The sequence below is a fragment of the Schistocerca piceifrons genome, chromosome 11, assembly GCF_021461385.2.
Source record: "Schistocerca piceifrons isolate TAMUIC-IGC-003096 chromosome 11, iqSchPice1.1, whole genome shotgun sequence".
NCBI classification, from domain to species: Eukaryota; Metazoa; Arthropoda; class Insecta; order Orthoptera; family Acrididae; genus Schistocerca; species Schistocerca piceifrons.
The window spans coordinates 169,081,452-169,369,809 of record NC_060148.1 but is presented as its reverse complement, the minus strand read 5'-3'; the positions used below and the strand labels follow the sequence as shown (position 1 = coordinate 169,369,809).

General features: G+C 42.7%; 2 protein-coding genes across 6 annotated transcripts in view; one reads left to right on the top strand and one right to left on the bottom strand.

The window, feature by feature from the left end:
- Nucleotides 1-52,080, top strand: part of LOC124719867 — a 146,159-nt gene extending 94,079 nt beyond the window's left edge. Inside the window, exons 8-10 of the mRNA XM_047245050.1 lie at nucleotides 4,630-4,796; nucleotides 22,761-22,948; nucleotides 49,272-52,080. Of these exons, the coding sequence (XP_047101006.1) occupies nucleotides 4,630-4,796; nucleotides 22,761-22,920 (327 nt within the window). The 3' untranslated portion in view covers nucleotides 22,921-22,948; nucleotides 49,272-52,080. The remainder of the gene's footprint in view (nucleotides 1-4,629; nucleotides 4,797-22,760; nucleotides 22,949-49,271) is intronic.
- A 27,377-nt stretch (nucleotides 52,081-79,457) lies between these two features.
- LOC124720049 lies at nucleotides 79,458-237,489 on the bottom strand. Of its 5 annotated transcripts, XM_047245308.1 has the most exons (13): nucleotides 236,774-236,788; nucleotides 236,589-236,693; nucleotides 228,002-228,090; nucleotides 227,824-227,916; nucleotides 203,546-203,695; nucleotides 188,698-188,802; nucleotides 170,743-170,820; nucleotides 163,812-163,889; nucleotides 146,755-146,808; nucleotides 134,549-134,641; nucleotides 109,917-110,018; nucleotides 99,501-99,541; nucleotides 79,458-84,082 (listed from the first exon to the last, which is right to left on the bottom strand). In XM_047245308.1, exons 4-13 carry the CDS (start codon nucleotides 227,848-227,850, stop codon nucleotides 80,527-80,529), a joined length of 4,284 nt encoding a protein of 1,427 aa, XP_047101264.1. In that variant the 5' UTR covers nucleotides 227,851-227,916; nucleotides 228,002-228,090; nucleotides 236,589-236,693; nucleotides 236,774-236,788; the 3' UTR covers nucleotides 79,458-80,526. The 5 variants fall into 5 exon arrangements, with proteins under 5 accessions (XP_047101264.1, XP_047101263.1, XP_047101266.1 ...); XM_047245307.1 differs by lacking the exons at nucleotides 228,002-228,090; nucleotides 236,589-236,693; nucleotides 236,774-236,788 and adding an exon at nucleotides 237,128-237,489; XM_047245310.1 differs by lacking the exons at nucleotides 228,002-228,090; nucleotides 236,589-236,693; nucleotides 236,774-236,788 and adding an exon at nucleotides 237,128-237,489 and having other exon boundaries at nucleotides 134,549-134,638.
- Nucleotides 237,490-288,358: the final 50,869 nt, after the last annotated feature.

Here is a 288,358-nt window from a genome sequence, read left to right as displayed (position 1 = left end):
AAACCCACATCCTTTCGTTTTTCCCTCTCCTTCCCTCTTTCCTGATGAGGCAACAGTTTGTTGTGAAAGCTTGAATTTTGTGTGTATGTTTGTGTTTGTTTGTGTGTCTGTCGACCTGCCAGCACTTTCATTTGGTAAGTCACATCATCTTTGTTTTTAGATATATATTTCCTACGTGGAATGTTTCCCTCTATTATAACCATATCTTTCTGTAGTTTGATACAGTTGGCCAGTGACAATACTTTTCTGTACAGAAATGCGTCGTAAGCGAACATCGTTACAGTACTGTTGATCCTAAGTGATAACTCAGTTAGGTGTACTGAGAACATTACCAATCCTGCAACTCTTCCGTGAAGCATATTGGCTTTTACTTTTGTTTCTGTGAAATGTTCACTGTCCACTACAGTCCACTGGGTTTCACGAGTCAAATATTGCTCAGTCCAGTCACATATTTGCAGAGATGCCCCATTACTGGGATAGGAGAGAGGAGGGGGCTCTCCAAATAATTCTCTTCTGTATTAACCATTTGAAGAGATATGCATTCAGGAAACATTTGTCTGAGAGTTCCAAGAAACGATCGTGTGTATGGGCCATTACACTACCTTTTACAAGCCAAAAATTTTTGGCACCAGGTTAATAGAAAATGAAATTTGGTTGGAGAAACTCTTGTAACATCACGCAGCAGCAGTTTCTATAGAACCCAGCAATGATGTAGTAACAACAGACATGAACTGTTTTTGGCCTAAAATTTGTTAGAATACTTAGTACTTAAAAGCTGAATAAAAGCACCTTCTGACTAGACCACGTAGGTGACAATGAAATGATGCCATATTAGCTGTGGTAATTCAAGATGATGACTCTCAAATTTGATCAGGATGTTCTGGCCTCCTTCAAAAAAAGATACAGACATTATACACTAAACCTTAATTCCATGCATCCCACTGTCACATTGGGGCAACAAACTGAACACCGGTGAATTTCCTAGGGGCTGTCGTCAGACGAATATCGTAAATTTATTTTGTCGGCTGTCGAGTTGGAAATGTGAATTTTTAAAAGGTAGGAAAAAATTATAATTGTGTGGTGAATATTCTGAAGAATGTCTCGAGAAAAGACATTTCCAGAATGCATTTCGCCTCACCACCAACTGTACCTCATACCTTATGTTCTACATTGGCTTGCTGTTTCTATGTTGCACAGTCTTTATATTCCCGTGTTCGTGCTATTCTCTGTTCCCCAGAAGCCACTTTTCTTCAGCTAAAGACCACAAATGGCGGGAGGGAGAAGATGTGAGGCTACGTTACCAGCGTGGTGGCCACTTTGGAAGCTGACATTTTAGATGCAGCTCTTAATTTTCAAACAAAAAAGGGGTCTTGTGACATATGAAACAAAAAGAGAATTACATTGAAAATCAGTGACACCTTTCATTGAAGCATAGCTTTTGTGATTGTCGAGTTATGACTGAAGTTTCTTCCAAATAGGTGATGTGAAAGCTAATGGCATTAACACAACTCGAGCATATTGAGATCATTCTGCTTTCACGAGGGAGGAGGACCTGTGTCAGCGGAGATGGTGGCAACTGACACCACCCAGAACAACCACCCATTGCACACAGTGTTGACGTTGAAACTTGTGAAGTTCTGTGAAGCTGGCTCTGTTGCAGACAAACCAAAAATGGGACAAGAGCCATGGATGAAGCAACATGAACCACTTTTCTGAGACATATTCTGGTGGACTGTCCCGCTTAGACCGGCCAGCGACGGAATCTTGGGTCACCGGACTCGTTGGCGCTGATTTTATCTGACAGAACCTCGTCAGCTGATTTAGTTTTATGCTTTATTCGTGAGGGTGGGTTTTATCATTTGATCTGAATTTTAGTGCATGTCATTTGTCCCTTTGTGTCCTCCACCCTAGTGCTTCTAGGGTAGTGGTTTTAAGGTGTTGCAGAGTGGCTGGCTTCTCCTGTTTATGCCCATGGTCAGCCAGCAGTGGTAATCTGTTTTGTCGTTACAATCTCTTCTACCTGTTTCTTGCGTTTCTGTGGTTTTCTTCTCCCCTTTTTTCCATTTAAGTGTTTGTTGCCCTTCTGTTGTTCTTGTGGTTTTTCCTTTCTCTCCATTTTGTGTTTTCAGTCTTGCTCGTTTTATTCTCACCTTTGTGACATTGTTTTATTCAGAACAAGGGACCACTGACCTAGCTGTTTGGTCCCTTTCCCCCCCCCCCCCCCCTCTCCCCCCCTCCCCTCTTATAAACCAATTGACCACTTTTCTGACATGTTTAGTAAGGGTCCAAGGAGCAGAGGTCAGTACTCACTGCAGCTGGCATAAAACTGGGTTTAGCCGTACATCTGTATGGAGATTTCGGCCACACGTAAATGGCACCTTTACAAAATGCAAATGTTACAGCATTGTTTCAGGAATGGTCCAGATTGTTGGGTCGGGTCGAATTTGCAGAATGGGAAGCTGGAGGAAAACCATCGTTTCCCCTACGACGCACTGTATACGGATGAAGGTAACATTGTGTGAACGAGAGGTAAATATACGGAATCACAAATACTGGTCAGATGTCAGTCCTCACTTCGTGGATCCATCGGGAGGTAGCCCACATATTGAAAGTGGCAGTTTGGTGTGGAATATGTGGTTCTCGTATTGTCGGGCCTTTTGTCGTTCAGCTGTTGTGAAATGAAAATATGCTGCCGTCACAGTTATCTGGAGATGAAATGTTTCCAACTTTCTTTCAACATTATGCTGCCCTTCCTTATTACAGAATAGATATATGGGCAGACCAGGATATCCAGTTTTCACAGAGAATGCGTGCACATTCCCTAGGTTTAAGTCTGTTAGATTTATATATGCAGGTTAGGGTTGTATGTTTAGGCGATTGCACAGATAGTGGAGATCAGAAACCTTGCACACAGATAGAGGAGATCAGAAACCTTGCACAGCTCAGGGGATGGATTGTTGACAGTTGCTCTCACATTCTGGTATGTGGTTAATGTCCACGAGAACTGGGTGAGAGAGACCACCCGCCTCACAATGTGCTTTACAACAGGTTGATGGCACATTTTGCAGCCATTGTGTGTTACGAGCAGCACTTACCTTGTTCACTACGAGACGGGACATAACTTGAGAATGAGTAAAGCTAAGGACTCATACGGAGCACTGCAAGAACAGTCGGTGCACTTTATCTGTAGCTGTTTTTAATTGTCCAGCTTTCACATTGTCTGCTAGAGAGCCAGTTCGAGAGAATTTCGCAACAAGTTTCACCGTCACACTGTGGGTAATGGGTGGTTTGTGGAGGTGCTGTCCATTGAAGGCATCTGTAATAACATGAATGCTGTGTCACGATATCAGGACAATCGCAATGCACTCTGCTTGTGTTGACGGCATCAGCTTTCATTTCGTGGCTCCTGTAAGAAAGAAACATCGGTCATAACTAGAGAATTAATAAAGCTATGCTTAAAGGAAAAGCAACCTTTTTTTCTGTATGTAATTCTCTGTTTCATATGTCACATGACACCCTTTCTATTTGACTGTTAAGAGTTATATTCAAGATTGCAGTTTCCAAAATGGTCACCATATTGGTCACATAGAATCATGGAATTTCTCCCCATCTTATCCCTTAGTGCTTGACTCTAAAATTCTGTTAATCCCCCTGGTTATGTGTTAGAAGAGTGGTGCAACACCTGTGGACTTCCCTGTACATTAGCATGCTGTTTCTGTATTGCATAGTCCTTTCCCTTGTGCTGTAATTCCTATCTTTTTTGCTGTTCTTTGTTCCTCAGTAGCCATTTCCTTTTGATAGAGGCTAATGACTCTGGAGAGCTTCTACTTGCCCAACACTAAATGTTAAATGTCGTTTACTATTACAGGGTGTTCCAAAAAGAATGCTGGGATTTTGAACAAATGTTACAGAAAAACTGTTCAAGATAATGAAGTGATTTGAATGTCAAAGTGGAGAGAGGGTGAGGGGGGGATCAAAGTTTTTTTTTCCGAACCTTAATGAGTTTCAAGTTAGCTCCATATGTTGCTCTGCATACATCAAAATAACACTCAATTTCACACCATGTGTTTTGTAATATCTGTAGTGTTACAGTTGTGTGCTAAAACTGTTTGTTTCCTTAAACTGCAGAAATTGAACAAAAACACCATGTCATTTTCATGCAGGCCATCATCATCATCTCGAAGTGTGTAACACACTAAACGATATATTTCCAAGTGGTTGGATAGGTAGGGATGTGCCTATTCCCCCCTCCCCCAACACTCCCACCCACCCAAGCTCAATCTTACCCCTTTCTTTTACTGGGGCTACGTTTAAAAGTACGGCCTGCGCAGAAAAAACTCTAAATCTGGGGCATCTGCAGAAGTGAATTTTGACAGCTATTTTGAGTGTAAAACCAGAGATGCTGTAAAGCACAAGGTGTGAAATAGAGTACCGTTTTGATGTCTGCAGAGAAATAAATGGAGCTCACGTTGAAAGTTGTTAAGTATGGAAAAAGAGACTGACCCCTCCCCCACATTTGACATTCAGATTGTTTCATTATTTGAAGTTTTTCTGTAGCATTTGTTCAAAATTTTGGCATTTCCTTTGGATCACCCTGTACTACTGTTATTGTTACTGTTACTGCTACAGTTGCACCGTTTCACTCGACAGCGTGCCCTGGACGAGAGCAGATCGAGCAGCCTTTCTGGGAGCCGTGAGAGCCTGCACGGGCCTGTGAGCAGGGCACCCCTCACGACGGCCCTGAGATACCGGTCGCCCGCCTATTCTCCACCCACGCCGTCTGTCTCATCTCGCGGGTGAGTCCCGGCAACTGCTGTCAGCTTCTGCACCCAGAAGTTGCATATCTTCTTTTTCTCTACTGTACGTAGTTTTGGGACTTTTAAGTAGTAAAAAGTTTCATTTCACACTGGCAGAATGGAAAGCGCTAGATCGTGATGAACTTAACGTAACCGTATCCAGACGGTGCTGTGCTCCAGTATTTCCACGCCTGCGGCATATGTTGCGTAAAATTTTGTTCGCATGTGAGCTGATTTTTCATTACGGAAATTATCGTCCAAACGGATTGAGGGTCGTGTGAGTACGTAGTGGCTTTCAGATGTGTCTAACTTTAGTGGAATTTTTTCAGGTGGAGATTGCGACACGACGTGCACGTGCAGATTATCACTGTGATTTGGACTCTGAAGAATGGCAAATTGTCGGCACAAGGGACGCGGGAGCATTGCACAGGCAGGGGGCTGTAGTGCAGCGACTACAGGATGACTGGTGTAAAACAGGGTGGCGAGGGGACTGCGCGCGGGCAGAGGTTACAGTTGGTGTATTGCCACAAGAAATCAGAAACACGTTACTGGAAGCCGGGTGGAGATCTCGTGTTTCTGTGCACCGTTAACCACTGGCACCGTACTGCAGACAACGGACTTGCACTGTGTAGAGTCAGTCCAACTGGCCCACCGAGTGGTATTCTGCCGTGTTCGGTGAGGAGTCTCGCTTCGGCATGTGGCTGCCAGATCGATGCCGAGATGTCCGAAGGTGACTCGGTGAGAGCTTGCAGGAAGCGGCAATTCTCGAGACTTGTAGCTCACCGACTCCTGAAGGTGTGACGTGGGGAGCTGTCGAATTATGACAAAAGAACTGATTTGGTAATTGTTGAAGGTAGGCGGAATGCTTGCCAGTGTGTGGCGAGGATGGTAAACCCTGTTGTACTACCTTTCGTGACTGGTACCGAATGACATATTCAGCAGGATAACCTGAGACCTCATACTGCAGTCCGTACCAGAAAGGATTTGGAGATATGCACAGACTCTTGACTGGCCCGATTTGTGAGCCACAGGGCACGTCTGGGATACGACGGGGAGATGTAGCGCGTACTGTCGTACCGACCTCCGGACAGCTTGTTTGTGAATTGACACAGTATATGTTTCGAGCGTACCGACAGACAACTCGAGATGTTATTTGGAGACAACAGAGACGAGAGTGTGTTTGTGTCAGTGGGAAACACGTACCTCATACTGACGTTGAGAACATGTGTTAGGTCCAAATGAAAATCATTTAATGCTTGCTTTGTGAACATCTCCGTAAAGTTTGATGAATATCATACTGGTGCTTCACTGTGTATTGCTTTCAATTCACTGTCAGTGAATTCACATTGTTTTCTTTATAGGTGGATTGTTGTACCATGAATATTAGACGAGCTCTTTGTGGCAGCATTCATCTTCCCACTAAAAAGAAATTAGCACTGCCCTTATGCCTCATATAGTTTGTGTGTGTCTGGCTGCAAACCAATTTTTCAACAGTCTTTAGCTCGTGGGATGTCGCTATGTTCAGTCACCTTTGTAAAAGAAGTGAAAGTAAACCCACATTTTCGGTGCAGTCTAGTTGAGTGCACTGTGCGTCCAGTCGTGAATGGGACAGTGCGGCTTCTGTGCCCTTCCCAGTTTGTCAACATCCCTCAGACAGTAATTTTAGGCTCAGACATGGTGTACAGGTAATGAAAAACAAAGGTTAAAAAGTCCACAACTGCTATATCACTTTTTCCAGTGGATCTGAAACAGCCATTGTCAGTACCTAATAACATGGACGTATACATATTTTACTTATACAAGTACTTTAGGGTCATATGTGAAGAAATACAAAATGATGCCCGCCAAGGAAAAGTAGCTCAACCGAGCAGTGCTCATAAAGAAATGCTAGTTTCGTGGATGTCTGCTGCCTTGTTATTGACAACTTCCTTTAAAGATACACATCAAGTTCGTAGCTGTATCTAGATGTTTCTAAACGTGCTTTCGTAAGCTTTACATAAGGTGTCGAACCTATGCTAGTGCCGTGTACAGTTCCCTGTGTTTCAATTTTTGCACAATAGAGGTCGTAAGTTTATATTTGACTTGGACATCTCATTCACTGGAACTTGTTATAAATTTTTATTCATTCTAAATAAATTACTTTCAACTTGTTATTGGGATAGCATGCAAATTGGTACTTTGAACACATCAAAACGCAACTCTCCTTAAATCTAAGACATACCAATACTTTTGATGTATTGAATTGTACAGTTTTTAACATCATGACATGCTCATTTTTCTCAGAATAGTTTCTAAAATGTGCAGTAACAGTTTAATAACATCACATAACTATTTAAAACCACCTCAGTTTTACTTTCTTACATTTGAAGTTGCTTCTTTGCAGCACAGTGTAAGTTATATATTCTTTCTGTACTTATACTGTACATACGATGTCTGTTCAAAAAGTTCTACTTCCGGAAGCAGTCACGGTATGTCCCTTGCTGGATCATATCTGTGAATTTTCCTTTATCTCATCTATTGTTCCAAATCTTCATCCTTTCAATGGGCTTCAACTCTTGAAATAAAAAAAACCTTAGGGGCCAGGTCTGGAGAGTACAGAAGATGAGGCAGTGCAGTAATTTAGTTTTTGTGTAATAGCCACACACAAACAGGGATGAATGTGCAGGTACGCAAGAGCCTTGAATTATCTCACCACATTTCGGGCCGTTTCCTTCTCACATTTTCTCACATGCATTGCAGCACGTCCCGATACTACCATCGATTAACAGTTTGTCCCTGTGGCACAAATTAATGATGAACTAATCGTTCAAAGTTAATGACCTGACAAGGTTTTTTTGGTCTCAGAGAACTTTACGTCTCTTTCTCATTTGCGCCATCCAAACGCTCTTCACAGATTGTGAAACGAATGTCTTTCTGGTCTCGACTCGTGAACCGTGGGAGGAACTTTACAGCAACACGATGCATTCCAAGATGCTGTGTCAGGAGTTCGTAACATAATCCAACTGAAATGTTACAACAGTGAGTCTTTGATTGGCACGCACAATTTCATTGATGTTCCTGTTGTGATAGTCGTTAGTCGTTGGGAGACTTCAAAGGGCAATCTGAAAGTGGGTCATCTCGAACTTCTGTCTGGGCATTTTTAAACTGTACAAACCATTCATAACACTTAGTATGTCTTAAGCACTCGTCACCAAAAGCTTCCTGCGTCATTTGGTGTGTGTCTGTATGGATTTTCTCGAGTTTCGTGCAAAATTTAATGCAGTCGCGTTGATTTTGCAACTGTGGCATCTCGAAATTCGTAGACTGTGACACAGTGTTCTACTCAGTACAGCAGTGAACAATAACTGGCAGACATAGAATGAAATTTCCGACAGTCACACACTAAACACAGGCGTGGTCAGGGATGCAAACTGCATTTTGTCCAACACACCATTGGTGCAAAATTACGAATGTTCCAGAATTTTTTAACAGACCTCGAATCTAGACCTTTTCACCCTCTGCTTTGTAAAATATCTATATATACATCTTATTATATATTAATAAGGACAGTTTCATATCCACTCGAAAATGGCCTTGTAGAAAGGCTTAAACTGGTTATGGATTTAATAAACTTGCAACTGAAGTGGCTTTTCATTAATTGAACATACAGTTGTGAATTCGGTGCCATCCTAATACTGAGAAACTAGTAGAAGCTGTGCAATCGTCACTTCGTGCGAGAAGATTTGTCGGCTCCGTAGGTCGAGCATGAAATTGTAGTACAGTGGAGCGAGAGCATTCGACTACTATCGAGAGTCTCAAAATGTCACTTATCTTGCTGGTGAAGGTCTCCTGCAGTCGGCGACAGTCTTTTTGTAGGCAATTGCGAGGGCTGTATTGACGCACAGTACACAGCTCTCTCAGTTTGGCCTCTAGGCATCCGTTACAAACAGCAGTACAACCCGTATCCCCCAGGGAGCAGTTCGGCAGGCTTACTTCCCAGAACTGAATCGGGACCGGTGACATCGGGTTCTCTCCACTGTCCAGTACACAATTTTTGTGATATTTGGCACACAGTCCCACACATTCGGCAGAGAAGTGGGGCAGCCGTTTTGTGGTCTGGTGCCACGTACGGACACAGGACACCTCCCGTTGCCGCCGTGGATAACTAGACGGCCGAGAAGTATCGGAACGGGATCCTCCCACGTATTGTCCGGCCCTACCGCCCCACACATCATCCGTGCCTGCAATCGACATTTCGGCAAAGGGTCCGTCGTCTCACACGGCAGTGAACTAGCACACTGTGCACTACTCGTGGCGCCTTTCGTCTCAGAAGTGGGAGTCGACTGAACGTAGGAGTGGTTTCCTGACCACTTGTGGAGGGGAAGCTGTGGAGGCTCTGGCATGTTATGATGTATGGAGTGGAGCAACACAGTGCTGAATCGTGATTCGTGGCTCTTCTTGGGAAACTGTGTGTGTGTGTGTGTGTGTGTGTGTGTGTGTGTGTGTGCGCGCGCGCGCGCGCGCATTTTTTTCAGAGAGAGAGAGAGAGAGGGGGGGGGGGGGGCACCTGTTTGTCATTAGTTGGTAAGAATGCAATAAGTAAGCCCGAGTATTCTCACATCTAATAAAATAGACCACATGCAGTTGCAGGGCACAAACGCGTGAGGGGAAGGACAGTTTCTCCCCTCCCCTCCACGCCTCGCTCCACACGGATATTCTTGTAAAGCGTGGTCTATAGTGGAGTAAACGAGCATTCGCAGACAATTCGCCTGCATTCCCAACTGTTCTCTTGTATCTCCGAACAAGTGTTTACACTAGAGGGAATGGAAGAGAATGAGCGTAGCCTATGAACCACACACTATTGTTTGTGGCGCTAATAATAGGCTCACGGGATAGAACATACGTACTTGGGCAGCGTGTGCGCCGTGTACAATACGGATACGTATACGGGACGACGACGATCTGTAGCTCGGTATCAGTTTTCGTCAGGAGTCAGCAGCAGTGCCAGTGTTCTCTCGAAGATGGCAAACATTTGGATTGCCAAAATATTGAATCTAAAACATCCATAGTTTGGAACATAGCGCAAAATTTCGATGTTCGGAGAGTATTATTTTGTGTGGCAAGTGCACAGTTTTTTTACAAAGCAAGCAAAATGGAGTGGGAAAGGAAGAATTTAGGTGTGTCAGGTTGTACGTAAATGTGAAATGTGCAGAGGGAGGGCACTTAACACTGCACTATAGCTTTCCTTTGTTAACTTTATTCCAAAACTTGACACATATGTCAGTTGATGCTTTTCACTCTTCTCTTTATGAATGAGAAGGAAGCTTAAAAGTAGAACACTAATTACCAATGGCCAATCTAACCTGAAGATAGGCTAGCATTTACACTCTGGTTATTAGTAACTGGAGATATTTGGATTCACAGTTCAATAGCTGCTATATCTTAGTTTCTCATGTATGCAGTGACGCATGTGAAGTACTTAAAGGATGTTATTAAAGTGTACTTAAGGAAGGCAATGCCAATAAAATATGCTTAATGAAATGTGGAGTACACATTCTGACCTGTCATGTAGGCTATTTGATAAAATCAGGTAAATGAGTGTCAGTCAAATGAAAATGAGAGAGAGGGTGTAACTGTTAATAAATTTGCCCCACCATGCGATACGGCAGTCAGTGTTTTTGTGGAAAAAATTTTGCAGTTGCCTACGGAACCACGATTGTACCTAGGCGTGCGCATATTTGTCCGAAACAAATCGACAGCCACAGGTGTGTTTCTTCAGTGCCCACACGCTGCTAGTGTCATGCAAGGCTGGAAGTCGGAAATTCCTGGAAGGTTTGGAGAGGGTGATTTTGAGGAAGAGGAGGTGGGTCCCACTGCGACGGAGGACGGAACTGTTCCAGGCAGGGTTCAATTCGGATAGTGTCTTGGGGAGTTGGATCATTAGGAGTAGGATTAGGATCATTTTTCTTCGTGGCAAAGTGATATTTCCAGCAGAGAGTACGAGTGTAGGACAGTAAATCTTTGACGAGGGCTGTTTGGTTGAATCTCGGAGTGGGGCTGAAGGTGAGGCCTTTGGATAGGACAGAGATTTCGGATTGGGAGAGAGGTTTGGAGGAAAGGTTAACTACTGAATTAGGGTGTTGTGGTTCCGTGTTGATTGGAATTTTGAGGTTTTGGAGGGAGTGGAGCTGGAAGTGGGAGGTTGAGTAGATGGGAGAGACTGGGTTTGTGTGCAATGAGAGGAGGTTGAGGTTTGCTGGAAAGGTTGTGGAGGGTGAGTGAGTTGCCTTTCTGGAGGTGGGAAACCAGGAGATTGGATAGTTTTTTGAGGTGGAGGGTGGCATGCTGTTCTAATTTGCGGTTGGCCTGTAGGAGGATGCTCTGAACAGCCGGTGTGGATGTGGAAGAGGAAAGATTAAGGACTTTTATTAAGGATAGGAGTTGACGGGTGTGTTCATTGGTTGAGTTGATGTGTAGGTGAAGGATTAGGTGGGTGAGGACAATGGATTGTTCAGTTTGGAACTGGTATAGGGACTGATGGAAAGAAGGGTTGCAGCCAGAGATGGGAACTTTAAGTGTGAGGCCTTTGGGGGTAATGCCAAACGTCAGACAAGCCTTAGAAAATAGAATATGGGAGCGTAATCTGGCTAGGGTGAAGGCATGTTTGCGGAGGGAATGTAAATAAAACCTAATGGGGTCGTTGTGGGGATGACATGGTATTAGAAGGTGGAAAGTGTAACATGAGGCTGAAATGAAAATGAAAATAAAAATAAAGGTGAACTGGAAAGTAACTTAGGCCCCCAGCAAAACCTTTCACCTGACTCCATCAACCTCCTGACCCCACCGACACCCCTCACCCCTACCTTCTTCCTAAAATTCACAAACCCAATCATCCCGGCCGCCCCATTGTAGCTGGTTACCAAGCCCCCACAGAACGTATGTCTGCCTACGTAGATCGACACCTTCAACCCATTACATGCAGTCTCCCATCCTTCATCAAAGGCACCAACCACTTTCTCGGACTCCTGGAATCCTTACCCAATCTGTTACCCCCGGGAACCATCCTTGTAACCATTGATGCCACTTGCTTATACACAAATATTCTGCACGTCCAGGGCCTCGCTGCGATGGAGCATTTCCTTTCACGCCAATCACCTGCCACCCTACCTAAAACCTCTTTCCTCATTACCTTAGCCAGCTTCATCCTGACCCACAACTTCTTCACTCTTGAAGGCCAGACATACCAACAATTAAAGGGAACAGCCACGGGTACCAGGATGGCCCCCTCGTACGCCAACCTATTCATGGGTCGCTTAGAGGAAGCCTTCTTGGTTACCCAGGCCTGCCAACCCAAAGTTTGGTACAGATTTATTGATGACATCTTCATGATCTGGACTCACAGTGAAGAACAACTCCAGAATTTCCTCTCCAACCTCAACTCCTTTGGTTCCATCAGATTCACCTGGTCCTACTCCAAATCCCACGCCACTTTCCTTGACGTTGACCTCCATCTGTCCAATGGCCAGCTACACACGTCCATCCACATCAAACCCACCAACAAGCAACTGTACCTCCATTATGACAGCTGCCACCCATTCCACATCAAACGGTCCCTTCCCTACAGCCTAGGTCTTCGTGGCAAACGAATCTGCTCCAGTCCGGAATCCCTGAACCATTACACCAACAACCTGACAACAGCTTTTACATGCCGCAACTACCCTCCCGACCTGGTACAGAAGCAAATAACCAGAGCCACTTCCTCATCCCCGCAAACCCAGAACCTCCCACAGAAGAACCACAAAAGTGCCCCACTTGTGACAGGATATTTTCCGGGACTGGATCAGACTCTGAATGTGGCTCTCCAGCAGGGATACGACTTCCTCAAATCCTGCCCTGAAATGAGATCCATCCTTCATGAAATCCTCCCCACTCCACCAAGAGTATCTTTCCGCCGTCCACCTTACCTTCGTAACCTGTTAGTTCATCCCTATGAAATCCCCAAACCACCTTCCCTACCCTCTGGCTCCTACCCTTGTAACCGCCCCCGCTGTAAAACCTGTCCCATGCACCCCCCCACCACCACCTACTCCAGTCCTGTAACCCGGAAGGTGTACACGATCAAAGGCAGAACCACGTGTGAAAGCACCCACGTGATTTACCAACTGACCTGCCTACACTGTGAAGCTTTCTATGTGGGAATGACCAGCAACAAACTGTCCATTCGCATGAATGGACACAGGCAGACAGTGTTTGTTGGTAATGAGGATCACCCTGTGGCTAAACATGCCTTGGTGCACAGCCAGCACATCTTGGCACAGTGTTACACCGTCCGGATTATCTGGATACTTCCCACTAACACAAACGTGTCAGAACTCCGGAGATGGGAACTTTCCCTTCAGTATATCCTCTCTTCTCGTTACCCACCGCGCCTCAACCTCCGCTAATTTCAAATTTCTGCCGCTCATACCTCACTTGTCATTCAACAACATCTTTGCCTCTGTACTTCCGCCTCGACTGACATCTCTGCCCAAACTCTTTGCCTTTACAAATGTCTGCTTGTGGCTGTGTATGTGCGGATGGATGTGTGTGTGTGTGTGTGTGTGTGTGTGTGTGTGTGTGTGTGTGTGTGTGTGCGCGCGCGCGAGAGTGTGTATACCTGTCCTTTTTTCCCTCTGAGGTAAGTCTTTCCGCTCCCGGGATTGGAATGACTCCTTACCCTCTCCCTTAAAACCCACATTCTTTCGTCTTTCCCTCTTTCCTGACGAAGCAGCCGTTGGTTGCGATAGCTTGAATTTTGTGTGTATATGCATCCAGTGATCCAAATAAGAGATGGAAAACTACCACTTTGCAGAACTCTGAGGAGTGTGAAGGTGGTTACAGGAAGAGTATAATTTGGAATACATCCAGCAAATAACTGAGGGTGTATGTTGCCAGTGCTGCTCTGAGATGAAGATGTTGGCACTGAAAAGGAATTTGTGGCGGGCCGCATCAAACCAGTCAGAATACTGGTGACTAAAAAAAGAAAACCATATAATCTGAAGCGGTAAATTCTTTTGTGGTTTACCTTATATTCTGGCTCTTTGGAAGTACAGTCAAAATTTGTATTTTGTCACACATACTGTGTGAATTGTGAAACTTATCTTTCAGTCGTGGGTTGTTGTTGTTGTTTTGTAAATTTTCTCGCACGGAAGCACTGTTTTCATGACAGGAGATTCACCTAAATACTGAAGGTTTGTATTTAAAGAATCCAGTGCTAGGTCAAGTGTTATTTCATCTTCATTTACATCTTCTCTGGAAGTAGCTCATATTGGATGCAACACCTGTAGGAGCTGATGGTTTTGTGATATTTGCTTTCTATATTTGCTGCAAGTTTTTCTTTACAACATTTGTTTTACCACCCACTCCTGAACATTCCTCAAATTCTTCTGTACTGTTGCATGACCGCCTCCTTTAAATAGATTGCAACAATACAATTTTGACTTGAAATCATTTTATGATAATGATGTAGGCTGAAGTGCAAATTTTAATTCATTGCTTCAGCCTACATCATTATTACGGAAAAAGATGAGACTCACTCATGTCTCAGGAACAGCAACTGCATATGCCTGAAATCAGTTTGTTACAAACTACTATTTCACCACACATGTACTCTGCTGTTTGAGTAAACAAGCCACATCCATGAAACAACTTAGTAATGATTGGTTGAAATAAATCTGTCTGATTGGCCTTTCACAGCAAGAAATGTTCACCAGTTGATCAGAAGGCTAGTGACTGCTGTTGGGTGCTGTTTTGAAGGCATCTGGACACACAACTGCTTACACCATTTTGTTGGTATAGTGATGCTGCCTAAATAAATTTTTGGATGTTTTTCCTTTGATGTGCCATCTTGATATTTGCCATGATTATAGTAACATACTGGAGCAATAAAATAGGTATATTTTTAGGATGAAAGTAGTGTGTTTTAAGCTATTAAAGGGCAAAGATCAAGATCAATGACATCACATGTGAAAACTTATAGAAATTCATATGTTTCATATCAGTGGAAAGCTCTAATTATTAGCTGTTAAATGGTATAGGTTTTATTGTTGTACCTGAATTAGAACCAGAATTACTCATTTGTGTCGAGACAGGTGCGTTTAAATTTCACACAGTATCCAAACATTGCAGGCCTGTAAATTGCTTCACAGTTGTCTATACCTCAGGCAGACTGGTAGTTTTCCACCACTTATTTGAAACGTGGAATGCACCAAATCTGAAAGATTGTGGGTGGGTTGGGTTGAGTGATATTAAATAAAGTGAAAGGCTGTTGCTACAGTGTTCATTCATTCCTCGGTGTACAAACATTATTTCAGAAAGTAACAGTGCACACACTATCGGACCATAGCCAAAATGTGTGGTTTCCATTTTGTGTAATTGCAGAATTTCCATTTGCTAGTCTGAAAAAATTGGATCAATGTCCTTACAGCATGAATGTGTTGTAGAGCTCAGAAAAAAGATGAAGTGTTAGTATTCTGTGTTGGAAAACGTTGGAAGTAGGTATTCCCAAACAGAAAAAAGGAAAAGAGAACATAGTGCGAAAGTTACATGAAATGACAGCTGTGTTTCATTATTATTATTATTATTATTGCTGTTGTGCCCTTGGCCCAAAGTTTGGATACTGTACAAAATTGAAACACACCTGTCTCAACATTAATGAATAATTCTGGTTCTAATTCAGTTACAACAATAAAATCTATGTCATTTAACAGCTAATGATTAGAGCTTTACACTGATATGCAACATATGAATGCAGAGGTAGCATGATTATTTACGGTTTTAGCACTGTTTGGCCCGATACCCTTCGTGCTGCCACCCCGTTACACCTCCCCCCTCCAGGACAGGATATGTGTACCCCAACTGTCTGCGTGTAGTGAAATTCACATGAAAGTGGCTGAAAGGCTTTACAACTGTTTTTGAATCTTGTAACTGAGACAGGACTCGGTACCGGCGTGGTATCCACCTAGTGGGATGTGGGAAGCTGTCTAAAAACCATGTCCAGGCTGGCTGCACATCTATCCTTGTTGTTAATCTGCGGGACGGATTCGGTTTAAGGTTATTGGACCTCCCTGTCCCAGATGTCGTGTTTCAACACGCACATCTATCTGGGTGGATTGTTGTTGTTATCGTGTTACATTTTTACCAAAACCCTACTCTGTGGTATCTAGGTAATCCTTTGCTGTGTATAATGTATTGCTTAAGGTAACTTGCTTGTGTACACCTGGAAAAATTCTAACAATTTTCATAAAGTTTACATGACTCTAACTAAAAAAATGTGAACTCTTCATAGGGTGAAAATTGTAGGACAATGGCAGTTGTTCTTCTTGAACATTTTGATGTACAATTAATCACATTAGGTCACACATTGACTTCATTACATTTCTGTTTGTGAGGATCTATGCACTGTCTATCTTAATTAGATGCTTGAAACTTTAAGTACACATTAACAACTTGTCTGTCTAAAAAGTAGACTACATTCATAACATTTCAGCCACAAGTTTTTATTCTAGAAATATGTAATCTGATAGGCAAAATTAAGGTTCCCTTTTCTTTCTTTCTTTCTTTCTTTCTTTTCTTTTCTTTTCTTTTCTTTTTTTTTTTTTTTAAATATAACTACTTAGTGTGTATTTTTCTTTTTGTTGATAGTATGTTAGTGTCTGTAGTGTACTTTCCTGCAGATAGTATCCTGAGACATCCCAAAAAATATCAGACCTCTAGTTCAGATAGATTTTTTTGTGTGTAAAGTAAACATGGCAGAAAATTTAATTCTTGGGAAATTCAGTTCAGTGTTATATTTAATTGATCTCTCTTGCTGCTGATACTCGAGTTGTATAGTTTTCTCAGTTTACATGTTCCTCATCTTCTCTCTTTCTTTTCTTGTTTCTCCTCGATATTGTGGCACATCTCGTTGCCTCGAGGACCCATTTTTCAGCTTTGGCCACCTTTATGGAATCAATTACCTACAGTCATTGTCTCATGTGAAATCCAGCATATTATTCTTAGCAACTCTATAACTTCACACCTGTTAACCGCCCCACATTAAAACATAGCTTAACTCCATTTTCAAATGTTCCTCTCCAAAAGAAAACCCAGGAGAATTTCTTCAGTTTAATCCTCACACTGCTGAAATGATGAATGAACTTAGTCTTAGTGTCAGAGTTGTTGAAAAACGGCTGAAGTCATTAAAACTGAACAATGCTCCAGGGCTCAGTTGAATCCCTGTCAGATTCTATACTGAATTTGTGGCTGAGTTAGCCACTCTTCTAACTATAATCTATTGTAGATCCCCCGAACAAAAATATTTGCCCAGTTCTTGCAAACAAGCACAGGTCACACCCATCTACAAGAAGGGTAGTAGAACTACCGTCCAGTATCTGCGACCTCGATTTGTTGGAGAATCTTAAAAGATATTCTAAGCTCAAACAGAATAACTTCCTACGTGCCAACCGACGTGGATTCCGGAAACATCGACCGTGTGAAACACTAGTCGCACTTTTTTCATGTGATGTACTGAAAGCTTTGGATCAAGGCAGCTAGGTAGATGCAGTATTTCTCAATTTCCAAAGAGTATTTGACTCAGTACCACACCTGCACTGATTGTGAAAGGTACGGTCATATGGCGTGCCAAGTGAAATTTGTGACCGGATTGAGAACATTTTTGATACGGAGGGTACAGCATATTATCTCGGGTGGAGAGTCATTGTCTGATGTAGAACTAACTTCGAGTGTGCCCAAGTAAGTGTGTTGGGACCATTGCTGTTCATATTGTACATTAATGACCTAGAAGACAATATTAATAGTAACCTCAGATTTCTTGCAGATGATGATGTTATCTATAGTGAAGTACTGTCTGAAAGAAGCTGCATAAATATTCAGTCAGACCATGATAAGATTTCTAAGTGGCAGCTTGCTTTAAACGTTCAGAACAGTAAAATTTTGGCACTTTGCAAAACAACAAAACATAGAACACTATGACTATAATATCAGTGAGTCACTGTTAGAACAGATATTTGAGTGTAACACTTTGTAGGTATATGAAATGAAACGATCACGTAGGCTCGATCGTGGGTAGAACAGGTGGTAGACTTAGGTTTATTGGTAGAATGCTGAGGAAGTGCAGTCAGTCTGCAAAGGCGTTTTCTTACAAATCACTTGTGCGACCCTGCTTATTCTTTCTTGGTAAATGTAAGTTCAGTAATGTTAGATCAGCATATATGTTCCATGGTCATGAACAGAGCTGTTTGTACAGTAAGTATCAGTGCATTTTCTGTGCTTAGGTGAGTGTTAAATGTACTCACATGGTGTAATTAAGATCCTCAGTGTTCTGATGCGATCTTTACAACGAGTTCTTTTACTATTTGAGATTATAATTCGTGTGACTCTTTTCTGTAGTTTGAAAACTGTGCTTATGTTATGTCCATTTGTTTCCCAGGAAAGATTTCCATGGTTTAATTGGACCACTTCAAACAAATTCTGAAAGGTTAGTGTCTTTCGGATGAGCTTCATTCCTCAATTTCTTTCTCCATATGAGCCTTTTTTTGATCAGTAGGAGTTTCAGCTCTCAGTATTGTGTCTTCATCTTTAGAAAGTGACAACACGTATTTCTTCATTTCGTTCAGAAAAATCCCCTAACCTCTCGATTTTGTACTGTTCACGAACGAGCTGCTGAATGAATGCCAAGTACTGTGGTCAGTTATGCATTACAGAAAATTTGAAAAATTAACGGACGTAGATTGACGTTTATGGATTAAGTATTTGGTGACAACACGGAGCAGCGAGTTGAAGTATGCCATGCTGTGTCGGCAAAGTTTACTAGTGCCGTGTCTGTCTCGAAAGTGTTATTTGTTGACAAACGTGTGACGTATTGCTGTTCGCATGGGAGGAATGTGGTTTTCTGGTGTAACGAGGGGAGGGCACAGAATAGGGCTCACCACTTCGACTCAAACTGTGTAAGTGGAAGCAGGTAGGTGCAAAACAGTTTCAAAAGATTCTAGAGTAGAGCGTGAGCAACAGTGATCAAGCACACCGATGGCAGTTCCACACTTCAGGTTATATTCCCGCTGTTACAGGGTTTTTACAAATTATTATTTGTGATGTCCATGAATATTGACCATTTCTCCTACGACATCCTGTGTATATTCACTTTAGTTATGATTAATTAATTAATTTATTTAAAAAAGAAGTTGTTTTAAATGCTATGTTTCTGATGGTTTGTGATTTCAACTGTCCTTCATTAGCAATGCTCTGTTGTCATGTCCTCACTCTATCCTTTTTCTTTCTGTCATGTGTTCCCAGCATGTGGCTCTGGCAGCTGTTTCAAATCCCCTGTAGTCAGCCCTTATTATATATACCTGTTTTCTGATATTTCGTAGTGGCCTCTACAGTTGTGAACAGCATGAGGCCATGTGTCTGTAGTGATTTTCCATAGAAACTTACCATTTCATAGGAAAATCTAAATGAAACAAGAGCAAGAACTTTTTACCAGTGAAGTGGGTGGTGAAAACATCAAAACGACTGAAAAAAATCTCACCAGTGCCCTTCATTATACTTGTCAATTTTTAAAGACAAGGCATTGATCATCATCAATTCCCTTGTGTCTGTGGGCCCTGTAGCAATAGCTGTGGATCAAGCAATTACAAAACAGGTTATTGAAATTATGAATGATAATTTCATAGTAAATTATATTTATGAAGAGGTGTGTGGACTCCCCCCCCCCCCCCCCCCCCCCCCCCTTCTATTTGATTTCACACACCATTACTGTATGCAGCCCTATTTGATTTGTGGCAGGTTCCGTCTTCAAGCACAGAAGTGAACAATGATGATTACGATCCAAATAAATATTCCCGACACATTTTTGTGTCCTAGGCTGAGAAACGGAAAGTTGTCGACTTTGCTGATGCTCAATCAAAATGGAAGTTCCCATCATTAAAATCACGATTCCGAATTTCGAACCGAGCAAGGTCGGGCAGTGGTTAGCAAACTAGACTCTCACCAAGGACGACGACGGTTCAAACCTGCACCCGGCCATCCAGATATAGGTTTTCTGTGATTTCCTTAAATCGTTCAAGTCAAATGGTGGGTTTGGTTCCTTTGAAAGGGCACAGCCAATTTCCTTCCCTATCCTTGACATCTTCCGAGCTTATTCTCCACTCTACTCGAATATATTTGGATAATGTTTTACCTTTTCCTACGGCTCACTCGGGCAAGATATTCTAGGAACTTGAAAGGGATGTCTACGTGCTTCTACTCACACAGTTTGGGCCAAATAGTGAGCCGCATCCTCCCTTCTGAAGAAACTCCCCTTTACATGCAGTAGTTGGAAAGGAACCGTCCTCACATTACTGTTTGAGCCAGGATGTTACCACAATACCTTTGCAGACTTTTCTTTTTAAAGATACATGATGGAAATTCTTGTTTAGAAATGTTGCAAATTTTGTTAATATTTCAGCTCAGACACAAGGGAAACACAGATGTGAGATTACAGTGGAGCGGGACTCTGGGATGCTCGGCTTTTTGGGTATGTGAGTTCCTTGAGGAATAATTCTGAGATTGCTAAGCCCAGACCTTATTGTGCCAGGCAACCCATTAGGGGGAATAATAGTATCCCATGTGGCTCATTGTCAGTTGAAGACTAATATGGAAGCCCAATAAAATGTTGAACCCTTTCCAGTCATAGCTCCAGGAATTCTCTGCAAAATGTCAAGAATTACACAGATATACAGAAATCTCTGTGTGCAGGTCCGACAGCCGTATCGTTTGGTTTTTATATGTATCTACTCCAGTGTTCAACATACTTTTTTGACATAGAAGTATGGTGATTTCTCAGGCACAGTGTAAAGTCTCGGGATGTGCTGTGTCTGTGCCCTCGAAGTGCGGTCTTAGAAAGCATCGCTCGTGCAAAACTCGGTAAACTGTGGATTAAGACCAACAAATAGACTCCATATTTCTAGATTTCTGAAACTCGGTGCCCCACTGCAGATTGTTAATGAAGGTATGTGCATATGGAATAGGTTCCCAGATATGTGAAGGGCTCAAAGACTTCCTAATAGAACACAGCACGTTGTCCTTGACGACGAGTGTTCGTCAGAGACGAGTATGTCATTAGGAGTGCCCCAGGGAAGTGTAACTGCTGTTGCTTTGTATATTCAGAAATGATCTGGTGGTCAGGGTGGGCAGCAATCTGTAGTTGTTTGCTGCTGCTGTGGTGAATGGGAAGGTGTTGAAGTTGAGTGACTATAGGAGGACACAAAACAACTTGCACAAAATTTCTAGTTGCTGCGATGAATGGCAGTTAGCGAAAGACGTAGAAAAATGTAAGTTAATGTGTAGTTAAAAAAGAACCCTTAGTGTTCAAATACAGCATTAGTAGTGCTCTGCTTGACACAGTCGTGTCGTTTAAATACCCGAGTGTAAAGTTGCAAAGCAATGTGAAATGGAACAAGCAAGTGAGGATTGTGGTTTATTGGGAGAATTTTAGGAATGTGAGGTTCATCTGTAAAGTGCCTATAGGACATTAATGCGACATATCCTGGAGTACTGCTCTAGTGTTTGGGACGACATCAGGTTGGATTGAAGGAAAACATCGAATCAATTCAGAGGTGGGCTGCTAGGTTTGTTACCAGTAGGTTCAAACAACACACCAGATGCTTTGGGATCTCAAATGGGAATATCTAGAGGGTAGGCAGTGTTCTTTTTGAAGAACTCCATTGAGAAAATTTAGAGAGTCAGCAATCGAAGTTGACTTCAGAACAGTTCTACTGGCTCCTAGACACATTTCTCATAACCACCATGATAATAAGATACGAAAATTTAGAGCTCGTGCAAAGGCGTATAGATAGTCATTTTTTCCCTCGCTCTGTTTGCGACGGGAACAGGAAAGGATACGACTAAAAAGGTACATTCCGCCACACATTGTACAGTGGCTTGCAGCTTATTTATGTAGGTGCCGGTGTTGTTTAAATTTTGCGCGCTTCTGCTACACACACACACACATACACCTGCCTTCTATTTGTGGGTGGAGTAAATGCACTGTGAAATAGTATAAACATGTTAATATGGGTTCCAGAACTGACACATGGATAAATCATTTAACCAGTGGTGGTCCACCTGGGATGTCCAATACACTGTTCGTTGTATTTCCTTTGCATATAGTTTAGGCTGGTAGCTACTTTCAAGCAGTAGCTGAATATAAAAAAAAGTGACACACTGTGTGGGGATAATGTAAAAGCAATAACATTGTTGCCAAAAGGTGTATACCCCACAAAACCACATGTAGCTATTACAAAAGCAAATGTCATATATCGTGTAACAATGCTTGCCAGCCAGTGCTAGTGTGATACAGACCAGGGACACCGAATATCTTAAAAAGTAGGACACCTAACACACGGGGTACACAACTGTATGTAACTGAGAACTGTTTACTGTATTGATGTTTGTCTGCAACAAAGCACTACCCAAACAAATTTCACATTCCAAAATGTACTTTATGGCGTGTGTGAGGTCTGTCGTGTCAAACTAACAATTCTGTATGTGACAGGTTGAAATAAGCAACTTCTCTGAATAATATCAGTCACACACAAAACACAGGGAATAACATGTTGGTATTTAACGAGTACAGAAGATAGCCACAAAATAAAGTGCACTTACATTACAGCAAAATGTCGTAGAAAATGATAGAGGAGAGTGGTCAAAAATTTTAACTCAGTGTCGTATTCAGTGTGAAGACTGGTTCGGTGCAGCTCTCTGAGCTACTGTATTCTGTGTGAGTCGCTTCATCTCTCTGTAGCAGCTGCCTCGGAATGTCCTATCGACTGATCCTCAATTTAGTACATAGTGAAAACAAAAAGCAGTAATATTTCCAACTTCTGTACTCCTGTCGTCCTCAGTCGCATATAGTATTAAGTAATAAAATGCGAAGAGCAGCCCGTGACTGTATTTCCCTCCCGACAGGGGGACTCCCAGCAGTGGGAGCCGGCGGACGTGTGCAGCGGTGACGAGGACGGGCCTGCCGTGCCGTAACCCTGCTGGCGCTCTCTCGCCCTACTGCCACCGGCACGCCGAATCTGACGGTGTGTCTGTGGTCGACAGCCCATTCGCCAGGAGTCGGTAGCCCGGGGAGTGTGTGCCATCATTCCCAGGTATGTTTTGTCCCACAAGCAGAACACGGTGATTGCCGTCACCCAATTTCCCAGGAACTTCCCTCAGTGGAAGGAGAGATAAAATGAATGAACATGGGTCTTCTCAGATACTATCTAGTATTCCATGCCAAGTGGTCTAATATCGAGAAATGTTCCCACATGACCATCGTGGATTTTGATGAAATTTTGTATGAACATTCACACATGTTCTCAGTGAACACTGGTAAAGCTTCAGTTTCAGAAATTCTATACTTGCAGAGATATAGTCACTTGTTTGAAACTATAGCACAGCTTCCAATAGTGCATCCTTGAATTTTCAGCAGCTTTGAGATGAGATATCTCTGTAAGTATTTGCATGAAAGAAACAAAACTTGGCCATCTTATACAACTTTTAGAGCTCTTTAAAGTAAAATATTAAGAAAAGGATTTCTGAGCAATTTTCACATATATAATTTGAAGCAAAAAGGCGAACTTTAGTTTTTTATATCTCCAAAAGTAATTGTGGGATGTACATGAAACGGTGCACACCATAACTCACCAACACAAGGTCTTAGAATATAAAATTTCATTCTCCTATTGCTTTCCATTATTTCACAAATCTAGGGTGAAGTTGCCGATTTTTCAAAAAGTGCTAAAAATGGGTATTTTTAATCAAATTTTTCAAAAAGTGTTTTGTCCAAACTCTTCTAAAGTATGGTCATTAGAAAGAGCATATTCTAAACTATTTGGTTTTGCAATGCAAGTATATAAGGCCCTAAAAAGTAGCATCATCAAAGAGGCACACTAGAAGTTTGAACACATTTTTCTGGCACTCAAATTATACCTGAAACCTTTTATTAGGGAAACATGTGAAATTGGTTGGTTAAACATCTAAGAGTTTTAATTTTGTACTTAATCACACTTAAATTTAGCCTAATACCTTGGTAAATACATAACCACTAGTTTCACAGAGAAAATTCACAAGATTCACTGTTTATAGAAAATGTAATGGCAACAATTACTTTAACAATCAGATTGTTTCATTATTGTGAGCCTTGTTTGAACAATCAGTATTTCAGTGGTGTGTTTGCAGCATAGTGAGTGGGTTCTCTTGACTGAGTGTGGCTTCTTAAGTGCTTGTTAAGTAATCTAATTTACAAAAAATTGTTTTGATTGTGTCTTTTATAGCATATATCTCTTATTAGATTTTTTCATTGGTACTATACATTGTGTATAATTTCATTCAGTAGCAATGGATACATACCGATCGGGCCACACTGGACACGAAGCAGATGGTAGTGGATGAATTTATTGAAGATGTAAAAAATAAAATATGGAGTCTGTCATGCTATCATTACATTGCCAAGCATCAAAGCTTGCATCTTAAAGGCCTTAAATGTCATCTGAAAGACGAAGAGCTTGTTGTCCTAATGGATTTTGCAGAAAATTATTCTTTTATCATTCAGGATGCTGTGCAAGGCTTCCACTGGGAAAATAGTCAAACAACAATTCATCCATTTGTTATCTACTTTCGTCAAAATTAGAAAGTAGAATCTTTAAGCTTTTGCATTATCAGTGAACGTTTGCGACGTGATGCTATTACAGGTCACGTTTTTATCAAGCAGCTCATCAAATATATAAAAGCACGGTTTGCACAGATATCCCACATTCATTATTTCAGTGATGGCTCCAGTGCTCAATATAAAAATTTCAAGAATTTCCTAAATTTGTGCTATCATAAGAGTGATTTTGGAATGACAGCCGAATGGAATTTTTTTGCTACTAGTCACGGGAAATCACCTTGTGATGGGATTGGAGGTACAACAAAGCGGTTAGCAGCAAGAGCAAGCTTGCAACGGCCACTTAATTGACAAATTCTTACTCCCCTATATCTGTTTCATTTCTGCTCTGAAAACATTAATGGAATTAAATTTGTTTTCGTCAGTAAAGATGAAATTGAAAAAAATATTGTCACAAGAAGAGAGGTTTAGACTTGGACAAACTGTAGCAGGCACTAGAGAAAATCATCACTTTTTACCTATTGATGAAACAACAATTCAGGTCAGCAGAGTTTCAAATGATTGTTCATCTTTTCTAGCTAAAATGGGTCACAGTAATGAAGGAGGCATATCAATGTCTACTCTCCAACCAGGACAATATGTTGCATGTATCTATGAAAACGTGTGGTGGATTGGGAACATCTGTGAGACCTCCACAGAGCAAAGGAATGCATTAATAAACTTTATGCACCCACATGGTCCAGCAAATTCATTTTATTGGCCACCAAGAAGTGACAAGTGCTGGGTTCCGGAACACCACATTATTGCGGTTATTCCCGCTCCATCAATAAATTCATCTGGCCGGCAATACACCATTCCTCTTGATATTCATCAGAAAATTAATGTAGCATATCAAAAATTGAAATAGGCTAGAGGAAACAATCTAAGGGACCCAAGAGTGCCTTCTAATTTTACACAGGGCACTTAAATAATTTTACTATGAGGCTTGGGAACCTGTGTAAAGAAACCCTTATCAGGCTTGGGATCCTGTGGTAAAGAAACCCACCCGTGGCTGTTGTTGCTAAGCTATCAGGCGTGGCCCCTATGGCAGTGGGAATGCTGGTTTTCTCAGGTGAAATGAAACTAGCAGTGGTTAAGCCACCATGGACCTTTGCAACTCATTTATACACTTCTTTTCCATCAGTAAGCTGGTGTTGTTCATTAAACAGGTAACTAATAGTTAGATGATTATGCAAATAAATTTTACGATTTGCATTCATTCTTAATAATAATTGTGTGTGTGTGTGTGTGTGTGTGTGTGTGTGTGTGTGAGAGAGAGAGAGAGAGAGAGAGTGGAGGGGGGGGTGACAATTAAGAAATAACATTGTTTCTATTTTTATTCTTTTGCTATTCGGACTTGAGCTAGGTACTATTCATCAGGACTTCTTATTTCACTTATCCCAGACATTAATAAACATGTATAAGGCAAAATAAAAGATTTCAGGTATAATTTGAGTGCCAGAAAAATGTGTTCAAACTTCCAGTGCACCTCTTTGATGATGCTACTTTTTAGGGCCTTATATGCTTGCATTGCAAAACCAAATACACTTTCCTAGATAGTTTAGAATATGCTCTTTCTAATGACCATAGTTTAGAAGAGTTTGGAGAAAACACTTTTTTGAAAAATTTGATTAAAAATACCCATTTTTAGTACTTTTTGAAAAATCGTCAACTTCACCCTAGATTTGTGAAATAATGGAAAGCAATAGAACGAAATTATATATTCTAAGACCTTGTGTTGGTGAGTTATGGTGTGCACAGTTTCATGTACATCCCACAATTACTTTTGGAGACATAAAAAACTAAAGTTCGCATTTTTTTTTTTTAAAAACAGCTACTTTTTCGCCAAACTTTGCTTATCTTTATGAAAATTGCTCAGAAATCCTTTTCTTAATATTTTACTTTAAAGAGCTGTAAAAGTTGTATAAGATGGCCAAGTTTTGTTTCTTTCATGCAAATACTTACAGAGATATCTCATCTCAAAGTTGCTGAAAATTCAAGGATGCTCTATAGAAAGCTGTGTTATGGTCTTCAACAAGTGACTGTATCTCTGAAAGTATTGAATTTCTGAAACTGAAGCTTTACCAGTGTTCATTGAGAACATGTGTGAATGTTCATACAAAATTTCATCAAAATCCATGAGGGTCACTTGGCAGACCACTTGGCATGTGTCATATTTAATCCATAAATGCATACATTTGAAAGTACATGATACTAGAAGCAAGAAAGCATCAGTCAGGGTGTATACGACCAGGGAGATCCGGGAAAAACCCGGGAATTATTTCATCCGGTAGAAAACCATGAGAAAACTGGGAATTTTTTAGAATTCCGGGAATTTTTCGTTGTTTTAGTTTTCAGTTTAATTTTTGTAATTTTGACTGGTAAGAATCGATATTCTAACAAAGGATATTTCTGTATCCTGCTACTGCAGAATAATACTGCAACAATAGAACGAGAAAAAAAATATGAAAATAAAACATAAAGTGCATAGGAAATGCGCCATATACAACAACTAAACACAGTGCTCATACAAGCTGTTTGCCAACAGCAGTGTCAAAGGCTTTAGGAAGACTATGCAATGCTTCATTAACAACAAATTGCCCCGGTTCGGAATATCGTAGATCCGGGGCTGATGTGCAGAGCAGTTATAGTGGGGAAGTGTGTAGTCTCCACATGACCCATGTTTGCATTTAGTGAATTTGCTGTTTCCTCTTCGTTTACTGCTCTTACGTCAAATGAAAACAAAACGGATTTCTGTGGCCGGGAGCTATCAAGTGAATTAAAATACATTCACATAATTACGGAAGGCTAATATATGTTATTAGTTTCAGATTTTATTTTATTTCCACTTTTCTGACAGTCATGCATTAATCGCCTTGTAGAACAAGGGAGTCAATGTGTTTGAAACAAAGTGTTTAGTTCCATACTATTGTCTAATTTCAACTTCTCGCTGCATTTCTAGTGCACGTTTTCATCTTCTAGCACATAAGGCATTATGCCATAATAAAGAATCAGAAGTGAGTCAATACAGTACTGGTACTCCAAGAAAATTTACATCCCGAAACCCACACTGAAAAGCTCAATATCAGGTCGAGGCCTACTTCGTTGCGAATCTGGATATACGAATGTGCTCTTTAAGTATGCACTTTAAATGTACCATTTTAGTATGGTTCACCAAATTCCGATGCTCTTGAAGTATCCTCTGATGTCTTGTTTCTTTTGCGACATAATGTAAGATCTTTTAGTGTTTTACACATACGAACATACAGACTTCCTGCGTCATAGTAGCTGCCAAAGCGCGGTGGCATCTGTTATCTGGCGCTCTGTGACAACTACTGAAACGGACAGGTCGCGGAAAAATATTGATAGTGCTACGGGAAGCTCTCTCTCGTCTGCGGTAGCTAATGTATTTGTGGAAAACTTTGAGGACAAGTCACTGGACTTGGCTAAAAATTTTCCTGGTACATTTGTGTGATCTATCTTAAAGTGTAACACGCACAAAAAATATCAACATTATATGTGAAAGCTTAGCTTCTCTTGCAGCTGATTAACCTTAGAGACCAATATTACATGTGAAAGCTTTGGTTTTCTTGTAGCAACACTATGTACTTTAATTTAAAAAATCAACTCTTCCTGTTTGTATATCCGCACTACTTAACAGTGATGTTGCTATTAGGTGACTACATCACCTTTCCTGGAGTCTGAATATCCGCTCTCATTGGCTGGCGAGATCACGTCACATGAGATATGACTGGTTTATAAAAGCGCATCACAATGTCGATTACAATGGGTCGGAAAGTAACATGCGGTGTTTGGTGGAATTCGAATTTATAATTTCGTAATACGAAAATGTGCAGCATACATGTTGCTGCACATCAGAAATCTTTCCTAAAGGGGTTTTCTTCCCTGAGTTTCGTTTACTAAAGTGCCGGGAAATTCTACGCCCGTATATAAAAACATAACCATTCAAAAGGATTGATAAGTTTTACAGTTCCGAGGGAAAATATACTGTCACTTAATAACGCGAAAAAAGTATGTTTTCATCTGGGAGAAAGTGTATTTTTAACCGGGAAATCCGGGAATTTTTTTTCCTTGCCCACATATACACCCTGCTCAGTATACATAGGGTCGAAAATGCATACCTTAACAGCTACAAACAATTTTTCATCTTCTGTACTGTGAAGCAAATCTCTTCTATTGAAAGCTCTTACCTTTCCATATTTTAGGAAATGGTAATGAGGACCAAACCAAGAAAAAAAAGTCCAGTAAACATGTGCTCTGAAATGCATATCCTAAGAGCTTTGCGCATTGCTCATCTTCGCTACTTGAAAACACGACTCTTCTAATGAACAATTGCTCATAACTTTTAAGGTATGCATTTTAAAGCAAATGTTTAGTGGACATTTTTTCTTGTTTTGGTCCATACTACTACTTCCCAAATTGCAGTAGAAGAGATTTGCTTCACAGAATCGAAGATGAAAAATTGCTCGTAACTCTTAAGGTATGCATTTTCAACCCTATGTTTACTGAGACTTTTTTGCTTCTAGTACCATGTAATTTCAACTGTATGCTTTTACGCCATTAATTGTGATACACCATGTATTTGTTATTATTATTATGTAGTATTCTGCCTAGTAGCAGGTCTTTGTATGGAGAATCTCTGACAAAATTTGAATTCTTCCTCGTCCTACCGTTCTTTTAATTTTCCCTTCAATGACTTTGTGTATGAACCCTCAGTGTCTAACAGTAAGTATGTGTCCAATCTAGTTGGCTTTCCTCTGAAGAGTTGTATTCAGAATGTCACTCTTCTCTTCTCAGTACATCGTTATTCATCACCTGAAGGTCCACTTAATCCTCTCCATTCTCCTCCAGACCACATTTCAAAACTCTCAAGGGTCTCCCCCCCCCCCCCCCCCCTTTCCCTCCCTCTCATGGTCCATGTGTCTGCTCCGTACAGTGCAATGCTCCAGATATAGCACTTCACCAGTTTTTTCCTTAATTCCAAGTTTAACTTCCTGGTCAGCAGATTCCTCTTTTTATTGACTGCAGTTTTGGCCATAGCAATTCTTGTTCAAATTTTGACTGTGGGCATTCTTTGTCATCAAATTTTCCAAGTACTTGAACTTTTCACGCACTCCAGTTCTCAATTACCGATGGTTACCCTCAAAGGTTTCTTCCTTTTTGATATATGCATAATTTTTGATTTTTCTATATTGATTTCCATGCCGTATTTCGTTCCAGTTTCCACCAACTGGTTCACCGTGTGTTGCAGTTGTCTTCGATTTTTAGCAAGCACCACCGTGTCATCTGCATACTTGATGGTTTTGATGAGGTGTCCTCTGACACAATTAGCTTCAGGACTGTCAGGCAATTTCCTCCTGCTGTAGGATTATGTCAGGGATCTGCTGTCTTACCTCTGCTCCTCATTACAGTTGTGGATACAACCAGAAAGATCTGCAGAAAATTGCATCCTGGACATTACTGTATGCTGAAGATACGCTATTGGCCTTTGAAGATGAGACTGACCTGCAAAGTCAACCCCAAGCCTGAAAGAACCGCCTTGCGAAAATAAAGGGTGTGCCAAAAATAGCCGACACATTTCAAGGCTAAATAAATTTCAGAAAAAGTATGTGACAAGTTTTGTTTCATTCTCATTTGAAAATACATGAAATGCCATTTTAGTTGCAGTAATTGCTTCTTTTTAAAAATATATCTATTAAGTGAATACCATTGTTGTGTACACACTGATGAAGGCATTAACAAAAGCGATCCATCACTAGGCTGATCATTTCTTGTGGAATGGTGTCCACATCATGTCGAATAGTGTGTTTCAGTTGGTCATAGTGTTAGGACAATAATTGTATACCTTCGATCCGAGATAGCCGCAAAGTGAAAAATCTCGACGGTTTAAGTCAGGTGGCCAGGCGGTCCGACTGATGTCACAGCGTAAGGAAGTTAAACGACCGGGGAATACCTCCCTCCCCACTGTCCAGCGAGCAGTGTGGGCTGTTAACCCATGCTGTTGATGTCATACATTGCCCCTATTGTCAATTTCATCCAGTTTGGGCCTTAAGATCTCTTAACATCTCACAATATCGCTCTTTGAGTTCGCAGTCATCGTAACATTGTCTCATTCAAAGTAATGACGGGCCCCAAAAGCCAAAATCTGAAATTGCACACAACACAGTCACTTTAGGGCTACATAAATGTTGTTTGTGTAACTACCGAGGATTGTTCTCCGCCCAGTTTCTGAAATTTTTATTGTTAACAGTGCCACATGTGGGATATGTAGTTGATTGACCAGACACACTGCTGTGTGATTTTCCCAGTCCCAGTCTCTGTCCCTCAGTTCCTGTGCCAGCATCATTTTGCAAGGATCAATTGCAGTTGGAGAATTCTTCATACACTGTGGTCTGAAAGCCCAATTGCAGCAGCACGTTTGCGCGCTGAACAGTTCGGAGGTTGACGAGCGGATGCTATTAACGCTGCTTCTCATTCAGGAGTTCTTGCGGTCTGAGGTCACTCAGATTGTTTTCATTTCAGTGTGAACAGGTACCGTGTTTTGTCGACAGAGTCAAAAAGCTCTGAGTAGTGGTCACCAACTAATTGTTTTAGATGCAACAATGAAAATGCACTACTTGCCAGTCCAGTTTTTTATGGCAACTGAAAGTGGCCCATTATTTTCTCTCCGATGCTCCCTCGCTGCCTTTTTTGCTCCCCACCACCATACTGCATCTACTCACCGAGCCATTACATTCGAAAGTGTTGTGAATGTCGTCATCAGGATGTACGCAAAAATGGCACTCACATAGCTGACATCATGTTTACAAAGAAGTAATACTGTAACTGCAATATCATATACTTTCAGATGTGAAAGAAATAAAACTTATTTTATACTACACTATGTGATTCCTGGCTTAAAAGTTCGTGGCGCCTTCCATCTGTAATCCTAGAATTCCATATGGTGTTGGCCCACCCTTAGCCTTGATGACAGCTTCCACTCTCACAGGCATACATTCAATCAGGTGCTGGAAGGTTCTTGGGGAACGGCAGCCCATTCTTCACAGAGTGCTGCACTGAGGAGAGGTATTGTTGTCAGCCAGTGAGACCTGACACGAAGTTGGCGTTCCAAAACATTCCAAAGGTGTTATGAAGGATTCAAGTCAGGACTCTGCGCAGGCCAGTCCATTACAGGGATGTTATTGCAGTGTAACAACTCCGCCGCAGGCCGTGCATTATGAACAGGTGCTCAATCGTGTTGAAAGATGCAGTCACCATCCACAAATTGCTCTTCAACGGTGGGAAGCAAGAAGGTGCTTGAAACATCAATGTAGGCCTGTGCTGTGATAGTGCCACGCAAAACAACAAGGTGTCAAGCTCCCTCCATAAAAAACATGACCACACCATAACACCACCACCTCCGATTTTACTGTTGGCACTACACACGCTGGCAGATGACGATCACTGGGAATTCGCCATACTCGCACCCTGCCATCGGATTTCCACGTTGTGTACCGTGATTTGTCACTCCACGCAACGTTTCTCCAATGTTAACACTCCTTACACCAAGCAAGGTGCCATTGCGAACCTATCAGCGTGATGTGTGGCTTACGAGCAGCCACTCGACCCTGAAATCCAAGTTTTCTCATCTCCCCCCTAACTGTCACAGTACTTGCGGAACTTTATGCAGTTTGCTATTCCTGTGTCACGGTCCGGATAGATGTCTGCGTTTTACGCATTACGACCCTCTTCAACTGTCGGCAGTCTTTCTAAGTCAACAGATGAGGCTGACCTGTACGCTTTTGTGCCGTACGTGTTCCTTCACGTTTCCACTTGACTGTGACGTCGGAGGGAGTGGACCTAGGGATGTTTAGGAGTGTCGAAATCTTACGTACAGACCTGTGACACAAGTGACGCGCAATCACCTGACCACGTTACCACGTTCGAAGTTCACGAGTTCCGCGTAGCGAAACCTCCACTTCTTTAAAGAATGCAACTCCTGTGTATGAAGCAGCTTGAAACATCTGGTTGCATTGTAAATGAACTACAGTGTTAAATATTTGACATCAAACATGTAAGTGGGGGAAAAACTGTGACTAATTTATAAAACAATTGCATGCTCAATAACATTTAGTGATCAAGTAAGAAATAATTTATTCCATACTAAATCTGATCGAACTACTGCACCTATTAACAGTCTACTGCCTACTGATCCGCATCGGAGATGAGGAGTCACTCGAACAAACGTTAGAAAGGGGCTAGTGTGATTGAGTGAGGAGTCGGATCGTCCGAGGTCGCATTAGCGAGGTTCTACTGTATATTTATTAATAAATCGTGATTCAATTTTTAAAATAACATTTCTATTTATTACGAAACACGGAATTAAAAAGAAAAGAAATTGTCGCTTCTAGAGAGATTCGAACCGACAACTGTCCGATTACCAGATTCTTCCGCTACACTCTCGGCAACCAATGGTTGTGTTAATACGATAACAGCACTAGCAAATAAAGCTTTAAAAAAGGGCCTTGTATTGGCTCAAAAAATTGGTGTCTGAGCTCTGAGCTGCAAATTCTGTAACTATATGTGTGACAAATGTTTGGAGAGGGCAGAGCAATTGGTAATCTCCCTCGTTAACGTCCTCTCGAGACTCCTCGGCCGTCGCGGTGCCTTACGTGAGCTCTGTTGGATGCACGGATGCCCACGTGAATGACCCCCAGAGCACAGTGGAACTGCCCCCAGCTCGTCTCCGTCCCACAATACAGGTGTCGAGGCGCCGTTCCTCTGGCAGGTGACGGATTCTTCACACCCTCCCACTGACATCGTGGCAGGTATCGGGACTGTGCGACACTCTGCCACTGCGCCAATGTCCAGTGCTGACGGTCACGTGCCCATTTCGCTCATATGTGCCGTTGCCGTGGTATCAACATTGCCACGTGCACGGGTTGTCGGCGGCGGAGATCCGTTGCTAGGAGTGTTTGCACTGTGTGTTCGGACGCCCTTGTACTCTGTCCGTCATTAAAGTCTGATGTTAGTTCTGCCACAGTTTGCCTGTCCTGTTTTACCGGTATGCCCAGCCTACAGTGTCTGACATCTGTAATGACAGTTGGCCACCTGACTCCACGACATCTGGTTACAGTTTCACCTCAGTTTTGCTACGTGTTGAAGACATGACAAGTTGTGCAGTTTCCAGAATGCTCATGCGAGCCTCCTGGCCCTCACAATCTGCTCTCGATCACACTCAGATTGCACTCCTCCCCCAATATACAAACGGACAGCAGGCTAGCTGACACTAAATGCAAAATGCGTATGTCCGACTGTGTCATTCCCCGCAAAGTGATGCTGCTATTCTGGACGGATTTATATAGTTCGGTGATCGTAATGTTCTGGCTGACCTGTGTGCAGCCTAGATGGACAGTAAAATACCGGGTGATCAAAAAGTCAGCATAAATTTGAAAACTGAATAAATCACGGAATAATGTGGATAGAGAGGTACAAATTGACACACGTGCTTGGAATGACATGGGGTTTTATTAGAACCAAAAAACTACAAAAGTTCAAAAAGTGTCCGACAGAGGGCGCTTCATCTGGCTTCATCTGATCAGAATAGCAATAATTAGCATAACAAAGTAAGACAGAGCAAAGATGATGTTCTTTACAGGAAATGCTCAATATGTCCACCATCATTCCTCAACAATAGCTGTAGATGAGGAATTACGTTGTGAACAGCACAGTAAAGCATGTCCGGAGTTATGGTGAGGCATTGGCATCGGATGTTGTCTTTCAGCATCCCTAGAGATGTCGGTCGATCACGATACACTTGCGACTTCAGGTAACCCCAAAGCCTATAATCGCACGGACTGAGGTCTGGGGACCTGGGAGGCCAAGCGTGACAAAAGTGGCGGCTGAACACACGATCATCACCAAACGATACGCATCTGTCGGACATTTTGTCAATTTTTACCTCTCTATCTACATTATTCCGTGGTTTATTAAGTTTTCAAGTTTATACTGACTTTTTGATCACACGGGATGTCTGGCAGTTTAGTTTGCATTAAGAAACAGAAGGTGGCAAAGTATTTGCATTTCATTCAAACTTCCAAGTTTCATGTCCCTTTGTTAATCACAAAAAGCATTACAGGGGGTACGGAGTGGCCAACAGTGATCTGTTCGCTTGTTTCCACTTAGCATTTCGATCTTTCTTCACGGGTCAGTCTTTCTCGGCTTGCGATGACATATGTGGTTGGTGCAAACTTCTCTGTCGTCACTCGTACAGTATACTTCTGATTATTCGGGTTGATGGCTGGGAGAAGATGGGTGAATAATCAATATTTTTCCAACGTGTATTCTTTGTCAGAAAGATTATCCAAATTGTGTGCATAAGTACTGCATGCCGAAGCATAAGTACTGCATGCCGAAGTTGACATTTTTTCACGTGGCATTTTGAATTTTTCTTGCAGCAGTAATGTCATTGTACTGAAGCTCCATCTGGCCTATATAGTCTAGAAGAATATCAACACATTACAATGGATGATTAGGACACTGTCTTCATCCCTGTTTTCACATTCACTGTCCTTTTGTTTGTTTTGTCGTGAAGCTGTGGTCACAATTTCCGTGTCACTCATGTGAAAGCCGGGTTCACATGTGTGGATCTTCAACCGCTCATTCAACTTTTCTTCATTGAAATAGTCAAAACTATTTACCCCCATTGCCAGATTCATTAGCTGCGCAGTTGTTATTTCTTCGTCACGGGAACCTTGAAAATCACTTTTTTCTATAGCTCAAAGAATTTTCCGTGATCAAACTAGTTTTGTGTGTGTGTGTGTGTGTGTGTGTGTGTGTGTGTGTGTGTGTCTTGACTTTCTGCCAGGCATCATCATCATACATCCAACGTATGGCATCTGGAATTCTCAGCTTCTTCCAGAACTCCACCAAATCATCCTCATGAACTAGCAGTCTCAGTAGACCAACATGGTAGCAGCATTGTACCAATGCTGTTGCGGCTTGGTCCATTGTGCGATAAAAACTTAGTTTCTATGAGACCATCATCAGATATGAGATTTCTTTCATTGTGATGTGAAGGGAGTTTTACCAAGCAATAAAACAGCCTTCTGTGGCAATCCTTTCTCTCATAGAATTCATTAAAGTTGGTGGAAACAGCTTTTGAAAATTTCTCTATCTATCTATCTATCTATGCTCCTTTTTGGTTGTAATAATGCACAGAGAGATCGTTAGCTGTGATATCCTTGAATGCTCTTTCACTTTGTGGCTTCCAGAAGCACAAGCGGTGGACAAAATTGTAATGGAGTTCTTTAGACAACTTACATCCAGGAGCAGAGCACCCATGGTCTAGGGGTAGTGTCTTTGTTTAGTAATCAAAACGTCCTTGGTCCCAGGTTCAAATCACACCACTGCTTAAATTTTGATTAATAATCAGTATTGGCAGACGAAGACTTCTGGCATTAGAAGTCACCCTCATTCTGCAGCAAAGACATGCAACTTGTATCCACAGGACATGCCTGTAATTGAAAAAGTGTCGTGATGATCTCTCCATTGGCAAAAGATTCCGGAATAGTCCCTCATTTGGATCTCTGGGAGGGGACTGCCAAGGGGGAAGTGACCGTGAGAAAAAGACTGAATAATCAACGAAAAGATAACGTTCTACGAGTCGGGACGTGGGATGTCAGATGCTTGAACATGGTAGGAAACTAGAAAAACTGAAAAGGGAAATGCTAAGGCTCAATCTAGATACAGTAGGGGTCAGTGAAGTGAAATGGAAAGATGACAAGGATTTCTGGTCAGATGAGTATAGGGTAATATCAACAGCAGCAGAAAATGGCGGAACTGGAGTAGGATTCGTTATGAACAGCAAGGTAGGGCAGAGTGTGAACAGTTCAGTGATAGGGTAACCCTTTCAGAATCGATAGCAAACCAACACCAACAACAATAGTTCAGGTGTACATGGTGAAGTTGCAAGCTGAAGATGAAGAGATGAGAAAGTATATGAGAATATTGAAAGGGTAACACAGTATGTGAAGGGAGCTGAAAATCTAATAGTTATGGGGGACTGAAATGCAGTTTTAGGGGAAGGAGTAGAAGAAAAGGTTACAGGAGAATATGGGCTTTGGACAAGAAATGAGAGAGGAGAAAGACTACTTGAGTTCTTTAATAAATTTCAGCTAGTAATAGCAAATATTCTGTTCAAGAACCCCAAGAGGTGGTATACTTGGAAAAAGCAGGGTGATGCGAGAAGATTTCAATTAAATCACAGTGAGACAGAGATCCTGAAAGCAGATACTGGATTGTAAGGCTTACCCAGGAGCAGATATAGACTAAGATCACAAAGAAGTGTTGATGAGGAGTAGGCTGAAGTTCAAGACATTAATCAGGAAGAATTAATATGCAAAGAAGTGGGATACGGAAGTACTAAGGAATGTTGGGATACGCTTGAAGTTCTCTAAGGCCATAGATACAGCAATAAGGAATAGCTCAGTAGGCAGTACCGTTGAAGAAGAATGGACATCCCTAAAAAGGGCCATCACAAAACTTGGAAAGGAAAACGTAGGCATAAAGAAGGTAATTATGAAGAAACCATGGGTAACAGAAGAAATACTTCAGTTGATCGATGAAAGGAGGAAGTACAAAGATGTTCTGGGAAACTCAGGAATACAGAAATACAAATTGCTAAAAAATGAAATAAATAGGAATTGCAGGGAAGCTAAGGTGGAATGGCTCCCTGAAAAATGTGAAGAAATCGAAAAAGAAATGATTGTCGAAAGGACAGACTCACAATACAGGAAAATCAAAACAACCTTCGGTGACATTAAAAGCAAGGGTGGTAACATTAAGAGTGCAAAGGGAATTCCAATGTTAAATGCAGAGCAGAGATCAGATAGGTGGAAAGAATACATTGAAAGCCTATATGAGGCTTTGTCTGATGAGATAGAAGAAGAAACAGGAGTTGATTTAGAAGCGATATGGGATCCAGTATTAGAATCAGAATTTAAAAGAGCTTTTGAAGACTTAAGCTCAAATAAGGCAGAAGGGATAAATAACATTCCATCAGAATTTCTAAAATAATTGGTGGAAGTGGCAACAAAATGACTATTCATGTTGGTGTGTAAAATGTATGAGTCTGGCAGCATACCATCTGACTTTCAGAAAAATATCATCCACACAATTCCGAAGACTGCGAGACTGACAAGTGCGAGAATTATTGCACAATCATCTTAACAGCTCATGCATTCAAGTTGATGACAAGAATAATGTACAGAACAATGGGAAAGAAAATTGAGGATGCACTAGATGACGTTCAGTTTGGCTTTAGAAAAGGTAAAGGCACCAGAGAGGCAATTCTGACGTTGTGTTCGATAATGGAAGCAAGACTAAAGAAAAATTAAGACACATTCACAGGATTAGTGGACCTGGAAAAACTGTTCGACAATGTAAAATGGTGCAAGATGTTCGAAATTCTGAGAAAAATACGAGTGAGCTATGGGGAGAGATGGGTAATATAAAATATGTACAGGAGCCAAGACGGAATAATAAGAGTGGATGACCAAGAACGAAGTGCTCGGACTAAAAAGGTTGTAAGACAGGGATATAGCCTTTTACCCCTACTAGTCAATCTGTACATTGAAGAAGCAATGATGGAAACAAAAGAAAGGTTTGGGAGTGGAATTAGAATTCAAGGTGAAAGTATATCAGTGATATGATTTGCTGACGACAATGCTTTCCTGAGAGAAAGTGAAGAAGAATTATATGATCTGCTGAATGGAATGAACAATCTAATGAGTACAGAATGTGGGTTGAGAGTAAATCAAAGAAAGATGAAAGTAATGAGAAGTAGCAGAAATGAGAAAAGAGAGAAACTTAACATCATGTTTGATAGTCACGATGCAGATGTTGTTGTTGTTGTTGTTGTTGTTGTACTAGGCTGGGCTACAAGTTGATATTGTTGTTGTTGTGGTCTTCAGTCCTGAGGCTGGTTCGATGCAGCTCTCCATGCTGCTTACTCTATCCTGTGCAAGCTTCTTCATCTCCCAGTACCTACTGCAACCTACATCCTTCTGAATCTGCCTGGTGTATTCATCTCTTGGTCTCCCTCTACGATTTTTACCCTCCACGCTTCCCTCCAATGCTAAATTGGTGATCCCTTGATGCCTCGGAACATGTCCTACCAATCGATCCCTTCTTCTAGTCAAGTCGTGCCACAAACTTCTCTTCTCCCCAATCCTCCTCAATACCTCCTCATTAGTTATGTGATCTACCCATCTAATCTTCAGCATTCTTCTGTAGCACCACATTTCGGAAGCTTCTATTCTCTTCTTGTCCAAACTATTTATCGCCCATGTTTCACTTCCATACATGGCTACACTCCATACAAATACTTTCAGAAACGACTTCCTGACACTTAAATCTACATCTATACTCTGCAAGCCACCTGACGGTGTGTGGCCGAGGGTACCCTGAGTACCTCTATCGGTTCTCCCTTCTATTCCAGTCTCGTATGTTAACAAATTTCTCTTCTTCAGAAATGCTTTCCTTGCCATTACCACTCTACATTTTATATCCTCTCTACTTCAACCATCATCAGTTATTTTGCTCCCCAAATAGCAAAACTCCTTTACTACTTTAAGTGTCTCATTTCCTAATCTAATACCCTCAGCATCTCCTGACTTAATTCGACTACATTCCATTATCCTCGTTTTGCTTTTGTTGATGTTCATCTTATATCCCCCTTTCAAGACGCTATCCATTCTGTTCAACTGCTCTTCCAAGTCCTTTGCTGTCTCTGAAAGAATTACAATGTCATCGGCGAACCAAAAAGTTTTTATTTCTTCTCCATGGATTTTAATACCTACTCCGAATTTTTCTTTCGTTTTCTTCAATGCTTGCTCAATATACAGATTGAATAACATCGGGGAGAGGCTACAACCCTGTCTCACTCCTTTCCCAACCACTGCTTCCCTTTCATGCCCCTCAACTCTTATAACTGCCATTTGGTTTTTGTACAATTTATAAATAGCTATTCGTTCCCTGTATTTTACCCCTGCCACCTTCACAATCTGAAAGAGAGTATTCCAGTCAACATTGTCAAAAGCTTTCTCTAAGTCTACAAATGCTAGAAACGTAGGTTTGCCTTTCCTTAATCTAGCTTCTGAAATAAGTCATAAGGTCAGTATTGCGTCACGTGTTCCAACATTTCTATGGAATCCAAACTAATCTTCCCCGAGGTCGGCTTCTACTAGTTTTTCCATTCGTCTGTAAAGAATTCATGTTAGTATTTTGCAGCCATGACTTTTTAAACTGATGGTTCGGTAATTTTCACATCTGTCAACACCTGCTTTCTTTGGGATTGGAATTATTATATTCTTCTCGAAGTCTGAGGGTATTTCGCCTGTCTCATACATCTTGCTCACCCCCACCCCACCCCCACCCCCCTCCCCACCTCCGCCTCTTTCCTTCCCTTTCTCCCCGTCTGGGAGTATGTTTTGTGCCTATGTCTGGAGACGGACACTCGAAAATGTAACACATTCTTTGCTTTCTCTCTTTGCAAGCCTTCGTCCTTCTCTTTTCCTTACCTCTTCTCTTTGCCCTTTTCTCCGCTGCGGCGTTTGAGACCTCTCTTCTTTCCTTTCCCTTTGTTTTTCCCCTTACTCTTTTTTCCTCCCTGTGCGTGTCTGAAGGCCGATCCACGCATTTCCATGTGTAGCCGGTGACGGGGTAACGCGTAATTCCCCGCCACGGGTAGACAGGTAGGACACGTACGTACCCCCTGGTAACGGCCAGCCCCAGGGAGGGGTGATTACCCGAGCTTGATACCTTCCGAAAGTGCCGATTGGTCCCTCCGTCCGTTTCTCGGGAGGTGTGACCTGAGGTGTGAACAATCACCTAAGGCGGGAGTGCCCTCAGAGAGGGCCCCCACATGGAAGGAGCGCCATCAGAGACGCCGGTAATCGTGGGGATACTTTCGCAATGGTTTCCTCATCTTCTACTATGTCTGCTCACAAGCGTAAGTTTAATGAGTCTCAGCCACAGACAGTCCTTCCATCGTTGCCACAGTTCCTTGTTGTTTCTCGGTCTGACGAAGGTCACGACTTCTCCACCGTCAACCCTTTCATTATTCAGAAAGGTGTCGACGCAATTGCAGGTCCTGTAAAGTCTTGTTCCAGATTACGGAATGGCACCCTGTTGTTAGAAACAGTCAGTGCCCTCCAGGCACAAAAATTGCTGCGAACTTCACTGCTACACACCTTCCCTGGCCGGGTTGACGCACACCACACTTTAAATTCCTCACGTGGGGTCGTTTATACACACTCCCTCGACGGATTGTCCGACGAGGAAATTGAACACTAACTGTCTGACCAGGGCGTAACGGCTGTTCATAAGAGTCGTGAAAAGGGTTGACACGAACATCATTCCAACCCGCACTGTCTTCTTGACATTTGACAAAGTTCAACTCCCATCGAAAATCAAAGCAGGCTATGAGATAATTTCCGTTCGCCCTTACGTCCCAAACCCTACGCGTTGCTATCGGTGTCAGCGGTTCAATCACACCAGCCAGTCCTGTTCCAATCTGGCCAAATGTGTTACGTGTGGCAAGGATGCCCATGAGGGTGCTTGTCCACCTCCATCCCCTCGTTGCATCAACTGTATGGGTGACCATGCTGCTTCCTCTAGAGATTGCCCCATTTTTAAGGACGAAAAGCTCATTCAGGAAGTCAGAGTGAAGGAAAAGGTGCCGACCTTTGCTGCTTGAAAATTATTCGCCAGTTGAAAGCCCACTGTGCCTCAGACAGGAAACTACAGTACTGTCCTTGCCTCTCCTCAGACTACAAAGGAGTCGGCCACGCAGACTTGTGACCTCACCTTTAGTGCCACGGTCGTCAGATCGGCCAGTGCAAAGATCGCCCATTCAACCTCCCCACTTTCGCCTGCTCACTCTATGGCCCACCCTTCATCGGGTTCTGCTAAATCTCGAGCCCAAAAGTCAGACACCAAGATTTCCAAAAAAGAGCATACTCGTGACAATTTTTTTACATACCCCAACTTCACAACCATTGGTTCCTCCTTCATCTAAACATCATGTTTCCAAGAAGGCTAATAAGAAACCCAGTTCTTCTCCTTCTCCGCCAAGGCGTGTCTCATCTACAACACCACCTGGTGGTAACCACCTTCGGCTGTCTTCTGTGTCGCCGAGGCGCACTGCTGGCGGCCGATCATCTGGCCGATCGCTGGTGGCAGGAGCTGCTCCAGAACAACCTATGGATCAGGATCTTCTGCCTTCGGCTGAATGCGGTTCCATGCTGTCGGTCACAAGCTCTGAGCAGTCATTGAGTTGACGGCAGCCTTGGTTACATTCCTCCATTTTGTGTTCACTCTATGTCCATTATCCACTGGAATATCTGCGGCATTCGAGCCAATCGAGATGAATTGTCGATCCTCTTTCGATCCTACTCGCCGGTCATCTTCTGTCTTCAGGAAACAAAGCTGTGTCCCCACGACCGCTTTGTTCTCCCCCATTTTCAGTCTGTCCGATTTGATCTCCCCTCTGTTGAAGGCACTCCAGCACATGGAGGACTCATCATTCTTCTCCATGATACTCTCCATTATCACCCAATTCCCTTAAACACTTCCTTCCAAGCTGTCGCTGTCCGTCTTTCCCTTTCTGGATACACCTTCTCTCTTTGTACTGTATACATTCCATTGTCCACACCAATGGCACGAGCTGATCTCCTTCATCTTCTTGGTGAGCTTCCACCCCCCTATTTGCTGGTTGTGGACTTCAATGCCTGCCACCCGCTTTGGGGATCTCCACATCCTTCTCCGCATGGCTCACGTTTGCTAGACGTCTTCCACCAAGCGGATCTTGTTTGCCTCAACACTGGGGACCCTACTTTTTTGTCTGCCTCCACGACAAATTTTTCTCATTTGGACCTTTCGGTCGGTACTGTTCCACTAGCGCGGCACTTCGAATGGTTCGCCCTTGATGATACACACTCGAGTGACCACTTTCCATGTGTCCTTAGACTGCAGCCTCAACTGCTATATATGCACCCGCGACGCTGGAAGTTTGCCCAAGCCGATTGGACACTTCTTTCTTCTCTAGTGACATTCGATGACCGTCACTTTCCTAGCGTCGACGATGAGGTCACACATATTACAGACGTTATTCTTACAGCTGCGGAACGTTCAATACCACGCACCTCCGAATTGCCCCGGCGCCCCCCAGTTCCTTGGTGGAACGAGGCGTGCCGTGACGCAATACGTGAGCGGCGACATGCTCTTCGCGTTTTCCGCCACCATCCTACTTTGGCGAACTGTATCCACTATAAGCAGTTCCGTGCACGATGCCGTCACGTCCTCCGCGATAGCAAGAAGGCAAGTTGGAAATTCTTTATTAGGTCATTTAACACCTTCACTCCCTCCTCGGAAGTTTGGAGTCGGCTTCGACGGTTATCAGGCGCGCCTAATTTCTCCCCGGTCTCTGGGCTCACTGTCGCGCATGATACGTTAGTGGACCCCGTCGCAATTTCTAACTCATTGGGTCAACACTTTGCTGAAATTTCGAGCTCTTCAAATTACCCGCCAGCCTTTCTGCCGAAGAAACGTGCAGCGGAAGTGCAACCTCTTGCTTTCTCCTCTCAAAATCGCAAAAGCTATAATACTGTTTTCTCCATGCGGGAACTCCAACATGCACTCTCTCCTTCTCGCTCCTCCGCCCCAGGACCGGATGGTATCCACATCCAAATGTTGCTGCATTTATCAACCCATAGTCTGCGTTACCTTCTTCGCCTTTATAATCGAATTTGGACCGACAGTACTTTTCGCAGACGATGGCGGAAAGCTATCGTCGTTCCTGTTCCGAAACCTGGAAAGGACAAACATCTCCCCTCTAGCTATAGCCCCTATTTCTCTCACGAGTAGTGTATGTAAGGTTTTGGAGCGTATGGTGAATTGTCGTTTAGCTTGATGGCTGGAGTCCCGCAGTCTTTTTAACACCTGCCCAATGCGGTTTTCGAAAGCATTGTTCTGCAGTTGACCATCATGTTGCTCTCTCCACTTATATCATGAACAATTTTCTCCAGAAACGCCAAACAGTAGCAATATTTTTTGATCTGGAGAGAGCATACGATACCTGTTGGAGGACAGGCATCCTCCGCACACTGTTCTCTTGGGGCTTTCGAGTTCGGCTGCCCCTTTTTCTTCGCAAATTTATGGCAGAGCGCACATTTATGCGCACATTTAGAGTGCGGGTGAACACTACTCTCTCCCGTACTCTCTCCCAAGAAAATGGGGTATCCCAGGGCTCCGTGCTAAGTGTTGTACTGTTTGCCATTGCCATAAATCCAATTATGGACTTTCTCCTTCCCAATGTCTTGGGCTCCCTCTTTGTGGACGATTTTGCGATCTACTACAGCTCAACGGACCAGCCTTCTTAAACGAAGTCTTCAAGGATGTCTCGATCGCCTCCACTCTTGGAGCACCGTAACAGGCTTCCGCTTTTCTCCCAGTAAGACCGTTTGTGTTAATTTTTGGTGTCGTACGGAGTTTCTTCCACCTTCCTTACATCTAGGGCCTGTCAACCTTCCGTTTTCAGACGTCGCTAAATTCTTGGGTCTTATGTTTGACAGAAAACTGTGCTGGTCCTCCCACGTTTCCAATCTTTCGGCTCGCTGTCTGCGATCCCTCAACACCCTCCGTGTCCTGAATGGTACCTCCTGGGGAGCGGACCGAGTGGTCCTTCTCTGCCTCCATCACGCCTTAGTGCGCTCGAAATTGGACTATGGAAGCATAGTTTTCTCCTCTGCTCGGCTGTCTATTCTTCGGCGTCTCGACTATCCACCACCGTGGATTACGTTCAGTGTCTCTTTTTACACCAGCCCTGTGGAAAGCCTTTATGCTGAGACTGCTGAACCTCCGCTGTCCAATCGGCGAGCAGTCCTTCTGAGTCGTTATGCTAGCCATCTGTCTTCCATGCCTGCTAATCCGGCCCGTGACATTTTTTTCGATGCCTCCTTGGATTTAGGGTATGCAGGCTGCCTTTCCTCCCTACTACCACCAGGAGTCCGCTTCCGTCGACTGCTCCATTCTCTTTCCTTCTGCTTTCCTAAAACCTTCTTGACAACCTGGGGTACAGCTCTGCCTTGGCTCCGTCCCCGGACCTGCCTGCTCCGTGACCTTTGTCAGTTTCCCAAGGATGGTACCCCTTCACTTGTTTATCGTCGGGCATTTGCTGCTCTACGTGCACAAATGAAGGAAGCCACATTTATTTACACTGATGGCTCGAAAACATCGTTAGGTGTAGGGAGTGCCTATATTGTTGGCGACACCCCAAATCGATTTCGGCTTCCCGACCAGTGTTCGGTTGATACTGTGGAGCTTTACACTGTTCTCCAGGCTGTCCAATACATCCGCACCATTACGGATACAGTATGTTATCTGTTCAGATTCTCTCAGCTCTCTCCTCAAGTCTCCAAGCTCTCTACCCTGTCCACCCTCTGGTCCACCGGATTCAGGACTGCCTACGCTTGCTCCACTTGGGGGGCGTCTGTGTGGCATTCCTCTGGATCCCAGGACACGTTGGTATCTGTGGAAATGAGGCGGCCGATATAGTGGCCAAGGCTGCAGTCTCTCCAGCTATTCGCACGATTCCCTTCGCCGATCTACGGAGTGTTTTATGTCGTCGTGTTACTCTCTTATGGCACGCACATTGGTCGACACTTTCCAATAATAAATTGCGGGACGTGAAAGCTCTTCCCTGTGCTTGGACCTCTTCCTCCCACACGCGGCTTCGGGAGGAGGTAATTTGAACTAGACTCCGGTCAGGGCACTGTTTTTTTAGCCATCGACATCTTTTAAGTGGTGATCCTCCCCCACTCTGTCCCCACTGCTCTCAGCTGTGAACGGTAAGACACCTTTTACTTGAGTGCCCCTATTTTACTCCGTTACCCGTCCATCTACAGCTGTCGCCTGATATATCTTCCATTTTAGCAGATGACATGCACTCAGCCGATCGCGTTCTCGAGTTTATTACTGCCATTGAGATGACGTCAGTCATTTGAAACTCTTTTTGGGGACAACCAACCCCCCTTCTATAGTGGTTTTTTAAGCTTTCCTTCTATTTTTAGTTTCTCCAGTTTTTTGAGTTTCGTTCCCATTTCTGCCTTTTCCTAAGTCACAGACTGGGCGCTAATGACCGTAGCAGTTTCGGGCCCTAAAACCATCACACACACACAAAAATAATAATAATAATAATAATAATCTTGCTCACCAGATGGTAGAGTTTTGTCATGACTGGCTCTCCCAAAGCTGTCAGTAGTTCTAATGGAATGTCATCTACTCCCGGGGCCTTGTTTCGACTCAGGTCTTTCAGTGCTCTGTCAAACTCTTCATGCTGTATCGTATCTCCTATTTCATCTTCGTCTACATTTCCATAATATAGCCCTCAAGTACATCGCCCTTGTATAGACCCTCTATATACTCCTTCCATCTTTCTGCTTTCCCTTCTTTGCTTAGAACTGGGTTTCCATCTGAGCTCTCGATATTCATGCAAGTGGTTCTGTTTTCTCCAAAGGTCTCTTTAATTTTCCTGTAGGCAGTATCTATCTTACCCCTAGTGAGATAAGCCTCTACATCCTTACATTTGTCCTCTAGCCATCCCTGCTTAGCCATTTTGCACTTCCTGTCGATCTCATTTTTGAGACGTTTGTATTCATTTACTGCATTTTTATATTTTCTCCTTTCATCAGTTAAATGCAATATTTCTTCTGTTACCCAAGGATTTCTACTAGCCCTCATCTTTTTACCTACTTGATCCTCTGCTGCCTTCACTGCTTCATCCCTCAAAGCTACCCATCCTTCTTCTACTGTATTTCTTTCCCCCATTACTGTCAATTGTTCCCTTATGCTCTCCCTGAAACTCTGTAAAACCTCTGGTTTAGTCAGTTTATCCAGGTCCCATCTTAAATTCCCACCTTTTTGCATTTTCTTCAGTTTTAATCTACAGTTCATAACCAATAGATTGTGGTCAGAGTCCACATCTGCCCCTGGAAATGTCTTACAATTTAAAACCTAGTTCCTAAATCTCTGTATCACCATTATATAATCTATCTGAAGCCTGTCAGTATCTCCCGGCTTCTTCCATGTATACAACCTTCTTTCATGAAAGATGTAGATGAAGTTAAGGAATTCTGATACGTAGCAGTAAAATAACCAGTGACGGACGGAATAAGGAGGACATCAAAAGCAGACTAGCAATTGCAAAAAGGGCATTCCTGGCCAAGAGAAGTCTATCACATATCGGCCTTAATTTGAGGAAGAAATTTCTGATAATGTACGTCTGGAGTACAGCATTGTATGGCAGTGAAACATGGGCTATGGGTAAACCGGAACAGAAGAGCATGGAAGCATTTGAGATGTAGTGCTACAGACGAATGTGGAAAATTAGGTGGACTGATAAAGTAAGGAATGAGGAGGTTCTGCGCATAATCAGAGAGGAAAGGCACATGTGGAAAACACTTATAAGGAGGAGGGAAAGAATGGAAGGACATCTGTTAAGACATCATGGAGTGACTTCCATGGTACTAGAGGGAGCTGTAGAAGGCAAAAACTGTAGAGGAAGACAGAGATTGGAATATATCCAGCAAATAATTGAAGATGTAGGTTGCAAGTGCTACTCTGAGATGGAGAGGTTGGCACAGGAGAGGAATTCATGGTGGGCCACATCAAACCAGTCAGAAGACCGATGACAACAACAAAAAATCCAGGAGTATAAACTTCGCTCTTAAAAGCAAGAATTCTGGTTTGTAGGCATTTCCAATACAGATCAGTTTTGTCTGTACTGTAAATTGTCTTCCTCTACAAATTCCTGAACCTCTTGCCAGGAGTAGTCAGGTGGCGCAACATTTGAACTAATCCACTCTCCTTGTCCAAAAGTTATATGAAACTGATTAGCCATCCAAATGAGACATTAAGTTCTCTGTCAAAGCCTAGTACGCTATGGAAAAATTTAACTTTTTCGACATTTATTGTGCCCAAAAGCAAAGATACCTTTTCCTCATTTTTGGTTAAACCACTGCAAAAGAGCAGCACCTAATTTATCAAATGTAGGTCTCATTGTACATTTTCTTGCAGATGGTCAACAACTAGAATCACACTTCCTACAAAATCTTATATTTTTTTCCTTATTCTTTTTAATGACCCAGTACCATAGTCAGCACCGAGTTTTCTGACAATTTCCCCCTTCTCACGTCTTTCAATTAATTCTAATTTTTTTTCCAATGTCAACACATTTATATAGCTTCTCAGTCATCTCTTTAGTATGTTTTGTTGACATACACCGACTAACATAACAAAACTGAGTGTTTTCAATTTCCACGGAACAGCCTGGCTAACAGCAATAGAAACAGTATTCTGTTGTCACACACCAGTTGGTTAAAGTAAACAATCGAAAAGGCACTTATGGTCACATGGGAGGTTTTTTGTTGCTGTTTGCTGGATAAAAATATTGCTACTTTTTTGCAGGGATAAGCTGCACATGAATAATTGGAAATCTCTATACGTCTTTTCTCAGATGTTCCAGAGGAGCAAAAAGATGACTTCCTAGATATAACAGTGGATTCTTGTCCAAATTTTCATAGCCAAATGAAGAGTGAGAAATGGAGAAATAGAGTATCTAATTGACAAGTGTGTGGTCTAGCTAGCCAAAAAACTATTTAATTGCTTGAAAGTAATCTGGATAATTAAGAAAAACTTAGTGATTGGAGGAAAAGTCAAAATGTTTCACTAACAGGCGCTGCTAGCTATGTGATTGAAGTGTCAAAAAATATGAAAGCACGGCATAAATTCTCTTGATCTGTATACTCTCAGGAGTTGTTATAGTAGTAGTAATACTAATAATAATAATAACATACCAAACAATATTTAAATATATTATATTTCATGCTTTTTGAACAAAACTTCAAAATAAAAATAAAAATTCTGTCTTAAAGCAAGAAATAAAATAGGCTACAGAAACATTTGATGCGCCTTTGTACGATGCTCAAAATTGTGTATAGCAAATGAGAATCCTAGAATTTTAATGAGTACTAGAGGATATTCACCTGGTGTATTTTCACTCATTGGTGTTCTTATATCAAAAATTTATTAGCATCATGGCTTCTGTACATTATTCTAAGTCATGTCTAATATTTCTCTAGTCTATTTTACTTAGTATGTTTGCCAAATCATTTCAGGAAGCATTTGAACATTTTTACCAACTTTTTTTTAATTCCGTTACTAATTAACCTTGAATTTGAGTACCTCCAATTTTCCATGCAAGTTTCTGCCTCGTCTTTTCTCTTCTTCCTTAAAGCCTCTAACTTGATCGTTACCAATAATTCAATGTTACTCCAACTCTTTCCTTTCACTGTTCTTCAAACCTTTGGTCAAATTACACACTGTGTTTCCTTTTAGGAAAGGACTGTTTCATGTATCCTACCATCCTTTCCTCCTGATGAAGCAATGTTTGTTTCAATCCTGGCGAGTTTGTGATGATTTTTAACTACTAATCCATCACATTTTGTGTAACTGTCAACATAGTTACAGTTTCCTGTTTGCTGCTTTTGTTTTTGACATAAATGTTTAATTATTGTAGGCACAGCAGTTTCCCAAATTGTGAACATGCTACTTCTGTGTTGCTACTGTTGGGGAGCTGCACAATTGATGTACTCCTCCGAACAGTTGCACATCTCAGGTGCTCCTTTGCCAAGGACTATAAATTTAGAACTGATATTTTGTTACAGGGAGCGATACTTCAGTAGTTGAGTGGAAGAGCGAGGCAGCTAACAATGAAGTATTTCTCAACTGGAGGACCCTAGAAATTGGAGCAGTTACATATTCCGCAAAGGGAAATTGCGGGCGTTGATTTATTAACAGTTTCTGGTGCTGGTAATAGCTTTGTGTCTGCTACCTGTGTGCATTTCCTAACGTGCTCCGCAATAAAATGCCTTGTAACCCCTTAGCTAAAAAAATATCTCTCTCTCTCTCTCTCTCTCTCACACACACACACACACACACACACACACACACACACACACACACACACACACACAGCTGTAGAAATGACCATCAAACTTGATAACTGGTGCTGATTAATTAAAACCAAATGACATTTTGTGTCTGGGCATTTACATCGAGTTGACAGTGGATTTGTGTCAATGTTCTAATGTGCATGCTCCTATTCCATTCTTTACAGTCAGTCTTCAACATTTGCTGACCATGAAACAATGTATGTCAGGATTTTTGAAGAGGAATGTAGGCGGGATGTAACATTTAACCTACATGCGTACAGATGGGATTATGTAGGCCATTAAGCGAATTTTGAAATAAGTTTTGAGGCCGGTGGTTTTAACATTGAGTGCCAGTATCGTCACCTTAGCGTTTGATACAAAACTTGCTGTGCATGCGTGATACTTGGTTTAATATACTACCAGTGGTCATTTTTCGTTCTCAAAATTAAAACACACTATCCTGAAGCCTTGTAAGAACATTACTGTTTCCAACTATTGCTGTGACAGAGGTAGAAAATGCTTTAACAGGGCATTTGGAATCTTAATTTTATAATATTTATACTATCACTGGTGTTGGGAAAGAGTAAAGATTATCTTCTGTCTCGATCTCTCTAATTTTCTTTGATCCCAAATGTAACCATCCAGTGACTATAAAATTTGAATAAATGCTTCAGAGTTTCTCGCTGCATCAGATTTATCAGGCTCGAGCTTTTGACGACTTAGCTGTCGCCATCAGGAGATATTTACGTGGGCCGCAGGTACTTCAGTTGGCCAATTTGTCACGGAGATACATCACAGAACTCCCCTTTGCTAAAAGATATTACATCAAAGTCTGTGACTGAAGAGCAATGGTAATTTCATTAGATAGTGGATGACTCACTTACCCCTCTGTTATATCCGTGATATAATTTGGCCAACTTAAATACCTAATGGCCTACTGAAATATTTCCTGTCAGTGACAATGGAGAAAGTCACCAAAAGCTTGAGACTTATAATTCTGACACTACAAGTACTCTGTAAAACACTAATTCAAGAATTTTACTATGAAAAACTACATTTAGCTATAAAACTTCTGCATGCAGTCTGATAGCCATTGAAAATTAATGCCAGCAGGGAAGATGTCCCACTGTTAAAAAAAAGAGAAGATAATTATTGGTCAGTTGCAACAAGAGGTTTTGGAGACAGTATGATAAGAACTTTCCTGACCAAGATTTGTGCTGTAGTCCATGTATTTTGCTTCTTGGCAGTTTAGTTTTCTTATTACTCTCCCAAAAATACTTGTGGCATAGCTGAAAATACTGGCACTGCTGGTGCTTGTGAAAATCTCATTTTACTGAAGTAGTTTGTCTTTTTATAGCTTTTCAAATGCACAGCATATGGTGGGGGCTAGTACAGAAATTGCTTGGAAAAGTTTAAAGTATTAGTTTTTTTTTTCACATGTACATTTATTTCACATTTGGATTCATTTGTTAATTTTCCTATATTTGAAACCTCGATGGTTCCTCTTATTCCCTACGACACAATGAATTTTAGATTTACTGAGTTGAAACACATCAGAGAAGCATCTGGGTTCTCTATCATATCTGTATGATTACTTGACCACTCTCTTGGAAACCTACGTACACTAAAGCCGCACTTTTTGGAAATTTCTTCGAGTGAAGTGAGTAAAATAGATATTAAACCTATGAATATCGTGTTGTTACTTAATGCAGAAATGAAGCCCTGTTTGTTAAAATTTGTTGGGAAACTCATTTGTAATTCTAGAAACATTAAATTTAATTTAATTTGATGACAAGGTTCTGAGCAGGCATAAAGTTTACAGTTTGTCTGTGTGTGCCTTTCTCACACTTAAATTGGTTCAATTTAACAGCAGCATGCTTCCTTGTATATTAAGTGCTGTATAAAAATGAAAGATATTGGTATTTTAATAAAAGCTACTAGCAGAAGCTAGATAAAGTTTTCATATAGTCATCGCTCTCTATTTTGTGTAACATTCTTTGCTCAAAATCAAATTTCAGTACACTAATATTGAACTATTCGCTAAATGTGAAGTGGTTGTGTTACCATCAGGAAGACACTACATAACATTTTGTAATTGCGATCTTTTTGTACTTATATACATGCTCTAAGCATTATTTAATTTACCATCTCTTACATATATTCTATGTTTGCAAACATTTTAAAAACTTTCAACATTGTCCTTATTAAAAAATTGTTGGAAAAGACAGTGTGCCAATTTCCGTTTCTGTAGTGTTTTATCATGTGCATTTTGCAAAATTTACCCTTAGTAATTCTGTTTGTAAATGATCTTAGTTTTAACAGTAGCAGTTGTTGCTGTAGAAGCTTCTCTTGAATTACTGTGATTTAATTCATATACTGGAGCAATAACTAATTGAACTTGTGAGACTGTGATATGTTTATATGTACTTTTGTGAAGCTCAGAATGTGTGTGATAAAATTTGAAAATTGAAGAGGGCTTTTGCTCCTATTTTTTGCCTGATGTACAATTAAAGACAAATACATTTAAATTAGTTTCTGTAAATCCTGTCCTTTTTTCCCCTTTTTTCAAACTTTCATAAACTGTTGGAGCAGAAAAAGACTGCAACATCAGGAAAGGTGTCACAGACTATGTACACGGAATGCAAAAATGGTTAAAACTGTACACATGGACTCAAGAATAGCTTCAGTGAAAAGGATTACATCACCTGAGAGTTTTTGGAAATCAAATATGTGATTTCGATCCATTGCGGGTATCCGTGAGAAGGAAAGCCCTCGCTAACTGGAATAGTGACTGACTTCGGAGTGTGTCGGTTCATTTTTTCTTACTTTGTTGATAAAATGTTAGTTGATGCTGTTTTTATAACAAAATACATTTCATTGTGATAAAGGAGAAAAAGTGATCAGTTTATATGCATACGAACACTGATGGCACATGTTTGATAGTTGGAACAGATTGTAAAATGCAATAGTCTGCACTGAGAATTAAACAAGTGTTGTCAAAATTCGTAGGCATACACACAGATTACTTTTGTTCCATGTTTTTAGGGAAACTTAATTTTACTTTAAAGAACAAGATGTCCGTTTCGCAGCGGTTTTCATTAATTGTGAGCAGTGCAATTTGAACTGAATGCACTCAGCCACTGTCCCAGTCAGAAAGTGTTATGTTGCTATAGTATATCTACAATGGATCAAAATTTTTGCAAGGGGTCTCGCACTCTGCCGGATACAGATGGAAAATCCAAGTGACTTAGCAGCAGCATTGCACATAGCTACATATTTGCAGGAAGTGGATAGCGCCACTAGAAGTCGCAATGACAGGAAAATTTTTTGTCTTCCAGAGTGTGTTACCATTGTGGAAAGCAAGGTCATTTTAAGGGACAATGTCGGGAACCGCAGTGTTTTAACCGTCAGTAAACAGAGCATAAGGCACGGCAGTGTAATGCCAAGAAACGGGTTAATGATACAGCAGGTGAAAAACTGTTAAACAAAAAAGGGAGTGTTCCTGCCGTCGGGAGGCATTCCCAGTAAAAAGAGGTACTCAGAGAGTGCACAAAGAGGCGGATTATAGTTTGATGGTTTGGATAAAAGATAAGTGGCGAAGAGTTTTGGTGGATACTGGAGTGCATGTATCAGTTCTCAGTGTGGACCTCGTGGGCAAGAAAGGATTGGAAGCTACGAGATACAGATTGCGTGCAGCAGGTGATAGAAAATTAGATGCACTAGGGACAGCACAGCTAAAGTTTAAGTAAGGGAATGTGTGGTTCCGGGAGCAAATGGAGGTGTTGTCAACTGTGAGACAGGGATTTTCAGCGATACTTGGGTTGGACTTTCTGATTAAACATCACGCCAAAATTGACCTTTCGCAACATATGCTGGAACTCGATGGGAACTTGTTCTCAATGGGTACTGCCGTTGCAAATGTTTGTGTCGCAAGGTGCACCGATAGCTAAGGTGATGCCAACTAAACTGCATACAAGTGCATTAAAGGTGACTTTGTTTGACTAAGTACGAACAGGTACAGGGAAGTTGATCTAGGTACCGATGGATGTCGATGTGCCACAGCAGGGGTTATTCTTGGTAGGGCCACTACCGAGTAATCGGGTTTTAGATGAAAAGCATTGTTTTATTCGTAGGAGAGTATCACAGGTAACGGACATAAATAGGCAGTTCATGGTTCCGGTGAGTTTAGATAACTTCGGGCGGGATGATGTTGATCTGCCAAAGGGATTAATAATGGCCACAGTAGAGTTAATGGATGAAGAGGACATCGATAGTTCAGGGCTAGACTGTGATGTAAAGCAAACCGTCAGCACGTCTGCACTTCGTGACAAGGAAAATCATTTGAGAGGAAATGATCATTCGGGTATGGAAGCATTATTATTAAAGTATAAAGCATTGTTTGAAGCACAGGGTACATTACCTGCTACACCAATAACACTGCATTTTATTTTGGCAGGGAATCATGCTCCGATGTATTGTAAGCCGTACAGGCTACCGAAACAATTACAACCAGTAGTAGAGCAATTAATAGAGCAACAACTGGAAGATGGGATAATCCAGCACAGTAATAGTCCTTGGTCTAGTAGCGTGGTCCTAGTTCCGAAGAAGACACCGGACGGGTCAAAAAAATTTTGCTTTTGTTGCGATTACAGACATTCGAATGAACGGACAGTGGCAGACGTATATCTGATTCTGAATATCATAGAAGACAACTTAGGGCACTGTAAATTTTTGTCCACTGTGGATTTGCAAAGCGGTTATCACCAGATTGAAGTATGTCCGGAGGACAGGCCAAAAACAGCATTTACGACGCATTGTGGTCACTTCGAGTATAAAATAATGCCGTTTGGACTAAAAAATGCTCCAGCAACATTTCAGAGGTTGTTGGATGGAGTCCTTCACGAGTTGAAACCGAAAAAATGCATGGTGTATCTGGATGACATAGTTTTTTCAAGAGATATAGAGCAACATGTAGAACAGTTAGAGGTGGTGTATAAAAGATTAGAGGCAGCACAGCTAACATTAAGTTTGGACAAATGCCATTTTGTGCAAGCACAAGTAAATTATCAGTCAGGACGGGGTACGGGCAGATCCTCACCTCACTTCACTTTTGCAGTACGAGATTTTCCGGTTCCGCAAACGGTTAAACAACTGCAATCATATATTGATCTTGCGAGCTATTATCGAAAATTCGTACAGGGGTTTGCAGAAATAGCGAGGCCACTTACTAAGTTGCTAAGAAAAGGTGTTACCTTCCAGTGGATGTCAGAGTGCGAGAAAGCATTTCAAGAGTTGAAACGGATACTCACATCAGATCCAGTTTTGAAGTTTCCAGACTTTTTGAAGGAGTTTATACTACAATGTGACGCATCTAATCACGCTCTTGGGGTTGTACTTGGGCAAGAAATTGATGGCGAAGAACATCCGATTGCATTCGCGTCTCGTCAATTTAACAAGGCGGAACAAAATTACTCCACGACGGAGAAGGAATTGTTAGCGGTAATATACAGGATTTCGTACTTTCGATGTTATCTGTACGGTAGAAGGTTTAAGGTTGTGACGGATCATTCAGCTCTGAAACGGTTATTAGGTCTGAAAGACCCAGCGAGTAGGCTAGTGAGATGGGCGCTGAAACTCAGTGGGTTCGATTATGAGGTAACACACAAGCCAGCATTGAGCAGGAAAGTGGCAGTATTACAAGTAACAGGGGTGACTGAAGACGAGGAAAAGGGCACAAGCCATGGATAGTGATTGCCAATTGTTCAGAAAGCAACCGCAGTTCCTAGTACAGAACAGGTTACTTTGCAGGTCGACGAAATGCGGCCCGCGCGTCTTCGTACCAGCAGTGTTAAGATCTGAAGTTTTGCAACAGGCGCATGACCATTTTCTTTCAGGACATGGCGGGAGAAGAGCTACGGATAGGCGGATAGCGGAGAAGTTTTGGTGGAGGACACAATGTCAAGGCGTGGACGGGTATGTCAGGAATTGTGTGCCATGCGCACACAGCCTGTGGACTTGAGCCATCAGAAGATTCAGCTTCAAAGATTACCAAAGGCAGACAGACCTTTCCAACAAATTGTAATTGATGTATTAGGCCCATTTAATAGGAGTGCAGCAGAGAATAAGTATGTGTTAACAGTGATTGACCACTTTTCTAGGTATTTAGTCATGGTCGCATTATCAGATCAGAAAGCAAGCACGGTGGCACAAGCTTTAGTTAATTGGTTACTCAGGTATGGGATACCTTAGTCCTTAATCTCGGATCAAGGTACTAATTTCACATCTGATCTGATGAAGAAACTGTGTAAGTTACTGAATGTAAAGAAACTACAGACTAGTCCGTTCCATCCGCAAGCAAACGGACGAACAGAGAGAGTGCATAGCACGATCGCTAATATGAGTCATTATGTAAATAGTCAACACACCGACTGGGATGTGTACTTGCAATTCGTAACCAGTGTGTATAATAGTAAGGTACATACGTCGGCAGGATTGTCCGTACGAAGTGGTGTATGGGCGTAAGATACCATCACCTTTTGACATGCTTCGTCCAAGGCTGGGAGCGGCATTACAGAAGTATGGCAGAGTGTTAGACGAACGAACACAAAAGAGTTGGAATGAAAATAACGGATGGGAGGTACAACGAGGAAGTTGCTGCAGTGCAGAGCAGGCCAATGGTTGCTACTAGCTAATCCGTATGTTCAAAAGGGAGAACCAAGAAGTTCACAACCAAGTTCCAGGGACCGTACCAGGTAGTGGAAATGACATTACCTGCCAATGTAAAATTACAATTGCCTACCAAGACAACGGTAGTTCACGTTAGTAGAGTTAAGCCGTTCCAGGGGATAGTAGAAATGTGTATATGTAAGTCTCCTGCTGGCAGAAAGTGAGTAGTAGTAGTGCCAGAAGCAGATAGTAAACCGAGTATTAAGCATAAGTTGCGTTCCAGGGATGTGTAGTTAGCAGTAATTTTCATGTGTGTATTATTTTTGTGCACGGACTAGGGTTATTTTATTGGTATTAAGGGGTAGTGATGGGAGTTTTTTCCTACTCTCTCCATTCTGTAGGTGACGCAGGATGGGGTACAAGTGGATAGCATGGGGCGTAGTCCTCTGGCAGCTGACACAAGCTGGCGAGCTACAGGATATGCCGTTGCGAAGTGGGGTGTTGTTCGGAAAACAACTGGATGTGGTCCTCACGAGTCACGAGTGGACACTTCGGCTGGCACTCAACATGCTTCAGCTACAGGAGGTGGTATCGAGTGTGGAAACGGTTGCATCTGAGAACGGAATATTACGGGATGTGCACGAAGAGTACGAGGCTTTGGATAGGTCATGTAAGGAAATAAGGGAACAACTGTGTCAAGTCGTGAGCACGATTCCAGGGAGGAGAATGAGAGTAAAGAGGGGTTGGTTGAATGCAGGTGGGAAGTTGCTGAAAACAATTTTTGGAACAGCGGACAGAGACGATATTGAGGGTTTGAACAATTCTTGAACAGTTATTTGCGACAGGGAGGAAAGCATAGGGAAGTTAGTGGATATACACACAACAGAGATACAGGGATTAGGTACAGAGTTGTTGAATGTGACGTGTGGTGCATGGGATGGCTACAGGGTTATGACCATATATAGAACAAACACAGAAATTATTGAATACGGATCTGAAACAGGTACAAACGCGATTGGATATAGTGGAAAGGAAGCTGGAAATGGCTAAATTGCTGTGGGAACTGGTTAACAGCATTGGTGATGCACGAGTGAGGACGGATGAATTGCAAGAGGCAGTACATCACGCGAGTTGAGTAGATGTCTAATAGAGTCAGTTTCCATTTGTCCATCACGGGTTGTTTTCATGGGCAAGGGGTCGCGTGAGATCCAGTTCTTTGGCACAAGCAGAAGCTTCGCAGTGTCAGAGAATAACAGTGAAGCCTATGCCACATTTTCAGCAAGTTCGGAGGCATTGGTTGTATTCAGTATTCGCTACGGAGAGGATATCAGCCAAGTGTTATGACAATGGGAATTGGACAGCAACCACGGAGATGGAATTACAGGACAGTGGTTTGCTGATCAACGGGACAAATTGTGAAATAGTAGGGGATCATTTCAGCTTACCGGTGACAGTCACGGGAGTCACCAAGGTTACTGATACTCATCTGACGTACTGGCCAGATGCGTCATTCAGCATCACACCAGGAGAAAATTTCACTTATATTAACACCACCTTGGATAATACATTATTGCAAACAATAGATAAACTAGTAGATTCAGAGAAAGGTCAAATTTCAATGCAGCAATTATTAAGGCATGTGGAGAAGTACGATACCAGGCGGAAATGTAGCATAGTGACCATTGGTATTTCAACTGGTACTATTACCGTGTCGATTGTAATTATCGATGTGGTATATGTCTTATTAAAACGGAGGATTCGGCATGTTAATGCGAGACCGCTCCATGAGATTCCTGTAGAATGGATTACCAGTAGGGCACGACTCAAGGCAACCTGGATGTATATACAGAAGAAGTAGAATATAGGACAGAACTAGAGTTAACTTATAGGGTAAATTCGGGGACGAATTAAATTTTTAGGAAGAGGCAGTGTTGGGACCACATGCAGTAAGCGTCGCTTCACGCAGTGGAGAATGGCAAAACAGACACACGCCGGCGACCGAGACGTTGCGAAGTAAGCACGCACAGATAGCCTGGCTGACAGCAGCAGTCTACCGACAGGCTGACGCAAGAACGCACACAGAATGAGCGCCGAGCGAAGCCTGGAGAGTGCCGAGTAAGGGGAAGGAGGCCAGCAGTATACTGCGGGATTAATAACAAAAAGCCACCACCGAGGGTAAGAAACGTCCTGCCGGATATAAATAGTGGAGCGCAGTCGGCAACAGACAGAAGCCATTAGGAAGCAGTCGGGATCTGAGGACGGACGTGGTCCGTGTCAGAATGTTCGATCTTCGTAGGTGTCGATTCCGGAAGTCTGCTCCAGCTTGCAGAAGTCATCCGTTCGCTGCCAGATGTCAACTTCAGCTCCGGAGGTCAGCCCAAGTTCGGTCGGCACCACGGCTGACTGACTACGGTGAGAACTTCCGGCAGGACCGGCCGCAGCGCGGTCTCTGTCACAGGCACCACCGGGGACTGACGCCCGGACTTCACGGCAACTCGGCCCCACGGCACGTGGTCTGTCCGTGACGGGACATCGTGACTGACAGCTTCCCAGCCACCGGTGCAGCAGGCGTCGGCAGCTGACCTCACGGCGACACGGCTCCATGGGTGTGCCCGTACTGGGGCGCCGAGTTCATCTCGACTACAGGGCATCCTGGCTTCAGCGGAGCACTGGTGGCCCGAGGCTCCCCAGTGCGATCGGCGGCACGCGATGCACGCATTGTCGGAGAATCTACACGGCAGCAGCCAGGCGGAGGGATCCGCAGGGCTGGTCAGTGATGATGAGGGAGAAATTGTAAAGAAAGTTCAATAAATAATTGTAAAACTCCACGCCGTTTCAGTCTTTGGTGCAGCCACTGTGTCTGCTGCTAACAAGTGGTGCAGAAGTCGTAATAAATGTTTTGGCCACAGTTGCAGCAGCCTTCTTCTGGGTCTACAGTTTTATACATTTAGAAACAAGCAGTGAGGGCAGAAATGCGCAGAGCTAGATACCACACTTCCTGGCATGGAGAAGTTAGCCAGATACTTCACCAGAGAGAAACATTACATTCCTACTCCACAAGGACCAGATGGCCCTGTATACTCTGCGAAGGAGAAGGCAGACCTTATGGCCAAAACATTTGCAGCGTCCTTCCTGCCAATTTGGCTCCTCCAATCTGGCTCCTTCTCCTCACAACTGAAACAGGTCACACTACTTGTAAGGAGAAAATATAAAAAGTCAATAAATGAAGCAGGCAAAAAGGAATACAAACGTCTCAAAAATGAGATCGACAGGAAGTGCAAAATGGCTAAGCAGGCATGGCTAGAGGACAAATGTAAGGATGTAGAGGCTTATCTCACTAGGGGTAAGATAGATACAGTCTACAGGAAAATTAAAGAGACCTTTGGAGAAAAGAGAGCCACTTGTATGAATATCAAGAGCTCAGATGGAAACCCAGTTCTAAGCAAAGAAGGGAAAGCAGAAAGGTGGAAGGAGTATATAGAGGGTCTATACAATGGCGACGATATTCTGGAAATAGAAGAGAATGTAGATGAACGAAATGTGAGATAGGATACTGCGTGAAAAGTTTGACAGAGCACTGAAAGACCCGAGTCGGAACAAGGCCCCGGGAGTAGACAACATTCCATTAGAACTACTGACGGCCTTGGGAGAGCCACTCCTGACAAAACTCTACCATCTGGTGAGCTCGATGTATGAGACAGGCGAAATACCCTCAGACTTCAAGAAGCATATAATAATTCCAATCCCAAAGAAAGCAGGTGTTGACAGATGTGAAAATTACCGAACAATCAGTTTACTAAGCCACAGCTGCAAAATAGTAACGCGAATTCTTTACAGACGAATGGAAAAACTAGTAGAACCCGACCTTGGGGAAGATCAGTTTGGATTCCGTAGAAATATTGGAGCACGTGAGGCAATACTGAACTTACGACTTATCTTAGAAGAAAGATTAAGGAAAAGCAAACCTACATTTCTAGCATTTGTAGACTTAGAGAAAGCTTTTGACAGTGTTGACTGGAATACTCTCTTTCAAATTCTAAAGATGGCAGGGGTAAAATACAGGGAGCGAAAGGCTACTTGCAATTTGTACAGAAAACGGATAGCAGTTATAACAGTCGAGGGGTATGAAAGGGAAGCAGTGGTTGGGAAGGGAGTGAGACAGGGTTGTAGCCTCTCCCCGATGTTATTCAATCTGTATATTGAGCAAGCAGTGAAGGAAACAAAAGAAAAATTCGGAGTAGGTATTAAGATCCATGGAAAAGAAATAAAAACTTTGAGGTTCGCTGATGACATTGTAATTCTGTCAGAGACAGCAAAGGACTTGGAAGAGCAGTTGAACGGAATGGACAGTTTTTTGAAAGGAGCATATAAGATGAACATCAACAAAAGCAAAACGAGGATAATGGAACGTAGTCGAATTAAGTCGGGTGATGCTGAGGGAATTAGATTAGGAAATGAGACACTTAAAGTAGTAAAGGAGTTTTGCTATTTGAGGAGCAAAATAACTGATGATGGTCGAAGTAGAGAGGATATAAAATGTAGACTGGCAATGGCAAGGAAAGCTTTCTGAAGAAGAGAAATTTGTTAACATCGAGTATAGATTTAAGAGTCAGGAAGTCGTTTCTGAAAGTATTTGTATGGAAGTGAAACATGGATGATAAATAGTTTGGACAAGAAGAGAATAGAAACTTTCAAAATGTGGTGCTACAGAAGAATGCCCAAGATTAGATGGGTAGATCACATAAATAATGAGGAGGTATTGAATAGAATTGGGGAGGAGTTTGTGGCGCAACTTGACAAGAAGAAAGGACCGGTTGGTAGGGCATGTTCTGAGGCATCAAGGGATCACAAATTTAGCATTGGAGGGCAGTGTGGAGGGTAAAAATCGTAGAGGGAGACCAAGAGATGAATACACTAAGCAGATTCAGAAGGATGTAGGTTGCAGTAGGTACTGGGAGATGAAGAAGCTTGCACAGGATAGAGTAGCATGGAAAGCTGCTTCAAACCAGTCTCAGGACTGAAGACCACAACAACAACAATAACAACTTGTAGCCCAGCCTAGTACAAATGAAATTACTTGGGCTATCAAGCATACCAATGCTAAGAAAGCCCCTGGTCCCAACGGCCCTCAAAAGTGTGTCCTCCGGAGCTCACGAATTGAGCAGCAGAATACCTTACACACATAATGAATGCCATCTTAAAACACCAACACTTCCCTGACTTTTGGAAGGTGGCCAAAGTTCTGATGTTTAGGAAGCCAAGGAAAGACCACACCCTCCCACAAAATTACTGACTCATCAGTCTGCTGTGCTCGCCGAGCAAGATTGTTGAGAAGGTGATAGTAAAATGCATCACTAGCCACTAATGAAACCCTAAGACCAGTGCAACTCCGCTTTAGGAATCACCACTCAACAACATAACAACTCCTCTGTGTAGGCAATGATTTTCCAGCAATACAAAACACGACGTTAGCCGTCAACGCGGAGGACTGGAAACCGTCGAACATAAACTCACAATTACAGATGGCAGCCGAGCCTCGGTTGGAACGATCGAGGTCCATACGAGTGACGCTAATCAGACCTCTGATGACATATGCAGCTCCCATCTGGGGTATGCAGCTCCTACACGTCTGAACCACCTGCAGATAATACAGAACAAAGTGCTACACATCATTAGCAATGCTCCACACTACACCCGCACTGCGGATCTTCGCAATGATTACTGCCTCGAAACCTTCAAGGAAGTAGTTAAAAAAAGTCGCCACACAACTATACAGCAACTCAAAACGCTTGAACAATCCTTTCAGCCTTACTCTGGTAAACTATGACCACAAGCATAGGTGGAAGCACAAGCGTCCAAAGACACTGCTAGCTAGGGCATAACCACCTATGGCAAGCTAACGTACACCCACAAGTGACAACATCGGCAAGCTCCTGCACGTCAGAAACACTGACTGTGCCAACTGCTATCGCAGGCGGCCACCAGACCGACAAGCACACACACTAACGCACAAACTAACTGCCAACACTATCCTACACTGTGAGTCCGATAGATCGGCTATTGGACACTAACCGATGATGAACCCAACTGTTATAGGTGTGCCGACGCTGTAGGAGAAGCCAGCTGCCGAGTAACATCACTCCAAAACGTCGGAGGTATCCGCCTGCATGTTACCCACTACTAACAAAACCCACTCTTGCACGACCTGTCGCAGGCACCGAGAAACCTGCTACTACTCTTACAGCCTGACCCAACTACTGCAGAGGTTTTTATTCCCTTGGCTCTTGCCTTAGCATTTTTATTTTCCTCTGCCCTTCCAACCACTACCCTTCATTCAACTTTCAACCCACTCTACCCCCAGAGGAGCATGTATACAAACAGAACACAGTTCTATGCATCATTAGCAATGCTCCATGCTACACCCATACTGTGGATCTTGACAATGAATACTGCCTTGAAACCCTCAAAGTAGTATTCAAACAAACTCACCATACAGCTAAACAGGAATGGCAACCAGAAATACGCAAACATCACAGTACCCACATCCTACGAGACCTCACTTAGTGAAAACTAACCAATATGCACAGATGGCAGTAGATCTGTTGTATTGGCCATCATGCTGGTGTGGTCGTGCTTGGGAGGGGGAAGGGGGGGGCGACTCCACCCCCCTATATATGAATAAAAAAAATAAAATATTCGACGAGCAGCCTCAGTTAGTATCTGATGAAGAAGACAGTCAGTCTCGCCTTCGAATTATTGTGTGTGGACGGCCCCTCGGGAGCACCTGACACCCCGAGATGTTCGATTTTTTTACTGCCCATCTGGATTGTAAGAATGGTGTTCTCATTAAGAAAAATCATTAATTCAGAGCAGGTGTACATGTGTTATTCAAATGTTACAAATGTATCACGCTCCAACTGTTGGCAATCGCCTTGTGCACTGTATTAATTGTGTGGATTAAAACAAAGCATTGTTTTATCCTGTGATGTAGCTTGTAAATTTTACTGATAGACTGACGGGTTTCTCTTGTAAGCAATGCAATCGGGTACATTGAGGCTCATATTTGATGAAGGTGTGGTAAAACAACATTATGAATTTCATTAAGTATTACTTCAGTGATTCTTTTACTGTTGTCTACAGATCGTGCTGAACCGAAACCTGACACTTTAAAAAATTAATGCAGTCAATATGGGCAATAAAAAATCTATTTTATCCAAGCTGACTGTCGACAAAACGCAGTATGGGCTAAAAAATCTGTTTTATTCACACTGACTGTCGACAGAACAGGGAGAACATAAACAACACAGGGTTATGCACTACTGCCACCATGTCGTCCCATCAGCTCTAACCAAGCGACCAATGAAAAATCATAACTGGAAGGCCAATGGGAAAGTGCTATGTTTCTCCCACATATGTGTAAATTGAGTTAGCTTCCAAAATGGAAACAGCTGATTTAAGTTGACCATCTAAAGTACCCCCTCTTCTTCGAAAATTTGCCCACTTACGTGTGAAAATTATTCTAACGGTTTCTTTGGTATTGCTACACTATGTGATCAAAAGTATTCAGACACCTGGCTGAAAATGACTTACAAGTTTGTGGAGCCCTACCCTTGATGACATCTTCCACTCTCACAGGAATGCGTTCAATCAGGTGCTGGAGGGTTCTTGGGGAATGGCAGCCCCATTCTTCATGGAGTGCTGCACTTAGGATAGGCATCAATGACGGTCGGCGAGACCTGGCACGAAGTCGGCATTCGAAAACCGCCCCAAAGGTGTTCTATAGGATTTAGATCAGGACTCTGTGCAGGCCAGTCCATTACAGGGATGTTACTGTCGTGTAACCACTCCGCCACAGGCCGTGCATTATGAACAGGTGCTCGATCGTGTTGAAAGATGCAATTGTCATCACCCAATTGCTCTTCGACAGCGAGACATCGTTGCATTTACCAGCGTGATGTGTGGCTTATGAGCAGCTGCACGCCGCGCGGGGTTAGCCCGAGTGGTCTACGGCGCTGCAGTCATGGACTGTGCGGCTGGTCCCTGCGGAGGTTCGAGTCCTCCTTCGGGCATGGGTGTGTGTGTTTGTCCTTAGGATAATTTAGGTTAAGTAGTGTGTAAGCTTAGGGACTAACTGTCGTAGTACTTGCATTGAATCCTGATGCAGTTTGGAATTCCTGTGTGATGGTCTGGATAGACGTCTGCCTATTACACATTATGACCCCCTTCAACTGTCGGTGATCTCTGTCAGTCAACAGACGAGGTCGGCCTGTACGCTTTTGTGCTGTACGTCTCCCTTCAAGTTTCCAATTCACTATCACATCGGAAACAGTGGGTCTCGGGATGTTTAGGAGTGTGGAAATCTCGCGTACAGGTGTATGACACAAGTGACACCCAATCGTCGAGGTGTGTGAGTTCCGCGGAGTGCCCCATCCTGCTCTCTCACGATGTCTCTTGACTACTGAGGTCGCAGATATGGAGTGCCTGGCAGCTCAATGCTCCTAATATGAGAAATGTATGTTTTTTGGGGTGTACGGATACTTTTGATCACATAGTGTATTTTATACAGTGAAATCGGATAAACTATGACTGTACGAGGTGAAATATGCAGCTTTTAGAGTAGTTTCTACCACAATAGTTGGTGTACTTTGCAGTTGAATGATTGTTAGTGCAGTGATAAAAACGAGACCTGTATCGTGAATGCTGGGTGCTACATAAATTACTTGAAGTGCAGTTATTTACACAAAGTGTAAGCGCGTACCATTGTACGAAAAACTGATATTTGTCATAGTAATGTCTGCTACAGTATTCACACACAGCGTATCTGTTTTACTTTCATAATTTGTATCAAATACCTTAACATTTTGATTTAAATGTTTGGTTAAAAATTATACATTTTGATTTAAATGTTTGGTTAAAAAATTATTGTTACAAAATGTAAGTTTTAGTTACATAAACTGGACCCCTCACATTTTACATTTAATGTCTTTCCGTATTAGCATGCACACTTATTCTCTTGCAGATTCCACGAGGGTAATTGAGGGAACAGGACTGATCAAAGACAATGGTGTCTGTCTAAAATGACTAAAGGTATTGATGTAGTTCAATAACAGATGAGCTGGAAGAAGATCAGTGGACAGTTAAATGTTCCAAAAGCAACTGTTATGAGGGTGTCCAACAAGAAGTACACTATGCTTGATTAAGTAGCAAAAACAAAAAGAGGCAGATATTGAAGAAAACTGGTTTAGTGTTACGCTAAAGAGGCTTGCTTCCTCAAGTTTAACCAGCAATGAGTTGTGAAGAGTGGCAATACAATTGGCAAAGAGAAATCACATCTAACACGGAGTCCAATTCTGGCAGCTATTTTTGAAACTCGCTAAGTGTAAAGTTTTTTGAAATATTTTTTCATAATAACTTTGATCTTGTAGTGTTACTCACTTGGGAATGTTAACTGGACAAGTAAATTCCCGAGTTTTTGTTACTCTACATTATATTTGGTGTTGTGATTTTTTTTTTCCATCAATGTGTACGGGATATTATTTCAGTTTATTTACAGTGTAACTAATGTAAAAATTGTAACAATATCAGGAAAAGGAGAGATGCTAGTACTCACTGCACAGCGGAGACGCTGAGTCGCAGATAGGCACTACAAAAAACTGTCACAATATAAGCTTTTGGGCAACAAGGCCTTTGTCGAAAATAGACGACACACACACAACTGCAGCTGAAGCCATATTGCGAGCAACAGCAGCAGTGCACGATGGGAGCAACAAATGGGTGGGGGTGAGGAGGAGGAGGCTGGGGAGGGGAGGGGAGGGAGAGGGCTAGCAGGGTGGGGCGGGAACAGCGAAGTGCTGCAAGGACGAGGTGGAGAGAGGATAGGGGAGCTAGGTGCAGTCGGGAGAGGTGAGGGGAAGGGAGTGGAAAAGGAGAGAAGTAAAAGGACTGCACTGTAATGGGAACAGGGAAGGGGCTGGAAGGGTGAGGACAATGACTAACGAAGGTTGAGGCCAGGAGGGTTACGGGAACGTAGGATTCGGAAAAGTTGGTGGGAAGGATCCACGTGGCACAGACTGTGAAGCAGTCATTGAAATGAAGGATGTCCTGTCGGTCAGCGTGCTAAGCAGTTTCACGAGGTCGGGAGGATAATGACAGTCTGTGAAGCCTTCAGTGAGACCCTCGGTATATTTCGAGAGGTACTGCTCGCCACTGCGTACGTGATAACCACGGGTGACTAGGCTGTATGGAAGCGACTTCTCGGTACGGAACAGGTGGCAGCTGTCGAGGTGGAGGTATTGCAAGTGGTTAGTAGGTCTGATATGGGCAGAGGTACTGATGTATCCATCTTTGAGGTGGAGGAAGGTGGCCTGTTGGGTTGAGTAGGATCAGGTGAAGCAAACGGAGGAGAAGCTGTTAATGTTCTGTAGGAATGTGGATACAGTGTCCCCACCCTCGATTTGGATCGCAAAGATGTCGTCAATGGATCGGAACCAGATGAGGGGTTTAGAATTCTGGGTGTTTAGGAAGGATTCCTCCAGATGGCCCACGAATAGGTTGGCAGAGGATGGTGCCATGTGGGTGCCCATAGCTGTACCTCGGATTTGTTTGTAAATAATGCCTTCAAAGGAGAAGTAAGTGTGGGTGAGGATATAGTAGGTCACGGTGACTAGGAAGGAAGTCGTCGGTTTGAACTCTGTCAGGCATTGGGAAAGGTAATGTTCCACAGCAGTAAGGCTGTGGGAATTAGTGATGTTAGTGTAAAGGGAGGTGGCATAAACATGATGAGCAGAGCACTGTGTGGTAAAGGGACAGGAGAGTCGGTGGAGGAAATGGTTTGTATCTTTTATATAGGAGGGTAGGTCCAGGGAAATAGTCTGAAGGTGTTGGTCAATGAGAGCAGAGATTCTCTCAGTGGATGGAAAATTACCAGCCACAATAGGGCGACCTGTGTGGTTGGGTTTATGGACTTTAGGAAGCTCGCGGAAGATAGGAGTGTGGGTAGTGGTAGGGGTGAGCAAAGAGATGGACTCTGAGGAGAGGTTCTGGGATGGGCCTATGGATTTGAGGAGAGACTGGAGACCCTGGCTGGATTTCTGGAATGGGGTCACTGTGGCAAGGTTTATAAGTGGATGTATCTGACAGCTGCTGGAGTCCTTCGTCCAGGTAATCCTTGCAGTTCAGAACAACATTGGTGGAGCTTTTGTCTGCAGGTAGGATCATAATGTCAAGATCAGCTTTTCGATGGTGTGGTGCAGTTCTTTCTGTGGATGTAAGGTTGTTTGCATGTTGAGGGATTTGGGGAATGACGGTGACACACAGTTCGAGGTTAAGAAATTCTGGAAAGTTAACAGGGGGTGATTTGGGGGGCAGTGGGAGTGGATCACAGTTGGATGGAGGAGTGAACTAAGTCACACAGGGTTCAACATTGGCCTCTGGTCGAGTCTGATTGGTAGTGTTGGTGGAGAAAATGTGTTTCCATTGTAGGGACTGGGAGAAGGTCCTTGACAAGCACTGCGTGTACGAATTTGCGAGTGGAGCAAAAGGTTGGGCCTTTTTGAAAGGACTGATATTTATGTGAGACTAAGGCTTACGGAGGAAAGGTTCACAAGTGTGTTTCTGGTCTGTGTGGTGGTGGGAGGGAGTTTTGGACGGTGGGGTAAATGTAATAGGTCCTTGAGACAAGGTTTGTCAGCTATGAGGGGATGTGGGGGAGGTTTGGAGGTAGTCGTAGACAGTGGTACTCCAAAGTGGGAGTAGGAAGTGAGCAGGATGAAGAGTTTTTTGAGGTGGCACTGTGCATGTTGCCCTAGTTCCTGGAGGTCAAGTTGCAGTGTGTGTTACGGATTCCAGGAATTTGGGATTGCATAGCAAGAGAATTTTACGAATGGAGAGAAGGTATTGTAAGGATACGGCTCAGTTGAAACGGTTTTGCAGGACTACGATACAGTTTTGCAGGACTACGTTGGTGAGAGCTAAGGGTTGATGGAATCTGAACAGATGGAGGTCATTGTGGAAGGAAGGGTGGCAGCCAGAGATGGGTAATTTGATAGTAAGATCATTTGGGGGAATTCCACGAGCCAAGCAACAACGCAGGAACAGTATGTGGGACTGGGTTCTGGCTAGGGATAAGGAAACTTTTTGGTATTGATGCATATGGAAGGAGCAAGAATATATGGTAGTAGGAAAAATTATGTGAATAACGTAGAATTACGTCTGAAAAAATCCGCAAAAATACACCCAAAAATGTCGGAAAAATCACGAGAAGGAAGAAGCGGATGAAAAAGTGGAAAAACAAGATGAAATCTGAGGGAGTCGACGATAGCGAAAGGCAAACACTCACTAAAATTGGCGTGAAGTAACAATGAGATCAAAGAAAAGACATACATAATAAAAAATATATCTTACTGTGGGTAGCAGCAGGTCTGAGGGTAGATAAGTGTGAAGAAGGGAGGATGACAGATGTGACTGGACGAGGTGAAATTGTGGGAGCGATCTGGGATAGAGTGGAGAAGAGTGAGAGGTGTTGGTAGGATGAGATACAGGGCAGTGTCGCACTGGAAAGGTCGGTGTGGGAACCCTCACCCAGCGGTGAACAGCGCCCTCCTGCACTCGAATCTGTCCAAAATGTTCATTCGGTAACTGCTTGAAACAAAGAATACTAACCTTTCCAGAACAATTCTTTTTTTCTCTCTGAAGAGCAGCTTTCAACCAAAAACTGCAAATGTTTACAGCCACAGCAGTTCCACATTTAACGGTCTGCTTTTGATCAGATAACTAATTTCAAGCACCGAGTTGCATTTCATTTCAAAAATTGCAGCTAAGTTGTGTATCAGTGGGCTGGAGGCACAGTTGCCTGTAAGTGACCTGTGTGAACACGAGGCTAGAGGCAGTGTGAGAAATTACCTGTGAAGTTATTTTTATACTGTGTTAGTATAATTCAAACATGTTACAAAAAGGAAGGAAGGTAGCAGTTTAGCATCTCACTGACAAGATGGAACACAAGCTCTGGAAAGGGAATTTGCAGTGTTGTTTTCAATGGAGCCACAACAGCATCATAAAATAAACTTCCCAAAAAATATTGCTTCCCACACTATAGCTCAAAAAATTTTAATAATCAGAAGCCTCTTTCTCAACACTCTTGTGAACACAAGAGATCACTCCGTACAACCACCTGTGTAACTAAATAGACGTACATCTATGTAGTCAGTAGAGCTTACTGTGTCTCGTCTCAAACTGGACAGTGCGGCTCGTGTAAAGTTTGACCTGTCGACGGGCCTACGAGGGTAATTTCAAACTGAGTTGTGCACACATTGTCCGTGCTAAAATATATTTTCTCTCTGCAGCAGAGGAGTAGGTGCTCATTTAGAACTTCCTGACAGATTAATACTGTGCACCGCACTGAGGCTCGAGCCCGACACCTTCGCCTATCCTACACAAAGCCGTGTCTCAGTAGTGCCCTCCCTTCACAGAGTGCTAGTCCTGTGGGAACCCTTCTGTGAAGTTTGGAAGGTTAGAGATAAGGTACTGGTGGAAGTAAAGCCGTGAGGGAGGGTCTCGAGTTGTGTCCAGACAGAGCAGTCAGTAGAGCACTTGCCTGCGAAAGACATGAGGTCTCGGGTCAGAGTCCTGCCCGGCACGCAGTTTTAATCTGCCAGTAACTTCCACATTGTCCTTTTACGGCAAGAAGAGTTGTCAGCAATGGGAAGTTGCCCACCAAATTGGCGCAATTCACAGCGACACCGTTCTGACATTCGATCACTACAGTGAAACGCAAAAGATCAAACGCCACCCTCATAACGGTCGTCTGTGGACGACGACACCGGCTGTGGATTGTCACCTACGCGCTACGGCTCGTAGGTCCCCCGAGGAGAATGCGACAGAACTGCACACTGCCTTCTGGACCGGTTGTGTCGACTCGTCTGTGTCAGCATCTAGGACACAACTGTTTCGATAGGTAAGTGTCCGTTAAGAGCGACAGCACTGTGACGGGCGAGGGAACACTCCGAACGGGATCGATGGTGACCGGTTCTCTTCACTGACGACTGCAGGATTTGTCCGGTTCCTCGATATCGTTACAGAAGAACGTGCAGGTGGCCGAGAAGGCAATCCCACAGCTTTGGTGAGGACGTGGATCGGTCAAATTTTGGGTCAGTATCGCTTAGTGATGTCGGATGCCTATCAAAGTACTGAAGGTAATTTGAGACCAGTGCCTGTCGTAACAAAATTTGATGGTATGGGTGTATTGTATTTTATTATACTATTTGACTGCAGTACCTATCCTGTACGTGACATGTTACAAATTGAAATGTGGTGCACTTGTACATTCATTCACTGATCACCAACTAGAGCGTGATAGTTTATGTCAGTCATTCACTCACCTTCTGATACACGGAAAACTATATATGTAATGTAACGTTATGTTCACTGTCCACACTGTACCTGAAGGTATTAGCTATGTAGGTAGCAACATGACTCCAATAACGTGCCACAAGCTTGAAAATATTCACACGTATATTATGATAAGCCTTTAGTGAAACAACCAATTACACTCTAAATTGTATAACAGTTAATCACACATGTGACCAGGATTGGAAGTCTTGATTGTTCCTTATTTAGCAATTAAGTTCAGAATATTTTGCAACTTAGTAATGTAATAAAGTTTATAAGTACTATGTCATACTGTCAGGAAACACATTTGCACACAAGAAACACTGTTCAGGTTAGTAATGTTGCTGAAGTTTCTCAGTGACAGAGTTACACATACCCAATAACTTATGCTCACATATATGCAAACACGATGAGCAACAACACTTTTGCATTTGTCAGCAAATACAGTACACTTCTATAAAAATACTTTTAATCTGATTCTTCACAATATTCAAGCCACATCACACTGAAGCATTTGTAAAAACGTTATCACATTCTGCATCACGTGACTTACCTCTCGATGTGGCACTGTCTAGTTGCCCACACAGTTTCCGACACGTGTGAACCCATCTCGTCTGTGCTGGTGATTATGACTCAAATGAAGTTAAAAGTGCCAGTGCGCTACTAAAATGTTCAAAGACTGTGTAAGGTGGAATGACGGTACACTCACACAGCATCGAGACATATTCTTCCACCTAACGTCGCATGCTGAAACCATTTTGAATGTCTACTGCATGCTGAAGTCACTTTTTCATAGATTAACTTTACTACACGACATACATACTGCATTTGAAAAGGGTCACATTTTACCCTGGCCAGTTCACCTTCATAAAAAATTCCGATAGGCTATGATGGAATTTAAAAATAGTTTTAGCATTCCTTCATCTAGGAAGCAAGAATCAACTGAATGGAATGCCCCACAGTATCTGTCCACATAGACCTAACTGCAGAGGCTCGAGACCAGTTAATTCTTGTAGGACCCTCCTTACACGTAGGATAACAAAATCGAGAGGCCCTGCGTCAAAGAGTGGGATGCGCTCGAGCGGTAACGTCTGAACTGCCTCGTCGAGGGCATTCTGAGTGTTATGGGGCATGTGTGGTGTGAACGTTAGCTAGCAGCAGGTTTTGTTGTCACAGAAGTGCCCTTACAAAAGCAAAAAATTTGGTTTCATAATGCTTATTCTTTCATTACCATTACAGTATATTTAATCCAAGCCTATATGTGTTTTCAAGGTTGCAGGTTCTACAGAACTGGTTTGAGCTGTTTATACCTTCCCAAAAGTAAATACAGATATCACCTAAAGATTTAACTTAGTGTTTCCTATATATTTTGGCCCAATACATGAAATGGTACCGTCACAGATGCGGATCTTTTATCAAACGTGGTTTCCAGGTAACAACCAGTTTTGCCACCGACGTATGCAGTGCCAGAGCTCAGTTCAGAGATCAAACTTCTGAGTGTATAGTGAAATGTGCACTTCAGAATAAAAATGGGCAAACACTGTAGGTAGGCCAACTATTTAGTCTGCAACACTGCGTTGTTATCAAATCACGTTTACCAGCAGATGTTACTGGTCGGAAACAAATAGTGATTGCACAGGCAGTAACTTTGTGCCCCAACTCAGATCTCCCAACAAGACAACCCTACTTCAAACTGAAAATAGTCCTATTTGCCTTAATATTCTAAAATGTTGTGTAATTAGTGACATTCAGCAAAAAATATCTTATGTTGGTGTAAAACTTACCACATCCACATCTTGTTGATTACTCTGCTATTCGCAATAAAGTGCCTGGCAGAAGGGTCAATGAACCACTTTCAAGTGTCTCTCTGCCATTCCACACTTAAATGGCACGCGGGAAACACGAGCACGTAACTTTTTGTGTGCGAGCCCCGATTTCTCTTATTTTATCGTGACAATCATTTCTCCCTATGTAGGTGGGTGCCAACAGAATGTTTTCGGAATCGGAGGAGAAAACTGGTGATTAAAATTTCATGAGAAGGTCCCTTCTCACTGAAAAATTCCTTTGTTTTAATGATTGCCACTCCAATTCACGTACCATGTCCGTGGCACTATCTCCCCTATTTCTTGATAGTACAAAACGAGCCACCTTTCATTGAACTTTTTCGACGTCATCCGTCAGTCCTACCTGATGCAAATCCCACGCCATACAACAACACTCCAGAACAGGGCGGACAAGAGTGGTGTACGTAAGCAGTCTCTTTAGTAGACCTGTTGCACCTTCTAATTGTTCTGCCAATGAATCGCAGTCTCTGGTTTGCTCTACGTGCTAGATTTCGAACTTCTGCAAGACTTTGCCAATCTTGAGGATTTTGCATTCTTTTAAATTCGGCATTCTTTTTTCGTTGCTTCTGCAACAGCGACCTGACCCATTTCGTGTACCATTGGGGATCAGTACCACCAGTTATTAATTTATGTGGTACGTATCTCTCAACTGCCGTCGATACTATCTCTTTGAAATCATTCCACATCTTTTCTATGCTTATGTGATCAGATCGGAAGGAGTGGATATTGTCTCTTAAAAAGGTGTTCAAAGCATTTTCATCGGCTTTTTTAAATAGATGTCCGTCGTGTTTCTTGTTGACGGTTGTAGGTGTTACAGTATTCAGCGTAGCAGCAACTGCCTTGTGTTCGCTAATCCCCGTATCTGCCACAATATTCCCTATTTGTCCAGGATTATTTGTTGCTACGAGGTCAAGTACGCTTTCGCAATCATTTACGCTTTGAGTGGTCTCGTGAACTAATCGTTCAAAATAATTTTCTGAGAAAGCATTCGGTACAATTTTGGATGACGTTTTATGCCCGTCACCAGCTTTAAACGTATAATTTCTCCAGCATATCGAGGGTAGAATGAAGTCGCCACTGATTATAATTGTATGAGTGAGGTACCTATTTGAAATGAGACTCAAGATTTCTTTGAACTGTTCATCAAGTATATCTTCCGAGTCAGAGAGTCGGTAAAACGATCCAATTAACAGTTTAGTCCGACTGCAAGTATAACCTTTTGCTAACGCTAAAATTTCTGTACCGAGGATGTGGTCCATATACTATGCTCAATAATATTTTCGTTCAGTTTCACAGATCGAATTAGGCTCTCCGTCGTGCGAACCTGTACTGAGACGTCACACAGTCCAGTCACATTAATGCGACTAACGCGAATGTTTCATGCCGACCTGCAATAACCACTCACAGACGTCAGGTAGCTGCACCGGCAGTGGAGAGTATACAAAGTGTGCCGGGGGGCACAACGGATGACGTTGCACTTGTCATAATGCAGAAACGGAGTGATTTGTCTGACACGCAAAAGGGCACGATCACTGCTTTTGGGTCAGATGTGGAAGCATTTCCAAAAAGGCTAAGTCTGTAAAAAGTTCACGAACCACCACAGTTAAAAGTACGCCCCGTATGGCAAAACGGTTCTACCTAAACCGGTGCCAAAGCAACCGTGTGCCCTAGACGATAGGGGCGAATGACGGCTGCAGAGGCGTGTACGGGCCAATAGACGTGCAACTGTCTGCTCCGAGGAACAGAGCGACAGTATCGACTGTGTCTCGTAGACGACTGTTCGGCGAACGTTGCTGCGCACGGGCCTCCACAGCGGGCACCGGGTTCTCGGACCTGTGCCTGTGGCGAGAAAGTCTGGAATTTGCGTGCCAGTACCGCAACTGAGTGGTGACAGGTGGACTTCTCTGATGAATCACATACACTATGTGATCAAAAGTATCAGACACCTGGCTGAAGGCTGAAAATGGCTTACAAGCTTTTGGCACCCTCCATCGGTAATGCTGGAATTCGATACAGTGTCGAGCCACCCTCAGTCTCGATGACAAAGTCCGCTCACACAAGCATACGTTACGTCGGGTGCCAGACGGTTTCTCGGGGATTGGCAGCCCGTTCTTCACGGAGTGCTGCACTCGGGATTGGTACCGACGTCGGTCGGCGAGACCTGGCACGGAGTCGGCATTCGAAAACCGTCCCGAAGGTGTTCTGTAGGATTCGGGTCGGGACTCTGTGCGGGCCGGGGCTGTTACTGTCGTGTAACCACTCCGCAACAGGCCGTGCATTACGAACAGGTGCTCGATCGTGATGAAAGGTGTGATTGCCGTCCCCAAATTGCTCTTCGATAGTGTGAAGCGAGAAGGTGCTCGGAACATTAGTGTAGGCCTGTGCTGCGATTGTACCACACAAAACAACGAGGGGTGCGAGCCCCCTCCGCGAAAAACACGACCACACTGTAACACCGCTGCCTCCGAATTTTACTGTCGGTACTACATATAATGTTCACTGGGCGTTCGCCTTACCCACACCCTGCCATCGGATCGCCACATCGTGTACCGTGATTCGTCACTCCACACAATGTTTTCCACTGTTCGATCGTCCAATGTTTACGCAGTGGATCCTGATGCAGCTTGGAATTCCTGTGTGACAGTTTGGACAGATGTCCCTATTACGCATTACGACTCTCTTTAACTGTCGGCAGTCTCCGTCATTCGACAGACGAGGTCGGCCTGTACACTTCTGTGCTGGATGTGTCTCTTCACGTTTCCAGTTCACTATCACATTGGAAACAGTGGACCTAGGGATGTTTAGGAGTGTGGAAATCTCGCGTACAGACGTGTGACACAAGTGTCACCCAATCACCTGACCACGTTCAAAGTCCGTGCGTTACACGGAGCGACCCATTCTGCTCTCTCACGGTGTCTAATGACTACTGAGGTCGCCGATTTGGAGTACCTGGCAGTAGGTGGCAGCAGAGTGCACCTAATATGAAAAAGGTATGTTTTGGGGATGTCCAGATACTTTTGATCACACAGTGCATCAGTAACCGACACAAAGGCCTCATAACAGAGACTTGCCACACTACGCTCATCTGTTACCACCGTATTGTCGACTATCTGCTCCCGTTCCTTTCTATTGGGTGGTTGCAATTAACGTGCAGCTACTGACGGAGGTCCAGAGTGGGTTGTAATTATCGTACGGCACGAAACTGGGTAGAAAATGAGCAACCAATTTTTTACGGACAAATATTAGTTCCAATTTTGGCCGTCAGGTGTAATCTAGTACACTGTTTGTATGACAGTACGACATTCACACTGCCATTTGACGAGCCACAGCACGAGTGAACGGTACTGCTGTCCAGAAGAGGGAGCGTGCACTGTCAGTGAAACTGTTTTACGTACACAGCAGTAGTTACAGTGCTGCACTGAAAGAGTACTGCTGACCGAAAGGTCCGAGGAGAAGCCCGATGTCGTTAAATAGTCTAAAGAAGTTCAAAAACGGGAGTGAGCTGGATGTGGCACCTGGTGGAAGTCATTGACGAGGTTGCCATTGCTGTAACTGACCTCGCAGCACTGCAAGTGCTCGTGCAGTGTCACAAGAATGGTTCATTCTGGGTTCGACACTATCAGAAAGTTTTGTTGTCTATTTTACACTGGCACACGATCCAGACACTGCAGTGACTGAAACCTCAAGATCCACAACAACAATGTCAATTTGCTTTCGGTTTTGGCGCAGATCGAAGGTGATAACGAGTGGCCGAGCGACGAGGCGCATTTTGTAGTACAGGGTGCAATAGATACACAGACATGCCAAATTTGGGGTACTGCTAACCCACAAATTGTACAGAAAGAGCCACGCACTTGCAGTTTGTGATCATTCGGTGCGGATTCGACGAGCACCTTTATTCTCGGTACACACTTCTGGAAGGACAAAATACCCAGGGGGATCGGTCAGGCGTACCATAACATCTGGACGTTGCCGAGACCTCGTCGTACGCCACGTGATTCAGACTTCGGAAGGGCGCAACTTTGCGGAAACCACTGTTTTAATGCGACGTGGGGCAACACCTTATATTGCTCGGCCCAGTGAAGGACGGATTAATATGACATTCCGCGAATGTGTTACCTCCGAAGACCGGCGATATCACCCGATCCGAATTGACGTGACTTTTGCCTCTGGGGATATCTAAAAGGATACATTTACCGGGGACACGTTCGGTCTCTACCTACTCTGAAGGTCAGTACACAGGAACACTTTGCTCAGATTCCACCGGAACTGCTACGAGCGACTGTCGGTCGAGTAATTTTACAGATGCAGCATCTCGTCTGTGTCTCGGGTACTAATGATGAACAAGTTGTGTGAGTAGCAGTTAATAATAAAATCGAAATTATGTACTTCTCACTTGCTCTGACCTTTTCCTCCACATCCCATTCCTAATCCATTACATCTGGAAACATTTCTATGCATCTTTCTTGCACTGACAACACCAGATTTGCAGATGGTGGCCAAAATTGGAACTAATTATCTTTTAATATCTACCAAGTTTCACTGCTATACAATAATTACATCCCACACTGGACCTCTGAGAGTAACTGCATTTTAATTACAACCACCCAGTAGTTAGTCTTTTTTTCTCTACAACACGTACTGTTTCTATTTGTTCCGTTATATAGTTACGTTCTTCACACGGTGCATTTGCTCAGATATCTCGATTATTTTCCTTAATATTCTGTAGTATTCCTCGTAAAGGTTCAAGTCGTTAACATCGGAGCTGTCACTGGCTGCCGCGGTTTCCCACTCGTCGTACGAGAGAACTATATTCCTCGTTGTACACTTCTATTTTCCTTGAATTAATTTTGGAGGAAGGAAGTTTTCATTTGAGGTAATGACTTTATTAATTAGTGTGTTAAACAGTGATCAGCCAGAACATTCCGACCACCGACCTACTGTCCATACAAACCTGTCCGGACGATACCAGCGTCACCTGCCGAGGAATGACTGCTTGTCAGACACGGGCACAGTGTACGTATTCATCAGCGAGTGTGCTACCCGTGTGAAGAGTGGGGAAGGCGTACGATCCGTCTGGGTTCGGCCGAGGACAGATTGAGACGCCCGGAGGCTCGGCACGAACATTGGAAAACTGTACGACTCGTGCGCTGTTCGAGGAGTGTCGCGGTAAGGGTCTTCGACACGTGGCGAAACGAGGTCAAACTGTGTCCGGATGTCGTGGCATATGGCAGCCGCCCCTCGCTACCGATGTCGGATGCCGTAGATCGGGCGGACTGTTAAAACGGTACAGGCGGTGTATTGTGGCAGAACTAATGTGAGACTTTAATGCTGGCCAGAGTACAAGTGTGTCCGGACACAGAGTGCACCGAACACTCCTAACGACGGTCCTCCGCAGCTGACGATCCGTGCACGTACCGACGTTAACACCGCGCTGTCGACAACTTCGGAGGCACACGACCGTCGGCAACGGACACCGGTGCAGTGGCAGAGCATTACACGGTCTGACAAATCCCGATATCTTCTTCACCGAGCCAATGGGAAAGGTGCGAATCTGTCATCTTCCAGGGGGACAGCTCCTCGACACCTGTACTGCCGGACGGAGGAAAGTCGGTGGTGGCTCCGTTACGCTCCACGGGTGCAGTGGTGCTCGCGAGAGACACCGTGACGGCCGAGGAGTATCGTGCACCGGTTGCAGACAGTCGCGTTTCCCAATGGCTGCAGCAATTTGCGACAAGATAATATGCCGTGTCACTAGACCAGGAGTGTGACGGAGTGGTTCGAGGAACTAAGTGGCCAGTTACAGTCGATGTGTCGGCCCCCAACTCGTCAGATCTGAACTCGACCGAACTCATCTGGGATGTGTGGGAGCTCATCGCCCCCCCCCCCCCTCCCCCTCGCACTGGATTTTACAATAATTAGATGACCTGTGTGGACAACGCCCCCCACTGACCTACCGACGCCTCACTGCTTCCGTGCCTTGATGTGTCACCACTGTTGGATGTACCAGCTATTGGATACGTGACCATAATGTGCTGACTGATCAGTGTATTTTTCATTAATGTCACAAGCTAACAAGCTCTGTAAGCTCTCTCCAATTCATATCTTTGAGCATTTTCCTAAAATACTCAGTCTTTGGCAGATTAATTAGTCACCTACACTCAAATTTTGTGTACTTCAACCTGCACAGTATTTACACTTAGAACAAGAGTCGTATGTTATGGCCTGAAAGGCTGTCAATTAATGGTTTTGTGGCACAATTTTGTTCCTTTAACCCTTTTAGTGCCAAATACGATCTGATCGTGATCCAGATTTTCGGCGAAAAATGCCAGTAACGATCTGATCGTGATGCCTTTCTCATTCATTTTTTCCGCGCTTGAAGGCAAAGTTGTTAGTATTTCCTAGCGAATGAGAAAGGCATCACAATCAGATCGTTACTGGCATTTTTCGCCGAAAATCTGGATCACGATCAGATCGTATTTGGCACTAAAAGGGTTAATTTGTCTGTAAAGGATTTATCAATGGCTATCTTTACTATTCTAGTTGGAAAGTTGACTGTAGGAGGACTGAAAGAAAATGTTACTGTCAAACTTCTACTGGAAGAGTTTTGAAGAAGAGCTAGGTTAAAATCACCAGCAACCACATTTTTTTAAATTCTTAAATAGGATAGTAAGGCTTCTAGATGATTTACGAATATGTTATTTCCAGCATATACAATGTACAGTATTGTTTGTATGTCACACGACACACAGACAATATTTCTGTTTCAATGTTTGACACAAATGTCATACCCGGCCATATCTATCGTAAACTTACAAACGGCAGTAAATATACAACACAAGTCCTAGTCTTTCCTGAAAGTGCAAAAAATGTCAGGCTTTGCAAATAACATATTGGGAGTGTGAGGCGCAGAGGCAGTAATTTAAAATATTTTGGGCTGAACAAGAGGAGAAATTACAACAGTCCCTTGCACAAATAATAATCTAGGAGTAATTCAGTTTTTTTTATAAAAAAAGGATTTCTTTAATATATTTTCTTTGAAAAGGTCATTATTTCTTCAGTCTCTCGAATTAGGACACGGTTGCTTCAGATATACAGATGACCGAGATGGATGTCATAAACACATTATAAGATTCCTATTCTATATCATGTTTTGATTAAATACAACATATCATTACAAGAACAATACAAAAGAGTGTTTCAAAATATATCATTTACACCATACAAAATAACTAGATCACAGTAACACAGTGAAAATTGTTTCTGCGGCAGGTTCTACGTGTACGCATTATAAATAATTAGCAGGCACTTTACATTACAGAAGATAAAAATTAGGGCATATGCACAAGTTATGTGGAGTACAAAATGTTTCAGGAAGATCAGTATCTGGCTTAGTTACACCTGCTTTCCTCACGATCCAACTCTGGTCTCTTCCAATACAGTACATCAGCTATCACAAAAGAAAAAAAAAACACCCCTCTGTGACATTAATTTCTTTGCAGCACCACGGCTCAGAGAGGATGTTTGTATCACATATAATTTTGCTAATTATTACTTATTTTGAAAGAGAAGAGTACAGCCATTTAAGACAGAACTGTTTTGTACACTTAATTACAATTTAAATTTGTTTTGTTTCAAAGCTCACCAGCCTTGTCCAGTTTATCATAACCCTAATATTTCTTTAAAACTGTAACTCACACATTATAAGTGAGTGTAAGGAACATCATTTGTATGAACTTTTCGGTCTTTCATAAAAGACTCAAGGAAACAGATGCATATATTTCCAGCTCGACTGGTAATTTCTATTCAATGGTGTGGGAACTGCTTTAGATGAGAACATTTTAAAAGCAACACAATGCTGGCAGTGTCGATCCGTACGGACAAAGAGCGAAATCACAGAGATCAGAAATAGTAGCATTTCTTCAGAATTTTCTTCACGTATCACCATCACTCGTATTCACATTCGGTCAGTTTACAGGAACATCGACATTCACCCCGTGGCGGGAAGGTTCTCGTACAGTATCTCTGTGTGCGCAAGTGTATTTTGTCAGAGCCCTAGAACTTCAGAACACACCGTTACATATTTTACATACTTACGAGGACTCCGGCATATGTTTACGTTTGTGATCCCTGAGGTGACATGCCCAGCCAAAAGCTTTACCACAGACATTACATTTGTACGGCAGGCCTCCCGTATGGGTATACTTGTGCACTCTCAGATTGTCTGAACGAGCAAAAGACTTGCCACAGAAATCACACACATAGTTGCGCTCCCCCGTATGTCTGACCAGGTGTCTCTTTAAGCCCGAAAGAGAACAAAATAATTGCTGACAAAAATGGCAGGGCCATTTCTCTGTCTCTCCCGCTTTTTTATTGGATTTCTTATCACCAGGCTCTCCCAACAGAACATCAGGTACGCCATCACTTACGGTTCCCGGCGACATTTCCGGTACACTATCCCGAGGCTCTCGCAGTGGCTTTTCGGTCATTTTATCTCGAGGTTTTCCCGACGTAGTTTTAGCGTCTGTATCGGGAGGCTCTCTCGGTGTAGTTTGGGATTTTCTACACCGAGGTTTTCCCGGATTTTTGTTTTTACTTCCAGGAGGTCTTCCTCGTTTTCTTTTGGGTATGCCGTCGATAAAATTTCCCGGTGTTATTTCGGGTTTGCTGTCGAGAGGCTCTCGTGGTGCCATTTCAGACTGTCTACGGTAAAGCTCTCCCGGTGCCATTTCGGGTAGTACAGGGAAAGATTCTTCCGGTGCCATTTCGAATAATGTTTGGAAGGGATCTGCTGATGCCATTTCAAATATTGTATGGAAAGGCTCTACTGGTACCATTTCAGATAGCCTGTGGAGAGGATCTCCAGATGCAATTTTGGATGGCCTGTGGAGCGTTTCTTCCAGAGCCATTTCGGATGGCCTACGAAGGGTCTCTCCCGGTGCTATTTTGGAAAGTCTGTGGAGAGGCTCTCCCGGTCCAATTTCGGGCAGTCCGTGGAAAAGCTCCCCCGGTGACAGTTTACGAAGAGCCTCTCCCGGTGGCGTTTCGGAGGATCTACCCGGGGTCTCTCCCGATGCCATTTCGGGGGATCTGCGGAATGTCTCTCCCCGTGTCATTTCGGAAGGTCTACGGAGGATCTCTCCCGGTGTCATTTCACACGGACTACGGACGGTCTCGTCCGGTCCCTTTTCGGACAGTCTACGGAGAATTTCTCCCGGTGCCATTTCGGTCAGTCTACGGTGGGTCTCTGTTGCTGTCACATCTGATAGTCTCTGGAGAGGCTTCCCTGGTGTCATTTCAGTTAGTGTACCGAAAGGCTCTCCTGATGATATTTTGGGTATTGGATCCAGAGGCAATTCCTGACACTTAGATTCGAGGTCTGTGTAGACAATCTCTACTGGAGTAATTTCGTGTAGCCTAGACAGGGGCTCTGCTATTGCCATTTTAGGTATTCTATCCAGAGGAGATTCTGGTGCACTTTCGTGCTTCCTATAGAGGATCTCTACTGGTGACATTTCACTAAGTCTGTGTACAGACTCTACTGTCGTCATTTCGTGCAATCTGTACAGTGACTCTCCCTGCGTCGTATCGTGCACTTTATCGGGAGACTCTCGTGGTGACGCACCGAAGTTACTGTCGAGAGGCGTTCCCGGTGCCATTTCGGGCAATCTGTAGTGATGATCTTGCGGTGCCATTTCGTAAAGTCTGTACAGGTGTTCTCCCAGTGTCATTTCGTGCAGTCTATCTGGGAGCTCTCCCGGTCTCAGATCGAACAGTCGATCGAGAAATTCTTCGGATCTCATTTCGTACTGTCCGTCCGAGAGTGCTCCCGAACTCATTTCGTCCGGAGGTGCTCCCCACGTCATTTCTAATAATCGATCTACACACTCTCCCGGTCTCATTTCTCGTAGTCCGTGGACAGTTTTACCTCGTGTCATTCCAGGTGTTTTGTCGAGAAGCTCTTCCGGTACCATTTTGGGTTTTTTACCGCGAGGTTTGCCCGGTATTTTGTTTTTACTTCCAGGAGGCCTTCCTCGTTTTCTTTTGGGTTTGCTACCGGTAAGACAATCTGGCACCGTACCGGGTCGACTACCGAAAGGTTCTCCTGGCATTATTCCCGATTTATTTTTGAGGGGCTCCGGTGTTGTTTCGTATTTACTGAGAGTTACTCTCGGTGACAATTCAGACAATCTACCTACAGGTTCTTCCTGTGCCATTTCCAGTATTCGACCGAGAGCCTCTCCAGGTGCACTTTCCGATATTCTACTGAGAGTCTCTCCGTGTGCAGTTCTCGGCATTCTACCGAGAGGCTCTCCGTGTGCGTTTTGTAATATTCTGTCGAGATTCTCTCCGCGTGCAGTTTCTGGTACACTATCGCGAGTATCTCCACACGCAGTTTCTGACTTTCTGTCGTGAATCTCCCCACGTGCAGTTTCCGGTATTCTATTGAGAGGCTCTCTCGGTACCACTTCATTTATTCTATCGACAGACTCCCCTGACGGAAGTTTGGATTTTTTATTGAGAATCCGTCCTAATGGAATTTGAGGTGTTCTTCTGACAGTATCTCCCTTTGTAATTTCTAGTACTCCGTCAGCAGCAAATCCAGATCGAATTTCCGACTTCCTATCGAGAGGTTCTGCCAGTTTCATTTCAGGTATTCTTTCGACATATTCTTCCGGCATTACCGGTGGTAAGCTATTGCTGGGCTCTGCTGGAGTTATTGTGGGTTTCCTAACACGAGGTCTTCCCGGTTTTCTTCTGGGCATTTCACCAGAATTTGATTCAGATTTTCTCTCGAAAGGTTCTCCTGAGAGTACGTCAGATTTTCGGTCCACGAGCCCTCCGACCGTAACTTCGGACTCCCCTACAATTATATCTGCATTCGAACGGAGGGCATCTCCCGACTGTATTTTTGGAGGTCTTCCCAGTTTTCTTTTGGCATCGTTACGGGAAGTCTCCTGTAAAAGTTTTCTAGGTCTGCCCGGCTTTCTCTTAACGTCGGTACCAGAAGATTTTTGCCGCAATATCCCCAGAGGTCTTTCCCGCTTTCTTTCGTATTTACTACTGTGGCAATTTGCCAGATTATTGTCGATACGTACCTGAGGAATGTCACCGAATTTTGTCACCGGTACGGGCAGTCCCGTGCGGGCCACGACGACGACCCCGACGTGACACTCTGCCTCGTGAACTGCCAGTCGGCGTTTAGTTTCGAACGTCTGCTCGCAAGTGGTACAGAACCACACCTTCTCGAGAGTTCCCGCACGCTTTTCCACTCGCACGAATGCGTAACACTGCGCTCTAGTACTCGTCTGGTGAGCTGCTACTTCTTCGTCACTAGCAAACACCTCTCCACACATGACACAGATGTGCAGAGGAGGTTCTACACCTTCGACATGAACGAACACGTGCCGGATCAGCTCGTACCTCGACGAAAACAGCTTCAGACACGAGCTGCAAGTGAGCTGGTACAGTGGCTTCCCCGCAGCCAGTTTCCGCCACCTCCCGCGAGAAGTGCCGTCCGACTGCCGCCGCCCGCAGGGCGCCGACTGCTGCGACGGTCTACTGACGGCGCTCCCCGTCACCTGTCCTCTGCGGGCACTCGCGTCCTCCGAGAGATCGGACGGTTCGGTGGCGCAGTCCTCAGACAATCTGTAGAATAAATAAAATACGTACAAAGAAACGTAGAAAAACTTAAAACACCAAAATAAATTGCCGACAGCCACTCGAGATTTCCCCGACGGAGCAAATATTTCTGAGGCACTCCGACGTCTCTCCTGTGGCGTCGCAGAAACTTCACAGTGTTTCGACAGGGTATCCACTCGTCACATTTGGTGCCATCACCGACTGTCGGCGACGGTATGATTAGTGTTCTGCGCGGACTGCCTGTACCCCCGCCTGTCTCCTCTCCACTCTCTGTCACCGAACTGAGACGAAAAGCTACGGTTCTATCAGATTATTACACAGCTTTTGATACACTGTCCAAAACTGTCCGAGAGCCTCACAAAAATCAATTTGAGCCAGCAAGCTCCTGCCTATCCAGGTTAATGCAGACCACAAGACTGCACGAACATATTATTGGAAATACACACGTAATTAACAGAAACTGCTTTTTTTTGTGTGTTTGCAAACTGTGCAACTTCTAAAATCTGTATTACTTTTCCACTACTCGCTGGAAACTGACAACCTATTTTGTAATATAACATTTAAATCACATTGTAATTCGTATCACTTGCATCCAGTTCACTTTTGAGAAATAACAGTCCAATTTTATCAGTTTCTGTTTCACACGGACTTTTTTCCTGACGGTAGTTCTCATTTTTCAGAGAACCGAAACACCTGTACAAACAAATGAATTTTGTTACGCTTATTCGAACAATAACTCAATACACTTCAGTGTAGCGATTTACGTGATAACGGGTTCCCCAATTGCCTCGTCTTCGCTTTCTATCTCTCTCACACTCTGCTCAGTGCACTCGGATCATTGTATTGTGCGACCTACCTACTCAGAATCTGGGATTCCAATCTGTAGGCATCTCGTTTAACCACTTGCAGTATCTGGTCATCTACATCTCCACAATCACAAATTGTAATTCCAAACGAAAATGTCTGTTTGAATTATGTGGGAATACTTCAAGTTTCAATTTTTATTTATTTATTTATTTATTTATTATCTTTTTTTTTCCAAAAACTGCCAAACAATTGCACTGATTATCTGCACCCAGACAGAGTTTGCTTTACCTGTAAGCACTGCATTATACAAGCATTATTCTTTGGAATGTTTACGAGAATGTAAACAGGAACACCATAGTCAACTGCTATTTGAGATTACAGGGCACACATTGTCAGGACAGCCTAGTTGCAAATGGCATTCAATAAGTTGGTACACTCAGCACACTGTGTAGAACATACGCTACTACTCGAAGAACTGGACTTCTATGGTGTTAGAGGTAATAGCCTTAAACTATTAAGATCATTTTTACAGAACCGTAAGCAAGCTGTCTGTGTTGGCAAAGAACAAGTTAAGGCAGGTGTCCCACAGGGATCTGTACTGGGCCCTGTCCTGTTCCTGATAAAGATTAACAACCTTCCGGCATGTATTAAATCAAAAACTGTACTACATGCAGATGATACAACTTTTCTGAACAGCATTCATGACCTCAATAGCTTTAAAACTTGTGTTACAGAGGCAATTGCTCAAGCATGATGCTGGTTTAAAGCAAATGGATTTTTGCTTAATGAAAATAAAACTCAGCAGATAGTATTTAGTCTAAGACAAGCTAACATCTGATGATGTTAGGGGTATATTTGGATGACAAATTATCTTGGGGTCAACATGTCAAGTATCTTAATGGTATGTTGTCTAGGGTGTTCTATCTGTTAAGACGACTAATGGATTTTGTACCTAAAAATTATGTTAGAATATTCTATCTCTCATTCTTCCAAAGCATAATAACCTACGGTATAATTTTATGGGGAACTCCAGTTGTGTGCGTGACATCCTTCTACTGCAGAAGAAAGCTATTAGGGTAATTACAGGCCCATGATATAAGACACAATGTAAACTTTTGTTTTCTGAGCAAAAAATTATGACGGTAGTATGTCTTAATTTATACGAAAAAGAAGCTACCTGAAGCTAAACGCAGAGAAAATATACACCGCTACAACACTAGGCTGAATAGATGTATTTATATTCCATTCCACAGACACTCAAAATCACTAAACAGTTATGAACTAATGGGGCGCAAATTATTTAATAAACTTCCACTAGCTATAAACGATTTACCAGAGCAACCATTCAATCAAGCACTGTACGACTGGTTAGTTGCCCACCCCATTCTACGACAAAGGATTTCATCAGTTGTAATATTATACTGTAATAACAAACCGGTTACTCTATTGCAACAGGAATTACGTAGTAATATAAGTATGACATTGTAGGATTTCACCAATCGTAACATTACACTGTAATAACAAACCTATTGTTCTTTTGCAACATGAATTATATTGTATTATATGCATGACCTTGTCAACTGTAATATTATGCTGTAATAACAAACCTATTGCTCTTTTGCAACAGGAATTATATTGTTTTATAAGTATGACTTTGTAATTTCATCAATTGTAATATTACGCTGTAATAACAAACCTATTGTTCTATTGCAACATGAATTATATTATATTATATGTATGACTTTGTCTATTGCCTTAATGGCCTAGCGGCAATAAAATTATTCTATTCTATTCTTGCAGGGCAGGGTGGCTACTTAAACTCTAAAAAAGAAAGACAGACAGAAAGAATGAAACAAAATCTGCGAGAATTCCCGATGTGAGGAGGAAGACTGTGTCAAGGAGTCCTGATAAATTAATGGTGAGTGGGGAGAATGAGGGCAGCATACCCCCATAATGACTTTTCTTTCCTCTCAGCTGATCTATATATCAGACATAAGGAGAAGTTTAACTGCAGTTTTTAAACATCGATAATTTATGCGGAATAATATTTGTTTAATTAACACACTTTGACATATTAAATATTTTAAAATTTGTCATTTATAAGACTCAATAAAATCCAATTGCAATGGTAGGTTAAAAAGGAGTATACCCAGAGATTTTATGAAATTTTCCCAGGTTTTTCAGAATAATTGCCACCCTGCCTCGTATCTGAAGTTATGCTGACAATTTTCACGACAAGCTTAGAAGAACATTTCTGTCGACACCTATTTCCAATTGTCTGATAACCTGCTCTCAATAGCAGAAAGGTAACACTGGAACACACTACAGGATGCTATTCAGTGTTACTAATATAAAATGTGACTACAATCAATGCTCGATGGTTAGTCTGAAACAGAAATGAGAACTGTGATACCTTTATTTATATTTAAAGTTAATTTCCACTAACCCCAATACATTTTTGGCAAAGGGTAAAAAGCTGCTGTAAACTTTCGGCATTGGCTTCCCGTGGCCTGAAACTCTGTTACACATCTTCGGGCGTACAGTTCATCTGCAGAACGTGGCAGTTTCCTCGCCCCCATAGGAATCCTAGAAGACACTAGTCCGAAGGCTCCAGAATAGGCGGTTCAACGAATGCTGCGCTCAGCTGAGAAGCTGCGCACGGGGACTCTAGTTGGGCGGTGTGCGTCATCGTGCGGGCTCCATTTTCGCAACCTGCAAAGCTCGACACATAGCAGTGAGTATTTGTCTCTTGTAATATTCAGGATTTATCATTCGACTTTTAGGGACAAACTCCCAGTGATACATGCTGTCACTACCAATAAACGTGACCGACAGTGTCCCATCTTCCCGTGCCACTTCTGGTCGCCCAGTCTCTAGGGCTTCCACAGCAACCGCTGAAGTACTACAGTTAACGGTGCGCCTTCATCGAGTGTGTTTTGTGCCGGTTTCTTTGTCTGTAATTTGTAATGTGTTGTGTACTTCACTACCAAATTATTTTTTTATAGTCACGTGAACTGTGGTGTCACCGCCAGACACCACACTTGCTAGGTGGTAGTTTAAATCGGCCGCGGTCCATGTAGTACATGTCGGACCCGCGTGTCGCCACTGTGATCGCAGACCTAGCGCCACCACCAAGGCAGGTCTCGTGATACGAGAGTGGACTCGCCCAGTTGTACGAGAACCAAGCTACCGCCCAGTTGTACGCGAACCTAGCTATCGCCCAGTTGTACGAAGCCTTTCTCTCTCATTAGCCGAGAGACATAATAGCCATCAGCTAAGTACTGGCTACGAACTAGCAAGGAGCCATTTGTATCAGTGCCTATAGCTTCGAGTATTCAAGAGAGATGTATTCCAAGGAATCAATAAAAGTTAAGTAAAAAGCATCTACATACTTTTCTTCTTATTCATTCATAAGTTCTCATGTTCCAGACTTCACGCCCGTCTGCTTATTGCCGTTCGTGCACTATCGGCCACAGCATTAGTCTAGCGTGCCTTTCTTTTGGCTACTACCGTGTGGCGTAACAGTCTTGTTACGTCACTACATGAACTCTATTCATTCAGCGAGTAATGCGAGTCGATGTGGGTCGTACTGTCATTAAGGCCAATAACTCTGAATGTTGAATTGAGGACACACTTTACAGTCACCTTCTAAAAGACTCGGAGATCTGACAGAAATGGTTACCTGGTACTAACGAGAAGACAAAATTAATGTCAATTAACACAAAGATTTGTTCTCAACACACCTGACCATTTATTGCAAACAGGGTTCCTACACTGACTTTTGGGTTAACTTACTACCAGTAATACATTTTAACTAGAGGTAAAGAAACTGAAGAAAGCATAAGCCGTCGCAAAGAATAAAATTGCTTAGTGGCAGAAATTACCGTTTCTATCAAAGAGTCAAAACACAGATGATACATTTCAAAACAAAAAATGTTGCACAAAAACATGAAACAACTCCCTGTTTAAATTAGAACTCACTTATCGTATGAAGAGTGAAGGAGACTCTCGATTATGACACCAGTGGTTTGACTCGCGTCAGTAAGACACGACTCACGAGCCTTAATATACCTAGCGAGATACGTTCCATTCACGTGCGTAATCACCGAAAGTTCTTTGGGAGAGACGACAGTAAAATGTCTCACTTTGTAAAATTCCCAGCTAAATGAGACTCGACATAATATATCCTTCCCGTGACCATTTGTCGACAACTTTGAAATTACCTTTGCTTTTCCTTTGGAGCAAATATTTCCCACTGTAAAAATGTCATGAAGACTTTAGCTCAGCACCTCTGACAATTTAACATTTTCCTAAACACACACCAAACAGACACCACCGAGTTACATTTAATAGTAACATCTACTTAAATAAAATAGTTGAATGGAATTTCCTCTGTGCTGACGAACTCTATATCTGAGTGAAATTTCGTTATTACCGTAGTAAATTAAATCATTCTCGTCGTATATACAGAATACGATGGCAAAAAGATACACGACAAACTAAAATATTGATAGCAGTTAAGTCCTTAACCGTAAGAATGGACAGCAAATATTGACAACTAGCTAGGTTTTCGCAGCTATTAGTGCTTAACGTTTTTCTTTCATTTATTTCGTGTGTCAGTTCTTTAAAGTAAATTTGGACCCTATTAGTCTAAACCTTCAATTCTCGACTGGCATACCACGACACAATGGCGCATCACGAATACGTGTCAGGTATGTCGCAAGATTTTTAACGTCACCTAATCTTCCACAGATAAAATATCTAGAATACAAAATATTTATTGCCACATAGTTTCCTGGAGTAGCCCACTTTACAAGACATCATCCATCATTATACATAATTATACGCATTTAAACATGTATTGTATCATAATAATTATATATTTTTTGCATTCAACTGTAAAACGAGTGATCCCTCATTCCACAAATAATCTTCACCAACAAGGTCCCAGTCTTGTGGAGGGTGACATCTTTTGATTCTGTTTTGGTGCGACTACAGTTATCTGTGGCTCTTTTATCGGCTGTGTCAGTAAAAAACGAATACTAAGAGGGCCGACATCAACTTTTCAGTTGTTTTACTTTTTTTGTAACCAGATGTGTTTGTTAGTTGCCAATGCACTCTTTTCATCATGGACAAAGTTGTAATAATGAAAAAGAAAGCCAGCTCTTCTACATCTTAGAAGAATGAAGATGAATGGACTAATATTTGACAGAGAACACTAATTGCTGTACCTTCATCACCTACTAACCAGCAAAACATAAAACCACGATCGAGTAAGGTCCAGCGTAACTGTAACTACAAAGAAAAATATATAAATTTTGAATTAACGTGGACCGGTGAGGACAACAAGGGCATTTGGAATGAAACCATCACAGTTTCTCTCGAAAACTGCGAGAGTATTTTCGACATACGTAAAATTCCCCTCGAGAATCTTCTGTGATGGTGGGTAAAACAAATAAAATTCTCAGATTAAGCCCTTCTGGCACATATGTAGTTTGTCAGTGTATTGTGGACTGTCAACTAACATTCACAGTAATGTTATAGAAAGCTCAACAAAAATGCAGTTTCCTCTACAGTTAGATGAAGCAGCTGACAATATCAGAAAAGTTCATTTATTATCTTTTGTGATATTTGTTTAGGGCTCATAAAGAGTGTGTGTGTGTTTTATGGATTTTACGGGTGCCCAATGGCGAGGTCATCAGCGCCCTTACACTTATTAAAACAAACAAATGTGGAGATGAACTGAGATTATTGTATACTCGTGCACTCGAAATGACTACACAGGCACTCTGTGTCACGTGCACTAAAACCAATTAGGAGAGAAGATAGCTAATCGAGAAATTAAAACACAGAAGAGCTAAAAGAAGGGCACAGGGAAATGTGAGTGGGTGACTACTTTCAAAACACTTGGGTGAGCCAGTCTCCCTTTCGACACATTAAACACGTTTCCCTAAACTCTTCTTAAAAATGTTGGAGAATTCACAAAACTTTAAAACTCGAACCTCATTCATTTGAATATTGTTCGAAATAGGGGGCAAATCCGCTGCAGTCCGCTGGTCAGCAAATAAAATGCAGTCCAATAAAATGTCATGCACTATGACCCACACGTCACGAGCACCACATATTGGAGGCTCCTCTCGCCGGAGTAAAAATCCACACGTCACAGGATCGTGTCCTACACGAAGACGAGTAAGGACGACCTCGTCCCGTCGACGTGGCTGGGAGAATGTACTCTACGGCCAAGTCGTGGGCTTGAGCTTATCGTCAATCACTTCCACCCACTCGTCTTCTCATCGATACGCGACTCCGTATCTTGACAGCGAGGCGGTAGCACGCAGGGGGATGGCGTGCCGAAAGACCTCGGAATCGCGACACGCCTCCTCTGCTGCTCGATCCGCCCTTTCGTTTCCCACAGTTCCAATTTGCCCAGGTACCCGGCAGAAAGACGCTCCTTTCCCAGTCGCCGTAGTCGGAGGAGGGCGTCCTCGATATACTGGACGACTTTATATGCTGGGTACAAATGTTTCAGAGAAAGAAGGGCACTCAGAGATTCAGAACAGACAAAAAATTTAGCACTCGAAGAAAGTCTCATCTGCTTGGTGTCCGCAAGGTGGCATACAATTCTGCATCAGAGGACATGATCCGGAAATACTGCGACAGAGTCACAGTACTCAGATAAAATGTCAGAAAATATTGCGTGAGAAACCGCACCAAATCTAAAACCACTCTAGGCCTCTACAGTAACCGTGGCGGCAGACGGTTAAAATCCTGGATTTTGGGATTATTTCCACTCTGAGTGACTCCAGCACATGCTGCAAGCAGATCCCAAAAGGCACTGTGGCTCGTGGTCACTAGAAAAAATGTGCTCCGGAGATGGGCGAGCAACAGCACGGTGTGTGGGTGAAGCTGGGGCTGCGAAAATTTACTCGCCCGATGCACCACGAGGAGCCGGTTATGGACTGTAAGTGGCGGTCCCCCGCCTCGGCACGGAGGCCGGGTACGTGTAATGAACACTCTTTTACTCAATGATGATTTACCCCAGAATATGATGCCATAGGAAAGCAGAGAACGAAAATAGGCGTGGTAAGCTAATTTACTGAGATATATATCGCCAAAATTTGCAATGACCCTAATAGCGTAAGTAGCTGAACTCAAACGTTTCAGCAGATCTTCAGTGTGTTTTTTCCAGTTCAGTCCCTCATCAATGCATACACCTAGAAATTTTGAATATTCTACGTTAGCTACCGATTTCTGATCGAAGTCTATATTTATTAATGGTGTCATTCCATTTACTGTGTGGAACTGTATGTACTGTGTTTTGTGAAAGTTTAATAAGAGCCCATTTGCAGAGAACCACTTAATGATTTTCTGAAAAACATGGTTTACAATCTCACGAGTTAATTCTTGTCTGTTAGGTGTGATAGCTATACTCGTATCATCGGCAAAAAGTACCAACTTTGCATCTTCGTGAATACAGAGTGGCAAGCCATTAATATATATTAAGAACAGCAGAGGACCCCAGACCGAACCTTGCGGCACCCCATTCTCGATTGTTCCTCAGTTTGAGAAATCACAAGTTTTTTTGCATATTATGTGAACTGCTTATTTCAACTTTCTGCACTCTTCCAGTTAGATACAATTTAAACCATTTGAGTACTCTCCCATTCGTACCACAGTACTTGAGCTTATCTAGAAGTATTCCACGATTTACGCAATCAAAAGCCTTTGAGAGATCACAAGAAATCCCAACGGGTGACTTCTGGTTACTCAGAGCATTTAATATTTCATTAGTGAAAGTATATATAGCATTTTCCGCTTAAAAACCTTTATGGAAATCAAAATGACATTTTGTTAAAACTATTTTTACAAAGGTGTGAAGCTACTCTACAATACATTACTTTTTCAAGAATTTTGGATAAGGCAGTCAGAAGAGAGACTGGCCATAGTGTTGACATCTGACGTATCCCCTTTAACAATGGCATACTTCAGTCTGTCTGGGAAAATACCCTGCTTTAGAGAGCTATTACATATGCGGCTAAGAATCCCACTTATTTCTTGGGAACAAGCTGTTATTATGCTGCTGTAAATGCTATTAATTGGAAGTGAGCTTTTATTCTTGAGAGAGTTTATTATCTTCCTAATTTCAGAAGGAGAGGTGGGTGGAATTTCAATTGTATCAAATGGTGTGGGTAGGGCCTCTTCCATAAACTGCCTTGCTTCTTCTAATGAACATTTAGATCCTATTTTCTCTACAACATTTAAAAAATGATTATTCATAATGTTTTCGACTTCCGGCTTGTTGTTTGTCAAGTTTCCATTCGCTTTGATGGTGATGCTGTCTTCCTGTACTCTAGGTTGCCCTGCCTCCCTTGTAATAATATTCCAAATTGTTTTGATTTTGTTATCAGAGGTGCTTTAGGAACATTTCCGTAATCTTCAAATAGTGCAAAATCAACACACATACAAGGTGTCCACAGTCAGTTTCAAAATGCCGTCAAAAGAGAACCGCTGCCGAGGACGATATAAGTTGACACCGTAAGGGATCAGAATACGCACACCGACACGTGCGCGGCACACGGCTGTCTGTATTCGAGATGCCCAACGCTACTGTCTCCGTGAAGTGTCACACGAGGCTGGCAAAGTTCTTCAATGAGAACGGTCACTGCACCAGTAGCCTCGCAGACGTTTCGGATACTCGAGGATACGAAAAAAGGCACCAGTCCAATGTCTGCTAAGGGTCTGCAGAAAATGATCACAAAATTAAAAAAGACAGGTCATTTTGTAGTGTAATGAGGCAGAGGAGGGAAAGCAGTCGGCTTCCTGCCGATCTGCCAGCAAGACACACGTCCGCTCCGGAATTTCTCGCTCGCACGGAAGTGGAAAATGAGTAGCCGCGGAACATTTTGTGGACAGACAGAGCCCATTTCCATCTCCAAACTCGCACCAATACGCTGAATTGCAGGATAGGGCAACAAAATATCCACAGGCACACCATACGGTGCCACTTCATTCTGCAGAGGTGACGGAACGGTATGGGTCGACGGCACCGTTTATCGTAGCGCCGTATTTTTTCGAGGAGACGAGTCCCGGCGGTCCAGTTAACCGTACCGTCACCGGTAAGTGCCACGAGAGGCTTTCGCTCACTGACACCGATCCGACCCTCCGACAATGCGAGTGGGATCATTTTAACGGGAGGAGGTGCTCGTCCGCACACTGCACAGCCGACAGAGCAGCCACCACAGAGGCACTTCGAAAACGGTAGAATTATCGGCCGTCATTTTCCTACGGCGTGACCATCCGAATCACCTGATCTTAACCAGTGAGACTTCTGACTGCAGGATTATCTGGAAAGTAAGCAGTGCTCCAATTATGAACACAGCTGAAATGAAGGCACACAATGCGCAACACATTCTAAACGTGACCCCCTGCGACACTGCGATCTCTTGTGGAACGTGCCGGTTCTCTATTTTAACTCGTGACAGGAAACGGTGGACAGCATATCGAATGTGCCTCGCGTCAGTCTGACAGAAATGTACGACATCGCCTTCATCGCCCTTAATGTCTAATGACTAAGAGAGGTCATTTTGAATAGGGCTATCGGATATGTACCAAAATAGTGTAAAAAGAACCTAAAGCTAAACTAGCTTCTTAAAATCAGGTACTCGAGGTACTGAACCTTGGAGCTTAATCGAGTGAGGTCTGTGAACACATATAGCATACAGTTTGGCTTTAGGTTCTTTTTACACTATTTTGGTACATATCCGATAGCACTATTCAAAATGACCTCTCTTAGTCATTAGATATTAAGGGCGATGGTGGCGACGTTGCACATCCTTTCACGCAATTACATTAAGCCTGTCGTACTAATTTGACCCTTTTCCTGTCAATAGCACTTAGAATTTATTACAGTAACTTTATACGCTTATCCGAGCGTAGTCACCAAATACTCTCACCGATCCCAAGTAATTGAAAAATGGGTTATTCACCCCCACAGTTTTAGCCTGCTTCTAGATGACGGTATTTTGTCTGTCCTGCGTGCACGCGTTTTGACCGACCGTGTAATTTGCTATTCCACATATATAATTTTAGCCTATCCACGGTCTATAGTTCTATAAAATTGTGCTCGAGCTAGGACATTATACGTACACACTCATTAACTTCCTGCGCCTTCGACCCTGTCATCGGATCACTTTCGTAACACATTTTATGCCAATCACGTGGAAGAAGACGATTTCTCAATTTGCGCACGCGTGTTCCTTTCCGACATTCTCACTGCCTAGCTGCCGGCGCCACCTCAGTTTACCTGAGAGCCACCGAACATTGGCCGGGGTGAGGAAGCACGCTTCTGACGTCTGAGCTGAGTACAGCTATTGACACGGCACACACGTACCGTTTAGTTTACATTTCATGCGAGTCTTTTGCCCTTTTGGGCGTTCTGTATTAATGTTTGACCGTGCCTCTTTAGGCAGGTTGTAGTTTTAGTGTGTTCAGAAGAAGGCATGGTTATCTGCGCCGAAACATAGGTCGACATTCGGTTTCTATTTGCAGTCGAGGCAATAATCGTAAAAATTATTCACGATTGCTGACACGCTGCAATGTTAAAAGTTCTCAAAGTTCTCATTTTGTGCTAAGTTTTCCCTGATGGTTGTTTTCTATTGTCTGTCTTAACTTTGCCAGTGTTTCACAATATCTCTCTAAGGTAACTGTTGTGTCAAGTTCAAGGAAGATCAACAAGAATCACTCCCTTAGCGTCCCAAAACACAGTACCCACAATCTTTATTGCTAATGGCATTTGCGAACACTTCCTCAGTTTCTTGGGAGAATTTGTGTGTCCCCATTCCATCGACTGTCTCTCTGTTTCCCATATGACACACTTCACCCAGTCTCATTCTTCGTTATCATACTATCAATAACTTTGTTACCATTTTTCTTGTTATCTTTGAAGGAGGTCAGTGCTGCTGCTAGCCCTCTGTTTTTGTGGTCTTCCATTAGGATTTTGGAGCACGTCTTACACAAAATTTGTGGTAACCGAGCTTCTTCACCACAGTTTCACGCATCAAACTCCACGAAATTTGGGGAACATGTAGTGAATGTTCTGTAGTTGTGAAATTTGTTGCCAATTTTCATCACTGGTCCATTCAGTCACAAGACTAGATCTACCACTGCGGCTGCATCGTGAACATTGGTACGGACATTTTTAAAATCGACGCACCGTTGTCTCACTCGGCTTTCACTCATTATTGTTTTTCTGTACACATCAAAAAGGTCGCAATAAATTTAAATCGCTTTGCAGTTTTTTGCTAACAAAAACCTAATCGCAGAACGCATCTCACAAGTGGCGAGACTTTCTATCGCAGCACAAAGAGTAAAGCAGAAGAGACTCAAACGACTCACTACCACTGCCGTATGCATGTCGAGTGTAGGAATGTTACGACACTGAGACACCTGCCGTAGCCTCGCCTACTGCCGCTATAAATCAAAGTCTGGTACCTTCTGGATAGTCCTCGTATGTTAGTATGTTATACGGATGTGGGTCTGTAAACAATTTATTTCCACGTTAGCACAAAGGTTCTACAACGCTTCAACGCGTTAATAATCTACTCTGAAATGGAGCGTCATTTCTGAGCAATAAAATGAGGGCTGACAATGCTGAATACACCATTTGCAAAAGTGTACTCTTGCGGAAAAGTCAGTTGCCGATATGTGTGCACGTGGCAAACGTACAGAAGGTTCTCGTGTAGCACTCGCCAGATAAACGTGTGCGCAACATTACATGTTACACCTAATCGTCTTATACTGACACTAGCGTTGTCATCAACTTCTTGAAGAAATTTCTATTACAGCCAAAATGTCCTCATCTTTCTAAGCCTGCCCTATCGGTGAGTAGTAGGCTCAAAAGATGACGCTCAATTGTTTCAAACGACGTCCTGTCGGGCCACTGTCGTCCCGGAAATCTCTCCCGACATAAACACTGGGCACCGTGGTCATTACTGTCAGCTAATCCGTACACCAAATGGCCATCTGCCAACTCTGCGTTCAACTAAAAACTTCCAGTGCACTGTACCAGATCCCGCATCCGTGACCAACACTAAACAGCTGACGCAGTATCCTTTATACTGGTACAGCAATGAAGTTTGTCACATCTCAACCCGAGCAACGAAGACACATTTCAACATTACTTTCCTCCAATTGGAACAACAAACCCTGATGGTGGACCTAAGAATTAGAGCTTACTGTACAATTTAACTGAATAAAGCCACAATTTTATTTTAAACATACCACGTAATAGTGCTTCATTCTGTTCGTGTAATTATGAAGACGAGTAGAAAATGAGCTCTAACACGGAAATAAAGCATTTCTGGACCCGTTCCATATAATACGTATTATTTTTCTACGCATTCCTTATAACACATTTTATCTCTTTACACATGAGAAACATTTCCCGAAAGTTTGGCCACCCTTTTCGTTACACCCCGTACGTGGACAAAACTGCCAGCAAGCCGTCTGCCGGCACGAACGGCCACTGCCACGCCGTGGCCGAGAGACGGTCAGACCCTACAGTTGCCGAGCGAGCTGTGCACGCAATACGGGGCGCAGCCCGTGCTATCTTGATTTTCCCACGGGCACCAGTTTTTCACAATTGCACTGGGAGTGGGGGCAGAACCTTTTCTGCGACATATCCTTCCTTCTTTCCCCGCCTCTATCTTCGCTAGTCCCTATCCTCCACCTGCCCCTACCCCTTTCCTCGCTCACACTCCGGCCCTCCGCACGCCTGCTATCCTGCTATCCCACTCGAAACGTGCAGAGGAATAGGTGACTGACAGTGGGGACTCCTGAAACTATAGATAGAATTTGGACAGACATTACGTGAAGTCCTCACGAGTCGGTAAGGACGTTATCGCAGCAGACCGGTGTATATCTTGTATCTCCTGTCACCGTGTACTAGAAGATATGAAATTCCGAGACTACCGGGTGAGTGTGGTGCGAGAGTCGAAATTTGAGGAGCGGGAAAAAATAGTTCGTCACCGTAACTGGCTGTGAACACCTATTGCTAACAGTTACTGAGATCCCTCGCTTTACTTCACATCGGGTGAGGCTCAGTTCGATTTCTCAGGTTACGTTAACTCCCAGAACTGCAGATACTGGTCGCAGGACGGCCCCTGTACTGTGCACGGAGAACCTCTACACTCGGAGAAGGCAGGTGTTCCGTGTGCGTCGTCCGGCACGCGCGTCACTGGCCCCGTATTTTTCAGTTACACCTTAAACAGTGCCAGATATCTGGAAATCTTTTATTCTTTCTGTGCACAGTTGACAGATGCAAAAGTATGGTCTAATAACCGACATGTTCCCTGAAGACAGACAGATGCCTCTGGGCCACACTGTCCCCAAACGTTACGTGGTTTTTATTTACGGGGCACACTAAAAAGCTCAGTGTACGCTGACAACAACTGCACAATCGACAAACTTAAATGGAACTTCACTAGAGAAATTAATGACATCGAGCCTACAGAATTACGGCGCGTTGCCGGTAACGTCGTCACAGGAAGTATGCCGTGTCCGGAAGCCCGCAGCCACCACTTCCGGCATCTCTTATAAAAAGTAACCGCAAGTTTTTTAATGATACCATTATCTAGTCTTTTTCAGTTAGTTCATTGTTACTCACATCTTGTGTGTGAGGCACACCAGTTTTACATGGAACACCTGGTATATAGCATTCTTGCCTCGTGTGCCTGTTTGCCTCTCAATGCCTCCTCATGTGGTGAGTAGCAATCTGTCGTTTTCATACCATTGTTATAACAACCCACATTTTCATTGCTTAAATTTGTTTCAATAGGAACTGAAGCCACAATTGAAATTTTTCCTCTAAAAACATGTCACTCAACCGTTCTCCCTGAAAAGTAGGAGTCTCCCGGAGAAATACTGCCTCTTCAATCTCGACGGGATCAGTTACGGCAAGCCCTTTTCCAGTTTTTAAACAAATCGTAAAAATGACCCTTCAACTCTTCATTCGTAGTCGCAATTTTTCACTGTTTTTTCAACTTTAAGTGTGCCCCTTATTGATTCACAAGTTCAACTCTTTTCAGTTTTTCCCCAATTTTTGCAACGTCTTTTTTACAGTCACTAACAGTAACACATCCGACACCGTAAAGTGAAATCAGTTTTCGAAGAGTCTTCCTCCGATCGGTCTCTTCGATACACTCCGCCCGTCTTCCGTAGAAATGACTCGGCTTCCTTTTACTTGCCGTACTGACAGGAGACACAAAATACATCTGAGCAATACTATACCACAAAAATACATACAGGCGGAAGCTCCCGGATTATGCCTAAGAGGTGACAATAGAAGGTGTTGTCGTATCCCGAAGGTACGGTACAGTAGGGATTCCCACAGAAAGAGATGTCGGGCAATAAGAACTGCTAGACTGCTTAAAGTCACGTAACTCGCACTGTACTGTAGCTCGTTGACAGTAAAAAGGTTGATACACTGACAATGATACTGTTATTTTGTAATTTTCTATTAGTAGAACACTCATCTGATGCTTGTGGACCAATCAGAACTATTTATGGATACAGCAAAGCATTGACACTAATTTACTAAAAATGAAAGTGTCTCTCTTACCCTGGGCTACTACTGGATTCTCTGCAAACTGAAGCAGGCACCTGCAACAATTTCAGTGAACATTACTAACTACAGCAAACCCGATAAACTTATCAACAGCAAAAACCTCATTCAAAACTTTTTTAGCAGTAATTACCAGAGGATAATGACAGCTCATACAGCACAAATAGGATAAGGTGGCGTCTGAGCAGAAGACAAATTCGTACCCTCACTTCTGTAGGGGCAATATTCATTCTTCCTTTCATTCATTCATCAATCCCTAGATCCATCCAGTTCTGTAGATTCCAATAAGGATATCTTTCAGGGATTTGGTACAAGACGGTGTATGCATTAAGAAAAGAACAGAAAGAAACCCTAACAACTTAATCTGTATAGTGTATTAACAGCTATCCTCTGGGATGGAATAATGACAATATTATGAAAAGGATAGATTGCTGCTCACCATACAGCAGAAACGCCGAGTCGCAGACAGGCCTCGGCAACCGGAGACTGTGGACGCTCGTGTGTGGGTTGCATTTGCACGGGTACGTGTGCGTGTACATTGTCTAATTCCGATGAAGACCTTTTCGGCCGAAAGCTTACTTGTTTGACAGTCTTTACGTTGTGCCTATCTGTGACTCGGTATCTCCGCTGTTTGATGATTAGCAATCTATGCTTTTCATAAAATTATGATTCTGTTTGTGCTTATTACAGCTAAACTGAATCGTGTAAATTAGTAAGCAATCTGCTGATCTGATAAATCTGGTGACACCAAATTTTACTGTATAACAGCTGCTTATCTATTATTAGTAGCTTAATATTTACTTGATCAAAATGATATTTCTCAGAGGAGTATTTTTACACCTTTTAATACTGAGTCCTATTTATACTATATTATTACTTGTCATACAACTTCTTAACAAACACTGCTGTATGACTCAGAGTTGACAGAACTTTTCAATTTGTGACTCTAGGTGTGCAAATAATTTTTAGAAAGAGTGGCTAATGACATATGTTTTTAGTTTTTTTTTTTTTAATTCATAGGGATTCATAATTTCTTGATTTATATTTTATCGGAGCCTGTTGAATTTCTTCCCACCAGAGTGTACAGCTTCATCCTGGAGACAAGATAAAGTCTAAATGGAAATTATTCTTATGTCTTGTATTGTGATTGTGTTTATCACAGTGTAGCTGAAAACGGCTTTTCACTATCTGCAACATAAACCATTAAGGAAGTGAGTGTAAGAATTCCAGGATCCTTAGAAAGAATTCTGCAAGATGTACAGTTATTTACTTTACACAATATCCTTATTGCCGAATTCTGCTGAACACACATTTTAGGTGCACTGCCCAGAAGATAATTCTATCAGACAACGGAGAGTCGACAACATACTAAATAAGCCAACTCTCCCACCTTTAGGTCACCACAATGCCAGATGCTTCTAAGAAGGTATAACATGCAAGGCAAATTTTAAATCCAACCTGAAACCACTGCTTCTGGCCAACCCCTTCAACAACAACACTTAAGTGTACTTGCAGAAGCAGAACTTAAAAAACAATATGTTCATTAATGCTAACACTAATTATGTGCATATATCCAGTAATCTGACTCATTCAAATTATCTATGGAACAATTATCTAACTAACTAACTAGCTACCAAACAAAGTATCTCGATTAGTTAATCTACATGTCCACTGCATTTTAACTTGTTATTCAACTCAACCCCAATGTCTTTTACACACTTTGCTCTTAACACTTGAGCAGGTGCACCAAGGTATGAAGTGTGCCAACCACAAAGAAAATTGTCTTGTACCTTTCCACTATTGTTTTACAACTGTGACCCCATACCTATTTCTTCATTATTGTATCAGTTAACACAATGATAAACTGTGTTGTCATACGTTCAAGTAAACAGTAGTAACATAAAATAAACTGCGGGCGACGTGAGAAATAATTTACGATCCGTGCAAGAAAATGACCCAGATTAATAGCTAGCAGCACAGTCCCATAATGAGGCAGAGCACTTGTCTGCAAGATAATTAGAAATAAGTGGTCAGCTCAAATCTGAAGCTTAAAAATGGTTCAAAAATGGCTCTCAGCACTACGGGACTCGACATCTGAAGTCATCAGTCCCCTAGACTTAGACTACTTAAACCTAAGGACACCACACACATCCACGCCCGAGGCAGGATTCGAACCTGCGACCGTAGTAGCAGCGCTGTTCCGGACTGGAGCGCCTAGAACCGCTCGGCCACCACGGCCGGCTAAATCTGAAGCAAATGTGCCATTTAATGCTTCGAGTGGGTCGTTACTGTGGGGCAACACTTGCACACATCAAAAGAGTGATATAACGAAAGTTTATTCTGTTATTGTTTAAACAGCACTTTCGCCCATATAATGTAAATTTATTTAATCATTTTTGAATTAAACTAAGATTAAACTGTGATTTTGCTTATACACATTTACCTCGGTAACATAAAGAAAAATATTCTTTACACACATACAATGTGCGCCGCACACCGGCTCTTGTTACAAACACCGGTGCACCCTCTTGAGGGCTGATGTCTACTTTTGGTGCTAAAATGTTGTTAATTTTATACTGAAATTGCACTAATATGCGTACATAAACAATGGAAAACCTGGAACGGAATAACAACAATACGAATTAGGACAGATCATTTCTCACCACACAGAGAGGCGTCGAGTGGTAGACGAGCACATTTAGACGTACGCTCGAAAGCAGACTAAGCTATCGGCCCGTCTGCCACTCGACACTTCCTCCGAGTGGTAAGTATCAATCTATCCTCACTTGTACTGTCAATAATACAGGTGTCTGTGCGACTGAGGTTTAACCGCCTCACTCTGTTGAAGTACGTCCTTCGAGCACCGTCACCACTGCAGCCGCATCTGTCCCGTGCGGTACAGTGCCAGACTCACGAGGGAGAGGAGGTGCACAGTGAAAATTTAACACTCGTGCGTATGAAAATCTGTCTAATGTCATAGTTATGGTGGAAGAGACTCCGTCTGTTCAAATGGCACTTCTTCTATGACGTCACGAGCTGCCTGCTCGTGACGGATCACCTGTAGGTCCGTTTTTGCAGCTCGAACTCCACATTCTGATGCACATCCTCCAACTACACTAGAGCACTGATTATCCCAAACAACTGGGACCAAAGGTGTTCAAATAACTGATACTTCATGACAACTGAACATCTACCAAAAAATGTTGTACCAGTATTCACTGGAATACGAGACAGAGAAATAATAGATAGACCCAAAAAATTTGTATCGCACGTCTTACAAATGGCACAGAGAACTGACCACACAGTCTAGTTCAGAACATTCCAAACGGTCATCAAAGCAGGACTACAGACCGGTGGGTCGGCTGCCAATTCGTGTGCGTCCGAAAGACATTTTTTCGGAAAAGGAAATTTAAAGTTTTATCCGACTGTAAATTCCTAATTATCTACTTCCTGAGTGAATTATGGCATAGCAGTTAACTCGTAAATGTAAACTTTCAATTACAATGCATAATTCTACTGAAAACATTGTTTATCACACATGTAGCCTACATTATTAAACACTTTAGGTGGCACGAGTCTACCTGAATGATCCTTTTGCAATTCACCCCCAATTTCTGACCTTCTTGCAACACAGTGTCCCTCATACCTTCCAATCTTTTCGAACCGTGGAACTGTAACAGTCACATCCGTATTTCTACAATCTTTAACAAACACATCACATCGTTTTAATCTCAAACCAGCACAAACCCAATAGTACTAATGTTTCACGTGCGACAGAGCACAGAGCACACAAGTAATCTATGTTATCAGGTGGTGGTAGCAGGCCTGCCTGCCGCCAGTGCTCGGCTGTACACCACTCGATTTCCGAGGTGCTTAGCAGGTTAGTTCAGTGAAATAACATTCACTGCTCTGTGAGTGAACTACTGAACTAAGAACCACGCCACTTGTCGTATACAAAGATCTGCCAGCCTAGCAATGATAAGAAGCAGTGTCAGTCCAGATTTCAATTTTTGTGACTTAACCACTCGGTAGCAAACCCACCCGGTCAGTTGTCCAAAATACGGTTTTGCCCCCGAGCTTTTACTTGTTACTTTGCCGCAAAATCCCACAAACATTAAAGACGGCAAATATACAGCATCATACGGTTCGTACAGTCTGCATCTACATCTATACTCTGCAAACTTCCGTGAGGTGCACGGCACGGTAAACATCCCTCGTGTACGGAGTCAGGGAAGAATGACTGTTTGAATGACTCTGCAGCTGCAGTAATTATTCTAATAATCTTACCCTCACAACCCCTACATGAGTGATATGTAGGGGGTTGTAGTATATTTCTAGAGTCATCATTTAAAACTGATCCCTTAAACTTTGTTAATAGACTTTCTCGGGATAGTTTATGTTTATCTTCAACAGTCTCCCCATTTCAGTTCCTTCAGTATCTCTGTGACACAGTTCCACAGATCAAACACACCTCTGGCCATTTGAGCTGCCTTTCCCTGTACACGTTCAACATCCTCTGTTAGTCCTATCTGGTACAGGTCCCACACACTTGAGCAATATTCTAGAACCAGTCGCACAAGTGATTTATAAGCTGTGGTGTGCGTACTGTAAGACCTTCAGTACACACACCGTCAGATTATTTGACTTGTCGCTCTAACGAAGTAGGCGAGTGTCAGCAATATGTCTCGTGGGCTTATTGTGACGTGTTTATCTTCTGCCATTAGGTCAGATGATAGAAAAGCCACTTGCACGCTTAGAGTAGCAGATTGACGGTGACCAACTTTAAACAGAACTTGATTAATTTTCACACACATTTATTAAAATAATAAAAAGCATAGACATTACGTAACTTGATTCTGGATGCTGTTTACAATTGACAATCTGAAGTTCCTTTGATCTTGGTACATTAATCTTATTCTCACATATCTCTGATACTTGACAAAGTATCTATTCCTTTATCTTCATGGCTATGTTCAGGAATATCGAATCTTATAAGGCGCAGACTGAAACTTGACTATAGACTGGTACAGACTGCTGCAGACAAATGCAGACTGGTACAGACAAACGCAGACTGACTAATCAGAGGTCTGTACACTCCTTATAATACCTCGTGCGTTCAGGTATCACTTCACGAGTGTGATCCACGAGGAGAAAACGTTCTACGTTAGCAGCAATCTCATTGGCTGCGTTACATATTAATATGTGGATCGGCGGAAGCAGAATTTGGTCCGTCTCCAAGGCAGCGCCATCTCGTAGTGCGGAGACGGACGAGTGCTGCGCCTGTGCTGTTGTGCTTAGCGGGGCGCGCTCTAGTGGGAAAGTTGTCTACACGCTGACTACACGGAACTATGTACACAACATAAGCAATCTCCTTTGTAAACTGACGGCACTTCCCCAGTATTTTACTAGTAAAATGAAGTCTAGCACTTGCTTTACCCACAACTGAACGTATGCGATCAATCCATTTCGTATACCTACGAAGTGCTACACCCAACACAATAGGATACTACATTTTTTCATTTTGCAAACTGCAGTCCTGACCACTTTGCATCTTAAAGGAATGATTAGCTTCTTCACTGCACGGTTCTTTTTCATTATTGTCACCATCAGCAGACTCTTCCTCATTCTCGTGAGAATCTCTCTTCACGACGACACTGGCAACATTTTCATCGTTCATCAATATTTGACTTTCGGGACAGTCTAGAATATTTTCACAATTGCACTGAAGATTCTTTAATCGCCCATTCATTTCAGATACAAATACACTGTTTGGTGATAGGGAGCAACAGCTTATTCTGAACTTCACGCAGTACCTAAATCCTATTCATCGTCATGTTTAGCCTCGCACATTTTGTACTACATCACAAAATGGCACTTTCCAATTTTGGGTTCCCACTTGTCTCTACCGTTTGTAGCAAGTTCCTGATTTCTGAGATTAATGTGGACCTTAAATTGCACGGATAACCAAAAATCCAGTAATCCAAATTGGGCACAGTTTTACTGGAAACTGTCATTTACTGTATTCAGAGTACACATTTGAAAGTCCACTGCATTACTTTTACATTATTCGCAACGAACTGGCAACTTATTTAAAAGCTCACACTTAAAACACACCGTATTTTGTATTAAAGAATGGAAAATACAGGATGGAATGTAACAATTCTATTTTGTATTACTTGCTTTCATTTCACTTTAGAAAATAATCATCCATTTTTTTTTCTGTTTCGGCTTTCATTCACTTTTTCCCTGACGATAGTTCTCATTTCTCAGAGAAAATGAGTATATTCAAACGAGTGTTGTTTTACGTACTCTAACAACTGGTTGACACATTTCAGTACCTCAATGTGCGCAGCAAAAATTTCATAAATCAACTCATCTTCAGTTACCTCTACTGAACACACATTGCTCGGCATACCTGCATCACTTAGCTGATCTAATTCCTCTCCACTGTCATTATTATTTAATCACTCTGTGTTTCCACAACCACAAATTGGTTTCACAATATCAGTCAGACATGTAACAGCATTACATTCCTCGCTACTGTAGCTCCCAAAGGCACTTTCAGTAGAAGCTGCTGCAAAACAGTGGCAGATGTTGCAACAGAAAAATCTTTCAGTGATGTCCGAAAATAGGATTGGGGCCAGCTTTGTCTTCTAGCAACAAATCGTGAATCACATGTATGGTAGTGTATTCTAAATGAAAATATTTCCTCAAACTGTATTAAAATACTTCAGGCTTCATATGTCTTCTTTTTAATTCCCAAATTATGTATACATAATCTACAAACCAGATAATTGGAAGCTTGTTGTATAAATGATCTGCCATATTATCCGAAAGCTGGAATAGTTATCTTTGCTGATGATGATGCAAGTATTAAAATTTAGTTCAATGGAGAAACTTCAACAGTTTGAAAAATAAATAACATTTTCTTCTAAATTATTAACTGTTTCTCAGCATATGGCCCATTGCTTGTATAAAACACAATGCATAGAATTTCAAGGCCCCGGCAATACCATTATAAATAGTGCTGAGGGTAGATCAATAAATGACAGAGAATATTCCGAACTCTCTCGTGTTTATCCTGACACGAACCTAAACTAAAAGATAGATATCATCTGTAATATCTAAGCTCTGCAAAGTTTGTCGTAGCTGACTCTGAAAAAGTTATAAAGCTGGGGTTGTTGAGGACAAAAATGCTTGTTGCATAGAAGCAAGTAATAAGGATAATATGCTGTGTCTACATCGGAACCTCTTGCAGATAGTTTTTTAAACAGCAAAGCATGCCTTCTGTATAACCTAAAATCATTTCTCCAGGACAACCTCTTCCTACTCAATGGGCGAACTTCTATTTAAAAACTGATAGTGGATAGACATTGTTTTTAAGTGTAGTTGCCCAAGTAGGACTAATAAATAAAGCATTTTTAAATCACAAATGATGTCTACATACCCTGTAAACTGATGCATTCTACATCATTTCGATAAAATACGTGCTCAAACGTCGAGCAACAAGTTACTAATTAACTAACTATTGACATCAGCCTCACAGTACATTTATAGTCTCGCTTATGATGTTTGTCAACAATCAATCAGAGTCTGAAAATAACTGTAAAATTCATAAATATAATACTACAAGGTGAAATGACTTACACAATCTGTGTCTCAGCTTTAGTGTTGCACAGAAGAGAGTGAGGTATTCAGCCTTAAACCCTCTGGCCACTTACTTACCCAGGGATGTGCAAAATGTAATAGATAATAAAATTATCTGCAAATACAACTACTATTCCATAATATATTTTGTGTGTGTGTGTGTGTGTGTGAGTGTGTGTGTGTGTGTGTGTGTGTGTGTGTGTGTGTGTGTGTGGGGAGTTACTCGGCGTGGCTCTGGTCACAAAAACTGACACGAGTCAGGACAGTGGTGTGCTGAACACGTGCCTGTGCAATCTGCACCCAATGGCGCCTGTCGACTGAGGGTGACACGGCGGTCGACTGGTTCCGTTGGCATTCTGAGACCTCTTCGGACAGAATTTAGAAATACAGAAAAATGAGGGAATGTGTCTGATCCGATAAAATGAACAAAGAGGAAGTCTAAGGAAGAATGTAAAATTAGGCTTCGCTTACAGTCCAAATGGAACAGGTACGACAAACGAGTTATATCCTATGAGGCCGAAACTGAGCGTTATAATTCATTTATGAAACCGGAACAACTCTATGCTTTGGAGTGTCTTATCGCAAATAAGAAGGGATAGTTGGAAAAGCAAAGAAGGAAAAGCAAAAAGGTGCAAGGAGTATATAGAGGCTCTATACAAGGGCTATGTACTTGAAGGACAATATAATGGAAATGGGAGAGGACGTAGATGAAGATGAAATGGGAGATACGATACTGCGTGAAGAGTTTGACAGACCACTGAAAGACCTGGGTCGAAACGAGGCCCCGGGAGTAGACAACATTCCATTAGAACTACTGACAGCCTCGGGGGAGCCAACCACGACAAAACTCTACCGTCTGGTGAGAAAGATGTATAATATCAGTTTAAAAAGTCACGGCTGCAAAATACTAACACGAATTCTTTACAGACAAACGGAAAAACTGGTAGAGGCTGACCTCGGGGAAGATCAGTTTGGATTCCGTAGAAATATTGGAATACGTAAGGCAATACTGACTCTACAACTTATCTTAGAAAAGAGATTAAGGAGAGGCAAACTTGCATTTCTAGTATTTGTATACTTAGAGAAGGCTTTTCACAATGTTGACTGGAAAACTCTCTTTCAAATTCTGAAGGTGGTAGAGGTAAAATACAGGGCGTGAAAGGCTATTTACGATTTGTACAGAAACCAGATGGCAGTTATAAGAGTTGAGGGGCATGAAAGGGAAGCAGTGGTTGGGAAGGGAGCGAGACAGGGTTGTAGCCTCTCCCCGACGTTATTCAATCTCTATCTTGAGCAAGCAGTAAAGGAAACAAAAGAAAAATTTGGAATAGGAATTGAAGTCCATGGAGAAGAAATAAAAACTTTGAGATTCGCCAATGACATTGTAATTCTGTCAGAGACAGCAAAGGACCTGGAAGAGCAGCTGAACGGAATGGACAGTGTATTGAAAGGAGGATATAAGATGAACATCAACAGAAGCAAAACGAAGATAATGGAATGTAGTCAAATTAAATCGGGTGATGCTGAGGGAATTAGATTAGGAAATGAGACACTTAAAGTAGTAAAGGAGTTCTGCTGTTTGGGGAGCAAAATAACTGATGATGGTTGAAGCAGAGAGGATATGAAAAGTAGACTGGCAATGGCAAGGGAAGCGTTTCTGAAGAAGAGAAATTTGTTAACATCGATTATAGATTTAAGTGTCAGAAAGTCGTTTCTGAAAGTATTTGTATGGAGTATAGCCACGTATGGAAGTGAAATGCGGACAATAAATAGTTTAGACAAGAAGAGAATAGAAGCTCTCGAAATGTGGTGATACAGAAGAATGCTGAATTTTAGATGAGTAGATCACATAACTAATAAGGAGTTACTGAAGGGAATTGGAGAGAAATTTGTGGCAGAGCTTGACTAGAAGAAGGGATCAGTTGGTAGGGCATATTCTGAGGCCTCAAGGGATCACCAATTTAGTATTGGAGGGAAGCATGGAGGATAAAAATCATAGAGGGAGACCAAGAGATGAATACACCAAGCAGATTCAGAAGGATGTAGGTTGCAGTAAGTATTGGGAGATGAAGAAGCTTGCACAGGATAGAGTAGCATGGTGAGCTGCATCAAACCAGTCTCTGGACTGAAGACCACAACAACAACAACAACAAATAGTTGGGAAAATTTGGAAAGAGTTAAAAGAATACACTCAGGAAAACTCTGGCTCACCACAAAACTTGGAAGAATATAAAAAGCGAGGAGGTTCACAAGTACACTGTAAAGGTTGCAGAAACAATTTGAAAATAACTGTAAAAATTTTATGGACAACTATTGAGGAGGGACAAAAACTTAGTGAGCAAAAGATGTTCAATTGCATCACATTATTGCAGTCCAAGTGGGCAAAAGTAGTGAAAAGAGATGCACAAGAAACTGGCATTACACTACAGATGATTCAAAACAGAGAAAATTCAGGAGCAAAGTCAACAGCATAAAATCATTTGAAGAGAAGCAACTAAAAAGGAGGCCCACACATCACATTTCTGAGCAGGAGAAAAAGGAAAGAAGTGAAAGAACGAGAAGGTTCTGGGAAGAAAGGAAACCAGCGGTCAAAAAACTTACAGGTCCACACGGCCTGTAGTTGGCCGAGAAAAAAAGAAAAATAATAGGGCAGAAAGTCTCCGCCTTACAACTTGTAGGTCTTAGTGACTTGCCCTTTTTCTAGCCTTCCCCATTTTATCAATTTTTCCTTAGTATATGAGACTCTTAACCGATTACAATACGAACCTCTCTATTTGTCGTCGGTTCCAGAATCACGATGTCGCCCACTTCCTCTCTGTCTCTCTCCTCTGTCCTCACGACACAGGTAACGTCTGGGTGGTCAGCTCCCTGGAAAAAGACAGTAAAATGGCAGACAGAAGATAAGGCTCACGACTGACCTACATCTGATACCACCAAGGTTACAACTGTTAGCACGCTGACAATCACTACGAAGAAGTTTGCACAATACAGTCAAGAGGCAGTCCACATCATCGCGTGCAGTTTTTTCGTACTCTTACAGTTGCTCGACTGGTAGGGTTTCATTTAGCGTTTATGGCTGGCACTTAACTGATCTGTGTACTTGGTTTAAAATTATGAGCAAAAGTTGCTGATGTCAGTTACTTTCCAGAGATAATATTTCAGTATATCAAATACAGTGGTCAAAATAAATGTTGAACACTGGTGAAATTTTAATACTGGACACTGCGATCCACAAATACGCTACAATATCAGTACACCGGTTCCTCTGTAATGTAATTTTTGGCAGAAACCGTCCATACTTCTGCCAGGAGGGTCGATTACGTGCAGCCTTCGGCAACTTTGTCACCTGTAGACACTGCAGAACTCGTGCCGTCACTTCGACACGGCTCGGACGACAGTGACACGTGGCTCAGAGGCTCCGTATACCCACTCTAACGGAGCACGGACGAGACAGGTGGATGCCGCAGTGAATGCCACCGCAAATCAAAGTGACATCTCGAGAATCTGAAACGAGTTTCTAGCGACAGGATCGGTCGACGACTATCACGTAACGGGCAATGGAAGAAAAATGGCAGCCGTGTGGGACAGATATCTGCATACGGTGGCAAGCGGACGTTCTGTGCACTACGCTACACACACGTGTGGCAGTTCCGAACGATTACAGGAGTGCAGGTGTCGACACACATGGCACGAAATGGGCTCCGTGAGCAGGGCTTAGGTGCCGGAAGGCTTCTCCGAGCTCCTCCTCTAAATTAGGCTCAGAAAGTGGCTCGTGTCGGACGGAACACTCTCTGTGGACGAGACGGCAGTGGGACACGAAGCTCGTTTCCGATGAGACGCGTATCGCCGTCCTGAAAATACGGATATGCTTTATCGAATGGTGTTGCCACCATTTGACTGAAATAATTTTTATTTTACTGTTATATGACACAGATTTCAGCTTAGGGCATTTTCAAGTACAAAAACTTATTTACATGTCAAATGAGATCAGACTGGTATGAATTACGAATCCTCGTCAAAAAAGCGTACCTGATCGTATAGGCCAATTTGTCACTAGTAAAAGTTAAATGTGTCTAAAACATATAAATATATTGCAGACTTTCATTTCGAACACTATAGCACAACTGTTAAATGAAACCGCTAACCGATAAGACAGGTACGTGCCGTAATACTGTGTCTCGAGCGAGGATCAAACGGATCGCTGTGTCGAGAAGAGATATACAGATACCACTGACTGAAGGCTGCCCCTATTTTGATTGTACTGAAGCTGGAAGTCTTCCTACATGTTGGTCAGAGAGCATGAAGATGGTGTAATGTAACACAAACTGGTAGCACAAATAAAACAAAACTGGAAATTTACACAGCTGAAGGACTTTTGATTTGACACTTTTTACCGAGATGTTCCACTTCCCTGCTCTCCGTCAATTTACAAAAGATGTTCACAAGTTAGGGTATTTGGTAACTGGGAAGCACCCCACTTTGAGGGAGCATTTTACAGTCTGTGCGAATCGGAGTTGTACCGATCCCGTGCTACCGCTGAGGCAGGCTGCGAACGGACACTTCTGCCTTCCGGGTGGAGTCATCTGTTCTCAGGTGCTGCAGACGAAGGGCACGGAGAGAATGTGATCTCTGTGATTTCAAAGAAAATACTCGCCAGAAAACAAATAACATCAAAATATACAAGTATTTGTAACGAGTGTTACTGTGGTGACGGACTCTCGACAGATATGTATTCCCTCGCCGACTGGAATACGTGCAGATGTAGTCAATCTGGCACAGTCGAGAATTGTATATTATAGGCAATACATCAGTTCGAGCTATCTCAGTTTGTTATTCTAGTCGATACATCGAATGACGGAAATCTCTTTTGGCACATTTTGACGCAAAAGTAGTAGTAGTCCGCTACGAAGAGCTGATCCGCAGTTAGAGGGGCACCGATTAGCAGTATCCTTTTGGCACGAGAAATACGGTGGCCCGTAAATACATTGCGAGTACTTTGAAGAATTGACCTACAAAAATTCTACAGATCAACTAATGAATTATTTTACATATCAACACCTATTACCAAAATTGGAAATGTAGGAAGAAACGTTTTAGACAGAATGTTAACGTTGCCCGGTTTGTGGGTGTTCCCGAAAGACTGCGGAAAGGACTCGCCTCTACCAGGCTGCCACATCACGGTAATGAGCCTGGCCACACATCTCTGTGCATCTGTGAGTTTCTGGTGAAACATAATGTGGCAACGCCAATCCAGAGTCCCGACTTCGCTCCTGGCAACTTCTCGAGATCGAGAAAGTATTCGCAGGACACCTTTTAGACAGCAATGAGGCTGTCCGAACGGCTGTGATGCCAGCCTCGAAAGAGATCCACAAAACGAGGCTTTCGAGGGGGAGCGCCGGGGACGTGCGAGTCTGTGGAAAAAATGCGTAGATGCCCGTGGAGAGCACTTTGAAGAATGTTAATCATTTGTACACGGATTGTTCGTAATATTACGTTAAAATATATATTTATCGAATTTCGGGACTCACCTCACCGAGGCCCCAGGATGAGAGGGGAACTCCTGTAGCACCTGTAGTAAGGACGAGGAGACACCTACTGGAGAGAGCAAAGAAAAATAGAGCAGGGTGAACGGTTTCTGTAGACAGCCAAATTGGACACCAAAAGAATGTGCAGGAAACAACAGGCAAGCGTGCCATTAAATATACTGCCGAGAGCACCGGACACAAAATCGGATGGGAAGGAAATGGGAGTCAATCACTAAATAAGGAAAACGACACACTTTATGTTGGGGGCAACTGTAATAATGCAAACCTATGACAACAAGATAGAATAACAAATTAGTAGTTTAAGGCATTTGTACTTTAGTGGCATATACAGAGCACAACTTTCAAGAGCTGAATTCAGTGAAGTCGCAATTATTGTAAACAAACATATTGTAGGACTTCAGATCCAGTCACAGTGTGCCAAAACACGTCAATCGTACTCTAGTAGGGGGGAAATATTGTCAAATTCTTCCTCCGAGCTCTGTTTCTTCTTACGCAGAGAACTAGAAGACAGTAAGCTGCTTCACGTTTTACTTTAGCACGAAAGCTTACTTCAGCATTATTGCGTTCATAAACACATGTCCTGACACTGTAGATGGACGTATCAATTTTGAGTAAACCATTATTACCGTCTGTAGTTGTCGGATGTAATATTTTTTTCAGCAACACTTAAAGTTGTTCGACAATTTGCTGTTGCACGTATGTTAAGTTCTTTAATCTGATAATTGCAGCAATTCAAGTCTGACAGCTAGCTGTTTACTACCATTAAAAAAAATTAGCAAATTATTGACCAACTTTAGAGCGTTGCTGGAAAAAATATTACAGCCAACATCTACAGACAGCAGTAATAGTGTACTCAAAGTTGACATATGTCCATCTACAGTGCAAAATGGAGATGAAAAGATCCCCCCCCCCCCCCCCCCACAAAAAAAGGGTTGACAAATAAAGAAAAAAAGTTTCATCTTCCCTCTCATCTTGTGATCTGAAGGAACTGCCCTTCCTTCTAAATTTTCTCCACTGCAACCCTCTCTCCTCCCCAAAGAAGGAACTATTCGTTCCTAATTCTAGGATAGAGTTTACACACTACTGAGGCAGAACATTATAACCACTTGCACAATTGTGTAACACACCTTCGGAACGTAATACGGCAGCATTTCACGAATTTGACGAGTCCTCGGTATGCTGTCAGAGGAATGTGGCACCACACGTCTGTGGTTTTTGAGTGCGGACCTGGCACCCGATAATGTACCAGACGTAGTCCATCGTGCTCAAACGAGCCAAATTTAATGGCCGAAATATCTGTGTAAGTTTAGTAATCGTGCTCCTCAAACCACTGCAGCACAATTCTGGCTTTGTGAACTAGACAGTTATAGTGCTGGAATAGGGAAGACACCTAGCATGAAGGTATGCTGGTGGTCCACAATAATGTTCACTTATAAGGAGAAGTCCTCAGCAGTGGGATCAACTGAAACAAACTATATGCCGATGCATGTTAGTCCCACGTATCACGCCCTGCAGCCAATCACCCTGTGATTACTCTCAAATGAGACCTCCCCCCTTCTTGTATGCAAGTAATCAATGGAAAAAAATTTCATGATTTTGTTTGATGCTCTACAACAGGGGCGTTCAACCTTTTGGCTTAAATGGGTCACTTTCGAAGAAGATGAGTATTTTTGAGCCAGGTAATATACTTAACACTAACAATAACGGCTGGGAAAGGGGGGCAGGGAGGGAGGGAGGAAGAAAGAAAGAAAGAAAGAGAGAGAGAGAGAGAGAGATAGAGAGAGATGGAGAGGGGGGGGGGGGGGGAGAGAGAGAGAGAGAGAGAGAGAGAGAGAGAGAGAGAGAGAGAGAGAGATGGAGAGGGGAGGAGAAAAAGAGAGAGAGAGAGAGAGAGAGAGAGAGAGAGAGAGAGAGAGAGAGAGATGGAGAGGGGGGGAGAGAAAGAGAGAGAGAGAGAGAGAGAGAGAGAGAGAGAGAGAGATAATCTAATGTGAGCTTCATATGGCACAAGTTTACAATTGAAAATATTTGGTTTATTGTAACTTTACTTAAAGGAATTCTCTCTCTCTCTCTCCTTTTGTCCTTTCTTTTGTCATTCACATGATATATGCTCACTTCTTGGGCTGCATATGGGCCGTGGACTTGACAATGGACACCCCTACTCTACAGCTTTAAGGAAGGAACATTTAACAGGCTGGTTGCAAAGCATAACAGTTGAGGTACAGGCTTTCTATGCAAAAAGTTGTGGTTTTAAATCTCATCAGGTGCTTAGAAATTTTTTATTTTTAAATCTTTATCAAAATGAGTCTGGTCATTATTTTTTTGTCAATGAATTAGGTTAAGTGTAATATTTTTCTTATTTCTATTCCTGTGTCACATCATTTTTATCACTGTAATAACTTTTTCAATTGCTCTTAGTTTTTCTTCCTCTCATTTTTCCCCCTCACTTTGAATTTTTGCACTTGTGATAGTAATTTTTTTACCTATCATAACATTTAAACATTTGAGACTGCTAATGTATCCAGTACTTCCTGTCAGAAGCCTATTGCTGATGGCTGAAATGTTTCACTTCGATGGAAATGGTGGATTTTTTTTATCAATTCAGATGTGATGTGTTACAGATTTATTTATACTGCAGATGAGTGACACTATAACAGTAAAGGTGCATGAACTTGAAAATGCTGGAGCCCTAAAAAGAGAAGAACACTCTCGAAATTTATTAGTTCTGCCAGATGCAATATAATACAAAAAGTCGGTTGAGTGATGATTGTAAATAGGGGTTGCTGAGATACCAATGGAGAGAGGCAAGTTTGGAATTAGTAGGACAGATAGGAAAACCAAGAATAGTACATAACATAATAACATGCAGTTCGAGATGTATTTATTTATCTATTTATCCGTGTACTTCACCTCACAAGATTAGGGCGTTGTGAACTTCTCTTACATCTACCCACAGTGAGTCAACATTGCAATTCGTACAGTACATGAGTAACATAAAACAAAGATAATGTTGTTGTTCTTGTTCTTGTTGTTGTGGTCTTCAGTCCAAAGACTGGTTTGATGCAGCTCTCCATGCTACTCTATCCTGTACAAGCTTCTTCATCTCCCAGTACTTACTGCAACCTACTTCCTTCTGAATCTGTTTAGTGTATTCATCTCTTGGTCTCCCTCTACAATTTTTACTCTCCACGCTGCCCTCCAATACTAAATTGGTGATCCCTTGATGCCTCAGAATATGTCCTACCAACCAATCCCTTCTTCTAGTCAGCTGTGCCGCAAATTTCTCTTCTCCTCAATTATATTCAATACCTCCTCATTAGTTATGCGATCTACCAATCTAATCTTCAGCATTCTTCTGTAGCACCACATTTCGAAAGCTTCTATTCTCTTCTTGTCAAAACTATTTATCGTCCACATTTCAAATCCATGCATGGCTACACTCCATACAAACACTTTCAGAAACGACTTCCTGACACTTAAATCTATACTCAATGTTAACAAATTTCTCTTCTTCAGAAACACTTTCCTCGCCATTGCCAGTCTACATTTGATATCCTCTCTACTTCGAACATCATCAGTTATTTTGCTCCCCAAACAGCAAAACACATTTACTACTTTAATAGTCTCATTTCCTAATCTAATTCCTGCAGCATCATCCGATTTAACTCGACTACATTCCATTATCCTTGTTTTACTTTTGTTGATGTTCATCTTATATCCTCCTTTCAATACACTGTCCATTCTGTTTAGCTGCTCTTCCAGGTCCTTTGCTGTCTCTGACAGAAGATAATATTTCATTAATATATTATTATTATTATTATTATTATTATTATTATTATTATTATTACTGTAAGATAATGATAACAGTAATAATAATAATAATAATAATAATAATAATAATGAATATATGGACTTCACAATGTGTCAGTAATATCAATGTTGCATTATGGTATTTCCTCATAGCATACTTGCTGAATTTGAGTAATGACATCGAACACAAATGTGTGACAGCAGTTCAGAAGGAATTAATGTGAAGAAGAAGGTTACCGGTCAGAGAAAAAGTGAGAAATAATGGTGCAAGATTAGAAAATTATGTGGAAGGAAGACTACAGAAATAGAAAGGGCTTGGATAAAGATGGATAGTGCTGAGAGTGTGACAGAAATACTTGTTCCCTGTGAGACAGACCGAAAACCACTGTGATTATGGCCATAATGGGAATGTAACAGAGGTGGGCAGGACACGAAGTAAGTAAGGAGAATGGGTGAGAGACAGAGGGAGGGATTCTCTGCCAGGTGATGACAAGTGAGAAAACACCCAGACAACTACCAATGGGAGGTACATTGGTGATATCACAACACGTGTGGGAGTGATGCAGATGCACCGTGAAGCCTGCAGGGGGCTTTACCCGATACGTGTCGTCAGAAGCCAGTTGCTGATGGCTGAGATGTTTCACTTCAATGGAAATGGCAGGTTTTGTATCAATTCAGATTTGATGTGTTACATATTCATTTCTATTGCAGATGTGTGACACTTTGACAGCAAATATGTATTAACTTAAAATTCTGGAGCTCTAGAAACAAATTAATCGATGTTCTAATGACTTACTTTGAAGGACAGTCAAGGAAACACTGAAATGTCACACAGTCCACAATCATAATAGAATTTGTAAAATGTGCCTTTCAGGACACGAATAAAGGATTTAAGTTTTAACACGATGGCGTGTTCGCCACTGACTTACCTAGTTACAATAATAATTTCTACCATTGCAATTTTGACTTCTGTCATTTTCTACTGGTTAAGGTGCTGAAAACATAGCTATTGTAAACATTATTAATATAAGTAAAAAGGATGTGAGCTTATGTGGCTGATGTCAGCATTCGTCACATACAGAATAGGAATGTGACAGATGGAATTAAATCTCTTGAAACTGGGTTTGTGGTCTCTACCCATCATGAACATACACAGTGAATCAGCTTATAATTCTTCACACAATGGAGCAAGCATACATTATCGATATATACGGAAAAATATAAATTTATGTCCACTTGCAAAGGTTCAGGGAACAAGCAGTGCACACTATGAAACAGAAGTTTCCTGTATACGAGTATATGCTGTCCCTTAAAGGCATTCCAAAATTTTGTGGCTGTACTGAAATGTTAATAAATTTGTCCTTCTCTTGTCAGCACTCCACATGCCACATTAGTGGGCTCTACAGTTGCCTGTGTTCTAACTTTTGCCCACTCATGCACACTTGAAGCAGATGCACGGTCCACTGCAACTACAACAATTTTATTAAAACTAAACAATTACCTTTAGCATTTCATTGGAAAACCGTGCATTTTGAAAATTCGAAGAACACAATATAATTCCTTATAACACTAAAGCAAGCCAATGTAACATTAGATGGGAATGTCCAATATAGTCGGATCTACTTTGCGTTACACGAGTGTAGGGGAGTCGAAACAAGTAGTGAGCCAGGACGTCATATCAACTTGAGATTTTTTATATATGTAATTCATTTCTAAACTTTATTGATTATTTGCAGAGTAAATAATTTAATTATTTACATTTAATAGGTAACGAGTTTTAATGAGAGGGATATAAATATGTTTTGGCATAGAAAATCACCTTATTGCGTTATGCAAGAACGAAAACTTCTGTGTTGCTCGAGTGCGCGATCAAGTAGTCGTCGAATGCGGATCTTCTGTAACTTTCATGAATGGGCATAGAATTGTTAATTTACAACCCAGAGTTGATTTAAAAATTATTTAGGGAACCACGGCCCGACTTTGGAGCAAACAAATCGCGTGCAAACTCTCAAATATGGGCGTGGAGTTTAAGATACGCGACTGGATATCGGGCGTTATCGTCGCGTGTGAGATTCAGTAACATTAACCGCAATTTGCGGACATTAGATTGATAATAACTATCAAAGACTTACACGAGCGGCATAGTAATTGTGTGTGCGAGTGTATACCCGTCCTTTTTTTCCCCCTAAGGTAAGTCTTTCCGCTCCCGGGATTGGAATGACTCCTTACCCTCTCCCTTAAAACCCACTTCCTTTCGTCTTTCCCTCTCCTTCCCTCTTTCCTGACGAAGCAACCGTTTGTTGCGAAAGCTAGAATTTTGTGTGTACGTTTGTGTTTGTTTGTGTGTCTATCGACATGCCAGGGCTTTCGTTCGGTAAGTCACATCATCTTTGTTTTTAGATATAGTAATTGTCTTGATGCTCAAAGCAAGCGAGAAGCAATTTACTGTCTGGATACGACAAATATTAATCATTGCACAGCCAGCTCGTTCATACGTCGCTTAGCAACTCGTAAACAAACAGTGATAGAATTACTGAAACAATCTTCTAAGTATTGACCACCGCTACACACATATCAGAAACTAATTACTCTAACTGTGAGTGACTTCTGGATTGGACGAGTTATCTTTTATTTCAGTTAATTGATATTAATAAACTTCATTCGAGGTTGAAACTTCATCAATGGTGTCGTGCATGTTCAGTTTAGTAGAGCAATAGATAGTACTAGCTATGCTACTATTTATAGTTTTAAAAGAAAAGAGAACACATACCTGTTTTCCTTTTGTGAAATGTTCGTACTTCAGTCACCAGTATTTTCAAACCAGAGGCACGAGTGATGCTCCCTGACAACAGTACGATATCGTGAATCACCGCACATGTGTGCCCCTTTTTCACTACATTTCTGCATTGAAAATCTTGAGATAGAGCCACGGTACAAAGAAGGAAGAAAGAACAGGAAAGATCAGCGAAAGAAACGAGAGAAGAGGAGGTCACTCCGATACTTTCTATGTACGAAAAAGTACAGTATTTATAACCGTGATGTGGCCAATTACCCTACAATTTTATTGATCACATCACTATTAAATCTAACTGACCTTACTTTTGTTATCACCTGACTTTGCTTCAGCACATCACTATGTAAGCTACGTTTTTCTTCTTCTCCTTCTTCGTCTTTTCCTGTACTTTTGCTGTACATATTTAAACTTAAAAGTGTTCCACACTCAGAGCCTACATTCTTGTCCTGTAAATTATTTAAATATTCATAACACCACTATGTACGACTTCTGGTGATATTTTCATTGACACTTCCAGACTTCAATAGAGAATGGCTTCAGTAACAAGGCTGGTTTCAGAGTGGAGTAAAATAAAGCAACTGGAGCAGTTATTTATCGATTCCAAACAGCTCGTTTTTTTCAGTACAAACAGATTTTTCATTTGGTATTTTGTGTGCACTTTCGATACAGCAGTTACCAAATTAGTACTGTGCGATTTCTGATCCGGTGGTGTATGTTTATACTTTAGAGGGACAGCAGAAGAGGAAGGGAAACCAGTTCCCCTGCAGCACTGACAGACGACGCAGCACACTCGACAGTACGGCACCGGAGACGGGCCCGGTCAGTCGGGCGAGATGAGACAAGCAGCTGTTTACCGATCCGGTGGGTACTAGAGGACACTGTAGGACGTGCAGTTCAATTTAAAAGAACACGATCGATATCTGCACGTAGGTGATTAATAAAGTTGTGACAAGAAGTCTGTTGTTATTTCACGAGCCCAATGTAACAGTCTATCAAAGTGAAAACGGATTACCGACATATCGACGGCATCAGAAAGTGAAAGTCGAGGAAGTGACGTTACCCTGAAAAAGTAGACACCGATCGTTTATTCCTTCGCTCCCTGCTCACGTGGAGTACGACCGAATTCGATCGAAATAGTGTCAGACCTCTGACGGTACATAAATCGCTGTGTGGCCAGTACTAATAGTTACTTCATGAATGCACTTGCAGGGTGTCTATTTGTGCCGATGTGGAGTGGCCGTATCAGCTTTGGACACGGGCTTCTCTGTTCCCACTGCAGAAGCTATAGTGAAAGTTGGTCTGTACCGATCTGGCTAGTTTCTGTATCTACAGGGCTATTACAAATGATTGAAGCGATTTCATAAATTCACTGTAGCTCCATTCATTGACATATGGTCACGACACACTACAGATACGTAGAAAAACTCATAAAGTTTTGTTCGGCTGAAGCCGCACTTCAGGTTTCTGCCGCCAGAGCGCTCGAGAGCACAGTGAGACAAAATGGCGACAGGAGCCGAGAAAGCGTATGTCGTGCTTGAAATGCACTCACATCAGTCAGTCATAACAGTGCAACGACACTTCAGGACGAAGTTCAACAAAAATCCACCAACTGCTAACTCCATTCGGCGATGGTATGCGCAGTTTAAAGCTTCTGGATGCCTCTGTAAGGGGAAATCGACGGGTCGGCCTGCAGTGAGCGAAGAAACGGTTGAACGCGTGCGGGCAAGTTTCACGCGTAGCCTACGGAAGTCGACGAATAAAGCAAGCAGGGAGCTAAACGTACCACAGCCGACGGTTTGGAAAATCTTACGGAAAAGGCTAAAGCAGAAGCATTACCGTTTACAACTGCTACAAGCCCTGACACCCAATGACAAAGTCAGACGCTTTGAATTTTCGCCGCGGTTGCAACAGCTCATGGAAGAGGATGCGTTCAGTGTGAAACTTGTTTTCAGTGATGAAGCAACATTTTTTCTTAATGGTGAAGTGAACAGACACAATGTGCGAATCTGGGCGGCGGAGAATCCTCACGCATTCGTGCAGCAAATTCGCAATTCACCAAAAGTTAACATGTTTTGTGCAATCTCACGGTTTAAAGTTTACGGCCCCTTTTTCTTCTGCGAAAAAAACATTACAGGACACGTGTATCTGGACATGCTGGAAAATTGGCTTATGCCACAACTGGAGACCGACAGCGCCGACTTCACCTTTCAACAGGATGGTGCTCCACTGCATTTCCATCATGATGTTTGGCATTTCTTAAACAGCATATTGGAAAACCGATGGATCGGTCGTGGTGGAGATCATGATCAGCAATTCGTGTCATGGCCTCCACGCCCTCCCGACTTAAGCCCAGGCGATTTCTTTCTGTGGGGTTGTGTGAAAGATCCAGTGTTTAAACCTCCTCTACCAAGAAACGTGCCAGAACTGCGGGCTCGCATCAACGATGCTTTCAAACTCATTGATGGGGACATGCTGCGCCGAGTGTGGGAGGAAATTGATTATCGGCTTGATGTCTGCCGAATCACTAAAGGAGCACATATCGAACATTTGTGAATGCCTAAAAAAACTTTTTGAGTTTTTGTATGTGTGTGTAAAGCATTGTGAAAAGATCTCAAATAATAAAGTTATTGTAGAGCTGTGAAATCGCTTCAATCATTTGTAATAACCCTGTAAGTATATTTCATAAATGGTAAACTCGAGGTCATTCTGTAATGGCTGGACTCGAAGTGAAACAACCTTCTGCCGGCTGTCGAAATTATGTCAGTGGCAAAGCAGAACTGTGTGCGAGGGATGTGAAGTTGTACTGCACCGTTGAAAATGAGACTACTTAATGCACAAAATTTTCTATTTGTGGCTGTTACTTACTTTGTTAGATCCTTCCGACCACTAAGGAGTGCCATGTGATGCAGTTTGTGCTCTGTCAGTTTCATATTGAGGTAGCGTAGTCTAATATAAATTTGTGCCCATTAGAATATTTTAATTATCTCTAGTGGCACACAAAATGTCCTAATATCTTTAAAAAATATTGTTTTCCTTAGACAGTGTGTCAGTCCCGTTAATTTCACTGAACAGGAGCTGAAATTCTGAGATCTGTTGGTTGGTTTAAAAAGAAGGTGAGGAGGGGGTGGGGGGCAAGGTCCAAACTGCTAGGTCATCGGTCCCTAAGAGATCTGTTGCATTCACTTGTCAGATAGCACTTAAAACTTCCTCGTGATAGAAAATCCGGCCATCCGTATTCTGAGAGGGACACCAGTGTGGGGCAAAGCAATTCGTTCGACAATCCCCAGTCGGTTATCACATTTGGCAGCAAAATGTGCAATATAAGCTGCCAGATGCCCGAATCTTCGTGTAGAGCGTTCGACATCATCTATCACAGCACAGTGTGCAGCACCCTTGCGACCGAAACTTAAGTCACGTATCTCTGCTTCCCCATAAAGCGTGGCTGTTGCTTCGGACTGTGTCAGGCAAATTTCCGAAAAGCTAACTTCGTGAGGCAAACTGTTGCCAGTTGTCTTGAAGGCCCTCAGATGATGTGTTTCACACTAGAATGTCATGGACACCTCTTGGCCAGAAGAGACAAATGCTGGTGATGTTTAATTCTTTTCAGAGGCAGACGTCAATAAAAATGACAGATACCTCTAATCTGTGAAAACAAATTTTCGAGGCAATCCCGGTTCAGCCGTCCCATTAAAATATACTTAATGCCGAGTGACAGAAGGCCATAATGAGGGCCAAATAAAGAATTAATTGACATTAATAGTCAGTTCTGGAAGGGTAGTAGCTGCTCCCTGTTGCCAGTCTGTCTTTTCTCACAGCAAAAATACACTTTATCGTGGATCATTTTTTGAAGTTGCACACTAATGTTTCCTAGTTGACCATTTTACAATAATTCGGAATGGCAAATGAGTTACCGACAAGCCGAAAGAAGTCTGCAGTTAGTTCTTCTCCTGCCACCACCGCATTCAAAAAAAGTCACAGGGCTGGATACACACATTGGTGCTCTCTGCTGTTAACAGTGAGACGAAACCACAATACTTTATGGCACATTTTAATTTCAGCATTATCTAACAATAGCAGTTCCTCGATTGGCACTTTCGTCATTACTTGCCTATTGGAAAGCTTTATGTCACAGCCAAGAAAGTGGTTGTGAAATATGAAGATTATTTGGAAAGTAAGGTCTGGATCGCTGTAGCTAATCAAAAGTCATGTGAACATCAAAATGTTCACACATACCAACTCGCGGCAGGCACTGTTCGTCAAACAACACAATTTGCATTGGTACTGTAACAGTGTACTTTTTGCAATGTCAGTTCAAAATGTTTAAAACAATTGATAAACCTTTCAACTGTCAAATTCCATTGGTGACTCGGTTTTTGACAGCAAGGAACATTGCAGCAGTGGAAATGCCGAGACAGGTAAGTGGGGTGTACAGCTCCAATGAGACAGGTGAGAGCAAAGTGCATTAGTTGGTGAGAGATTTCGAGAATATGTAGATGGAAAAATGTCCACAATGAACTGCAATCAGTTTGACCGTCAGTGATAGAATATTTGGTCGTAGCTGTGGATGAAAAGATTTGTCAAGACTGAGCAATTTTCACTCGTTCAGCTACCTAAAGGAGTTTCTCAGCAGCGAGCACACTCCAATAGACGACACGGCGAAAGAAGCAGTTAAAGAGCAGTTATCCTCATAGGCGGCAGATTTCTATGACTTTGGGAAACTAAAGCTTGTAGAACATTATGACAAATGTTTAAACAAATATGGAAACCACATAGAAAATTAGAACAACATTTTAAGGAAATAAATGAAAACAGTCTTTTGAAAACATTGTGACGGTTTATGTTTGATAAGAAATTGGACCTTACTTTACAAATAATCCTTGTAATTTGTACAGGTGATGGGGGACATCTAAAAAACCCACACTCTTTTTTTTACATTCTGTGAATTCAGGAAACATGAACTGATATTATCAATAGGCAGTTCGTTCCAGGTACATCGACTGTCAGGCCCGTGTTCAGAAATGACTGCAACAACACTGTAATGAAACTTCCTGGCAGATTAAAACTGTGTGCCCGACCGAGACTCGAACTCGGGAACTTTGCCTTTCGCGGGCAAGTGCTCTACCTTACTTGCCCGCGAAAGGCAAAGTTCCCGAGTTCGAGTCTCGGTCGGGCACACAGTTTTAATCTGCCAGGAAGTTTCATATCAGCGCACACTCCGCTGCAGAGTGAAAATCTCATTCTGGAAACACTGTAATGTATCTTATGAAGCGACGAATCTATTAAGTTTAGCAATTTCACTGTCATCTGAAATGAAGTCCATGAACCATAACAACAGGCACTTTCTTGTGGGCCTACAATACAATCCACGATTTCATCAAATGTCACATTTCCACTGACATTCATTTCATCAAAACACACACACACACACACACACACACACACGTCAGAAAATGGCAGTCTCTTAGCTTTCGTCCAATTTAACACATCACTCAACATTCCAGTTCCACAATGGAACAAATGCGAGGACCATGTCTTTAAAATGGAAATTTCAGGGACTGGAAAATTAAATTTGTCTCTTAAAAAGGTATAGCACCAACTAGAGAGAGGGTGAATAGTCACTGCTTTGCATACGTCCTCTCTTTTCCACTCGCCTTTCTTCTTTCGAAAGAGTGAACATTTTATTTGAGTTCCAGAGGAAACCTTCTTCAAAACATCCTTCTCTTCATTAGATATATAAGGGGCGTTCAAGAAACAAGCCAGAGGCATAATTAGAGGCATAATTACAGAAACCAGTACCTGTATGTTAGAAGTATTGACCCTGGCTGTTGAGACACTTGTCCCACTGTGATACAAGGCAGTGAATGGCTGTATCATAAAATTTCCGGGGCTGCGATGTTAATCAGTTCCACACGTACAGCCGGACATCGTCGTCCGAGGTGAATCGTTTGCCCCTCAGAGCCTTTTGAGGGGACCTAAAATGGCGTAATCGCAGGGAGAGAGGTCCGGACTGTATGGAGGGGGGCCCAGAACCTCCCATTTGAAATTCTACGAGAGTGGCTGTGTTGGCCATATGAGGCTTTGCACTGTCGTGGAGCAGAATGACCCAACGGGTGAGATTGCCCGGTCGTTTTGCTTTGATCGCTTGACGGAGGGTGGTCGAGGGTTGCGAGTAACGCTGGGCACTCACTGTTGTCCCGTGCTGCAGGAAGTGAATCAGAAGGGGGCCATCTCGATCCCCTCAAAAAGGCTCTGACGGACAAACGATTCACCTCAGACAGCGTCATCCGGCTGTACTTGCAGAACTGGTTAACACCGCTGCCCCGGAATTTTACGAGACAGCCATTCGGCACCTCGTGTCACAGTGGGGCAAGTGTCTCAACAGCCAGGGTCAGTACTTCTCACATACAGGTACTGGTTTCTGTAATTATGCCTCCGGCTCGTTTCTTTTTGCACGCCCCTTATACATTATTTGTAGCCAATCGACTCTCCCTTTGTCTGTGATGAAAGACTTCCAGTTTCTCTCTCGTGTGTCTCTCTCTCTCAATTTCAAAACAATGCTCACAGTTTCAAGTTTTTTGTTCTTATCCTCTAATTCTTTCACTCGACCCCGAGTTGATGCAATTCTTCTTTTTCCGTGTTCGGGAAATCGGTTAACATGTACTGATTGACCTTCAGTTTCTTGGGTGTCAAGTTCTCAAATGTTTCAGGGTCCTTTACAGACTCACTATAGCCTGCCACCTGTCTTCCCTGCTTTCTTTTAATTGTATTTTAGCACGTGCACCAACATTGACACCAAATGGAAGATTCACACACAGTACAGCACCTGGTTTCAGAACTTTTCTGGCAGGTATATCGACAGCTCTGCTCACAAGTCCCAGACGCAATCATCTGACTGAAAATGCTGTTAACAAACAGTACCATTTGATACATTAATATGGTCTTTTTGGTAGCACTTTACTATTCACACTTGTTGAAATAATATGTCCCTGTGGAACTAATGGTAGATAATTTAATTTGTCTTCCTCTTTGTAAGACAAGCAACCGCTGACAACATACCCCAGTATTTTTGGTGTGAAACACGTGAAAAATGAAACAAAACAGACAGGATCTAAGCTTCCAAAATAGCAGTAGCTTCTGTATTACTACAGCCACTCGCTTCAGTGACGTCACTGCACAACGATTTTCTCACTCAATCTGAGCCTTTCATTCTCGCCCCAGGGCCCCAACACCCCCCCTGGGGCACACCAAAAGCTACTTCTAGGAAATACAGGCTGTTTCAAAATGAAGGCTTTGTAGCACATATTACATTCATCTTACAATTACGAATAATACAATAAAAGAAACAGAAACACAAACAGTTTTTCTTACAATTATTCAGTGTAAACACCGATCACACATCGAGTCGATAGGCGAAGTTGTTACGAAATCTTGAGCAATGTGTCAGGAGTAACTGTTACAAAAACACTGTTTCTGAAGTCGGACAGATCAGCTGATATCGGAGGCCCACACACACGATAGCGTCAGACGGTGTGCGAACGTCGAGGTCTCCTGTAAAATACTGTGTCGACCGGCCTCTCGCGCCCAATCCACTGGTCGGATACGACGTCGTTTGACCGGACGCGTACCGAGTTACGCCAGTGAGGCGGTGCACCACCTCGGTCCCAAATAAAGATGTGTCATTCAGCTTCTTCCCATTGAGAAACGGGCCATAGCTGTAGCACATCAGGATAAGAAACAACAGTTACAGTCGATTCACTGAAAAAGAAAGGCCCACAAACTTTCCACGGGGATATTTCTCAGGGCTAAGCGTGAAAGACTCGCACTGGTCCGACACGTTTCTCAGTCACTCTTTGTCACTCTGTACTCTTCCCATTGCACACGGGTATACAAAGTAAACTGTTCGAGCTGCTCTTTCATTTGGTGTATTATTTACAATTGTAAGTTGAACATAATAAATGCTACAATGCCTTAAAACCGGTACGTTCATTTTGAAACACCCTGTATAGTGCATCTACCTGACTGCCTCGATCCAAAGCTTTCAGTACATCGTATGAAAAATGTGTGAACTGGGTTTCAAGTGATCGACGTTTTTGCAATCCGTGCCGGTCGGCATTGAGGAGGTCGTTCTGTTCGAGATACCTCAGTATGTTTGAGTTCAGAATATGATTCAAGATTCTGCAACAAATCGATGTGAGGGATGTGGTAGTTTTGTGGATCACTTCTACTACCCTTATTGTAGACGGGTGTGACCTGTGCCTTTTTGCAAGAATTGGGCACGGCGTTTTATTCGAGGGATCTACAATAGGTTACAGTTAGAAGAGGGGCTAATTCGACTGCAAATTCAGTATAGAAGCTGACAGGAATTCCATCGAGCCCAGGAGTTTCATTCAATTTTAACGATTTAATCTTGTTTCTCAATACCACTGACACTGATACTGATTTCATTCATCTTTTCAGTGGTATGAGGATTAAATTCGGGCAATTCTCCTGGGTTTTCCTTTGTAAAGGAATGTTTGAAAAAGGAGTTAATAATTTCAGTTTTTGCTTAGCTACCTTCAACTTCAATTCCTGTCTGATTCGCTGGGAACTGATCACTAACTTTAGTACCACTAGCCAGAATTGCTTCGGGTCCCGTGAAAGATCACTCGACAATATTCTGGTACGTTAAGCCAATGAAGGCATCACATATTGCTCTCTTGACAGCCAAACACATCTCGCGCAGCATCTCTCCGTCTACGCTTTGTGTTACACCTATTATGCACCAATTTGTTTCTTTAGAAATTTCCTTCAGGGACTGTAAATCACAGAAGGTTCCTCCTCTTATCAACTTCTGTACAGGGTACATATCTATCCAGTGCGTGGTCAACTACTCTTTTAAACTTGAGCCACAGCTGCTCTACGTGCTCCTGCCCTGCGCTGAAAGTTTCTAGTTCCTCACTGAGATATGGCACTACTGATTTTTTATCTGGTTTACTCGACATTTATATCTTCGTGCTTGTTTTAGTTGTTGCCACAACTACATCACGGACACTGATACCATTTTCAATGCGGACATCCTCAAAGAGATCAGGTCTATTTGTTGCCATTAGGTCCAACATATTTTCATCGTGAGTGGTGTTCCTAACAATCTGTCCCAGGTAGTTTTCAGAGAAGGCATTTAGTAACATTCACAAGATGTCTTATCACACCCACCACTAACAAAACTAATTTTACAAATTAACTGTTGGATGATTGAAGTCTCCACCAATGATTACAGTACAATTGTGGAACTTGCACACATATGATTTGAGATTTTCTCTAAATTTTTTGTTACGTCAGAAGAAGAATCTGGTGGGCGATAGAAGGATCCAATTATCATTTTATGCTCACCCCTGATACTGAGTCTGGCCCAAACAATCTCACAAGGAGCTTCAATTTCTATCTCAATGGATTAGAGTTTTTTGTCTATTGTGACAAATACATCAGTTCTATTTCCCATTTGCCTATTTTTCAATATACACTCAACTTTTCCCCAAAAATCTCACTGCTATTGATTTCAGCTTTCAACCAGCTTTTTATACCCATTATTATGTGAGCTCTACTGCTTTTCAGGGACACTTCAAACTCTGTCACTTCTATCCCGCAAATACCTACTAGCAAAATTTCGAGAAATAGTATCGAATGAATTTAGGAACGTATAATATTAAATGATGAGTCTAGGAATATACTGTAGCTCTCTACATAGCACTCCCATAGTGATCGTGAAGATAAGATCTGACTAATAACAACACACACACAGAGGTGTTTAGGCAGCCCTCTTCCTACATTCCATGTGAGACTGGAATAGGTAACAGGGCTTATAACCGGTACAATGGGACATACCCTCTGCCATGTGCTTCACATTGGTTTGGAGGATACTGACGTGGATTAAAAATCAGCCCTTCAGTTTGTAAAGAGATAGAAAACAAAGACTGAACATTATTTACTGAGAATTTTATTCATACTTCACTGATCATTGAGATAAAAAGGAAAATCCTTTGGTAAGCTCCAGTCTCAGCCGTACATTATCAAAATCGAACAGGGTGACAGGGCAATGCACAAGTTACAATAAAAATGTGAGTTATTTTCCCAGGCTCTTGTCCACCTTAGCTAGCAGGCAACAGTGTGTTCAGTGCATCTATAAATTTGTAAACCGAACTATATTGCCACAGTAGAGTCTCGATAGTTCGAGGTGAACGGGACCGGAACCACCTTGAACTATCGAAAACTGGGACTATCAAAATTTAAATGGGAATAAGAAATATTATGATATTGTAAGCAATACAGGTCAAAATGTGAACTTTATTAAAATAAAAGTATTTACAATATAATAGAGGGAAACATTCCACGTGGGAAAAATTATATATAAAAACAAAGATGAGATGACTTACCGAACGAAAGCGCTGGCAGGTCGATAGACACACAAACAAACACAAACATACACACAAAATTCAAGCTTTTGCAACAAACTGTTGCCTCATCAGGAAAGAGGGAAGGAGAGGGAAAGCTGAAAGGATGTGGGTTTTAAGGGAGAGGGTAAGGGGTCATTCCAATCCTGGGAGCGGAAAGACTTATCTTAGGGGGAAAAAAGGGCAGGTATACACTCGCACACACACACATCCATCCACACATACAGACACAAGCAGACATATTTAAATATCAGGAAAGAGGGAAGGAGAGGGAAAGCTGAAAGGATGTGGGTTTTAAGGGAGAGGGTAAGGGGTCATTCCAATCCCGGGAGCGGAAAGACTTACCTTAGGGGGAAAAAAGGGCAGGTATACACTCGCACACACACACACACACATATCCATCCACACATACAGACACAAGCAGACATATTTAAATATTTAAATATGTCTGCTTGTGTCTGTATGTGTGGATGGATATGTGTGTGTGTGTGCGCGAGTGTATACCTGTCCTTTTTTCCCCCTAAGGTAAGTCTTTCCGCTCCCGGGATTGGAATGACCCCTTACCCTCTCCCTTAAAACCCACATCCTTTCAGCTTTCCCTCTCCTTCCCTCTTTCCTGATGAGGCAACAGTTTGTTGCAAAAGCTTGAATTTTGTGTGTATGTTTGTGTTTGTTTGTGTGTCTATTGACCTGCCAGCGCTTTCGTTCGGTAAGTCACCTCATCTTTGTTTTTATATAAAAGTATTTACACACGCATTTGCATTGGCAGAATTATTTATTTAGCCAAGTAATAGCGAAGTGTGTGCGACGTTTGCTCGCGGCAGTGTGACGCCACCGTTGTCGCCTCAGGCTGCTGTTCCACGTAGCATATGGCGGCCTCGAGGGCAGCGCAGCCATCCGTGTGACTCGTCACCGGTGCAGCCGCTGCCTCGTCACCCTCGCACTGCCGTGGAATGTCAGCCGTGTCAATTACAGAAGAGTCTGTCACTTCCAACTGTTGGTCCGGATTTAACCACTCGCCTCCTTCCACCTCTTCACACCCTGGCAATCCACTGATTAAATTACACAGTCGTTGATCGTCCTCATCTGCTGAATCTTCAGTTTCTGTGTCTGGCATACTTTCCTGTAGAATTTTCCTCCACGACTTAGAAATTGTGTCCGACTTTATTTCGCTCCAAGATCCGCTAATCCAGTACACGACGCCCTTCAAAGTCACTTTCTTCAAAGCTTCTACAATGCTTTCTTTGTCATAGGAATGCACGATTGACTGTAGCAATCGCCGTCGATACTTTTTTTTTTAGACATTTGGCAAACTTCCCAATCACAACTAGTTTTAGTTTGCGGTTTCCAGCTGCATTTGTGCTGCCATAACTGTGAGCCGCTCTTTGCTTTTTTTGTGCCCAGGAGCACTTTTTTCTTCACAAGATGCAGGTGTTCTTGCTGGTAACATTTTAAAATTTAGCCCAGTTTTGTCACCGATTTTTTAAACTCGACGATAAATTTTGAAACGGCCTGAGCGTCACCAGAGAGTTTTTCTCCACGTACCCGTCTAGTTGACGCACTCCGTACCTTTTCTTCCACTTGTCGGGCCAGCCCACACTAGCGGCGAAATTGTCATCTCCTTCCTGCAGCTGGTTTCTGAAAAACAAACCTTTTTCCTGCAAGATTGGGCCAGATATCGGAGCACCCTTCTGTCTCTGTCGGGTAAACCACATAAACAATGCCTCACTCATTTTTTCGAAGTCTGACTTCTTTATATGTACTTCTTCAACTGAGAGATTCGTCTGAGTATTTCTGTGAAGAAAACTGTTCCAATTTAAGTCGGTTTCTTCGCTAGCTACCAACAGTAACATCACCGACATCATATTCGAGAGCAAGGTTTTGTATTGTTTCTCCTTTCTCAAGTCGTCTTAGTGCTTCTAATTTCAGATGCAAAGGCACAGATTTCGTCTTTTTTGTTACAGCACTCATCTTTGTAAGGTGTACAACAGAACACACGGCCAACAAACAAAACGACGCACAGCACTGTACAGTACAGGTGCTGGAAACTACGGCGGCGTATGAACTCCCCAGTTTTGATCGGTTGCAGCAGGCAGCAGTCGGGGTATTTCGTGCCACACTGAGAACAGATGTTCGTGCAACAGGGCAGCGAGCTGATCGTTGGTGTTGATTGCATTGGAGGCTCGGATTATTGGAAACTAGAACTATCGAGTCTCTACTGTAGTTCCAAATAGTGGGAAGGAAGGAATAAAAATTAGAATTTAAAATCCTACCGACATTGAGGTCACCGGAGACGTAGCACGAGCTTCAATTGTTTCAAAGATGGGGGAGGAAATCAGGTGTGCCCTTCCAGAGCCACGGATCATTAAGAGTATTCGAGTCGTTACGATATCAATGCTTATTACTGAAAGTACAAACGTTTGGGGTATCAAACCGAATTTGTGATTAGACCGAGGATTTCTCGGTAGGGAAGAAGTGGCACGTTATCACAGACGGAGAGTCACCGACAGATGTTGAAGTAACTTCGAGTGTGATGTGGCAGGTCACTTCCTGCTCGTGTTTTATATTGGATTCCTTCCTGCTTATATGTTATATTAGTAGCCTTGCGAACAACACTAATAGCAAGCTGAGACTTTTCTCAGATGGTGAAGTACTGTCTGCAGAATACTGGGGAAATATTCGGTCGGATCTCGAATGACTTCAAAGTAGTGCAAACATTGGCAACTTGCTTTAAATGTCCAGGAATGTGAAATAGTGCACCTTGTAACACTCCGGTTTATTTTACTGACTTATCCCGCTCGACCGGGATCTGACAGCAGCCCAAATAGATAATAACTAATGTGACCGTGTACCTAATGGGGCTGGCAATCGGATTGGACTGCTACGGAGTTGTTACATTCCATTTTGTCCTTCTCGAATGCTGTAATAATGAAATGTCTGGTGGCAGGAAGAACAACAACACAGCTTCATTAATCAACGACCTATATTCTCACAAAAACACAAAGTAAGGAGACAGCCACTGCCTTCGTCGTACAGAATTAATAACGACTAATCTCAGCACAGATCCTTTCATTATTCATTATCGTCACACGCAATTTCAATCATTGTAATCCAACACTACAATCCAACACTGCAATCCAAATGATGCCGGCGCGGTAGACGCGTAATTACAAATATCGGCACAAAAATATCACTGAATCACACTAGTAATTATACTTTTTCACTTTCCCGAATATTTCTAACACAAAGGGGTTAAACCACGGCGATGGCCACTCCCTTTGTCGGTACGGTGTTGCATTCCAGCAACACACCTCCACCCGGCTCGGCCCGCAGCGCGTACCACACTCTACTGTCTCAACACTCGCTCTCGCTCTCGCCACCCGACGCACACTATCGATTGTTTGTCCTGTCGACCTGTGCTGTCGCAAAACTTATAGTAAGGGCCTACGGACCCCTTACAACCTCACAAAAAACACACACACACAGTATCCCACGACTACAGTATCGACAAGTCACAACTGTCACCAGTCAACTCGGCCAATTAACTGGGAGTGACACTTTATAGGAATACTAAATGGAATAATCGTGTAGGATCAGGTGTGGGTAAAGCAGGTGGTAAACTTTGGTTCGACGGTAGGATACCGGGAAAGTGCGATAGTCTACACAGAAACTGCTTACAACTGACTCGTGCAACCAATCCTAGAATACTGCTCAAGCGTGTGGGATCCGTACCAGATAGGATTGACAGGGGATATTGAACGTATACGGAGAAGGGCAAAACAAATGGTCACAGGTCTGTTTAGTTTCTGGGAGAGTATAACACAGACAATGAAGGAACTGAACTGGTAGATTCTTGAAGACAGACAAACCATCCCGAGAGAGTCTATTAACAAAGTTCCAAGACCCGAGTTCAATTCCCTACGTATCACTCGCATAGGGATCGTGAGGATAAGATTAGAATAATTACTGCAAGCACAGAGGCATTCAAATGATCACTGCTCCCACATTCCCATTCCATACGTTAACGGAATGTGAAGAAACCCTAATGACTAGTACAATGGGACACACCCTTTGCCGTGTAGTTCACGGTGGCCAGCACACTGTAGATCTACGTGTATCGTACTCTTTTTTATTTTAATGGGGGGTAATAAAGCAACGAGTACCTACCAAAGAACTGCAACTCCACGCTCGAGTATCGACAGTGTGAGGAAAAGATAGATTGCTACTTGCCACGAAGATGACACATTAAGTTGTCGGCAGGCACGACTAAAAGACACTTACACATTAGCTTTCAGATACATCCCGGAGGGTCCGAGCTACCAGAGGTGGCATTGACATGTGCGTGAGCTGTACTTTCTTGTGTGAATGAATGTGTGTACGTGTTTCTTTTCCTGATGAAGGCTGTGGCCCAACACTTAAGTGTAAGTGTGTTTTAGTTGCGCCTGTCTGCAACTTAACGTGTCATCTTTACGGTAAGCATCAATCTATCTTTTCCTTCCAGTGTTAAGAATCTACTGACTTTTTTAAGGTACACACACACACACACACACACACACACACACACACACACACACACACAGTGGGCTGCTACTGCATTGAGACAGGAAAAATCTACCTCCCATTCGGTACATATCTATTTCTAGTCTGTTTTCGCAAAATGTCTCACTGCGACGACTGATATGTGCCACGGAAGAGTACTGTAGTTACTGAACACCTGTGTCTGCGAGCACTGAGAGAGGAGCAAAATACTAGAGCCTCCATTTTCTTTAAAAACATGTGTGAACCAAACAAAAGAAGTGGTGCAGTAAATGTAGCTCAAACCTCTTTGTTGGAGAGCACCACCACGTCGTCGTCGTGCCGCCCTCCGTCGACAGCCCCGGCTCTCTGGAAGTCCGTCACTGGAACAGCAGTCTTCTGAAAATGAAAGGCCAGCAGGACAAGGCAGTACTGTCTCGGCCAAAATACTAACGACGGTACAGTTAAACACGGCGGTTTCGTCGGACAGACAGTAGGTACGGGCCCCTCTTCCTCGTACGTTCTCCTCCTGAGCATACGTGAAAGCGAGTGTGCACTGAGAAAGACGTGCAACTGTACTTTCCCTACACTGCAGTCTGACTAGGGTGAAGACACCCGTCTCAGATCGAAAGGTGGGGGAGAATGCAGAAGAGGAATAAGAGGAAACAAGCGATAGCCATAAAGAACCTTTACAAGTAAAGTTAGTTAATTAATTTTTTTTTTTTTTTGTTCACTCGTATGTGCCTGCAGTCCGTCAGTAAAGTGGAGTATCAGGTGGCAATTAGTTTTCAGTATCTGAAGGGGAAAGACATTGCATTAACCTACAGTGAGTTGCCGGAGGTGTACAGCATCATCATACGACACAGTGGTCAGGTGTCACAGTCACTTCCAGCGTAGTGAAACGAGTCCGAATGACGAACAACCGGGAATTCTAAGGGAAGTGGAACCCCGGCGTTTGGAAACCGGCGTACCTCGACAGAGGTGACAGTGGATACGATCGGTCGTAGATCAGTTTTTCACATCTCGCATAAGATTTGGATCACGCAGTCCGGGTTCTGTGACTGATTCACACATTGAAAAAAGTCTGTTTGTGCAGTTTGGGTCTATGCACAGATTTTTTGTGGAAATGTCAGCATAACATCATTACTGCGATCGTCAATCTCTTTCGTACAACAGTTACACCGAGCAGCACAATGGCTACAGAACACACGGATCACAGTCAGGACCGTCACTCGCCACTCTATGCCCGACGAACAGCTACGGGTTTACTCTGTACCATTTTTTCATTCCCTTTTCGAAGCTGCATTCACTCGCCACTATAATTCTAAGGCTTTACGGCTTCCTTCCGGAGCGAGCTTTCCTCTGGCTCGCCTTTCCTATAATTATGAGCAAATTTACGAGTTGTGCAAGATAGTGTCTTTCAGTATTTTATAATTTCCAATTTAATATCGATTTTGATTTACATTCCTTGTTCCTTTGAATATTTTTATTGTCTCCAATTTGGTCGTAGCAGAGCTCTGCAAGATCTTTACGATGACACCTAAATCCTGGCTAAACACATATCCACACAACACCAGTTCATAAATTTACACAAAGCTAATTCGTAACACGTTTTGTTTTTTTCAGGCAGCTGTCAACAGTATTGATATACAGGGTGTTTCAAAATGAATATACGAGTTTTAAAGCTTTGTAGCACGTATTACACTCACCTTACAATTACAAATAATACACCAAATGAAACAGAAACACAAATAGTTTTTCTTACAGTAATTCAGTGTGAACACCGATCACACATAAGGTCGATAGGCGAGTTGTTCCGCAACCTCGATCAATGTGTCAGGTAACTGTTGCAATAACACTGTTTCTAAAGTCGGATACAGCAGTTCAGCAGTTGGTATCGGAGACGCATACACACAATTGCGTCAGATCCTGGGTGAAAGTGAAGGTCGCGCATAAAATGCTGCGTCAATCGGCCCCTCGTGCCCAATCCGCCAGTCGGAGACGACGCCTTTTAACCAGATGCGTACTGAGTAATGCCACTGAGGTGGTGCACCATCTTGCTCCCAAATAAAGATGTGTCGTTCAGCTTCTGCCCATTGAGGCACAGGATATAATTGTAGCACATCGAGATAACAAACATCAATTACAGTCGATTCACTGAAAAAGAACGACCCGTAAACTTTCCACGGGGATATTTCTTAGGGCTAAGCACGAAACACTCACACTCGTTCGACACATTTTTCAGTCACTCTTTATGATTCCACACTCTTTCCATTGTGCGCAGGTATACAAACAAAACTGTTTGAGTTCCTCTTTCATTTGGTTTATTATTTACAACTGTAAGTTGAACATAATAAATGCTACAAAGCCTTAAAACTGGTATGTTCATTTTGAAACACCCTGTACTTGGAGAAACGTGTGACACACATTGTGCTGCCTTACAGTACATTTATTCATTACTGGTTTCGATCACTGGACCATCTACACAGTGGAAAAATATTTACTGTGACAATTTCACATTTCATACATGCTATTTAACCAGGAAAGTATACGCCATTGCTGACTTGAAAATATAAGGAAATTGGTACTTAATGCCTTTCACGGCAGTTGAAATGTATGACAAATGGTGGTACCCTTTAGGGAAATGTCAGCAAAGGGCAGCAGTGTGCACGTCTCGGGGCCTCGTTCGGCACGTAGAGGCTGTTCTGGCAGCCACTGAGGGAACGAGGTTCAACCCGGTGCAGACTGTGGCACACGTTGGAACACGTGTCATCTGGGCTCCGAGGTTATTCCTCTGCCATTCCAGCGAAAGGCAGGGAAAGTTGAGAAGACCGGCCTCACCCGTAGAGTTTCAATGGAGCTCACGATTTGCAGCGTTTTCCCCAGAACTGATCGTGGCCCTCTGGTTCGGAGTCGAGTGGAAGGACTGGACCGGGGACTCTGCGTCGCATAACGGACTGTCGTCATTATGCCAAAAAACAGTGACTGAGTTTTTGTCGTCTAAAAAGTAGGGATAAAATGTCCACTGTATTTTAGTAAGTTCGACAGCTTTTCTTTCATTGTTATGCACTGTTTAAACCTAATGTTTTCTTGTTAGGGTTTGGATTAGTGGGACTCTGCTGTACCAAATTTCTTATTTTTTCAAATCAGCAATGGTGTATACTTTCCCAGCTAAACAGCAACTATACCATTTGAAGTTGTCACAATAGATATTTTTCCACCGTGTAGATGGTCCACAATCGAAACAGGCAGTGAATAAATGTACTGTAAGACAGTAAAGAGGCCGTCGAGACAGAGTGTCGCAGGTAACTGTGCAGTGGGGTGTCGTTTGCTCCACGATGACACCGCAGTTCGTTCTGCACTCGACAGCCACAGCTGCTGTTTCTTTTAGCTGTCAAAGTTTCTCTCGACACATTCTTCCCCTTTCTTTGGACCGAGAGCGTTTTCAGAACGACTACCGAGTGACTTACAAGGTGGACAGTTTCTGAACTGCCGAAACGCAGACTTCTACAACCGACGTCTCTGCCGAGTGATCCATCGTCGATAAAAATTTAATTCACTGAAGCGTAAAGGTACGGTGAAGGTCTGACACCGTCACCGATCTCCACTGTCGTAGCTTGATCTTTCTCTCGTAAATTAGAACTTTACGACTACCCCTTAGGAGACAGCCCAGACTTCAAGAGAAATAACTCTCGGGTCAAACACGAAAACTGTTACTGTTCTACCATTATGTGCCGTACGAAGTACATTCAACACTGTAAGAGATGCATTCAATTTATAAAACCCCCATTTTTCTTTTTTTCAAACTAGCTGACACAACAGTGGAATGGCTATGAATCTGCAACTGCAAAAATTTCTAGGATCCAGTCTGGGTGAATAGAGAGAATGAGAAATCATTTAAAAGTTGTCGACATAAAGAAATTGTGGTGTCACATTTGGCAGAAGCGGTGGTGAGTTATCTCAATGAATGAGCACACAAGCAGCATTTTCCGGCTGTTTTACAAGCCATGCCAGAAGGAACTCACTCTTCAAAACATCTTAGTAGGACATACCTGTCACCGTAGTGCCCTTCGGAATTCACACTTGTCCCAGAATGTGTGGTCATCATCAATTTATCAGTACCGGTGCTTACTCAAAAATTTTTTTGTGGCAGTAAGTACACACACTTCTACTGAGCTGACTGCCACTCCTTTTTAGGATCAAAAAACAGCGTCAGTGTCTCGTAAACCGTCACAGTCGACAAAAAGAGAGACCAACTCGTGCCGTAATGATACCTCAACGCACACCGACGTGCCGAACACGCGGGCTCGAGATTGTCTGTCGGTATTTGTGGGAGCCGCCTGGAAGATACTTTTCACATTTTCGAGTCTCCGTACGGGATCGCGTGCACAGATCCCACGGAAATGCTGACGTTTGACGCGACGTGTTCCACACTCGTTCGGCGAGCCGGCAAAAATAACTTTCTCGACTCGCTCGATCGTGTCATCGGAGGGACAGGGGAGATCGTTTCGGTCTGTAGTTGCACAATGTTCTGCCTTTTTTAACTGCCGCACCTGCGAACACACGTGAGACACGTCCGTGATATAGTCACTACATCTCACTCGACTGGTGGCAAATTTCGATCAGTGTCACCGTACAAACGGAGAAAATGAATGATTGCACGCTGCCGTTTTAATGAAAAAGTCTTCATTTTTAGTAACAGAAATTGAGCTCACTCTGACCACTATTGCTCAAGATGCCTGTGCCGTGCAGCACTGCCATCTCTGCCACACACTCACAACAAGCGCTTACATATTTTAAAATGAACTGTATAGTTCTATCTGTTTCCAGACATGAGGAAAGAATTAGAGGTGTTATAACCCGAATGCACCTTGTACTTGTTCTGAGGGCGAGGAGAGAACTTCAGTTCTGTCAGTTCAAAAACATCACTGTGCAAGCTACGGATGAAGACAGTTAGGCAGATGCAATATTTTGTGACTTCCAAAATGCACTCAATGTAGTATCACATGAACATTTATTATGAAAGTACATTTACACGGTGTATCGAACTGAATTAGTGACTAGATGCTGGGTATCTTGGAAGTAAGGACACAGTATGTTATCTCGGATGGAGAGCCATTGACAAAAGTAGAAGTAACTTCGTGTGCATCGCAGGGAAGTGTGTTGGGACCCTAGCTATTAATGTTGGATATTAATGACCTTGCAGACAATATTAAGACTAACCTGAGACTGTTGCAGATGGTGCAGCTATCTACAGATTGTTTCACAATGTTTTGACGATTTCTAAGTTTAATAACGCGCGCTAAAAACAAGATACAGTGACGGTGGTGCTGTCTATTAGTAGTGCGGAGTGTCGCGTTTCATCCCACACACACAGGCCAGTAATCGCATTGTAGTGGTCAGAGCAACATCGTGCGTTCACGGTAGAAAGCTCTTTTCCCTATGGCGAATCTATTGTGGACGTGCAGTGTGCTTTTCACAATCATTCTGAGAGTTAGCTGAGATATCCAATTCCTGTTTATACTGAATGTGGCCACAAACTTCCATTCTCCGTAACACGTTTGGTAACTGCATAATTTCCGAAGGCACTCGTGTCAAACGGCCGCTTCGCTCGCGCCATTTATCCGTGCCAAACTTTCCCTTATGAGGTTATTTGAAGGTGAGAGTGTAGTCCGCCCAGCTGAGAAGGTTGCAACAGTTAAAAGATCAAATTCATTATGAAATTTCCAGAATTCCTCCAGCAGTTATGATATATGTTTCCAAAAACTGCATGAAATGCCTCAAGTATTGTGTAGATGCAAACGGTTGTCATTTGCCCAACATAGTATTTCGTGAGTAAACTTGAATAAATGTACCTAGCGTGAAGTGTTTAACTTTGTTTCGTTACTTTGTGTATTATTCAAATTTGAAATCGTCAAAATATTGTGAAATACTCGAAATATTGAAGTACTGTCTGAAAAAAATACACAAATATTTCATAGGATCTCGATAAAGATTTCAAAATAGTCCAAAGATTGACAACGTGCTTTGAATGTTCAGAAATGTAAAACTGTGTATTTAGAAAATGAAAAAAATGTGGTATCTTACGACTGCTGTCACAATTTGAATCAGCCAACTCATATAAATACATTGATGTGACGATTTCCAAACAAAGTTTATTACCAATTAATTGTTGTCAAAGTCAAAAACAGCAGAGGAAATGGCGGTAAGTCGAGGAAAGGGAATTTTTTCTCTCACTTTAGGAACTAATGCAAAATTGCCTCGACTGAAACCTCTCACAAACTGTTCTACCCGCACACCTCTTCCATTTGTACTTGTTGCCCCGTGAGGCATCTGCTCTATGTCAGAAGATCATAAGGCCTTTCCAGAAAAAGGAGTTGATGCATCATAAACTGTTTTTCAACTACAGATTATCAGCAGATAGGTGTTTTGTGGATCACGAATTTGGCAAGATCTCCAACCAGACTACAGAGGTGTGTCGAGTTTGTTGACATTATAATTACATTTTGTGCACCTCAGAACTATGCCAGGATTGTCTGACGAATGCAATATCGAGGACACACTGACGTATTCACGACAAGTATGTCTGTGCGCAGAACTAGAGGCGACACGAGCACAAAATTTGTCAGCGACCACTTTGCATACTATTTTTGTTCCACTCACAGATCAGTGGCTTGGCAAATCTGCTTTAAGGAGTAAAATTTAAGATGTTTGCCCTAATCAAAATACGAACGAGAGCTCGATTGCACACGTATACACAAATGTGAAGTAAAAAACAAAAGCATTCTCGTACTTTTTGAAACTATAAACTTTATTTCCTTCTTCCAATTCCGACATCCCCCCACCCGCCAAATGTCCCCTGTAAGTTCTACATTACTCAGTCTTTGTATTCCTGCTTTTATGGTCTGAGTAACAAATATCATTAACACATTTCACACAGGTATTTCTGTACCTCCAGAATTATCAGCTTACTGTTCACGAAATCAAAGTTGTACACCATAACTTAAAACTTCAGGTTGGGAGTAAGTGATGGACTGAACATCACATGAAAAACTACTCATGTGGACACTCACTAAGCCAGATAGAATTCCTGCAGATAAATACAGGTAGGCACGGAATTTTAGTGCAATATTTACAGTCTGCCATAGCGCGTCAGCACAGGATCACTGACTGACACAGAGTATACTGCACACACACACTAAGCAGAATTTAATTTTTTGCTATTCTAAGTGATGTCAGAATTTTACCGGCCAGCAGTGAACAGGTAGATTGCAATTCGTGGCTGCTACATCCGTGCATTATTTGTAAAAGTTCATGTCTTCTATCATTTATTTTTATACTACTAATACTGAAAATATGCAACATTTTCCCTCTGTCTGGGAGGGGTGAGCACAGTTCGAGGAGGGTTACAGAAAAAGGTCAGCTCACTCGGACGAAAGGGGCCCACGTACAGTTAGGACGAGATTAGACACAGTGTATTAGGTCAGTATACGACACTATCTGATAGAACGTATCGGGACTCCCCTACGTAATGCCGAACTGACAGATGTAAGGAGACAGGGAGTGTCTCACTGTCAGCAGAGAAGAGTACGGGCAGATCGAGTCAGTCGGGTGACCCCGACAGCTCCGAATCCAGACTACAGTCGTCGAACGTCACTGGCGTAACAATTCCGTAGGGAACATTTCAATGCTTCCAGAGGGGCCCGAATCGACAGTCGGCGGTGTGGCTGTGGAGTCGAAACGCGAAGGTACGATCCCAGCTAAACCGAGACGGAGAAGTCCTCACGTACCGACGGAAAGGAACCGTCGAACATTCCGGAGAGCGATTAGATAAAATCGCACAAAATTGGCAGAAGGAATCACTCGCGAGTTCCAAAGTGCTACCGCGCACAGAAAGTCGAACAGGACGGCGTATAACGGTCGGGCAGCTCCCCGTAAGCTACGCACTTCGATAGTCGACACTACGCACTGGCGGAGGCGGCGGCTGCGCAGAGAGCGACGCCACCGGCCGGTGGACGACCGGAAACGAGTGGCACGGAGTGCTGACCTGCACTACCACCGTGCCGGTCTGACGGAAGGAACTGGGTTTGGCAAATGCCTGGAGAACATTACCTACCACCGTGTGAAGTGCAGAGGAGGTGGATTACGGTACGGTGGCGTTCGTCGTGGTCGGGACGTGACCCCTTTCTCGTGCTCGAGGAAACACTAAATGTGGGAGGATATGAACACATTTTACGGTGTCGTGTACTGTGCACAGTAGAGCGGAGGCGGGCAAACGTTGCATGAGGCTCACGAGCGCACAGCGCTGCACGTGTGCTGCTTGCGTGCAATTGTCGACCGTGGCGGTGGCGACAGCCGGCAGGTTGCGGGTAGTACCGGGCTAAGCTGCGGACGTCGATGCGAAGCGCGACCACTACGTAGTGGACGTCGTATTTCGTCGTGTCTCTCGTCTAACTGATTTAACATTTTATGGAGCACTGTTTCCAATTTTTTAGGACGACAACAACGATAGCCCAGCGGTACTTGCAAGTTATAAGATTGCGCTTAATTAGCAAGAGCTGGAAAACCGTTTGCTGAAGGTGCGTTTATAAAGGAGTGCATCAATGATGTTGCTGATATACTTTTCCCACTGAATACAAATCATTTTCCAGCTACCACTCTTTCTCGGCAGACTCGTAAGTGCCGCGCCAGGTGATGTTCGCCGTCAGTTGAGGAGTACAGTGCAGGAGTTTATCGCATTTTCCATCGCACTTGACGAGTCTGTATATATTTTATAGACACCGCAGAATTAGTGATTTATGTGCGCGGCGTGGACACTGCTATGCATATAGCAGAGGATTTTTTAGATACGATATCTTTAAAAAGCACGACCACCAGCACGGACGTCCTGAAAGCCGTTGAAGAAGCTGTCGATTCAACTGGCTTAAACTGGGAACGTTTGACAACAGACGGAGCACCTGCACAGAAAGGGGAACAAATGGGATGTGTTGGATTACTAAGAGAAAAGCCTCAGCGTACAGAAGAGTCACTGTGCAGAATCCTCTGCATTTTGCACCAAGAAGTACTCTGTGTAAAAGCACCAAAACTGGGGGACGTCATGCTTGTGGTTATTCGAGCAGTTAATTATTTGAGATCCCACGGGATTACACATAGTTTCACACATATTTAGATGAAAATGGGGACGAGTATGGTGACTTGCAATACCACAGTGAAGGCCGCTGGCTTAGCCTCGGTAATGTACTCAAAAAAGTTTTTGAGCTGAGAATACCAATAAATCAGTTTTTAAAGGACAAAGGAAGGTACGATCTCAAGTTAGAAGGTCCAGAGTGGGTTGCCGGCCTTGCATTTTTAGTGGACATTACCAGACACATGAATGCATTGAAGACAAGTTTGCAGGTAGAAAATAAGCTAATTTGTGAAATGGCTGAAAAGGTGCAAGCTTTCACTAGCAAGCTCGAGCTACGGGAATGACAGCCCTCGTCAGGGAACGCACTGCATTTCCCTACTCTGTCTACTGTGCGAGAACAGAATTGCAAAGAATATGTTTCCGTACTTAGTGCAATAAAAGAGGAATTTCTCAGGCAGATCTACAGTGTAATTCTCGTCTGAGAGACAAGTTCCTTTTGGCAAGAAGTCTAATAGACTCTTATCAAGACTTTACACGGCAAGAGTTTCCTCGCCTTCATCGTGAAGCCGCGAAGATAATGTTAATTTTGGTTTGACATACGTTTGTGAGAGATTTTTTTCTGTTATGAAAATTAATAAGTCTCGGTTAAAAGCAAACATCGGTGATGAAAATTTACGTAACTGTTTGCGTTTGTCTGTATGTAGAAATTTTGTTCCAGACATTACACGTATTGAGAACTCCACCTGTGATAATTAAATAAAACGTATCATAGGTAATAGGTACTCTTTCATAGCACGATTTCTTTCAAGCACTCCTACCAACCTTATGCCTTCATTCAATAAAGCAAGCTAGGAAACAAACGCATTACAGAGGACGGAGTCGGAGACGGTACGGTGGGCAGGGGAGAGAAGTGGGTGGCCAGCTTGCCCCTGTGTGCACGCAGAACACCTGTTAACTGCACGCGTGCAAGTGCACCGCACACGTGCAGGATTCCTGCCCACCCCTGCAGTAGAGGAACAGTTCGGAAGCAACAACTGCCCGTATCGGCATAACAGTGCACTGTCATACAGCGGCACCTGTGAGATGACAGTTCGTGGACAGTAACATTCCCAAAATAGACTGGCCCGCCCAGAGTCCCGACAAGTGCCCGGCGGAACACTTCCGGGACGAGTCGGAATGCCGACTTCGCTCCGACCCGACATCCAACGTCACTACCTCCTCTCGAGGACGACCGGGCTATCTCCTCCACAGACACGCACACAGTTTACCGAAAGTGCCCCGGCACAGTCTGAGCCGTCAAAAGGTAGAGGTTCGACACACTCCACACTGGGCGACACACCCGTATTGGTGTCCACTAATAGGTGTTCACGTACTCTCGATCGGATACTGCGTATCCCTTACAGACTCGTGTCGGGTTTTAGTAATGTGATGCATTTTCGAGCTGCAGGGCATCCCTTGTACAAAACATTAATTTTTTATATTTGTTTTTCTCAATGCCGTAACCCGGTTTGACTACCGGTGATCTTCTACGCACTGTAAATATACAAAAAGAGGAGACAAAGAATTGTCACAAAATCCATAAACTCTGAAAATAACAATCTACCTAATAATAATAATAGTAATAATAAATACGAGGGCCGTTCAGAAAGTAACCTCTGGTTGATTTAAAAAAATACACCAAATTAAATAAAAATATTTTAATATATACATCTTACAACTACATCTTTGCACTATTTTTCTACATAGTCTCCATAGTGATTGAGGCACTTATCATATCTCTTCACAAGCTTTGAAATTCCTTCTGCATAAAAATCACCCGCTTGTGCCTGGAGCCAGCCTGTGACCGCATCTTTGAGCTCTTCGTCGTCATCAAACCGCTGTGACCCGAGCCATTTCTTCAAATGCATGAAGAGGTGATAATCACTTGGCGCCAGGTCTGGGCTGTAAGGTGGATGGTTGATAACGTCCCACTTGAAGGACTCAAGAAGGGCCGTTGTTCTGCGAGCAGAGTGAGGACGGGCGTTATCGTGCAAAAAAACGATACCGGAAGTCAGCATACCACGGCGTTTGTTCTGTATAGCCCGTCTTAACTTTTTTATTGTTTCACAGTACACGTCTTGATTAATGGTCATACCATGTTCCATGAATTCAACCAACAACACCCCTTTGGCATCCCAAAACACCGTTGCCATCAGTTTTCTGGCAGAAAAATCTTGCGAGGCTTTTCTTGGTTTGGTAGGCGAATTTGAATGTGCCCACATCTTTGATTGTTCTTTTGTCTCAGGGTTCACGTACTTAATCCAGGTTTCGTCACCGGTCACGATTCTGTTTAACAATGGTTCTCCTTCGGCCTCATAACGTGACAGAAAGTCTAATGCAGAGGCCATTCTTTGAGTTTTGTGGTGGTCGGTAAGAATTTTGGGCACCCATCGTGCACAGAACTTACGGTAACCCAATCTTGCTGTCACTATCTCGTACAAGAGAGTCTTAGAAATCTGTGGAAAACCAGTAGACAACTCCGACATTGAAAAACGTCGATTTTCACGAACTTTTGCATCAACTGTCTGAACGAGTTCGTCAGTCACCAATGATGGTCTACCACTCCTCTCTTCATCATGAACGTTTTCTCGTCCACTTTTAAATAAACGTACCCATTCACGGACAGCTCCTTCACTCATAACTCTTGGTCCATACACGGCACAAAGCTCAACATGAATAGCTGCTGCAGAATATCCTTTGGCTGTAAAAAACCTTATGACAGCACGCACTTCACATTTGGCGGGGTTTTCTATTGCAGCACACATTTCAAACTGCCACAAAAACTAAACTAGCGCAGGTACGACGTTCACTCGACCACGGCTTGATGCCGACTGACCTGTTGAGTGCGTGAACGCACAGATGGCGTCGCTACTCCCCCCACAACCCGCACTGTGACCATTCGGAGGTTACTTTCTGAACCGCCCTCGTAAATAAAATCATACCAAAGATAGAAGTAGAGTTTTGACAGGCAGAATGAACTCCGTCCACCTTCTCTCTCTGTCTCGTCCCCTTCCCTTTCTCTATCTGAAGATGACCACTGGCACATCAAACTGAATACATATTTGCAAAATGCTTATTTGACTGTGACATATAAAATGTAAAAAAAAAAAAAAAAAAAAAAAAAAGGTTAGGACGAATCGATAACTCTATTCCCACGTACGTCAACCTGTATAAAACACTGTCACTCGTTCCGGTACAGTTTTAAGTTCTAGTTCAAAACCGGCATCAAGCACATGTAGCGTCAGTTCTTTCCCGTTGTAGGAGCCACTGTAACCTTCTACATCAGATTCTTCCCCCTCAGTCTTATTTCTACAGAACAGTACAACTTTGCTGTAGCAGTACTCACCTCTTCCCCACTGTCATCTTCACTCGGCAGCTCGATCACCTCGGGCTGTTTCGTCTGTAACCAAACAGCAGCCGTCACACAGTGCACCACGAAGGTAACAGGCCATGTGTACTCTTTGGAATTAACATTTCGTAGTAGACAATATGTGATATTCAGGGACAGTAAACTGTAGGGTCAAAATATACGAGGGTAATCCCAAAAGTAAGGTCTCCTATTTTTTAATAAGTACATAGACCTGTTTATTTTTACAATCGTTTACATCCGTTTACAGCTCGAACATTTAGCTATTTTTCGATATAATCACCATTTCTGTCGACGCATTTTTGTAGACCTCGTGGCAGTTTTTGAATGCCCGTGTCATACCAGCTCGCCACCGTGCCGATCAGAAAGTTATGAACCTATTCTTTCACCTCGTCGTCGGAGCTGAATTGCTGGGACCACAATTAACGCCGACAGCTACTGTGAGACTTTGAAAAAACTCAAACGGGCAATTCAGAACCGGAGAAGAGGAATGTTGAGCAAGGACGTACACATTCTCCGTGGCAACACTCACTCAGCAAACCGTTGCTCTCCTGCAACAGTTTCAGTGGAACATAATCGCCCACTCACGCTATAGTCCTGACTTGGCACCTAGTGACTATCATCTGTTTCCTAGGTTAAAAGAAAATATGGCCGGAAAGCGATTCAGCTGGGATGACGAGGTGAAAGAAGAGGTTCATAACTTTCTGAACAGCATGGCGGCGAGCTTGTATGACACGGGCATACAAAAACTGCCACAGCGTCTACAAAAATGCATCGACAGAAATGGTGATTGTGTCGAAAAATAGCTAAATATTCAAGCTGTAAACTGATGTAAACGATTGTAGAACTAAATAGGTCTATGTACTTATAAAAAATAGGAGATCTTACTTTTGGGATTACCTTCATAGTCTAGTATAGTTGAAACAGGCTCTACGTGAGATCTAATGGGGCAAAATACGGTTATCAAAAGTGCAATGGAAAAAAACTCGAGTAGAATTAAAATCGGCTCACGTGGTTTAGTGTTTTACGACAGAGGGATGGAACAGGGATCAATTACAGCCGTAGGATTTGTTATAAAGAAGAAAATCAAAATGTTACAGAGCCTCGAGGAATCTCAAAACAGAAAATGAAGCCTTGTTTTAAAAAAAAATTTAAAAATCTGTTTATGTACCTATTTTTTTAAATAAATTAATGAACTTTGTGGACCAGCATGCTCCGATGTGGGTGAAACATCGGCTATGAAGATTGTGAGCACTCCTTATACACTGCTGTAATGGGTCGCTTAAGAAGAATAGATTCCTCATTGTTAAAAATAATTTTTGCCGCATCTGACATTTAGCCCATCCACAGAACATCTGCCAAATGAAATACAACATTCGAGAAACACAAGCATAATGTATAGTAAACATTATCAGTAAAAATATTAGAAGGTGTTTAAAAATAAAAATTACAAATGAGTCGTCATACCAAAGTATCTTCACACAAAGTACAGCACCACACTGTATATTCTTGACAGTCGTGCTCGACTGGTGGCAAGTCATCGTTACGTGACCTAACTGTGATATATATATGCCACCCGATGGAATAGTTACATTGGAATTACAAGAATGTAAGGAAAATAAATAAGACAGATTAATAACAAAATAATATTAGAAAAATGTAAAGATGAACAGAGCCTAACAGCTGTTAGGAAAACTGAAAGGAAATGAATAAAAGCCTACACAAACAAAATATATCATCAACAAATCACACAATTCTTTTGAGGGTGTATGGGAAAGGGGTGATGGGAGAGCAGGGAGGGGGCATACATCAGCAGAAAGATAAATACACGGTGTACATAAAGTCTGGGAACATTTTCCAAGAACCAAACATCGTACAGATATCATACATACGACATTTTGAAGAGAAACCCTGAGAGCCCCTCCCCCCCCCATGTATATTGCCACAGCATAGTTTGACAATTTGCCGATAGTCGCAAACGTGGCGAGTTCAGGTGCGGAGCGAGCTTTCCGTGTGTCGAGAGTTCGACAAAAACGAGGGCGCTACAGCTGTTCGACGGATGTTTAGAACCGAGTACGGTAAGAAGCCACACGGAAGGCCATTTACCACTGGCACAACAAATTTATTACGACGGGTTGCTTGTGCCCGGCAAAGAGAAGCGGATGTCCCAGTATGAGTGAAGTGAATGTGGAGTGCACACGAGAGACATTCGTAAGGAGTCCAAAGAAATAGGTGCGCCGTGCAGCCCGTGAACCCCAAATGGCTCCAATGGCAGTGTGGAAAGTCCTGGGACAAAAGCTGTCTACGAAACCATTCGAATTGGAGCTAGTGCAGAAGCTGCTGCATCGACGGATCGGCTGTGCTACAGAATGGGATAGCTGTTTCACGAAATAGCCTCCCTGATCACCACACCTCACTCCGTGTGGCTTTCTTCTGCGGGGACATATGAAGATCTGGTGTACGTACTGCCTCTACCGAGTGATGTAGCAGAGCTCCGGGAGAGAATACGGGAACCGACTACCACAGTCGACGATGCCACACTGGGATGGGTACGGCTAGACTTCTAATACCGTATTGACATCTGCAAGGTCACTCGTGGTTCGCATATCGAACATTTGTAAAAAAATCTATCAGTTTTTCTGTTCAAAATGCAATATGTATGACATCTATACGATGTTCAGTTCTTGTGTAATAAATAATTGAAAGTGTTCCCAGACTTTATGCACAACCTGTACAGATAAAGTATAAAAACATACAGCACTGTCAAATCCAAAATTAAAGAAGGCAGCATGACCTTAGTTTCTAAAAGAAATATACACAATCCGACTGGGTAGAGACAGGAGGGCAGGCATCCGGCACGGGAAGAAGCATCTTTGTTTGACATATAGTGCTCTTTTAGTAAAAGAATATTTTTTTAAACAATGAAATAGCTGAAATTTGTCGATACGGTAGATATATTTCAAGACGGGAGTCTACAGACTTCACAGTAGCTCTTCCAATGGCGTCCAGGTCTGCCGGACGTATAGAATTCTTGTAACTAGGTGTAGAGAGCCATGTGCCCAGAAATGTGTTCTTAGGGAGATACACTCATTCGAACGTCTCTGACGGTGTATTTTTCAAATGACTGAAAGCACGTATACTAGACAAGTGGGAACATTCTTGTCAGTACTCGTGTCTCAGCGGTACACCTGCAGCAAGCCGACGGAAGCGGTTAGGCCCCGGTGTGCGGCTCCAGATTATCGGTGACGGAATCGTGGGATCGGTCACACTTTAACGACACCTCACAGGGGAGGCGTATCTGACGCTGCCTCCCCAGCCGAAGATGAGCATTTAGCGGAACAAAGAGTAATGTGGTCACCGCACAACAGTGCTCCAGCTCACTCCTGCAATGCCGTGTGGACACTTCTCGAAAACATCTACCCTGACAACACATTTGGCTAAACTGGTGGTGGTGCTGGTGGTTCACTGCCAACGTATCACCAAACCATGAGTACTGACAGAAAATTCCCACATGTCTGGTGTATTCTTATCTGTGCTTGCAGCCACTGAAGCATCCACCGAGGTGACAAAACTCACAGGATAGTAGTACGCACGCCTAACGACGGCGATACTATCACGAACACGGGGTATAAAAGACACTGGTGTAGCTGTCATCTGTACTCAGGTGATTCACGTGAAAAAGGTTCTTACACAGATGGCTGCACAACGGGAACAAATAGACTTCGAACACAGAACGGTAGTCGGAGCTACACGCACGGACAGTCTATTTCGGAAATCGTTAGGGAATTCAATATTCCGAGATCTACAGTGGGAATTCAATATTCCGAGATCCACAGTGTCGACCGTGTGCAGAGAATAGCACATTTCGAGCATTACCACTCACCACAGACAACGCGAGAGCCTACGGACTTCACTTAACGGCTGATAGCGGCAGTGTTAGTGTAGAGTTGTCAGTGCTAACAGACGAGCAACAGTGCGAGAAAAACTGCAGAAATCAAAGTGGGACGTACAACTAACGTACCCTTTAGGACGGGCGGTGAAATTTGGCGTTACTGTGACAGGGCAGCAGGCGACCGACACGAGTGCCTCTGCCGACGTCACCTGCAGCTCCGCTACCGGGCTCACGACCGTATAGGTCGCAGCCTAGATGACAGGAAAACGGTGGCCCCGTCAGACGAGATACGATTTCCGTTAGTGAGACCTGGTGGTATCGAGTGCGGTACAGATCCCACGAAGCTGTAGATTCGAGTTATCGAGGAGGCACTTTGCACGCCGGTGGTGGCTCCGCAATGGTGCGGGGAGAGCATTTGCGGCCATTCGTGGGCATCACGTCTCCGAAGAACATTTCAATTCTCGAGGACGATTTGGCCGTCCGGATCGTCCGACACGAATCCCGTCAAAGATTTGTGGCCCGTAACGGAGAGGACAGTTTGCGCACATAATCCTGCACTGGCAATACTTTCGCAGTTACCGACAGCTACAGAGGCGCCAGGGCCAAAAGTTTCTGCAGGGGACTTCCGACGATATGTCGAGCCCTCGTCCTGTCGAGTTGCTGCACTACGGCGGGCGAAAGGAGGTCCCACACAATGTTAGGAGGTATCCCACGACTTCTGTCACCTCACAGTGTACAGTCAAAGACCTTCAAAAGTAGGTTTACCTCCCTCGAAACGCATTTCCGGCCGTACACCCGTACGACCTTTTTCGTCCCTTATCCTTTCGTGGACTGTTGTTCCAGTGTGCCCCCATTTAGCAAAATCCCCCTCCACACAATTTTTCTACAGAGAGTCCAGCACACACTACAGCCTTACGCCAGCCCTGCTTCGAGCACGTAAATCCCGTTAACGGAAGCTCTCGTCCTGTGCTCGTAGCCATGTTTTCGCTGCACGAGTTACGCTCTCATCTTCTTCAAAGTGTGTCCCACGTAGAGTACGATAAACTGGACAAAACAGATGGAAATTGGAGGGCACCAGGTCTGGGCTACACAGCAGCCAACCACGGCGCTCAGTTTCTGCATCACCTGAAGCCCGAGCATCCGACACCGAATAGTACTCCAATTAACTGCATCGTTACTATATACTGCACACAAATGTTTACAGAAGTCCGCTACAATTTCTTCTTCCACAACTGAGGGTTCAATCACAGCACGTCACATTAACAAGTGTCTCACGTACGAGGGCCATTTTTTTCTTTTCAACCTCCGATAGGCTATAAATATATATATAAACGTCGTGTGACTAGGGCCTCCTGTCAGGTAGGCCATTTGCCGGGTGCAAGTCTTTCGATTTGACTCCACTCTGGCAACTCGCACATCGATACGGACGAAATGGTGACGGTGAGGACGACACGACACCCAGCCCTTGAACGGAGAAAATCTCCGACCCTTCCGGGAATCGAACCCGGGCCCTTAGGATTGACATTCTGTCACGCTGACCACTCAGCTACTGGGGCGGACAGGCTATAAATAAAAGACAAGTTCATAGAAAACAATTATTTTATTACCAAAAGTTTTGTACACTTGGTTACTTTTCAACATAATCACCGAATAGATTGAGACATTTATCATGCCTGTGGACAAGCTTTGCAATACCCTCTTCAAAAAATATTGCTGCAAGGTATCAGATAGATTATATAATGGTAAGACAGAGATTTAGGAACCAGGTCTTAAATTGTAGGTCATTTCTAGGGGCAGATGTGGACTCTGACCACAATCTATTGGTTATGAACTGTAAATTAAAACTGAAGAAATTGCAAAAAGGTGGGAATTTAAGGAGATGGGACCTGGATAAACTGACTAAATCAGAGGTTGTACAGAGTTTCAGGGAGAGCATGAGGGAACAATTGACAGGAATGGGGGAAAGAAATACAGCAGAAGACGAATGGGTAGCTCTGAGGGATGAAGTAGAGAAGGTAGCAGAGGATCGTGTAGGTAAAAAGACGAGGGCTAGTAGAAATCCTTGGGTAACAAAAGAAATATTGAAATAATTGATGAAAGGAGAAAATATAAAAATGCAGTAAATGAAGCAGGCAAAAAGGAATACAAACGTCTCAAAAATGAGATCGACAGGAAGTGCAAAAGGGCTAAGCAGGCATGGCTAGAGGACAAATGCAAGGATGTGGAGGCTTATCTAACTAGGGGTAAGATAGATACAGTCTACAGGAAAACTAAAGAGACCTTTGAAGAAAAGGAGCCACTTGTATGAATATCAAGAGCTCACATGGAAACCCAGTTCTAAGCAAAGAGGGGAAAGCAGAGAGGTGGAAGGAGTATATAGAGGGTCTATACAAGGGCGATGTACTTGAGGACAATATTATGGAAATGGAAGAGGATGTAGATGAAGATGAAATGGGAGATACGATACTGCATGAAGAGTTTGACAGAGCACTGAAGGACCTGAGTCGAAACAAGGCCCCAGGTGTAGACAACATTCCATTAGAACTACTGACGGCCTTGGGCGAGCCAGTCCTGACAAAACTCTACCATCTGGTGAGCAAGATGTACGAGACAGGCGAAATTCCCTCAGACTTCAAGAAGAATATAATAATTCCAATCCCAAAGAAAGCAGGTGTTGACAGATGTGAAAATTACCGAACTATCAGTTTAATAAGTCACAGCTGCAAAATACTAACATGAATTATTTACAGATGAATGGAAAAACTGGTAGAAGCCGACCTTGGGGAAGATCAGTTTGGATTCCGTAGAAATATTGGAACACGTGAGGCACAACTGACCATACGACTTATCTTAGAAGCTAGATTAAGAAAAGGCAAACCTACGTTTATAGCATTTGTAGACTTAAAAAATGCTTTTGACAATGTTGACTGGAATACTCTCTTTCAAATTCTAAAGCTGGCAGGGGTAAAATACAGGGAGCGAAAGCCTATTTACAATTTGTACAGAAACCAGATGGCAGTTATAAGAGTCGAGGGGCATGAAAGGGAAGCAGTGATTGGGAAGGGAGTGAGACAGGGTTGTAGCCTCTCCCCAATGTTATTCAATCTGTATATTGAGCAAGCAGTGAAGGAAACAACAGAAAAATTCGGAGTAGGTATTAAAATCCAGGGATAAAAATAAAAACTTTGAGGTTCGCCGATGACATTTTAATTCTGTCAGAGACAGCAAAGGACTTGGAAGAGCAGTTGAACGGAATGGACAGTGTCTTGAAAGGAGGGTATAAGATGAACATCAACAAAAGCCAAATGAGGATAATGGAATGTAGTCGAATTAAGTCGGGTGATGCTGAGGGAATTAGATTAGGAAATGAGACACTTAAAGTAGTAAAGCAGTTTTGCTATTTGGGGAGCAAAATAACTGATGATGGTCGAAGTAGAGAGTATATAAAATGTAGACTAGCAATGGCAAGGAAAGCGTTTCTGAAGAAGAGAAATTTGTTAACATCGAGTATAGATTTAAGTATCAGGAAGTCGTTTCTGAAAGTATTTGTATGGAGTGTAGCCATGTATGGAACTGAAACGTGGACAATAAATAGTTTGGACAAGAAGAGGATAGAAGCTTTTGAAATGTGGTGCTACAGAAGAATGTTGAAGATTAGGTGGGTAGATCACGTAACTAATGAGGAGGTATTGAATAGGATTGGGGAGAAGAGAAGTTTGTGGCACAGCTTGACTAGAAGAAGGGACTGGTTGGTAGGACACGTTCTGAGGTATCAAGGGATCACCAATTTAGTATTGGAGAGCAGCGTGGAGGGTAAAAATCGTAGAGCGAGACCAAGAGATGAATACGCTAAGCAGATTCAGAAGAATGTAGGTTGCAGTAGGTACTGGGAGATGAAGGAGCTTGCACAGGACAGAGTAGCATGGAGAGCTGCATCAAACCAGTCTCAGGACTGAAGACAACAACAACAACAACAACAATTTCCAATGAGCACTGACATTGTTTTGCAGATCTTCGTCGGTTAGAAAGTGCTGCCCACCAAGCCATGTGAAAGCCGCTGGGTGCCAGATCAGGGTTGTACGGCGGATCATCAAAAATGTCGCACTGACATTGTTCGAGTAGCTGTCGGGTTGTGCCAGCAGTGTGTGGACGAGCGTTGTCACGGATCGACACGATTCCTGATGTAAGCATTCCTCTTCGTCTGTTTTGAATGACTCTCCACAAATGTCATAAAGTTTCACAATAAGCAGCTGCCTTGACAGTGGTTCTGGGCTGCATTAACTCTACAAGCAACACACCTTTTTGGTCCCAAAACACAGTAGCCATAACCTTTCTATTGTTGAATGTTTGAATTTTTTTGTTTTGTTTGGTGAATTTGGATGCACCCACTGTTGAGACTGTCGTTTCGTTTCCTGTGTGTCGCATCGGATCCAAGTTTCATCTCCAGTAACAATTGATTTCAAAAAGTTCTCTCCTTCATCGTGAAATAGGTCCGGGAAATTCAAAGTAGTGTCATTCAGTGATTTTTGTGGGCGTCTGTCAACATTTTTGGAACCCGACGAGCACAAAGTTTTTTGTAGACTAAATGTTCAGTAATGACAGAGCGTACGACAGATCTTGAAACTTCCGGAATTTCCACAGACAAAGCAGTTATAGTGAACCTACGATTTTCTCTAACCATTCTTTCAACTCGCTCAACAAGGTCGGCTGTAATGACAGACTTGTTTCTCAGCCCCCTTCACGGTCCACGACATTTTGGCCACATTTAAACTTTCAGCACCATTCACGGACCACACCGTCAGTCACGAAGTTATTAATGATGGCAACCATGTTTACATGGCTGTAGTGCAACGCAGACTGATTGATGCCTTGAGGTCGGCAATGGTGGAGTGTGTAGTGTGAGAGTTGCACATTAGCCTACAGCGCATGTTCACTTTCTGCCACTCACATTGCTTCATACCTTCTATACTAAGCGATCAGATGTTGGTGTGTGTGAGAGGGGGGATGGTGGCAGGGAGGGGGGGGGGGGTTGGGACCTCGTAGAACCCATGTGGACGGGTGGACGGTTCACTATGGCTCTTCCACTTGTCAGAATTCTTCAAAACTTCACTAGCAACTGCCAGTCTCACTAAATGCCACTCTGTCCTGACAAGCATTTCAGCCTTTGTTTTAATAACAGACCCTTCCCTTCAAACAATTCCATATTTGTTTGAAAGATATAGAAAGGACTACAATTTGCTACGTAAATTTCAATCAGAAAAACTCAAGAGATGCTCTGGATCCTACTGATTATTAAGTGGGGCCAGCTATTACGATATCCATATGCAAGTCTGGGAAAATATAAGAAAATTAAGACTAAAAAATGATGTGCTATTTGCTGTTCATGCAAAGATAGACTCTAAAACTGGAACTCGTCCCCAGCAAATTCCAGATCATAACACTGATTTGCAATTCTTTCCAGAAAGGTTTTGTTTTATTACTGCAAAAAAAAACTCTAAAAAGATAACTTTATGGCTTGTTTAAGAGCTGTAGTATTTTCAGATATGTAGATACACTACTGGCCATTAAAATTGCTACACTAAGAAGAAATGCAAATGATAAACGGGTATTCATTGGACAAATATATTATACTAGAACTGACATGTGATTACATTTTCACGAAATTTGGGTGCATAGATGCTGAGAAATCAGTACCCAGAACAACCACCTCTGGCCATAATAACGGCCTTGATACGCCTCAGCATTGAGTCCAACAGAGCTTGGATGGCGTGTACAGGTACAGCTGCCCATGCAGCTTCAACACAATACCACAGTTAATCAAGAGTAGTGACTGGCATATTGTGACGAGCCATTTGCTCGGCCACCATTGAACAGACGTTTTCAATTGGTGAGAGATCTGGAAAATGTGCTGGCCAGGGCAGCAGTCGAACATTTTCTTTATCCAGAAGGGCCCATACAGGACCTGAAACATGCGGTCGTGGATTATCCTCCTGAAATATAGGGTTTCGCAGGGATCGAATGTAGGGTAGAGCCACGGGTCGTAACACATCTGAAATGTAATGTCCACTGTTCAAAGTGCAGTCAATGCGAACAAGAGGTGACCAAGACGTGTAACCAGTGGCACCCCATACCATCACGCCGGGTGATACGCCAGTATGGTGATGATGAATACAGGCTTCCAATGTGCATTCACTGCGATGTCACCAAACACGGATGCGACCATCACGATGCTGTAAACAGAACCTGGATTCATATGAAAAAATGACATTTTGCCATTCATGCAGCCAGGTTCGTCATCGAGTACACCATCGCAGGCGCTCCCGTCCGTGATGCAGTGTCAAGGGTAACTGCAGCCATGGTCTCTGAGCTGATAGTCCATGCTACCGCAAATGTCGTCGAATTGTTGGTGCAGATGGTTGTTGTCTCGCAAACGTTTCCATCTGTTGACTCAGGGACTGAGACGTGGCTGCACGATCGGTTACAGCCATGCAGATAAGATGCTTGTCATCTCGACTGCTGGTGATACGAGGCCATTGAGATCCAACACGGTGTTCCGTATTACCCTCCTGAACCCACCGATTCCATATTCTCCTAACAGTCATCGTATCTCGACCGAAGCGAGCAGCAATGTCGCGATACGATAAACTGCAATCGCGATAGGCTACAATCCGACCTTTATCAAAGTCTGAAGCGTGACGGTACGCTTTTCTCCTCCTTACACGAGGCATCACAACAACGTTTCACCAGGCAACACCGGTCAACTGCTGTTTGTGTATGAGAAATCGGTTGGAAACTTTCCTCATGTCAGCACGTTGTAGGTGTCGCCACCGGCGCCAACCTTGTGTGAATGCTCTGAAAACTAATCATTTGCATATCACAGTATCTTCTTCGTGTCGGTTAAATTTCGCGTCTGTAGCATGTCATCTTCGTGGTGTAGCAATTTTAATGGCCAGTAGTGGATATGCAGTCTCTCTCTCTCTCTCTCCGTGTGTGTGTGTGTGTGTGTGTGTGTGTGTGTGTGTGTGTGTGTGTGTGTGTGTGTGTTTGCATGTGGAGGGTGGGAGGTGGGGGGAGGCGGTGTGTGCTTTTCGTAAGAGAGAGACAATTTTGTTGATCTCCACAAATATTTCTGACTCTGTGATGGAGAACTTTCTTCGTGATCAATTTGGCCCTATTTCCAAAAGTAATGTGACTTCCTCCTTTTCTGATGGTTGCTTAATGAATCTATGATAGCAAGTCTGTCATTGATGGAGCTTGGTCTGTTGTATATTCTGGAGACTACAGTTTCATTCTTTCACTTTCTTCTCTAACAATTTTTCGCTTTGATAAAACTATTTAAGTGGACAGATAAAAAATCTGCTCACCAAGCAGCGGCAGAACACACATATACAAAACTGTTGTGATTGGCGAGCTTTCGGAGTCGGTGGCTTCAGGCAGAAGGGTTGAAGGGGAAAGAAGAAGTGTGAAGGAAAAGGACTGGAGAGGTCTAAGAAAAGGGGTAGATTTTGGGAAAGTCATCCTGAACCACAGGTCAGGGGAGACTTACCGTACGGGATGAGAAGGAAAGACTGATTTCTGGTTTTCAGCCGGCCTTCGGTGAGGACGAGATCGACATCGAGGGAAGTGGCACAGGATTCGGAATAGGACAATGTAAAATTTAACTGGGAGAAGGTATTCAGAGATTCCAGGAATTTTAGAAGGTCAGCCTCACCATGAGTACATATGGTAACTATGTCATCAAAGTATCAAAACCAAACCAGGGACTGAAGACGTACAGATACCAGGAGAGCCCCGTCCGAGCGACCCACGGGAAGGTTGGCATAGGAAGCAGCCATCCAGGTTCCCACGGCCGTACCCACGATCTGCCTGTACGTCTGCCTCTCAGAGGTGAAGTAGTTGTCGGTAAGTATAAAGTTGATTAAGGTGAGTAGAAAGGATGTCACAGGTTTGGAATCAGATGGATGCTGACTAAGGAAGTGTTCAGCAGCAGATAGACCGTGTAGTGGGGATGTTGGTATAGAGGGAGGTGGCATCAATTGTGACAAGCAAGGTGTGTTGTGGGAGTGGGACAGGCACGGATTTCAGACGATCTAGGAAATGGTCGGTTTCTTTGATGTAGGAGAGGAGCGGGTTGCAGGTGTCGATCAACTAAGGCAGATATATGTTCGGTGGGTATAGGATGGCCAGGATGAGTGGGTTTGTGGATCTTAGGAAGAAGGTAAAAGGTGGGGGTGTGTTATTCGGGTGGGGAGAGAAGTTGTACGGATTGAGGTGTTAGTCTTTGTGAGGGGCCTGAGGTTTTAAGGAGGGACAGCAGGTCAGTCTGAATCACAGGGATGGGATCTGGATGGCAGATGCTGCAAGTAGAGGTGTCAGGCAGCTGGTGTAGACCTTTCGGTCAAGTACTACATTGGTAGAATAGTGATGGAGTCATCAGCTTTTAGGGGACGTAGAGCGTGGAGATCTGCAGAGGACAGGTTAGGGTCGTGTTGTAGAGACCTGAGGAAGGGATGTGAGGCAATGCTGGGTGTCAGGAATTTCTGGAAGGCGCGTAAGAAAAAAATGGTTCAAATGGCTCTGAGCACTATGGGACTCAGCTGCTGTGGTCATAAGTCCCCTAGAACTTAGAACTACTTAAACCTAACTAACCTAAGGAAATCACACACATCCATGCCCGAGGCAGGATTCGAACCTGCGACCGTAGCGGTCGTGCGGTTCCAGACTGTAGCGCCTTTAACCACTCGGCCACTCCGGCCGGCGAAGACTCGTAAGAGATGATTTTGAGGTAGTGGTGGCAGATTAAGTTGGGATCGCGGTCTGAACTGTTCGAGGCACAGTTCAATGCCAGGTTGGCTGTCGGAAAGGTTTCGGTGTTGGGTTGCAAAGTGATATTTCCTATGGATCTTACGTGTGGAGGAAAGGAGGTCCTTCACCAAAGCAGCACGGTCAAATACAGATTTAGGGCTGATAGTGAGGCCCGTAGATAATACAGATAATTGAGGGGGGGAGAGTGCTTCAGATGAGACGTTAAGGACACCGCACCGTTGTGACCGGTTCACGGGATTATGGGTTACTCTCAGTGTGGGAGGCAGTGGTGAAGGCTGTGGGATGTTCAGGAGGTTGGGCGAGGTCGGTTTCTAGGAGAGGAGTGGTGGCTGAAGGTGTGGCTGCTTAGGGAGCTGCAGAGGGACAGGGAGGGAAACACCACTGCTCAGGTAGTTTAGGAAAAGGTGGGACAGCTTTTGTCTGGTAGAGTGGAAATTTGCTGATGAGGCATGTAAGAGCAAGAGACTGCTGTATTTGAAACTGTGAAGAGCCTGGTGTAGGGTAGGACTGCATCCAGAAATGGGGACTTACGGAGTAGCTCCGAGGGACAAGCAGGTTTCAAAAAACAGAACGTGCGACCTCAGTTTCAATAGTGAAAAGGCACATTTTCGAAAGAACAGACGTAATACGAGACGGGATTCATCGAGGCGAGAGAGGACTTCACTTTGTACGTAGTTCTGTTTGCCGTTTCTGTCTTTACGAATGGAAAGGACAGGCATTTGCAATGTCTGTGATTCAAGTATTTCCCTTTTTATTAAATTTTGTATCTGTTGTCCATAACCTTTGTTTCAAACGAAACAATTATAAATACTGGACTGCGTACAGTGTACAAAAAATTAATAGCACCAGGGATGTCTTCTACCTGGAAGCAGTTTGAAATGTATATTTACGCCTTCGCTCATTTTTATTGCCTCCAGATAATCTGTAACCAGAGGTATTTCGACAAAGTTGTCTTTATTAGAAGGTTTACCACGCTGCGTAAATCGATACACCGACAAATACTATAGAACCTGTTCTGGCCAGCGCCGGCACAGAGGTGAAGAAAACGAGAGCAGAGTAGGCTGCGAGACGGCACCAGCCAATAGCACGCCGACTAGGACCGCACCACGACACGAGCGGCCTCTATCCGAAAAGGCTCAGACGGACAGTAGAGGACGGACACTAGTAGACCCAGATGAGAAGAGAGTGCTAGAAGAGCTGTTACTTGTGATCCGTACCCATTACTTGCAGACATTCTATGCAGTGAAAGATGCTGATTATTTGCACGTCGCCAATAGCTCGTGACAGGACATTGTAAACTAAAGTTAAGCATTGTCAATCTACATTTATTGTAACAAAAACCATTAATGTGATTTGCTCGAATTATCGTACAGCTATCCGAGAAAGTGGCATCCTTTAGGCATCCTATAAGAGACGAGTGGGCGGGACCCCACAGAACCCACTAAAAGCGTTAACTTCAACTCACGTTACCGACACACCTTGTACGTATTGAAAGTGCAGCTTCAAATTATTACACAGTGTGTGAGGTGTCGTGTGCTACCGATACTCTGCTCACCCCGCACATTCAGAAGTCGACAGCGAACGTGTGACCGTGCCGCCAATCGGCGGCCGGCCCCGTGGCGTACCCTCCTCGGCCCGTGCGGCTGGCACCGTCACGGAGCCGACTCGGAGGACGCCACACTGAACTCTAGGTCAGTCTGTTCGGCTCCGTCTGTCTAGTCTAAGTGTCGGCACTCGGCCTCTGTTCCTATCGTGGGTATCGGGCTCACCCCATCTCGAGGACTCGTTCCAAATACTGACCGGGCCTTGCAAATTAAGTAAAATAAGTTCATTAAACACTAGGTGTGCAACTTACTATTTTGCTCTCTGTCGTCCACTGACGAGACAACGAAAGAAAAGGTGACGAGGAAAAACTACGACCGATTGCTCCTCGCTTCTACCTCTTGCCGTACAGACAACTGGCGACGGCATTTATTGTGTGTATTTCTTGCAGAACTGTGGTCATTATACGTGCTCACGCACTGGACTGCTTCAGTGTCCTGTGTGTTTCAGAATGTTCGTCCTGCAACTGACTGTGGTTTTTGCACTTTTCATAGGCTGACACTTATAGTGACTTTCATTCATACATTCCTCCAGCATAGCTTAGTGATTGCACTCTACTTTTGTACAAGCCTTCTTTTGCATGTGTGCGTGCGTGTGTGTGTGTGTGTGTGTGTGTGTGTGTGTGTGTGTGTGTGTGTGTTTCATCGTGGCCACCCCCGATCCCCACCCCTCCGAGAACTAGTAACTCAGATTGTTGAGTTCAGGCACAGAGGCTACAACAGTTATTGGACACAATTCCCAGACTGCTCACCACACGAACAGACAAGGCGGCGCCGTACCTGGCACCCGTGACACTGCCGCAGCGAAATGTACCGCCATTCCTCGCATTCGATTCTCGACAAGACGAACGGTTCGAATACTGTGCAGAGCTCGACTCGCACTTCACAGCGTATCACACTGACAGTAGGATCCGGCAACCTCGTTTTCTTGTGACAGTTTGTGTGTCTGTACACCCGTTAGTCTGCAGACTTTTTCCCACCACCCACCCTGAAATTTTTTTTTACAAAGAACTAATTGCTGCACCAGACAAATACTATGACAAACAGATTAATGAGGTGTCAGATCCTCGCATACGTGAACAGATTTTTAAGTTACGTGTATGCGTGGTGTCCGGTCTCTCGGACAAGTCCAAAAGAACTGACACCACGTGGAATCCGCAGCTGTGATACGTATTACATAAACTGAAGGTGAAAGAAGGAGAAAAGAAAGGTCACGCAAGGAACTATCGACGTCAGCTGAATTGGGATTTTATGCGGAATTGGCAGTGACGAGTGAAAAAATGTGCCGAAAAGGGATGCAAACCCAGGATCTCCAGCTCGCTAGGCAGCTGTGTCAACCACTGCGGAGTTTAACGCAACTGCGCATACTACCTCGACACACCTTCCCCCCGACCTGCATTCCCACACAGCAGCACCTATCTGCAGTTCCCACCTGTGTCCTAAGTGCTCACTATTTTAGCATTCCGGCAGGAGGTCCGATATAACTGTGCATCCGCACCGAAGGTGGTGGATTCGTTGTCCACCAAAACAAATCTTTTGGACATCTCCGAAAGAACAGATCCCAAGCAGAAACTGCAGCTGTGCTACATATAGTGTAAATTGGAGGAAGAGGGGGGAGGGGGGGCAGAAAGCAAAGGAAAGGGAAGGGAAGGAACTGACGACGTCAGCTACACCGGGACTTTATGCAGAATCAGCGGTGACAAGTGAACAGGCACCACACATTCGTACAACCGATTTGCCTCGATGGGCAACGAATCCACCTACCTTCAGTGCAAGTACACAATTACGTTCGACCTCCTGGAGGAATCTCAGAGTAGCGAGCACAGAGGACACGGACAGAACTGTTAATACACTTGCCTAGTAAGCGGGAGATCCCAGTCCGGCATAATTTTCATTCGTCACCGCTGATTTCACATAAACTTCCGATGCAGTTGACGTAAACAGTTTCTTTTCTTTTCTTTCCTTTCTTGCCCCTTCACCTTAAATTTACATAATACATTCTTAAGTATCCCGACCCCACCTTGTAACGGGTTTTGGAATTAGTTGAGCATCGGGACTCGTGCGACAGTGTAGTGGTAGACTTTGATTCTGTTCCTATTTGCCAAAGGTGGAAATAAACATTTTATTGGAAAAAGTGAAAAGATTATGTCATCTGAAGAAGTTATATGTGATATATCCATTTTTTCTAATTTTAAATTTGTATGTCATCTGTATATACACTCTCCAAACCACTGCACAGTAATAGGGAGAGGGTACTTCCCAGCGTACAGTGTATTAGGATTTCTTCCTGTTTGAACTTCATATAGAGTGCGTGACAAATGACATCTCAAATTGCTTCACGTTCTCTGCGATTAGTCTAAACTCGCCTTCGTGGTCTCATCAATGGGACTGATACTTTGGGGGACTAGCATATTCTGAGATTTATACTTTGTATCGGTTCCCGAAATGCTGCGAGCGAGCTTTTGTGGGACATTTGGCACCTACCTTCAAAGCATCTTCCTTTTGGGTACTTCCACACTCTCTGTAGTGCTCTTCTGTGGATCAAAATAATCTCGGCTTGAGCCTAACAAACCACACACTAAAGTGCAATAAAAGATCACAATAAAAGATCAGTATCCGGTCCTGTTGGGTGCTCTAGAACTGTACCTTGAAAACAGAAATAAAATGGACAAGGAGGAAAATGAATAAAGTGACTGGGAATATGAGGACTTCCGTACCTGTGGAGGGTCCAGCTCTCCAGGTTGCACATCATCGTCACACGGTTTCTCTTTCTGCATCGTAACACACTCGGGTTCCTGTGACATAAAGTGCTACATTAAAAAATCGTCAACAAATTATATTATTTGCTCTGTAAGCAACATAGCAAGTAATAAACACCGGGAATGATAAAGACAAGCTCTCACATGTAAACAAGAATTCCAATTGCACAGTAGCTAACATCATCGAAGTTTTGTACAAATGATGTTTTACTGTCACCACATTGATAAATTATCAGTGAGGAAACTCATTTAACACACTTAGGACCAAAGACAGAGGGAAAACCTTTCACAGAATTATTTCATCCAGGGCCTTCAATCACTAATAGTGAGAAGCTAAACCTTCCAAAATATCTTCTTCCAAATGGCATCAGAGGAGTTAATTTGTTTCCTAGGAATGGAACAAGATGTCCAAACATTATGCAATGTATTTCAAATGGTGGCATTCAGATTGATCATCAACACAGGTTACTAGGGAAGGGTTTGTTTTTGGCACTGACACCACAAGAAAGACAGTGATGATGTCTGCTAACATCTGAAGACAGCTTATTCTTGCCACACTCATTTGCGTTACATTTTACACGAGGACTTGGATATCTTTTTTTCCTATTAGAGTTCTTCCACAGAAAAGGCCAAATATCTGAAACCTAAAAATGGTTTACGTTTTACATTACCTGGAAAATGAAAAAGCCTATGCTGTGAAGAACTTTGGAAAGAAATGAAAACATTTTCATTAAAGAGAGAGAGAGAGAGAGAGAGAGAGAGAGAGAGAGAGAGAGAGAGAGAGCTTTCATTAACACTGAAAAAGTTGGCTCTATTAAGGACATTAGGGGAGAAAAAACTACAGCAGATAAAGTAAAATGTTGTTATGTACCAATTTCTAAATCATGTTTGCTCCAGCTCTGTTACACAGTGAAATACCCCTAGCACAATTTGTGGCTTCTGTGCCATGTTTACCCTAGGGTAAAATGTCATACAGGTGTAGTGCCCTCTGACATCGAAATACTGACTCGAAACCTGGAAGGAGGACTATATTTTCACCGCCAACTGACGTCATTCGACAAAGTGTCCAAATGCGTCACATCCCGACGGACTTTTCCGATTTCAAACATCCCGGGGCACGGTTAAAACATTTCTCTGCATCGCGTATCAATAAAACCGACTGTTGTGGACAAAGGAGAACTGAAAGAATTTCCTAGGAATATGGCTGAATTGACTGAAAATGCTGTGCCAACTATCTTTCCACAGACACCATTCTCCTGTTCAAAATCCAACTTACATCATTTCCTAATTCACTACCAAAATTGTGATTTGTCACAGTGATAATACTCCTGATACACAGTCCAGTGACAGTAACGTGTTCACCGACTATATTCGATGCTGACATGCAATAACCACTCTCAGATGACAGGAGGCAACCCTAGTGCGGAAGGCAAATAAAGCATGTCAGGGACGGGGGGGGCGGTGACTGGAAATAGTGCATTCCTCGTCGTAATGTGAAAACAGAGTGATTTGTCTCCAGTCCAAAAGGCACCGTCACTGGTTTTTGGGCCAATGTGAAAGCATTTCTGAAACAGCTAAGTCTGTAAACTGTTTGTGTGTCGCCACGGTAAAAGTGTACTGCGCACGGGAAAATAGTGCTGCCCAAACACATTGCCGTGGCAACTGTGTTCCTCCGAGGGCCGCAGACGGTAGGGGCGAACGGCAGCGGCAGAGACGTCTACAGGCGAAGTTACGTCCGAATGTTGAGCAACTGACCGTCCAGCTGAACCGAGGCACTACTGACAGTGTCGCCCCGACAACCGTTCAGTGAACGTCGCAGGGCACGGGCCTCCGCGGCAGGTGCCCGATTTGTGCGCCGTGCCAACTGCCGTCCATCCGTGACGGAGGCCGGAATTCGCGAGTCAGTATCACAAATGGACGTGTACCACTGGCGCACACAGCGTAAAACGTCTTAAAGTGAAGGATCAGAGCAGAGGAGGGAGCTTTACAGTCTGGGGAATGTTTTCGTGGCATACCTCAGTGATCTCGTCACTCCGGAAGCGAGTACGCACCTATCCTCGGGGACCGAGTCCACCCCTAGGTGCCGCAGCTTTTCCCTCGGCACGACGTCATCTACTGGCAGGGCAGTGTGACGTGTTCGCAGCTCGCAGCGTACGTGTGTGGGTCGAGGAGCACCGGGACGAGTTTACCGTAACCCACGGCTACCAAACTCCCCAAGATTTAACACCAGTCTTTAATCTGCAGGACCACCTCGATCGGTCTTTTTGCGCCGCGGATCTTCGATCGAGAAATCTAGTGCGGCTGGCCACTGCACCAGAGTCGGCGTCGCTTCACATCCGTGTCGGTGCCTTCGGAACCTCGCCGACTATCTTCCCGCACGTATCGTAGCAGTCCCCACTACGAAAGGCGATTATTCGTGCTTTTGACAGTGTAGCCTATCCCCCGTGTTATTCAATATGTACACTGAACAACCAGTAAAGGAAACCAAAGGAAAATTTGGAGTAGGAATTGAAGTACAGGAAGAAAAAATCAAAACTTTGCAGTTTGCTTATGACACTGTAATCCTCTCGTAGATAGCAAACGACTTGGCACAGCAGTTGAACAGAATGGACAGTGTCATGAAAGGAGGATATAAGATGATGATCAACAAAAGCAAAATGATAATGAAATGTAATCAAATTAAATCGAGTGATGCTGAGGGAATTAGATTAGGAAATGAGACACTTAAAGTAGTAAAGGAGTTTTGCTATTTAGTCAACAAAATTACCGACGACGGATGAAGTAGAGAGGATATAAAATGTAGCCTGCCGACGGCAAGAAAAGCTTTTCTAAAGAAGATGCATTGTCTGGTACCGAGCGCCGCGGGTTTCGAATCCGCGCCGGACGGCACGGAACTCGACGACCGCTAGAGGTCTCTGCAGCAGTCGCGCCGTACACCGTGGCTGCGCGCGATCCCGGCCCCGAGTCTAACGTGAGGACGCCACTGTGGAGCACGCGGTCCCGGCAGCCGGTAGCGACGTACCCTGTTGGGTATGAAGTCGCCCGCCTCTCACTCGGCGAAGCAGTCCGGTATTCGCATCGAGTCTTTCGGTATTTCGCTTACAGACATCGTGTTTACGTCACGTGTGCCACTGTCGATCTCGGTGTCCAGCTCGGTCGTCCATCCTCGCGCCCGTCCTCCCATTCCCGTTCGTCCGTCTCGTCTGTTCGCGGGCCGCTCCCGTCCGGTCCCGCTGCGTTTTCGTTAGCGGCAACCCCGTGACCGTTCCTTTCACTGTTACGACACATTTGGTAACACTGAATTTAGATTTAAGTGTCAGAAGTGTTTTCTTCAGTTATTTGCCCGGAGTGTAACCACATACGGAAGTGAAAAATGGACGGTAAACAGTTTAGATAAAAAGAGAATAGAAGGTTGCGAAATGTGACGCTACACAAGAATGGCGAAGATTAGATGGGTCAATCGTGCAACTAATGGGGAAGTACTGAATAGGGTAGGCGAGAATTTTGTGACACAACTTGACCAAAAGAAGGGATCGGGATATGGCACGACACGTTCTGAGACGTCAAGGGATTGGAGGGAAGTGTGGGAAGGGAAAAATCATAGAGGGAGACGAAGAGACGAATACAGTAAGCCGATTCAGAAGGACGTACGTTGCTGTAGTAATTTGGAGATGAAGACGCTCACACAGGACAGAGTAGTAAGGAGAACTGCATCAAAACAGTCTTCTGACTGAAGATAACAACAACAAGAGTTAAAAATTATCGATAATATTGATCGACCTAATGATTTTGCTAAATAAGAACAAACTGCAAGAAAAGAGAATAAGGAGCAAACACGATCATACGATCGTACGGCCAGAGATGCATTACGAGGAAAGTACGCCCACTCGAATGTGGGGGTGTAAAATCTTTGAAAATGAACGTTTCAACGATTGGAAGGACACACGAGAAACATCAGGCAAACGGGGACATTGTGTGTGTACCGGTGTTCTAGTGGTACGACAGTGTGCGGCGACCGCCTCGTGTGACTGGGCACCCTTCCACGACAGACCCGTCTGCACTGCCTCCCCTGCTGGAGTATGCAGTACAGAGGGCAATTCGGCTCCTACACTGCAGTTCTCCAGTTCACTGCCTTCTCGAGTGTGGAGCTAAAACGGCGACAAGTGGTAAATCTCGGTCCTAATCCCGGTCTGCTGTTAAACCTGGGACGAAATAACAACAATACTGATAAGGGTAGATTGCTATTAACCACAAAGAGGTGACACTGAGCAGCAGACAGGTATATTTAAAAGTAGGCTAAACTATGAAATCGAGTCTTTCTTCCGTTAGTGCCTGGAGACGACAGTAGCCTCGTGTGTGTGAGTGAGTAGTGCTCCTATGTGTTTGTTTAGACACACGAAAAAAGATTTCAAGTGGAGAAAGAAGGATAGGAAGAAAAATGAAAGCAAATGAAGAAGTTGGTATTATGTTAAAAGTTGTGTGATGAAGGACTGACATTAAAAAATTACGTTTAAATCAATTATCTGAATAAAAATGACGATCAAAGTCATTTTGACAAAAATTTAAAAATAAATAAACTTACGGCACCTGACAAGTTTCGAATGTATAACTTCCTGCATGCGAAGCTGTTATCCTGTCCATTATACAACACAACCACACCACACAATGAGACTATTTTAGGGCTACCGAGTGTCGCGCAAAATATCGAATTTTTTTTCTTCAATTACTCGCAAACGAGGGCCCTGGTGGTAAATGGCTGCAGTGTATGATACCTGGGGATCTTAACCTACATCAAACGTACAGATAGTTTCAAAAAGTTGATTGCACTGCTAGAGACCTCTCCTTGTCAGACTACACTTACGGGCCTCTTACCCATCGTGTGTAAGTGTTACTCAGAGTTCCCACGAGCAGTCACGAGTCCCATCACAGGTTTACTCTGTCTCCATTCCGGTTCAGAATTATACAACTTCTGTTTGAAACACAGCTTCGGCATCGGTAGCGTGCCACGTTTTTGGACCGTACTCCAATATTCTACATACTGCCTCCTAGTACAATATTCTACATGCTGCCTCCTGATCTAGCTAAATAGTTCCGATTTTAAAATTGCCTTAGTGATGCTTAGGACATAGACTTGGCCAGTCTATGAGGGTGGTTTGATAAGCACGGTAAAAGAAGAATAAATGTTTGTTTTGTAAACAACTCACCTTACACCTACACACAGTCTCCTTTGAGGGGTATACACTCGTTCCAGCAATCCTCTGGCTTTTTCATCCCATCGAAAAAATTGGTTCCGTCAAACTCTGTAAAACACTTGTTAACTGCATTTATCACTTCCTCATTTTATGAAAATTTCTTCCTACAAAGTCAAAGTTCCAAGTTACAGAACACGAAGAAGTTAAACCTTGGTCTTTTTTCAGCCAACATAAGTTTCAAACAATCTAACAATGAGATACAATAGGATCCAGTTACAGTTCTACTTTTTCCAGGTAAACTATGAGGATCATTCATTTGGAATCCGAAAAAGCAGTTGCCGTCACCATACCGGCTGACGAAACGGTCTCTGCTTTCTTCGGTGCACTTTCACCGACCTTTGTCCATTGTTCTGACCGATGTTTTGACTCTGGTTTCAACGACAGCCACAAACCGGCATAAAAAGTCTTGCGGATTGAGATTCGACATCACCAGACATTGTGCCAAATCGCTGAGTCTGATTCACTTTCTGTCTACGGTATGCGCGCACCTCGCATACAGCTTCTTCACAGATAACCCTCCGTGCAGGATATTGTGCACTTGCTCAGTTGAGATGCCCACGGTCTCAGCACACACTCAATGTTTTTCAGCTGTCTCGCATTACCACTATTGTGGATTTTACGAACGGTTTCTTTTGCAGTGACCTCAATCTGATAGCCGGAGTGCACTCCGTCTTCGGTTCTTGTCCGATCCTGTTTAAATTTGTTAATCCGAATGTGAAAGATCTTCAACGACTGTGCAGAGTCCGAGTGAACTTTATCCAATTCTGTATTGAATTGTGAGGCAGTCCAATGCTTTGAATGAAAATTTTAATAACACCACAAAACTCTGTTTCCTGCACTTTCGATCAGAGTCGACACACTGATCGATTTGAACAGATCGGGCCAACTAATCACAAAGGCACATCAAAAATGTAAAATTCTTTCACGAAAATTTACCGGGCTTACGAAACCACCCAAGTATTAGTTTGTCATTGCCAGTAATTCTGGAATGAAACTAACCCTCACTGTCCTCCAAGCATTAGCTGTACTAATGAACAAAACAAGCTATATCCCATACCAAATATTTGATGAATGAATGTTTAATAAATAAACTAATTAATGATGCTTCTGCTCACAGACATACAAACTTGCCACTAAGCACTTCTACAAAGTGAAGTCACATGCATCTACCACTGTCCTTCACCAGACACGACAATACGAACGGTGCACTGGTCGACACACAGATTTTATTCTCAGCAGTCACGTGGTAGTTACGTTACTGATCGAGGTGGGCGATTACGATCTTCAATATCTTACCACGATACTCTGTGTACGGCGCTCGTCCCTGTTCGTTCTTCAGCATTACACTTTAATAAGGTATGCCATTTTACGTATTTCACTTTATTGGTGATTACATTTAGAGGCCTATGTTTATACAGTTTCAATTTTCTAGTCTCGTCTATAAAAAATGCCTGGCACCAGACATTGAGACACCAAGAAAAGGAATGTGTGCTTTAAAAACTCTCACATTAAATAAAAACTTGTATGCATCACTCTTAGAACTTCTGAAGGTTCCTTTGGTACAGGAAAGCAATTAAAAGAAGAGTAGGACGTACAAGTACCGGTGTGGAAACAAGACTATCGTGCAGTCGCCTTACCTTGGACATCAGGTCACCGACGAGCTCGTCTCCGCAGTCGTAAAATTCGGGCGACTTCATCGTGTCACTCCAGGTGACCTGCAGACAAAACAAACACACCCTGTAGCACAATGCTTTTAACGACGACAGCTGCTTAACTACTATGCACGACACAAAATTCCACTACATTATTTAACAATATACACATAAAGAAGTACAGTAGGGTCATTCCGTGCCAAGTGGAGCACGGGTCCCCGCTCGACCACCTCTGAATCCGATGAAACTTCTCAGGAATGTTCCCCTATGTCTCTGACAGATACGTACAAACTTTCAGCTCGATAACTCCTCCGGTTCCATTTCTACAGCCTATCGTAGTGAGATATACGAAGCCTACGCCTTCTACACGTGTGACGAAGTGCCGACTTCGGATAACTTCTGTGAAAATATTTGAGAAGGAAAGTTGCTACTCACCATATAGGGGAAATGCTGAGTTGCGATAGGCGCAACATGAAGATTCACACAATTATAGCTTTCGGCCTTTAAGGCCTATGTCAGCAATAGACATACATACACACACGCGCACTTGTGTGTGTGTGTGTGTGTGTGTGTGTGTGTGTGTGTGTGTGTGTGCGTGTGTCTATTGCTGACAAAGGCCTTAAAGGCCGAAAGCTATAATTGTGTGAATCTTCTTGTTGCGTCTATCGCAACTCAGCATTTCCCCTATATGGTGAGTAGCAACTTTCCTTCTCAAATATTGTTACATTCCATGCTGGATTTTACATTGTTTAACTTCTGTGAAAGGTACTTTTTTAACTTACAAGTCCCTGCTTTTGTACATTTAAACAAATTTCAGGGCGAGGAAAGCCGTTACCGAACCCTCGGGCCACAGATGTGTGGCTCCGAGTGCAGTCGGAGACGGCACGCTGACACGAGTTGACCGTGTACGAGCGTAAAAAACCCTCATTTGAGCACAGTCCAGCAGCGTCTACAGGGACGAGAGGGCCACGCCGGAGGACCGACTGGACACGGGGCGGCACGCGGCTTCTACGAGCCCGGGCTTCCACCGCCGTACCTCGCATTAGTCCCGAGTCCTCCTCTCGGGACTCTGTACTTCTCCATCGACGGTCTGCCTCCCGGCCCACTGTGGCGGTTCCGGAGGGCAGTGGAACGGGACCCGGGCAATACGGTGGCCCGCCCTCCCGTGACGGAGCGGACGCCCGGGTGTCGTACTCCGTTCCTAGACCTGTGAGTATAGTACCTTCTACGCAATGTCTTGCATAGCTTTAATTTGCAAACGGATAGGATTCAAAAGTTTCAGACTAGTATTCTAATCGTAAGCCAATAACTATCCACTTTCTTTTAAAACCGACTGCAGGGAAGAAAACAAAAATGACACGTAGATGAGTACACAATTTTTCTTTAAAATTATATATAAGGGAAAAGTAACAATATTATGAAAAGGAAAGTTGCTACACGCCTTATAGCAGAGATGCTGAGTTACAGATAGGCACGGCAAAAAGACTGTCACAAATTGTCTTTTTGTTGGGCCTATCTACGACTCGGCATCTCTGCTATACGGTGATGAACAACTTTTGTTTTTGTAATACTGTTACATTCCATTCTCAATTTTCCATTGTTATATAAGGGAAAAGAATATGCAGGATGTACGCAAAGTCCAGGAACACTTTCAATTATTTATTGCTCCAGAACAAAACATTGTACAGATACATATTGAAAAGAAACTCTGAAAGTCGTTTTTACAATCATTCGATACGCGAACCACGAGTGACCCGGCCGATGTCAATACGGTAACTGAATTCTTGCCGTACCCGTCCCAGCACGGCATCGTCGACTGTGGCAGTCGCTTCCCGAACTGTCTCCCGGAGCTCTTCCACATCACGTGCTAGAGGCGGCACACGCATCAGATCTTTAATGTGTCCCCACAAAAAAAGTCACACGGAGCGAGATCTGCAGCACGGCCGATCCGTCGATGCTGCAGCTCTGTGTTCAGGTACCCACAAACTTCGAGACAAAAATGGGGTGGAGCCCCATCCTGCTGAAAGATGAAGGGAGAGTCCGATTGTATTTCAGGTATCAGCCATTGCTGTAACATTTCCAAGTAGAAATATCCAGTGACAGTGCTCTCAGCGAAGAAGTTTTTGACGTGGCGAGGCACAAAAAACATTTACCTCTGGGGAATCACGCTCGAATTCAACGCATTCGTGTGGATGCTTTGTATCCCAGATTCGACAATTATACCTGTTCACTTTCCCATTAGTGTGAAAAGTGATTTCGTTGCTAAAAATTAAGAGATCAACAATGCCATCACTATCCTCATTCAATTGTTGCAACTGCGAACAAAACTCAAAATGCTTGTCTTTGTCATCATCACTGAGCTTCTGCACTAGCTCCAATTTGAATGGTTTCACTGACAGCTTCTGTCGCAGGACTTTGCACACTGTCATTGGAACCATTTCGAGTTCACGGGATGCACGACGCACCGATTTCTTTGGACTCCTTACGAATCTCTCTCGTACGTGCTCCACATTCACTTCACTCACACTGGGACGTCCACATCTCTTTGCCAGGCACAAGCGACCCTACATAACAAATTTGTTGTGCCAGTGGTAAATGACCTTCCTTATTGGTGACTTCTTACCGTACTTCGTTCTAAACATCCGTTGAACAGTTGTAGCACACTCGTTTTTGTCAAACTCCAACACACAGAAAGCTCGCTCCGCACCTGAACTCGCCATGTTTGCGACCACTGCTGACTGTCGGCAAATTACCAAACTATGCTGTGGCGGTATATATGAAGAAACTATCAGGGATTCTCTTCAAAACGACATATGTATGACATCTGTAAAATGTTTGGTTCTTGTGCAATAAATAATTGAAAGTGTTCCCGGACTTTATGTACACTCTGTATATGGGAACAACACTTTGTCTAATGGTTTTAATGCCCTGTAATTGCAACTAAAACTTGCTACAAGAAAGAAAATGAAACTGCACATAATTTTCTTTCTTGCAGCTGATTTTAACAGAAAACCTGTACAATGTGGGTTAAAAATTATATAGCCTATGTCCATCTAAATGTTTACATGAATACAATGTAAAAATTTGAAGTTAATTGGTCAAAACCTGTTAAGAAATTTGCTAACAACCTTTACCATTTTTATATTTGTTTATTAAAGTATAGCGTAAAAATCTGAAAATAACTAGTCAAGAACTCTTGGAGACCTTTTTATATGTTGTATATACATTTAGTTACAATGCGAATTTATAAAAATTTAGCCTATGTCCATCCAAATATTATTAGACTATTGTGCAAAAATTGTGAAATAAAGAATTTGAGAACTTTTCAAGATTTTTATTAAAAATACTTCCCCGTGATATGGTATATATATTTATATACCATATATTTTAAAGAAATATATGGTCGATGTCCAACTGAACATTTAGTAAGTATCTCAAATAAATCGTTGAATAATTTTTCAAGATATTGCTAACAATGTTTCCTCTTTATATCTTTTGCTTGTGCCTTTTTCCCACAGTGACGCAGGGTCAGCATGGTTAATCGGATTTGGCAAGGTTAATTTGAGGGGTGGCCGGATGCTCTGCCTGCCACCAGATGTTTCCCCTTTTTTAATATATATATATATATATATATATATATATATATATATATATATATATATATATATATACCCCTCAAATTAACCTTGCCAAATCCGATTAACCATGCTGACCCTGCGTCACTGCGGGAAAAAGGCACAAGCAAAAGATATAAAGAGGAAACATTGTTAGCAATATCTTGAAAAATTATTCAACGATTTATTTGAGATACTTACTAAATGTTCAGTTGGACATCGACCATATATTTCTTTAAAATATATGGTATATAAATATATATACCATATAAATATACCATATAAATATACCATATAAATATATATACCATATCACGGGGAAGTATTTTTAATAAAAATCTTGAAAAGTTCTCAAATTCTATATATATATATATATATATATATATATATATAAATACAAAGATGAGGTGACTTACCGAACAAAAACGCTGGCAGGTCGATAGACCACAAACAAACACAAACATACACACAAAATTCAAGCTTTCGCAACAAATTGTTGCCTCATCAGGAAAGAGGGAAGGAGAGGGGAAGACGAAAGGATATATATATATATATATATATATATATATATATATATATATATATATATATATAGAGACAGAAAATTATTTGGGCAAAAATTCATGACTGGGTAGTTGGTCAAGCTGAAAAACCAAAGAAAACTGGAACCACATGGTCTGATGAAAGGAAAAGAGCTCATTCCGAGAGAATGAAAACAATTTGGGCAGAGAGAAAGTCTAAAAGAAAATAACTGAATGCCCCGTGATTGTACTTCGCGTGGTCCAGTAGGGCCCAAAAGTGAATAATAATAATAATAATACAAAGATGATGTGACTTACCAAATGAAAGTGCTGGCAGATCGACCATATCATTAATTTTAACCATATATATATATATATAAAAACAAAGATGAGGTGACTTACCGAACAAAAGCGCTGGCAGGTCGATAGACACACAAACAAACACAAACACACACACAAAATTCAAGCTTTCGCAACAAACTGTTGCCTCATCAGGAAAGAGGGAAGGAGAGGGGAAGACGAAAGGAAGTGGGGTTCCCCTCTCCTTCCCTCTTTCCTGATGAGGCAACAGTTTGTTGCGAAAGCTTGAATTTTGTGTGTGTGTTTGTGTTTGTTTGTGTGTCTATCGACCTGCCAGCGCTTTTGTTCGGTAAGTCACCTCATCTTTGTTTTTATATATAATTTTTCCCACGTGGAATGTTTCCTTCCATTATATATATATATATATATATATATATATATATATATATATATATATATATATATATTTTCCACGTAGGAAAAATATATCTAAAAACAAAGATGATGTGACTTACCAAATGAAAGTGCTGCCAGGTCGACACACACACAAACAAACACAAACATACACACAAAATTCAAGCTTTCGCAACAAACTGTTGCCTCATCAGGAAAGAGGGAAGGAGAGGGAAAGACGAAAGGATGTGGGTTTTAAGGGAGGGGGTAAGGAGTCATTCCAATCCCGGGAGCGGAAAGACTTACCTTAGGGGGAAAAAAGGACGGGTATACACGCGCACACACACACACACATATCCATCCACACATATACAGACACAAGCAGACATATTTTAAATATGTCCTGATGAGGCAACAGTTTGTTGCGAAAGCTTGAATTTTGTGTGTATGTTTGTGTTTGTTTGTGTGTCTGTCGACCTGCCAGAACTTTCATTTCGTAAGTCACACAAGATGATGTGACTTACCAAATGAAAGTGCTGGCAGGTCGGAGCCAGAGGGTAGGATGGTGGTTTGGGGATTTCATAGGGATGAACTAACAGGTTACGAAGGTTAGGTGGACAGCGGAAAGACACTCTTGGTGAAATGAGATCCATCCTTCATGAAATCCTCCCTATGTTTGTGCAAACATTTATTACACTATCCTGTAAAAATTGAAGTAAACCAATAAAGAACTTATCGAGATTCTTGCAACAATGTTAAATGACAACTTGTCTTTATGTATTACTAAACATTATTGATGATAACAGTCCGCAGCTCGTGGTCTCGCAGTAGCGTTCTCGCTTCCTGAGCACAGGGTCCCGGGTTCGATTCCTGGCAGGGTCAAAGATTTTCACCTGCCTTGAGATGACTGGGTGTTTGTGTTGTCCTCATCACTCGACGCTGGTCACAGGAACAGCATTTGGCCACCCCACCAACTAATCCCACCAAATCCATTGATAACACAGTAGACCCCACAAGTCGGGATAAGAGAGAGAGAGAGAGAGTATACATTATAACACTGCTGCTACAAGCCACGTAATTAACAAAACATTTTTTCAATTCCTGAATCTGGATAATCAGATAGGTTGCAGAAGCAGTGACTAATGACGGGGATTCCCAATTTCTCGTTTTATGCTAGATGGCAGGTTAATGAGTACCCCTACTGCCACAATACTGAGCGATGGACAAGAAGTCAAAGTCAACATGAAAATTGTTGTTGTGTCTCGCATTACCACTGTATATCGTAGCTCATAGATACGGAGAAGGAAAGACGAAAGGATGTGGGTTTTAAGGGAGAGGGTAAGGAGTCATTCCAATCCCGGGAGCGGAAAGACTTACCTTAGGGGGAAAAAAGGACAGGTATACACTCGCACACACACACATATCCCCGGATATGAATCGTTCAATTCAAATTTTGTTACCTGTTTTTTGTGACCGTTGTGGCTTTGGATGTCTCTCGAACTTCTGCTCCACCTGTTATTGCATTGAAATTTATAATTGCTGCACCACATTTCTACAAAATAACTTGCAAAATTCCAGCTGAGTTAACAGCACATGTATTCACAAAACATACTTTATCCAGACTACATCCATAACTTCTCAGTTCAGTTCAATATACCAAATCGGAATGAATAACGAATATCACTTTAATGTTTATAGTGAACTAACTTATTTTGTTCACATACGTACGCCACAGGTGGCAACTGGTGGCCCACAGGCCGGATTCGGCCCGCAATCGCTTTCGATACTGCTCGCAGAAGAAACTCGTGGGATAAAGTGAGGCACTCACACTGTACTCTGCCCAGCACGCAGTTTCGCATATTTCCGCTGTCGCCTCAGGTTGGCGGCTCGTAATACAGACCGGTGAAAATTTGCTTACTCTACCGTCGGTGGATTTAAACGTTAAAGGAAGACACGTGACCAGTCTGACCGTGAAGTTATGTCCCGTGTGGGAACACCTCACTACGTCAGAGGGGTACAGGGAGAGTATTTTTGCCTCTGGATCAGTGCTGACAGTGCACTTACACACTTACTGCCTACTCTGTGCCACGTACTACTATATCACATACAACGAAAGGGGGTGACGACGACACGGAAATTATCGAGTACTCACAAAATGTGCCGGTTTGAACAATGGAAACAGGGGCCTTAACCTGGTGAACAAACTAGTTATCTTTGTTCCCAGTGGCATCAATTTTACTGTTTTTTGGGGGAACGTAAAGTGAATGTATTTTCAAAAATGTGTGTATTGAGGCATAATTTGTTAGTGTGGCTTTTCAGAAAAGGGATTCCATTTGATATCGGTTCATTAGCCTACTATTATTATTATTCTCGTGTCAGAAACATACAGGTACACGCATGTACTTTTGACCAAAACTTGGCCACTTCGAGTGCATTTTCTGTCGCTTGTTGACGATCGTCTTCTGTACACGAGACTGGGCACAATCGACACCAAAGTAAGTGCCAAACTGTCTGTTCTTCTCCACAGTCACACCGAATATCATCTGTATCAGTGTATCCCCATCTTGCCAAGTTAGTTATTCGTCTTCCAACTCTGGATCTCAGTCTATTCAGGGACTACCACGTCGTCCATTCCCCGTCATGGCCTGGAGATAAAGCTACAACAATTCTTTTCCAGCCAGGGGAAGGTGGGTCGTAGCCCTCCTTAGCTGTAAACTAGCTTTTTCAGCTGTGGTTCTAAGTTCCTCTGATGAACTTCCTCGACTTTAGTTGTTGCAGATGCGGTTCGTGCCCTTACAGAGGATGGGTAGTTTCCCGTTCCACTCCCTTTCTTTCCTTGTTCGCAGCTGTCTCTCTTCGAACAGGTGGTGGTGCTATTCCCGTGAGACGGTAAAGCCATTCGACTGGAGTGGATTTCGAGCAGCCTGTTATAATTCTGCAGGTTTCGTCTAGAGCTACATCCACGGGTTTGGCACGAGTTGAATTATACCAAACAGGACAGGTATACTCTGCCGTAGAATAGCATACTGCCACTGCAGATGGTCGGATTGTTTCAGATTGACTACCCCACTGTGATCTGGCCAGTTTCCGTAGGAGATTGATCCCGGTGGAAACTTTCAACTTCCATTTCATGCAGTGCTTTCTGAAAGTGAGACACGTGTCAAGTGTCAGTCCTACATATTTTGGAGTCCCGTAGTGTTCCAGTTCGACCCTGACCATACTATTTCCACCTTGCTAGTGCCCTCCTGGTTTCTCAAATGAAAAGAACACACTTTAGGGACTTGAGAGAATTTAACAAAAGCCCATAAAGCCCCACAGATGGTACATTTTTGACTTTATATTCTAGGAGTGTTACTATCACATGGTGAGGAGCCCCACAAACGTAATGAAGTACACGAATGAGGCCGGCGAGTCACCGGAGGTTGGCCGCGCTTCACCTATGCTTTGGAACACTGCACATTTCCGAGGTGCTGCCACCACTGTCATGCATAGTGACACACTCTGTTCCTCAATATAACTCTCTACATGCAAAACAAAAATAACACCCCGACACAATATCTACACCTTTACAGTTGACATCTTATTTTACAACTTTTAGCTACAAGTACCATCCATCAGTAAGTAGATGTGCAGTTACACATCCCTCCTCTGTAGTGGTACACCATGTCATCAAAGGAATCTGGACACCTGGCTGAACATGACTTACAAGTTCGTGGCACCCTCCATCCGTGAATCTGGGATTCAGTACGGTGTTGTCCCACCCTCAGCCTTGACGACAGCTTCCACTCTCGCAGGCATATGTTCCATCAGGGGCTGGAAGATTTCTTGGGGAATGGCAGCCCATTCTTGACGGAGTGCTGCACTGAGGAGAGGTATCGATGTCGGTCGGTGAGGCCTGGCACGAAGTTGGCATTCCAAAACATCTCAAAGGTGTTCTATAGGATTCAGGTCAGGACTCTGTGCAGGCCAGTCCATTACAAGGACGTTATTTAGAAGGAGAGACAGCATTGGTCGTATTTTTTGTTTTATTAACCACAAAATCGATTTTCGGTCACTTAGTGACCATCCTCAGTGCTGTAATATATAATATAAATTGGTAGGCACTGGTGTCAACAAGCTTAGCAACAAGCTTAGTTCTCAGTTTATGTGATCGCTCTAAGCTTGTTGACACCAGTGCCTACCAATTTATATTATATATTACAGCACTGAGGATGGTCACTAAGTGACCGAAAATCGATTTTGTGGTTAATAAAACAAAAAATACGACCAATGCTGTCTCTCCTTCTAAGTATATCCATTATCTGGTCGTGGTGCACAGGACACTCCATGGAGTCGCCAATCAATAAGGACGTTATTGTCGTGTAACCACTCCGCCACAGGCTGTGAATTACGAACAGGTGCTCGATCGTGTTCAAAGATGCAATCGCCATTCCTGAATTGCTCTTCAACAGTGGGAAGCGAGAAGGTGCTTAAAACATCAATGTAGGTCTGTGTGGTGATAGTACCATGCAAAACAACATGGGGTGCAAGCCACCTCCATGAAAAACCCGACCACACCATCACCACTGCCTCCGAATTTTACTGTCGGCACTATGCACACTGGCAGATGACGTTCACCGGGCATTTGCCATACCCGCACCCTGCCATCGGATCGCCACATTGTGTACTGTGATTCGTCACTCCGCACATCATTTTTCCACTGTTCAATCGCCCAATGCTTATGCTCCTTACACCGAGCGAGGAATCATTTGGCATTTACTGTCGTGATATGTGGCTATGAACAGGTGGTTGACAATGAAATCGAAGTTTTCTCACCTGCCACCTTACTGTCATCGTACTTGTAGGGGATCCTGATGTAGTTTGGTATTCCTGTTTGATGGTTTGGACAGATGTCTGCCTATGACACATTATGACCATCTTCAACTGTCGGTGGCCTCTGTCAGTCAACAGACGAGATTGACCTGTACACTTTTGTGTTGTAGTGACCCTTCACATTTCCACTTCACTATCACATCGGAAACAGTGGAGCTAGGGATGTTTAGGAGTGTGGAAATCTCACGTACAGACATATAACACAAGTGACACCCAGTCACCTGACTACGTTCGAAGTCCGTGAGTTCTGTGGAGCGCCCCATTCTGCTCTCTCACGATATCTGATGACTGCTGAGGTCGCTGATCTGGAGTACCTGGCAGTAGGTGGCAGCACAATGCACCTAATATGAAAAACGTATGTTTTTGGGGGTGTCCGGATACTTTTGATCACATAGTGTACGTACCACCACAGGCCTCTGTTTTACTTAGCTGCTATTTGTTTCTACTACTGCATACTAAGCAGTCTATGACTTAACTGATTTCAAAGACCACTGTAGGATGCCTATATACTGAGAAAGTTAAAAATAAGTGATAAACAAAATTCTCATAAACTTTTAGAAAGAGCCACTAATGAGGCACTTTTTTTCTGTCTGGTGTTGTTCTGGTTCCCTGCTCGATGTCTAGCAGCGATTTGTTAAAAAGAATTTTTGCACCAGCATATGAAACTCCATTCTGAGCTATACAAAGGGATTTACAGCCCATATGGAAAATATTTTTACTTCTCATAGTGTAGGAGTCTGTCCTAGATTCACTGTTTTCATTAGCTGTAAATACCATCTGTGCAAAATCTTCATGTGGATGTTGCTGAACAGTTTGATTTTTGTTGTACAGCTAGTTCTAATACAAGCACGAGCAAATTTCAGAGCAGGAAAAAGACTGTACATCTCAAGTCCTCAACATCATTCAGTTACTGGGGATTGCTTCGAAATCCAGCTTTTATCAACCTGACAGCTGCTTAGGACACTGTCAGTCACCGTGTATTGTCACAGTAGATCTACGACATAATGAAAGATTACGAATTCGCCAAACTCGTCGTAAGTTTGCTCCAAAACAGGAGATATAATGCGGACTTCCAGCATACTCAATGGATATGTCAACGACATGGTTTCCCATAAAGAAATGGTCTTTCACGACTGTTATTTAACATCTGTACTAAAGATAAATCACTTCTGGCGAGAAGTTTCCTTTATACCGACAATCTGGTCTTAGAGAGTCAAAGAAATTTTTTTGAATATTTGATGCCCACCTGACTGACCCACTGAGAATGTTGAATGTCTATTACTCCAGAAAACAACTTCGTCCAAAACCCGGCAGAAATCCAACTTCATGACCGTCATCTTATGCACAAGCAGGTACATCCAAACTCATCATACAGCATGAGGTACAATAAGTACATATAAGCAGCACTGTGGAGGTGGAAGCCAGGAACCAGATCACTGGTAGCACTTGCGGCTCTCGACCAGAAACTGATGACACTGTCGACGTGTAACAGTGTTGCAGAATAAGCCTGGCCAGTCCGGTACAAATCAACCCACAAAAACATACAACATTCAAAGAAAGTTTACGAATGGGAGTAAATTTTGTTAAATTCACTTGTGTCCCTAAAGTAAAAGCATTTCAGTTATTGTTTTGCATGATATCAAATACCACAGCTCTAGCTCTAATATTTTTGGATATTTACCTTTTATCTGTTCTGTAAGCAGAGCTACAGAATCCCTGTTTTTCTCACTAAAATGCTCCTAATCGTACAGCTATGAAATTTTTACTGTCATTTTATCACAGCAAAGCAATCGTAAAAAAATACTAATACAATACGGGAAAAATAATTCCTACTCATTTGTCTCATTTGTGATGGGTCCATAGTCAGAACAGGTCTAAGTGTAACTAATTGGGAGTTATCACGGAATGAAACTGCCCTATTTTGCCACCGAATTTGCTGGAGAAACAATTTCACGTAATTCCAAAATTGTGTCGGTATCAGGATCAACAACTCAATATATTTGTAATATATTAACCCTTTTTCTGCTGTGGGCACGTATATATGTCCTGCCACGCCATTCCGCAGGTGTTGTGGACGTGTATATGCACCCCGAGCCGTTGACCTCCCACTGCTGTGGACAAGTTACTTCCATACCACCGTGAATAAAACAGTTTCAATTATTTATCATACGACATAAGTGACCCAATGCGTGCTACCATTCACAGAAAACCTTGCATCAATATCTCATATCGTTTATGAGATATTACAGTTGTTACGATAAGACAATTCACCATGAGCAAGGATGTGATATAAACCCCAATAACTCTAGAAAGAAATGAGATATCCTTCTGATCACAATCGTACATAAAATTTCGGTATCTTGCCTACATTTTGTTCACAACAATGTGTGAGCTAAAATCAACTGTACACAAAGTTTATGTTACGTGTTCTTACCACTGCGAACTTTCTAAAATTCTGTGCAATGTTTTAATTAATTTGATGCAACGCAGTAAGTATGATGGGTAACAAAAACAAATTCAGTTCTTTATCGAATGAAGGGATACTGTACGACGTGCAAAAGTCAATTTTTTTCACCAAATAGTTTTCACAAAATCGGGTGATAAGTATTTCATATCACCTGAAATGCCATTTCTTAACATACATTTGGAGAGCAATACAGGCATAATGAAAGCCGCCTCAGCACGGGATGCAAAGAGCTCATCTGAAGTGGCAAAAGGGTTAATTAAGCTTTCCACCAGAGTTGCATATAATATTTTCTTTAGTGACTAGTTTCAAACATTTTCATTCATTCTTACTGTAACCTTCATAAGAGGGTATGATCTCATTAAGAAAATGCGAAATTCAAAATTTTCAAAAATTTTGTGTACACAAATGCATTTGTAATGTTTGACTGTACATAACCACAGAAGATCACATGGATATACCAAGTAACTAATGAAGAGGTACTAAATTTAACCTGGGGAGAAAAAAATAAATGAATGGCACAACCAGACAAAAAGAAGGGCTCTATTGACAGAACACATTCTGAAGCATCAAGTAATTGTCAATCCAGTATGAAAGTGAAGCGTGGGGTAAGAACTGAAGAGGGAGACCGAGGGATGATTACAGTAAGCAGTTTCCAATGGATGTAGATTTCTGTAACAATGCAGAGTTGAAGATGCTTCCACAAGATAAGACTAGTTTGGAAAGCTGCATCAAACAACTCTTCAGAATGAAGACCATAACAATAGCATCAACAAAAAGGAAAAGACCATTTACATGCATCTGAAAGAACAGATTTATAGAAGCCAATGACATTAATAATCTTACACGGAGAGATCCCCAATGGTGAGGTCGGCTTTTTTAAATCATCTGTACAGTGATGTACGTACATACGACCCGCACGACCGGTCAAGTCGGCCGTGGCAAGCTGAGTTATGCGAGTAATGCACATCGTGCCTACCTCGTCAGCTCCTCATGTAATGAAACACAAAGTCCTAATTATCTAGTATTCTAGGTGTGTCCATCCACAAACAAGAAACATTTGCAAATTCCTCCTCCGTTGCTGTTGTCTGTCTCCAGAACAAAATACCGTGCACTCTTTGCACAATTCATGCTGTGTCAGGTTTAATTCACCAGCATGCAGTTTCCCCAAAAAAGTAATGTGTGTGGCCTGTTTCTTCTCTGTCAAACAGTACGGGTAATAATCCAATCTTCTGTTGGTTACGCTTCATTATCTTTTCATTTATAAACCAGTCACGTTACTTCATTGATTGTATTTTATAACATTGCTTTTTCCCTCACTCTATCACCCCTCTCTTTATCGTTCATCAGTGCTAGTGGTCACAGTTTAAACCGACACTATGTGATCAAAAGTATCCGGACACCCACAAAAACACACATCTTTCATATTAAGTGCATTGTGCTGCCACCTACTGCCAAGTACTTCATATAAGCGACGTCAGACATCGTGAGAGAGCAGAATGGGGCACCCCACAGAACTCACGGACTTCAAACGTGGTCAGCTGATTGGGTGTCACTTGTGTCATACATCTGTACACAAGATTTCCACAATCCTAAACTTCCCTAGGTCCACTGTTTCCGATGTCACACTGAAGTGGAAACGTGAAGGTACACATCCGGCACAAAAGTGTACAGGCCGACCTCGTCTGTTGACTGACAGAGACCACCGACAGTTGAAGAGGGTCGTAATGTGTAATAGGCGGACATCTGTCCAGACCATCAAACAGGAATTCCAAACTGCATCAGGATCCACTGCAAGTACAATGACAGGCAGGAGGTGAGAAAAACTTGGATTTCACGGATGAGTGACTGCTCAAAAGCCACACATCACGCCAGTAAATGCCAAATGATGCCTCGCTTGGCGTAAGGAGTGTAAACATTGGATGACTGAACAGTGAAAAAACATTGTGTGGAGTGACAAATCACCGTACACAATGTGGCCGTCCGATGCCAGGGTGTGGGTATGGCGAATGCCCGGTGAACGTCATCTGCCAGTGTGTGTAGTGGCAACAGAAAAATTTGGAGGTGGTGGTGTTACGGTGTGGCTGTGTTTTTCATGGAGGGGGCTTGCACCTCTTGTTGTTTGGCGTGGCACTATCACAGCACAGGCCTATATTGATGTTTTAAGCACCTTCTCGCTTCCCACTATTGAAGAGCAATTCGGGGACGGCAGTTGCACCTTTCAACACGATCGAGCACCTGTTCATAATGCACGGCCTTTGGCAGAGTGGTTGCACGACAACAACATCCCTGTAACGGACTGGCCTGCACAGAGTCCTGACCTGAAACCTATAGAACACCTCTGGGATGTTTTGGAACACCGACTTCGTGTCAGGTCTCACCGACTGACATCGATGGCTCTCCTCAGTGCAGCACTCCGTGAAGAATCGGCTGCCATTCCCCAAGAAAGCTTCCAGCCCCTGATTGAATGTATGCATGTGAGAGTGGAAGCTTTCATCAAGACTAAGGTTGGGCCAACACCATATTCCAGCATTACCGAGGGACGGTCCCACGAACTTGTAAACCATTTTCAGCCAGGTGTCCGGATACTTTTGATGAAATAGTGTACGTACTTGTCATTCATAGTTATTTGTGCACTTAACATGAAAGAATGTAAACTGTATGACTCTGCAATCTCTAAATGTTGTCTTTCATATTAGGTGTAACTTGTGACACATTTCTCACGATATCTTTGTCTTTAGTGTATTAAACAGGCTTCAAAAGGCGACTCTCCATCTTCTACAGCTTCTCTTCTGCTTGACCGCAGTCTTCGTCCTTCCTGCTCCAGTTACGAGGGTTATTCCAAAAGTAAGGTCCGATTCGCCGTAACTATTGAAATTTGGCGCCAATGACAAAACACGCATGCGCGCCGACTCCCGGCAAGCCTTGCGCGTCAAACGCCGCCATTCGCTTTGTTACTGTTGCTGAGTGTAGTTCACAGTGTCACTTTACAATGTTTAAGACAATTGATCAGCCCGCCGATTGTGAAGTAAGGGCAGTGATACGGTTTTTGTCTGCAAGAAACAATTCAGCGGCGGAAATCCATCGGCAGATTACTGAAGTGTACGGTCCTAACATAATGAGCGACAGTAAAGTGCGCAAGTGGGTGCGAGCTTTTAATAAAGGACGGGATAATGTGCACGATGAACCACGGTGTGGCCGACCATCAGTGATTTCAGACGATTTGGTCAATGCGGTTGACAAAAAAATTCGTGAAGATCGCCGATTCACTATTACAGACGTAGACATGCATTTTCCGAATGTGAGTAGAACAACTTTGTACAGAATTGTGTCTGAACATTTGAAGTTTCACAAATTGTGTGCCCGTTGGGTTCCCAGGCTGCTTACTGAGCCCCAACGAATGAAAAGAATGGCTTTTGCTCTTGATTTTTTGGAGCGATATCATAAGGAAGGTGACAGTCTTTTAGACAATGTTGTCACAGGGGATGAGACATGGGTTTCTCACATCACTCCAGAGTCTAAACGTCAGTCAATGCAATGGCGTCACACGTCATCGCCAGTCAAGGTCAAGGCAAAGCAGACAATCTCAACACGTAAGGTTATGGCGACTGTGTTCTGGGATAGACGTGGAGTATTGTTAGTCGACTTTATGGAGAGAGGAACAACGATTAATAAAGCCGCCTACTGCGCTACCCTGACTAAACTTCGACGTGCAATCCAGAATAAGCGACGTGGTCTTTTGTCGTCTGGAATCTTGTTGTTGCATGACAATGCCAGACCCCACACTGCAAATGAAACGCAAGCTCTGATCAAGAAATTTGGATGGGAACAGATGGACCATCCTCCTTACAGTCCGGACCTGGCGCCAAGTGATTTCCACCTGTTCCGTTACTTAAAGGAGTTTCTCGGCGGCAAGCGCTTCGACACAGATGATGAAGTGAAAGAAGCAGTTAAGGACTGGTTATCGTCACAGGCGGCCGATTTCTATAACATGGGCATTCAAAAGCTTGTTGAACGATGTGACAAATGTTTAAATAAGTATGGAAGTTATGTAGAAAAATAGATAAAGATGTAAGGAATGTAAATAAAACAATTGTTTTGAAAAAACATTTTAGTTTGGATTTTTTTTTTTATAACCGGACCTTACTTTTGGAATAACCCTCGTACAATGCCTCTCGTATCCTTCGTGGCTCACCTACAATTGTTCTCCGTACACGTCGAGTAGCTTCGGTGACAGTGAGCATCCTTATTCCAGGAGATAGTCTGTCCCTGCACCGTCTGTCACTCGGGACTCGAGCGTCACCCCTTCTCTGCCGAGTGGATACGACGTCGTGATTTTCTTTTCGTTGAGTCTAGGACCGAATGGCTCTTCCCGGACTCCCTAGTACGTTCAGAGAAGTATCGTAATACACAGTCCGGTCACATTACTGTGAGCTAAGGTCGACATCAGCATGCGAGAAGAGCTCGCAGGTGGCAGGTCACACATCTGGTGATAGAGGGTACATAAAGGTGTCCGCACAATGTGGGAAACGGTGCAGTTGTCACGTTAATGCAGAAACGGAGCAATTTATCTGACATCCGAAAGGGTACGATTATCGGCTTCCGGGCCGAGGGTCGAAGCGACTCCGAAACAGCCAAGTTTGTAACTTTTTGTGAGCCGCCGTGGTTAAAGTATACCGTACGTGGCCAAATGATACTGAGAAAAGCAGGTGCCGAGGCAATTGTGGAGTACCACGGGCTGTAGACAACAGGGGTGAACGACGGCTACAGACGTGTACAGGGGAATAGACGAGCAACTGCCACACAACTGAACACCCAGACGAACCGAGAGGCTAACGACAGTGTCTGCTCGACGATCATTTAGAAGATGTCGCCGTGTAAGAGCGTCCGAAGCAGGCACCCGGTTCCTGCACCCACACCGACTGTGATTCGGTGGCTAGAATTTTCACGCGGATACCTCAACATGACGTCTGCCGACACGTGGCCTTTTCGAACGAATCGCGTCGTCGGGATGTACGGCGTGCAATGTCCGAAAGCGAACACCCCACAACAATCGACAGACGAGTACGGGCCAGTATAGGGAGCATTACGGTCTGGTGAAAGTTTGTGGTTTTTTGTGGCAGTCTTGTCACTCTGGAATGCACAACGGATAAATACGAGTACGCAACTATCCTCGAGGACCACACACACACTTACGTGGAGTTCCTTTTTCCTCGGCACGATGGCACCTACCGGCGCGACAATGTAACGTATCACAGATCAAAGTGTGCACGTGTGGTTCAGAGAGCACCGGCACCAGATTACCATACTCCCTCGGTCACCGAACTCCCGAGTCGAGAATCTGTGGGATTACATCGATACGGCTGTCGGCGCCAAGTGTCCTCGACCGAGAAACCTATCGCAGGTGGCCGCGGCACCGGAGTTGAAATGGCTCTGCACCTCTGTAGGTGCCGCCTTCCGGAACCTCAGTTAACTCTCTTCCTGAACATCTCACAGCAGTCCACGCTGCAAAAAGGGGCTACTCAAGCTATCGACAGGCGGTCAAACGAATGTGAGTGGACACTGTACACGTCGTGTAAAATACGTAGATCACCAGTTCGGGTGTGCGAGAGCTGCTAATGGCCCTAAACTTGCCACGTTAAATAAATGCCATTGAGATGGAACAAAAATCTGAGACTGTAATCTTTTATTAAAAGTGCTACGTAAGCTCCCGCAGTCACGAGCGGGTCGAGCAATCCCACAAATTTACACGCATATTTACACCTCCGATACTCACATCGGCACTTCCTGTCGGTTCTGAGACTTCCGGACTGCGGTGCGACGGTGACGGGGAGTTCGACTCGAGTTCCGACAGCGGCGCGCGGGAAGAGGTGCCACAGTCCTGAAAAACCACCCCATGCTGTGAAACACGAGCACAGAGTAAAATAAGATGGCACACTTCCTTTAAATGCTGTACGATTTTATGATAATGTGAATATTATTTCTACGCCCGTGACCTCTAGTTCTAAATTAAATTGCAAACCTGAAGGTATCGGTACTGTGATAGTCTAGTTGTGGGGTGCACCACATCACTAGTACCGCACACTGCAAAGCGCTCACTGTGATTACGTTCGGGTCACAGAAAAAAAATATTGTTACGAGGCTTGTTCAGAGAGTAAGTGTGCTAGATTTTTAAGGTTTTTTTTCAGAAAAAGTGTATTTGGAAAAAAAAATACAGGACATTGTTGATACACTGGCTGACTATTTTTGCTGTTCAGTGCACGTAGCGAACTGCGGCACGAGCTTCGAAAAACTCTCCGGTCAGATCCTTCCCCTACTTCGTAACTGCTTTCCACTCTTTGGCTGAAAATTTAATTTCTCTCGTGTGCACCTGCAGGGAGGTAAAAAGATGTTAATCTCTCCTACAGCATTCTTTTTGAGGTTTTTTAGGACATCACAATATTATTGTGCCCTGACAGTATCTAGGAGTCAGAAATTTGACCAAAATGATGCCTTTTCATCATCTACATCTACATCTGCATGATTACTCTGCTATTCACAATTAAGTGCCTGGCAGAGGGTTCAATGAACCACCTTCATGCTGTCTATCTACTGTTACACTCTCGAACGGCACACAGGAAAAACGAGCACTTAAATTTTTCCATGTGAGCCCTGACTTCTCTTATTTTATCTTGATGATCATTTCTCACTATGTGGGTGGGTGCCAACAGAATGTTTTCGCAATCGGAGGAGAAAACTGGTGATTGAAATTTCATGAGACGATTCCATCGCAACGAAAAACGCCTTTGTTTTAATGATTGCCACTCCAATACACTTATCACGTCTGTGACACTATCTCCCCTATTTCACAATAATACAAAATGAGCTGCCCTACTTTGTACTTTTTCGATGTCATCCATCAGTCCCACCTTGATGTGGATCCCACACCGCACAGCAGTACTCCAGAATAGGGCGGACAAGCGTAGTGTCAGCAGTCTCTTTGGTAGATCTGTTGCACCTTCTAAGTGTTCTGCCAATGAATTGCAGTCTTTGGTTTGCTCTACCCACAGTATTATCTATGTGATCGTTCCAATTTTGGTTATTTGTAATTGTAATCCCTCAGTATTTAGTTGAATTTACAGCCCTCAGATTTGTGTGACTTATCACGTAATTGAAATTTAGCTGATTTCTTTTAGTACTTTTCTTTATTCAGGGTCAATTGTCACTTTTCGCACCATATCGATATCATATCTAAATCATTTTACAAGTAGTTTTGATCGTCTGATGCCTTTACAAGACAGTAAATGACAGCATCGTCTGCAAACAATCTAAGACGGCTACTCAGATTGTCTCCTATGTCGTTAATATAGATCAGGAACAATAGAGGGCCTACAACACTTCCTTGGGGAACGCTGGATATTACTTCTCTTTCACTCAACGACTTTCTGTCTATTACTACGAACTGTGACCTTTCTGACAGGAAATCATGAATCCAGTCGCACAACTGAGGCAATACTCCGTAGACAATGAGGCTGTACTTTTTTTTGCCCACAATTGTGGTTTTGTATTTTACAGCAGATGGGGAATGGATCTGATGCCACTGTGACAACCATCTTTTTGTCTCTGGCACATAATGAGCCACCCACGTTTCATCGCCAGTCACAATTGAGCTCGGAAACTCCTCACCTTTCAATTCGAGTTACTCGAGGAGCTCGCGGGCACTACTGACCCGATTTTTCTCGTGCTGCTCTGTCAGCTGTTTTAGAACCCATCCTGTGCACAGTTTCCAGTATCCCAGTAATTCTGTGGATGTCTCGTACAAGAGAGCTCTGGAGAGTTGCAGAAACACTGCAGAAAATTTGTCCACTGTCAATTTGCACTCTTCCGGAACAGGTCTTCCAATTGTCTGTTCCTCATGAACATTTGTTCAGCCTCCACCAAATTCTCTAGACCACTTAAATACATTCATTCTGTTCATAGCGCCTATGCCGTAAACCGTTTTGATTTGCGAGAAGATTTCAGTATGTGTTATTCCTCTCCTAAGTAAAATGTAGGTTACAGCTCCCACTTGTCTGGATTTCTTACCAACATATATTGCAACTGGACATTACTGCACGAGTTTACATACTACTGTGTTCCCGAAATGCTCACTCTGGTTGGGAGATCCCCCTCTACCGTTCAGCTTTGTTGCCAACCCACAAAAACCAAAAAACCAGAATCCGTTATGGTCACAGTACACTTAATTTGTGAGCATGCCTTGTACTATTAGTTCATACCATTTGTTTCACAAATCTTCCATTTTATTTCAGTTATATATTTTCTTTTATTATTATCGACTGATATAGTGAACTTCATGCTTACAGGTTCACAGAAATAAATTCATAAAATTGTTGGTTACCCTTGTCAAAAAAAGTTCAATGCACAAATGAGCAAGTTGAAGGAGCTCACTGACATAAGATATGTTCTGTAGAATACACAAGCCACTGACGACTGAACAATGTCGTCCCTGCAGGTCCGTGTATAGCTCTTATTGCTGTGACCGAATTGTTGCGGAAGTTCAAAAATAACATGCTGTGAGAGTTGTTATTACAGATTGGCATCCAGGTGCTCGAATTCCACTTAGACTGGCGTGTGTCAGAAGAACAAAGTTCCACAACAGCCTGCCCTCACCTTTTTGGGAGGGATGAGGGAAAAAAATTTGCAACAAGGAACACTAAAGAGTGGGCCACTGCAAAATGAATGGCAGACCGCATGCAGCTCACGGTCTGTGTATCCCCGGTCTAGATGAATGATGACTTGTATTCAGTGCTTACATGCGTGCAAAACCGAAATAATCTTGCAAGTAAACCTACCCAAGGTATGCACTTCAATTTGAATCAGATTTGAATATTCTAAAAACATATTTGTTTAAGTGTGCCCACACAGCCATAAACGGGGTGAAGCACCTCCTTGAACAATTGATCTGCATTCGGCATTTTTTTGACCTGAACAATTGTGCACCTTCTCATTACTGTTCAGATTCACAATAGTGTTACAACAATAATGTACAAACAATTTCAAATATAACGTAATTAAATCTGAAAAGGTTACAACTTGAAAACAAAAAAATGCATGAAATATAGAAAGAAAACAGAAATACAAATATCTCTCTATCTCTCTCTCTCTCAAAAAAAAACCACCACCACCACCACTACCACCCTGGCAACTGGCATTAAATTGACATATATAGGGCACATACAGCTACACAGAAATACTTATATCTTATCTGACATACACATTTTTGGAATACCACTTCATCATATATTAGTGACTTTGGTATTAATGATGCTATACTTTTTACTGCTAGTCAAATATTGAAATGAAAAACAAGGTAGAGGGGCAAGGAGATTTAAAAGAAAACGGCTTTTAGAGAAATTTGGTTGCACCACTGTAATGTACATTAAATACCATGGAAGATTTATTTCAAGGTTGACTTTTTTAAAATCTATTACTGTGTCAACAGTATTCATTCAGAAACATTAAACTCAGTTTTTTGCAAGGGGGTGTTTCATACCCCTAATGGCCCTACGGGCACGTATAAAAAATCTGTGTGTCTTATTTTGCTCTACACTAAAACATATTCAAAGTCGGCCAGAATTAAAGTGTATCCCTCGGGTAGGTTTACTTGTCAGTATTCTGTCAGAAATTAATACGTTCAGAATTCTGCGAACGAATGCCTACCATTCTTCTCGACAGTATTCCGATACCTGTCACAAAATGGTGAACGACTCGAGTATAACTACGGAGAAGCGTGTCGACTGGGTAGAAAATACTATTGCCACATGCAGGAAGACTTCTGCTTGCCTCTAAACTTTCAAAAAATTTTGGAACATATTACCACAGGATGTGAAATGCAAACTTCTCCAATCACTCATTCTACAGAACCTCCATTATTGTGATGTGATCCACCACAGCACTAGTAGTCAAAACTGTAGACGTACAGAAGTAATCACAAATACCGATGTGCATTACACCTGCAATAACCGTCTACACTGCCCGACAAAGAAACTGGAGCCAGCAGAAGGGGAGGAGGACACAAAACGAAACATACAGGGAGGGTACGTGATGTAGTTTCAGTGATTACAAAATAGAGTCAAACTTGTGAAGAACCTGAGAGTGCGAGCCCACTTGTCGATACGACGTCACACCCGATCGGGCCCAGATGTACGCACTAATTCGTTCGAGAAGTGCACCGTGCAGCTACCGTACTCTCTCCAGAGGCAAAGGGGCTCAGGACTGTCGTATCCGGCCCTCGACTTTTCGGATACTGGCACCGGGACGTGCCGACGTACGAACCGGGCGCACCTTTCCTGTCGCGGACAGATCTGGCAATCTCGGCTGCAGGAAAGCCCATACACCGCACGAGCAGTCTGCGGAGACACTCGTCGCGTGCAGACGGGCACCGTCCCGTCGAGCGATTCTGCTTACGTACCGTCACGTGAGAGGTAACGCGCGAGTACGCGGGGTGAATACAGTGTACCGTCACACCACTCAAGCCCCTCGATCGACTCCGGCCGTGATGTGAAGTCGTACCCGGTAGCTCCTCCTGGCCCGACACAGAGAGTAACAGTGCACCGGAAGAATAGGACCTCTCCCTAGGTAGCCACCGACGGTCGTCCGGAGCGGTAAAGAGTGGCGATTCGCCGCTAAACACGGTGCCGTGCCATTCGTCGGCACTCTGTGCTTTCCGGTCACGGCACCACTCCGAACGACAGTTCCGTGTCGTGTCGTTAATGCCCGCCTGCACGTGCGACAGAATTCCCCAGTCTCTGACCGGCAGTGCTGGACGACAGAGACTGTCGCGTGGATTTCATTACTCGGTTTAGAAAGCGAGGCTCAGACCGGACAGAGCGACGGTGCCTTTCGAGCTCGTACAGTGATTCTCTCTCGTGACGACCGCACACTGATGACGAGTAAGCCCGGTTTCACATTCTCGTACAGTCTAATGTCGGGCCACTGCCACTTCCTGACACCCCACGAATCGGGATACTGCACAATTCGACCGGCTGCCAACAGTAATCTGTGAAGAAGCCGTTTACAAATTCGTGAAATGGGTAATGAGGCCCTCGTAAATTGTGTGAGGTGCCTGTAACACTGTCCCTAGGTGCGTGATACCACTCGACACGTGGCGCTGTTTGGCCCCTGGTATATTCTTCCGGGCCAGCTGGCGACACTTAACACGTATGACAGTATTTTACTCCACTGTCCATTCTACTTGTCACAGAGAATTGCAATTCTAACCATTTGCATAGATGGAAATGGTGTGTACACATACTGAGTTCTCGAGTCCGTTTTTTCTCGTACAGTGTACCTCTTCTGTAATACATATACCGTACGATAGTAATCAAATTAATAAATCTGAAGAGAAAACAGAAATGCCAAGTACAATAACTGAACAACGACATATGATCTTTGCTTTTGGCCTATAAAAGTGGTAATATTATTAAGGTTGAGCTCTCTTTGATCGTGACTCTGAAGCTGATTAGATTCTTGTATTGCTTTGGGTGTCACACTTTGTGTAAGTGATTCACATTACTGAAATAATAATCGATTTTTCTTAAATATGTGTTGTATTACTGAATTAAAATTACCCTCCCTGTCAGTTCAACGACTTTCCGAATAACTGTAAAAGTGGTCACCTTCCACAAATGGTATCGATTCGTAATTTTAACATAGTCAACGTCGAGTGCATTTTGCTCCATTTTCACTTTCTCGGTATTTCAGAAGTACAGCATGCCAAATTTTGTTAAAGACGTCCCACTGCCTTTCAGATGAAATTCATTTCCACAGATTATCATTTTGTGATTGCACACGTATACAATTTCAAAACGAATCGATCCTGAACAGGTGTTGAGCAAGCTGTGAATATTAATAACATGTACAAGCCGTCACAAATCGACCTGTAGCAAAAGGAGAGGAGACCATTATTTTTTATCTATTGTTGGCTAGCCATCTCAACACAAATTTCAATTAAAAATGGGGAGGGGACATACAAATCTCAGTGAGTGATAGCACAAAATCTTGTGATGCAAAGTGTCAGAAAACGTGAACCTAGTATGTCGAAATGAATGGCAAATATAGTGTGAAATGTAGAAACGACAATTCTTGGCACTTGCCTTATCTGCAGTGAGGGTACAACATACCTCGCTGAATGTGTGCGAGATGAACGAGCAGTGCCCACGAACCGTGTCCCCCACATATAACTGTATTGCCTGCCACGTGCAGTCATTTTTGAAACAGACTGTGCCAGCGGAATGTGGCGATACTCAATGCTTACTTCAAACTGTTGTCGCACTACGTTAACTGTGTGGAAATTTAAAAATTCAAAGCTTCACGAAAAACACTCACAAAAGACAATTACACACCGTGTACCTAGGCAGTAATCGTTACAGATGAAATGAGCAACAATGGCAAATGAAGAGGCAATACACTAATACGCAAATCGGATTTGAGATAGGTGCTCAAAACGACAACACAAACGTAGAAATCAATAACCCACAGCCACAATGAATAATTAACAAACTGAACAAACGACACTCCCACAATTACTATGTATCAATGTACAATGAAATATCTGGGAAACTGTAATAACAGGATAACTAAAAGTATCAAACATTCGGGAGTAAAAATTAACTTAATACCCATGAGAACCTGAAGAACATGTAATTTCACCTATGTAAAGCAACTGTTGAATAATGTTGTTGCTATGTTTGAATTTTGTGAATGAGACAAGCAAGCATATCTATTCACAAAATTCAAGGGGGCATTCTAGCACCCCCTTTTTCGTATATAACATATACAATTTGTAAGATAAATATCATATGACAATCTCTTATAGAAAAGGCAATGTCCTGACAGACTGACTGATTCATCACCATCCAGCCCAAATCACTAACAAGGGAGCCTCCCCATCGCACCCCCCTCAGATTTAGTTATAAGTTGGCACAGTGGATAGGCCTTGAAAAACTGAACACAGATCAATTGAGAAAACAGGAAGAAGTTGTGTGGAACTGTGAAAAAATAAGCAAAATATAAAACTGAGTAGTCCATGGGCCACATATGCAACATCATGGACAACGTGACCTGAGGAGCGCCGTGGTCCCGTGGTAGCGTGAGGAGCTGCAAAACGAGAGGTCCTTGGTTCAAGTATTCCCTCGAGTGAAAATTTTACTTTCTTTATTTTTTCATAGTTATTATCTCTCCGTTCGTTCATTGACGTCTCTGTTCACTGTAATAAGTTTAGTGTCTGTGTTTTGCGACCGCATAGCAAAACCGTGCGATTAGTAGGCGAAAGGACGTGCCTCTCTAATGGGAACCGAAAACATTTGATCGCAAGGTCATAGGTCAACCAATTCCTCCTCAGGAAAACACATCTGATATATTCTATACGACACTGGTGACGGCATGTGCAGCACATGACAGGAATATGTTGTCGACCCACCTAACTTGTATACTTGGCGAATGGGTAAAAAGATTCTTCTACCTTGCCCGATTTAGGTTTTCTTGTGGATGTGATAATCACTCCCAAAAAAGTGATGAAAACATAAGAGTTTGTCACATAAACTGAAAATCAAAAATTAAACTTTTCACTCAATGGAAGATTTGAACCAAGGACCTCTCGTTCTATAGCTGCTCTCGCTAACCACGAGACCATGGCGCTCCTGTGTTCGTAATCTCCTTGATGTTGCTTATCTTCCCATGAACTACTCAGTTTGTATATTTTGCTTATTTTTTCACAGTTCCACATAACTTCTTCCTGTTTTTTCAATTGATCTGTGTTCAGTTTTTCAAGGCCTATCCACTGTGCCAACTTATAACTAAATCTGAGGGGGGTGCGATGGGGAGGTTCCCTTGTAAGAATAGAAACTTTTAATTTGGAAAAGGTGTGTATCCTAAACTATAGGAGTCATTTGAGAAGGGATTTTTTGGAATTCCAACCTCAAGGGGGTGAAATAGGGGATTGAGGTCTTTTAAAAACAAAAAGTCACTATTAAGGAAATTTTGAAGTGAGACCTATGAAAATTCGTATTTGGTTTCTCAGTCATAAATAGAGAAATACCTGTTACAGAACTTTTGGAAATTTAACGCTATGGGGGTGAAATACTGTATGAAAGCTTCTTTTGAAAATATATCGTTATTAAAGCACCACTGAAGTTTTTTTCTCTTTCTTTCTTTTTTTTTTTTTAAAAAAAAAAAAAAAAAAAATAACCTGTAGTAATAGAACACTGGTGCATGACCTCTTTCTTACAAACAAAAGGAAATACTAGTTCAGTGTTTCTGTGAAACTGAACCTAAGGGGATGAAATAAGGGATGAGATATTTGGATGAAATATTTTATTATGAAAGCATTTTTAAAGCCACATCAACGAACATTTAAATTTGGCTTATAAGTTAAGAGATAAAAAAGTAAGAGTTTCATTGTTTTTTGAAATTCAACACCTACAGGGGTGAAACACGGGATGAAAGTTTTTATGGAAATATTTCTGAGTTAGAAATATACAAAGGTGTGGTGCACTGCAGATTGGTGACACTAGACGGGAGTGTGGGTCGAGCGAGATAGTCTGCGCAGTTGTGATTAGCACTGTGGTCCAGGTAGTGCACTGGATAATGCAACTGCCTAGTCGGTGGGAGATCCTGGGATCGAATCCCGGTCCGGCACAAATTTTCACTCATCACCACTGATTCCGCTTCGTGTTCCAAAGCAGCTGACTACAATAATCCCTTCATCCCTTCCTTTCCCTTCCCTTCCCTTCCTTTTCCTTTCTCCCCTCTACAAATTCAATTAAAAAAAAAATGTTTCAATGTTATTGGGGATTCACTCCCTATGGGAGGTGAATTGGGGATGAAAGTTTTTTTTGGAAATATTTCATTGTGCAAGCATTCTTGAAGCTAAATCTATGAACATTTGTATCTGACTTCTCTGTTAGAAATAAAATATAGGCATCATACTGCTTTTGGAAATTCAACCTCTAAGGGGGTGAAACAAGGGTTAAAGTTTTACGAAAATATTTCATTGTACAACAATTTTTAAAGCTAAATTTTTGAAAATTGGTGTCTGCATTCTCAATTAAGAGATTAAAAGAAATACATGTTTCACCAATTTTGAAAATTAAATCCCAAAGGGGGTGAAATGGGGTCAGACTGATTCACTGACTCATCATCATTCATCCCAAACCGTTAAGGATAGGAACTTGAAGTTTGGAGAGGGTGTTGATCTTATACTGTAGGCATCATTTACTAAAGGATTGTCTGAAATTCCACTCCACTGAATGATTTTTAAGGCTACATCTATGATAACTGATATCTGGCTTCTCCGTTAGACATTAAAAAAATACGATTTTCAGTGTTTCTGGACATTCAACCTCTAAGGGAGTGCAATTTTAAGAAAGTATTTCACTACATTAAAAATATTTTAAAGCCATATTCATAAAAAATGGTATTTCACATATCAATTAGATATAACAAAAAACTTGTTAGAGGATGAAAGTTGCTACGAAAATAACCCACTAAAACGCAAAAGACACGATTAACAAAAACTCTGGACTCCAGCTACCAGAATCGCCTTTTCATCAGAAGTACATTAGAAAAAGACTGTGCTTATATGGCCTTAATTAACATGAAAAGCTTAGAAAGTGTTGCAATTTGAGAACAACATAAAATTTTGTAGAGAAAGCTTTTGACAACGTTAACTGGAATACTCTCTTTCAAATTCTGAAGGTGGCAGGGGTAAAATACACGGAGCGAAAGGCTATTTACAATTTGTACAGAAACCAGATGGCAGTTATAAGAGTCGAGGGGCATGAAAGGGAAGCAGTGGTTGGGAAAGGAGTGAGACAGGGTTGTAGTCTCTCCCCGATGTTATTCAATCTGTATATTGAGCAAGCAGTAAAGGAAACAAAAGAAAAATTCGGAGTAGGTATTAAAATTCATGGAGAAGAAGTAAAAACTTTGAGGTTCGCCAAAGACATTGTAGTTCTGTCAGAGACAGCAAAGGACTTGGAAGAGCAGTTGAACGAAATGGACAGTGTCTTGAAAGGAGGATATAAGATGAACATCAACAAAAGCAAAACGAGGATAATGGAATGTAGTCAAATTAAATCGGGTGATGCTGAGGGGATTAGATTAGGAAATGAGACACTTAAAGTAGTAAAGGAGTTTTGCTATTTAGGGAGTAAAATAACTGATGATGGTCGAAGTAGAGAGGATATAAAATGTAGACTGGCAATGGCAAGGAAAGCGTTTCTGAAGAAGAGAAATTTGTTAACATCGAGTATAGATTTAAGTGTCAGGAAGTCGTTTCTGAAAGTATTTGTATGGAGTGTAGCCATGTATGGAAGTGAAACATGGACGATAACCAGTTTGGACAAGAAGAGAATAGAAGCTTTCGAAATGTGGTGCTACAGAAGAATGCTGAAGATAAGGTGGGTAGATCACGTAACTAATGAGGAGGTATTGAATAGGATTGGGGAGAAGAGAAGTTTGTGGCACAACTTGACTAGAAGAAGGGATCGGTTGGTAGGACATGTTTTGAGGCATCAAGGGATCACAAATTTAGCATTGGAGGGCAGCGTGGAGGGTAAAAATCGTAGAGGGAGACCAAGAGATCAATACACTAGGCAGATTCAGAAGGATGTAGGTAGCAGTAGGTACTGGGAGATGAAGAAGCTTGCACAGGATAGAGTAGCATGGAGAGCTGCATCAAACCAGTCTCAGGACTGAAGACCACAACAACAACAACAACAACAATCGTTTTTTTTCTTAAATACGTGTCACGTTACTGATTTAAAGTTACACACCATATCAGTACAATGATTTTCTGAATAAATTTAAAAGCTGCCATCTATCATAAACAGTATCAGTTCGTAATTTTAACAAAGCCATTGTTGAGTGCTAGTTAGTTCCATTTTCACTTTCTTAGTATTTTAGAAATAGAACCTGCCATATTTTGTAAAAGAATACTGATTGCCTTTCAGATTAAATTCATTTCCACAAATCAGCATTTTGTAATTGTGTGTGTATGCAATTTCAAAACAAATCGATACTACGCTCACGATGACCCTAGCTACAAATATTAAAAGCACATACACGTTGTCACGCGTCAACCTTTAGCAAAAGTAGAGGCGAACATTATTTTTTCAACATCTTCAACTTTTGTAGTCCTGTCTTCCTCAGTTTCATGTAATATTATGGTATATTGATAATTGTTACTTTTTGGACTGTCTGACTACAACTGAATGAAACACAGTTTTCGTGCCGTACGCGTTTCGCCTTAATTCTGTGCAAAGCATCTTCGGTGGCAGGTTGCGTGGACATCAAAACAAGTATTCAATTCCTAGTGCTGTGAAAAGTGGAAAAAACCCCAAGCAGCAATTATATGAAGAGAAACAGTACCAAAAATGGAACATAAACATAATATGTAGAAAATCATCGAAGCTGCCACTAAAAATAGCTTGCTGATAAAAAGGCGAAGTGTTTATGGCACGAAAACCGTGTTTCATTCAGTTGTAATCAGACAGTCCAAAATTTAAAAATTAATAGGATGCTGTAATTATTTTTTATCTATTGTTGACTAACCACCTCAATGTGAATTTCAATTAGAAAAGGGTGTGAACTAAAGATCTAGTAGCATTCAAGCCAAAGAATAGAAAGTTATGACATCAGACCACATCTGCCGGGTGTGTCGAAGAGCCACTTTTTTTGTCGTCTAGTATATAGGACCGTGCCACTGCTCCACGTGCCCAGTTAGATCAGTTGTAGCCAGAGAAGTAAAGTGACTACCTCCAGCTGTGTTCACCCTATTACGTCACAATGCACAAGCTCCCCAGTACCTCTTATCACAGCTCGAGATCTCACTCATCTAGCGTGCTCGTTGTGCCTGTCCGTAAAGAGAGAACATTTCGAAACACTTTTTCTGTTACTGTCATTTGCCTCTGAAGGAAGTTACCCTGCACTCTGTGCACAATTTTGTACCCCGTTACTTTTAAGAAGCATCTGAGGCACTTCCTTGCACTGACCTTGTAACGATTCTCCGAAAATTAATGGTTACAGCCCATTTTCTCCTCTGTCGAGTTAACACTTCTGACTCTTTCTATTTATTGCTAACTCCCATTATTTTCTTTTTGACTGCCTTCATCACTCACATTATTCTCGCTCCCCCTCCTTCAGCCCTTCTCTCGTGCCCGGGCTGCCACTGCTCATACTTTAAACCTACCGTCATACAATTTGTTACGCTTATCGTGAAAGAGCGTAGACTGTTTGATTTTGTAATTTCTAAATGTTGCACTCTGCAGTTGATGCAACTTATAGCATGTTATATGAAGAATAATGTACACTATGTGATCAAAAGTATCCGGAAACCCCCCAAAACATACGTTTTTCATATTAGATGCATTGTGCTGCCACCTACTGCCAGGTACTCCACATCAGCGACCTCAGTAGTCATTAGACATCGTGAGAGGTCAGAATGGAGAGCTCCGCAGAACTCACGGACTTCAAACGTGGTCAGGTGATTGGGTATCACTTGTGTCATACATCTGTACACGAGATTTCCACACTCATAAACATCCCTAGGTCCACTGTTTCCGATGTGATACTGAAGTGGAAATATGAAGGGACATGAACAGTACAAAAGTGTACAGGGGCTGACCTCATCTGTTGACTGACAGAGACTGCCGACAGTTGAAGAGGGTCGTAAGGTGTAATACCCAGACATTTATTCAGACCATCACACAGGAATTCCAAACTGCATCAGGATCCGGTGTAAGGAATGTAAACATTTGATGACTCAACATTGGAAAAACGTTGTGTGGAGTGACGAATCACGGTTCACAATGTGGCGACCCAACGGTAGGGTGTGGGTATGGCGAATTCCCAGTGATTGTCATCTGCCAGCATGTGTAGTGCCGAAAGAAAATTCGGAGGAGGTGGTGTTATGGTGGGGTCTTGCACCCCATGTTTTGTATGGCTCTGTCACAGCACAGACCTACATTGATGTTTTAAGTACCTTCTTGCTTCCCACTGTTGAAGAGCAATTCGACACGATCGAGCACCTGTTGATAATGCACGGCCTTTGGCGGAGTGATTACACGACAATAACATCCCTGTAATGGGCTGGCCTGCACAGAGTCCTGACCTGAATCTTACAGAACACCTTCGGGATGTTTTTTAACGTCAACATTGCGACGGGCCTCACCGACTGACATCGATACCTCTCCTCAGGGCAGCAATCCTTGAAGAATGCGCTGTCTTTCCACAAGAAATCTTCCAGCACCTGATTGAATGTATGCCTGTGAGAGTGGAGGCTGTCATCAAGGCTAACGGTGGACCAACACCATATCGAATTCCAGCATTACCGATGGAGGGTGCCACGAGCTTGCAAGTCATTTTCAGCCAGGTGTCTGAATACTTTTGATCACATAGTGTATGTAAAATGTCTGGTCAGATGGCCCTAATCTTGCCAAGTTAAATCTATATCTATCTATACTAATAACACAACTGTAAAACTGATGTGTGTGTCTGCTTGAACACACTACTCTGCAAAACTATTAGACTAATTTTCACTGTGTTTTCACGGGTAACTCGATGTACCTTGGGGCTACAAATAAGCTTTAATCAGGATCTAAACAGGAAAAAAAATGTGATTTAAGGTTTTATCTAAACCTGTCACATCTATTTGAACGCAATAATCTCCAAAACCGTTACAGGAGTTTTCACAGATAACTTGAGCGTGGCTCGGGGATACGTATAGGTTATATTTCATCAAAAAACGATCATGGAAAAAAGGTACTGTAATACAATGATACAGTGAAACATATTTTCTCTCTGAAAAAACTGTTAACCCTCTTATGTCCAAGCTGCATCATATTTGTGGAAATGCTTTTATCAATACATTTGTTCTATATAATACGATTCAACGTAAGGAATGCAACACTTATTCGGTCTCCGACATGTTTCATCCGTACTTCCAAACTAATAGTATTAAATGTGAAAGTAACTCTGTCTGTTGCATTTTCCCAAGTCAGCTGCTAAAATGACTTCAATGAAATTTACTAGAGAGAAAGCTCGGACCCTGAGGAAGAGCATAGGTTACTTTTAAATGAATACATAAAAATAAAAAAAAAGTAAGCAGAAGGAAACAAGTGACCCCTAACAGAGGTAAGAAGGGGATAGAACACTTAATTTTGTACATCAGTGAACCTAACTAGGTTAAAATTTATGAAATTTGTTGCAGAATATCCACATCATATGATGTATAGTTAAAACCAGTAGCACGATGTACATATGTACACTACTGCCCCCCACCACCACACACACACAGCTCGGCAGCAACAATGCACATGCTGCCACGTCACGTGTCAGTGCAGCTGAGTGGCGTCGGTGGGCTCTCGTCACGAACTATGCTTACCAGAACAGGCAGACACGTGAGAGCAGCTGCCATCACTACACGTACACTAACTCGTTAACTCACAGTCACTCGTCATAATGGAACTACTGATATCCGAGAGCAACTGCAGGTAACACCCAGTAAATAAGTAACAGGGACAAACATTTCAACAAATCTAATACTGCAAAATTTTTACATACATATTTGTGAATTCGATACTCACATCGGTGTTTCCTGTCGGTTCGGAGGCTTCCGAATCGCGGCGCGGTGACGAGAGGATGTCGAACCCGACGTCAGCTCTCTGGAGGCTGCTGTCTAGGAGGCCGGACAGCAGTGGGTAGGGAGAAAGGGCCACCGAAGCGGCACCGCGGTCCTGAAAAGGCGCCCCACCACTGCCGTAATACCTGCCAGCTGTGGACTACACGTGCAGGTGCAATCCACTGTTGTAATCGCTTACAAGATAAGATAATTTTATCGTCATTAGACAAATTTTTTCTGCAGTATAAGCATTACACTAGTAAACAGGACAGTGCAGCATGTTAGTTATTAGCTTACAACTCTGTGTTGCAGTCAAAAAACTTTTTTAATTAACAAAAGGGGTTGGCAACAAGGCATTTGTTTAAAGTTTTGCTAAGTGCCTATCCTGGAAGATCTCGTACCATCTGCAGAAGCTTACTAAATCATTTCTGGTGCATTTCCTCATAGCTAGTCTGCTAGTCTACGGTATGACACACAGTTTCTCTTATGATCGAGAATTTTGTTTTTATGTTTTACTTTGTGCAAATTCTTTTTTGTATAGATTTACACTTTGCATATATACACAGATTTATAACAGTAATTATTTCACAGTCAGAGAAAAAGGGCTTACAATGTGTTTTATGTTGAGAACGTGTAATGACTCTGATTGCTTTCTTCTGCAGAAATAATATGTTATGAAACAGCTAGTTTCCCCACATTACTTCCATACAACATAATACTTCAAACAAACAAAAAAATAAATAGACAACGTTTTCCATAATATGACGTTCTCCACACATTGCAGGTACAGATTTCATAAGACATCTTAGTACGTAAATTTTTCTAGACAATTTAACACTAATGTATTTTATGTGTTGCTCCCAGGACAATTTGTCATCTAAGTATACCATCCAAAAACTTCATGTAACTGGGATCATTAAAAGGACTCTTGTCCTTTAGACTAATACATTTTTTTGTGTTTTATTATTGTTCAGGAGAAACACATTTATATTGTTAACCAAATCTATTAGTTTATTCAGATCAGAGTTATAATTCACACTGTCATTTGTAAACAGCACCATACTGGAGTTTATAAAGGAGGGTAGGTCATGAATCATTACCAAAAACAAAAATGGTCCAAATACAGATCCCTGTGGAACTAACACCTTAGTTTGTTTCTCAGTAGACTTTTCTGTGTCAATACACAACTTGCCTACGGTTTCGGAGATAAGAGGTTAATACTTTTAGGTTGTCACCCTTGATGCCACAGAAATGGAACTTCTGTAGAGGTGTGTCAGGCCTGTAAAGGCAACAGTGATGAAATCTAAACGGAATTTTTATGTTTTATGAAGTTGCCGATGCCAAGACCATTAATAGTTATAGTTCATTACTGATAACATGATGTAATATCTTTAAAATTATTTTTTTTTTGTTCTGTGGTAGCAAAGATGTGATGAATCTGGGATAGCTGCTAAGTAAAGTCAATAAAGAAGTCTTAAGCAGGCCAAGTGGCGTGTGTTCTTGATGATTTAAAATTAGACTAAATATCGTCAAGCAACACCTTTTGGGAACTGCCACAAATATTACGTTACAGCAGTTATGTTTGGTGACCCCGACGTGATAATAAGAAGATATGACGACAAACGAGAGCGTTTCCGAAGATCGCCTGGAAGCAAACAAGGTTAGCATCAAAATTCCGCCTTTTTGGAGTGAAAAATCCGAAATTTGGTTCTATCAAGTAGAAGCACAGTTCAGCATTTGCAAAATTGTCACAGAAGAAACTAAATTTAACCACCTAGTGTCACAATTAAAACCAAAATACATTGAGAATATTTGGGACATTATTTGTGGTACAGATGCGAATAAATATTTGTTGGCTAAGGAACATCTAGTCTACTGAATATTTTCAAAGAAAGTGAAGATAAGCGTATTAAGAGATTAGTTACTGGAATTGATTTGGGAGACCAAAAACCTAGTAAGTTATTACGCAAAATGCAAGCCTTGGCAGGGGTAGATGTGGCAGAAAAAGTCCTAAAGACACTTTGGCTAAAAAAACTTCCGGATTCTATAAGGAACATTTCAATTGTCAGTGACGAGGGACTCGAAAAGGTGGCTATAATGGCTGATAGAATAACAGAAATAAATCCCCGTAACAAATTGTTCGTCACAAAAATTGGTGCTTGTAGCCAACAGGATGTTTTGATAACAACGGGTGACTTGATGGCAAGAATTTCGGGGCAAGAGCAACAAATGGCCGTGCTGTCAACTGGTTATCGAGGCAGGTCTCTTAACAGAAGCTGTGATTGTCAATGTAAAAGAAGTCGTAGTAAGTCTCGAAATAAATACAACCCCAAGGGCAAGTACTGTTATTACCACTTTCGCTTTGGGCAGAACTGCAAGCCTGAAAAATGCACACCTCCATGTAGCTGGACTGAAAAGGGAAACGTGACCCAGCAGCTGAATTAGCGGCAAGTTCTGCTGCCCAAGTCCATTGCCGCAAGACTCACTTATTTGTAACCGACAAAAAAACGGGATTGTAATTTTTAGTCGACAGTGGGGCGTATGTTTCTGTAATTACCACTCATGCAAATGTTAATGGTGAGTCACCATATAAATTGTATGCTGCAAATGGTACCGAAATTCCTACATACGGAATCGAACTTCGTACTATTGATCTGGGACTGCGACGTCAATTTCAATGGCTATTTATAGTTGCGAAGATCAATAAAGCTATATTGGGTGCCGATTTTTAGAATAAATTTCAATTATTAGTAGATGTCCATAATAAAAGATTAATAGATGATGTAACCAAGCTCAATGCTGAGGGTAAAGTTATGTCATCTCAGAGGAAAACGTCCTGAGCACCATGAGCCAAAACACAAAATTTACAGATCTACTGTTACAGTATTCAGACATAGCTAAACCTAATTTGGTACCTAGCAAAATTAAACATGATGTCAAACACTACATTACCACTGAAGGCCCGCCTGTGTTTTCTAGGGCAAGACAATCAGACCCAAAGCGCATGGCGATGGCAAAACAAGAATTTAAATCCATGTTAGACAATGACATCATTAGACCATCTAAATCTGCATGGGCAAGTCCTCTCCATATTGTACCTAAGAAGGATGGCTCAATACGCCTGTGTGGAGATTACAGACAGTTAAATGAAAGAACAATTCCAGACCGTTATCCTGTACCTAGAATAGAAGATTTCCATTGTATTCTTCAAGGCAAAAACATATTTTCTAAAATCGATCTCTTTAAGGCCTATTATCAAATACCTGTTGCTGAAGAAGATAAGCACAAAACAGCTGTAGTCACACCATTTGGACTGTACGAATTTAATGTCACGAGCTTTGGCCTGCGGAATGCACCTTCAACATTCCAGCAATTCATTAATGAAGTTATGTTTAGGCTAGATTTTGTGTTTCCTTACCTCGACGACATTTTAATCGCTGCGTCATCCAGTATTGAAGAACACCAAACACACCTGAAACTAGTCCTGGAGTGATTATCTAATTATGGACTTCGAATCAACATATCAAAATCAACCTTTGGAGTAAATGAAACTGAATTCCTGGCGTACTGGATAACATCAGAGAGATCCCGTCCACTACCTGAGAAAGTGCAAGCAATTTTGCAGTATAAGTTACCTGCCAAACTGTTTGAGCTCCACTGATTTCTTGGCACTGTCAACTACTACCGTCGCTGCCTGAAAGATGTGGCACAGACTCAAACTGTTTTGCACGACTATCTTAAGGGAGCAAGAAAGAAGGATAATAGACAAATTCAGTGGACTGAAGAAGCAAAGAAAATGTTTGAGAAATCTAAACAAGATATAGTAAATGCTGCATTATTGGCTTTTCCTAACTCGGAGTTACCCCTAGCATTATGTACAGACGGATCAGATATTGCTGTTGGTTGTGTGCTCCAGCAACTGGAAAATGGAAATTGGAGACCTGTTGCATTCTTTTCACAGAAACTGAGTAAATCACAGAAGGGTTACAGTACTTATTACCGAGGATTATTGGGAATTTACCTATCTGTAAAAAAAGTTTAAGCATTTACTGGAAGGAAGAGACTTCCTAATCTTCACTGATCATAAGCCACTCACATTTGCTTTCAAGCAAAACAATGAAAAGGCATCTCCTCGACAGATGAGACAGTTGCAGTACATTTCACAATTTTCGACCGATATTCGTCATGTCAGTGGCTGTGACAATATTGTTGCAGATACCCTATCCAGAGTTGATGTAGTAATACTGGACTATGATGAAATTGCCAAAAACCAGCAACAAGATCAAGAACTACATTAACTGCAAACAGGGAACAACTCCTTAAACTTCAAGTCATATCAACTTCCATCAGGGAAAACATTGTGGTGTGACACATCCACTGCAAGTATCAGACCTTATATTCCTCAATCTTTTCGTTATTAAATATTTCTTCATTTTCATGGTTTAGCACATCCTGGCATAAAGACAACAGTGAAACTGTTGAGTAGCAGAGCCATTTGGTCACACATCAAAAGTGATGTGCGACAGTCGACTAAATCCTGTGCAGTTGTCAGAAAACCGAGGTCACTCGCCACACAAAATCACCGCTAGAGAAGTTTGAAGAACCTGATGAACGTTTCAGTGTTGTACACACTGACCTCATCGGACCTTTTCTCCTTCTAATGGCATGACTTATTGTTTAACTTGTATTGACCGTTTCACATCTTGGATGAAAGTCATACCACTTGAAAATATTTCAGCTGAAAAAGTGGCAACAGCCTTCTACCAGCACTGGATTGCAAGATTTGGTGTACCATCACAGGTAATCACTGACCAAGGAACACAGTTTAGATCGCAGTTGTTTAATAATTTGGGCATAGTATGCGGAATGAAGTTTCAGCACACAACGCCATATCATCCTCAATGCAATGGTAAAATTGAGCGACTACATAAAACTCTGAAGTCTGCAATCAAGGACCATAACAGTTCTAATTGGACAGAAATTCTGCCTACTGTTCTATTGGGTTTGCGCACTGCAGTGCGAGAAACATTGAACCATTCCATTGCACAGATGGTATATGGAAAAACTATAAGACTTCCTGGTGAATTTTTTGAAGAGCCCACTACAACGATTGACCTTGATTCATTTGTATCTAATTTGCAAAAGCAAATGCGTCATCTGAAACCTAGTAGGCCTACACAAAGCAAATCAAGATCAGTATTTGTTCCAAAAGATCTGCAAACCTGTTCCCATGTCTTCCTGAGATGTGACAGGGTTAGAAAACCACTAGAACCTTCATATGACGGTCCCTTTCCTGTCATTTCAATACATGAAAAATATTTCACCATTAAAAGGAAGTACAAACATATAAATATGTCAGTGGACAGACTTAAACCAGCTTATCTCCTGCAAGAAGAATGGGAATCAGAGAAGGAACTTCCAAACTTTTCCAGGGACACTGAACCACAACATCCCACAGAGGAACCATCTCCGAATACCAGAGTATCGAAGGTTCCCACCACGATTCTTGGAGCAGATGTCTGTGGAGAATTAATCAAATATCATACCAGACATTGTAAAAAGTTTTTTTAATTATTTTGTATCGTATCTTTTGTCATTCCAATATGTTTTTTTATTGTTTTATGTTAATGTTGTGCAGATTTTTTTTTTTAAGAAAATTCCTTCATCACCATGTATTAATTCGTAACCATGTTACTGGTGGGGGAGTAGTGCAAAGGCAACAGTGATGAAATCTAAATGGAATTTTTATTGCCAAGACCGTTAATAGTTATAGTTCATTACTGATAACATGATGTAATATCTTTAAAATTTTATTTTTTTTTTGTTTATTCTTTGGTAGTAAAGATGTGATGATTCTGGGATAGCTGCTAAGTAAAGTCAATAAAGAAGTCTCAAGCAGGCCAAGTGACGTGTGTTCTTGGTGATTTAAAATTAGACTAAATATCGTCAAGCAACATCTTTTGGGAACTGCCGCAAATATTACGTTACAGCAGTTATAGGTCCTACACAGTCAAATGGTTTACCCAGGTCACAGAAAATGGCCTGAGCAAAGCCCTTCTCCTCAAACACTATAAGAACATATTTAATTACGGAGTCTACTGCACCAATTATTGATAATCTTTTTTCTAAAACTATATTGTCCACAATTAAATATGTGAAGTTTTTCAAAATAAGTGAACAATTGATGGTAAATGATGTATTCTATTATTTTGGTCAGGACCGGAACTACTGATACTGGTCTGAAACTTGCAGGGTTATCTTTGTCATCCTTTTTATACACAGGAACCACCCTAGATATTTTCAGCTTTCTGGAAAGTGTCCCTCTGATGTACCGAGTAGTTATAATTAAATTTTCCCTATTTAACACATTATAACACGGACACTAATTACCGCACGAGGACCAAACTTGGTACCACTAATGTCGAGGACACGGGAAAGAGAAATAATGCAGATCAATTAGACTCAAACACTTTTAATGTGCTGCTACAGAACATCATACCATTTAGATACCGGTACCATTACCGCTACAAAATGGGCTCGATATGGCACCCATCAGTGTCCAGAGGAGTCTGAGCGCACGACCGCATTCTGCACAGCAGAACGAACCATGTTTGTAAGTATGCCAGTTACCTCTCTCGATACGCTGCGTTTCAGATTAGTGCATATGTGCGAATGTTCTCCCGGGAAACCCAGTGGTTCAGGTAGCCCCACAACCAGAAATCATAGGGAGTGACATAAGGTGATCGTGCCGGCCAAGCAATCGCAAACGATCGCCTGATAATTCAATCATTTCCAAACTTGTTTGTGAGAAGCAGGTGAACTTCACGAGCGATGTGCGGTGGGGCCCCATCTTGCGTGAAAACTGTAATGCTGGCTGGCCAGTCACACTGCACGTGTTCGCTCCTCGAGTGCCAACCTGTTCAAAAAAGAATGGACCAGTGACAAACGTAGCAGCGAAGCCACACCGGACGGTGACACGTTCACCGTGCAGAGGAACTTCGTGCACAGTGAGTAAAGGTGAAGATTCCCACACTCGGCAATTCTGTGTGTTCACCTCACCCGTCAGAGAAAAACGAGCTTCGTCTGTCCACAGGATGGTCCAGGGCCAGCCCTAGTTAACTTTAATCCACGTGAGAAAGCGGAGAGAGAAGTTGTCATTGTGCATCCCGTGGTGCAAGCTGCTGTACGACACGGGTTTTGTAAGGGTACCATTTGAGAACGGTTCGAAAGACCTTCCGTACAGTGGACCACGGGAGCTCAACTGTCGTGACACAGCACGTGCACTGCCTGACGATCGGGAATTGCACACATTGTCTGTCCTAGCAACAGCAATTTCGTCAATCACCTGTCGTGCAACCGGACATCGGCCTCTACCCGGAGCGACGCCCAGTTCTCCAGTCGATTTGAACTTCTTCACCGTTCTCCGCACAGCAGGTGGAGGAAGAGGACCCTTCCGTAATCCTTTCAACAGGCAATTTTCTCGATGTGCAGTTGCAGCATTACTGTTGTTTTGATAATAGAGCTTCACCGATAATGCCCTGTTTCTTATGTCCGAACTCGTGTAGACACGTCTACAAGTGCAGCGTGACTGGTCAGGTGTGTGAGACTATGAATCACGACGACTGATCGTGGCACCTGGTGGCTGTAACTGGAACTGGAGAATGGCACTGTGATGCACGGAAATCGTGCACCCCATACTTTGGACGTTAATCCTACCAAGTTTGGTACTCGAATGGTAGTTAGTTTCCACGTTATAAAGTGTTAAATAAGGAAAGTTTAATTATAACCACCCATTCATTTATGTATTGAGTCAATAGATACACAATATAGGTAATTATTTTCTTCAGTAAGTTGCAAGTGTAACACAACAATAAAGGCAGTTACGAGGCTTGCACTGGCTACACGCAACATTTCTAGCAATAAAACAACTACTGGTTCTCATTTTTTTTAAATGTCGACATAAGGTAGGACACACAGTTCTAAGTCTTCAAATGTGGCATTATATTCCAAAAAAATGACCCCTGGATACACTTGAAGAGCTTAAAATATATACTTGGATAAAAAAGACACCACACACATCAGTTTTTAAATGAAACTGCTTCCTATTATGGAAACCTTTCTGAAAGTACATTTCGATCTGTTACGATGCCTCTTCTCACTGTTTTCAAACTTTTGAACTTAGATGGGGGCTTCTTTTACTACTGTCTTGCTCTTGTCTACACTTGCAACCAGCAGCTACCCGTTTGCTATTCGAATATCAAGTCTGCTGGCAGGTGCTATCTATCCTGCTTCTACAATAGTGCACGTCTAGCTTATCTACAGTTTTTACTCTTTTTCACATTGAAAAGGCTTCACTCACACTCACTTTTGTATTGGGAATACCAGTTACCAAATTTACAAAGGGCGTTTGAAAAATCCGTGGAAAATCTTAGAGATGGTCATGTTTAGTTCGGAGCAATCTTCGGAAAGAATGCACGCCAAGTTTCAGCCATATTGGTCAATTTCTTCGTGTTTGGCATTCGTGTGAATCAAGGAAGTCAAGTGATTATCAAAAAATGGACAAAAAAGAATTTCGTTTGGTGATTAAACATTACATGAAAGGCAAAACGCCTCAGGAGACTAAAGACAAGCTTGAAAACATTACAGTGACTCTGCACCTTCGATTAGAACAGTTTATACGTGGTTTCATAATTTCTGGAGTGTCCATATGGGTACAAGTGATGCTGAAGGTTCTGGACACCCTGTGTAGGTTATGACTCCAGAAATCATTGATAAAATACATGATATGGTGATGGATGACAGAAGAGTTAAGACGCGTGAGACTGCTAGTGATGTAGGCATCTCCAATTAACGGGTACATAATATTTTGCATAAACATTTGGACATGAGAAAGCTATCCGCAAGATGGGTTCCGCGATTGCTCACACTTGACCAAAAACGGAATCGTGTGCAGTGTTGCAAGGACTGTTTGCAGCTGTTCAGGAAGAATCCAGAGGAAGCATCATTTCGCCACTGTGGATGAAACATGGATACATTACTATACCCCTGAGATGAGACGACAATCTAAACAATGGGTTACCAAGGGAGAATATGCATCAAAAAGGCGGAGACCATTCCTTCGGCAGGAAAGGTTATGGTGACCGTCTTTTGGGATTCGCAAGGGATAATCCTCATCGACTATCTGGAAAAGGGTAAAACTATTACAGGTGCATACTATTCATCATTATTGGACCATTCGAAAACCGAGCTGCAAGAAAAACGCTGACGATTGGGCCACAAAAAAGCCCTTTTCCATCACAACAATGCACCAGCACACACCTCAGCAGTTGTGGTCGCAAAATTAATGGAAATAAGATTCCAACTTGTTTCACATTCCCCCTATTCTCCAAGCTTGGCTTCCTCAGACTACTAATTGCTCCCCAATTTTAAGAAATGACTGGCGGGACACAGATTTTCTTCAAACGAGGAGGTGACTGCAGCAAATAATAGCTATTTTGCAGACTTGGACAATTCCTATTATTCGGAAGGGATCAACAAATTAGAACGGCGTTGCATGAAGTGTATAAGTCTAGAAGGAGACCATGTTGAAAAATAAATAAGGTTTACCCCAAACACATAAGTAGTTTTTATTTTTGAACGGACTTTTCAAACGCCCCTCGTATGTACTACTACCGACTTGCCCCAGATTCACACTGTTAGCACTAACAAGAGGAGGGCGTCAGACACAGCCGACTAATTCATCTCATATTTGTCAAGTTGCTTACATACAACCTAAAACGAAAGGCTGTAAGATATTTTGGTTCAAGCCCCTACCCCTACCAACCCCAGAGTTTAAGAACACCATTCCTAAACTTCATGAATCACAATTGACTCAAAATTTAGGGATCAATAAACAATTAAAAACTGAGCATTTTTCTTCATCATATATATAGGGTCTGCTTATGTACCCACAGCATAACCACCGTTCAGTGGAAGTGCCTCTGGCAAAATGGCTAAGATATCTGGCTCGAGAGCAGAGGACCCACGTTTGATTCCCAAATGCATTTTACAGCTTTTTTTCATTTGTGCTTTTATCCGTATGAAAACTGGTACAATTAGGAGGGTTAATAAGGTAAGTGGGACACTAAGGAATAACAACAACACAGGCGAATAAATTTCTTAAACAACTTCTTCCTTTACAGTGGACTTTTCACTCGCTCTCTTCCACGTCCTCTCTTTCCTTCGAACAACTACCCGGATGGTACTTGTCATATAAACATTTGAAGCAAATATACTTGCAGCATCAAGAACCTGTAGCGAATGCAATCTTAGGGCAACTACAGTGTTCCTTCTTAAGATTACAAAAATCAGTGTGGACTGTTGACCACAAATTATGCTACATATCTTTATCTGCTACCCCCCCCCCCCCCCCCCCCCGGTGGTCAATTCATGCTGGGTTTCCACAAACGCATTGTGACTCTGAAGCCTCAAAATAAAGCTCTGTCCCGCAGCTGACTGTAAACACGTGTCACGTGAGATGAATTTGCACCAGTCTCACTGGGGACAATGAGTCTTAAAATTTTAATTCTTTACTAAACCGGGCCATCTGAGATATTTATTTGAGTACCTTGCTATTATTCCTTATAGACAGGAAGGAAGTCAGCAATCGGTCGGGATTAAATCTGTACTTTATTGCAGATCTAGATTTCAGCTACAATATAGCTATCATCAGTGCACATGAAGTGACTCTTATAGACTCAACAGACTAGTAAATGCACATATTATATGACCATAGCAGGTACACAGCTTAATTCAAACTAATTGAATTATGTTACATACATTCTAAGGTAGACAAGTCTGTCGAATCTGTACAACACACTGCATAATCACTGATGATAGCTATACTGTAGCTGAAATCCTAAAGTACAGATTGAACTGCAGTAATTCCCGAATTCCCTGTTTGAATTACATCACCGTCACTGTGCACAGCAGTTCTAATGGAAACCAACCTGATGAAAATTCCTTATTGTTTTACTTACCTTATTAACACTAGAACAGCGGAAGAGGTTATAACACTAGAACAGCGGAAGGGGTTAAAATGACCCCGTCATACATTTTTCATCCATTGTCATATCCAATTTGTTTATTTCGTTAATGAAATTATATAACTTTTTCTAAATTTTTCTCCTCTTTCTGAAGCTGTTTTAGAGTTTACAAAATATTTGAATTTTCTTCGACATTTCACTTAGTATCCCAAGTACGGCAGAAGGGGTCAATGTGACCCCACTTTAATTTCTCTTCTGAATATAAGTAAATTATCCAACAATACAGTGAGCAGTAACGCAGAGCAGTTGCTCCTCATTGTTACAACTTGGCATGTGTACATTCCAGCCCACCACAGCTTATGTTGTGTCACTCAAGCAATCTTTGTCCGTGAAACACGTTTTCGAACACATATCGTCAGCGTAGATTTTGTGATGAAGAAGTGTTACATCTCTTAAAGAATTCTGAGGTTGAATCAGAAATTGATTTCAGTGACGAAGATGACGATTACGTACCTGACACAAGTGAAGATGAAGACACTGTGAACGAGGCACGATTAGTGGAAGAGGATTCAGATGCTGATATACATCAATTATCACCTCTTTCACTACAGCAGGTACAACCGGAAGCATCTAAGACGATGATTGCAAGGGGTGGAACCGTGTGGGGGATTGGAAATTATTCATCTTCTAGAAGGCAGTCAGCTGTGAATGTTCTGAAGGAGAGAGGAGGTCCCACTGCTTACGATTGTCAACGATTAGACAGCTCTGTCATTAATGCCTACCGTCTTATTTTTGACGAAGCAATGCTACGTTTTGTGAAGAAATACACAGACTCAAATGCTCGAAAAGTACTCTAAAAAACGATGACTGGATTGTGTCACTTGAGGAGCTGGAGAAACTGATAGCCATCGTGTACGTTCGGGGTGTATCGTGCAGAAGAGGTATGCCTGTGGATGATTTCTGGCCGCACTCTCAGGGGCCTGCTTGTATCGAGGAGAGATTTCAGGAGATTCTCAGATTTCTCCGTTTTGATGAAAAATCACCCCGAACTGAATGCCTGGCAGCCAACAAATTCACTCTCGTACCTGAAATTTGGGGAAAGTTCATTGAAAACTGTACTCGCACTTACCGCCCAGGAGAAAATATATAACCACCGATGAGCAACTGTTACCAAGTAAAGCAAGATGCAGGTCCAACAAACCAGACAAATATGGTCTCAAATTCTGCTTGGCCGTTGATGTAATGACAAAGTACAGGGTGTTTCAAAAATGACCGGTATATTTGAAACGGTAATAAAAACTAAACGAGCAGTGATAGAAATACACCGTTTGTTGCAATATGCTTGGGACAACAGTACATTTTCAGGCAGACAAACTTTCGAAATTACAGTAGTTACAATTTTCAACAACAGATGGCGCTGCGGTCTGGGAAACTCTATAGTACGATATTTTCCACATATCCACCATGCGTAGCAATAATATGGTGTAGTCTCTGAATGAAATTACCCGAAACCTTTGACAACGTGTCTGGCGGAATGGCTTCACATGCAGATGAGATGTACTGCTTCAGCTGTTCAATTGTTTCTGGATTCTGGCGGTACACCTGGTCTTTCACGTGTCCCCACAGAAAGAAGTCACAGGGGTTCATGTCTGGCAAATAGGGAGGCCAATCCACGCCGCCTCCTGTATGTTTCGGATAGCCCAAAGCAATCACACGATCATCGAAATATTCATCCAGGAAATTAAAGATGTCGGCCGTGCGATGTGGCCGGGCACCATCTTGCATAAACCACGAGGTGTTCGCAGTGTCGTCTAAGGCAGTTTGTACCGCCACAAATTCATGAAGAATGTCCAGATAGCGTGATGCAGTAATCGTTTCGGATCAGAAAAATGGCCCAATGATTCCTTTGGAAGAAATGGCGGCCCAGACCAGTACTTTTTGAGGATGCAGGGATGATGGGACTGCAACATGGGGCTTTTCGGTTCCCCATATGCGCCAGGTCTGTTTATTGACGAAGCCGTCCAGGTAAAAATAAGCTTCGTCAGTAAACCAAATGCTGCCCACATGCATATCGCCGTCATCAATCCTGTGCACTATATCGTTGAGAATGTCTCTCGTGCAGCAATGGTAGCGGCGCTGAGGGGTTGCCGCATTTGAATTTTGTATGGATAGAGGTGTAAACTCTGGCGCATGAGACGATACGTGGACGTTGGCGTCATTTGGACCGCAGCCGCAATACGGCGAACGGAAACCCGAGGCCGCTGTCGGATCACCTGCTGCACTAGCTGCGCGTTGCCCTCTGTGGTTGCCGTACGCGGTCGCCCTACCTTTCCAGCATGTTCATCCGTCACGTTCCCAGTCCGTTGAAATTTTTCAAACAGATCCTTTATTGTATCGCTTTTCGGTCCTTTGGTTACATTAAACCTCCGTTGAAAACTTCGTCTTGTTGCAACAACACTGTGTTCTAGGCGGTGGAATTCCAACACCAGAAAAATCCTCTGTTCTAAGGAATAAACCATGTTGTCTACAGCACACTTGCACGTTGTGAACAGCACACGCGTACAGCAGAAAGACGACGTACAGAATGGCGCACCCACAGACTGCGTTGTCTTCTATATCTTTCACATCACTTGCAGCGCCATCTGTTGTTGAAAATTGTAACTACTGTAATTTCGAAAGTTTGTCCGCCTGAAAATGTACTGTTGTCCCAAGCATATTGCAACAAACAGTGTATTTCTATCACTGCTCATTTAGTTTTTATTGCCGTTTCAAATATACCGGTCATTTTTGAAACACCCTGTATATACGTAATGCTTTCCCACACCTTGGCAAAGAGGACACGCATAGAGAGAACCGACCACTTGGAGAGTACATCGTTCTGGATCTCGTGGAGCCATTTGTAAATTGAGGAAGAAATGTGACCGCAGACAACTTCTTTACATCTCTTCAACTTGCTAAAAAACTCAAAGAAAAGAAAATTTCATTAGTTGGTACAACGAACAAGATCTGCCGTGTAATCCCCGATGAAATCAGGAAGCCAATGCTGAAATACACTCCACCACAATACTGCCCAATAGTGGCAACATAGACTGCACCTTGTCTGTATACCAAAGAAAGAAGAATTAAAATGTCATACTTCTGAGTACGCTGCATGCTGAAGTAGCAATCAGCAAGGAAGGAAAGAAAAAACCTGAAACCGTAATGTTCCACAATGCGACAAAGTACGGCGTGGATGTGGATGATCAAATAACCCGTACATATATTTGAAGGTTGCACATACGAGATGGCCAATGCACACCTTCTACAACATACTGGACATGGCGGCAATAAATACACGAGTCATCTGTAACATAGTAACGAACGAGAAAATGGAAAAGCAGTTCATACTTCAACTGGCAAATGAACTCGAGGAAACGGCAGAGCAAGAACGTCAGGCAAAGGAAGGAGATATGAGACTGAAATCACCTAGAAAGTGGAGGAAGTGCAAAATCAGCCTCTGCGAAGGCAACAAGAGCAGCGAAAACTGTGTAAAGTGCCACAAAGCTGCGTGCGGAAAATGTGCGCGTAAAACAGAAATCGCCTGCGCTAAGTGCATCTAGCAGCTTCAAATGACTCGAGTGAAATGTAATACACAGCTGTTTGTAAAACACATGAGAGAGTAAAATGGATAAAATATATTAATGTATCTAAAAGGTTGTATGAATAGTTAATAAATTAAAATCTATAGTTAAGAAATTTGCTAGCAGTAGCAACAATAAATATGTATGATACATTGTAACAATACCAGAGAATGAAAGTTGCTACTCACCATATAGCGGAGAAGCCGAGTCGCGATACACACAACATAAAGATTCACACAATTAAAGCTTTCGGCCATTAACGCCTTTCTCAGCAGTAGACGCACACGCACGCACGCACGCACGCACGCACACACACACACACACACACACACACACACACACACACACACACACACACACACACACACACACACATAAACGCAACTTGCACACACATCTGCAGTCTCTGATAGCTGAGACCACACTGCGAGCAGCAGCACCAGTGCATGATGGGAGTGGCAACTGAGTGGGGGTAAGGAGGAGGCTGGGGCGGGGAGGGGGAGGGACAGAGTATGGTGGGAGTGGTGGACAGTGAAGTGTTGCAGTTTAGACGGAGGGCAGGAGAGAAGGTGCAGAGGGGGGAGGGGGTAAGTAGTGGAAAGGAGAGAAATAAAAATAAATTAAAAGACTGGGTGTGGTGGTGGAATGACGGCTGTGTAGTGCTGGAATGGGAACAGGGAGGGGGCTGGATGGGTGAGGACAGTGAGTAACGAAAGTTGAGGCCGGGAGGGATACGGGAACGTAGGATGTATTGCAGGGAATGTTCCCACCTGCGCAATTCAGGAAAGCTGGTGTTGGTGGGAATCTTAATGACTGCTTCACAGCCTGTTCCATATGGATCCTTCCCACCAACACTTACAGCCGATGAGGCTCACACGATTTTTGTACAGAATTTGTCACATACTCTTTAGGACTCCACGAAAGTGTAGATATTACTGGCGAAGAGTGTGTAGAAAATATAGGTTCGGTGCAGAATTTATCAGTTTGTGTCTACAAACAAACTGCCAGTTATTGGAGGGGGGGAATCAGGATTCATAGACCAACTGAATGGGAAAATGAAAAAAAATCCAGTGCCCAATGTGCTCTGACCCGTAGCTTGAAGTAATCGATCTGTCATATTGCAACGAGGAACTTGAAACTTTCAGCACAGGGAAGAAACATGTAGAGGAACTACGGCTCAAGTTTCAAAAAACAGTTGCACATACACTGGGTAGATATGTATCCAGTAGAACAGTTCATGAGGGGAGTGAACCTCCGTGGTATACAGTCACTGTAAGGAAACTTCTAAAGAAACATAGAGCACTGCACGAAAGGTGTCAAACAAAGCGTAGGGTTATAGATAGAGAGATGCTTAATGAAACGTGTTTGGTTGTCAGGAGAGCAATACACAAAAAAAATGGTTCAAATGGCTGTGAGCACTATGGGACTTAACATCTGTTGTCATCAGTCCCCTAGAACTTAGAACTACTTAAACCTAACTAACCTAAGGACATCACACACATCCATGCCGAGGCAGGATTCGAACCTGCGACCGTAGCAGTCTTGCGGTTCCGGACTGAGCGCCTAGAACCACTAGACCACTGCGGCCGGCTAGCAATACACAAATCCTTCAATAACAACAGTAGCAGAATATTGTCAAATGATCTTTCACAAAACTCCAAGAAATTCTGATCATATGTAAAGGCTATTAGTGGCTCTAAAGTTAGTGCCCAGGCCCTATCACATGAGACAGGACCAGAAACTGAGCAAGCGAAGCAAAAGCTGAGATGCTTAATTCCGTTTTCAAATGTTCCTTTACAAAGGAAAACCCAGGAGAACTGCCCCAGTTTAATCCTTGTACCACTGAAAAGATGAGACAAATAATTGGTGTTGAGAAACAACTGCAATCGTTAAAATTGAACAAAGCTCCAGGGCCCAATGAAATACGTATGAGATTTACGGTCAATTTGCAGCTGAGGTAGCCCAACTATAATCTATTGTCGATCCCTCAAATAAAAAACCATTCCCAGTTCTTGGAAAAAAGCACAGGTCACATCCCTTTACAAGGATAATAGAAAAGATCCACAAAACAATCGTAAAATATCCTCGACATCGATTTGTTGTAGAATCTTAGAACATATTCTCGGCTCACACGTAATGATATACCCGTGTCACCCAGCACGCATTCTGAAACCACTGATCGTGCGAAACCCAACTCACATTTTTCTCACATGACGTGCTGAAAGCTATGGATTGAGGCCGTCAGGTAGACGAATTATTTCTTGACTTCTGATAAGCAATTGACTCAGTACCACACATATGCTTACTGTCAAAAGTATGACCATATGGGGTATCAAGTGAAATTTGTGACTGGACTGAGGACTTTTTGGCAGGGAGACCACAGCATGTTATCTCAGAGAAAGAGTCATCATCAGATGTAGAAATTAACTTGGGTGTGCGCCAGGGAAGTCTGTTGAGATTCTTGCTGTTCATGTCATTAACGGCCTTCTGGACAACATTGATAGTATTCACAAACTTTTTGCAGATGATGCAGTTAGCTACAATGAAGCTGAAAGAAGCTGCAGCATAAATTTTAACGCAGCTCTTAATAATATTTCATAGTTGGCAACTTGCTTCAAATGTTCATAAATATAAAACTGAGCACTTACAAAATGAAAAAATTGTAGTATCCTAGCACCACAATAGCAATGACTCAGTCGTGATCTGCCAACTCGTACAAATATGTGAGTGTAGCACTATGTATGGATATGAAATGGAATGATCGTACACTATGTGATCAAAAGTACCCGGACACCTGGCTGAAAAGAACTTACATGTTTGTGACGCCCTCCATCGGTAATGGTGGAATTCAATATGGCATTTGCCCACCCTTAGCCTTGATGACAGCTTCCACTATTGCAGGAATATGTTCGATCAGGTGCTGGACGGTTTCTTGGGGAATGGCAGCCCATTCTTCACGGAGTGCCCCACTGAGGAGAGGTATCGATGTCAGTCGGTTGGGCCTGGCACGAAGTTGGCATTCCAAAACATCCCAAAGGTGTTCTATAAGATTCAGGTCAGGACTCTGTGCAGGCCAGTCCATTACAGGGGTTTTATTGTTTGTGACCACTCCGCCACAGGCCGTGCATAATGAGCAGGTGCTCGATCGTGTACAAAGATGCAATTGCCATGCTCGAATTATTCTTCAACAGAGGAAAGCGAGAAGTTGGTTAAAACATCAATGTAGGCCTGTGCTGTGATAGTGCCATGCAAAACAACAAGGGGTGCAACCCCCCTCCATGAAAAACACGACCACACCATAACACCACTGCCTCCGAATTTTACTGTTGGCACTACACACACTGGCAGATGACATTCGCCGGGCATTTGCCATACCCACACCCTACCATCGGTTCGCCATATTGTGTACCGTGATTCGTCACTCCACACAACATTTTTTCCACTGTTCAATCATCCAATTTTTACGCTCCATACACCGAGTGAGGCATCATTTGGCATTTACTGGCGTCATGTGTGGCTTACGAGCAGCCGCTTGACCGTGAAATCCAAGTTTTCTCACCTCCCACCTAACTGTCATAGTGCTTGCAGTGGATCCTGATGCAGTTTGGAATTTTTGTGTGATGGTCTGGATAGATGTCTGCCTATTACATATTACAACCCTCTTCAACGGTCAGCAGTCTCTGTCAGTCAACAGATGAGGTCAGCCTGTACATTTTTGTATTGTATGTGGCCCTTCATGTTTCCACTTCACTATCACATTGGAAACAGTTGACCTAGGGATGTTTAGGAGTACAGAAGTCTCACATACAGATGCACAAAACCAGTGAAACCCAATCACCTGACCAGGTTTGAAGTCTGTGAGTTCTGCAGAGGGCTCCAGTCTGCTCTCTCACAATGTCTAGTGACTACTGAGGTTGCTAATAAGGGGTACCGGGCAGTAGGTGGCAGCACAATGCACCTACTATGAAAAACGCATGTTTTTGTGGGTGTCCGGATACTTTTGACCACGAAGTGTATATGTTCAGCCATGAGCAAAGCAGGTGGCAAACTTCGGTTTAGTGGTAGAATACTAGGGAAATTCAATCACTCTACAAAGGAGACTGCTTACAAATCATTTGTGTGACCCACCTCAGAATACTACTCGAGTGTGTGGGGCCTGCAGCAAATATGACTAACTGAGCATGTTCAACACATACAGGCAATGGCATCAGGAATGGTCACAGGTTTGCCTGACCTGTGGGGAAAGTCAGAAAGATGCTGAAGAAACTGAACTGGCAGACCCCTGAAAAAAGCCTACATACATGTCTCTAGGAATTCACTACAGCACCTAGGCATCTTCTACACTGGGATTGTGAGGAAATGATTACATCAATTACAAAACGCACAGAGGCATTTAAACAATCATTCTTCCCGTGCTCCGCATACGAGTGGAATGGGAAAAACCCTACTAACGGGTACAGTGGGCTGCACCCTCTGCCACGCGCTTTACAGTGGTCTGCAGAGTGTGAATGCAGATGTGTAATGTGACAGAGGATATAAAGACAATCTAGGTTTCTTGAAGCACTCTCCTCAGGAGCAATTTCGTTGTTTACACAAGTGTCCACATGGCTTCCCACTGTACGGGATACAGTGCTCACAGTTCACAGGCCTGCTCCCACTGCTTGCGGAGCAGAATGCCCATTATACATTCTCTGTAATTTTTATAGATGTACTGCTATATTTATTTTACTTTGAACTGCCCTGCATTTTTGTAAATCCTTTCACAGCTTTTCAAAATCTCATTTCACATGCCTGAATCTTATTCTGCTCATTTATACAGAAGTACAGGAACTCCCACAGTTTCACATTATTAAATTTTAATTTAAAAAATATTATGAAAAAGAAGGAATGCTACTCACCGTATAGTGGAGATGTTGAGTCACAACAAAAAGACTACTAAAAGCATAAGCTTTTGGCCGGAAGGTATTCTTTCGAAATAGCAACATTCACACACATTCATACAAACGCAGCTCACACACGTGACCACTGTCCTTCACTTTGTGTGTGTGTGTGTGTGTGTGTGTGTGTGTGTGTGTGTGTGTGTGTGTGTGTGTGTGTAGGGGGGGAGACCGTGACAGAGAGATGCATTTGCACAAACATTTGTGTATGTTGCCTATTTCAGAATAATGCCTTCCAGTCGAAAGCTTACGCTTTTAGTAGTTTTTGTGTGCGTGTCTGCAGTTCAACATTTCCACTATTAGTCCAGTAGAATTAGCATTCAAATTGGAAATAACTGCTACAAAAGGTTATATTGTTTTAATGGCTTCGTTTGTGTCCCAGTATGACTATCCTAGGTTTTCCACCCCTCGGCGAAGTTGAGGAAAAGTGGTGGGGGACAAAAATGTACACAAAAAAGGGGTATTTTTTCGGCTTTGTGATTATATGTCGTAAGTGACTCACAATATCGAAAACATAGTGGAATTGAAAATTCTAGAGCATGAAGTTCTGCAATGAATGAGACCATCCACATATTTTTTGGACCACCTGTTTCCATACTAGTGTTCTTCAAAATTGGACCAATTTTACATGTTCATGAAAAAATTTCGTTTTTACCTCAGTTTTTTGGTAATATTGTTGAAACTAACCCACCTATCAATAAAAAAGATATGGAGAGATAAATTTTGCATTCGATGAAAACAAAAGTGAATTTATTGGACCACCCATTTGGGTACAGCTCCTCACTGAAGTTGGACCATTTCTCATCATCAATTAATACAATTTCAAATGTAGTTCTTCAGTAATTCTTATGTATACTCTTTTAAATACAGAACTATAACAACCCACTGTCTTGTAATTATTTAATATAGCAATAGAATAAAATATTAAAATTTTGTAAAATTTGAAAAATAATATTAAAAAAGTTTTTCATATATCGGGGGTTAAGAACGGAGACCTGGCATCTGACAGATGTCAGGAAAAGTCCTGGCTCAAAAAAACTTGTAAGTGAAAAAATATATTTTATAACAAAATGAAGCAAAAAAGACAATGCACAACCTGAGAGTAATAAACGATTATGCTCTAAATAAAAAATCGAAGCAATCAAAAATTTTATTAAAAAGTTACATTTTTTAGATCCCCTGTAAAATTTGTCTTTTGTCAGATACGTGGTCTCCGTTCTTAACCCTCGATATAATATAGTGATACCAATTCAACTGATACGAAGGAGGCAGGAAGAGAGCGACACTCCTTGAAATTAAGTAGCGGTTATTATATTTCGAAATTACAAAATTTTACATAAATGTATGAGATGAAAAGGGTAAAAGTAGGTACGTACACAAATTTCACATGCGTCAACGTTTGACTGTCACTGCACCACTGTAATTTCCGAGTCCGACGCCCTGTCACTCAGCTCCTCAAAGTCAGTAATTTTCGTCACCTCATATATACAGTCCAGGTCTTCGTCAACATCTGGTTCGTCAGTTTCATCTGGTTGTAGTAAGTTAGTGCACGAGTTCCCCTTGCAATTGACACAAATTAATGAGCACTTAATACCCGCCTTCCGACACGCACAACTACGTGCACAGCCCTTGTTGCATTTGCAGGAAACTGTTGAGAGAAGAGACTGTGGAGCTGGTTCTTTGGAGGTAGGAACAGAGCCAAAACCAAACTCTCAAGCTTGCCATCCCCAGAGGAGCGGATCCATCTGGTGTCCTATCCACATTTGTACTTGTAAGTAGGTCCTCAAGCAATGCTGGCGAACTGCTTCTGATGTCGGTGGTAGGGATGATAGGGTGAATCTGGAATTTGGGAAACAGGTCGAATCGCTATTTGTCTAAAGTGTCTCCTGCTGTACCTCCAGAGAGGGTTGTTAAAAATCGGAGGCCAGCTTTGACAATAGCTTCAGCCTGAGTGTCATGCTCTAAGAAAGGTTTGATATCTTCCAGAAGACATTTATTTTTGACCAGTAGATTGACCACCTTCTTCTTGCCCTGACCGAAGAGTGCCGAAGTTGTGTCACATCCACTTATGGCGTGGAGAAATACGAGTGGCCCTTCTGATGTTATTTGCCAGTTTGAAACTGCTGGAACCAAATACTTTTGATGAAGTCTTTCCCTTTCCAGGTTTCAAGAAATATATATTCGCTGATGGCGTGGCTAGGCCATTGACCACAATGAGAAGGCCCGTATCCTCACCAACAATCACAACCTTCTCATGTTCCTCTGATACCTCAAGCACTGTGGCAACAATTAGGTGGTCTGCATCTTCATTAGCTTGCTTTACTGAGAAGCCTCCACCTTCAAGCCTCGAAATAAGCAAGCTAATGAGACTCGCTTTATTTCTGTCATTGGAAAGGAATTGCTCCCGTGTCAGAGTCACCATCATTAAGTCGGTAAAGATGACCTCAGGAGTAGTGCGTCTTTTGCTTCAGTGGAGGTGCTCGGCATATTTGATGCTCTCGGTGGGCAGGTCTTCTGTGTAGCCATCGAACAGCACACTTGTCGCACTTCCGCTGTAGTGTCTTTTTAAATATTCAATGTATTTGGTTAGCATTAACTGGAATGTTTCACCACTCTTCCACACAACTTGGTGGAAAAGAAATCCACCGTTGATGACAAATGCTGCTTCTTCCAGGTTTACATCATCATTCAGTGGTGTGAACAAGTCATATAATACTAACTTGGGAGTCTTCCTCATCCCAGATGTATCGAACAGAGAGAGAGAGAGAGAGAGAGAGAGAGAGAGAGAGAGAGAGAGAGAGAGGATAGGGTGCCAGCTCATATCGGAAGAATTCTTTAAGCTGAAACTTCCTGGCAGATTAAAACTGCGTGCTGGACCGAGACTCGAACTCAGGACCCTCGCCTTTCACGGGCAAGTGCTCTACCAGGCTGTGGCTAAGCCATGTCTCCGCAATATCCTTTCTTTCAGGAGTGTTAGTTCTGCAAGGTTTGCAGGAGAGCTTCTGTAAAGTCTGGAAGGTAGGAGACGAGGTACTGGCAGAAGTAAAGCTGTGAGGACAGGGCGTGAGTCGTGCTCGGGTAGCTCAGTTGGTAGAGCACTTGCCCGCGAAAGGCAAAGGTCCCGAGTTCGAGTCTCGGTCTGGCACACAGTTTTAATCTGTTAGGAAGTTTCATATCAGCGCACACTCTGCTGCAGAGTGAAAATCTCATTCTGGATTCTCTAAGCTGTTCGGCAGATTTCTTGAGGAGTGCTACCCGGTGGAATATGGTTTCAGGGTTCTGTGACAGTTGACTGAGTCATCTCTGATGATTCCTGTGCTGATGGACATAACACATTTAGTAACAGGAAAAGGATCATGGGATTGAAACAACTCAATAAATTTCTGAAGGTCTGCATTGTCATGCTGAACTCTAGCATCCCTCGCATCAACATGTTGCTCTGAGGTAGTGAGTGATACCCCACAAAACTCTTCAACCTGCTGGGTCACTGTAGAAAGAGTTGGCATGGTCAGAATTAAACTTTGAATAGTTCTTTAATTTTTTTTCAATATTTACTCATGATAATGTAATTTTTGAGTTATCTGCGTAAAATTGATCTAGAAACCTAGATTTGTAAATGTGAAGAACCTTACATGCATAGCAATGAAAGTACAAACTTAGGTGTACAGGAACGGGTGGTCCATTTCACTTTTGGTCTCATCAAACACAGAATTTATTCCTACATATCACTTGTACGAACCACTTTATTGATGGGTTAGTTTCAACGATATTACCAAAAAACAGATGTTAAAACTAAAATTTTTCATGACCATGTAAAATTGGTCCAATTTTGAAGAGCACTAGTATAGAAATGGGTGGTCCAAAAAATATGCGGACGGTCTCATTCAATGCAGAATTTCATGCCCTACAATTTTTAATTACACTATGTTTTCGATATTGTGAGTCATTTACGAGATATAATCACAAAACCGAAAAAATACCCCTTTTTCGGGTACAGTTTTGCCCCCCCCACCACTTTTCCACAACTTCGCCGAGGGGGAAAAACCAAGGATAGTCATATTGGGTCGCAAATGAAGCCATTAAAACAATAAAACCTTTAGTAGGAATTATTTTCGATTTGTCTAATTTTTAGGTTTAACCCTACTGGACTATATATGGTGAGTGGCAACTTCTCCTTTACATAAATATTGTCATTATTCCATCCTGGGTTTCCCGCTATTTAACTTTAGTTTCTATCCTCATCCAAATTTTTTTAAGTTCTGTACCCTACACATAAAACACAATTTTTAAAGTTCTTTATTTACAACTTGATCGTCTAAACAACTTATACAATTTCCAAGACAATTCAAACATTTTACTTGCTGCATTACCTTTGCACATCACAACCAACAATTTACATGTATGTGACAAATATTTCGAAAAAATTCCTAACATATGAAACAATTCACCAGCAAAAATTACTTGTTGGAATTGCAGGCTGCTAGGAGTATTCTAGAAATTGCTTGCGAACTGACAAATTTTATGAAATTTGCAACAGTAAGTTACATTACAAACACTATCAAGTACTGTACCTGCCTGTAGCAACATTAGATAAGTAATGATAAAAAGTATTAAAACACACTATAGAGACAAGTATTATAGAGAAAACTAATTATAGCTTACCTCAGCCTCCGGAACTACACGAAGCATTTCCTTCCCCCTCCTCAGTTGACAGCAGTATACCTCTTGTATAGATAAAATTCAGGGGCCAGACCCCTGAAACACAATAACTTAACTTGGGACCAAAATTCAAACTTGGTTACAAATTATTCATGAACAATGCTATTATCAAACAAACTACCTGGCCCACACTTCCATCCCATCAGTAGCTCTCTCCTACTTTGTTAGACACTAAAGCAGTTCTGCTGCATACCTCGTGGGACTAGCACACTGTCCAACAATAAAAGTGAATCACCCCACCCAGAAGACATGAAAAAGTACCCTACATGCTTGTGTGTACAGTTCCAGTTAATATATTTTGCCCAGTGGCTACTGGTTTCAGTACATAGTACCATTCTCAGGCCATGCTGTGTTCAAAAAAATTCAATTACATACTCAGAACTGTAGTGCAAGAGCAATTTACAAATATACTATCCTTTATTCCAACAAACACATCATACATAGTGAAACTTAAAATGCATAAGTGACACCTTACCCCTGACATGCGTCACACTTACTTTCCAAGTACGTGCATCAACCAATAAAAGATTTTGTCAGTGTTGGGCTTTAAATATATGTAAATTGCAACCAGCAGCAATAAAAGTGCCTCTAAATACAGAGTTCATTATTATTATTATTATTATTATACTTCTTAAAAGGTCACAATGTAAAAAATATGAAAAATGGCATAGTATTTGAAATTAAGAAATAAACTGTATGTAACAACAAAAATGTAAACTTGGGTAAACATATCTGCAATTCTGTTGGGGCACTGTTGGCTACAATTTACATATATTTAAATCTTAAAACTGACCTTATCTTTTAATACTCAGCACACCTACTTGGAAAGTGTGGCAACTGCATGTCAGGGGTACCCAAGATGCTAGCAATGCATTTTAAGGTTCACTATACGTCACGCATTTGCTGTCACAAATATTTTTGTAAATTTGTCTTGCACTGCTGTAGGCCTACTGAGTAAGTAGGCCTAATTGAATTTTTGATCACAGGATGGCCCGAGGACAGTACCGTGCATCTAAACTGGTAGCCACCAGGCAAAATAAATAAATTCCGACTGTAGACACAAACGTCCACTTTTTCAGTAGGGGATCGGTTCCCATTCCACCGATAATGTGTCAGCAATATACAGAACGTGGTCAGTTGTCAACGTAACTTCATACATGTGCACACCACTGGTCCGTGTGTAATGATTAGAGCTGCAACTTTCTGTGACTGGTAAAACAGCCACCAGAATGCATTAGTACTGTTCACATTCAGTGATTACTAGGCTCAGTGGGGTATACGAGGACAACGAACAGCACCGACATCGAGCCAGCACTGTAATGTCAGACATTCAGTGATCGAGGTGAAAGACACGGAGATGCTGCATACTTGTGTGAAAAGCATTATCAGCACCTGACACGGTTTCATTCAGTCTGTCGAATCGTGCAATATCCAGATTTGTGAGGCATTCAGATGTGACTACAGCCCACTGTCAGGCTGTGTGGGAAATTGAGAGAAGGTACACCTGTCGTAAAGGTTCTGGTGGAACACCTCTGCCCACCACAGGGAAGAATCGTCGTACTGTACGCTGAGCATATGGCAATTTCTTCACATCTGTGCCCACTATCCGAGAACGAGTAACGGATTTCCTGCAGCATCCTACGTAATTCCACTCCATCGGTTGGAGATCAGCAACAGCCGGACCAGATTCTGAGTAACGGCTAATTGTGAACGGGCGATAACAACACCCTCTCGCATTACAGTACTGTAAAGCTTTTGCAAGAAAATAGTGTCCCAAACCCTATGGTGTGCAACAGTAATGTCTCATTATCTTCCCGAGTTTTAACATCTCACTCGAGACAGGGGGATGCTGCCTCAGTTTTACAAGAGGACTGCCAGGAGGACATTAAGGCAAGCACGGGGAATAGTGGCACACTTATCGACCTGGAGTCAGCTCAGGTAAAGGGCACTGCAGCACGTTCACGGTTCCAGATTCACCGGCGGGTGTAGTCAAGTGCGTGTTGCAACACAGACAACACCGCATCTCCATCGAAGAACGTTGTGCCATAGGGACTGTACGACTGAAACAGGGCAATTGTTAAGACACTGGGAGGTTGGAGTTTGCTCTACCCGGCCGTGCTGATTTACATTTTCTGAATGCATAAACAATATAAATAATATGCAGCAAAATACCCGTCGGAGACTTGTCCGTAATACAATACGGCACTTTTTAACTTACTTTGCATTTTTAGTTTTTAAAGCCAAAAGGTGCATTAAACATCACACAAATGTAAAAATTAGACTACACTAAAGGTCCATCTGTTAGCACAACCATTATTCGGCTCTCAAATTTGTTACCTTTGTCAACTCACAACCAAATTATCACCTTTCAACCTAACCTAGACCTCGGGCTACGTTACAGATCAGTCTTGTCACAACATCAATGAATTGGAGTCGTCCAGTCTCACACTTTAACTGAAAAGTTTAAAAAAGTAACAGCCTGCACGGAAAAATATTGCATTCATTTCAATACCTTTCAGGGGCGATAGGCAGCATTTCCGTACTGTGCGTACATCAGTTTTTATGAATTGTAAGCAGAGCAGATCGTGTCTCGTGAAGTAACTGAACAGTGCAATGAACACAGCACACAAAGACTGGTGGTCGTGTTTTAAATACAATCAAATTTTACATGTCAGCGCGTAAATAAAGCTGTAAGTTATATATAATATAAACATGTCTCGGAAAAGGACAATGTATTTCTACTGTCACTTGCCTAATTTATCATGTTCCGTAAATCCCATTAACAAAGTGAAATTTCACAGATGTGGAACGAAACATCATGGACGCCTATTCATATAGCCTATCAATTTTTACTTGAGTACAATGGTATTTTTCACATAAAATATTTTCTTACATCTCAGATGGAATAATGGGGACACGGATTAAATCCTACATTACAAATGGGAAACAAAGGGTAATAATTACTGACAGTATTGGAATCCCAGCTTTATCCGAGTGGGGCACTGTCAACACTGTAGTGTCTCAAGGCACGGTACTGTATCTTATATTTATAAATGGCCTTCCACACTGCACCACGTCAGTGAGCAAGTTCACCCTATTCGTTGATAATACTTCTCTTCCAGTTGACAAAGCAACAGGGAGCAACTGGGAAACATCTGAGAACAATGCATTTGATGAAATTCTGAAATGATTTAATTGTAATGGACTTTCTCTGAATGTAACTGAAACTCATTATGTACAGTTTCACATGGCGCATAAAGAACTGGGGGATATAAATAGAATGTAATGGACAACAAATAAAGCAAGTAAACTCAGCTAAGTTTCTGGGTGTGTACATAGATTGCAAACTAAATTGGTCCAACCATATCCTCGGTCTAGAAAAAAGGCTACATTCTGCAACATTTGACTTAAGCACAATTGCATCAAACACACATGAGGAGGCCACAAGAGCTGCCTATTTTGGATATTTCCATGCCCTTTTGTCTTACAGAATCATCTTTTGGGGCATCCAGCCATGGCAAAAAAAAACTTTTTATTGCTCAGAAGAGAGCTACACATCATGAGGTGCGCATCCAAGGCACTCGTGCAGGAATCTGTCTAGGAAACTACAGGTATTTACGATGATATCTCAGTACATATATTCCCTTGTATGTTTCATTAATAAAAATCACTCTCTCTTCAAAACCAATAGTGAATATCATGGTCAAAACACAAGGTGAAAAGAGGACTTTCATAGTAACAAGTCAAACTTGGGAACGGAAAGTGGTGTCTACAAATCAGAGATCACTTGCCTAAAGTATGGCATGCCCCATGGCTCGGTGTTGGGCCCCCTTCTGTTCTTGATTTACGTAAATGATATTAAATACTGTACTATAAATTCCAAAATTGTTCTGCATGCCAATGGCACATCCATTGTGTGTAAAAATGAATCATGTAATGAACTAGAGGCCAAGTGTAATAATTTGATGAAAGAAATTGTTCAGTTTTTTAATGAAAGCCACTTAAATGTAAGCACCAGTAAAACATGTTTGATGGAGTTTAAGAAAAGTAGTTTGAATGGGGTGAAGCGGGGTAAGTGTAACCGTGGGGTTAGTGTAACCACGGCTTATAGTGCCTTAAAGAATCTGTATTTTTACCTCTGACCTATCACACATGTTAATTTACTCCTTTCTTTGTTATATTTAACCATAAGTTGTCAAATCTGACATAAATTGGTAATTAATTTTTGGACTTTAATTGACGTCTACATTTTCACTCTGCGAGAGAGTGACATGCTCAGAATTTGGTGGTCTGTCATTTTTGCAGTTTTAAAGATAACTGCACAATTTTTTGGTTACAAACTAACTTTTGCATGATAATTTCAAATTTGAGATTCGTTTTACTCTACTGATAAAGCTCTTGATATGCCAGGCATGGTTACAGTTCAACAGTGTAGTCCCACAGGTAAAACAAAGAAGAAAAGGAGTGCACCAGGAGCTGAAGTTATCAGTTTTCAAGATGCCATCTATAAAGAAAAAGATTTTAAAGGAAACAAGAATAATAAGGAGAAAGCAAAACAAAAAAGCATTATCGGCATAAAAAGGGCTTGGTAATGAAAAGTAAATCTTCCAAACAAAGTGCTGTTACTTTATCTGAAATGGCATCTCAGAATGTTGTGGAAAAAAAATTCCTGATTGCTCATGTGGGTAACACGAAAAAAAGACTGGAAGTTCAATCAACAAGTGAAGAAAGTGAAACTGAAGGAGGCCTATCTTTAATATGTAGTGATGAAGGTGATAACACTGGATGATCTCAGGAAAGAAATGATAAGCTGTGAAGAAGAAGAAGAAGAAGAAGAAGAAGAAGAAGAAGAAGAAAAAGAAAGAGGCAAACTTTTTTGAAGCCAAAGATAAAATTACAGTTGGAAACTATGCTCTGGTAGCTTTTGCAACAAAATGTAAGAAAGTTCATTTTATTGGCCAAGTTACCAAAATTATTGATTTAGGAAATCCAGAAGTGATTTTCCTCAGATGGAAAAATAAGACAAAGCATGGCACCACATTCTATTGGCCTGATAGAAGAGATGAGATGCAAGTTCCCTCCTCTGATGTCATTTCTGTGCTGCCTGAGCCTACTTTGGGTCACAAGGGAGACCTGACATTTGGTGTTACATTTGATTCATACAACAAGTTGAATTAGGGCAGTATAGCGTTAAACACAAATTGCCAACAATTTTAGTTCAATTACCATGAAAAATAATACAAAGTGACTTATAAAGTGATCTTTTCTTTTCTCTTGAGACTAGATATTTTATTGTTTTGTTAAATTGCCTACTAAAGAAAAAAATATTACTTTTGTAGAATTTAAACTAATAAATTACTGGCCTAAAACAAAAATAAATCATCCATGATGCATTCTGTTTCAGTGTTTTATGGTTTAGGCTAACACTTATTTTTTAGTTTAGCTAACATTTTTTCTTTGTATTTCATAATATACAAAGAGGTGTGTGCAAAAAAGTTCATATCTTGAGTAAAATTTAAGATATTTTAATAATTTAAAAATCCTCAAATTCAGTAAAAATTGGGTAGTCAGGTCACTTACCCCAAGTCTCTTTTACAATGCTCTGTATGGGTACAACAATGCGGGGTTACACTTGCCTCGAACCATGGGGCAAGTGTAACCTCACAACACAAAATTTGGAAAACAATTTTTTGACCATATAATTTTTTCTTTCAAAAACAAAATGTATATTGTTTAAAAGTCAATAAGTCAAACTTTAAGCATGAGAAATTTCAAAATCATATCTTCAATAACAAGTTGGCAATATGGTGTCAAAGTTGAACTATGCCAAAATGTGGTTACACTTACCCCACTTCACCCTAATGAAATTAAATTAGCCTATACAATGGCAACGAACTGGTAAAGAAAGAGTCTAGTGTAAAATTCCTTGGCGTAACAATACAAAGCAACCTCAAATGGGACACATATATTGACTCCTTAGCAACTAAGTTGTCAAAAATATATTTGCAATCAGTTCTATTAGTAAGTTCTGTAAAGACACTGTAGTCTTAAAGACTGCGCGTTTCTCCTCTCACTTGAACTAAAGTATTGAAATTGGGGGGGGGGGGGGCAACAATCAAAGCTAATCTAGATAAGCTACTCATTCTTCAAAAAAGGGGTGTGGAGCAAAATATAGGGAATCTTGTCGCAACTTGTTTCCAAAAACAGAGGTGTGAACTGTTATAAACACATACATTCTAAAAGCCATATTGCTTGTGAAAAGACTGCCCCAAACACTTATTCAGATTTCCACCAGTACAATACTAGAAATAAAGAATAATTTTACGTTGGCAGCCACATAACAGCACTTTACGAAAAGGGGCCTCAGTATGCAGGTATAAAATTAGCTAATACACACTGCCTAGTGCAGTCATGGCTCTTCCTACAATTAAACTGAAATGTCAGCTTAAGAAATTTTTAGTAAAACACCCTTTCTACCCATTAGAAGAGTACCATACTTATATGAAGAACAACAAATGCTTTACGAAATTATGTGAATAGAAATCAGTAAACATCTTATTGTAATTTTGTTGTAAATTAATGACGTATTCAAAAGAATGTGTCTTGTGTATTGTACAAATAACTTTAATCATTACTGTTTCTTTGTACATGTGCAGTGTACCATTCGATGTTGAATAAAGCTACTACTACTACTACTACTACTACTACTACTACTATTATTATTATTATTATTATTATTATTATTATTATTATTATTATTATTATTATTATTATTATTATATTAACTATATCCTTGTACAGAAAGGAGAAAGTTAGACAGGAATCAAAATTTACAATGCTCTACCCAGTGTCATCAAAAGTCTTGCTCCTGAAACACCAAAATTCAAGAGCAAACTGAACGAATACCTAATACAAAAGTCATTCTATTCAGTTAGTGAATTTTTTTGTGCATATAAGCAAGTTTTTATTATACAACTGAGTTAGCCATGCAACGTAAGGATAAATGTAAACTATTTGTTGCTGTAACATTATATTGTTGCTCAAATAGTTTGATGTTGTTAATCTGAATGTGTACATGTAAGTATCATTTCTGATGTATGTAATATGTTTTTAATTCTTCTAGTGTCCTATGTAGTTACTATGAGTCTAGTCATGAATAAACCATATTGTGTGCTAATGTATGTATTGTTAACACTGTAAACATACTGACTTAATCCACATCCTTGCAACTCCGTTGCTATCAGGATCAACGGAACTCGGAATAAAATAAAATAAAACAAATAAGATAATGAACCACACTTCCAGTACATTACTACTTCTTATGCAGCTTTACTAGAAACACTGCTACATATATTTATTTATTCACCAAAGTAGTTAGCTTAACAAATTTTCAGTCCCGTGAATATATATTATTTGTTGCAAGAGTGGCTAATGAGGTAAGCTTTTAATTTTCTTTTCAATCGGTGGTGGATTTTAAACTCTTGGTTTATGCTGCGTGGGATCTTGCTGAATATCTTCCTACCAGATTACTTAGCTCCATTCTGCACTGTAGACAAGGAGGCAAAGTTTACACGAAAGTTCTATTTTTTGTTTTTTGTATTGTGACTGTGCAAACCGCTGTTCAGCTCAAATTTATTTTACCATCAGTAAAGAAAACCATTATGGAGTAAATGTACTGGGAGTTAGAGGAATAATTCAAAGTTCTTTAAAACGTCTTCTGTAACAAGTACAGTTAGCGTACCACTTTACACAATAGTCTCGTTTTTTGCTTCTCCAGAATAAATACTTTTATTTTCTTTAAATGCACTGTCGCAGACGAAAATTCCATAATACAACAGGGAAAGTATACAATGTAAAAAACAAAAAGTTTGTCAGTAACAGTGCGAGCTTTAATATTATTGCTGTTGTTGTTGTTGTTGTTGTTGTTGTTGTGAAGACGGTAGCATTCGCTTCTGAACACGCTAAATCATTAAAAAAAAATCTACACTCAGTAATGCGAAACTCAAAATTTTTTAATCTGTAGATTATATTCACTATTCAATTTTAGTAAAATTTCACTCCTAAAATTGTGCGGTTTTAAGAAAATATATGCACTGTTTTTTATTACAGTTGAGTTGTTAAAATATACATACTGATACTACTCGCAACCTGCTTTTCTAAATCGTATGTAAGCTATTTCTTTCGTAAAGACACCGGCAGTGAGAACAAATTTTGAATGACCTGTCGTGTTTGCAAATCATTCCAGTATTTTCTATTACGTAAACTACAGAAAACTTAGATTAGGGTGGCCGAAGACATATTTTAACCCACTACTGTACTAGCTGCCAGATAAGGACAGCACTAGCTTTAATGTTCGTTAACGAATGTTAAGTCCGCATAAGCGAGGAAACGATAAGTCAATTGAAAACCTGCGCTGCTACTTAAACGCCAACTATGTACTCAGTTAACAGAAACCGGGCAGATCACACCCACTGAAATAACTGCGGCTTAATTTCAACATGTCCTCAAAGGAGTAAACATACCTTAACAAAGACAGCAGTTTATTACGTATACCAATTTCATTCTCTGTGTAGCAACGTATGTGCGTCTTTCTGCGCGTTTTTTTCTGATTCGATATTGTCAAATTAAAGGTGTTTAAATTAGCAAATTCTGGGCGGAATTTTATATATGAAACATATTTTAAGAGAAACGTAAATCTTATTACATACACACACTATCCAACCGCTCTTCTGATATGTCTACTCTCACTTTAAACAGAATTCACAAATAGGCGTATTGCACGACAATGTACAGTCAGCCCCTCCATCCGTGACCTATGAAACAAAGAAAAGAACGTCATTGTTGTCAGCATCTACAACACGCCCAATTCTATGTTATAATGAAATCGTAGTACTAAATTCAATCATCCATTGTTTTCATTCAGAGTCGATACTGATAACGATCGAGTGGCACCTGCGATGTCAGATAATGGCCACGCCTCAGTGCGCTGCTGACTTTCCTGTATTATAGGCATTATAGGCGAGTCCATTTGCCATACGCGTCCAACTAGATGCGCATGCACCGATTACTATCACAATTTGTTCATTTTGAGAACCATGCAGTTTTTACGTCGTTCGCGTCGATTGTAATGTTTATTTTCTATTAATGTCTTCTGTTAAAACCGGTTACCGGAGTCTACACGACAAAATTAATACAACTGCAATAAACTATTCACCGCCAATTTGGTTTTTTGTAGGTGAAGAATTACCTGTTCTGCAACACGTCTTTACATCCTGTGTGCTTCAAAGAGCCTTTCAGATACAAAAATGTCCCGCAAAATTGCAATACAACAAAGAAAAACACTCTCAAACACGATATACACAAATAAACCCAGAGACATTTGTTTACTTGTACATTGTACGCAAACTTCCGGCTTCTGGTACCACATTAATTTCACTAAGAAAGACGACTAGATTGAAATACCACGTCTCCCGACACGTTTTCTGTAAGTGAACTGTTTTCCCGCAAGATAAACAAACTACGGTATTTTCGCCGGCTCTAAGGCCACTGATATGGCGAAGCGGGAGAAGCAGAAGAAAAACATTTGCGACAGTCTGATGGCAACCAATCTTTACGACTTGTGTACGGATTACTGCGACGGTGGCGCTACGTCGGAAGTTCTATTAACTACACAGTGGATTGTGTGCCGCCTGGCGGCAGTGTCTTCCAAAAACAAAAAAAACAACAAAAACGGATGTAAACGCTTGACGCAACCAGTCGCTGCCCATTTGGATGCATCGGTATCATAATTTTATCATCCCATTGCGTACACTCATAAATCAAGGATTCAATGTGCAGGAGACACGTCATTTTAAGTATATAACTGAGACACATACAAAGCTTCAAAAACACTTTAATCATAATCTACAACAATCGGTACAAGTTTATTACATTACAGTACTCTAAATTATTAACTAATAACAGTCATTTAAAACTTCTGTAACTGAATAATAACGTTTTTACACTAGGATAGCATATAACTTTCTTTTCATCAAACCTAATTCCACGCCGTAATAGTTCCTCACCTTTAATTTATTATAAATTTTCTTAGCCATGCACTGAGGACTGGAAATAATTTTAATCGATAGGGTGTCCACAAAGTCCCGCTATCATTTCAAAAAATTATAACTTGGACACTATTAGAGATTGAGCATCGTGATTTGTTGTAAATCGTTTAACACATCGCTAGGTTCCCTTACAATAATATTATCTTGGAACTCTTCCATTTGGTCCGTGTTTGCATACAAAAACAGTAATATCAGAAATTGAGTCCGCCTTGATGCAAAGACGGACTCAATTTCTGATATTAGGCCTAGTGTTTATTCCAGAATGCACCATTTGACGCTCCGCAGAAAATCAAAGCGATAATCGACTTTTGCCCATGTACTGGTCAGCTTAGTAGTATCAATAGTTCTCACTGCTTGATTAATTCGAGCACAATGGGTAGCAATGTCATTGACTTGGGACGTGTACACGCTACCCTAAACGTAACCAGACGAAAGAAATCTAATGGCGTGACATGGGTAAAGCGAGGGAGTCATGGTTGTAGAACCATAACGACACTGCCAGTCCTTTTCCGGGATTTGATCATTTCGTTACGCTTATTTTGGCCTGTGGTGTTCTGTCATACAGGTGTCGAAATTCCGCTGTACCGTCCTCATAGATTTGGATTCTGCATTGTAGATGACAGTCAACAGTTTTGCAGCTGTTCCGAGATCAACTAATCCGTGTGCTGACTACATGCCCCTTTATACCAAATCCGATGATGCTATTGGCAGAAGATGACGCGGCGGTCGGTCGGATTCGATTGACCTTTCTAGGGGTAGAAGACGGGACTTTTTTGTTATTTAGTATAAATATGAAATGTGAACCTTTCGATAGGCCCCCACGTAACACGGCATCAATTTCATGCACGACCTACCGCACACTGGTAAACTTTATATGTGGAATGAGGAGCGGCTGAAGAATAGAAAATACACTAGGAAAAAAAGACGATGCAGCATGAAGGAATTGCTCGACGGAAATTGGTAGATGTACACACAAACGAAAAAATTTTAATATATGCTATATAACATTTACTTTTACAATTATTTAAGTGTTGTTTACATGCTTCTAATGTATTTTATTGCACTAAACAAAGCTTGCAGCATTTTATTATTTATCGCACAATAGCACATAATTTTGTGTGGTTCTTTTAAATAGTACACATAAAGAGACTGTTAGAGTACTGGATTTTACATTCTGAAAAATTATACAATATCTGTACCAAATATGTTTCCAAATAAAATTAAATTCCAGGGTTTAAATTTGCGCACAAAAATTCCACCCGACAGGTACAAAAAGAAATTCTGCCAAATTGACATTCATTGCTGGGAACTACATTTTTATCACCACTCAGAACACATTCGATTTTAACAAACACTAAGTATTTCATTGAAGAAACAGATAGATCCCCATCACAGCTTTCCTGGAGTTCTTCCTCCGAATGATATTCTTGTTCGAGAGCAGGACTGTGATCACTGTCTAATGTAAAATCCTCGTCTTTTTCGTTTATTTCTTGATCTATATCACTGACACCCTTCTCCATAGACCGACTAACATTTTCATCAAACTCGGGATAGCTAAAAATGACACATCCGTGCCAACACATTTTGAGCTATACGGTAGCCGTAACGAAGAAAACAGGTACGCATTTCACGAGGCGCGGTCTAGGACACACCAACACCTGCCAATAACACGTGTCAACATTAAACACAGAAGGCGACTGCAAAACATCGTAGGCCTGTCAGTTTAAAGAGGGCACGGGGAGCATTAAACCACAACTGGCCTTGGAGAGCGAGCTCGAAAATTTTCGCGAGGTCTGAGAGACCGCACCTCTTGAGTAGGGTGACCATACGTCCCGATTAATCGGGATTGACCCGTTTTTTGAGGCTCAAAAATTTGTCCCGACTTTTTTTAAAAAACAAGCAATTTGTCCCGACTTTCAAGGATTTTTTTCAGACATTTACAAAGTGGTTAAAATATGTTCTGAGTGTCGATTTTATAACCCATCAATTGAAACTGACATACCGTACGTTGATACCCCCTGATAATGTACAGTTTAAGCACTATAATTGTTGCGTGCCATTATTTTCTTTGCTTTTGCTTGCCATTGTTGCCAGTTTCGTGAAGTGCTAGCACATCGTGGCGATGCCGAAACGAAAATCAGTTTTCGGAAGAGCTTCAGAGGAAATTTCCTTGCTTCACTGCTACAGACAATGGCTGTTCAGCAAAATGTAACGTATGTAACTGTGCTGTGTTCGTGTCTCATGGTGGTGCTGCACATCTCAAGCATCACACGGAATCAGAGAAACACAGGAAGAATCTTCGATCGGCAGGTTCCTCGCAAAAAATGACAAGATATTTTGTAACTTCAAATACACATGAACAGAAAAACGTAGCTGCAGCAGAAGAAACCCTGTCATTCCATGTTGTTAAACGCCACCAAAGCTATCGTTCCAATGACTGCAGTGTTCAGCCAAACAAAAAAAAATTTCTGATTCTAAGATTGTAGAAAATGTTTCGTGTGGAAGAACAAAGTGTGAAGCAATTATCAACAATTCCAGAATGAGATTTTCACTCTGCAGCGGAGTGTGCGCTGATATGAAACTTCCTGACAGATTAAAACTGTGTGCCCGACCGAGACCCGAACTCGGGACCTTTGCCTTTCGCGGGCAAGTGCTCTACCATCTGAGCTACCGAAGCACGACTGACGTCCGGTGCTCACAGCTTTACTTCTACCAGCTCAGATGGTAGAGCACTTGCCCGCGAAAGGCAAAGGTCCCGAGTTCGGGTCTCGGTCGGGCACACAGTTTTAATCTGCCAGGAAGTTTCAATTATCAACAATGTTATAGGTCCGGATTCCCAGAAACAGGTAATAGCTGCTGTAAACAGTGCAAAATACTTTTCAATATCTACTGATGCTAGCAACCATGGGCATCAGAAAATTTTTCCTGTGATAGTTCAGTATTTTTCTGTAAGTGTGGGTGGACTGCAGACGAAATTGCTTGATCTTGATGAATTGCAGAACGAAAAGTTCGAAACACTTTCCAATAGTCTTTCTCATGTTATACAGTTATTCAGTATCATCTCAATGTGTGTTGCATTTGGTTCAGACAATACTAACTGTAATTTTTTTTTGGGGGGGGGGGTGTTCATGAAGAAAGAGGGTAATAATGTTTTCACACATCTGAAAGAAAAATTAAAAAACTCTAACATTGTTGGCATAGGTTGTCCAGCACATGTTGTTCATAACACACTTCAAAGGGCTTGTGATGTTTTACCTGTTGACATTGACTGCATTGTCATGAAGTTGTACAACCATTTTCATATTTTTTCTATTCGTGTTGCAGAACTCACTGAATTCTGTGAATTTGTTGGTGTCACTTACAAAAATTTACTTTCCTTTTCCAAAACAAGGTGGCTTTCATTGTTGCCAGCCATAGAAAGGATCTCGAAAATGTATGAACCTTTGAAATCTTACTTTTTGTCACAGTCTAACTCAAACTGCCCTGCAATCTTAAAGAGTTTTTTCAGTGATCCTATAAATGAATGTTATTTACTTTTTGTACATTCACAAATGAGTGTTTTCCAACAATCCATTCTGAGCATTGAGAAACAGAGTAATTTCCTATGTGAAGTATTAGCAGTCTTAAATAAAGCTATGACAAGTCTAAATTCAAGGAAAAATGAACATTTTGTACCATTAAGTGTAAAAAAACTGCTGAATAATTGTGATGAATAGTCTGTTAAGAAATTTGACATAGCAGTATCAATGTTTTATGATGCTTCAGTAGACTATTTATCCACATGGTTACAGGAAATAGCTGCGTTTTCTGTATTCTCATGGATGATGCTCACAGAACCACCAGAATGGTCAGTAGTTGAAAATACTTTAATGTGATTAAATGAAAAGGGCATTCTAGTAACTGACAGCCTCTTTTTTGATGAAATAGTTCATATACAGTCATTTGTAAAACAACAAGTGGAAACAGACAGTGGACATGAAAAATGGTGTAGGTTTTTCAGATCTTGCCAGTGTAATAAACAGTTCAGAGAATCGCTTAATATAGCGCAGTAATTCTTTTCACTCCCTGCCCACAATGCAAATGTTGGAAGAGTTTTCAGCTTACTATCGTCACAGTGGACAGATGAAAGGAGTGTTAAGTATATTTTACTGACCTGTTTAAACTTCAGTAAATACAGTTGCACTGACTTCTATTCATACCTACTAGGCAAACCTGAGTTGCTGAATGAAATTTCATCTTCGAAGAAATATGACTGCAGTGTGGAATCCACAAAACCGTAAATAACTTGTGTTCACTAAGAACTTTTTTTGTAGTGATTGTTACTGTATGTCTTTCTACATTCTCTGTTATAAATGTCACATTTCTTAATAAGTAAATTTCTGAAAACTAATATCAGTGAAGGCTATATTTGCAGAGGAAGAAGAAATTTTAACATTAAAAGTGATATTTAACGAGAAATAAAAATTGTCCCACTTTTTGGCCAAGAAAATGTATGAAAGTCCCACTTTTGTCCGAAGAAAATATGGTCACCCTACTCGTGAGTTAAGGGTTAATTAGAACAGAGGTTCGACAGTTTGGGTAAGTACAATAGAAAAAGTAAAAAAGAAGTTGTTGGCTGTCACTTCTTATCCTTTTACCGAGAAAACGTGAAGAAAGTGGACTCTGAGCTACGATACTGTGACGAAAAACCACAATACCATTACTCTGACACATCTTTAAGCCGACTTCAGTTCGTGGCATGAAATTTTGCAAAGTTTCACTGTTCTTCTGAAGGTGATCTACGTGTAGCAGCAAAATAATAACACTCATAACACGTGAAGCGCTGTGTACAGTGAAATGCGCCGCTCCAGAATCACGTGACTTGAGCTGCAGGAGAAACCGCGGACAGAACAGTTGTGCGCATCCGAATGCTCACTCCACAGCCATGGGTTTTTCGCGTGATACGACGGAAATTTATACGCTTTGTCGAGAGCTGATGTTAAGTGGCCAATGACGGCACTGTGGCAGACAACACGTTTTGTATCCCTGAATTTAAAGTCACGTCATAATCTAACCACAACCTCGTGATGTGCAAGGTGTCCGAGAAAATGGCATCGACCATCTGCGGCAGAACTAAAATCGCTCTAGCTTCATTCACAATGATTAAAGTTAACTTCTACGAGCAAACATAAAGCGCTAAAAGCATCCTGTAATTTCTCGCTGCCGTTGGGTACCTCAAACTATGCTCACAGTGGCCACACGCGATGCAGCATTACCAACACACGAGTAGTTCTGATTGGCACTCGGTTGTAGATTATAGGCGGCACAAGCAGATTCCAAGCGAAAAATGAGCCATAGGAAAAAATTAGAGAACATAAAAATGTGAATACGATAATGAAAATTATGCCGCAAAATATTAAAAATAAGAAGTAACGTGTAAACCAATTGATTGAATAAAAATAATAATCAGTGTCTTTTTATTGTATTTACAAATAATTAAAATTTCACTGCACGTTATGAGATTCAACTATAGCCTTCTACGTTTCAATATTATACTCTAGCCACTGTGCTACACCTCTATATTGCATTACTTCAGGGGTGCATGCACGCCAAAGTACGTATCAGTACAGCCTAAAAAGTGAGCATCTATCACATAACAGGTAAAAAAAAAAACCGTAAAATTCCGGTTGTTTGAAGTTATGACAAACTTCAGTTTGAAAATCCTATCACACGATGCAATTCTGTCATGGTCCACACCGTTTCTCTCTCTTTTTCCCTTGTACGTTTCAATGTTATACTCTAGCCACTGTGCTACGCCTCTATATTGCATTACATCAGGGGTGCATGCACGCCAAAGTCCGTATCAGTACAGCCTAAAAAGTGAGCATCTATCACATAACAGGTAAAAAAAAAAAAAAAATCCGTAAACTTCCGGTTGTTTGAAGTTATGACAAACTTCAGTTTGAAAATCCTACCACACGATGCAATTCTGTCATGGTCCACACCGTTTCTCTCTCTTTTTCCCTTGTATGTTTCAATGTTATACTCTAGCCACTGTGCTACGCCTCTGTATTGCATTACATCAGGGGTGCATGCACGCCAAAGTACGTATCAGTACAGCCTAAAAAGTGAGCATCTATCACATAACAGGTAAAAAAAAAATCCGTAAAATTCCGGTTGTTTGAAGTTATGACAAACTTCAGTTTGAAAATCCTACCACACGATGCAATTCTGTCATGGTCCACACCGTTTCTCTCTCTTTTTCCCTCCGTGGTTAGTGTTATGTATGTTATGTGCAACCCAAAAATACTCTCTCTCTTCCATTGTAGCCCTAAAAAGCTAAAAGCTTGGATGCCCATACATTACATTGTTATATTTATGACTGTTGCCAACCAGCTGCAATGACGAATTTCAGCCTTCAAAAATGAGGTTACACACAATACCGTGTGAAGCTTAGTGATTGTAGTAACTGCACATGTCACGCTGATTTGTTCCTTGTAGCGGTGTTTGGTCAGTGCTGTGTATGTAACGTGTGTATTGTTAAATGATCTTTCACAGAACCCAAAGAAATTATTATTGTATGTAAAGGCTGCTCATGGCACCAATATTATAATCCGTTCCTCATAAGGATAAACCTGATGTAAACAAACACAAACGCTATGACTGGTCAGAAGCCGTAGCACACGTACACTGGTGTTGTTACGCTCTTGGAAGTAGCTCCTACTTATGTAATAGATATCTTATTACTGAGTTACGTTAAATGAAACTTTAAAATGTTCAAATGTATTAGCGGCCATCAACGTTTTTCTTAATCACGCTTTAGCTACGTAGTTTTTATTTCAAAAATCGTATACAGTTACAGCATCTGCAGCGTTGTGCCCTTTTTGTCGCGATGTTAATGCGCAGTATAAAAATGGCAGAGGCTGTTTCCTGTTCCGTAGTGAAACACGCGCGTGGAACACGGTTAAAAAGTGCCGAGAAATGGGCTGGTCTTAATGTTTTTCATAAATTTATGGAGATAATCGGCTGTGAAGTTTTCCCAATGCTGTATATATTGCAGTTGATAAATATTCTCACCTTGAACGTGTAGCGCAGTTGGTAGCGAAATGGTATGTGAACCAAATGGTTCAAATCTTCCCGCTATCATTTTTTTTTTCTCGTTCAATTTGAAATACCTACATCTCGTAATTATAAAACTCATCATCATTTTTTATGAGTGAGGCACATCTTCTTGTTTCTAATTGTATATTAGACGCGAATCTCCAGGTTTCATTTCAAATACAAATTCTTTATTATCGATGTTTTATGAAAGACAGTTCATAAAAGTTGTTTAAATTAAGAAAACATAACAATTTAATTCTTTAAGGCAAAAATAAAAACCCAAATCCTCTTTATTCGGAATATGTCCATCGATTTATATCACAGAGGTAGATAAGTATCGTAGAAACATGAAAAACAATCATTTTCACAGCATCGAGCACATCATACAAATGCCGCGTTTTTACATTTGCTTCTGTACCATTACGATATGAACCCAACAGAACTGATCTGGAGCCAAGCTGCGGGATTTGGCCCGAGAAGTAACAAGACTGTCAAGCTGCCAGACGTGCTGGAACTAACACACGCAGCTTTTTCACACGTCACTGCCTAACGCTGGCGGGATATAGGACGGCTCGTCATGAAAGAAAATTAGAAAATGCTGCGCATGGTTGGCTTCGTGGATTCTGTTGTCGATAGGCTCGTTATCAACATAGCAGATGACACTTCCAGAACTGAAATGTATTTCTCGGATTCGGATAAGGAAGGAGCTAAGAGATTACCACACGACGGACTGTAAGTAATACCTTCAGTGGCTGCAATATTTAACTATATGGTGAAATCGAAAATACACTCCTGGAAATGGAAAAAAGAACACATTGACACCGGTGTGTCAGACCCACCATACTTGCTCCGGACACTGCGAGAGGGCTGTACAAGCAATGATCACACGCACGGCACAGCGGACACACCAGGAACCGCGGTGTTGGCCGTCGAATGGCGCTAGCTGCGCAGCATTTGTGCACCGCCGCCGTCAGTGTCAGCCAGTTTGCCGTGGCATACGGAGCTCCATCGCAGTCTTTAACACTGGTAGCATGCCGCGACAGCGTGGACGTGAACCGTATGCGCAGTTGACGGACTTTGAGCGAGGGCGTATAGTGGGCATGCGGGAGGCCGGGTGGACGTACCGCCGAATTGCTCAACACGTGGGACGTGAGGTCTCCACAGTACATCGATGTTGTCGCCAGTGGTTGGCGGAAGGTGCACGTGCCCGTCGACCTGGGACCGGACCGCAGCGACGCACGGATGCACGCCAAGACCGTAGGATCCTACGCAGTGCCGTAGGGGACCGCACCGCCACTTCCCAGCAAATTAGGGACACTGTAGCTCCTGGGGTATCGGCGAGGACCATTCGCAACCGTCTCCATGAAGCTGGGCTACGGTCCCGCACACCGTTAGGCCGTCTTCCGCTCACGCCCCAACATCGTGCAGCCCGCCTCCAGTGGTGTCGCGACAGGCGTGAATGGAGGGACGAATGGAGACATGTCGTCTTCAGCGATGAGAGTCGCTTCTGCCTTGGTGCCAATGATGGTCGTAGGCGTGTTTGGCGCCGTGCAGGTGAGCGCCACAATCAGGACTGCATACGACCGAGGCACACAGGGCCAACACCCGGCATCATGGTGTGGGGAGCGATCTCCTACACTGGCCGTACACCACTGGTGATCGTCGAGGGGACACTGAATAGTGCACGGTATATCCAAACCGTCATCGAACCCATCGTTCTACTATTCCTAGACCGGCAAGGGAACTTGCTGTTCCAACAGGACAATGCACGTCCGCATGTATCCCGTGCCACCCAACGTGCTCTAGAAGGTGTAAGTCAACTACCCTGGCCAGCAAGATCTCCGGATCTGTCCCCCATTGAGCATGTTTGGGACTGAATGAAGCGTCGTCTCACGCGGTCTGCACGTCCAGCACGAACGCTGGTCCAACTGAGGCGCCAGGTGGAAATGGCATGGCAAGCCGTTCCACAGGACTACATCCAGCATCTCTACGATCGTCTCCATGGGAGAATAGCAGCCTGCATTGCTGCGAAAGGTGGATATACACTGTACTAGTGCCGACATTGTGCATGCTCTGTTGCCTGTGTCTATGTGCCTGTGGATCTGTCAGTGTGATCATGTGATGTATCTGACCCCAGGAATGTGTCAATAAAGTTTCCCCTTCCTGGGAGAATGAGTTCACGGTGTTCTTATTTCAATTTTTCAGGAGTGTACTCTCTTACGTTACACACAGCTTATGCAGAAAAATTGCCGGCCGGAAAGGCCGTGCGGTTCTAGGCGCTACAGTCTGGAGCCGAGCGACCGCTACGGTCGCAGGTTCGAATCCTGCCTCGGGCATGGATGTGTGTGATGTCCTTAGATTTAATTAGTTCTAAGTTCTAGGCGACTGATGACCTCAGAAGTTAAGTCGCATATGCTCAGAGCCATTTGAACCATGCAGAAAAATTACCCTGTGGTTAAGTCAGGAATTTACATCATTCTTGTTTTTAATTACAATAGTACGTTAGCTAAAACTATAACGTGTTGCGGTTTTCGTCTAGTCGTCTAAGGAGCATATTGTGGGAGATCTGCAGTTATTATTTCTTTCTGCTTAAAAATTAAATTACATCCGAATCTGTATTGCTCCTCTGTTCGTCTCTTTTTAGGTGTGAACTGCAGCTGGCCACGTCATTGCAGCAGACTGGCCAGTGCTGTCCGAGTTAAATGCGCCGCTAAAGCTGTTGTCCCGTATTATCGCTTAGTTGATGTGCGCGTAACGCACAGCACAAAACGCACCCTTATCATCGTACTTGACCGTACTCGAGACAACTTGGCTGCAGTCCCACGTGAAACGGAAATCCAATGAGGTTCCAGCAAACGCGGAAGAATACACAGTGCAATGTTTACACCAGGAACGGAAATTGAGTATAGCAAAGCGAAAGCTGAAATGCTTAACTCCGTTATCTAATGTCCCTTTACAGAGGAAAACCCAGGCGAACTGCCCCAGTTTAATCCCCGTACCACTGAAAAGATGAGTCAAATAACGGTTAAGTGATGGTAGTATTGAGAAACAGCTGAAATCATTAAAACTGAACAAAGCTCCAGGCCCAATGGAATCCCCATCAGATTCCACACTGAATTTGCAGCTGAGTTAGCCCCTCTTGTAACTGCAAGCTACCGTTGATCCCTCGAACAAAAAACTGTGTCCAGTTCTTGGAAAAAAGCATACGTCACATCCCTTTACAAGGCTAACAGAAGTGAGCCGCGAAACTACCCTAAGATATCCTTGACATCGATTTGTTGTACAATCTTAGGACATGTCCTTAGCTCACACATAATGAGATATCCATGTCAACTCGCACAGATTATGGTGAAACCCAACTCGCACTTTTCTCACACGACATACTGAAAGCTTTGGATCAAAGAAACCAGGTATATGCAGTATTTCTTGATTTCCAAAAAGCGTTTGACACAGTACCACACATACACTCACTGTCAAAAGTAGGATCATATGTGGTGTAAGGTGGTAGATTAAATGGATGTCAATTTTGCACCTTACATGAGAGCTTTTACACATCGTAACAGGAAGGTGAATATGTCACCTGGCATAAGTCAGCGAAAATAAGCAGATTTGCCTATTAAAATGTACAGTATGCAATGCAAAGGGATGACACTCAGTCGACACTATTAACACACCGAACCAAATCCTGCATGTCGATGAGCAAGAGAAGAAAAACGCTGCGGGAAGAAACGTTTTAGTTTGGGAGCAGATGCGGCCCGAGTCAACAGAACGCTCTGAGCGGCGAGCGACAACGAAGGCGATGGGTGACATCGAAGCGGGCCAGAGGCAGCGTGGTACGGGGGGAATCTTTAGAAAACTGCGTTGGTGAATTTCCAGATGGATACAAACAGACCAGCGACGCAGTTGATCACGTGAACGGCACGTGATTTACACGTGTAACTTTTAGGCGTCTGGAGCGGGCACAAAATGTCCGATTGGCTGAAATGGACTAGGAAGGACTAAAGTGCCGAAATTTCGACGCAGTTTGATGGTAGGCCCTTTGCGAGTGGCAGAGACAGTTTCCTCAAGATGAAAGGAACGCTCCTATTGGTTGGAAAAAGCCATGACATGAAGAAAGCACCCAGGTGGGGGACAGTTTTGCTATGAGAGAGACAAGACCGGAAATTTCGGAGACTCTCCTCTGAACCGGCGTCAAGTGCAAAACGGGGCGCGTAATGCTCTGTTTTCACACAGAGGAGGAATTTTGTGTGAACACTGCATTCACTTCGGCTGACATTCAGCTAGATATTAGCTGTAGTGTCACTAAGCTCCAACAGTGGAGAAACTAAACAGCCACGTAGTTAATTGTGCTTGCGAGAACTGAGAGGGCATTGTAATATGCATGCTGCTCCAACCATGCACGTGCATATCACCATATTTCAAGACTAGGGATGAGTGAATGTTTTCTCGCCTAACGAGAAACATACGACAGTTTCTGCTGATAAAATCGCTAAAGATTTTGATTACCTTTTAAAGGACTTACAGACGATGAAAGCAGCCATGCAGCCGACAGCTCATCGCAGCTGAGGTAAATACCGCTAGCAGAAGCGTAAACTTGTTGGTTCACCAGCTTGCGTCCACTGTGAACTCGAGCAACCTTGAGTAATCTTTTGCTCAGCTTGTCACAGAAAACTAACCATCCTCTGTAGACTTGATTCTCATGCTAAATAGTACAGAACTTAGAACCGGAATCGCATGATTAGTCGTAATATTGGCCAACTTCGTCATGTAGTAGTGAGGACAACTTTGTAGAGAACCTTCTGGTTAAAATCGTTCAAATGGCTCTGAGCACTATGGGACTCGACTTCTGAGGTCACCAGTCCCCCAGAACTTTGAACTACTTAAACCTAACTGACCTAAGGACATCACACATATCCATGCCCGAGGCAGGATTCGAACCTGCGACCGTAGCGGTCGCGCGGTTCCAGACTGCAGCGCCTAGAACCGCTCGGCCACTCCGGCCTGCCCTTCTGGTTAAAATTTAATATTGTTGTGTTCAGAGTTATTTTGGTTAAACAGGACGAAATGCGTTATCTTGACAACTGTCCTAACTTTGTCTTGTTGCAACCCATCTAAGTTGGTGTACTTCTTTGACAATAATCTTGAATTAAAAACAATTTGTGTACAGCTACACACTGTTGTGCTCTACCATAGAATAAGGGTCCACTCGAAACGCCAATCATTTATCCTATAGATGCTAACGCACTCAGAGGCTGTTTTTGCTGATGTCTGACGATAGAGAAAAGGAGTGTGAGGGTGGTATCAAGTGAAATTTGTGACTGAGGACTTTTTGGTACGGTAGCATGTTATCTCGGACAGAGAGTCATCTTAAGATACAGAAGTGATTTCAGGTGTGTCTCATGGAAGTATGTTGGGATCCTTGCTGTTCCTGTTGTATATTTATGACCTTACAGAGAATATTAAGCTGAAGAGCCAAAGAAACTGGTACACCTGCCTAATATCGTGTAGGGCCCCTACAGCACGCAGAAGTGCCGCAACACTACGTGGCATAGACTCATCTAATGTCTGAAGTTGAGCTGGAGCGAACTGACACCGCGAATCCAAAAATCCGTATGAGTACGAGGGTTTGAAGATGTCTTCTGAACGCCACATTGCAAGGCATCCCAGATATGATCCATAATGTTCATGTCTGAGGAGTTTGGTGGCCAGCGGAAGTATTTAAACTCAGAAGAGTGTTCCTGGAGCCACTCTATAGCAAATCTGGACGTGTGGGGTGTCCCATTGTCCTGCTGGAGCTGCCCCAGTCCGTCGGAATGCACAATGGACATGAATGGACGCAGGTGATTCTTACGTACGTGTCACCTGTCATAGTCGTATCTAGACATATCGGCCCACTTGCACACGCCCCACACCATTCCAGAGTCTCCAGCAGCTTGAACATGCAGGTCCCATGGATTCATGAAGTTGTCTCGAAATTTGGTAGAAAATCCGAAGAAATTGTGGTCGTATGTAAAGTACACAAGCGGCAAGACGCAGTCAACACCTTCGCTGCGCAGTGCCGATGGTACTGTTACCGACGACTGTGCCGCTAAAGCGGAGTTATTGAACGCAGTTTTCCGAAATTCCTTCACCAGGGAAGACGAATGGATAATCCAGAATTTGAAACACGAACAGCTACTAGCATGAGTTTCTTAGAAGTAGATACCTTAGGGGTTGCGAAGCAACTCAAATCGCTTGATACGGGCAAGTCTTCAGGTCCAGATTGTATACCGATCAGGTTCCTTTCAGATTACGCTGATACAATAGCTCCCTATAACCGCTCGCTCACCGATAGATCTGTACGTACAGATTGGAAAATTGCTCAGGTCGCACCAGTGTTTAAGAAGGGTGGTAGGAGTAATCCATCAAACTACAGACCTATATCATTGACGTCGGTTTGCAGTAGGGTTTTCGAGCATACACTGTATTCAAACATTATGAATCACATCGAAGGGAACGATCTATTGATACGTAATCAGCATGGTTTCAGAAAACATCGTTCTTGTGCAACGCAGCTAGCTCTTCATTCGCACGAAGTAATGGCCGCTATCGACGGGGGATCTCAAGTTGATTCTGTATTTCTAGATTTCCGGAAAGCTCTTGACACCGTTCCTCACAAGCGACTTCTAATCAAGCTGCGGGCCTACGGGGTATCGTCTCAGTTGTGCGGCTGGATTCGTGACTTCCTGTCAGGAAGGTCGCAGTTCGTAGTAATAGACGGCAAATCATCGAGTAAAACTGAAGTGATATCATGTGTTCCCCAGGGAAGCGTTCTGGGACGTCTGCTGTTCCTGATATATATAAATGACCTGGGTGACAATCTGAGCAGTTCTCTTAGGTTGCTCGCAGATGATGCTGTAATTTACCGTCTAGTAAGGTCATCCGAAGACCAGTATCAGTAGCAAAGCGATTCAGAAAAGATTGCTGTATGGTGTGGCAGGTGGCAGTTGACGCTAAATAACGAAAAGTGTGAGGTGATCCACACGAGTTCCAAAAAAAATCCGTTGGAATTCGATTACTCGATAAATAAGGCAATTCTCGAGGCTGTCAATTCAACTAAGTACCTCGGCGTTAAAACTACGAACAACTTCAGTTGGAAAGACCACATAGATAATATTGTGGGGAAGGCGAGCCAAAGGTTGCATTTCATTGGCAGGACACTTGGAAGATGCAACAAGTCCACTAAAGAGACAGCTTACACTACACTCGTTCGTCCTCTGTTAGAATATTGCTGCGCGGTGTGGGATCCTTAGCAGGCGGGATTGACGGAGGACATCGAAAGGGTGCAAAAAAGGGCAGCTCGTTCTGTATTATCACGTAATAGGGGAGACAGTGTGGCAGATACGATACGCGAGTTGGGATGGAAGTCATTAAAGCGAAGACGTTTTTCGTCGCGGCGAGATCTATTGACGAAATTTCAGTCACCAACTTTCTCTTCCGAATGCGAAAATATTTTGTCGAGCCCAACCTACATAGGTAGGAATGGTCATCAAAATAAAATAAGAGAAATCAGAGCTCGAACAGAAAGGTTTAGATGTTGGTTTTTCCCGCGCGCTGTTCGGGAGTGGAATGGTAGAGAGATAGTATGATTGTGATTCGATGAACCCTCTGCCACGCACTTAAATGTGAATTGCAGAGTAGTCATGTAGATGTAGATGTAGATACCCGTACACGTCCATCGGCTCGATACAATTTGAAGTGAAACTCGTCCTACCAGGCAACATGTTTCCAGTCATCAACAGTCCAATGTCGGTGTTGAGGGGCCCAGGCGAGGCGTAAAGCTTTGTGTCGTGCAGTCATCAGGGGTACACGAGTGGGGCTTCGGCTCCAGAGACCCATATCGATGGTGTTCCGTCGAATGGTTCGCACGCTGACACTTGTTGATGGTCCAACATTTAAATCTGCAGCAATTTGCGGAAGGATTGCGCTTCTGTCACGTTGAGCGGTTCCCGTTTTTGCAGGATTTCTTTCCGGCCGCAGCGATGTCGAAGATTTGATGTTTTACCAGATTCCTGATATTCACGGTGTACTCGCAAAATGGTCGTACGGGAAAATCGCCACTTCATCGCTACCTCGTAGATGCTGTGTACTATCGCTAGTGTGCCGACTGTAACACCACGTTCACACTCACTTAAACCTTCATAGGCTGCCACTGTAGCAGCAGTAACCCATGTAACCTGCACCTGACACTAGTGTTACTTAGGCTTTGCCGGCCGCAGCGCCGTCTTCTGCCTGTTTACATATCACTGTATTGGAATACGCATGGCCATACCAGTTTCTTTAGCGCTTCAGTGTAATAGTAAGATCAGGCTTTTTGCAAATGGTGGAGTTATCTATAATGAAGTACTATCAGAAAGAAGTTGCATAAATATCCCATCCGATCTTAATAAGATTTCAAAGTCGGGCAAAGATTCACGCTTGCAATGATCTGAAATGCGAAATTGTTCACAGAACGAAAAAACGTAATATTCTACAACTATAATATCAATGAGACAGCGTTGGAATCAGCCAGCTCTTACAGATACCTGGGAGTAACACTTTGTAGGGATATGAAATGGAATGATCACATAGGTTCAGTTGTGGGTAAAGCAGGTGGTATTGCTTACAAATCACTCGTGCGACCCATCCTAGAATACTGTTCAAGTGTGTGGGACCTGTACCAGGTAAGACTGACAGACGATACTGGAAGTATACAGAGAAGGGCACCACGAATGGTCACACGTTTCTTTAATCTGTGGGAGAGTGTCACAGAGGTACTGCAAGAAATGAACTGGCACACTCTTGAAGACAAACGTAAACCATCCCAAGAGAGTCTATTAACAAAGCCTTAAGAAACGGGTTTAAATGATGACTCTAGGAATACGTGACAACGTATCAAATGGTTCAAATGGCTCTGAGCGCTATGGGACTTAATATCTGAGGTCATCAGTCCCCTAGAACTACTTAAACCTAACTAACCTAAGGACATCACACACATCCATGCCCGAGGCAGGATTCGAACCTGCGACCGTAGCAGTCGCGCGGTTCCAGACTGTAGCGCCTAGAACCGCTCGGCCACACCAGCCGGCGACAACGCATTGCTCACATAGGAATCCTGAGGATGAGATTAGAATAATTACTGTACGCATTGAGGCATCCGGACAACCATTCTTCCCGCTCTCCCCACATGAGTGGAACGGAAACGAAACCTAACTGGTACAGTGGGGAATACCCTCTGCCAAGCACGTCACTGTGGTTTGCAGAGCATATATGTAGATCTGGGCTTGTATTTCGAGAGTGTGTGATGTTTTTGGTGTGGTTATCATGGTGATGAAATACGAAATAAAAGAGTCAGACCCAGGATTCGGGATGCAAACACATCAAGAAAGAAAGCCGGTGGAAGTGAAGGGTCGGCTACGGCAAACGGTTTGGAGGTGGGATTTAGCGCTCTGATTGGAGGAAACCAGCTGCAATGCGTGAAGTGTCAACTATCGACTAGTTTTAATCGGACTATACATTATGTCTACATACATACTCCGCAAGTTGTTGTCTTCAGTCCAGAGACTGGTTTGATGAAGCTCTCCATGCTATTCTATCCTGTACAAGCTTCATCTCCCAGTACTTACTGCAACCTACATCCGTCTGTCTGCTTAGTGTATTCATCTCTTGGTCTCCCTCTACAATTTTTACCCTCCACGCTGCCCTCCAATGCTATATTTGTGATCCCTTGATGCCTCAGAACATGTCCTACCAACCGGTCGCTTCTTATTGTCAAGTTGTGCCACAAACCCCTCTTCTCCCCAGTTCTATTCAATACCTCCTCATTAGTTATGTGATCTACTCATCTAATCTTCAGCATTCTTCTGTGGTACCACATTTCGAAAGCTTCTATTCTCTTCTTGTCCAAACTATTTATCATCCATGTTTCACTTCCATACATGGCTACACTTCATACAAATACTTTCAGAAACGACTTTCTGACACTTAAATCTATACTCGATGTTAACAAATATCTCTTCTTAAGAAACGCTTTCCTTGCCATTGCCAGTCTACATTTTACATCATCTCTACTTCGACCATCATCAGTTATTTTGCTCCCCAAATAGCAAAACTCCTTTACTACTTTAAGTGTCTCATTTCCTAATCTAATTCCCTCAGCATCACCAGACTTAATTCGACTACATTCCATTATCCTCGTTTTGCTTTTGTTGATGTTCATCTTATACCCTCCTTTCAAGACACTGTCCATTCCGATCAGCTGCTCTTCCAAGTCCTTTGCTGTATCTGACAGAATTACAATGTCATCGGCGAACCTCAAAGTTTTTATTTCTTCTCCGTGGATTTTAATACCTACTCCGAATTGTTTTGTTTCCTTTACTGCTTGCTCAATATACAGATTGAATGACATCGGGGTGGGGCTACAACCCTGTCTCACTCCCCTCCCAACCACTGCTTCCCTTTCATGTCCCTCGACTCTTATAACTGCCATCTGGTTTCTGTACAAATTACACATAGCCTTTCGCTCCCTGTATTTTACCCCTGCCACCTTTAGAATTTTAAAGAGAATATTACAGTCGACATTGTCAAAAAACTTCCCTATGTCCACAAATGCTAGAAACGTAGATTTGCCTTTCCTTAATCTATCTTCTAAGGTAAATCGTAGGCTCAGTATTAGCTCGTATGTTCCAACATTTCTACGGAATCCAAAATGATCTTCCCCGATGTCGGCTTCTGCCAATTTTCCGTTTGTCTGTAAAGAACTATGATATTATTTTGCAGCTCTGACTTATTAAACTGATAGTTCAGGAATTTGCACACATGCTTTTTTTTGGGATTGGAATTATATTCTTCTTGAAGTCTGAGGGTATTTCGCCTGTCTCATACATCTCACTTGCCAGACGATAGAGTTTTGTCATGGTTGGCTCTCCCAAGGCTATCCGTAGTTCAAATTGAATATTGTCTACTCCTGGGGCCTTGTTTCGACTTAGGTCTTTCAGTGCTTCGTCAAATTCTTCACACAATATCCTTTCTCCCATTTCATCTTTACCTACGTCCTGTTCCATTTCACAAATATTGCCCTGAAGTACATCGCCCTTGTACAGACCCTCTATATACTCTTTCCACCTTTCTGCTTTCCCTTCTTTGTTTCGAACTGGGTTTTCATCTGAGCTCTTGTTATTCATATGAGTGGCTCTCTTTTCTTCAAAGGTCTCTCTTAATTTTTCTGTAGGCAGTATCTGTCTTACCCCTACTGATATATGCCTCTACATCCTTACATTTGTCCTCTAGCCATCCCTGCTTAGCCATTTTGCACTTCCTGTCGATCTCATTTTTGAGGCATTTGTATTCGTTTTAGCCTGCTTCATTTACACAATTTTTGTATTTTCTCCTTTTATCAGTTAAATCCAATATCTCTTCTGTTGCCCAAGGATAAGCCTCCATACGAACTCTAATTTCTATTTTGTCTTCACCACCCTTGGACGAAGGGCACGTTGGCGGCAGTACAATCGTTCTGCAGTCGGCCTCAGATATCGATTCTCTAAATTTCCTCAACAGTGCCTCACATAAAGATTGTCTGTCGTCTTCCCTCCAGGGGTTCAATTTGAGTTCACGAGGCACGTCTGTAATACTTACGTACTCATCGAATCTGTCGGTAGCAAATCGAGCAACTCACGTCTGAAATGCTTTTATTTTGTACGTCAATCCGACCTGGTGGAAATCCCAATCACTCGAGCAGTACTGAAGAATGGGTGGCACGAGCGTCCTATATAGTGTACTCTTTATAGATGAGCTACACTTTCCCCAAAGTCTCCCAATAAAACGAAGTATAATTTTACTTATATTAAAATATTATACTACAATTGTTTGGAGGTAGCCGCCAGGTTAGCCGAGACTTCCTGGACTCGGGTAGGCGCTCCGGCCCCGAATCGAATCCGCCCGCCGGATTAACGACGAGGGAAGGTGTGCTGGCCAGCCTGGATGTGGTTTTTAGGCAGTTTTCCACATCCCTCTAGGTGAATACCCGGCTGGTCCCCACGTACCGCCTCAGTTACAGGACTCACAGACATTTGATACACATCCGCACTTGTCCATGATTTACACTAGACGCAGACAGATGGGGTACTGTGAGTCCGTCCTGGGGGCTATGGGGTGGCAGCAGGAAGGGCATCCAGCCACCCCTTCACATTAACATGCCAAATCCGATTTAACCACGCCAACCCCGCGCACAGTGCGGGACACAGGCGCAAGCGATAGATAGATCTGTAGATAGAATTGTTTGGAGGTGGGGGAGTTACTTCTAAGTATTGAGTTTAATATTAGCTGTGAAAGTTAATTTCTGGTAATTTCTTTAAATATTCCTTATTGAAATTAATCAAACTTCTCAAAAGACACTCACTGATTGTTAAAAAGTTAGTAATTAGTGTTATAAAACTTTTAATCTGGTCTTGTGGTGGCAAAGCTTCTGAAATGGTAAAACAGTGCACAGAAAATTGTTACTAGCTTATTAGTTGTTAATATAAATATTAATTATTATTAATTATTTTAGCCACATTTATAAGAATATAATATTAATTAATAATATTAATTAAGGCTAATTATATATTAATATTATTAGTATTAATTGCGTCCAGCGTCCAGACTGACGAGAACGCATTGTTCAGGGGCCAGTGACCAATCTCAAAATTACGCAGTTTGCGCAATTATTGTGCCCGGATACTAAGAGAAAAGATCGGTAACAGAAATCTCAGGGACGCTGAAATAAAAGTTTGATAAAGAAAACGCCGATTCAACAGTAGCAACGTTCGGCTCTGGCCTCAAAACAATTCGTTGGCAACGCTCCTTCGCTGCAGCCTGAAAAAGTTCTAAAATGCAACGTAAGAAACTGAGACGTGACATTAATGGAAGAAGAAATTAGGTTTCTCGGTGCAAACACGGCTGTTACCATTAAATAAACCTAAATATTTAACCAAACGTTACTGATGCGAGAGCGGCGACTGCCTTCAACTTACTTTATAGAGCGTCTTTTATCAAGTTTCTTTATATAAACATTTCTCTGGAACATTTTTTATATGAACAGTAATATACAGGGTGCGTTGAAAAAATGCGTACACACTTTGAAGCGCCATAGAAAATTTATTTCCTGTTCTACAATGTTAAATTTCTGGAAATGGAAAGCTTAAAGTCCAATTGGAAAAATAAATGTACTTTGCAAATGTGATTAATGTTCAAACTGGTGGCCTCCAGCGTAAATACATTTCTGAGTACGAGTCACCACTGATTCCGTACATCGTACCAAAGTGTCCAATGAGATTGCTGCGCACACCGCCTGAATCTCATTCCAAAGTGTATCCAGGTCACGTGGTTTACGTTTGTACACCTCATCTTTTACTGTGGCCCATAAGAAGAAATCCAGCGGCGTGAGGTCTGGAGAGCGTGCAGGAAAGTGGATTGGTCCCCTGCGTCCTATCCACTGGCCTCGCACATTGTGGTCCAGGTATGCTCGTACGTCCCTATGATGGTGCGGCGGGGCGCCATCTTGTTGGAAATAAAACTCATCATTACCGTATAACGCACGAATGGTAGCGAATATGGAGTCAGCAAGCATTGTTAGGTACGTTTCTCCAGTAACAGTACCTTCAAAGAGGAAAGGCCCAATGAGTCCCCTGGCAGACAAACCACACCACACATTCACACCAGGCAAATTCACAGCCTTTTCAACTGTAATGTGAGGATTATCTTCAGCCCAGTACACACAATTGTGCCTATTGACAGTTCCATTGAGTTTGAATCGGGCTTCATCCGACCACATTATGCTACCCATAAATCGCGGTTCACGTCTCACCGTCTCGTGAACCCATTCACAAAATTCTAACCTTCGATCTGGATCGTCGTCACTTAGCTGTTGCACCAGCCTTGGAATGTACACACGAAACTTGCCTTTCTCCAGAATGCGTAGCACACTACGTACTAGCACTTACATTACTTTCACGTGCCGTTTGCCTTGACGATTTTTGAGGCGAACGCTGAAACAGTTCCAAGACCGCAGTTGTGGAATCATCACTTGTAGCTGCACGAGGTCGCTCTGATCGACCTTTATGCACATCACACACTGTTCCACGAATTTCGAAGTTGTCTCGTAGACGTGTAATTGTTAACCTTGAAGGTGGTTCTGTACCATACTCACTTCTCCACTATCTTCGAACCGCAGCTACTTCTCAAACTTCCAGTACCACTTAATTATCTGCTTCTGCGCTTCAAAGCTCAAACGCACGTCCGCCATGTTGCAGTTACTTCCTTGCCACTGCTGCCACCTGTTGAAGAAACATAACATTACTTTCTCACAGATATTTGACCTTGTAGAACGGGAAATAAATTGTCTATGACAGTTCAAAGTGTGTATACATTTTTTGACGCACCCTGTATATATATTAAATTACGTTCTTTTCGTTTTAACTTATAGATTTATTTACACAGAGAAAATTTATTCTTAATGCATTTTAGCATTAATTAACGGAATTGTCACAGGCGTATTTGCGTGTTCTGCACACTACTGGTCTTGCTTCTGTCCTCACTCAGCTTGGAAGTGTGGCGATGTCTTTGCATTGTACCGGTCTCTGGCTTTTAATCAGTGCTTTGGATTTAACTAAATTTGCGTATGCGCAAACATTTGGGACACATGGAGTGAATAATGGACGTAACAACATCGACAGTTCATCGCCGTCATCTACTACAAACAAGATTGTGTGTGGATACTTCTGTCCACCTGTGTGTTGGCAACAACTGAGACGTGTCGCGAACGCAGTCCGCCAGCAGCCACTGGGTACAGGCAAGGCGTGGAGTGGTGTTTACGCTGGAGGCGTATAGCGCAGGTCCGGCCAGAAGTTGTGCACGCGTGCGGTGCCCCTGCACACGTGCGACTTCCGGGTCACAGAGTGCGCGCCCCAGCCGTCAGCGTTCACGTAGTGCATGTTTCTACCCACAGATGTCGCTTTATCCACTTGCTGGGGTACTCTGTACCGGCGCATTCCCTTGCTCTTTCCACAGCTTGCAAGCCAACCATGGGAAGGTATTTCGCGTATTAAACATTTAAAGTACTGTCACAGTCTACTGATTGAGACGTCTACTTTTATGTTAACAGTTTAACCCGGTAAGACAAGTAATACAGCTAACAACCGTGGTTTTCTTTAAGGTAGCTTGACTGACGGCACGTAAATACGCGTAATGTTTTTGATCTAGTATTTAAGAAAGAGAGCACTTAGCGACTTCCAACGAACCTTATTCACGATTTCAAATAACATTAAACCAATGCAAGGTTTCCTATAACTAATTCTCAGTGCCCTCAGTTACACCCACATAATTTCTGTCTCACTGACCTCTGAACAGAATGATAACCGCAGACCTCTCGATGATTCAATACCATTATTGCTATATTTTTCATCTGAAATTTGTATAATAACCGACAATTAGATGAATGTTATGTTTTATCGACTTCAGCTGAGCGCAGCCCTTCACACATTAAAAAAAAAACCCTAAATGTAAGTATACATTGGAACATGGAGCAGAATGAGGCAATAATGCACAGTTAGTAAACAATAATTTTTAACTATGAAAAGAAGAAATCCAAACGCGTTTACCACTGGTCATGACAAATGATATAGCTAATATCGGGCACAAAAGCACGGTTCATTGACAAACGGAAGCAGTTGCGAAGATTTTCATCACTTATGCTTGACCGCAACCTTGATTTATTCATTTTCATCACCGGGAAAAATCTTTCACAATCATATGTCGACCCGAACACGGACATAACTCTCGCGGCTTCTCGGTGCAGGAGTGGAAATTCTTGTTGTGAAAAATGTTCGTAGAATTCTTTTGCACTTCGCACTGCAAAGAACTCGTCCTCCAGTCTTGTGTTGCACTGTAGGTCGATCAGTTCCATCTGCAGATCATTCAGAGCATCTTCAACTGACGACGAGAACGGTGGAGCAAAGTGGCGAATGACAGGAGACAAACTCGTAATATCTGCAAATCTTGCTCGAAATTGTTCCTTAATTTTTACAATTATTGACACGTATTCTTGAAATCTAGCAATTTAATGGACCATTCCAAGAGTCGGGAAATGTGCAGTGTTTTCCGTCAATAGCTGACTCCCAAAGCGCAAGCTTCCTTTCAAAGGCATTTACTTTTTCCAACATATCAGAAGTTAAATTATTTTCACCGTGCAAACTGACGTTCAGGCTGTTCATGTGAGACGTAATGTCCACGAGAAATGCAAGGTCTGATATCCAACAAGGGTCTTCCAACATAGGTTCACTTTTTCCCTTCTCATTTAAGAATGTTACTATGACCAAACGTAAATCAAAAAATATTTTCAGCATTTTATCTCGAATAAGCCAGCGTACTTCGGTATAGTAAGGTATGTCGCCGTACTCCGTTCCTAATTCCTCCAAGAACCGCCCAAACTGGCGATGCGTAAGCACATGTGTCTTCAGATAGTTTACAGTACGCACACCAATTTGCATGACGTTTGCTCAAAGCGCCTCTCGATGCAGACTGCAGTGAATTCCATACAACGTCTCGTCTGTGCGCCCTAGCTTTCTGCGCATCCGTGCTATGAGTCCTCTCTGATGGCCTTGCATTGATGGTGCTCCATCTGTGGTCACTCAGACTAACCGACTCCAGTCCATACCGACACCATCAATCGCTTGCTCGACAGCTTGTAGTAAGTCCGCACCTGTAGTAGTCCCTTTCAAAGGTACTAAGTCCAAAACGTCCTCTGTTACACAAAGTGCGTTATCGACACCTTGTACGTATATCACAACCTGGGCTGTATCTGTAAGATGTGTTGCTTCATCGAGCGCAACAGAGAAAGCAACAAAGTCTTTAGCCTTATTTATTAGCTGCCTGTGCACATCGCCGGCCATAGCACTGATACGCCTTGTTACTGTTCGTTTGGAAAGAGTGATTTCTTGAAACCTGCTAACGTTCGTGGGACACAAGTTCTGCAGCATCAATCAGACACCCTTTCACAAACTCCCCTTCGGAAAAGGGTTTCCCAGATTGTGCAGTTCTTAATGCGATCTTAAAACTTGCCCACAGTGAAGATTTGGTGTGTTTGTCATTCTCGAAAATTGAAAACAGTACATTGTACAGCGTACAGTAAAATAGACATAAATGTAACACAAGAAACTAAGAGTTCAAGAAGTATCAGTTACTTTGACGTACGGTAAAATCGAGTTGATGTGTCTCATCCATTTTCTTAAGGACATTTAATTTTGCTTGCCGATCTTCACTCTTGAGTACACTACACTCGTCTTTGTGATATGTATTGTAGTGTCGTTCAATTGAAAACTTACTCTGGCCGCCTATTATTCGGCGGCACGGCAAACGCTGCGAGTTTTCACCAACGGCTACAAAGAAGAATTGCAGTTCCCAGTCATTTTTAAACGACTGAGAACATAGATCTCCCGTCCTTTGCTTTTTGACACTACCTTCCATTTCTCAGTACCTCTATGTTAATGTAGCACAGTAGTTTTTATAATATTTGACTGTTTCTGGGTCATTACACTTTCTTGTTGTTAGGTACAGTTCCCTTTTGTGGTTACAAGTAAGTCAAAGTTTTTGTATGTTTTTTTTATAATGCAGATTTAACTACTTCCTTGGGAAAACAGTTTTCAAACTCTCTTACAAGTGTATCATGAAATAAGTTATATTTTAAATTAGCGTCAGGTTCCTTGAACACCTCATTCCAGTCTAACTGCTGAAGATTTTCCCTGAAATTTTTAATTGTTGAGTCATTAATTGAACGCACAACTTTGGAGGGTAGTTTTGAATTAATGAATGGAGCTATGTCATATACTGTAACTAGCTGAGAACCATGATCAGAAAGGCCATTCTCAATAGGAGAAGAATTTATGTTTTTAAACTTATCTTGGTCTATAAAAGTGTTATCTATCAATGTGCTGCTATCCTTTACTACCAGAGTAGGAAAATTAATGACAGATGTCAAACTGAAAGAACCGAGCAAGACTTCCAGGTCATTCTTCCTATTACACTCTTTCAGTGAATCAACATTGAAGTCCCCACAATAAATAATTTGCTTTCCCCTATCTGACAGATAGCACAACAAGGCATCCAAGTTTTCCAGGAATAAATGAAAGTTTCCTGAAGCGGACCTGTATACTGTTACAATTGTAAAAGAGCCCTGCTTCAGTTGAAGTTGACAGGCACATGCTTCTATATGTTGCTCTAGACAAAACTTTTTTGTATCTAAGCTTTCTACACAGTGACAACTTTTGACATATACGGCAACTCCTCCTCTCACCTTATTCTCTCTACTCATATGTGCAGCTAGATTATAACCACTGATATTTACCTTTTCCATATCAGACACAATGTGATGCTCAGACAGGCATAGTATATCTATTACATTATCAGATTCAATGTCATCTAAACAAACCAGGAGTTAATCTACTTTATTCTTCAATCCCAGAATATTTTGGTGAAAAATGGTAACATTATTTTTTACTTTACTTTTGTGAGAATCTACTTTTTCATTAATCCACCAATATTTTGGTTAAATATGGTAACATTATTATTTACTTTACTGTTGTGAGAATCTTGTGAGTTTCGGACCTCTTTAGCAGCTGCCTGCCTGAACTTCTCATTGGACACTGATATTAGTCTAAAAAAGAGGTACATCCATGAGTACTAGTGTCCCCCCTGTGGATTTCGCTAACAACCCTGCCAGTTCACCCTTCCCTTTCCTATTGAGGTGTAGGCCATGCCTTGTGAAATCCCCCCCATCAATAGCCTCGACAGGAACCAATCCAATGTCTGACAGTGTGGCCGTCCTACACAACTGAACTGATCCAACTCCGTATTTATCCTCCTGACAGAGCGGTTCAACTGGGGCCGATCATGCCGCACGAAAGCAGGCACCAGCCCAACATTGGTATGGGTCGTTGCAGAGGCTATTTTTACCGGGTCACACTCGATACTGTAGCCCTGATCCCTATCGACACTGTTTCCCACTCCACCCACTATCATCACACGATCCTGCTTTGTGAATCCCTTGCACAAGGAACCTGTATCCTCTACCACCTGGCTAAGACTTGCACGTGGCTTGAAAAAGTTTGTGACCTGGTACCTGTCACCTAATTTTTCCTGCAAAATCTGGCCCACACCTCTTCCACGGTTGCTACCTAGCAACAGAGCTTTCCTCTTACCTTCTACTTTTTTTGAAACAGTTGGTTTCCTAGTGAGATTCTGTTGCATCTAAACTACATCTACTTCTACTGGAGCCTCTTCCTTACTTAACTGTGGTAGCAAGGCAAATCTATTGGTTGTGCCAATTGGGAAACTGTCAGACACTGTCCTCTTTCTGTGGCCCCTCTTCCCTGCTACCACTTCCCACCGCCGTTTACCCTCCTCCCCCCTTAACCTCATCAGTTCCTCCCTCGCTCTGTTCAAATCAGCCTGAAGGCCTCTAATTTTCTCCTCTGTTACAAAAATTTGGAAAGGGATAATCTCCACAGGTGTGACCTCTTTGTGCTCCTGATAAAAAGCGTCCAAGATCTGAAGTATGGAAGTCTCACTGTGATTACTTGGATACGGACGTAATAATGTATTACGACACACTGTACCACATCCATGTGAACATCACATTTCCACTGCAAGCTAGAAACACTTGAAAAGCAGTCACAAATAATGTTTTAATTGCTTCGCCGTGATGAGAAAAAGCATTTCAATTGTTGCAAGCACATTATCAGCATTAATAAACTAATTATACAACAGGCTACACAAATGAAGAAAGTGGTCGGTATTATTACGAAAGTAGGAATATCCTAGAAGAATGTCATCGTTAGATATATTTAATTTGTAGAAATGTACTGCTGACAAAGGCAGATATACTTTCATGACAATGTTTTTCGAACTTCAGCTCACAAGGCACACATGGTTAGCTTGTGCATTCCTGTTGCGTGCATTATCCTCCGCTGCTGACAATACACTGACCATTGTGTTGTGCGCCAGACCAATTGTTTATTTTTCTGGCATGTGCCTATCATTCCACCTGAAGGAACGCTCGTCATTATTTTAATACTGCTCAGATCAAGAGAAGGAGTAAAAGCCTTTGGTAAGTTTCCATGCCAGTCGCTCAATGCTAAAAATACGATGAGTTACGGGGATTCCAACAAAATTCCAACAGAATGGCGATTTATTTTTATGTGAATTGTTAACCTTTTCTCATTCGAAAAGCATCACCATTTACGAGTAACGGCCACATTTCTACTGTTGACAGGTTTGAGAGTACTTCTTTTGCCAAAACACGCTACAATTTGCACAAACTCATTTTTGCAGCAGCTATTCTGACAGAATTCTGAAACAGAGTGTCTCATTAAACATGTAATAGCTTACGAAAAACCTCATTGCGTCGGTTTGTGGTAACATAGAGAAGAAATCTCGTGTTTATTCTCATACAAGGAAACTCTTGTGTCAGTAGCTGTCGATAATTCTTAAAGAATTACAGTCACTGGAATGAAAAAAAATAAAACAGATAGTACAACTTCTGATATATAGTCACAGGTAAGGAAGTTCAGTGTGTTTGCGAAGTGGCAAAGGACTCTCCTCCTTGTATGCCATCATTCGCCAAAATCTCGTTTCGATGTCTCGAGCGGTTTAGGAGATATGAGGGCTGTTGTGACTATTTCATTCCCGTGGGCGTGAGATCGGGAGTGAATGCGCTACATAGGATCCATTTTCTGGAGATCGGAGACAGAGACCTCCTCCCAAGTCTAAACAAAAATTCAATATGTTCGCTAAATTTCATACACAGCAACATATGGTGTTATACGCACCAAACCCATAATCGTAGAGACCCCTATTTTTCATTGCAAACTTTTTGAGTTTTGCGTAGCGTCTTACTAAAATGTGTATATCACAGTAAGCATGACCATTAGCGAGATGGTGAGCACTTCGCCACGAAGCTGACATATAACGCTACAAGTAAGGCAAAAGTCAGCCCGCCGGATTGGCCGTGCGGTCTAACGCCTCAGCTGCACTATGTCGGCGATTGCTGCGCAAACAAGTTCTCCACGAACGCGTACACCACCATTACTCTACCACGCAAACATAGGGGTTACACTCGTCTGGTGTGAGACGTTCCCTGGGGGGTCCACCGGGGGACGAACCGCACAATAACCCTGGGTTCGGTGTGGGGCGGCGGAGGGGTGAAGTGGACTGCGGTAGTCGTCGTGGGGTTGTGGACCACTGCGTCTGTGGCGGGGACGGAGCCTCTCCGTCGTTTCTATGTCCCCGGTTAACATAACATAACATAAAATAAGGCAAAAGTCAAATATTTTCAGTGAATAGTTTCTGTAAAATCGTTTGAGGAAAATAACAGGTTGCACGCTTTGGTTCTGTCGGGGCAGAGCGTCGCCAATTGGTGCGCCTTGAAGTACACTATGTGATCAAAAGTATCCGGACGCCCCCAAAAACAAACGTTTTTCATATTAGGTGCATTGTGCTGCCACCTACTGCCAGGTACTGCATATCAGCGACCTCAGTAGTCATTAGACATCGTGAGAGAGCAGAATGGGGCGCTCCACGGAACTCACAGACTTCGAACGTGGTCAGGTGACTGGGTATCACTTGTGTCATACGTCTGTCCGTGAGATTTCCTCATCCTAAACGTCTCTAGGTACACTGTTTCCGTTACGATAGTGAAGTGGAAACGTGAAGGGACACGTACAGTACAAAAGCGTACAGGCCGACCTGGTCTGTTGACTGGCAGAGACTGCTGACAGTTGAAGAGGGTCGTAACGTGTAATAGGCAGACGTCTATCTATTCCAAACTGCATCAGGATCCTCTGCAAGTACTATGACAGTCAGGCATGACTTGGATTTAATGGTCGAGCGGCTGCTTATAAGCCACACATCACGCCACTAAATGCCAAACGACGCCTCGCTTGGTGTAAAGAGCGTAAACATTGGACGACTGAACAGTACAATAACGTTGTGTGGAGTGATGAATAACGGTACACAGTGTGACGATCCGATGGCAGGGTGTGTATGGGGAATGCTGGTGAACGTCATCTGCCAGTATGTGTAGTGCGAACAGTAAAATTCTGAGGCGGCGGTGTTGTGGAGTGGTCTTGTTTTCCATGGAGAGGGCTTGCACCCCTTGTTGTTCTGCGTGGCTCTACCACAGCACAACCTACCACTGATGTTTTAAGCACCTTCTTGCTTCCCACTGTTGAAGAGCAATTCGGGGATGGAGATTGCATCTTTCAATACGATCGAACACCTGTTGATAATGCACGGCCTGTGGCGGAGTGGTTACACGACAATAACACCCCTGTAATGGACTGCCATGCACAGAATCCTATAGAGTCCTACAGAACACCTTTGGGATGTTTTGGAACGCCGACTTCGTCCCAGGCCTCACCGACCGACATCGATACCTCTCCTCAGTGCAGCACTCCGTGAAGAATGGGCTGCCGTTCCCCGAGAAACCTTCCAGCACCTGACTGAACGTATGCCTGCGAGAGTGGAAGCTGTCATCAAGGCTAAGGGTGGGCCAACACCATACTGAATTCCAGCGTTACCGATGGACGGCGCCACGAACTCGTAAGTCATTTTCAGCCAGGTGTCCGGATACTTTCGATCACACAGTGTGTGTGCGCGCGTCGCAATATGCGTTGGACCAGCGCGACGTGTACAGAACATGTGCGTCGCGCCGTAGTGTCGTGTCACGTCCCACGTGCTGTACGCGCCTCAATTTGCGCCTAGCCTTATTCCATGATGACGCCCGCCCACGATCTGCTAGACTGACAAAATAGACTATCCTGGGGTTGGGTTGGGAAGCCATTCCGCACGCACTTCATTCAGCTGATGTTCCGCCCTCAGACTTACACCTTTTTCGCTCTCTATCGAACAGCCTTCAAGGCACTACCTTTCCGTATGAAAATACGCTTCGAAAATAGCTCGACGAGTTCGCCTCAGAAGGACGCGATTTCTACAGTCGCGGAATCGAAAAAGTTACCCAGCGTTGGCAGACTGTTGTGAAGGAGAATGTATTATTGACGGCTGAAGAGTCTGTTACGTGTATCTGTCGTGTTTATGAAATTTATCGATAAACGGTACGAACTTATGCACCAACCAAAAAGATTCAGTCGACGACGGCACCACAACGTCTTCGGAAAATAGTCGTAAATTGGTGCTAGCACCGTCCGCCGTATCATTTGTGCGCTGCATGTAGAGGACCTCAAAAGTGAAGTGCTGAGCACTGCCACTGAAAGCGACCGAGAACTGGAGCGACGAATTGCACGGAGTGGTCCGGGAGTGTTTGAAAAAATTCGTGCGTCACTGCAGAGACGGTTGCAGTAGTGCATCCAAATGCGAGGGCAGTGTGCAGGCAGCTGCACGAGGGCGGGACTACACCTGATGTGCTGACGTGCTGTGTTTCTTGCCGAGGTAGGCCTCGGGTGCAGCTTTAGCCCACTCAGATGGGAACTTCACCGAAATGATTCAAGTGGTGGACTACTGTGTGCCGTGTACCTCAAGTCTCTAGAGGAACGCAACGTTCCAAATGTTTGGAAAAGAGCACAGGTAGTCCCAGTCTTCAAGAAGGGTCGTCGAGCAGATGCGCGAAACTATAGACCTATATCTCTGACGTCGATGTGTTGTAGAATTTTAGGACATGTCTTTTGTGTATCATGTCGTTTTTGGAAACCCAGAATCTACAATGTAGGAATCAACACGGATTCCGGAAACAGCGACCGTGTGAGACCCAACTCGCTTTATTTGTTCATGAGACCCAGAAAATATTAGATACAGGCTCCCAGGTAGATGCTATTTTTCTTGACTTCCGGAAGGCGTTCGATACAGTTCCGCACTGTCGCCTGATAAACAAAGTAAGAGCCTACGGAATATCAGACCAGCTGTGTGGCTGAATTGAAGAGTTTTTAGCAAACAGAATACAGCATGTTGTTATCAATGGAGAGACATCTACAGACGTTAAAGTAACCTCTGGCGTGCCACAGGGGAGTGTTATGGGACCATTGCGTTTCATAATATATATAAATGACCTAGTAGATAGTGTCGGAAGTTCCATGCGGCTTTTCGCGGATGATGCTGTAGTATACAGAGAAGTTGCAGCATTAGAAAATTGTAGCGAAATGCAGGAAGATCTGCAGCGGATAGGCATTCGGTGCAGGGAGTGGCAACTGACCCTTAACATAGACAAATGTAATGTATTGCGAATACATAGAAAGAAGGATCCTTTATTGTATGATTATATGATAGCGGAACAAACACTAGTAGCAGTTACTTCTGTAAAATATCTGGGAGTATGCGTACGGAATGATTTGTAGTGGAATGATCATATAAAATTAATTGTTGGTAAGGCGGGTACCAGGTTGAGATTCATTGGGAGAGTCCTTAGAAAATGTAGTCCATCAACAAAGGAGGTGGCTTATAAAACACTCGTTCGACCTATACTCGAGTATTGCTCACCAGTGTGGGATCCGTACCAGATCGGGTTGACGGAGGAGATACAGAAGATCCAAAGAAGAGCGGCGCGTTTCGTCACAGGGTTATTTGGTAACCGTGATAGCGTTACGGAGATGTTTAGCAAACTCGAGTGGCAGACTCTGTAAGAGAGGCGCTCTGCATCGCGGTGTAGGTTGCTCGCCAGGTTTCGAGAGGGTGCGTTTCTGGATGAGATATCGAATATATTGCTTGCCCCTACTTACACCTCCCGAGATCACGAATGTAAATTTAGAGGGATTCGAGCGCGCACGGAGGCTTTCCGGCAGTCGTTCTTCCCGCGAACCGTACGCGACTGGAACAGAAAAAGGGAGGTAATGACAGTGGCACGTAAAGTGCCCTCCGCCACACACCGTTGGGTGGCTTGCGGAGTATAAATGTTGATGTAGATGCAGATGTACTGTGGCCCCGTAATGCAGGGTACACAGAACAACGGGAATGTTTGAAATGAGTAGTGGCAGCCGTGGGCAGTTGGCAGCACTGCAGCTTCGTCACAGCGAGCAGACAGTCCGCCATTTCAGTAATCATGGATCAGGGGAACGGACAACAGCGTGCGTTAGCCATACAAAATGTTTTATAAAAACAATGACAGTTTGGTAGCGACGCAGAGGGAGTTTCGACGTTTTTATAATTAAGGTCGTCATGATGCCATTCCGTCGAAACGCGTGACAAAATGTTGGGTTAATAACTTTGAAGACACTGGATCTGCCCTCGAGAAGAAACCAACAGGACGACCGAGAAGTGTGCGTTCTCCAGCGATCATTGATGTCGTACGCGAGGCTGTCTTACGGAGCCCACGGCGTTCGATTGGTAAACAAGCAGCAGTGGTTGGAATGTCTTGGGAGAGTGTTTGCATAATTCTTCCTCTCGATTTAAAATTTCATCCGTACAAACTACAGATGGTGCAACAATTGAAGGACGACTGTTATCGATTACGATTAGGAGAGTGTCAACAAATGATATCAAAAATAAACAACGACGATGAATTTCTAAACAAGTTGTGGATGTCAGATGAGGTTATGCGAATAGACAGAACTGCCGTTACTGGCCAAACACAAATCCTAATGTCGTCCATGAGCGCCCTTTACACGCTACTAAAGTGGCGGCATGGTGTGGTGTTTCATCACATGGGATTATCGGACCGTATTTTTTCGTAAATGAACAGGGAAGCACAATAAATGCCAACGCCGATCGTTACGTGGCGATGTTACGAACTTCCGTTACACCTGCATTTAACAGCTTTCCAAACGCGCAAGAAGCCTGGTTTCAATAGGACGGAGCGACATCACAACACTGCACGGCAATTCAAAAAATGGTTCAGATGGCTCTGAGCACTATGGGACTTAACATCTATGGTCATCAGTCCCCTAGAACTAAGAACTACTTAAACCCAACTAACCCAAGGACATCACACAGCACCCAGTCATCACGAGGCAGAGAAAATCCCTGACCCCGCCGGGAATCGAACCCGGGCGCTGGAAGCGAGAACGCTACCGCACGACCACGAGCTGCGGACTGCACGGCAATTAATGCCATATGTGCGAGAATTGTTTGGCAACATTCGCTGGCCACCTACGTCGCCAGATTTATCCACTTGATATTTTTTTTTCGTTGTGGGGCTACCTCAAGACCGAAGTCCACACGACTCGGCCACGAACCCTGGATGAGTTAAAACAGAGAATTCGGGATGCAATTGACAGGATCCCACCTGAGATGTTCCAACGGTCAATGAGGAATCTCAACAGCAGATTTCACGAATGTATTCGTACCTCTAAAGGACCCAATTTTTGAAAAATGATGAACGCCATCAATTTTTCGTAAATGGCAAAGTTGCAAGGTTTCAATTACTATGAATGAAAATTCTTTCCTTCATCAATTCTACTTTTTTTGGATTGTGGAAATATTCCCGTTTTTCTGTGTCACCCTGTATTCGACGCTAGAGGGTATCTTCATCATCAAGCCCTCCAGTACAGCTGCATGTCCTCATGAAGCACACCGTACTGACACATTAAGGTGACCGCCGGCCGAGAGCCCCAATAACCGCCTTTTGCAGCAGGGAAGGCTGTGAGGCGAGCAGGAAAAAAGAGAAGTGAGGTTGTGGGAGGGGTGTGGAGCCCTGCCTACTCTAGTGCTCCGCTAGGGTTCTCTTTTTTTTTGGGGGGGGGGAGGGGGTGGAGGGTCATCAGTCTTCTGACTGGTTTGATGCAGCCCGCCTCGAATCCCTCTCCTGTGCCAACCTCTTCATCTCAAAGTAGCACTTCCAATTGTACTCCCTCTCTGTCGTCCTCTACAGTTTTTGCCCTCTACAGCTCCCTCTAGTACCATGCAAGTCATTCCCCGATGTCTTAACAGATGTCCTACCATCCTGTCCCTTCTCCTTGTCAGCGATTTCCACACATTCCTTTCCTCTCCTAATCTGCGCAGAACCTCCTCATTCCTTACCTTATCAGCCCACCGAATTCTCAACATCTGTAGCATCTCAAATGCTTCGATTCTCTTCTGTTCCAGTTTTCTCAGAGTCCATGTTTCACTACCATACAATGCTGTGTTCCAGACGTACATTCTTAGATATTTCTTCCTCAAATTAAGGCCTATGTTTGGCGCTAGTAGACTTCACTTGGCTCTTTTTGCCATTGCTAGTCTGCTTTTGATGTCCTCCTTGCTCCGTCCGTCATTGGTTACTTTGCTGCCTAGGCAGCAGAATTCATCTACTTCGTGACCATCAATCCTGATGTTAAGTTTCTCGCTGTTCTCATTTCTGCTGCTTCTCATTACTTTCGTCTTTCTCCGATTTACACTCAAACCGTACTGTCTACTCATTAGACTGTTCATTCCATTCAGCAGATCGTGTAATTCTTCTTCACTTTCACTCAGGATAGCAATGTCATCAGCGAATCGTATGACTGATATCCTTTCACCTTGAATTTTAATTCCACTCCTGAACCTTTCTTTTATTTCCATCATTACTTCTTCGGTGTACAGATTGAACAGTAGGGGCGAAAGACTACATCCCTTACACCCTTTTTAATCCGAGCCGTTCGTTCTTGGTCGTTCACTCTTATTACTCCATCTTGGCTCTTGTACATATTGTATGTTATCCGTCTGTCCACACACCTTAACCAGATTTTTCTTAGAATTTCGATCAGCTTGCACCACTTTACGTTGTGGAGCGGTTTTTCCAGGTCGACAAATCTTATGAACGTGTATTGGTTTTCCTTTAGTCTTGCTTCTATTATCAACAGCCGCGCGGAGTAACCGATTGGTCTCAGGCGCCTTGCCACGGTTCGCGCTACTTCCCCCGTCGGAGGTTCGAGTCTTCCCTCGGGCATGGGTGTACGTGTTGTCCTTAGCGTAAATTAGTTTCCAATATGCTGCTCCAGGCAGGTGTAAAATGAATGTGTGCAACAGAGAATAATAAACGCTAAAATGAAGATTTGGCCCTGTCTGACTACCCCTTGAAGCAGATCTTAGGATATCTTAATTCTATAAATTACAATCTAAACATAAACGAATGACGAAGGCAACTAATCCTACTAAATGATAAACGTTGTTCCTGCTTATATGTTTATTGTAGATTTAAAAAACCTTATATTACAAAGTTTACATTTGCTAAGTAAAATTACTTATCAATTGCCCAACACTGCCCCTTATTATGACTGTGCGGCCTAATATCGATAACGCGAAATGACTGACATCATCTACGTACCAAACACTAGAAGGCACTGCTTTCAAAGATGATCTACGGTGGTGTGCAACCTCAGTGGAAATAAACTAGCGCGATCACAGCTGCTTAGCTTTATAGCCCTAATAAGCCGAAGCAGTTTGCAGTATCACCGTATGTACTGCGTCCGGTGCGTCGGCGTGCTGGTTCTCGTACTCGTCTGCGGCGATGGAAGAACTCCAGCCACAAAAAATAAAAACTCTTTCAAACACTAGCACGGCAGAAGGCGGTCCTCTGACTAATACACTCTAATACTATCTTTTCCCCTCTGTGTTCTACGGACGAGAAACGCAAACCTCCAGCCACAAGGACGGAGTTCAGATAACGTCCCAACGTAAGTATAGGCAGAGGACGCGCTCTCAATTACTGAACGCTGCGTACTCAACTTCGACTTCCAACCCGGAGGTGAAGTCCACAATCGTATAGGTTCGCAGCAGTGCAGTACCTAACTGTTCTAGCTATAAACTCTCGTGAGAGCAAAGACAGCAAGTCCGTCTGTCCCAACAGAAGCTGATATCGGGCGACCGTTACACACGGAAGGCCTCGTCTCTGGACTCCCAGCAAGGCTCGGCTCCCCACCGTAGTAATTCCGAAAACGAATCATATTCCCGAAACCACGGAATATTCTCCCTCCCTACAGATTCTTCCGAATGCCGACCAAGCATATTCTAGTCTTTTGTCGTCCAGTGCGGATAGTTTGCGAGGAAAAACCTATACTCGTACAACGGTACGCTTCTGAGTAAAAATCCTTGGAAATAACCCAGCTTGCGTGGTTTCCGAGATGATGCTTCTTCGTTTCTCTCACCTGCGTCCAAGATTTTCAGCGTTTCCGAAGTATAATCCTTCCGGTCCTGCTACAATAGCGGCCGGTCGCGACTCTACCGTGCTCCAGCGCTTAGGTACTACGGCGTCTGTCTTGTGATTTCCTGTGTTTAAGCAGGACCAACACAGCTGTGTGGGCCTTCCACCCAGGGCTTCAGTTCCGCCAGCCGTTTCATTTCCACTGGCGTTCCAACCTCTACTAGTATAGGCAATCATTCATTACGCCTTTTTAAAGACACTCCGTCACCTTTTATGCAATAAGCGTTAACAATTATTTACAAGACACACGTGACAATGTCAGTCTCCTTTATATATTCATATATACGATCTGCAACCTATCACATGATACCTAATTGTATTTGTAGATCAGGGCAAAGTATGTGGATGAGTGTTTGTAAGGTGCGAAACTATAGCCACCTTACAAGTTTAAGTTAGATTAAGTAGTGTGTCAGCCTAGGAACTGATGACCTCAGCAGTTTGGTCCCATAGGAACTTACCACAACGTTCCAATTTCCATTATCAACTGCAACTTCAGAATTGCCTCTCTGATGTCTATACCTTTCCTAAACCCAAACTCATAGTCATCTAACACATCCTCAATTTGCTTTTCCATTCTTCTGTGTATTATTCTGGTCAGCAATTTGAATGCATGAGCTGTTAAACTGATTGTGCGATAATTCTCGCACCACTCAACTCTTGCAGACTTCAGAATTGTCTGGATAATATTTTCCCGAAACTGAGACGGTGTATCGCCAGACTCACACATTCTACACACCAACGTGAATAGTCGTTTTGTTGCCACTTCCCCCATTAATTTTCGAAATTCTGATGGAACGTTATCTATCCCTTCTGACGTATTTGATCTTAAGCCCTACAAAGCTCTCCTAAATTCTAATACTGGATCCCCTATCTCTTCTAATTCGACCCCTGTTTCTTCTTCTATCACATCAGACAGATCTTTCCCCTCATAGAGGTCTTCAATATACTCTTTCCACATATCCGCTCTCTCCTCTGCATTTAACAGTGGAATTTCCGTTGCACTCTTAATGTTACCACCCTTGCTTTTAATTTCACCGAAGGTTGTTTTGACTTTCCTATGTGCTCAGGCAGTCTTTCTGACAATCATTTCTTTTTCGATTTCTTCAGATTACTCATACAGGCATTTCGTCTTAGCTTGCCTGCACTTGCTATTTATTTCATGCCTTGTATTTCTGTATTCCTGAATTCCCGTAAACATTTTTGTACTTCCTTCTTTCATCGATCAGCTGAAGTACTTCTTCTGTTACCCATGGTTTCTTTGCAGTTACCCTCTTGGTAGGAAATTAGACACTTAAAGTAGACACTTAAAGTAGTAAAGGAGTTTTGCTAATTGGGGAGCAAAATAACTGATGATGGTCGAAGTAGAGAAGATATAAAATGTAGACTGGCAATGGCAAGGAAAGCTTTCTGAAGAAGAGAAATTTGTTAACATCGAGTATAGATTTAAGTGTCAGGAAGTCGTTTCTGAAAGTACTTGTATGGAGTGTAGCCATGTATGGAAGTGAAACATGGACGATAAATAGTTTGGACAAGAAGAGAATAGAAGCTTTCGAAATTTGGTGCTACGGAAGAATGCTGAAGATAAGGCGGGTAGATCACATAACTAATGAGGAGGTGTTGAATAGAATTGGGGAGAAGAGGAGTTTGTGGCACAACTTGACAAGAAGAAGGGACCGGTTGGTAGGACCTGTTCTGAGGCATCTAGGGATCACAAATTTAGCGTTGGAGGGCAGCGTGGAGGGTAAAAATCGTAGAGGGAGACCAAGAGATGAATACAGTGAGCAGATTCAGAAGGATGTAGGTTGCGGTAAGTGCTGGGAGATGAAGAAGCTTGCACAGGATAGGGCAGCATGGAGAGCTGCATCAAACCAGTCTCAGGACTGAAGACCACAACAACAACAACAACCCTCTTGCTACATATGTTTTCCTTTCCAACTTCTGTGATGGCCCCTTTTAGACATGTCCATTCCTCTTCAATTGTACCGCCTAGTGAGCTATTCGTTATCACTGTATCTATAGCCTTAGAGAACTTCAAGTGTATCTCGTCATTCCTTAGTACTTCCCTATCCGACTTCTTTGCGTATTGATTTTTCCTGACTAATCTCTTAACTTCAACCTACTCATCATCACTACTACATTGTGATCTGAGTCTACATCTGCTCCTGGGTATGCCACAATCCAGTATCTGATTTCGGACTCTCTGTCTGACCATGATGTAATCTAACTGAAATCTTCCCGTATCACCCGGCCTTTTCCAAGTATACCTCCTCGTCTTGTGGTTCTTGAACAGAGTATTCGCTATTACTATCTGAAATTATTTTAGAACTCAATTAGTCTTTCTCCTCTCTCATTCCCAATATTCTCCTGTAACCATTTCTCCTACTCCCTTCCCTACAGCCACGTTCCAATCCCCTATGACCATTAGATTTTTATCTCCCTTTAAGTACTGTCTTTCGCTGCAGCATCCTCATACACTTTCTCTATCTCTTCATCTTCAGCTTGCGACGTTGGCATGTATACCTGAACTACCGTTGTTGTTGGTTTGCTGTCGATTCTGATAACCCTATCACTCAACTATTCACAGTAACGCACTCTCTGCCCTACCTTCCTATTCATGGCGAATCCTACTACGATTATACCATTTTCTGGTGCTGTTCATATTACCCTGTACTCATCTGACTATAAAACCTTCATTTCTTTCAAAAATGGTTCTGAGCACTATGGGACTTAACATCTGTGGTCATCAGTCCCCTAGAACTATTTAAACGTAACTAACCTAAGGACATCACACACATCCATGCCCGAGGCAGGATTCGAACCTGCGACCGTAGCAGTCGCGCGGTCCGGACTGCGCGCCTAGAACCGCTAGACCACCGCGGCCGGCTTCATTTCTTTCCATTTCACTTCACTGACCACTACTATATCTAGATTGAGCCTTTGCACTTCCCTTTTCAGACTTTATAGCCTGCCTACCAAGTCGAAACTTCTGTCATTCCACGCCCCGACTCGTAGCACGTTATCCTTTCGTTGGTTATTCAATATTTTTCTCACAGTCACCTCCTCCTTGGCAGTACCGTCCCTGAGATCCGAATGAGGGACTATTCCGGAATCTTTTGCCCATGGAGAGATCATCATGACACTTCTTCAATTACAGGCCACATGTCCTGTGGATACACGTTACGTGTCTTTAATGCAGTGGTTCCCATTGCCTTCTGCACCCTCATGCGGTTGATCACGACGCTCCATTGGGGACAGTTCCCAACCCAAGTAGAGGAAAGTGTCCTGAATTCTGCCCGCTCCTCCGCTCTCTTTGACAAGTCCGTTGGCAGAGTGAGGGTGGCTTCTTACGCCGGAAGTCTTCGGCCGGCAATGCTGATTATTTATCAAAGTTTAAGCGATGGCGGGCTTCGAACCCGGCACCGAGGACGCTTTTGTGACTAATGAAAGACGCTACCCGTAGGTTTAATAACTGAGAATCCACGACATGAACAACCCAATTGTGGTGGTCCTGCAGATTCTCAGCTGGGGAGGTGGGTCGATAAGTGAGTATCGCAAACTCATGCTGGTGCTCTCCAAACTCCGCACGTACTCTATGAGCTGTGTGAGACGTTGCATTGTCCATTGTGCCGAGGAAAAAGAAACTGCATGTAGGGGTGGACATAGTCCTCAAGGATAGATGCGTACTTCTGATGCACTGTGCCTCCGAAAATGACGAGATCGCGCAATCCACAAAGAAATTCCCTAGAGTACGCTGAAGAGCCAAAGAGACTGGTACACCTGCCTAATATCGTGTAGGGCCCCCGCGAGCACGCAGAAGTGCCGCAACACGACGTGGCGTGAACTCGATTAATTTTAGAAGCAGTGCTGGATGTAATTGACGCCATGAATCCGTAAGAGTGCCACGGGGTGGAGACGTCTTCCGAACTGCACGTTGCAAGTCATCCCAGATATTCTCGATAATGTTCATGTCTGGGGAGTCTGGTGGCCAGCGGCAAGTGTTTAAACTCAGAAGAGTGTTCCTGGAGCCACTCTGTAGCAATTCTCGAGGTGTGGGGTGTAGCATTGTCTTGCTGGAATTGTCCAAGGCCATCGGAATACACATGAATGGATGCAGGTGATCAGACAGGATGCTTACGTACGTGTCACCTGTCACAGTCGTATCTAGACTTATCAGGGGTCCCACATCATTCCAACTATACCATTACAGAAGCTCTACCAGTTTGAACAGTCTCCTGCAGATATGCAGGGTCCATGAACTCTTGAGGTTGTCTCCATACCCGTACAGGTCCATCGACTCGATACAATTTGAAACGAGACTCGTCCGACCAGGCAACATGTTTCCAGTCATCAGCAGTCCAATGTCTGTGTTGACGGGCCCAGGCGAGGCGTAAAGCTTTGTGCCGTGCAGTCGCCGAGGGTACACGAGTGGGCCTTCGGCTCTGAAAGTTCAGAGAAAGGCAGCACGTTTTGTAGTATCGGGAAATATGAGAAAGAGTGTCACAGAAATGATACAGGATTTGGGCTGGAAATCATTAAAATAAAGGCGTTTTTCCTTGCGACGGAATCTTCTCACGAAGTTCCAATCACCAACTTTCTCCTCCGAATTCGAAAATATTTTGTTGACACCGACCTACACGGACAGAAACGATCAACACGATAAAATAAGGGAAATCAGAGCTCGTACGGAAAGATATAGGTGTTCATTCTTTCCGCGTGCTATACGAGATTGGAATAATAGAGAAATGCGAAGGTGGTTCGATGCATCCTCTGCCAGGCACTTAAATGTGATTTGCAGAGTATCCATGTAGATGTAGATGTAGATGTAGATGTAGAGAAACAGCATGTCCCACAACTGATCGAAGTTTTCCCAGGGTCACGTTCAGAATGTGTTACGCAATGCGTGCCTTCAATACAACTAAGTTTGTAATCGGAACACTGAACACAACATCTTTCAGATAGCCCCACAGCCAGAAGTCACACGGCCAGGCTGTAGGAAAATGGCGGCTGATAATTCTAGTATTTCCGAAATGACGCTTCAGCAGCTGCTTAACTGGATTTGCAATGCGCAGAGGTGCGCCATCTTGCATAAAAATCATCGCATCCACACATCCACGATATTGGAGAGCTGGAATAACGTGGTTGTGCAAAAGGCACTCGTAGTGGTTACCATGGCGATAAGCAGCTGTCTCTTCAAAAAAATATGGCCCTGTGATAAACGGTGCCGTAAACCCGCACCGCACACTCACCTTCTCAGGATGAAGTGGTACCGGTTGATTCGCGTGTGGATTTTCCGTTGCCCATGTCGACATATTGACATATCCTGTCAAATGGAAGTGGGCTTCATCTGTTCACAAAATCTTCCACGGCCAATCATTGTGCTCTTCCATGCTAACAAGAAATTCCAAAGCATAGTGTGGCGTTCGCTGTGTTATTCAGTGGTTTGGTATTTAACTAACTTGTAAATGAAAATGATAATCTTATTTTATTACATTGAGTTATTACTAAACAATTTTTCTCCCGGCTAAAGATTTGATCAAGTTGCTAAAGAACTCCAAGTTAACGTCGTGTTAAAGTGTTGTCTGTAAGTTGTGTGTCACTAAATCACAGTTCATACAACAGATTATGATGGAAACAGTTATCTTCAGCAAAATGATCATTAAAACCACCGAATATCAGCCGCATACAACACTGACGTATGTTACCTGAAACAATATTCTTCGCAATTCGTGCGTAATTAATTTCGGCTCCATATATCAGCTAGAAAAGTTTGTTATAACGATCGTGCTATGAGCACTGTTTTTAAAGAACCAATCTGATTCGAATTATTTTCATTAAAATCAGTTCGGAACCACCGGTGCACATTTATTTTTACACATTTGTATTACGTTCAGCAGTTATGTCTGCAGAGTTGCGTAATTTGAATTTGCCGCTGTGATAATTGTTAAGATGGCGCCAGACAATTGATAGAGACTTTCTATTGTTAGAGCAAATAAGTAAATATTTAAAATGTTTATTAAACTCTATAGACTATACTTTCATATTGTGCAGTATTTAGACCTCATCACGCAAACATTTGATTTGTTTCTAAGGAAAACACAGACAAAAACGCGATACAAATCGCCATCATCAATGGCTGCGCTCGTTGCAGCGGAAAGAAATAATTAACACAGATAATGCTTACTGAGAGAGGAATTAAAGTTACAAATAATTATTCACTCATATTTATAATAATAATGAACTCTATTTTCAAGTAATAATTAACAAATAATTACAATTTCTTAACAGACCTCAGTTTGATATGCGTCTTGCGTGCTGAACCTACAAAAGCCATCCAACAAAAGGTAAAAAAAAAAGGAAGACAAACGCAGATCATAAAAGGAATTTACAATTATCATTGTCTTTGTATGATACACATCGATATGTCCAATTACATTTTTTCGTATGTCGAATAGAAAATGTTTATAACTGTTACAGGCATAATTTCCTCTCGTCGCACTGTAGCCAAAAATTTATCACGTGGATGTTACAATAGGTCTCTGGCAGCTCAACAGGAAGCAACTCGTGCACATGGGTAATTTTGTATTGGTAGTAAAGAAGGCTGTCCCGTTGGATTTTACGCACCGTGCTCACGGGTGTGTCCAATGTACGGGCAGTTCTCCGTGCACCACACGTTTGCACACCACCACTCGTCTCCTCCCGCACTGCCGTGGTCACTGCTTCCACTAACGTCGAATCAGTTCGTTTCTACATCTACACCTACATCTACATGATTACTTTGCAATTCACATTTAAGTGCTTGGCAGAGGGTTCATCGAACCACAATCATACTATCTCTCTACCATTCCACTCCCGAACAGCGCGCGGGAAAAACGAACACCTAAACCTTTCTGTTCGAGCTCTGATTTCTCTTATTTTATTTTGATGATCATTCCTACCTATGTAGGCTGGGCTCAACAAAATATTTTCGCATTCGGAAGAGAAAGTTGGTGACTGAAATTTCGTCAATAGATCTCGCCGCGACGAAAAACGTCTTTGAATTAATCACTTCCAGCCCAACTCGTGTATCATATCTGCCATACTCTCTCCCCTGTTACGTGATAATACAAAACGAGCTGCCCTTTTTTGCGCCCTTTCGATGTCCTCTGTCAATCCCACCTGGTAAGAATCCCACACCGCGCAGCAACATTCTAACAGAGGACGAACGAGTGTAGTGTAAGCTGTCTCTTTAGTGGACTTGTTGCATCTTCCAAGTGTCCTGCCAATGAAACGCAACCTTTGGCTCGCCTTCCCCACAATATTATCTATGTGGTCTTTCCAACTGAAGTTGTTCGTAATTTTAACACCCAGGTACTTAGTTGAATTGACAGCCTCGAGAATTGTACTATTTATCGAGTAATCGAATTCCAACGGATTTCTTTTGGAACTCGTGTGTATCACCTCACACTTTTCGTTATTTAGCGTCAACTGCCACCTGCCACACCATACAGCAAACTTTTCTAAATCGCTTTGCAACTGATACTGGTCTTCGGATGACCTTACTAGACGGTAAATTACAGCTTCATCTGCGAACAACCTAAGAGAACTGCTCAGATTGTCACCCAGGTCATTTATATAGATCAGGAACAGCAGAGGCCCTAGGACACTTCCCTGCGGAACACCTGATATCACTTCAGTTTTACTCGATGATTTGCCGTATATTACTGCAAGATTGCACACCAAAAGAACCCGTCTTTTCGAGTTTCCGAATCATTTTCTCCAGGCCCACGGCAGTCATCGGACCAACGCCTTTTTTCAAACCAGTGCCCGGAACTTCTGTAGAGCGACGCGTGCACAGTCGTCATTCCTGTAATACAAGTTTACAAGCAGAGCGCGATCCTGCATTGAGGCAGTCATGGCGAACGTCGCAGCCGCGAAAGGAGGAAAAGCCGTGTACTCGGTGAGTTTATACCTACTTCAATGGGTCGTGCGCGTGACAGGTGTTTCCATTTACGTATTCTCACACATACAGATCAATTTTCACACTATTCTTTTTCTTCTGCCATACGTTTTCCCCCTTCTACAATAATATTTCGTTGCAGTTTGACGCCATTCTGACTACAGCGTTTTGAAAGTTTAACTTGTATTATAATCACCGTGTATGTCCCGTGGTGTGCCACAGTTCCCTCGACACTGGTTCTGGATAGCGCCATTTTGTCACACACGGCATACTTTAACCATAGCGGCATGCGATCTGTTCACAAACGTAGCCGTTTCGCAAATGCTTCCACCCTTGGAACGAAAGCCAATGATCACAGCCATCTGCGAGTCAGATAAATCGCTCTGTTTTCGCAAGTATTGCATTGTTGTCTATGTCCCCCTTATCTCACTCTATACAGGGTGGCTCGGCTGTTGTTGTGTGTTGTTGTGGTCTTCAGTCCTGAGACTGGTTTGATGCAGCTCTCCATGCTACCCTATCCTGTGCAAGCTTCTTCATCTCCCAGTACTTACCGCAACCTACATCCTTCTGAATCTGCTTACTGTATTCATCTCTTGGTCTCCCTCTACGATTTTTACCCTCCACGCTGCCCTCCAATGCTAAATTTGTGACCCCTTGATGCCTCAGAACATGTCCTACTAACCGGTCCCTTCCTTTTATCAAGTTGTGCTACAAACTCCTCTTCTCCCCAATTCTATTCAATACTTCATCATTAGTTATGTGATCTACCCATCTAATCTACAGCATTCTTCTGTAGCACCACATTTCGAAAGCTTCTATTCTCTTCTTGTCCAAACTATTTATTGCCCATGTTTCCTCCATACATAACTTAATCATAGCTAACACTTGGTTCAAGAACCATGAAAGAAGGTTGTATACATGGAAGAATCCTGGAGATACTAGAAGGTATCAGATAGATTATTTAATGGTAAGACAGAGATTTAGGAACCAGGTTTTAAATTGTAAGACATTTCCAGGGGCAGATGTGGACTCTGACCACAATCTATTGGTTATGAACTGTAGATTAAAACTGAAGAAACTGCAAAAAGCTGAGAATTTAAGGAGATGGGACCTGGATAAACTGACTAAACCAGAGGTTGTACAGAGTTTCAGGGAGAGCATAAGGGAACAATTGGCAGGAATGGAGGAAAGAAATACAGTAGAACAAGAATGGGTAGCTCTGAGGCATGAAGTAGTGAAGGCAGCAGAGGATGAAGTAGGTAAAAAGACGAGGGGTAGTAGAAATCCTTGGGTAACAGAAGAAATATTGAATTTAATTGATGAAAGGAGGAAATATAAAAATGCAGTAAATGAAGCAGGCAAAAAGGAATACAAACGTCTCAAAAATGAGATCGACAGGAAGTGCAAAATGGCTAAGCAGGGATGGCTAGAGGACAAATGTAAGGATGTAGAGGCTTATCTCACTAGGGGTAAGATAGATACTGCCCACAGGAAAATTAAAGAGACCTTTGGAGAATGGAGAACCACTTGTATGAATATCAAGAGCTCAGATGGAAACCCAGTTCTAAGCAAAGAAGGCAAAGCAGAAAGGTGGAAGGAGTATATAGAGGGTCTACACAAGTGTGATGTAATTGAGGACAATATTATGGTGGTTCGGTAAGAGCATACAAAAATTTAACAGGACTTGAGAGGAAACTACACTATACTATTTGAAGTAGGGAACCTAGGGTCGGAGAAGCCGGCTTAAGGAGACGATAGGAATAAAATAACATTACTGTGTACTTTGTAACGTTCTTTAAAAAATGAGATAATAAACTTTACGTTGAGTGAATGTCTGATCTGTGGAATGAGTACTGAACTCGAATTGTCGTATAGCGTGTTGTAAGTGCAAGTGGTGTGTTTACTCCGAGTTATTTTTAGCAAAACTTTACACGAATTGATTGGGCAATGCAACTCCCAATACCGATAACGAAATACAGTCACTGCAAAATACAATCCTCTGGTCCTGTTCAAAGGTGATAACTTTGGTCCCTGTGCACATAACAAATAAATTTAATTGTGTTACCTGTAGAGCAGCAACGGAATAACGCGATATATTCTGGTCTCTCACAAAAGATATGAATATGCAAGCTACAGGCTCAGAGGTGTGCAATGCTGGCTGTAATACTTTGAAATGCACACGAAATTCTTTCGGCTGATAAATGAAAACGTTTATGAAAATCCAACTTCTTTGAAAAATATACACTACTGGGCATTAAAATGGCTACACCACGAAGATGACGTGATACAAACGCGAAATTTCACCGACAGGAAGAAGATGCTGTGATGCGCAAATGATTAGCTTTTCACAGCATTCACACAAGGTTGGCGCCGGTGGCGACACCTACAACGTGTTGACATAAGGAAGGTTTTCAACCGATTTCTCATACACAAACAGCAGTTGACCGGCGTTGCCTGGTGAAACGTTGTTGTGATGCCTCGTGTAAGGTGGAGAAATGCGTACCATCACGTTTCCGACTTTGATAAAGGTCGGATTGTAGCCTATCGCGATTGCGGTTTATCGTATCGCGACATTGCTGCTCGCGTCGGTCGAGATCCAATGACTGTTAGCAGAATATGGAATCGGTGGGTTCAGGAGGGTAATACGGAACGCCGTGCTGGATCCCAATGACCTCGTATCACTAGCAGTCGAGATGACAGCCATCTTATCGGCACGGCTGTAACGGATCGTGCAGCCACGTCTCGATCCATGAGTCAACAGATGGGACGTTTGCAAGACAACAACCATCTGCACGAACAGTTCGACGACGTTTGCAGCAGCATGGACTATCAGCTCGGAGACCGTCGCTCCGGTTACCCTTGACGTTGCATCACAGACAGGATCGCCTGTGATGGTGTACTCGACGACGAACCTGGCTGCACGAATGGCAAAATGTCATTTTCGGATGAATCCAGGTTCTGTTTACAGCATCGTGGTGGTCGCATCCGCGTTTAGCGACATCGCAGTGAACGCACATTGGAAGTGTGTATTCGTCATCACCATACTGGGGTCTCACCCGGCGTGATGGTATGGGGTGCCATTGGTTACACGTCTCGGTCATCTCTTGTTCGCATTGACTGCACTTTGAACAGTGGACAACATTTCAGATGTGTTACGACTCATGGCTCTACCCTTCATTCGATCCCTGCGAAATCCTACATTTCAGCAGGATAATGCACGACCGCACGTTGCAGGTCCTGTACGGGCCTTTCTGGATACAGAAAATGTTCGACTGCTGCGCTGACCAGCACATTCTCCAGATCTCTCACCAATTGAAAACGTCTGGTCAATGGTGGCCGAGCAACTGGCTCGTCACAATACGCCAGTCGCTATTCTTGATGAACTGTGGTATCGTGTTGAAGCTGCATGGGCAGCTGTACCTGTACACGCCATCCGAGCTCTGTTTGACTCAATGCCCAGGCGTATCAAGGCCGTTATTACGGCCAGAGGTGGTTGTTGTGGGTACTGATTTCTCAGGATCTATGCACCCAAATTGCGTGAAAATGTAATCACGTGTCAGTTCTAGTATAATATATTTGTCCAATGAATACCCGTTTATCATCTGCATTTCTTCTTGCTGTAGCAATTTTAATATCCAGTAGTGTATTTGTGTGAAAGAAACGTCAGTCAGTTACATACTACGGCGTGCACACACTTTATTGAACATGTAAACGTCACTACAGATATTCGGATTTTTGGGTTATGACATGTTCGATATGGCTGCCACCATTGGCAATGATGTGGCGCAGACGAATAGTGACATTCTGCATGGCTCGCTGACGTGTCGGAACGTCGATGGCGCCGATGACTTCCTGAATGGCTGGTTTCAGCTCAGCAATGGTTTTGGGGTTATTCCTGTACACCTTGTGTTTAATATAGCCCCACAAAAAGGAGTCGTATATGTTCAGATCCGGAGAATATGGCGGCCATTCGAGGCCCGTCCCAGTGCTCTCTGGGTACCCCAGAGCCAGAATGCGGTCCCCAAAGTGCTCCTCCAGGACATCAAACACTCATCTTCCTCAGTGGGGTCCAACTCCGTCTTTCATGAACCACGTCGACATCAGGGTCACTTTGGATGTTGGGGATAAAATGATCTTCCAAAATCTTCACATGCCGTTCGGTAGTCACTGTGCCATCGAGGAACATCGCACCGATTATTTCGTGACTGGACACTGCACACCACACAGTCACCCGTTGAGGGTGAAGAGACTTCTCGATTGCGAAATACGGATTCTCAGTCTCCCCCAAATGCGCCAGTTTTGCTTACTGACGAACCCATCCAAATGAAAGTGGGCTTCGTGGCTAAACCAAACCATACATCACATACTAACTCCCATCATGCCCTGTGCCTAACTGTACAGTTTTAATGTTCTAACTAGAATCGTTCAAAAGTTATGACGAATTTTATTTCATATACGAGGGTGGTTTGAAACGTTCTCAGAACAGTATAGAAAAAAAGTACTTACATCACTGAAAATTTTTTATTTTTCGATGTATTCTCCGTGAAGATGAATGAATTTGGTCCAACGATGTTCCAGTGCCTTGATCCCATCTCGAAAATGAGTTTTCTCCAGGCCTGTAAAATGGTTCTCAACTCTGGCTATAAATTCATTGTTTGATCTTCGTCCACCCAGAAAAATTTTCAGTTTTGGGAAGAGATAGAAGTCTGAAGGAGCCATATCAGGTGAAGAAGGCGGTTGTGGCCACAGTTCATACCTTAGTTCGTGTAACTTTGTCATGCGGGACAGCACATGTGTACGGGCTCGCATTGTCTTGATGGAAGATGACTTTCTCCCTTGCTAAACCTGGCCTTTTTTCGCGTATGTTTTGTTGCAATTTGTCCAGGAGGTTAGTATAGTATTCTCCAGTAATTGTTTTCCCAGTGGGGAGATAATCTACAAACAGAATCCCCTTCGCATCCTGCAACACTGATGCCAAGAACTTTCCAGGCGAAGGAATTGTCTTTGCTTTCTTTCGTGGCGGAGAATCAGCATGTTTCCACTGCTTTGACCGTTGTTTTGTCTCTGTTGTATAGTAGTGCACCCAAGTTTGATATGCGGCCACAAACTGGACAGAAAATCTTGTTTGTTTCACCTAAAACGGACCAAACATTGTACCGATATGTCCATTCTCGTACGTTTTTGATCCAGCGTCAAGAGTCGCGGCACCCATCTCGCAGATAATTTTTTTTCTAATTCTTCAGTTAAAATGTGATACACCCTTTCAGATGACATCTGGCAATCGCGAGCAATTTCACGCACTTTCAATCGGCGATCCTCCGTGACCACTTTGTGCGTTTTTGATTTCTGGAGCAGTGGTACATCTTGGCAGACCACTGCGCGGATCCTCTCATCTGAGCTCCCCCGACCAAATTTGAATTCATTTGTCCACTTGGCAACAGTTGAATATGAAGGAGAAGAGTCCCCCAGTGTATTTTGGAAATCGGCACGAATGTCCTTTGCTTTCATACCTTTCTTTCCGAAGTACTTAATCACTGCTCGAATCTCGATTTTTTTCCCATCTTTGCAAATCACTACGCAGGAACAACAACAGAGCCACGTCACCGGCACAGCTCCTTTCCGAGATCACTGGCGTGGCACGTGTTTACAGGCAACAGTCCAATGAATATCACGTGAACAGCTCGTTGCGCTAGCGCTGACCTCTCGTGGTGACTCTGAGAACTTTCCAAAGCACCCTTGGAGTTCAGTAATTGTCAGCCTGCACATGTAAATAAACAACACAGCATGTGTAAACGTGTACGCATGCTAGTTGTAAATAAGGTGGAAATCAGTAAAGCCAGACAAAGTGGTAGATAAGTCTCCTTCTGTATCTGCTTAAGCCGGCTTCTCCGACTCCAGGTTTGCTACCTCAAATTGTTGGGTCGAGCCTCCTCTTTTTTTCTTGTCATAAGTCTACTGACTGGTTTGATGCGGCCCGCCACGAATTCATCTCAGAGTAGCACTTGCAACCTACGTCCTCAATTATTTGCTTGACATATTCCAATCTCTGTCTTCCTCTACAGTTTTTGTCCTCTACAGCTCCCTCTAGTACCATGGAAGTCATTCCCTCATGTCTTAGCAGATATCCTATCATCCTGTCCCTTCTCCTTATCAGTGTTTTCCACATATTCCTTTCCTCTCCGATTCTGCGTAGAACCTCCTCATTTC

Excerpts from the sequence above, each read along its gene's own strand:
- LOC124720049 (XM_047245307.1), bottom strand. The coding sequence starts at position 227,850 with ATGCTTCGTGTAGTTCCGGAGGCTGAG. Across the intron at positions 203,696-227,823 it reads GTGTAGTTCCGGAGGCTGAG|GACCGCGGTGCCGCTTCGGT; the intron begins GTAAGCTATAAT and ends GCGCCTTTTCAG. Across the intron at positions 188,803-203,545 it reads AACCGACAGGAAACACCGAT|GACTGTGGCACCTCTTCCCG; the intron begins GTGAGTATCGAA and ends GTGGTTTTTCAG.